This window comes from Cuculus canorus, chromosome 5 (genome assembly GCF_017976375.1).
Source record: "Cuculus canorus isolate bCucCan1 chromosome 5, bCucCan1.pri, whole genome shotgun sequence".
In the NCBI taxonomy this organism is placed as follows: Eukaryota; Metazoa; Chordata; class Aves; order Cuculiformes; family Cuculidae; genus Cuculus; species Cuculus canorus.
The window spans coordinates 35,099,521-35,327,024 of NC_071405.1; the positions used below are offsets into that span (position 1 = coordinate 35,099,521).

The 227,504-nt window shown below is 41.1% G+C and overlaps 1 protein-coding gene across 5 annotated transcripts; it reads right to left on the bottom strand.

The window, feature by feature from the left end:
• Positions 1 to 38,538: 38,538 nt before the first annotated feature.
• Positions 38,539 to 196,057, bottom strand: TEAD1 (TEA domain transcription factor 1). Of its 5 annotated transcripts, XM_054067327.1 has the most exons (14): positions 195,979 to 196,057; positions 195,475 to 195,606; positions 141,014 to 141,267; positions 83,912 to 83,976; positions 81,163 to 81,225; positions 81,012 to 81,074; positions 71,303 to 71,437; positions 71,051 to 71,097; positions 70,074 to 70,135; positions 68,594 to 68,718; positions 56,198 to 56,371; positions 43,819 to 43,959; positions 42,246 to 42,398; positions 38,539 to 41,271 (listed from the first exon to the last, which is right to left on the bottom strand). In XM_054067327.1, the coding sequence occupies exons 3-14, from the start codon at positions 141,159 to 141,161 to the stop codon at positions 41,158 to 41,160; spliced, it is 1,290 nt and encodes a 429-aa protein (XP_053923302.1). In that variant the 5' UTR covers positions 141,162 to 141,267; positions 195,475 to 195,606; positions 195,979 to 196,057; the 3' UTR covers positions 38,539 to 41,157. The 5 variants fall into 5 exon arrangements, with proteins under 5 accessions (XP_053923302.1, XP_053923304.1, XP_053923303.1 ...); XM_054067329.1 differs by lacking the exon at positions 81,163 to 81,225; XM_054067328.1 differs by lacking the exon at positions 81,012 to 81,074.
• Between the last annotated feature and the right edge of the window lie 31,447 nt (positions 196,058 to 227,504).

Consider the following 227,504-nt stretch of genomic DNA (forward strand, 5'->3'; position numbering starts at 1 on the left):
CAGTCGGTACAGTAGAAAACTCTTTTGAAGGGAGATAATTTTACAAAGTGCTGAGTTCGGTGTTCCAGAGCCTCTGGCATTCAGCAGGAGACTTGCATGCTTTTAATCTATCTCCTGTGTTCCTATATTAAAGGAAGTGTTTTCAAAGCGATTTCAGCAAGTTACTTGTGTGGAACCTGTTAACAAATAATAGGACATATGTGTGTAACAGTTATTTCACTTTCAAAGTTTGCCCTTAGGAGCAGAAGGGTCATTGCTAGAAATACTTTTTTCTTTAAAAAAAAAAAAAAAAAAAAAAGAAAAAAAAAAAAGAAAAGAAAAAAAAAGGCTCTTTTATGTGATTTTTCATCCCTGACTCTTTTCTGCTCACTTTAATCACTCAAACCTTCCACTAAGTTCAAGGAGAGTTCTGGCTGATTTACAGACTGCAGGAACTGGGTAGTTGATGTAGATTTAGTGAATGTCTCCATAGGACTGAGGAACACAGGGGAGGCAAGAATCAAAATCTCAAAACCAGGAACCTCCTCAATCATTTCTGCTTCACCAATGATTCACTCCTTGAGAGAGAAGATCCCCACTATGTGAAGGGAGAATTCTTTAAGGGAACGATTGCAGCATGTTCCTGTAAAAGAGCTGATCTTGTAACCATGTGTTTGGGCTGGTGAATGCTCCTATTTCACAGTGGCCTAGAAAATGCTGAAGTGATTGAGTCCCAGTACAGTTTTGATAGGCTGTAGTCAAGGTGAAAAGTATATCATAAATATGCATGTATGATGTTGCTTCTTACAATTTCAGTTTTGTTAAGAAATTAGTTTTCTTCAACATTTCATATCTACTGAAAATAGACATCTACTATTTTGTTCCCACGTGAAGCAGCAGTTCACAGCTTCCATGGTCTGTGGTGTCCAAGATAATACTAGGACCTGCATTTCCAGGTGGGAATGCAGGGTGTGAGTGGGCCAGGGTATCTGAGAAAGTGAGAAATGGACTGGGAGTACTGTAGGCAGTATGAATTTTGAGAGGAAGGGATTACTGGCTTGGAATATTAGGTGAAGTGAGAATCATGGCATTATTTGTTTTCATTTATCATTAATTCCCATTGGGAGCAATTAGGAAAAAATAATTATTTTTTTTGGTGGTGACTGCCACTCTGCAGTCTTAAGAGTCAGTGTCTATTGAGCTGACATTTGTTGTAGACTGAATAAGTCCAGCCTGGTACTTGAAACCCTGGTCTTTCGTGCTCATTCATTGCATTTTGGGGACCAAGTGCCTGAGAGATTTTCAGGCAGTTGTAACTTTTAGCTAAGACTTTACTGATACTCGGTACTTGGTGGGATCTCATTTGTTCTGTATAGTATAAATCTACAGATTATGACCAGTCTTAGAGCATGTAAAGTTTAAGTCCTCTTTAACTTCCTTAAGCTGGTGGAAGCCTCTCTAGAGATACAGCTGCAGGGAGCAAGAGTGATCAAGTGGGTCAGAGTGTGTTTTAACAGTGTTTGATCACTGTTGCTCTCTGCAATTCTGTCTTACTCTTCTGTTCTGAGAAACACCATCTGCTTCCCTTACCTGAGTGTAAAAGCTCCGTTCTGGGCTTGTCTCATGATAGAACAGGAGAGGCTGAGGCCAGAGATTTGGCTGTATCAGGAGCCAGTGTGACAGAACTTAGAAGGGAACAAACAGCTGTCTTTTCAGCACAGTGTGGTGCTGATTCTATAATTTTGGTATAATCATAAGAAAAAAGTTAAGAGTCCACAAAGGAAAAAAACTGGGAGAGAAGGGGATATTGCTGGTAACATTCTTCCTCGGGAATTCATAGTCTGATCTTTGCTGAGTGGCATCTACCCACTGTTGTTTAACTACTTTTGCATGACTTATTTGGCTTTACCAGTTGGATTTGCCCAAATGTATCTCTGGTCATAAAATATGGCAATGTAACTTACCTAGTCCTCCCTCCTGGTAAGAAAATCCCATTGCTGATTTTGTTCCATCAGTACCTCTGCTACTGTCCTGTTTTTTGTAGATGCACTTTTTCTACAAGTCTTTTCCATCATTACAGCTTCTTCTAATTTGATTAGGCCTGCAGTGAAAGAACAGATTCTCCTTCCTAACAGGTGTTGTACTAGGGGGAAAGAGTTCCTCCTTCCTCCCTTCTACTCTGACCTAGCACCCATGTTCCCCCTTATGCAGCTCTGCATTGTTCATCTCCTTCTGCAGTGCACCTGCCATTGTTTTATTGATCATTTCTTTTATCATTGACTTACTATGGGTTAAAAATGGGCAGAGATCTCTTCCATTTCAGATGTCAAAACAAATTCAAACCATGTGGGAGGGAACAATGTTGCTCCATGACTTCTATATGGTATTGACCTCTCCATGAGCCTGCTCCAAAGCTCAGTGCAGTCACTGGGAGCCTGATGGTGGTTTGGCTCAATCCATAATCCTCCGCCCACTATGGAATTAACATGTCAATTCTGAGGTCCATGTTTCAAAGTATATTAAATGTTTTGAATTGTATATCACAGACTGTATTGAAATGGCTCTAAGTGTACCTTACTCCCACTAATTTTCTATTTGTCTTCCAGCTGGGCCTCAGGCAAGCTTCTAGCACCACACCAGTGTGGGTGGCATCAGCACATTTCATCCCTGTGGCAGTAGGCATCAGCTTTGGCTGCTGCTGTTCTTCAACTGCTTCTACCACCCCTAGCCAACAGGTATCACTGACTTTCTGCTCAGAGGAAATTTCACTAACTTGGTGAAATACATTCCTCAGAAGTGTTTGGGAACCACCTTCCAATGAGATGTAGGATGTGGTGCCCCACAAAGCTTTAACTCAGTCACTGTCCTTTGGATGCTATTGATTTCCTCAGCAGTGCCTGCTGTAGATTGTTGGAAGTACACAGTACAGCATCTTTAATTCCTGATTCCTGACAGAGCTTTGTGTGTCCAGTCTGCAGCCACTTGCCCGGTCTCTGTACTGTCACTAATTGATCCTGTCTGCCCTCATGGCTGCTAGCACAGCAGGAAAGCTGTAAAGCCCTGGCTGAACTGCTGTGTGCAGACCGCCGGAGTTACACCTGCTGCACCTGCATCCGTCTGTGCTCTCCCACCACCGGGAACCCTCTCGTTTCCATGCAGGACCACAGCACCCTGTCACCACCTGCCATTTTGCTGACCCCCGCAAGTCCTTGGCCCCACCAAGCCTGACAATATTGAGAAACTTTTGGACAATACCCTCAGACACTTGGTGTGAATTTTAGAGTTGTCCTGTCCAGGGATGGAATTGGACTCGATGACCCTTGTGGACTCCAACTCAAGACATTCTGTCATACACTGTGCAGTCTGAAATGGAGCACCACAGGGCTTGATGTTGAGTGCAGTCCTGTTCAAGATCTTTATCAATGACCTGGATGAAGGCATTGAGTGCATACTTAGCAAGTTTGCAGATGACACTAAGGTGGGAGGAAGTGCTGATCTCCTTGAGGATAGGGAGGCTCTCCGAAGGGATCTGAACAGGCTGGACCAATGGGCTGAGACCAACAGCATGGGGTTTAACAAGGCCAAATGCCGGGTCCTGCACTTGGGGCACAACAACCCTGTGCAGTGCTACAGACTAGGGGAAGTCTGGCTAGAACGCTGCCTGGAGGAGAAGGACCTGGGGATGTTGGTTGACAGCCCACTGAACATGAGCCAGCAGTGTGCCCAGGTGGCCAAGAAGGCCAATGGCATCTTGGCTTGTATCAGAAATGGTGTGACCAGCAGGTCCAGGGAGGTTATTCTGCCCCTGGACTCGGCACCGGTGAGACCGCACCTTGAATCCTGTGTTCAGTTCTGGGCCCCTGGCTCCAAGAAGGATGTTGAGGTCCTGGAGCGTGTCCAGAGAAGAGCAACAAAGCTGGTGAAGGGGCTGGAGAACAAGTCTCACTAGGGCTGAGGGAACTGGGGTTGTTTAGCCTAGAGAAGAGAAGGCTGAGGGGAGACCTTATTGCTCTCTACAATTACCTGAAAGGAGGTTGTGGAGAGGAGGGAGCTGGCCTCTTCTCCCAGGTGACAGGGGACAGGACAGGAGGGAATGGCCTCAAGCTCTGCCAGGGGAGCTTCAGGCTGGATATCAGGAAAATATTTTTCACAGGAAGGGTCATTGGGCACTGGCAGAGGCTGCCCAGGAAGGTGATGGAGTCCCCATCCCTGGAGGTATTTAAAAGATGGGTAGACGAGGTGCTGAGGGACGTGGTTTAGTAGCAGATAGGAACGGTTGGACTCGATGATCTAATAGGTCTTTTCCAACCCGGTGATTCTATGATTTTAAGGAGGAGGTGGACCACTTTTTACCCTGGTGAAAGGGAGAGCCCTGCAGAAGCCCAGGTGAAGCCCAGTCACCGGGTGGGACGGCTGCCGGGGCAGGGAGGCTGGAGGGGCAGCGGCAGCCCCGGAGCCGGGCGAGCCGCCCCTTCCTTCGGCAAAGGCAGCGCTTTCCCCGCCGCCCGGTCTGTGCCGCCCCCTGCCGGGACGGGCTGCCTCGGGCCTCCCGAAGCAAAGCTGGCGCCACCGAAGCAGGGGAGGAGGGGGTTTGTGCTGGTCGGGATTTAGGCTGCAGCTCGGAAGCCTTTGGTGGCTCGAGTGTGAAGGCGCTTTGGTTTTCACCGGTGCTTCTGCAGGGCTCTCCCTTTCACTGGGGTAAAGAGTGATCGAGCTCCTTAAAATCGGGGCGTTTCACACTGCCCAGTGCAGAATGATAGAACGTCTTGAGCTGGAAGGGATCCACAAGGATCTTAGAGTCCAACTCTACCGAGTCATAGAATCACCAGGTTGGAAAAGACCTCTTAGATCATCGAGTCCAACCATTCCTATCTGCCGCTAAACTATGTCCCTGAGCACCTCATCTACCCATCTTTTAAACACCTCTGGGGATGGTGACCCGAACACCTCCCTTGGCAGCCTCTGCTAGTGCCCAATGACCCTTGCTGTGAAGGAATTTTTTTCTGATATCCAACCTGAACCTCCCCTGGCGCAGCTTGAGGCCATTCCCCCTTGTCCTATCACTTGCCCCTGGACAGGACAACTCCAAAATTCACACCAAGTGTCTGAGGGTGTTGTCCAAAAGCTTCTTGAATATCGTCAGGCTTGGTGGGGCCAATGACTTGTGGGGGTCAGCGAAGTGGCAGGTGGTGACGGGATGCTGTGGTCCTGCGTGGAAACGGGAAGGTTCCTGGTGGTAGGAGAGCGCAGACAGACACAGGTGTAGGAGGTATGACTCCGGTGGTCTGCACACAGCAGCTTAGCCAGGGCTTTACAGCTTTCCTGCTGTGCTAGCAGCCATGAGGGCAGACGGGATCAGTTAGTGACCATACGGACTGGGCAAAATAGAAATGAATTGGAAGGGATCCACAAGGATCATTGAGTCCAACTCTGTCCCTGAAAAGGACAACTCCAAAATTCACACCATGTGTCTGAGGGTGTTGTCCAAAAGCTTCTTGAATATTGTCAGGCTTGGTGTCATGCCTGCTTCCCCAGGCAGCTGTTCCAGTGCTCCACCACCCTCAGGGTGAAGAACCTTTTCCCAATATCCAACCTAAATCTCTCCTAGCACCTATTCCTGCCATTCTTTTGGGTCCTATCATTTGGTCACCAGAGAGAAAAGATCACTGCCTGCTCTTCCTCCTTCCTTTGTGAGGAAGCAGTACACTGCGACGAGGTCTGCCCTCAATCTCCTCTAGGCCGAACAGACCAAATGACTTCAGCAGCTCCTTGTATGACTTCTCCTCTAAAATCCTTCACCAGCTTTGTGGCCTTCCTCTGGACACTCTCCTGTAGCTTTATATTCTTTATAGTATTTATACTGTGATGCCCAAAAGGGTACACAGTACTCAAAGTGGGGCCACACCAGTGTGGAGTAGAGCAGGACAACCACCTTCATCAATCAGCTATCCATGCTGTGCTTGTTGTACCTTAGGACACAGTTGGCCCTCTTGGCTGCCAGGGCACACTGTTGGCTCATGTTTAACTTGTCTTATGCATATCTAAACCCTTGGCTGGAATGCTGTGGTTACCTTAGTGTGCATTTCTCCTGCTTCCTCATGCATCCAGCTCAGCCTGTGTAAATCTGAACCTTTACCACTACTACAGGTTGTGCAAAACCAACAGGAAAAATAGTTTCCTGATGTGATGTTTCCTCCCAGAGTAGTTTTTTTAGCACATTTCTCAAATCTTCTCTGGATGCTGAGTCCTTGACTTCATATTCAGGGGCTGAGAAAGGCAGCGAATGAGCTAATTACACAAGGAAAGAGAAGATTTAACAAGGACGTCCCCTGCTTGTGCTGTGAGGCTGCAGAGAATTCCAGAGTGAGTTTCTCATCACAGGGCCCCACAGGGGTCATGCCAGCTGGGGAGACTCTTTGTTGTGGTAGAGTTTTCCTCAGTACCCCAGCCTGGAGAAATCTATGGTAATTGAAAGCTACTTTTTGTCTTCAGCCTATCTTCTCTTTACTGAAAAGAAACCCTTAGCCCAAACCATATCATCTTCTGTCATCAGATAATAGCTTGGTAACTAGCAAAAGAGTTAACTAAAATAGCATAGTCTGCACATTTTGATCTGAACGATTACCTCTTCTCCCAATAAGTTTATTTTGAGACCTTGTAAAGATGGGTAACTGGCTACAGGGCTGCGTAGAAGGAAGCGTCAAGACAGTCATTACAGTACTGGAGCCCAGCTCTGCCAGATCTCAGCATCAGCATCCACCCATATACAGCAAGTCAGCAGCAGGTTCCCACAGCTCCACAATACGCATATTGCATGCTGGCAGTGGATAGGTTCGCATAAATTTTACTGGTAATTAAATTAAATTAACTGGAATATAAAAAGAGGAAAACTAATTAAGTGTGGTAAACATAATTGCAAGAGAGAATTCTTGAAAATACTGAGAAGTGAGACAAATTCATTTAGTTTTTTACAGTAATTTACCTTGTGGTTTGATATGGGGTAAGTTCGTTCAGTTGCAGACTGCTTTAGTGGGAAGCTGATTCTCATTTAGCAAGGTGTCACCTTTAAATCAAAGTAGGCTTTTAAAATTAGTGTTCTGTTTTGAGCTAAAGTAGAATCAGTTTTTAAATTTTTCAGCTAAGCCTCATATAAGTAACTTCATTTTCTGAAAGTTAACTGCATGTTTTTCCGGAAGTGTTTCTCTCTATAAGTGATAACCCTTAAAATTTACAATTATCACCAAAGCAACAAGATATTAGTATGCAAAAAGGCTGTTACTTACATCTATCCCTATGGAGATGAATGTCATCCTCAAGTTGGTGAAGTGCTGTAAGTCAAAGGGGTGAAAAAGGGTCATACGTAGAGGGAGGAGTGGACATGACAGGTGACCCAAAACTCACTGACAGAGTATTCCCTTCTATATACGTCATCATTAGTATAAAACTGAGGGATCATGAGAGTCAAGCCCTCTTCTTTGATGACCGGCGTCCATAATATGGACCTAGTCTGGTTTTTTGTCCTGATCCCAGATCCATGCATTCCTGAATTAAGTTCCTGAGTCCAGCTTCTGTCTCTAGCCTGAGACCTTTTCCCTGTGCCTGTTCTGCAGCATCAGTGATGACCTACTCATTGCCACAGGGGTGTTTGATTTCATCTGTTTGTATATATTTTATTATTTTCTTATTTATAATATTTTCTTTATTATTAGTATTTCATTGAAGCTGTTTTAGTTTCATTTTCCAACGCACACATCTCTTTCTCTTATTTCCCATTCCCTGAGGTGTGTGTGGAAGGGGAATTGAGATCCACAACTGCTCATATTTAGCTGCTGACCAAGCCAGGCCTAGGCTAAACCATGACACACATTTAATATCAAGGATGTGATCAAATATTTTGACAGGAAGCCAAGTTTTTCTTCAGCATCAGTGGACATTCTGTGTTGAAACTGAACTCTATTCTTCTTATAGCTCATGATGTTTAAAGAAAGTGATTTTACTCTCCTAATCAAATCTCTTCCTTCCGAAGGTGCTGTGATCATTTCCCTACATTAGCCATCAAAACTGTGTGTGGTGGTTGCTCGATGATTAGAGTCATCTTGCAGTCAGCACCAATGTTTTGGAAAGGAGGAGTGCCTTGAATACTATGTTCAGTTTTGGGCCCCTCACTACAAGAAAGATGTTGAGGTGCCGCAGCACGTCCAGAGAAAAGCAACAAAGCTGGTAAGGGATCTGGAGCACAAGTCTTATGAGGAGTGGCTGAGGGAACTGGGGTTGTTCAGTCTGGAGAAGAGAAGGCTGAGGAGAGATTTTATTACTCTCCATAACTACCTGAAAGGAGGATGTGGTGATGTGGGTTTTGATCGCTTCTCCCAAGTAACAAGTGATAGGACAAGAGGAAACAGCCTAAAGTAGTACCAGGGGAGGTTTATACTGGACGTTAGAAAAAATTATTCACCAAAAGGATCATTGGGCACTGGCAGAGGCTGCCCACGGAAGTGGTTGACTCGCCATCCCTGGAGGTATTTAAAAGGCATGTAGACATGATGCTCAGGGACATGGTTTAGTGGTGGACTTGGCAGTGTTAGGTTTATGGTGATCTTAAAGGTCTTTTCCAGCATAAATAATTCTAAGATTCTTAAAAATTGACCATAGTAGCTTATTAAAGCTAGAGATGGACTTTAACTACAGTAGCAATCAACAGTTCTAAGATCAGAACGTCAAGGAACACTATTATTCTTACTTCTTCACCTGTCTGACATCTAGCATAGAGGCAATCATTTTTCATGTAGCTCTAGGTTCAGTGTCCCTGGGGAGACCTATATAAAAGGATTCAAAAGAAGTTTTAAGATTTCTCCTTCACACAGTATGCCTGATAAAGCTGGGTATAGCACAGTGCTGTTAGGATGCTTCTTAGAAGTATTTAATGGGGAAGCATTAGAAAAAAATCTTTATTTCATTACAGAACAGGTGAGGTTTTCCACCATTCCTTAATCCTCCTTCAAATCAAATTGCAGCTTTCTAAACTCCCACTCTTTAGGGTTTTAACTCGGTAAGTGACATTTATTGAGACCTGCAAAGATGTATCAAGTGACTTATTGTCTTCAAGCAAAGACTTGTAATCTAGTACCCCTCCCAGCTACTTCCAAATACTGGAATTTGCTTTCATACTCATTATCTGTGGTGTAGAGTATTTCCTTCAGGCACGTAGACTTTCATCTACCTCCAAATCCATCTTATTCTGTGGCAGTATATAACACTTGACAGTGGACTCACTGCCAAATAATATTTACTTTTCGTATTTCATGTGTAGTTGTGGAGAAATAGAGAAGTCGGCTAATTTTGTGATAACTATTTAGTTGTAGTACTCCATGTGAGCAGTGAGTATCCTTTCCTTTAACCAGCCTTTCTACTGCTTGCTAATTCTATTAAATTTATTTAGATTTTCTAAATGAGACAGGTGCTAGCAGTCCCTGCAGGGCTCCATTAGACTCTTTTACCTCCTCTAACATTTTGCTGCTGATCAATATCTTTATCAATGACCTGGATGAAGGCATTGAGTGCACCTTTAGCAAGTTTGCGGATGACACTAAGCTGGGTGGAAGCGTGGCTCTGCAAAGGGATCTGAACAGGCTGGACCGCTGGGCTGAGACCAACAGCATGAGGTTTAACAAGGCCAAATGCCGGGTCCTGCACTTGGGGCACAACAACCCTATGCAGTGCTACAGATTAGGGGAAGAGTGGCTAGAAAGCTGCCTGGGGGAGAAGGACCTGGGGGTGTTGGTTGACACCCACTGAACATGAGCCAGCAGTGTGCCTAGGTGGCCAAGAAGGCCAATGGCATCTTGGCTTGTGTCAGAAATGGTGTGACCAGCAGGCCCAGGGAGGTTATTCTGCCCCTGGACTCGGCACCGGTGAGACCGCACCTTGAATACTGTGTTCAGTTCTGGGCCGCTCACCACAGAAAGGATGTTGAGGCTCTGGAGCGTGTCCAGAGAAGAGCAACAAAGCTGGTGAAGGGGCTGGAGAACAAGTCTTATGAGTAGTGGCTGAGAGAGCTGGGGTTGTTTAGCCTGGAGAAGAGGAGGCTGAGGGGAGACCTTATTGCTCTCTACAACTACCTGAAACGAGGATGTGGAAAGGAGGGAGCTGGCCTCTTCTCCCAAGTGACGGGGGACAGGAGAAGGGGGAATGCTCTCAACCTGCACCAGGGGAGGTTCAGGCTGGACATCAGGAAAAAAATTTTACACAGAAAGGGTCATTGGGCGCTGGTAGAGGCTGCCCAGGGAGGTGGTGGAGTCCCCATCCCTGGAAGTATTTAAAAGACGGGTAGACGAGGTGCTGAGGGACATGGTTTAGTAGCAGATAGGGATCGTTGGACCCGATGATCCAGTAGGTCCTTTCCAACCTAGTGATTCTATGATTGTGCTTTGTTTATAGAGCTTCTGCCAGTTTTCCATCCAGTGACTGCTTATGTCTCAGGCAGTTTGAACTGAGTATGACAGGAAGCTGTTGTAGCAAATGCCTGAGTAAAATTGCCAAAGCAAAAGCCTGTTGTACTCTTTGCATTCACTAATTTTGCAATCCAGTAGAAGTGAAGTTTGTGCTACAAGATTTCTTTGCAGGTGCACATTGTTTATTGCTCAGAGCTGCAATCATTTCTAGATGATTTGTAAATTTTAGCTCTAGGTATTGTTAATATTTTACAGGTGCCTGAGGACTACTGGTGCTGTACTTGCTTTATTTGTCTGTGGCACATACTGCAGTGCTGGTAAATTCTTGAGTGAATATTCTGAGATTCACAGTGAGATGCTTCAGGGATGGTGGAGTTTTTAGGAACTGACATTAATGTGAGGTCAATATTTCATGCCCTGGTGCATAAGAGTTTATTTCCTGTGTCCTTTACAGTATATTTGATGTGAAAGCGCTTTGTGTTTGAGGGAAGATCTCACACGCAGTTGTGCTTATGGCCTTATCAGCAGTTCTGATTCACTGGTTTTGTTGGTTACTCTCCTGGGTGTTTTTTATGACTATTTCACAAAGGGTCAGAAATAAGCAAAAGAAACTTAATAATTAGACACACAGACAACAAAAGTCCTTGCTGATATTCCATGATTCCCTCATTTGAAGAGCTTCAATTTTTTTGTAGTATTTAGGCTCATGTACTGCTTTTCATCTCAGAGTGTTTTATAAACATTAACTAATTAATTCCTATTACTGGCAAGCAATCTCTTTTTTTTTCCTGTTCCCAACCCCTTCTTCTCCCAATCCACCAAGATGCAATCAGTCTCCAGACCCTACAACTAGAACTGAAGCTGGAGTGACTAAGTAGTCAAAATATTTGCATCACAGGTTTACTGATCTGCTCTGCCAAAAAAGCCACCCACTCTTTCCTTGGTATTCAATGCACAAAGGTCACAGGACTGAGGATAAGTTACATTACCTCAGTGTCACTAGAGAAAAGCCCAGCGAGCACAACCCTTGAGGGCTTGTTCTTTCTCTTTATAACAAAGAAGCAAGATATTTCAGCACTAGTTTTGGAAGTTAGAGCTGCCATTAATAATGTGTATATTTTGAAATGTTTAAGTCAAGAACATACATGGAGTCATCCTGTAAAAGACTGATCATCTTCTGTTACATTGAATAAGTTGTTTGATCAGGGTGTTTGTTTTGGGAAGACTTCGATGCTTTGGATATATTCTATCCCCGTATCAAATACACCTGTATGAAATACACACATGCATCATCTCTTTAGTTCCCTGCATTTGGTGGTACAGAGGCAGAACTTCCCTTTGTGAAGCAATCGCATCTTTGGTTTCAACTCCATGTAGTGGCTGGTGGCATGACCACCAGCAGGAGGATAACTGGCTGCAGGTGAGGCCTCCAGGTACCAGCTTGGTGTCTTTGGTCTCAGTGTAGTACTTGATGACAGACTTCCATTAAATATGGACTTCATACTAGTTAAGAAAAACAGCGTATAGAATGTAGCAGGTCACTAAGAACTGAATAGTGCTATACAGTGCATGTTTATGTGTCTTTATTATGCAATGTATATTTGATCACAGAGTAAATTCTACTATAGAAAGGAGAATTAGATTAAGCTTTATTTTAAAAAAAAAATCTTAATTTAACGGAATGTTAACTTGAAAACTGAATTCTACCTTCCTGCAGGCATTCATTTCAATTCCACGCAAATGAATGGCTCAGGTTGTGTCTTAATGCAGATGCAGTTTCCTTGTGGCTGAATTGATACCACCGCACATCAGATCCCTTTTCTGGTGTGGTGGGTTTTTTTTGGCATTTTGGTTTTGTTTAGGTTTTGTTTAAGTAGAAATTTGGTATTGCTAAATTAAACTCATGTAACAATAACTTATTTCTTTAAAAAGTCAGTTTTTCACAAAGGAGCTAACTCTTGTAAAGGAAAAGTATTTCCAATGTGTTTGGTCTGATGTTGTACCTTATTAGGGCTGGAGTTGGGGATTCCTGTTTCCTGCTCTCTCTGCTCTCTGTAAGGTATCAACTGTAGTATGTCATAGCTAGGGATGCCTTGATACAACTGCTTCTGTGCACTGAGAGCAGTTGCTTGGGTAGCGCAGGTTAAGGAAGAAAATGGAAGTACTATTGCTATGAGATACAATGGAAATGTTTCCTAACTGGAATATTTCAGAATTCTCTTTTTTTTACTCACCAAGGTAAAACAAGCTAACTTTTTCATAGTGCCAACGTTTGCCTTAAAACACTCTTAACCAGCTCTGCCTAAGACCCTTTGAAAATCCCAATTTAAATCCCAGTAATGCAGTAATATTTTTGCATGACACTTCCTGTATGAGAGGAAGCGGTTTGGTTGTCTAAAATGTGAGGAGATGGCTGCTGTATTCTGGTTATCACCTGTACTGTGCGAAGTCAGATGGAACTCGGTGTCAAGACTGAAATGAGTAAGACAGCCTCTGCCCTCACCTGCCATGCAGTGCCAGTATGTTCTTTAAAGAACCATTAAGACAGCAGTGAGTGGTATTTAACTGGTCCTCATGTAAGTCTTGTTGCAAAACCTAGCAGTGGCTGGACTGTGGCTTTTCCCACGAGGAAGGAGTGAAACACAGCAGTGGCAGTTGTGCTCTAGCTGCGTCCTCCTGCGAGGCAGCACTCAATGTTCCTGAAACATCCAGAGCAGAGCTGAGAGCCCTTTCAGTTGTTCCTTCTGTGTTTAACCGTATGCTGGTGTAAAACCCATAAAGCGACCTGATCCTTTTACCCCTTCATTCAAAACTGTTCAGCCAGCAAAAGATGCTCAAGAGGCATCTATCAAGACCCTTCAGGCAGCAAAAGTGGCAGAAGCAGGCAGTTACTAAACCTGCTTTGGAATTTGGAGCTCTGTCTTGTAGCTGCCTTCGAAGTATGAGTGGGAGCCCCAGAGTGTAGAGGAATCTTTGCCCTTTGCACAACCAGCCTCTGCTCCACTCTCTCACCAGCTACCTCAAAACCAGTCCGCTTCTTACCAGATCTCTCTTTCCTGGCAGCATTCACTTCTCTAGCTGGTAGGATGTTGCAGTTTATTTGGGCAAATCACCTTTTTTCCCTTTCTCTTGAGGTACAGACAACCTGAGAGAGACCTGATCACCTTGTGGCACTGTCTTCTAACCTGTTGCAGTTCAAGTGAGAAATTGAACCAGTGAGATTGATCCAGTTGGGCAGTCCTGACTAAATTAGGGAAGGGATTAGCCAACTAAGTTATTGAATGAAGCTCATGGGGGGGGTTAAAGGATACGGTCTCCAGAAGTGGGTACTGTTACTTTGTCAGAGACAGCCCTAGTAATCTCTGCACTATTTGGAGACTCAACTTGTTCACAACTGAAAAACATATAATTAGGAGAGAAGGGTTCAAAACCAACTCAAATGACAAAAGAGGCTGTGTTCATAGATCAGACCAGAAGAAACAATTCTAACCATAGATTTCAGCTTCCCATTTAATCAGATCATCAGAGTTCAATACCTTAATTTATTTGAACTAGAGCATTTCTTCTAGAAATGCAACTGTTTATGAATTTAAAATTTGGGATGTGGTAAATTCCATCATAAATCTTGGTATGCTTTATCAAAAGGTTTATACTTCTGAAAAACACAACGTGTTTCTAGTGTGGATATAGTAGGGTTTTAGTTCTCATCATTAGGTCTCTTTGTGTTTCTTGTTATATTTGTATGAAACACTGAAGCATTTCTTCTCAGCCCTTTTAATTATTCTCACAGCTCTCCACTGTCTTTTCTTCTGTATATCAGCTGATCTTTCTTCACTTTTTAGCACTGGAACTAGGTACCGTGTAGTTGCTGTAGTAATACCAAATGTAGTAATGTACTTCTAGGCAAGGTTCCTCAATTTCGAGGTCCAGGCATTTCATTCCCTCTTTTCACCCACTATAACAGCTTGTATTTAACTAATTGCCTATCCCACACCAAGTCATTTTCAATTTCATTGCTTCTTAGAACAAAATCTTCTGTCTTTAGCACTTGGACTCAATCAGTAAAGTCATAGGTGGTACAACCATGTTGCAACACCTAATACTAAGTTAGATTTAACACTAAGCCAAATTTTTCTCTGTAACACCTCAGCCATGCTAACTGCAAAGTTTTGGATGCTCTGGGTGCAGCTTCTCTACAGTCCCAGGTAGGCAAATCGCTCACATGCAGAGCTGTTCAGGTGAGCCAAAAGCCCAAGACAGCCATCATCTGGTCAGCCTGTCTGTGCACTTTATCTCTGCCTGTGTGTGCTTGTGGTGGCCACTTTGCCAGATGCTTGGCAAGCCAGGAAACTAAGTATCCAGAAAAGCACACCATCGCAGTGGAAACAAAAGAAGGATGAGTCCTGTTTGACATTTCAGGTCAGATTTAGGATTTTGCATTAAAGTAAGAAAATATAATATCATATGAGATGTCCAGCAAACCATACAGTGCACGACACAGTCATTTTAAACTGAGGGTCCTGTGTGCAGGAGTATGCATGTCGTGCACACTGCTTCTTGCTATTGACTGTCATCATCACTAACTCAGAGAAAAATAGCACTGCTTCACAGTCATTCAGCAAGAGCTCCTTTTGACACATTTTTTTAATGTTAATTCCAGGAACAGAGCAATGACTAACTAATACATTCTTACAACGCCCCCACTCGACAAGCAGGAGTAATTTCCATTTTAAAAGCAAAGACACAGGTAGATAGGCAGACTGCAGCATGTCAGAGGATGTCGCCCACTGAAAACCTGCAACATCTCAGTGTTAGATAACAGGGGTGCCCTTTTAACCCTTCTCTTTATGTTCTACCTCAGACGATTTGTAGAGGGAACAGAGTATTTTAATTTTTAATTGCAGACGTAATATAAATATGCTTAAGTGTATTGCTAGAGAGGTCTGAGTGGGGAGCAGTGGGAGCAACACCAGAGTCCCACAGGACTGAACACAGTGTTGTGCAGACCTTTGATGGTATTTTAGTAGGCTTTCTATTCCCAACTTGATTGATTTCCTGTGCGCATGAACAGTGGCAGGACAGCCAACCTCAGGCATTTGGAGACTTTTGTAAAGTAAATTCTTATTTTTTTTCATTTTGTTTTGAACATTAGGCATGGCTGTATGTGAGTGTTGGGAGGTTTTTGTGACTTCTTAACTCCATTGAAGTTTTCTGTGTCAGTATGTTTTAGTCGGCCTAGAGAGCTTCCCATCTTTCAGCACAGAGAAAAAGGTGGAAAACTCTTCCCTGAAAAAAGCATTAAAACACCACCATGAGACAGTGCCTTCATCAAGTCCTGAAGTAACCACGGGGTTCAATTGAGTTCTCCCTGTTCTCCCCTGTATAGTTCAAGGCTTTTCATGGCCTCTACTGTATCAGAAATATTGCTGGAGGTGGGAGGGGAGAACTCTCAGTTCCAGCACTTTGACTGAAGAGCCTCCAAAGAGTTTTTGGAGGATGACAGTTAATAAGCCAAACTTTGAACCTAAATGCAGACGCTGACCACACGGCTCCTGCTGAGTACAGACTCTGGAATTTGGCATTGCTGCCTTGGGCTCTCCAGGATTTCAACAGATGTACTGCATTGATTTAATGTTTAAAAGGGAACCCTGCTGTGGCTTCCACAGCTTGTTTCATCACTTTAGAAATCAAGCAGTAACATACAAACAATACAAGCAATTTTGTGTTATAAACAACATCCAATGTTTAGGGAATTGGGATTAAAATACAATGTCTTCAAGACTTTTGGCATTCTCCTATCCTCCATCTGGAGATCATTTTCTTTTCCCAGGCTCTTCCCATTTTGCCTACTTCTGAATTTTCAGTATTTTCCTTGTAACTTGGAAATATCTTCAATTTGCTCTTTTTTTTTTAACCTCACACTTACCCTGACAGGGCTTGCTGTTCGCTCCAAATAATTCAGAGCTAATAAAAAGGCTAACTTCATATATATGATGGTATAGTGTTTGTACACTGAGGACTCCATAGTGCTCACCACATTGTACAATACTCAGATGCAATAGGACATAGAGCCCGAAATAAGATCATTTCTATGTTAACATCCATGCTTTTTTGTTTATGCGTTCTCTGATGCTTATGCTAGGCTCTTCAGTTTGTATGTGGTATGGGGAGAGGGTCATCATGCTTCTGAAAATACTTCTAGAAACATAAAAACATGGAGATTTGTCTCTCTTTACCTCTACTACTGTCATTGGCATGATCACACCTCCAAAGTAAAATAGCAGAGCTAGAAAAGATAAAGGCAAATAGTGTAGTAAAAGACATGGAACACCCATGTAGGGCATGAAATGAGGTTTTGTTGAGCATTACATGAGGTTTTTAGCTCAGAAAAAGACAGCTGAGTCAAAATGAGATAGAAAAGTACAGAAATTATGCATGGAGTAGAGAATGTGACTATGAAAGCATTATTTCCCATTTCTCATAGTTCAAGAAATAGGTGGCAAATTTGAAAGAAATTAAGAGATGCTTCTTCAAATACAACGTAGGAACACTGTGAGCCTGACTGCCAGAGGCTGGTGTTGATGCCAAAAATTTACCTGGATTCAGACTAGACCTATTCTCAGAATTAAGCTCTACTAAAAGCCATTAAACACAAATGATGCCATCTCTGGTTCTAGAAACTGTTAGCCTATGTAATAAGCTGAAAACTGAAAGAGTTTGTCAGGGGAAAAGCACTATAAGCTTTTTCCATTCTCTTACTCTTCTATCTGCCATTCAGATATCCTGCTGTGAAGTCCAGCAGTTCTTATGTTTCTAATCTAAAACTTCATTTCCTTCAACTTAGCTTCTTCTCTGTTGCCTGCTGTTTCTATCACTTTTCAGTTTTTCCATCTACCAAGCCATGTTTTTTGACTCCTTCACTAACTCTGTTACTTCCTACTTTTTTTAGGTCATCCTCCGAGATTAACTTGTTTGAACAACAGCAGATCTTTTACCCTGAGATCTAGAAAAGAGTTGAGCAGTTTGACACCCACTTGCATTTTCTAGTCACCAGTGATTTGAGCGTCTCAGAATGAAGTACCTGAAAAAAAGCGGCTGGAGTATTTGCTTCCTGGAAAAGTAGGTTTGTTTAAGGAGTCTCCATCCAATTACCAAAGAACTGTAACTGCAAGAATTTGGTTGTTGCTAGTATTTTACTTGTTCAAATGCTTGTTAAATTTTTATGCCTTTAGCTGGGGGGTGGTTTTTAAAAAGGGAGGTGTTGTGACTGCAATATTGGGCACAGTGGGATCATGAAAAATGCCAGATGGAACCAAATTATTCTGATTTTTGATCCACAATGAGCCTAACTGTCAGTCATGCTGAGTATCCAGCAGCTTCTATTGAAATCAGTGGCCCCAGGCCAATCTGCTAGAACTGCTTAGTTTAGTTCACCGGATTGACGTTGCTGCTGAACCTGCCTCACACTACAGCTGAGCTTTAAGAATACAGAAAGAGATGATAGTGTCAATAAAACAAGAAGATGCAGACATGCCCTGGGGAAAGGCAAGAGACTGATGTCCTACTGTTTCTTCCTTTTGTTTTGAAGCTCTGCTGCACTTTTCATTCAAGTGCTGAGTGTCTTTTTTGTTTACCACTGGTCTACCCTGTCAGCTCTATTTTGATTTAGTGGGACCTGACAGGAGACATAACTGATTTGGAAATATAAATTTCTGTCTCAGGTAGCAGCCTGAAGTTACACTTGCTGAATCCTTTGCCTGTTTTGTAGCACATTCTTATGTCAGATTATGAGGGAAAAGATCCTTGTGATCATACTTAGTTGTTGTACACTGGAGGGCACGGCTACAAGCAGCAAGGCTGTTTCTAAAAATACAATTAGGATTCACTCATGAAATTTATTCTGGGGACTGTTTAGTCTTCTGTTTTGTTTAGGAGTATTTTTCAGTGGGCAGTTCAGTTTTATTCAGAAGCACATCAAAACTTCAAATCAAAACACCTGAAACTGAAATAGCAAACTTCAGATGCAATTGTAAGATTATTTGCATGTTGGTAGACTACTTTTGAGAACAGCAAGGCTGTGGTGCAGAATCAAAGCCCAAACGTAATGATTTTATCTGAATCTGTCACTGTATTAAAATAGCAAAGTAATTACTGCTATGTTTAGAAGAATAAGTATACATACTCTGCTGAAGGTAGTCTGTTGGTCTGTCTGCTGATCTGTCCGCTGGTCTGTCTGCATTAAGATAAACTGTTTGCAGAACAGAAGGATTCCTTTAAAAGATTCAGATGCAATAGAGGATATGTAAACTTCAAAGAATGAGGCTGGGATAATAAAGATTAAGGAAACAAGGAAAATGACAAAGGACCTCAAAACTTTGGTCACTGCATCTTCCAGATATAACCATTTCCCTATTTCACAGATGTATTCCAAAGTGTTAACCAGTTCAGATCCTTGTTACCAGAGATGTGGTCATATGCTTACTTGTGAACAGGGAGGGACATAAATCTACAATTCACTTGAAGCCCATCATGAACAAAATAATTTCTTTGAAGACTTACTTTTTAGCATAAGCTTGTTTGAATTCTGCCATCTATGTGGTAAGTCCCTTACCAGAGATCATACCACGGAAATCTTGAGAAAGTGCTGAAGTGGTAGATTACTTTTTCTTAATGTTAGATTGTGCCTTTCCATATATAACTTGCTCACAAAGATGCTGTTCAAGCTTCTAGCAACATCTTTCATTCTGGACCACAATGCACTTAGGTTTGTGATGTATTAGTCTCCTATTCCATGCTGCATAGAATGATGATAGCTGGGAGAAAACAAAAAATACAGCAGAAGTAAGAGTGGGATACTGGAAGTGAGCACTGGGGACGTTGCAGGTTTTTTCCTATGTGGAGTTTATTAGTCTGCAGAAGAGGCCAAGGCTGTTAATAATGACTCTGGATGGTTATTGTTGAAGATATACAATTAAGCTGCTTGGACTGGCCAACATCTCAGCCCCATATATACACAGTATTGGAGGTCTAAGAAGTTTAATTGCTGCTTTGCACTATATCCACAAACATCAGTTACACGCCTCCTGCCGTATAGCAGAGCTGCGTGGTAGCACACTGCTTGAAGATTCCCAAAGGCACTGCCAGCCCAGGTGCACATTTTCTGTGTGCTAGAGATGAGGCAGTAGTGGCAGGAGAAGGCTGGCCACTGAAGCCAGCAGATGGGCTTCTCCTTGGAGCAAAGCAAGCAATGAAGCCAGGTGGCTGATAGTTCCAGCTGGCCACCTGTAGCTAGGGATGGCCTGTCTGAGGAACCAAACTTGAAGCTTTATCCCTAAATTTTCAAAGTCTCATATGCAGCTCTGCAAAAGACAAAGGGAAAACAAATGGAAATTAGCACGATAGCAGGCTAATATTTTGCAAGACTGTTTGCTTTGCTTTGCTTTTCAATGTCACACAACATCATGAACAATTTCTCCAGATGGTCAGGCCTCCTTCCAGCTGTCCTTTGAGGGTGGACTACAGGAGAATGGGATCTTCTGGCAAGTAGTTGCAACATGGGAAGGCCTATATTGGAATCTCCTAGCTGTCCATTTGCAGTTTTTAACTGCCAGACTTGGACAGGCTATTTGGAGTCTGTTTGTACCAGTTTGCAGTTGGTGGCCAAGTTCAGCTTGGTCTCTAGCCAGTGGTTACGCTAGGATAACTGTTTGCCTTACCCTTTGGTCAGCCTTTCCATGTGCTTGGAAAAGATAGTCTGGGCAAACTGTTGTCACAGTGTTGCAAATGAGCTTTTACTCCAGTAGGAAGCACGGAAAAGGTCTATTTTCACCTAGCTTTAATAAGTGCATCTACAGATGAAAGACAAATAAGAAGAGATTTATGTGAGAGAACGAGGTGTGGTTGCTTAAGTCAATTTGCCATACTGATAGCTGGCAGCAGATAAAGAAGTGATGTGTTTAGGACTAGTCTTTGTATTATACCAGTTTGGATTTTATTTTTCTACAGCAAACAAGCAATTTATGCTACCAGGTGGGTTTTCCTTTTGTGGGAGACATGATGGAGCCTACTCACTAAGTGAACTCCGTTTTGAACATTCAGAACAAATACTCAGGTTTTTTTTCAGACTCTTAGCTAGCTAAAAGTTTCTATATATAACAATGATCCATTCGTACAGCCTGCAGGAGTGGCTATTGACATACCTAGGCACAATCCCTGAAAAGGCTGAGCAAAGAAAAATAAGCTCTCTATATTGTATGCATATATGAGCACTGAGCTCTTCACATAGTCAAGTAAACGTGCCACCTCCTTTTAAATGCTCTAGCTGTATTGGTTGCATTGACATACTATACTTTGACTGTTGTTCTGGGCTGATGCTTGCTTTGCCTCTCAGCACTGAGTCTAAAGCTTGGAAGAGGCCCTCGCCAATAAACTGGCTGCTGTCCAGACAAGAAAGGGGGTTATTTGTGTCTGCCTGCATAGGGTTATTTGTCTCTGTAAGCATGCACTCTATTCAGTGCTGACAATTCCCACAGTTTTATGATATGGCTCAATATTTAGCGCTGGCCTAAGAGCCAGACCTGGGGTATTATGTGAGATGTGTAGAGGTGTTATGATTATAAATATAAGAAAGGATGATTCCCATTCTCTTGAGTACAGCAGATTGGAAACACCAAAATGTAAAAAAACAAAATTCCTTGAATTTTTGTCACGATATTTGGGTGCGTGACATGGTTTCTGGCTGGCTGATGTTGACAATACTGCATTCATCTGTTTTCAGTGAAACTGTGGTAAAGTCAGAGTCTGCCTTGGCAATGCCTGCAGCTCTGAGCTCCATTACACGCTGATGCATCACAGATTTAGCAGCACAATGTTACTTCATGGAACTAAATGATCTTTAAGGTCCCTTCCAACCCAAACTATTCTATGATTCTACAGTGCTTTCTGCCCGCTGCTTTGGCAAATGGCTTGCACTAACCCAGTCACGCGTTGGCTGCAGCTTATGCTCAACACAAATGATGCTGCTGGATGCGGTGAGATTTGGGGCAGAAGACAGCTGACACAGGGAGATGCCTCCCACCTGGCTGGTGAAGCACAACCACACTTCCAGGCAGTTTGTTAACCGCCTCTCCTGGCAGTGTAATTTGTACCGGGTGCCAGGCAGATGAGAGCTGAGGGAGGTGGCCAGCGGGTACGGTGTCTTGTGTAATAAAGATTGTGAGCACTTAAAAACAGGTCTTTCAGCTATGCAGGGAGGTTTTTACTCTCATGAGGGGAGATAGAGAAGCTATTAACCTGCCAGTGGATTCACAGCTTTAAGCCCCGAAGGATCCACAGTGATAATCTGATCTGATTTCCTGTATAATATAAATTGTGGAATTTCCCTGGCTTGCTTCCTGCTTCCTACTCACCGTCAGTGTCAACGAGAACACGGGGGTTAGAACTATATGATGTTTAAGGTCCCTTCCAGCCCTAACTATTCTATGATCGTATCATTAGAGCAGCGTCCCGTTGCAATGTAAAACACGGCAGCTCCCCCGCAGCCCTCGAAGGGCGGCTGCACGGCCAGGAGAGGCGGGGGGCAGGCGGGGCGGCTTCTCCAACGGTGACGGAGGGAGCCGGGTGAGCAGCTCCCTCTTTGCCGGGCTTTGGTGCAGGGGACCCTGCGGGGGCCACTGGGTGTCGCTGCGGGGCTGCGAGCGCTGCCCACGCTCAGCCCTCCGGTCACCGAACGGGGTGGTTTGTACCCGCTGGAGGGAACGAACGGCAAGCGCTGCAGAGGCTTGGGGTGATCGCTGGTGAGGGCAGGATTCTGCTCTGTGTTACTCCAGGAAATTCAGAAATTACAGCTTTGTTTACCACGTTTCATCCAGTGACATAGCTTTAAATGAAAAGTCCAACTGCTTTTCAGTCTGGGTCACTAGGGTGGTTATCCACCACCCCTGTAGAATCATAGAATCACCAGGTTGGAAAAGACCTCTTGGATCATCGAGTCAAAACATTCCTATCAACAACTAAACCATGTCCCTCAGCACCTCGTCTACCTATCATTTAAATCCCTCCAGGGATGGGGACTCCACCACCTTCCTGGGCAGCCTCTGCCAGCACCTAATGACCCTTCTTGTGAAATTTTTTTCCTGATATCCAGCCTGAAGCTCCCCTGGCGCAGCTTGAGGCCATTCCCCTTGTCCTGTCCCCTGTCACTTGGGAGAAGAGGCCAGCTCCCTCCTCTCCACAACCTCCTTTCAGGTAGTTGTAGAGAGCAATAAGGTCTCCCCTCAGCCTCCTCTTCTCCAGGCTAAACAACCCCAGGTCCCTCAGCCACTACTCATAAGACTTGTTCTCCAGTCCCCTCACCAGCTTCGTTGCTCTTCTCTGGACACACTCCAGAGCCTCAGCATCCTTCTTGTGGTGAGGCGCCCAGAACTGAACACAAGATTTGAGGTGCGGTCCAGGGGCAGAATAACCTCCCTGGACCTGCTGGTCACACCATTTCTGATACAAGCCAAGATGCCATTGGCCTTCTTGGCCACCTGGGCACACTGCTGGCTCATGTTCAGTCGGCTGTCAACCAACACCTCCAGGTCCTTCTCCTCCAGGCAGCTTTCTAGCCACTCTTCCCCCAGTCTGTAGCACTGCACAGGGTTGTTGTGCCCCAAGTGCAGGACCACGCATTTGGCCTCGTTAAACCCCATGCTGTTGGTCTCAGCCCATTGGTCCAGCCTGTTCAGATCCCTTTGGAGAGCCTCCCTACCCTCAAGCAAATAGGATATTGGAAAGCATGAGACAAGCTGATCAGAATGGGAAGCACAGGTTTTCCAGGCTGACTCCACTCCAGGAAGATTCTTCTAGCTGTGAGTAGCAGTTAAACAAATGCTTGTTTAAAATGATGTGTCATGTTCTGGATGCTGAAAATCCAGCTGCAGAGGGAGCTAGTCTCAAGGTAAAACTTCCTCCATATGCCCTTTCCCTGTCAGCTGATATGATCCCTTCAGGTTGTTCTCAATGCCCCAGAGAGAAGACTGCTGAAAATACTGTTTCCCCTGGATGTCTCTTGTGTTGTCCCCCAACACAACTGTTTTCCAGGACAAATTTGAGGACTGAGGCTGCTTGTCTGGGATATCATTACAACAGAGTGGGTGAAAGAAAAGTTTTGAGTGATGAGCCAGTCAGCCAGACGTATGGCCGAGCACTGCAAATGTGTGCACAACACCACAGCACATGTCCTGAGAGTCTGATGCAGCCTTGCGTGTACTCAACATTTGCTGCACAGATGGTCAGTGCTCAGAGAATAAATATGATGCAGTTAGATCTAGTCAAACTTACTGAATGTGCCTGTATTTCTGCATGAAAATACAGCAACTCAGGGATCGACTGAGGACTATGGTGACAAATTAGTTTGAGGGTCCTAAAGCTAGTGTAACTCAGCCCTCTGTTGATCTCTGGGCAGCCTGGGTAGAGCAGAGATTTGCAGTTGTAAAGCCAGCTATAATCAAAGTGCTCTCAAGTTGTTGCTTTGCCTCCTGGTCCTGTGACGCTGTAGTAGCAACTGAGGTTAAGTCCCTTGACTTAGAATATGGCTAATCTGCCATACCAGTTGGAAGCAACATGTTTCCTCTACCAGCTCTTTAAAAAAACCAAAAGGAGCATAAATTGAAGAAAACTGCTCTCAGCTGGGCAAGTCTCCAGCCGCTTTCTTATGGGAGCTGGTGGTAGCTGTCAACTCTGTGTTCTAGTCTGGTTCTGAATCTTAAAGTCTGATCAAGCAGAAATCTGGGGACAACAGTCCGTATCAACTTCCATCCCATTGCAAGAGGTAGCATTATTTTTCAGCTGGCTTTGGTAGTTTGGCCCCTTACTGTGTGTCTGTATACAAAGTGTTTTAAATCTATGTAGATTTAGATTCCTCTTTATCATGGAAACACCTAAAAAGACAAATGAGCAAAGGCTGATAATGCCAGCAATATTGCAAAGATTTTGATCCCTGTGTCCTCAGCCTGGTGGATGCTGTAACTGCCTGATGAGTCTTCTGTGGCCCACGTGAAATGATTCAATGATGTATGGTCATCTTTTACCTTCCAATCTGCAGCCAGCAGGTAATCGCAAAACAGTGCACTGGGATGAGTATCATGCGTTTATTTCTAGGCATGTTGAGCTGCAGTGGTTTGCCAGTAGTCACCCAGGTAGTCAGTGGCAGAGGTGAGAGTAGATCTCTCTATCTTCACCTTAGTCTGATGCTGTAGTTAACAGACTGTGCTTGTCTCATGGCTCTGCATGGGTGAGCACCGCTATGGCTTCTGCCAGGATTTTGAAATATTCCTCCGTATTTTCCCTGCATATGTAAGCTGATAGAGCCTCTTTTCCATTTTGTCTCAATCCTATGGCCAGAAAAAGCTATAATTTTACATTCTTCTCTTTAACCTACATTTAAATGCTTGGTTGTCAGAATTGAAAAAATAATCTGTCGCTATTTATCATTATCATCTGTTTATATCATTAATTGAGAGAAACTACTGAAAACAAATATTCTAATGAAAAAGTGAACACTTTTAGAAATAGTTTATTTCGAGCTGCGGTATGGTATTCTATCTATGTGAATAGAAACCCGAATGCAAAGGGCACAAAGAGTTGAAATGGGAGTCTGTCTCTGTCATGTTTTTAAATTAAACATATTTCTCGGCATGCCCCAGGCTTTGGCTGGTGGGTAGGGTTTCAGTAAGTGAAAATCTGCTCAGCACAGCTAGAAGCACTCACGGCACCAGGAATCCTTGGCGCTTGGGGGTGGTGTGGGAGCACTGCTGGCACTTGGACTGCTCCCCACCAAAGAGAAGGACGCTGTACTGGATCTGCACCACGCACTGTACCAAAACAAAGCCTTTCAGCATCTGTGGCAGGAAAGTCACCAATTGCCATATGTCACTCTGCTGTGCATATGTTAAGTGGGCCCAACCAACTGCATTTGCACATTCTCTGTGTGACTAGTTGTCGCACACAATGAGTGCCCTGTTGTCACCAGTGCTAATGCTATGCAATCTGCTTTGCCGTAGTGCAGCAGGCAGCTTGCCTCTTCGTACCGTAGCGCATTTTGCCACATAAGTGTGGCCCCAGTATTGCCGGATGCTTTGCAATCTGTTGCTCTGCTGAGTGCAAGCCCTGTTGTCACGTTTGCTGCAGCCTGTTGGGCCACAAAGGAGCAGGCAGGCTGTGGGCAGGGACATGCTCGGCTCAGCTGCTGTCTCAGAGCTGTGTGGCCCCTGTGCCATGCCAGGGCTGCTCGGCAGGAATCAGTCACATAGCAGGAGTGATGGGTGCTAATAAGATTTACAGCTCTATTGTCCAAAACTAATCATTCCCATTCCGTAATGATTTTTATTTGCTTTTGCCTCACACATAACAAGGACATCCCAGGCTGTGAGTCAGTCTGACTAGCACAAAGGGAAGAAGTGGGATCCTTTCTTACATTACTTGCAGCACTTCTTACTCAGGCAGCTGATATAGGCAAGGTAGAGTAGTGGCCCAACACTTTACTAAGGAACAGAGCTCTCTGCAGAAGTTCCTTCAGAAACTCTTTGTGCATCACCCTTTAACTCAAGTCTGGGAGGCATATAAGGCTTTTGGACACTCTCACTTTTTTCAGTGAATTTCACTGAAAAAACCCTTTGAGTAGCACAGCCTTGCTGAGGATTGAAGGCTGAATTTCTTCTTGGAGGAGCCCTGGGAAAATAAATACGTACTTCAGAAGTATTCACATGCCACAGAAGTCATCTCCAGGATATAGTTAATGATGCTAGGGCCACCTGTTCACCCCTGAAGATGTGACAGGTGTTGAAAAGGTTGTGCTTTCAGATATGCCAAACCCACCAGCCTCCTTTTGAAGATTGTACTCTGTGAAATAATGTGTATGTACCCGAAACCTAAATTAGGACTGGGAGGACAGTTTTAATTTAGGCATAGAACTGGTAGGACAGTTTTAATTTAGGCATGCCCTGAGACTAGGTGCTTGATTCCTGGACTGTAATTCCTTATTGTAGCCTTTCTCAATGCAGAGCAGTTGGCGCTCCTGCCCTAACTGTCTTTTGACACATGGATAAAGTCAGAAAAAAAACCCGATTTAGCAATGTAATTTTGTAACATTCACAAATCTGTTTCCACTGAGAGCTTTGAGGCTGAGTGAAATGGATAAGATAGTAAAGAAAAAACGAGACTAAGAAAAAATATCTGCATGTAGAAATATGACTAATGCCCAGACCTGCCTGTACTTGTTGAAATGTGCTAGAATTACAGTGTTAATAGCTTGGCCAAACATCAGAAAATCACTACTTCATCAGATGCTATTAGCTGAGTTATTCAGTAAAGGCAGACCTGGAAAAAAAATAGTGATGCCTCCCCGGGCCTGAGGGCACAGCGGCAGAGAGATCTCACACCTGACCAGGAGATGCTGTTGAGTCTGGCCCCTTGTGCCAGGTGGCCAGTGCAGCTCCGCTGTTTTGAGTGGCCTGACACCACTAAGCAGCTTTCTGTATCTGACCAGCCAGCAGTTTGGAAGATGTGTAATGTGAGGGGCCCTTCCTGACCAGAACCGCAGAAAGAGACAAAAAAATGCCATTTTATTTTTCACTTCATAAGGCTCTGCTCAGGCTGCAGGACAAGTGCCCACGGTGATTTACCAGCCACCCCAAGAATGACCTCTGAGCCTGGTCATCACTTCCAAGTATTCCACTGCCCTGAGGGTGGTTTTTTTTAACAGAAACACAAATCCCTGATGGGGTTTGTGACATAATATATAAATAATATATATGTTTCTACAGCATTGACACCAATAGCAGGCTCTGTCTCTTTGGTGTTTATCTATGTCTGTTCGAAGGCACACCTTTGGGAGATGAAGGAGCTGGTCTTTGGATTTGTGCCTCACGGTTCTCCTAAAATGCTGTGTGCTGCCTTCAGGTTACAGGCCCTGTCTTGTCTGCCTTCCAGCGAGGCACAGCTCTCACCCGCCTGGCTGTGAGAGATGGAGATCTGCTGGGTTGCGGCTGTGCTAAATACTGTCTGGCCTAATGTCATCCCCTCAGTAAAAAGTGACGCAGAATAGTGTGTCTGTGATAAAGCTGGAGGTGCTTTTACCACAGCTTCTCCTCTCCTGGAAATGTCTCTAGGAATAAAGGACAGTGCTTTAAACAGCACTTGCTGTAGGCATGTACTTCTTTATGTTTTCCACGCAAGGACGCATTGAAATTCAGTTCAAAGAGACAAGGAAAACCATTTTGCAGTAACCAGAGATCAGATTATTTGGTAAGCACAAAAGAGTTTTGAATAATAACTTTTCTGTGGAGAGTCAGATGGTTTTTATGTGCTTAGTAGTCTTAGTTTCCCTTGATCTGTGTAATTCGATTGAGGTGCCTCACTCAGCTTTTAAACTGTCTCATGCCAATGTATCAAAGCACAGCTGTATTTCTGGACTGCCAAAGCCACTGAGCATCTCTTACAAGGCCGGTTATCTGCAGCATTTGGCCCTGATCTTCTTTGGAGGGATACAAGGACAGTCTGAGGCACTAAAATCCAAGTCTCTCTCCTCCAGTGACCTACATTCAACAGTAGTTGGAAGCAAGGCTGGAAGTAAATTGGTGCTTTAAATTTTGTTTGTACTTCTCCAGCTGTACATAGAGGTCTCCAGGAGAGACAGAGCCTCTGTTATTTTATGTGCCATGTGACATAAGGTATCACATAAGCCACGAGATAGAGAATTTGGATCCAAACCAAGAGAATACATGGGTTACTGTATAGGCAGTAATGTGAAGAAATAGAAATAAATATTAAGGATTTCTTTGAAAAGCCAAGAAGCCAACATGTTATGGTAACTGATAGAGTTTTCCTTCTTTTCAGCAAAGCTGAATGTTTAATTGATTTAGTAACTGAAAGTGGCAGGCAGGAGGCTGCTGGTGCAGGGGAGAGCTATAGAAAAGGATGGAAAAGAAAATGTATTCCATTTGCTTATGCATCAGTAGTTCCCTAAAAACACATATAGACTGAGGTAAAAGACACAAGTTATTCCCAAGTACTAAACTGTATGGCTGAACTAGACCATAGAGAGAAAGGGGAGGAGGATAAACAGATTATTTTTCCTAGTAGTTTTTCAGGTGAATCAAATCTTTCCAGCCTTGGTGCCTAATTTGTGTTGCTGGAAAACTTTCTACATTGTGTTCTGACTGTGTGCTAGAGAAAACTGAGAAAGCCAAATATCTTGCCAAATCCTGCTCACCTTGCTCTGAGACCCCCATTCAATATTCTGTTAATTAGGCAGGAAAGGATCAGCCCGCATCCAAAGGAGGCTCAGAAGGAGTTGCTGTTCATAGTTACTCGTGATGAATACTGCAGCTGTTCTTTCTGAACCCAGATCCAGAAAGTAGAAGGGGACAACTTCCAAGATTTACAGCAGGGCAAGGGAAGGTCAGAGGCTGGCAAGAATATGGGGGGGAGTAAGAAAGGTGAGAAGTTTCTGTTAAAAAACAACAGTGACTCCCTCTGCCTGCAGGTCACCAGCATCTGCAAACTGGTAGTTCCTTTTTTCTTGTGCTAATTAGTAGGGGCTACAGTGGAAGTGCATATTCTGTCAGCTTAAATTGTTAGTCAAGAATGTAGACTGTGCCTTTTATGTATTCTTTTAGGATGAAATCTTGCTACTAGGCACAATATATTATCTAGGGATCCATCCTTCACTCAACTGAGATCGTGGAAAATTTCTTGTGTCACAGCTGGGATTACAAGTACATCCAGAAAGATGAAGAACAGTCCTATTGCTTTCCAGGATATCCCATCATTGGGTGCAGACATAAACAGAGCACACTGGACAGATAGGTCATGATTTGTTTTTACTACATATATGTCCTATATGTCTCTATGTTTCTTATTTATCTTTATATATTTTTATTAATTCAAAGGCCATTTACAATGATTCCCTTTATTTAAACATCCGCTAGATTCTATCTCCTTGTTTGTGCCTCCAGGAAAATCAATCTGTGTGGAGTAATGAGCACAACTGTAATAAAGGAGAAAGAAATAAAAAAGACAGTTAAATACGACATGCTCTCTCCAGAAGAGAAAGTAGATGCCTCAAGCCAAAGTCCAAAGGTTACGTACCGTGGTAATGGTCTTATCTAACCTGGTTATATGTAGTACTTGCAGGTAAACAGATTGAGGCATGAAATGACTACAGCAAAGCCTGATGAGACTCAATGCCACCTGATGTTCTACATTACATTAGACAGCATTGCAACAGCAAGTACCAGAATCCTTCAAGATCCAGCTGTTTTCTTGGGGCCATATCCTTCTCTTGGGCATGCCCAAAGATTGGGGCCACTTTCGTGGGGAGGTTGAGGAGAAAATTCGGAGTTTGTATGATGAGCGTCCCAGATTCCTGGCCAAGGAACTTTGTCAGGTGTTCAGATCACAAAGTGATACTTCATGTAAGTAGAAACCCCAATTTTGTTGTCATGTGGAGTCTTAAATCCAGTTATTGTAGGCATTGATAAAATCTTGAAACGAAAGGGAGTAAGATTCAATGTTTCCTTTAAAGATATTTTGGTTTGTATCTTGGATTGTATCTTGGTCAGACTTCCACCCTTTATTGTTCACATGCTGGCATAGGAATTTCTACTCTTTTGCCTCTTACCACAGTCTCTTTGTAAGCCTGGTATTTCCTTTATGGTGTGGGGCTGTGCACCCTGTCAGCACCAAGACTGTTCTGTAGTTTTCAGCAGAGCCAGGCAGTGCATGCTCTGAGCCCAGAGTCCCAGCTTCTTATCAGGTACTTTTCTGATTGCTGAACAACATCTTTGTGTTTAACCTTTGAACAGAAACCTTAAACAGTATGCAGGATTTATCTTGTTCTATTTGTTAAAGAAATTGGACATGCCCTCCATTACGTGTCTGTTGTTTGGGCGCTACGAGGATAACAAACCATCCACGCTGCACAAATTTTTGAGTTATATCAGTGTCTGTAGAACTCCTTTGTAATCGTGACCATCCTTTACACATAAATATTTGTCTTGTCAACAGGCAGCCGAAAAAGAGCTCCAGATGAAGGGTTGTTTTTTTGGCCTTAAGTGTGTGTTTGGAGACCTCTTAGTTTCACCACTTCCCCGTTCCCCCTGTTTTGCAGTGACAAGCACACCATGCTGCCTCCTACCACCAGACACACTTCCAGTAAGGAAGCGCTGGTTGCTGGTGCTGACAGACCACTTCATAGGTCCATACTGTGCAGCTCTAATTCCATGGCTTTTATCTCTTTGCTCCCCTCGTGCTCCCATCTGCCTCCCTTGCAGGGAACTTGTGGGCAGTACTGATCTTGAACTCTCCATCCCCTCCCAGATCTTTCTTGTCTGTAAATCTGTCTACTGCTGCATCTGCAGCATTCCCATGCATCTCAGAGGCACACCAGAGAAAGCCCAGTTTGCGCAGTAACTTCTGATGTCAGTGGTAACTCTCAGCTATCAGCCACTTGAACACACAGACCTCTGCGCCTGTTCTTTCAGTAGTTCAGTGCTTGTCTGATGGTCTCCCCACTCACTCCACTCAGTGGTTCTATACCAGGTTATTGGCCATATTCATATAAACAAGTAGACTGTTCTTTTTCCTCGCTGTGGTGCATTTCATTTTCTTAGATACTTTTCCAACTGCCTCCAGTTGGTTAACACTGACTTTGGCCTTTGCTCTTCTATGTGTCTGACCATAAATAGTGGAAAAGCCTTCTCCTCTGCAATTCTTTTAAACAGCCTTTACTCTATCTCCTCCTTCATCAGCTTTATCTTCAAATCATGGCTAATTCCCATGGCTAATGCTTCCTTTCTATTAGTATTCGGGTGCCTTCAAGCTAACTTTCTCCACAGTGCTTGTACCTATTCCCTTGGTGCTACAGTTTGCAGGGGTAGAGAGTTTTCTTCCTATCTCCTCCTGAGCAGAGGAGTCACACTGGCCTAGAGCAGAGCACATGGAGAGACCCTGCCTGAACACCCATAGCTGCGCTGCTGCCTCCTTCCAGTGGCTGCTGAGCCCTTAGACTTGCTCTTTCAGAGTGGCCGTTCTCTTTATACCACTTCCACCACTGATGTTCTTAATAGGAGGATGTTTTGTTTGCATGGAAAAAATGCTCGGCTGATGCCATGGTTATGTCTGAGCACTCTGCATGCCTCGCCCAGAGCGAAGAGGAATTTTGAGCCTAATGCTCCCAGTCTCAAAACAGGCTTTCAGAGGAAGCAGTTAGGAAAAAATTCTGCATAGATGGGGTGTCTCAGATCTTCAGAGCCCCTCGTTCATATCTTAGTTCACTGTCCAGATGACATTGTGCCCTTTTGTTCGCTGGGAGGTGGATGAAAGTGGGCAGGAAAGACAAAAGGTTTAGACTTTTCTTGTTACTGCACCACATCTACTTGCTCCTTCGGGCTTATCCAGAGCCTATCACTGAAGAGTCTTGGGGCATCTCCCAAACATTACTCACCACCACCTCCCTCAACCAGGAGATCACCGAAGGAGATAGGGTAGTGCGAACCCTGCTGAGACTAGTGTTCTGTCTCCCACGTTATTGCTGTAAACTCTAGAGTTGAACTGCACTGTCGAGTTTTCACCCATCGTGGTGCTCTGATGATAAAGGTTAGATTGAACCCCATTAAAATTACAATACAGTCATAGTAAAACCAATATATCTACTTTACTATGAAGCCATCAAATTCTCTGTGCTGTGGAATGGTGTAATGTGTGTGCAGTGTGGTTGAATGTAATACTTCAGTGCCCAAGTTTGTGGGTTCAGTTTAAAACTAATGGAAAGGTCAAACATCACGAAGACACAGATACGCCTCCCCCCTCCATTCCCTTCAATCAATGTAGAGCTGCATCAAAAAGGAAGTGTTTTCATAGTGCGCTGAAGGGAACGGTTATAACCTGAATGCTGTTCTTGTACAGTTTGCCAAGTGTAATGCTCACTAGGAAGTTCAACATCACAGGTGAAAGGATAAGAAAAGACAAGTATCTTGGAAAAAAATAAATTCTCTGATAACGCTGCAGAGAACATATGATCTTAGCAGAAAGGAATTTTTAAAAGCCTGGAAAAAATCCTTATTCTTTGGGCTCTGCCAACAAAAATTGAGAAGAATCTTTAAATATGGCTAATAAACTTACATGCTTGGGGCAGGAAAAGAATAATCAGTTTGTAGTTTGTTAATCTTCTGGCAAAGTCAGCTGCACATACAGCTCAGTGCCCTGTTCAAACAGCAAGTCTGAAAGCTGCTGCCATATGCTGCCTTTGCTGGAGGTCCAGAAAGCAAAGCATTAAGGTGCATCGCAAGGTATGAGTAGCGAACTAATTCCCTCTTTGAACTCTGTAAGTAAGAGGAATGAGAAGGGGCATGTACCTCTTAATCACAGCTCCTACACCATTGGCTGTGATGACCATGACCAGCATCCTTAGCGTGGCATTTGCCTTGCCAGAGTTAGGAAAAACCCCTATAATGCCTAAGGCTCCAAACCCACTCCCTGCGTGTCGACATCTCCAACAGCTGATAAAGATGTTTGGAAGCAGGCATGGAAAAAACGTGATTTTTTTGTCTCTCACCTCCAATATAAGAATATATTTATGCTCTTGCTTCTAGGATAGAGTGAGTGGCATGGAAAGCAACATTTTTGAAATTAATTAACCTAAACTTTTAATGGACTTTGCTCCCAAACCACACATATATCGAAGGAAAGTGTCTTGAAAAATCACCAGCGCTGGATAAATTGAGACCAGGCACTTGCACTCAAGTGTCTTTGCTCAGCTGACTGTTTCAGATACTCTCCCGGCTATTGGTCATGCTCACTCTCTCTCATGCGCGCATTGTCTTGCTGTCTTTTCCAACTGAAACCAACCTGACAGCTCTTCATCTATCAGGGAGGCTACAGGATGCCTTACTGCTGTGACTTTTTGGGGCTTTATTAATTCGCCACAGTGAGACACACAAGAATGGAGGCCCTTCCCCTTAAGCTTAAAAAGGGTATGTCCCTAAACTGGAAAAGGCAATAGAGGAGGGAAGGTCAATGTTTGTCTGTTAGGTTGTAGCCTTTTCTTAATCTTAGTTCTCCCTCCTTCTGGTGGATTTTGTTATTTGACTTCAAATGACCCTTTTCCTCCTTTCTTTCTATTTTCTCCTGCCCTCAGCTTCTAATTTTCTTTAAAAAGCAATGCCCTGCTACTCATTTTTCTAGTCACTTGCATTCTGGGTTTCTACAGTTTTCCTATTCCCTCCATACTAATGGTTTCTCTGCCCACTCCCTCCTGCCTTTCCCACCTTCCTCAAGTTTCTAGAGTCTCCAGCACAGCTCTCGCTCTCCAAGAGCGAGAAAAAACAAGAATCCTAAAACAATTTACAAGCATTAACCAATTAAGTGTCACACCTCTCTACAAGGTAGGTAATTATTTATGAACATTGCTAAGCTGCTGCTGTTTGGTGCAACAGATTGTTCAGCTGTTTCTCCTCAAAGGGCCCCAGACAACAACAATAGTAAGGCTGCAAAAGGTCAGGGTTGAGATGAACAGCTAGAGCTGTGTGGGGGAACTACAGACATCTGCTAACACACTGCTTAGCTCTGAACCCTCCTTTTACTCTTGTGTTAGTGAGCATTACATCTGTTCTGTGTTTGTAATGCCATATTGTCCACAGAAAAGTCTGTGTCCCACTTAGAGCTCACCATTCTACACTTCATAAACCTGCACGGAGTAACTGGTCTGTCTTCTTCATTCCCTGCCCGTGCTGTCCTGTCCGCAGGAACCAGACTGTGCTTAGTCAGGGAGAGACTCTTGCTTCTGCTGAAGGCAGCTCGTTAATAAACTAATGGTGTGACGTTACCTGGGGACTCCCAACCTGAAATGCTGCATGATGTTTTTCCCAAAGGTAGAAGATTTATGGTTTTTAACCTAAATTAATTAAGAAGCAGACCCTTAATTAAGAAGCAGGTTGCTTCTGAAACAGCTAACCCACTTCAAAGGACTGAAGCTGTATACTTAATAGGGAACAAAGAAGAGAAAACAGGGTCAAAACAGACCATATCTGTACATTGTTCTCAACCCATTCATCTTGCACATGGTGGGGAGGTCTGCTGGCATTTTCAAAATCGCAGTGGAACATCTGCCACCCAAAAGGAGAATTGGGGTGTGTAGGATGGGCATGTGGTTTATTCAAAAGCCACTGCTCCCCTTTTGAAGATGACGAGCCAGATGTATATTTTTTTTCTCTACCAAGTCCTGGTCACATTCCCATTGATTTCAGTGATCCAGGATATACTTCTTATTCTATTTTTCTCTCCGCCCCCCCCACCCCGCCCAAGCTAGGTGGTTTCTCTTCTTGAATTTGGTAGACAAGTTGATTCTATTCACCCTCTCACCATCCCAGCACAGCTGCCAGCTGAGGGGCTAGAAAAAACAGAAACCAGTCTCTTAAAAAATGTCACATGGTTAGGACCTCAGTTCCCACAAAGCTCAGTGTCTCGGTGTCTTTCTGGGAGAAACACTTCAGCCTCAGATCACCACCGTGTTCCTCAGTCAGTTCTAGCTGCCAAGTTAGTGATGTATTTGATACCTTTTATTCTGTAAGATTTTGAATAGGTCATTCCTGCTTCTGGAATAAAGGGGGACGGGTGGCTTTTTCCATGAAAACAGTGTGACTAAAATGATGCTTCAAAAAATCCACTACCATTTCTTTAGGAAGACATTCAAGCTACAGGTTGTCACCTTCCCTTCTGTTAAAATGCATGCAGATTTGTTGAGCCCGGCTTCCAGATGGGCCAGTCACCAAGTGCCATCCCTGCAGCTTTTGTACATCCTGCTGGATGCGCAGCACGCCTTTATGTAAGCTCACAGGTACCGCTGCAAGTCTGGCCTTGTGCGCCTTTGGAAAGTGCTTCTGAAAGCTGCACCCAACATGAAAAAGAGATTGATGTAAGAGATTAAGATAAATGCACAAACCACTTTCATTTTCTTTATTTTCAATCGATACTGTATGAATACAAAGTTTCTAGAAAGCTACAAAAATTCTACCACTTTATCAAGAAGGCATCAAAATGTGTCACTTTGCAAAGACATGAAAACACCTGCAGTAACCGACACAAAAATAGCATTTTTAGAGTGATGAAATAATTGCACTTAACTGTCATGGATATTAAAGTTATCACACATATGTACCGCGAAAGCTAGAATACATTTTTTTTTTACAAAGCACTTTATAAAAAAATTCTCTGCACACAAAACCTATAATTTTCATATTACTATCATACTAAAGATAAATTCACTTTAAAGCCAACACTTAAAACATTTTAAACAAAAAAGGTACCAGTACCTACACACAGACAATAACAAATACAAGAATACTGTACTGCCAAGAGGTTTGACTGAAACTCCTTTTGAAAGCTTCTGCAAATATGTTAAGAAAACATTGGAGAACATTCACTTTTTCTCAAAGAGCCTTCCCTCCCTGTCTAACCTAGAGGTACTTTATCATCAAAAGGCGAGTTCTACATCAAAAGTTACCAGCAGCAGTACAATATTAAAGTAACCACTGACCATATATGAATATGCTTAAGTCACAAACCCATTTTATACACATTACACAAATAAACATAAAGTGAGAATTCCATTAAGTCATTTACAAATGTGAACAAATGCACATGGCAAAAAAAACCCAAAACAAAACAAAAACCCAACCTGTTTTACATAAAATGTACTGAAGAATTAAAGGCTATTAAGGTTTTCAATGTTATAAAATTCTTTTGTCTTTTTTTTTTTCAGGCACATATTGTATTTTTTGTCTGCAGTCATGAGCCTGAATCAGAGGCCCATAAAACAAAACAAAAACCAAAAAACACATATTCTGTAAGGAGGTAACAGGGATCCATCTCCTTTTAGTCAACTGAGTGCATTTAAGATTTAATTTACACACTAAAACTAATTACATGATCTCTGCAAGAATGACCCTGACAAGTTAAAAGATGAAGATGACCAAAGTGTTTCTTGTACTTCGACTTATCCAGCCTCAATCTTTTTTTTCAGGGGGGGACTAAACATCCCATTATGAAAGATAAGAGGGGGAAAAGAGATCATCCTGAGAAAAGTACAAAACCGGACTCTATTACACACGTCTGCTGTGTCACTGGGTACGTGTATCGGTACAGGTCAAGTAACGGGGAAAGAAAAGGTTTCTCAGTATGACTGAGTGATCCAGGAAAACTAAAAGGGGAACTGCTTCAGACAGCAAGTACGGCCTAGGACTTGCAGTGGAAAAATAAATAGATACGGATTAGTACGTCAAATGTTGTATCTGCCTTGAACTGGCCAGTTACTTACATTCAACATAAATGTACACCCTTCATTATTACAAAGAGCCTATGCCGTGGAGGTTTTAACGGAAGAAGCTACTGCCAAATTTAATGAGCTGTAGCTGCGGTAGAAAGGGAAAGTGAGAAAGAGGCATTATATCTGCAATTCCTTCAAAATAGTGGTGCAGTACCTAAATAAAATCATTTTGGAATTCAAGTAAGTAAAACTACATTTGTTAGTAGTAATCTTTAAGAGCCCCAAATGGTACCATTATGCTGCTCGTAATATTTTAATGAGACAGAAGTGTAGTTTATCACAAATATTGGACTAGGACAGCTGAAAAGTTTGCTTGAAACTATATGTTCTACTTGTGGGGCAAAAGTGTCTTTGCCCTACCTCAGTCTCATTGAGTTCAACATGATTATGTGTCCTATAGAGGTAAGTGAGATTTAGACCTTGAAGGAATAACAAAAATAATATTTTAGAGACAGGGAACTTGAATTATCACAATATTTACCACACAGTGTCACAATATTTCTATATATAAAAAGTTAATCTTAGTTTTCATCAAATACTTTAAAAATCAAGTTAAAATTGTATTCACAACTATATAATCCTTCTGACAGCTTTTGGTTTTGCTGATATTTGTTCTTTCTAACATTGTTTTCTTAAAATCTTGCTCCTCTCCCCATCAATTTTACTTGTAGTGTACAGCATGGCCCCCGTTCACAGAAGGTATCAAATACAGACACATTTTTAAGAGGAGCTAATTTCTTTTTTTCAAGACATCATCTGGGAGAAAAACAAAACAAAACAACCCTGTGTTTTGAATCGCGCTGGCCAGAGTATCTCTAACAACACCTTCATCCACAATGCTCACACTCAACATTTTCAATGCTTAAAAATACACAATTGCGATTACCCTAGCTATTCTCTGTTTTCCATTTTCATCTTGTTTTATGCACCTGACTTTCAGCGTGCACAACTTTGTAAACAAAATCTTCTGCCGAAACAAAAAAATCTTCACAGATACTGAAATAGTATTAGAGAACAATAAAGTCATTTGTTCACTGTGTGAAATTCTGCAGTATATGATCTGTTATTATGCAGCTGCACGACTGGATGGAGAGAATATAAATGTGAATCATTTTTATATCACAGACAAATCAGTTGCTGGTTTGCAATGCTGTCAGAAATGGCAAACAGTAGATTTTTCTTCAGAAGGTTGATCATTAGCAAAATTACTTTGCTATAAATGGTGTTCTTTTGTGAATGGAGGCCTGTAAATTCAACTTATTCCAATAAACCAAAGGCATTACGGTGATAACTAAATATTTTTGGTCTCTCTACAAATTGTCATTATTATGGCAGCACTTTTCTAAGCTGGAATTTCAAACCAAAGGCACTTTCATGCTAGAGTGCAGAAGAGTCACAATTAATTATTTGGTCAGGAAATTTAAAAAGGCAGCATTTCTTAATACAATTCACTTTTCACAGAGAACTAAGAATCTGTAACCTTTCCTTTTGGTATAGACATTTAACTGCGTAGCAATGAGACTGACTGGTACAGAAGGTATGAAGGTTGGTTTAGACCAAGCAGTCAAAGAGTGTTTTCTGTGGGGAAAAAAATACAGATATTTTTAAAAATGGAACCAATTAATAAAACTATATAAAATTTATTTTAAGAGGCTAAAGGTACTTCTAATATAATGCTAAGGCACTGCATATTGTAATGCTTTGGCAGCTCTCAATTAAAAGGTTCCTACAAAAAAGTAACAGTAACAAGATAAGTACTTCCAGCTTACAAAAGAGCTCACAGTTTACAGGCAGCCTGTTGGACTACACACCCCACACCGAACAGTTGAAGGATTAAGGCTTTTAAGAATTAACATATACAGGGTATGGATCATTTACAGAAATGTAAAGAAAAGACAATAGAAGTAGTTTCCCTAATATTACATATGTGAACACCAATAAACATTGTGACTTTTTATACCCTATAGTTATGGCATATGTAATGTGCCAGATTCTATGAAAAAAACTGTACCTGGTTTTGCAAATTGACTTACATACTTTATATGCCTCAAAGAGTTTGCTTGTTATTAAAAAAAAAATAAAATCACCAAAACCACAATTCAAACCCTAAATAAAAGACAACTTTAGAACATAATAAAACAAAAAAAGTAGTTTTTGACTTGTAACACCAAGTGCTTAGAATAAAGGGCTACCATTAGGCTGTTACAATGCAGTGCTTTTTCCTGATGTGATTGTTAGTGTTAAAAATGAGTATTAAAAGAGACCTTACCATGGACATATTTCTCCGTTCGGTTCACGGAATATAAACCAAAAGATCATCAGCCCTAATATCCACAAGCCAGTAACAGCTAGACATCACAGCAATCACCCACCTACTGGAGTTAGATCAGAGGTAGGCTAAGGAATTTAAGTAGTCTCCCTTCCCCTCGGTGATGTTTTTATTGTCCTCTAACCCAAGTCCTCACCAGTGTTAAGGACAAACCTGGTCTGACACAGACCTACAGGAACCCACTACCATCTCTCAGCTGTATTCTCCTCCACGGAATCTAACAGTGGGCAATTCTAACAGAGGGCACTATGCAGAAATACAGTATCAAAAAATTGAGACTGGCTATTTTGAAGACTACAGCACTGTGCCTGGGAGTAAATTCCATACTTAAACCATGCATGGACACGTGTTTGGAAAGGACAGGGAGGAGGGACCTGCTAAATGTTAACTTCTTTGATTCAGGTCCACAGAAGACCTTCCTAAGACGCTTTGCCAATACCTCATGACTGATCTTTTAAGGTGGCTTGTGCTTGGCTGGGCAGGCTTCAGCCTTTCAGACAAATGTTTCACGCGAGAAGCTGTTGCTGGCCCAGCACCTGGTGGAACAACTGCTGCTTGGGCAATGACGGGGAAGTGTTGCATGTGCAGCAGCAGAAGTGAAACTGAGCAACACCGGTGCAGCCAGGAGGAATAAGACTACTTCTCTTGCGTGTGTGTACCTCAGACAATCACTCACACCCACATCCATGGTTTGAATCCTTACAGTATTAAAATATCTCCAGCTGTACTTCACTTCCTGGAGTCTTCCCTGAATAGATCAGAAGGATGAATGCTACCACATCTGGAGGCAAAAGGACATCAGACCCTGTGTGGTACACATGTGGTTGTTTCTGATAAGGTCTTTGCCAGTCTGAACTGGAGAGACAACTGGGAGAGGTGTAAGAGCACCATGAGAAAGAGGAAAAGGAGAAAAAAAAATGTCTCCACTTTCCAGTCTTCTTTGCCTGATGTTGGTTGTGGTTTTCTTGTGTCTCATAGATATTAAAGCTGTTGATCCTTTCAGAGGTGTATATGTTCATCTATCAAAGACATTAGTATTTTGCTTTCAGTTTACAAATTACTCAGTGCTGTCGCAATGTCAGTTTTTTTCTGTTCATCTCTTAATTTCAGAGTTGCAAGTTTTCTGCTCAACTTATTAGAAAACATAGTTGTCTATATAAAATATAACCGCACACACAAGACTACATATAATGCGAGTCTAAATCTTCAGTATTTACCTACTTATTGCAAAATGAGCCATCTTTTTCATTAAATAATCAAATTTTCATATTAGTACAATACAACTTTATATTCTTTTAAAATACACTAGATATGTTAGGGGTAAGGGATGATGTTTTCTTTCTCTGCAATACCTGTTTGAAAGTTTAATGGATTAGAGGATTAGTTTTAGCATTGAGAAAAAAATACAAAATTTGCCTAATTTTAGGACCTGTCTGTTTGTATCAGGCATTTCTTAAGGCTATGTTTTTTTCATTTGGCTTCAAACAGAAAAATGTTTCATTTTAAAAAATAATTTAGTGAATTACATTCGTCCATATCTTCCACCCTAATTAGTTACAAAGATAATTCTATAAAGATTATTAACTTTGTGTACTCATGTACAGTTATAGCTAAAGATTCATTTCAATTTCACTTGCATCGTAAAACAAGTATTTCATGTTGGAAAAAAAACCAAAATAAATTCTTATAAATGCTGTCAGGTTTTCCCCATGGCAAATGCTCTGTCATACATTTTTCTATCAGAATTAAAAATAGGCCTCCACAGACAGAGGCATTAGGTTCTTAAATACAGTCTTCTCAAAGAACTGTGGTTTACAAATTTGAAGAACACTTAGTTTTAGAAATAATTTTTACAACTGTACCAGAATTTCACAGCTACAATTATATATGAACACATTAAAAATGACTTCACTGAAACAGGATTTAGAAAAATGTGGGTGAAAGTTGGGCCAGAGGCACTGCCACTTAGTGTTGAGGTTTACAGTCTGTGTTTTGATAAAGAAGTGAAATGAAGTGTATATATAAATAACTGCTCAGTCTTTTACAAGCCTGTAGATATGATGCTGTGCTCCATGTTCGCTGTTTGACACTTCAAATACACAAGCCATGCAGAGCAGGGTTTCTTGCGTATCCCTGTTTGTTACAACCTGTTTGGGGGGAAGGAAGAGGTAGACAGTATATTACAGATGTGGAAATACCAGGGCCAAACCAAGAAATGATTGGCTTAATTAAAGCCAGGCTTTCGACGTGGCTGTTTGAAATATGTGTCCTCTTGCTCTCTTTGGCTATTTAAACTGACCTCTGTGACTGCACTCACACACTGCTCTGGGGCTGCGCTGTGGGGCTGCCACTCCCTGCAGAGGGCACTGAGATTCAGAACTCCTTGGCTGCTTGACCATGAGCCACCACTGTGGTCTTGGCTCAGCCATCCTCAACCCAAGCCCCACTTCAGCAAAGGGAAACCAGCGCACCCTTCTCACCTTGTGTTTGTTTGCCAATGGGCAGCTGAGTGGGAAGCACGTGGCTCCGTGCTCACGGCCCTCATGCTGCGAGCCCTTGGTCCTGCCTGAATGCTATGGTGGCAGCAGCAGAGCACGGCTGAGGTGCCTGCACAAAGACACAGTGCAAGCAAGCTGGATAATTGGATGAAACTGGCTTAAAGGCCATGATGTGGACCGCTGATCATGCTTTAGATCACCTGTTGGGTGTATCCATTACTGCATGCTTTCCTGGCCGAAGAACTAATTAGCATCACTGACATCTGCAGTATTATAACTGACATCTTGGTAAGAACACGAGGCGAATGGGGTGGTTCAAAGTTACTGCCTCGGGCTTTCTCCAAACACCAAATAAAGGCTTGTATGAAAATCAAGAGAGAAGTAAGCTGAATTTTTGCAAAGTAACAAAGATGTTTGTTCATGTTCTCAGCCGGCTGAGCCTTTTCATCCTTAGCGTCTAGTGCATGATTCCAGGAGTATTACTCTGAAGCCAATAGGATGATTTGTTTAGTAAGCAACATGACTAAGGGATTCGGAAACTGGTTCTAAATATTACAAGTTAAGCAAGCCATGCGAAGCCTGAGAGTATTATAGAAATGGAAAAATAAAAAGTGATTCCATACCAATAAAATCGTAAAATTTTCCAACACGCTGTTCATCATGTATTTCTCTGGTAAATGCTTCAGCTTGTGTATGAAGTTGATCATATATTCACACATTGGAGAGCGATTTATTCTGTACACGAATCGGCCATTTTCAAACCTTGCATATTCAGTCTGAAAGAAAAAAAAAAAGACAGCATTTAGAATAAGATAATTCAGAAACAGTGAAAAGGTGAATACTAAATCTGTTTTTCTTCTTTCTTTGTCTAGATAGAAAAAAGAAAAAGTGGCTCCCGGACACAGGCTTCCCTCCCCCTTGCTAATTCCCTACTTGAGCTATGCCGTACTCTGCTAGAAATTCCAGGACCCTTAATTATTAGAAGCTATAATATCACTGCTTGCTCTCTAACCTGTGAATTAAAAAACTGAAGAGATGAGGAAGTCCAAGTCAAGTACAAATTAAATAAGCAGAAAACTTTGAGGTAAGATGATTTTACAGTAGTTTCAAGGCAACTGAGTGCAAAGGGAACAGCAAATATAAGCTTAGATGTTTGTGTGTAAATACGCACACATAAACATAGCTATAATTTTGCATCTTTAATCGGCAATTTATGAATTACAGAAAGATGCAAGACTACAGTCGGAAGAAAACCAAACTGATTTAGATTGCAGGAGCTCACAAGAGCCTGCAGGAGGGAACAGCTGTGATGCTTGGACTCCTGCTGCCCAGCTACCAATTGCTTAGATGAGCTACTCAGTGGCTTGTGGTTTTTTTTTTGGTTTTCTCTAAGCTTGAAATAACAGAAATTATGGAAAACTTGAACAGTGACCAGGACATCCATAAAAGCTCAACCTGCTGCTCTGGTCTAAAATTCCAATATAAAACCTATACTGCAATATAACAGATGTGGGTGTGGGGCTTAGTACACAGACCAGTTAAATAGCTGCAGTACCATTGTACTCTAAACCAGCTACCTGACTGTGCCACACAGTTCTGTGCTCAGAAAGAAAAGGTAAATCATAAATAAAGGCCCTGGCATGTTAAGAAAATACCCAACTTTGTATTCAAAAGCTGTTTGTGCCTGAGGAAAGCAAGCCTTTCTGTGCATAAAATAAGACAAAATAAGCATGGCTATAGAGAAAGCACTGCACATCATCCATGATTTTACAATGTTTAAAAAAATCTAGATGATAGAGGGTAGCTTGTTGCTGAGGTATGGTTCCAAACAAGCTATGGCTTTGCCAAGTGTTTGGAAATGGGAGCAAAAGCATTTTTGCCTCAGCTTTTTTCTTTTTTTTTTGTGATGGAGGAAGTGGCACTGATGTCAGGGTCACCAATGAAAGATGCCACAAGCAAGGCAGAGAAGGGTCTCCAAAGCAGCAGGTAACTAGGATTTACTTAACTGTAGTGCCACCATTCACACAGTGATTTAACTGAACCCAAATGCTACTGGGGAGGAAAACAGTGTTTCAGGAAGGATTAAAGGAAGGAAGGAAAAGCCTGATAACAGCAAAGTAAAGACAAGAGAGAAAAGCCTGAGTAAAATGAAAGGAAACCAGAGAATCATCCCACATATCCCATCACAACACCCACCTCTACTTTTTCTACTACTTGCTTTCCAAATGAGCAGACTTTGGTGGAACAGGTGATTGTCATGTTTTCTGAGCTCTCGTACTGACTGGTGACTCCATAAAAGGCTCCTGTGTCATCTTGAATGTTGCAGTTTAAGTCAGCCTGTTGGGAAAAAGTAACAATGCTGAATATTTTACTTTTCTTTCCACAGTATCAGTAGCATAAGCTGTAATTAGCTCACTGTTCTTCTCAGAAATAAGAGAGAGAGAGGGAAGCTTCACAGTGACAACAATTACAGTCTGTCAGGAAAGGATCTACCTAACTGTTGCAGTAAAAACCTTAGGGAAGAGACAACTTTTCAAACTTTGAACAACAAAAGACAACCCAGTATTTCTCTGGGGTACAGGTGATGTCCTTGTCTGGCAGCTCGCTGATGAAGTCCCTGGAGCAAAGGGAATGATCAGCTAAGAGGAGCCTGGCTCCAAAGCTGACTCCTCCAAAGGAATCTGCTCTGCAGCCCTGAATTCAACTGAGATGTTCTGCTCCTCAGGGGCTATAGTACACTTCCTCTTTTTCATTTCTTAAAGCAGTGAAATCCTCATGGCAAAGGGGGTTGGCTGTGCAACATGGGAATTGATCTCTGATAAGACTCAGTCAAGCCATATGGCCCTGATTCATCGAAATACTTGACTTCATGGAGCTGAATGACGCAACTCAGAGGCTTCCCATTAGCTGAGTATGCACAGAGCCGTGCGTGCAGCACCAATAAAACATTACTGGAAGTATTTGATTTCTTTCACTATCTCTCTGCAGCCTGAATAACTATCCAGCTGCCTTTGATATCTAGCAACAGAGACTGAGACTTGCAGGATCAAGTGAAGGACAGCACTACTTTTAATTATTCATGTCCAAATCCAAGCCCTGTGCACAGCATGATTAATTTGGCTACAAAGCAACAGCACAGGTCACATGCTGAATCTGGCCTCCCCAAGCCTGAGCAGCACTGAAGCTGTGCTGCCACTCTGCTCTTTGTCATCATGAATCCATTTTCAAAAGCTCTCAACTTAAAAGAGCGCTAATATGGACACAGGCAGAGTCTAGGGATAGCCACAGCTGGATTTGTTGATTCAGGCATTAGCTCTGCTGACATCTTTGGTGCCCAAGGAAAGAGTGGGCAGGGTTTTCTTTTTATGTGGAAATAGCTGATCGGCTACTGCAGCGTTAACATCTACGAATCATCAGAATTTTTAACTTACTCTGAGACGAGCGTTTTAGCAGGGCAATGTGCTTTCATAGCTGTTTCACTCACAAGTCTAGCTCTGCTTGTTCTTATTGCTGATACAGAAATGTAACAGAAAAATTTTGACAGATACTTTCATGTCTACCCTGTGACTCTTTAAAACCCTGATACAGATATGTTTATTTACAAGTTAGTGTGGAACATTTATAATCCAGCCTTCACTATAGTTCAGGTCATTTGTAACTCCTATTTAATTTTTAACTAGGCAACAACTCATTAATTCTACTCAGTGTCTGCAGTCCTTATTTGTGGTACAACATTCTGAGGCAATATGCTGATAATAGCACATACTGAGCTAGTTTGTGGTACAGAGAAGACATAGGTCTGAGATTACTTCAGGCTGGCTTTGGTAAATTAATCAGCGGAGAAGGTCTCCTGAGGATTACACACAGTAACACAAACGGCCCTACAGTCACGTATTTTGCATAACAGAGAGAAATCCTATCATAATTACACCTTGTTTTTTGCACGTTTTGCATGATGTCAGCAGTTAATGTTTAATATACATCTAAAGCGGTGTGTTCACAGTGAGCTGTAAGAAATTGTTCTGTGCTAATGGTAAATAAGCAATTTGCTATCACAGCTGGCTTGCAATCGAAACATGACAAACATCTAAACACGACAAACATCTAAACATGACATTGCAGCGATCAGCCACATCACAGCCGCTCCACTGGAATTTCTGAAGAACAAGGATTTCTGATAAAAAAATTGCATTGTTGTAAATAGTAATAACAACAACAGTAGTAATCTCTTCAAAAGTGGTTATTCCTGCTGCTACCACAATTCCAGATTTACAATCAAAACATCTTCTTTTTTTTGCCTTTTAGATACGGGCAAAATACTTCAGAAGTCATAACACCGTGCTTTTCACAATTTCATGTTGTTAAGAGTGAACCACATAGCCCTTACATAGCTGCAATAACAACTGTTTATAGAGTTAAAAACAATAATAACTTTTTAATTTACTGCCATGTGAGTTTGAGCCCACTGAAAAATCTATCTAATTGCTGTATTCACATGCTGACATTTAACCTGGAAAAGTAACCCATGTGGCCATCTGGCACCCTGTTGATCACTCCCACAGCTCTTCCAGCTCTTGCTGAAATCACCAGGAGTCCTGTGTACACAAACAATACAGGCTGAGGCCCTGATCTTTGCATGAGGAATGCTTGAAATTATCACTCATATGTCATGATTTTGTCTTATGCAATCATGACATCGTTGCAAAAGTCCCATCATAATACAGACATGAATTATCTTTATTTGCTTTAATTATTTTTTTTTTGTCTAGCATACAATAAAGAAGTTTTCAAGGAAGGACAGAATTTTCATTTTAAACAACAGTTTTCATGCTCAAGTAATTATAGACTGCTGTGAGCAGAAGCTTTAAGACTCTTCCAAAAAGTGTAACAATAACATAAAAAATCATAAGAGCTGGCAATAGCAAATACTCTTAAATGAAGGCTTCATCAAAGCCTCTTTTAATACTGAAAGAATTTTGTCTGTTCTCACATTCTAAAACAAATCTTTCCCCTCAGTCTGGATTCAAACTTTTTCACTAGAGGCAGAGTACATGCAGGGAGAAGAACATATTGTTAAAAGGGGACTGCCGCATCAGGGAAGTATTGTGAACCAGGTGTCGAAAGCCTTGGTCCATGCTAAATATCCTTAGAAAAGAAGGAAAGATTATTATAACTACAAAGTCATTAAAACTTTGGTTAAAAAATGATGGTGAAGGACCTGGTAATTATATTGTTATGGCTTACATGGTAAGGGGTTTGTCTAAACACACAGATCTGAAAGCAAAATTGTATTTCTTGAACCGATAAAAGCGAGTCACAAGTAAAATTCAGGTTCCCCTCCACTCCTGCCCCCAAAATTATGAGCATACTAAAAAAACCCTCCACCACTGTGCTAAAAATGGGCATTGTTGAGGCTATGAGAGTTGTAGATGTAGCTTTGAGCAGGAATAAGGTGATGTGTTACCCCAATATTCAGTTTTAGCATGCTCCTTCCTACAGTATTGATTCCAATATTTGTGTCTACATTTTAGAAAGGATGTTGGAAAATTGGAAAGTGTTCAGAAAAGACTTACAAGAATGATTTCAGGTCTGGAAAACATCCTTTGTAGTGAATGACTAATGAAACTCCATCTACTTACTTTTTCCAAGGGAAGTTTTTCCACCACTTTGTCATATCCTACAAGTTGCTACATGGGGAAGAGTCTTCTGATAGATTATATCTCGCAGAAAAGGACATTAAAAGACAGAAAGCTAAAGTTACGCAAAAGCTAAATGAGAAACAAGGCTGGTAACCCTGATGGCAATGAAATGCTGGCATAATTTTCAGATGCGGTGGAATCATCATTATTTGTTTTTGTTGGGTTTTTTTAACCAAGCTAAGTACCTAACTAACAGGGATGCTCTAGTTCAAGCAGGCTTATTGTCTGGAGGCAGACAGTACTTAGTGAGGTTCACTGCCTATATTACAGAAGAGGAAAGACTAGATAAATATAATAATAGCAAAATTGAAAAATAGGAATTTATCTTATTAACCTCAATTAACCCTCTCCTTATAATTTCCTTTTTCAATGATCCCTGTGAAAAACGTGACAACAGTCAAGCTTCTGCAGCCTCTCAGGCTGCGACTGTCTCTGTCTCATTATTTCCTTGGTACTTGGTCTCTAGTTGTTCTTTTGCATTTCAGGCTCAGATTGCAAGCCTTCCTGGGAAGTAAACCAACATTCCCTTCTGAATAGTTTTTCATGCAACTAACTCTGCTCTGACCCACGGCTCTAGGAATTAGGACTAGTGAACCCTATTGTAGCATATACAGACAAACAACCTTTTGGGTGGTGATTTCAAATACATTGGCATGATTTCAAACATTACAGAGTGATCACATGTAATGAACAGAAACCCATTTACTCATGACATTTTAAAAGACAAGACCAGAATAATTTAGGAATAAAATCCCCAACAACTTAAAAACAGAAATGGAATTATATTTTATTTTTTTTTACTTTCAAGAGTAAAACTCTAATTTTGATTTATTTCTTAGAGCTGAGATTTATATTAGCTGTATGCATTTGGAGGCAGAAGAGGCACACAGCTTTCTGGCACCCTGTCTACAGTGGCTGTGTAAGAGCATGATTAGTTCATTAATAAAGCATAGCTTGTCAATGGGTAGCACTGAAAATATTAGATATTAAGAGCACCAAATGTTCACCATGCTGCATGGAGAAGCCTCTGCCCATGTGCCATAGCAAGCACCCACATAGAGCTGGCTGCAACCAAAATAAAAGGTAAAAATTATTAAAAAAATCTTCACATTCACTTCAGAAGAGCTGTCAGACTCTGTGCTAAAGGCAGGGGGCAGAGGGTAGAGTGCTTGTCTAATAACAACAGCTTTGGCTAACAAAAAAGCAACTCCAGCAAAAATTGCTTAGAAGAGTCTAAATCCTTCCTTCCGAGTAGAAGCAAAACAGCACCTACTGGAAACAGCGGGACCTGAGGAGGGCCAGAACAATTTACACTGGCATTCAGTAGTTAACATTAAGCACATAAAGTCACTTATTAACAACATATAGGTTTTAACAACTGCTGACTGCAGGAAGGTGTGTTACTCATATGACCACACCATGCCTCCCCTCCTCCTCTCCAAAGAGTGATCAAAGAGCAGAGATTCCGAATTGTGAAGCAATTTTTTCCAACAGGAGCATCTGGGTCGTTGGCACGTTTCATCGCGTGTTACACTGCAGCTCAGGAATTGCGTCCAGGTCTGCCACATGGTTGGGCTTGTGATGGACAGGCCAAGCTGCTCTGGCTTCCCAGCTGCTCAGTGCCTTCCACTCATTATCCAGCCTCAAGCGCTAATGCCCTTGTATCAGTTTGTGAAGGGGTCCTCCGCATGCACCATGTGAGCTCCCTACACCAAGAGGATTGGGATGGGGAAAAGAAAATGGGTGTCTGCTTTCTTCCATATCTAATTTGTTCTGCATACATTTGCGTGCTGGCCATAGACTCATTCACATTATGGATCCCATTTGTGAGTTGCAGATCATTTGCCAGTCAAAGCTGGCGAGTCTGCATGTGTGTGTGCAGGGAAATCCAAGATTCTAGATTGTGCAATATAAATTACATGTAGAAATAGAAAAAAAAAAAAAGGCAGTAGCTACGATTGTGTGCGTGTGAATGAAGGGCACCTTTTAAGACGGCTGGAGGCACATGAGAATAAATTCAGGAGGGGGTGGGAGGAGACCGCAGGCACAGGCCATTTCTGAACACTGATTACATGGGTAAATTGTTTGTTCCAGTGTATCACAAAGAGAAGGAGCATTATTTTTCATGCCACAGCTGTTTTGAATAAGAATAGGAATAAACTTAACCATCCTCCTCATGTTACTTACCGCTAATTATGGCATATATTTACATCTATAAAACAGTGAAATTTTGGGGGACATAATTTAATGCCCCTTTATTGTGTAGATTCCTTTATTTCTATCACACATTTGAATTTCAAAAATGTTTAGGACTTCAAAGCATCTTTAAAGGCTTGCCCTAATTATAATATGTATTACTTTCTAAAACTCCTAGTTTGAATTGCAGATTCCTGCAAACGCAGGCATTCATTTTAAACATCAATTAATATCATCCATGCATCTTCAGATGAGTTTGGGTCTTTATTTCAGAGTTGCTGTGAGCTCTGACTAAGCTTTCCTCAGCTTGAACAATAGTTCAAGCTACTACAAACATTTAAAATTAAGCCAGTGGATCAGATCAGTAGAAAGCCTGACAGCCCAATATTAATTTACATCAGCTGTTTTTCTCCTGTGTCACTAGATATAAAACATCCCCTCCTCTTTTCAAATACAGTTGCTTCCCATATCCATTCCTGTAGCTGAAGCCAGAGTTCAGGTTGGCAGAGCGTTTGACAGTGTCAGAGACACAAAATCCATGGCCGCATTATTGCAATGTGTATTTACACCAGCACTAAGGATACCAACAGAGATGTGGACCCACTGTATGATACTGCAGGTCACACAGAGAAGTCATGCAAAACCAGAATCTCTGCCTTAGATTTCCTATAGGGGACCAAGACAAATCATGAGAGAGAAATAAATATCTGAGCCAGAAGAATTTAGTCTAGGCTACAGTGTACTGTTACGCACTGCTGAATTAATATTAAAGGTGCCTCTCGTAGTGAAAAGTGTTTGCCAGAATAACTAGCACTAAATAGGGGCAAGCTACAGAATTAAAGGGAGGTAAATAAGTTGAGCCTTCCTAGAGTAATTCCCTTGCCAGAGTCAATGGAGATGCACGTGATCACAACAGCAGAGACAAAATGAAGGTGTTTGTTGGAGATGTGGCTGAGCAACACTGCCTTCAAAAGAGAAGTGGTGGGACTGGGATAGTCGTACCATCAGCTTCCAGCAAGAGAAAGTGGAGAGCCAGGGGAGGAAAAGTGCTGGGCAATCAACACTGGGGCCAAAAAGGCAAGGCCAACAATAATGTTTTAGACAAACATTTTGGGGTAAAGCAGAAGGGCAATCTATGATTCAGCTTGAACTCTTTCAGGTGGTGTAGGTCTATTACCTAGTATTAGATCATTTAAGAATAAATAATAGTGAGTAATCAGTGGGGAAAGCATTAGATATCAATGAGTAGAACTTCAACCAATAAAATAAACCAGCAGAAGCAGCATGTGTTGACTAAGCTTTTAGATAGGCTAATCAGAACTTCAAAGACCAGAAAACCTCGGGGCTTTTCTCAAGTCACGAGAACACTTCACGTACAAACTAACCAACAGGTATGCTGACCTTACTTAGATAAGAATTAGATGGCATGAATCAAACCCGATTGTTTTACATAGATTTGGTTTATTTTATTAGTGACTAAGCTAACAGAAGCAGGATTCTCCACTCAATCAGCACCCAGGGACAGGTTTTATTTGCAGAGATTCTACAGCCTTGTCTGAATTCCTCATCAGTGTTCTAGGAAATAATTTCAGCATTTATTTAAGGACATTTATTTTTGTTTTCATTTTATACCCCTGAAATCACAGAATCACAGAATCACTAGGTTGGAAAAGATCTCCACGATCATCGAGTCCAACCATTCCAATCAACCACTAAACCACGTCCCTGAGCATCTCATCCACCCATCTTTTAAATACCTCCAGGGAAGGGACTCCACCACCTCCCTGGGCAGCCTCTGCCAGTGCCCAATGACCCTTCTAGTGAAAAATTTTTTTCTGATGTCCAGCCTGAATCTCCTCTGGTGCAGCTTGTGCCATTTCCCCTTGTCTTGTCCCCTGACACCTGGGAGAAGAGGCCAGCTCCCTCCTCTCTACAACCTCTTTTCAGGTAGTTATAGAGAGCAATGAGGTCTCCCTTCAGCCTCCTCTTCTCAAGGTTAAACAACCCCAGCTCCCTCAGCCGCTCCTCGTAAAGCTTATTCTCCAACCCCTTCACCAGCTTTGCTGCTCTTCTCTGGACATGCCCTAGGGCCTCAACATCCTTCTTGTGGTGAGGAGCCCAGAACTGAACACAGGATTCAAGGTGCGGTCTCACCAGTGTACAGGGGGAGAATAACCTCCCTGGACCTGCTGGTCACACTGTTTCTGATACAAGCCAAGATGCCATTGGCCTTCTTGGCCACCTGGGCACACTGCTGGCTCATGTTCAGTGGGCTGTCAACCAAGATCCCCAGGTCCTTCTCCTCCAGGCAGCTTTCTAGCCACTCTTCCCCTAGTCTATAGCTGCACAGGGTTGTTGTGTCCCAAGTGCAGGACCCGGCATTTGTTAAACCTCATGCCATTGGTCTCATCCCAGCGGTCCAGCCTGTTCAGATCCTTTTGCAGAGCCTCCCTACCCTCAAGCAGATTGACACTTCCACCCAGCTTAGTGTCATCCACAAATTTACTTAGGGTGCATTTGATCCCCTCATCCAGGTCATTGATAAAGATATTGAATAGGGCTGGACCCAGCACTGAGCCCTGGGGGACACCACAGTCTCCAGTAATCTCAAGTTTCGCATCATTGTCACGCAAATTTCCTGTGCCATATCATTAGGACACTGTTCCTTTACACACAACACACCAAGTAAAGCTCCTTCTACCTGTTACTGGGAAAGCCTGTCTTTGGGGTGACTTCCCCTAACTGTCTGGTTCCAAGAAACTACCTGGGATAACTAGAAGAAAAGAGTGACTGCATTCAAGATGCAAGACAAGAACCTGGAAACCTTACAAAACCTTTGCAAGGCTGTAAGGTTCGCTGGTTGAGGTGGTGTAAAAGACATCTCTTCCCTTTATATGTCCTGTGCTGTTAGGTAGGAAGAGGCCCAAAAGCGTGATATTCAGATGTGTCAACAGAACTGCAGCAAGAAGCTCATCTATTCCCAGCATCAGGCTGTATTTCACAGGAGATACAATCTCTGTGAACCAATAAACCTCTGCAAAGCAAAGCCACACTTTGCTTTGTACTCATACCTGTGATGCTTTGCAAAGTCAACTCCACAATTGCCAAATGTCTTCTTGCAAGATCTCAGACCTTCCCCTCCCACTTTTTTGTAATCCAACCTTATTACCTCAGGGAAAACCATGCTCCCGAGAAGCCTCAATGAAAACTAACTGGGAAAGAGCTAGAGGAGTACTGTTTCCAGCTACCAGAGCTAAGTCACTTTCTGCCTTAGTCATCCTCAATGCAACTGCTCATCTCTGGTCTTCCAGTTCCCCATCTTTGCTTTCCACAATAAATTTAATGTCTAAACTAAATACCCTTTTTGCTGCCTCCAGTAGCATGCTAACTTCTCTTTAAATCCATTTATAGGCTCACCATCCCTTCTGGCATCAAATCCTCACATTCGCTTTCAAGCTTCCACGTGCCATGACACCCACCTGTTCTCCTTCTCTGGTTTCCCTCAACTCCTTTCACTCATAGTGCCCATTTTAATTTTTTAATTCTTCTTACAGTGCTTTCTCACTTGTACTTATTTGCCCAACACAAATTCATATTCCTCTTTTACTCATGTTACAATTAACTTCCACCAAAATGGGGACATTGATGTTAGGGCGCACTCAGTAGCTTACAGCACTGAGCAAACTAAAGATGGTTAAATGATAATGAAAGGAGAAGATGACAGAAAGGACAGGAAGAGGGAAAAGGTTAAATAAAGGGTGAGAGGAAGTATCGTAAGTAAGCAATAACCATACAACATTAACAGAACCTGGGAGAAGCTGAACTTTCAGAGTAGAAGGAGGTAGTGGATGATAAGAAGAGTGGATACTGATTGAGAAGTGGATATTTTAAAGAAAAGGACAAGAATATACAAATTAAGCTATTTTCATATTACTAAACTTGAAGTTACTCATAGGGTCAAAAAGATTGTCAGCAACCTTTGCCAGCTTTACAGTGGTAATATATGACTGTTTAGAACAGCTTCCCAACAATGCTCATAGAAATGGGAACAGCATCTCTTCCTAAAATGTTCTATAGGGGGTGAAAGAAATTAAGCACAGTGAGCTGATAGCTTAGTATCTAATTCTCATGACTAATTATACAGCCACCTCCTGTTTTTTTCTATACATAGTTCTAGCTGGAGGGCACTGGTGAGAAGTTTATTCCTAGAAAAGCATTTATCGTGACTCTTGCTACACCCAAACATTGCCCCTTGCACCTTCCCTCTGCCTCACTCACTCGATGAGAGAGAAAATCCACTGGACTATTTAAGATCATGGCTCAGGAAGGCATTCTCACTACATTTTTAATGTATAACTCAGAAGAATGTTACCACTGTATGTTTTTCAATCTCTGAGTTAATACAGTGCAAAATTGTATTAAAAGACCATTATGTTGGAAGGCACAGTGAGGTTAGGAAATGTTGGATTGAACTTGCCTGCACATCTTGACTGCTGAACTGCATCATGGTACAGTCTTTAGCTACACAACTGCACACTCACCCTCTGAGCATCTATAGAATATTTCTTATCATTACTGACCATGGCCCAGTCCCTATTTCTTGCACACTACTCAAAACCTGTGTTGAACACAGAATTAATAATTTAATAATTTTTCTTCATGGTACTATCTTGATTTTTCATAAACAGACATGAGTTTGAATCATCAATGACCACCTGAGGTGAGGGATGGTATCACTCCCATATTACAGATGGGCAACTGAGGCAAGAGCACGAAAGGTCCTAATGCTTGTAGGACATCAAGCAGAGAAGGGTAACACTCAAATTTTCAAAATCACGAGTACATCACAGACCATAATGATCCAGAGAAGGTCTCTACTCGCTTTAGATACATCTTTAAGCATTCAGAATGCCTGACAATCAGTTTCCATATGGAAAAAAAAAGCAGAACACAAAACACATCAACGACTGTATCACAAATCTCTGCTGCTCCCATGTCTAATATAAAGTTTGAGGCTTGTAATTCTCTGTGGGAACTGAAAACAGGCAAGTGAGGTCAAATTCATTTTGCCAGTGGGTTTTGTGTTTATGATGCAAAGTGGGTTAATGAGATGACGGTCCTCCATTTATGCCCAAGTTTTGCAAGGAATGTATTTGCACATTACATTTTGCAAGGAATGTAATGTCACAGATCCTTAAACTGCAAGCCCTATTCCTCTGCAGCCAGATTTCTTCTGCCCTTACACTTGTCCTGTTCCTGTCTCTCACATACCTGTCACTGCTCTGTGCCTTCATCCCTACATTTCCTCAAAGGCTCCGTATCCCAAACGCTCCATCTTCTACTATCTCTCTCTTTTTTTCACCCTACACTCTCACCTGCCTGTTCCAGGGTCCTGTTGTGTATCAGCTCCCAGTTCTCTGCTACCTCCTGTTCCTGGCTTCTTTGCTCAGCTGCCCTCAAATGTTTGGTCTACAGCTCCCATGCCCAGTTTCAAGCCCCATGAATTTCTTAATGGATTTTTTCTGCAGTCCAGCATAGATGTTGCTCAGAGGTTTATTTACTGTACAACCAGATTTGAGAAAATAAAGTCTCCCTTATCCCCATTTTCCAGTTCCAAATCTGGTGCCACAGAAACTTTTGACAAGATATGAAATCTGGGGTATTTACAAGGTGGAGAATGCTTGAGGTCACACAGCTTAATTTTAACTGAAAGCAAAAAAACACCAAGAAATTTGATCATAAGCAGTGGTTCCAGATCAATCTTTTCTGATTTCAGCATCAACCTGTCCATCCTGTAATTAGAACTTGAATACGCTCCTTTCACCAAGGTTTTAAAAGACAAATTTTAAATGTTTAGATGCTAACTGTTGCTATGAAAAGGAATATACCACAAAAAATATCCCAAAAAAATTAATGAGTAGAAAACTTTTAGCGTAAGCCCAACATCCAGGTTTGATGATCCTTTGGATGAACCCATAGCATCGCTAACATGAGATTTTGTAAAGGCACTAAGAAAAAACTGATATATCAACGATGTTTATCAAAACTAGATTAATGTACAACATCACAGCCTCCCATTTAATTTTTGTTTTTTTCACTCTTGCTTACAACTGATACGAACAGATATAACATCTCGAGTGGAGTCCTATGTCTGACTAACAAAAAGGCAAGGGGAAAGCAGATGTGCTCTAGCAACCAAAAAAAAAGACATTTAAGAAAAACCCTGGAAACCTCCCAGGCTCACAGCTGTCCTGCTGCACACTTGGTTCAAATCCTACTTAGTCCTATCTGCATAAGTGTGGACTGATTGCAGGACTGATACTTGTACTATTTGCATTTGGCAAGACTTCAACATTTGAAACGCTAAGAAGCCGTCTCCATTTCTGTGGCTTCCCCGTTTTTTTTGGACCACTAGATGGCAGTTCCCTATTTACAACCGAGGGCTCTACCTGTTTGCTCCTGCCCAGCAGCTGGGTCAAGCACAGTTGAGACACGCATCTGCCTTTGCATGTCGTCTGCAACACAGACTTCTTGTGGAGCTGTCAACAAGAGTGGCTCTGGGCCAGCATCCTACCTGAAGGATATACAGCTTTGCACTTCCACAAGCACCCCGCAGGCTGCTAAATACTAAACACAGGCCTTATTGACAACAGAGGTTCTCCACATCGTTTCTTACTCACCCAGAATTTTACGAGGAAGAAAGCATTTTGGGGCCCCTTCCCAAACAGTTCCTTTAGACCGCCCTTCTTTTCAGGAAATTTGTCATAGATCTGACGAATGTCCACCGATTCAAGCAGTGGGTCACTGTAAGAATGGTTAGCGTGTCCAATGTGTACGAAGAGGTGTTTATTGTACTGCAAGAAAGAAACAGGACAATCAGTGCTGTACAAAAAGAACAGAGGTTTCTTAAGGCACAGATCTGTGTGTGCTCCTGCAGAGGCTAGCGCACTTTGATGGATTAAATGACTCGCACATTACTCCTGGGACTATGATTTTCTGCAGTATGATTTCCATGAACAACTTAAGGATTGTGTTGTAGCTCCTTGCGAACAAGGGTCAACATCAAAAAAACTGTGTCCCTGCTGCAAACCACAAAACATGATCATCTTCAAGGGAATAATTTACACTGAAAAACTCAGCAGCAGCACAGTGATAAAGAGCCCTTTGTGGAGCTTAATAAGATGAATATGCTCATGAGGAAAGCCTGTTTCTGCCTCTTTAAACCATATCTTTTAATGTCTCATGTCCTCAGAGCCTGAATTTCTTTCTGCTAGTGCCACAGAGCCCACACATATACACCTTCTGTTTGTCTGTTAAAAAAACCCATACCACTATCTATAGCGTATGCTAATAACTTAACTAGAAGAGGTGCAAGGGATTTTCTTTTAACTTCAAAATGACAATAACATGAAAGTCAGTTACTCTGTGTTTCTGTAACTATAGAAGGGATCCTCCTTGTATTGCCCTACAGTATTTTGAGTCATGTAATAATAAAGAGCCAAACTTTTAGTACCTCACTTGGGAGCTAGCTCTATAAATGACCATCTCTGCCAAAACATATTCCACTTCAATTTCCTATTTCTTTACTTCATCCCATCACACATCATTATAATTCCAGGAATCACCCCAGCAAACTTTTTCCTGCCTAGAGGGAATCCTTGGCCCAGTGAGGCCCATAGCAGCCCCCTACCGGGTCTTTCACAGGCTGCGATTTCTCCAAGAGCATCTTTCAGCACCTGAAATGAAAGCGGAAGGACGAACCCCGAACACCCTCCACTAGTCAATCAGCAGCTCACAGTGTCATGTGAGCAGAGTGAAGGAGCTTAAGAGTGGCAGAATTAAATATTGGGGTGTTCAACCATGCAGATCACAAAACATTTTGGTAACTCAATTAAAGGAAAGCTGATATGCAGTCAATGAGCACTACAAAATCTTGCATACTGAACAAACACTGTCCATAAGGGGCAATTCCCAAAAGCTAAGCACAAATAAAATATTTAAAACCCCGAAGCAGACCTCATTTTTAATATTTTGTTTACAATTTACCTGCCGAATAAACAAATTGAAATGACAAATCTAAATTAATTGGACATCCTCTCAGAGCCCTCCTTTGGTGTAAGCAGTTTCTTCCCTAGCAGATGTCCAAAACTCTGGGGAAAAGGAAATGGACTGGCTAGATTTCTACACTTAGGAAATGAAATTGAAATCTATTTAAAAATCATCTACCACAATGAAATATGAATTTAGAATCAGAGAACACTCATCAGTGTATGAGGCCAAAAATGAGATACAGTCCATGCTTTTTACAGGGTTTTATTTCTTTTTTTCAGTTCCGTGGAAGGAAAAAGGAAAGCATAGCACTTTACTAAGGGGTGTGTGCACAAGCAAGTCCTAACCCAAGAGCACTGGTTCCACAGATTTTCCCTGCATCCCTCTTTCAAAATAATGCTATCCCAGCTTCTTCTGTGCACAAACGGAAAACTTGCCCCGCCTTTAGTTAGTGCATATGGAGCCCAAACCAGGCAGAGCTGATCCAAAGGAGCTGTTTCTATAAAAACTTGAAGAGGAAAACAGGCATGGCAGAAAAATAAATGGGCAGTGGGGAGCTGGATGCATGCATGCAGGAATTAGCATGGCCACGAATGTGTGCCAGCCAGACCTCACCCAGCACTGGTTTAGCTTGCGTGTTGATCATTTACACATGAGACAGAAAATCATTTTACTGGTTTGCAATCATGAGTGACTACTGTAACGGTGTCCATGGTCAGATTTACTGTGTTACTTTACGCAGTAGCAACAAAAGTAGACTAAGGAGACATTTTAACATGACAAAATAAACAAACAAAACAAAAAATGCAAAATAATATGACAAAGCACCATGGTTCCAACTGTTGGGTTTTTTTTACACTGTTGTCACATATTTAGCTTGCAGTACTGTAAGTAAATAACAAAAGTCAAGCGGAACATTTCTTGCATATCTTCCTGCCTGCTGAAAAACTTAGAACTGGGAACTACCAGGAACACAAAAAAGGCAGTCCAGAAACCTGCTCCTGTTGCCTTCCTAAGCTACCAGGGGTGAAGTGCAGGAGGACAGGACATGGGCTGAGTCACCAAACATGGCTATTGACAGAAGTCTGTCTGCAATCAGGCAAATATCTCCATTTTGCAAGTAGAAGGACGAGAATTCCCTGGCTGAAGTTACCACTTCAGTCTTCTCTGAAAAACTGAAGTGCAATGTTTGCCTTCTCCCAGCATCTTTATAGTCTTCCTAGAAGTGCCCAGCAATTGTGCTCTCCCTGGGGATGTGACATGCCCCAAAGCATCGCCCTGCCCTCCCTCGCTCAGAGTAAGGGCTTGAAAAAACATCCCCACCATTAGTGTCCAGGTTATTATTTATTTGGGGATTGTTTCCTCTCAATGATTTGTCTGATGGATTTGTTCCAGGTTGTACAAATAACCAACCACATTTTTATAGGAACAGAACTAAGGGCTCAGGTTCTCCTGCACCCAGGAAAATGTCCTTCCCAAAAGAGGAACTCTCTCTCCCAGGCCCGAGGGTGACTGTGGAGAGAAGAAAGAATGAACAGCTGTATTTATTCTATAGTCTGGCAACTACAAATTCCCAAGACAATTCCCACACTGTACCTTACTCTGCAAATCAGGAAAATATACAAATTGCTCGGTATCCAAACTTTAGTAAAAGCAAATGCATTTATAGGAACACAGACTGTGAAGTCTTAATCCTGTTTAAATATAAAAGCAAAGTAAAAGACAGCTGTAAAGCTACCACAGTTGTCTGCAGAGCTCGCCAAAGTACCAGATGCTGCTGCAGCAAAATTTCTGAGCGGGTACAGTGGGACAGATGGTATGACATCACCTGACAACATTCTTAGGACATAAATGTTTATTTTGATATTGCAATGTGTGATTATTTTCTCCTTATGTTGCTGCAATTCCTATGCTAAGTACAATCATTACTAACCTAATTAGATATGGCATATTTCTACAAACTAACAAACGATAATATAATATTAAGAGCACGGTAAATGGATACTTAAATGATCCCCATCATTTTTTATACAACACACTTCATGACAGGAATTTATGCGTAAATAAAAGCAAAGAGGCTAAATTCTATGCCTTTATTTTTGAGTCCATTAGTGTCTAAAAAGCTTAAAAACATCCTCATTATATTGAGAATTCACTGTTCTTTTAGACTGAATATTCCAGAGTCATTGAAGCACATTAGATGCCGAGGAATTTACTCATTCTACAGCATTTAAAGGATTTGCATCTGGCATTGTGTTAATAATGTGCTTTAGCTGCTGTAAATCGTCATAGGTCAAATCTGAGGGAAAAAGCTACATAAAAATACAAAGAACATTTTCAGCTCTGTCTTCAGCATCTGCATTACACAACATGCCCTGGAGATGGCCGCCTCTTACTGAGCTCCTTTCCTTAAAAAATTTTAACTATCCAAAGAATGCAGTAAAGCCATGAAATATGACTGTTGTCAAATAATACCACGAGAAAAATTATAATCCACTTAGGAATTTAAAAGAACCAAGACAAATTGCAAATGGCAGGGGATGCAAGCATTTAAGCTGGTGCAGAACAAAGACAAATCACCTACATTTGTTTTATCAGCCAGTATATATACTTGTAACAGTTCCTCAACAATTCTGTACTAATATTCTAAGACAACAGCCTTTCTGGTACATGAAACACAAGTTTGCAAATGCCTGTAGCGCTCTCTGCCTCATCCCTGTGCTTCCTCAGACCTGTGGAGCTAATGCCAAGCCTTGACAAGTCTGTGTAGGACCAAGTTTTTTATTAAACAGTGGTGGCCAAGATGCAGAAGGCAGTGAATCCAACCTTCTCATGGTCTGTGCAGGCTAACTGGGCACGCAGGACTGCTGGGTGACCTGCTCCTTTGCTTCTCCTGTCCACTGGGGCCCTACAAAACCATACTGAGCAGCATGCAGGGGGTGAGAGCCTCCCTAGATCCTGCTGAGGCAGGGTGACATGGATGTGGAGGTGGAAGCCAGGTGGGCTGAGCGAGAGCCCTCAGCAGTCACTTCTGCGCTTCACAGCATCCTGACTGCAGGGGCACTGTGCCCTGCTGCTGCACCTGGGGGCACAGCTGTGATTTCACACCCCTGAATCACACTCAAACACCTGGGAGTTATCTCCACACCAGTACAGGCAGTAGCTCCTCTACAAACACCCCTGACCCTGGAGCAGGACAGCGAGCTGGTGGCTTGCTGGACCTCACACACCTATGGAATGGCTAAGCAGGGCAGGGAGGTGGCAGCACGTCACTGCCTTGTCTGCCCTGTATAGCCTAATGCCACCACCTGGCTAGTTGGGCTGCTTCATGAGATTGGTAAGTTCCTGCAAATTTCAAGCATAAGAACCATGAGGGTGAGGCCATCTATGTATCATTACTTGCAGCAACAAATCCCTATGACAAAATATCGTGGGGAGAGGCTGGCAACTTAAACAAATCATAGTCTTCTGTGCCCAAACAATATCCACCACCCAAAGAAGCAGCACATCAAGAAGGCTTTGCTGCAGGTCGTCTCTCTTCCTGACACAGAGGGAGAGCCTCATGGCTCTCTTTGGACTTAATATACTCTGTAGTGGAGGTCACAAGGATTACAACTGCAGCTCAGAAGGACAGGTGAATGGAAGGCAGGTGGGACAGCCTGGGCTTTCACTGAAATGAGAAAAAACAGCACTGTTCAAGTGCCTGGCACCAAGCAGTGATTCCCTCTGTACCTCCACGGACCAGTCCAACCCATCTTTTAAAAATGCACTGCATGTGCAGCAACTGTAGTTTTGGAATAAAAAGGAGCCAGGTGAGGTGTATTGATTAAAAAACAATCACTAATATATCAACAGTCTGCCTGCGGCTCTAACCTGTACCCTTCCCGGCCTCAGCTCTGCTGTCTCACTGTATCGTATAAATCTGACACACTTTAATTTCCTGCTGATGTAAGAAAATCACTTGGTCTGCCAACTATTTTTCTTATTTCTATCAAAACAGTAGTAACTGAATATTTCATTTCTATTGCTGTTGTATTCCACTGAAACAGACTGGGAGTTATATTTATAACATTTTAATGCTATAACTAGAGTCTGTATCAACTCCTGTTATTAAGGTTTTTAATACTTTTTTGTGAAATGTTAATTGAACTTTCTGTGCTTGTATGCTATGATACAACTGCGTGGTCAACCATGTCTTTCAAGGTCCTCCACCCATTAAGACTCCCACCTGGATCTGCTCAGGGACTAAATCAGGCATGTGAAGTAAAATGAGGTCTTTGGCAGAAATGGGGAGGCAGGTGATGAGCAAGAGCCCTAGCCCTGACACATTAATATTGCCTAGCTCTTCCTAGCTAGTGCCACAGCAGTCCCAGTGTGAAACGGGGATATGCTGGTTGGGCAAGGTGCTCACACAACATTTTCATCAGCTTTCCTTCAACAGAGAAGATGCATCTTTCAGTTCTGACCTATCTGATTCGAGACTTTGTGATCCCAATTCCAGAAGTGCTAAGTGCTCAGATGGGAAAATTATGCCTGAATATAGGAAGCTCTCAATAATGCTAAGTGTTCTGCAAAATCAGGCTTGTAACAAATCAAAGTGGACCCTCAAAATCAGTGGCCCATTCATTCTTTTGCACCTGAACTTCTTGGTTTGTCAAATGTGAGTAATAATGCTCCTTCATCTAAAAAATGACTGCATGAATACATCTGTGAAATGCAAATGGGGGAATTATTAATTCCACTTGGAGGAGAGGTTAGACAGTGCACAGCCAGCAGGGCACAGGGCCACGCATTTCAACAACAGAAGAAAACAAACTACTGAATAGTTGCTTATCAAAGAAGGGCCATCTACATCTACACTGAATGAAGCAGGAACAAATAAACACGTGAGCATGTAATTAACTGCTACATTGTCGAGCAGACACACAACGACATTTCCCAACTTCTGAGTAATTTTGGGGTGGCTGCAGGGGCGGGGAAAGCTGCAGTGGAATGAGATAGGAAAATGTGGAACAGAGGCAGAGCCAGGTGCAAAGCCCCTCGGGGTGAGCACGAGGGCAGATGCTTGGGGCTTAGCACACAAGCAGGGCAGGCAGTGGAGGAGATGCACAGCCCCAGCCCACTGCACTGCCAACAACAGCCCAACCCATGCATCCCCCCATTCCTCCTCCTTGCAGGAGGAGCACAGTGCTGTGCAAGGCTGTGGGAGGCAGAGGGCCCCCCACAGTGATGACGCCCCTGATTTAATGGCTCTCCTGGGCTCATCGCAGGGGCTGTATGCCTGGGCTCTGCTCCAGCTACCCCACAACCTCAGTCAGTCACTCCTTCCTTCCTCTCCAGCTTCTCATTTCCCTGGTCAGACCTGGTAACTCTCAGGTAGCTGCCCCTACCCTGGCCATTTTCAGTGCCTGGGCTTTGTGAGAGCATAGGCTGGGCAGGGCTGGGGCACCACAGGGAGAGGGAGCTCCCATGGCTGCTGGCACCTGCAATCCTCTACGGTTATGCAAAAGCAGCACTTTTAATTTTGCTGCGAAATTTCCAGCAGCAACAGGGGGTTTTGAGGAAAGGGAGAGAGTGTTGGTGAAGGGAGCAGTGAGAGCACAGTCAGGCCACAGCGCCCTTTCCACCCATCCTCAGTGCTTAACGTGGGCTGACTTTGAGGAATAAATTATGCTCGGTCTTCTCTACCCACTCCACTATGTTTTCACCCCAGGACCCTCCCTTGAAGAGCCTTTGTCCTGACTCCTCAACTGGGCTAGGAGAGCTGGCCTCAGCTCCTGCCACATCTCCATCGGGTCCCCCAGGAACACCGTCAGCCAAGAGTTGCTGTGATGCTGCGGTTTCAAGATTGGAGCATGTGTCAATACTGGACCCCCTTAAAGCAGTTTCCTGGTGCTTCTAACTACGTTCACCTGAGTATGAACATTTTACAGAGTATGACATTCACTTCCCAGGGCCAATACTAACCTCTCCAGCACTGCAAAATAAATGACTGTGCATTTAGTTAAACTTTGTCTGATTTTAGATTAAAATTACTTCAAATCCCAAGTCTGCCATTCCAAGATATTCATCCTAACGTGAGTTTGCCTCCTCGTCCTTTCACATCACAAAGATGCTAGAACAAGGACTTGGTTCCTCATGACTGAAATGTTGAACTGTTTTTTATACAGGGAATACAGAAAGGATAAACAATGCTCGTAACAATGGATGTTATTCAAAGATGGAGGGTTCCTTTTGAAAAGACCTCATTTATTTTTCATCACTTAGGTGGTTTGATTAACTCTGGTGAATTTTACTGCATTTGGCTAACGATGGCAGGCTGTTTTTATGGCCCTTGAGCAATGGCTTTCACTTTCTGGTTCTCAGGCACAATTCTCCCTGGGCTCACAAAGCCCTTTTACAACAACAATAAAATCTGAATTAAAACATAAAAAATATTTTATTTCTTCAGCACTTTTTAAAATATATTTTGAAATTTGGAACTAACACAATCTGAGAGTTTGGATAGGTGGATTAATATTGAGAAAAGACCATCAGCCATTTTCTTTACAGCCCTGTGTAATTATTTTAGATGTAAAGCTGTCTACAGAGCCCACAGTCAAAATGAATGTGGCAGCAAGAGTGAGAAATCTCAAAGGGGAAGAGAAGGAATTTTTTTTTTGGTGGCAGTTCTTTTTTTTTCAGATTGGAAAGCAAGCTTGAATATATATAAAATAAAATAATTTGAATTATTATGATTTCAGTATTATAGCCTTTAAATTTTATAGCTACTTGTGTAGCAGTCAATTGCTTACATCCCTTCTAATCTGCTTGCATACTCAGTTCTTATTTGCCAGGGAACACGGGATTACTTAGTTTAAGCATTTGTCCTGAACTTTCACAGAAACACTACAGTAAAATTGTAAAACCCCCCATTAAGGAAAACCTGTCTTGAAAGCAACAGACGAGTACATAAACTTGTTAATCTATTGATAATATAATTATATTGTGTAGGCAATAATTAAAGATAACTAAAATTGTGGTGCTTGAGCAGCTTCAATGCACCATTTACGATTTACACTTGAGCACAAAATGCCACAGAAGGAAAGTACAGTTTGACATATGTAAACTGAATTGATTTTCATGTAAAAGGAGCAGTAATTTTACCTATCCTTAGCTGCAGAGTCAGTATTCCAAGATTTTGTAACCATGCCATCTTACACCTCGCAGACTATCTTCTGCCATGCAGAGTTACAATGAGGACTGTTTATTGTTTCCTTTCTATAATTTTTTTCTTTTGTAAATGGAACAATTTTGTGGCTAGGCAAGGGGAAAAAGTCAACAGCCCTCCACAAGTGACAGGACTCTACAGAGCACATTTACAACCCACCAGAATGCCCACTCTAAATTAACATAACTGTCTGACATTGAGGGGCTTTTGTACTTTTAAACACCAATTGCCGTTGGAAGAACCCCAGAAATGTTTAAGGCACCACTTCTACAGTGAATTCCCTGTGGGTGGACCTTTGTGCCCATGCACAGCCCCATTGAAGTTGCTAGGAGCCATCATGGGCAAACAGACCTAAATTTCTAATTGCTGAACAGGAATATAGACAGCAAGGGGCCTCCCAGGATCATTCAGTCCTGGCCCCAGGAGCCATATCAAATAAGACCTTTTCAATAAACTTCCAGGTTACATTTTAAGGTGAAATTGGTCTATTTGCCCCTACTGCCATGAGGCTTTCTTGGCCTAGTTTTGGGCTGGGAGGGAGGAAGGGTCATCTTTTTTAATAAAATTGGAAACTCATTTGATCAAAATAATACTTTATGTCTTTTTCTGTAAAAAGTCAGAAGTGTAATGTACATACAACTATCCTTTTTCAGAAGATACATGAGAACTATCACAGGGCTATCATGTAGCAGCATAAACATGTACTAGTTTCTGAGGTCAGCAAAGGCACAAAGGCATAGAGGAGATGCTGCAACCACAACACATGCCTATATGACTTCATATGCACATTGCACAAAACACACCTTGTTTGGCTTGCTGACTTTGTTATTTAAAAAGTAATAGCAACGGCATCCTTTCTACACTGTGCAAACCATATCTGCAATAAAATGCCATGCCGACACAAAGGCGTACAAAACCACAGGCAGAGTTCATACTTTCTTCAATAGCACTAAATGAGGCTGGGGCTTAGCTCTCATATCCAAGGAGGTCTTTTGGAGCACTGGGGACAGGGAGGGCTGGCAGGAGACAGGGCCCCTTAGAACTGTCCCTGCAAACAGGCATGCATCAGCAACTCTGCCCAGTGCCCACCCTCAGCAAGTGTCTTGCTTTTTGCCCTGGGAACTGATCACACTGCCTTGGATTTTGTTTCTTTTTTTTTTTGTCCATGCCCTCCTTTAAGATTTGAATAATAAAATTTACTTAATTTTATCTAAACAACAATTTTCCTTCACCTCATTCCCTGGTGATAACATGCTGCCCACAGCGGCTCATCCCCCAGCTCCCCATGCTGCCCGCCCAGCCTCACGCAGCCCTTGCATAGCACTGCCCTACTGCACTTGCAGCATGGGTGTAAAGAATGATCTAAACTGGGATTCATGTATGACTGGGAATTGACTTTTCTTCATTTCTTATTTTTGCAGTGTTACAGCATGTGAGGAACTGTTTTTTTAAAAACAAGTCTGGCTAGTTTGATGCTCTTGCCTCTCTAGTAACACTGCTGCACAAAATCTCTGCATTTAAAAGGTGGGTTTCTCAGTAATACACTTGCAAGCTGGGACAAGTGCAGCTGGGCCTCACTATGCATTCAGGAATTCCAAATAATGTTATTTTACTCCAAAAAAGGCTTTGCAGTATTTACAGGGCCATCTTGGGTAACCTTTTATTCAGGTGTTTTTATTCAGGCCTTCACTCTTTCTCTGCAATGCAAGTGGCTGTGTTGCATTCCCCAGAGCCTGGAGCTGCCTGAAAAATGAGCACCCCAACATATCCCCAAGCTGCTGGCCCACACAGTGACTGAGCACAACCAGCTCCGAGTCATGCCACCACAGCAGAGCAAGACCTGTGGCTCCTTCCAATGCCAAAGCAGCATCTTCTCATTTTCAGTCTGTCAGTCATGGTGCTAATATATTCACATCACTCAGCTGATGTTATGTTGCAGACACCAGCAGTCTGATGGGCAACCACATTATCTGTTAAGACTGTACTTGGTCTGAGAAAGATTTTTCTTAGAGGGAAAACCATAAAAGTTACTTGAATGCTGAACTCTGGTTCAGTGTTTTACCTAAAGCCACACAGATACACAGAGACTCTACCTCATACATGCCTGTGGGTTTTGCAAATGATTTTGTGATATTAAAACCTACAGAAAAAGGATTATTAGATGGCATACTGGCAAAGCAGTAAATCAAAATACACTGAAATGCCATTTCATTCACATTCAGCACAGTAATGCCGAGCATAGCATAGCTACATCCTGTTTTCCTGATAACCTCAAGGCATGTGCATAACACCCTGGTGTGCAGCAGTCTGGATATGGCAGAGACCATAGATCAGCAGGACACGTTACATGAGGTCACTGAGCCAAGGACTCCGAATGTTGCATATCGATAAGGCTGCCTGATGAGAAAACCTGTATGTTGTATTTCTGCACCCGAAGCACAAACTGCCACCTGGATGAACTTTGGTCTGGGGATGGCAAAGGACTTGCAGATGTGGATTAGTCTGGAGGACACTAAAATGAAGCTTTAGTCCACCAAAGCCGGGACTGCTGGGAAAGAGTGGCAATTAGGGCCACAGGAAGGGAATCCCAGGGAAACCATGCAGTATATCTAACGCTCAGGTAAGTGCTGAGATAATTGTACCTGCTGCAAAACATTTCCTCCCTTAAATTTAATTCAACCTGGCAAAACATGACATTTAGAAAACCAACACACTGCCACATATTTAGTATATGAATAGTTGAGATATGGTATATATTCATTGGGATGTTTCTCTGCCATAAGCATTCCTTTGTTGCACGGCTTCTGGGCTATGCCTCCAATCTCCATTATGCAAGGTAAACACTCCCTGGATAACAACCTTGGCCAGAGCCTGTAAATGCTAGGATTTCCAGGGCTGAATTATAAAAAGCAAGTGATAGCTTCTCACTGCTCCAAGCTACTGTATTTTACCAGGAACCTGAACAAGAATGGCCTGTCTACATCATCCATTCATGACAGTATTTGCTTTTCAGAAATTATCTCAGTAAAAATTCTCACGTTTGAGCTGAAAGTAGCTCTTTTGAATTATTTGTGATGCAGTGCTAGGCTACTAACAAATGTTCATGGTAAATACAGGATGATAAATATCAAGGTTCAAGGCTAGCTGGAGTAGATGACACATTGCAGTCAACTTCATAAACTACACTTGCAGATACAGTGTGGAGATTAAAATCAAAACAAAACCAAAGCATTCCTTTGAAAAATTAACTGAAAAAAAATCCAAACTTTGGATTGGACCCTAAGACAGAATTAGAGGTCAAAGAAGACTGAACAACTGGACATCTAGATAGGTGATTACTCAGTAATACAGTTCAATGGAACATGCTTGGGTTGCTGGAACCAAAAGGGACAATGCTGACACTCAGAGGCTATCTCAAATGTCAGATATTTAAAATAACACCCATAGTTTCTACTACACAAGTCCTTTATTTCGTTTCTGTCAGGAAATAGATTAGGCTTTAGCTTGAAGTTTTAAGTACTGAATAATTGCCAAAATCATGATGCAATTTGGTACAACTGCTAAACTAGGTCAACAGTAAGACAGGCGCCATAGCAAACCACGCCTGCTTTCAGAGAGGCCTCTTACTTCTGCAAATGCAGATAAAGAGGGCAAGACAGGAAAACATGGCACTACAGTGAAAGGAATATTATATAGAGCAGTAGCAAATGCAGAAACACCAGGTGTGTTTGATCAAACTTATCCCTGGGAAGCATTCTCAGAGGGTGGGGAGCAATGGAAAAAGCTGAAGATTAGCAGACACGAGGACAACACTTACTGATTCGGGATCCCTCTGCTGTTCAAGGAAAGCCGAAAACTCCACCAGCCTGAGCTTGGTCGTACCAATTGAACGGCCCTGCCATGCAGGGACTGAGGGAGCTGGAGCTGACGTAGGCTCAAATCCTAAAATAAGGGAATAATTTTCATGAAGAAATTGATAATTCCTCAGTTTATATTTTCTGAATTAAATATAATCAGGAATTATGCATGTGGCCCTTGGATTTTTATATTAATTTTGGTAAATAGTGAATTCAGAATCAGTTAAAATTGGAAAAACACAGAACAATATGTAAAAAAAGAGGTTCAAATCAAGCAAGCTAATAATGATGCAAATAAAAGACCTACTTCTTTGTTTCCTCGAGGTTGTAACTCACTGTAGAATTTTTGTTTAAGCTGTATACTAGATTATAGAGATTTATAGAGACTTCATGTAGACTTACAGCTGACCCTTCCTCAGAAATTGGTACTCACAGAAGAAGACTCACAGAAGATATTAATGCCTTGGGAGTCAAGCGAACTTGTCTCCATTTCTGGCTCGTAATGTGCCACACGTAACAAGTAAATCACCTCTTTTTTGCCTATTTCTTCTGCTATTTTCAATTCCTCTCTCCTATTTAGAGTATAAGGTTTCCAAGGCAAGGACTGTCTTTTACTATGTATTTGCACATTGGGTCTTTGACTTCTTTTCGAGCTTTTAGGCAGCATTATATTACAGATAATAATAAATAATTACTGTAGAGAGCTGAATCATACCCTAAAAAGAAAAAGAAGGTTTTAAATTGATAATAAAGAGGGAATGACATGATCTAGAGAGAGAAGAGATGTTAACCACCATCTCTAATTCACCTCAAGAGAAAGAATAAATGCCATCTCTTGCTGCTTATCATGGAAAATTAGATAAGAAGGAAACGAAACAGTAAAGGAAGAAGGGAAAGGCAGCAGCTCGAAGGCAAAACTGATCTTGGGAGAGCTGTAGACACAAGGAAGGCAGAGGAGAGGCACCAAAAGTTAGAAATCAAAGATAATCCTGAACTAGTTTGAGAATCAGGGAGAGGTCACAGGTACTGTGTGTCCAGATACCATAATGAGAGTATTACGGTATCTTGACTCCAACTCTCAAATTTAGGCAATGAAGGTATGAGACTTGTATGAAATAGGGAATTATAAACAGGACTGGTTAGAAATGAACAGGAATGAAGCAAAAACTCATGCGTGAGTTTTGACTGATTTGGAAATACTAATAATCCTATTCTGAGAGAAAACATGGAAGAATAAAAGATGATTCAGAATGTCTGCCTTAGAAAACAATGTCTTAAATTGGGAATATTGAGAAAAAGGAAATGATCAGGCATGCAGAAAGACAGCCTACATGAAGCACTAGATGTGGAGCAGTGACTTTGTCCATCTCAGGAATTAATACATCACATTCAGTATACAATCGAAGTCTTTTTAAAGGAGAGCATAAATGGAAGAAGTACCTGAAATGGGAGCTGTGACCGATGGCTGTATAGGATAGGCCTGCTGAACGAATGGCTTTACACTGGAACAGAGAGTTACACAAAAAAAATCATACACCATGCCACCCACAGGAAATTTCATTAGAGTCACACAGTACTAAGAAGATACATGATTAATGACCTTTACCCACAAACATATCTCTTCCTTGCGTAGCATAATTAACATACAAGATAGTAAAGAGGTAATAGAAAGAGAAGGGGATGAGAATTACACCCAACATCTTAAGGCAAGGAGCTAATTTTCACTCAGTCATGCAGTAGGAAACCTGATCCGCCCATTGCAAGTGTCACAGCAGGCATGGACTGTGATTGCTTTGACTCCCACTAAATCCAGAAGACAATGACTAGAGGGGCACAAAGACTCTCATGGACCTCAAGGGAATAAGGTGGAGAGAAGATGAAAAATAAGCCTGGGAAACATTCCTCCAGAGACCACTGCACGGCTGAAACCATAACACCTGACAGGGAGGCGAAGTCTTCCTTCACCTCATGGTGCCGTTCCTGCCATGGTGCCGAAGGATGGTAACACCAGTAACCACTAATGGATCTCATGTGGTCATCTCCTGGCCTGCAGCAAAATATATCCCCCTTGCTTCCAATATTGCTCATATATTTAAAAAAGGATGGAAATATTTGTGCTGGAAACTTATTCACAGGCAAAACTGTACCAGCTGCTTCCCTGGCACCATCATTGCATCTCACCACGCAATGGGAGAAAAGGAAGTGTGCTTATTACATATTCAGCCTCAGCTTTGAGGTCTGGGATCCCTTATAACTTTTCAAATGTGAGTTCACACCACTGTAAAGGCTCTTCCTTTCCCTTCAACTCCTTTTTAGAAAAATTTGCAAGTTCTTGCTTCACTGATATCCTCTGGTGGCAAACTGCACAAAACAGCCCCACAATGCATATAGAAACATATTTTAATTTTCAGACTTACTCTTGCGAGGATCCAGGCTGCCCCGTTTGAATCATGCCTGGCCAAAACTGAAAGAGGAAAAACAAACAAACAGATCCACAATTGTTTTCTTTGTTGAAAGATTTTGGATATTTCTGAACAAGCATGACTCCTTTTGTAAACACAACTGAAAGCATTAATCCATTCAGTCAGCCTTAGTTTTCTACTGAACGTTGTTAGAGAAAACAGGGGTTTGGGGTGGGGGTGGGGAAACACACTCGGCTAACAACTTACCCCAGGTGCCCCAGGAAATGTAGGACGGGGAATTCCTGGCAGGCCCAGCTTGTTGTGAATAGCAGTAGCCGAGACTATCTGAGCTGATGACATTGCTGCCATGTGCTGGAGTGCTTTGTCCTTTGCTGTCTGATCCTTTAATATGACAATTACATGAAGTCTTAAAACATTTGGCACAACAAAGTATGTTAAATAACTGCAGCTACAAGCACATAACTAAAAACTTAAAAAGCCACACAGAAAACGCAAAAATAGCAAACCATGCAGGAAAAAAAAATACAGCACGGAGGCTAACACTCAAACTACCTCAAGGCAAAACCTCCTCTCAGACATGCATGGTAGACCTGAATTCTCACAGTCTGCTCTGCCAACACACAGGAAGCTCTGGGAAAGCAAACTACTGCCCACTTGTTTATCTGGGCAAATTCTGCTGATTTTAAATCAAGCTGGACTAAACATGGTCTGCTGCTAAGGCTCTCTGCAAGACACGGAGACTGAGATTTGAGCTCTATCATTTAGATCTAAGAGAAGTTTGCCTTTCATATTATACTATAAAATGAGAACACAGAACTGTGACTGACTCGCAAACAATGTCAGATTTTTCTTCATGCTTAGAAAACATTTAGAAACATTTTGGATTCTGTTTTAGATCAGGTATTTTAAAAGTAATGTAAATAACATTTTAAACTTCCAATTGTGGTATTTGACTGATTTACAGTGTTCCGAAAGAAAACAATCAGCCATACAATTTCTGCTGTTTTCAAGCATACAGGAACAAGTTTAGGAAAAGATGAGTTGTTATTGATTACTTGTATTAGAGCAGCGCTTGGAATCCTAGTTGCTGCTGAAAACATATGATCACAGAATAGAAAAGGAAAGCCTCTTAATGCAACAGAGTTAACCAAGTGGATTTCTTAGGTCAGGTAAAATAAGTAAACAACAGACTGTTACTATCTGATAAAGTAGGGATCCTCATCCAGAAGTACTGTATTAATAAGTGCTGCTATTTAGGGATGTGACTTAGAATGAAGAAACACAAGCAGTATTAGGCAAGGATTTTTTTGGGTTCTTTTCTGTTTTATTTTACAAGCAAAGTAGCAAGCATGCTGGCAAGAGATGCATGCTTTTATGTATGATATATGACTTTGCACATATGCTCCCTCTAAAGCTTGTATGTAGTAGTACTATAGGTGAGCAGTTTCTTCCTTTGAATAGCTCCTTTAGAAACAGCACAGGCTGAAAGTACAGGAAAAGCTAGCCAAAAATTCTGCCAAGCACAGCTAAGGTACATAATACTTGGTTTAGTTAAAATACTTACCATGCTTGTTACCTGGATACAACAACAAACAGTTTATTAAAATTTTTGTGTAGAATAGCAGATTCTTAGCACAATAATGAACAAAATAGTAAGAGACAAAGGAAGAGCAGTTTGCTCAACATGAAATATCAGGTTTAAACAAATGCATTATTTTCACCTAGGGACTGATTCATTAAAAGGAAAGAAAAAAGGATAAAAAAATAACAACAAAGCACTGGGAGGAAATAACCTCCATCTCCCCGTGTGAAAGCTGCAGCTACTGAATGGAGAGGATTGTTGCTGAGCTTGTTTCTCTGAGCTGTGCAAGGAGCCTCTGTGGGCGCCTATGTGGGATGCAGCCTGGGAGAGCAGCAGGTGGAGCAGGGGAGTAGCTGGTCCAGCAGTGTCCTCACTCTGCACCTTGCAGGATGTGAGCCTGAAGTGCAATCCGCTGCCTGCATTAACACCTGCAGGCTCACCTGAGCTGCCTCCTGCATGCTGGTCACTGCTTTCTGACCTGTCTAAGCCTCGGGACTGCCTTGCCAGAGCTGACAGTGCATCTACAGAACAGCTTCTGTCCTGTGGCTGTGCAGTGGGACACAGTATTCATCAGTGCAGGAACAAAAGGTGGTGGTTTCTATGACTTGTAGCTTTCCCGTATGGCCACAACCAATTCACTGGCTAAGAGCTGGAAGTCAGCTCTGGCTCTGCCAGCTGCTGGCATCATCTCTCCCTGCCCCAGGGTAGCAGGCTGTGCGTAGGAGGTTTGTGTATGGTATTTTTCACTGCCTCTGGATGTCTACAGACCACTGGACTGAAAAATGCTCTAGTGCGTGTTAAGAGGTGGCAGCATCCTGAGATTCATGCAGCGCTCCAGAAACCTCTCTACCCTCCTGCACAGTAAGGACCCTCATCACGAAACTATGAAAATAAGGTGATGTCCTTAGCAATATGGAGAAGCTAGCCCCACCAGACTTTTCTGTACCTACTCCCCTGCTTTTTTATTAGGTGAGCTGGCTCAGAAATGCCAAACCATGCAAGTCTCACCCAAAGCAAATGTACAGGGAATCAATATCCTGTGTGTGAAATGCGCGATTCAAGAGACATGTGCCTCTGGGCCCTAGTAGCCTCCAAAATTATGTGAGCAGCTTTTGTGACTACCTCGTTACCCTCCAGAACTGCTGTGGCACTACAGGGTCCTCTTCCGCAGCGCTTCCTGGTTGTAACCAGCCACACCACTGCCACCATGTGAAGGTGCTGCCAGTGCCAGTGGTCCTGCCAAGTTCCCAAACTCATACTGTTCTGCTGCTATAAGGGCCTTACTACTAGGTGGATTTAACTAAAGGAGAATTTAAAAGTAAAAGCTTTGTTAGGGATATAAAAGTTCTTATCTAGGAGCTGTATGAGCCCACAGCAAATTATATATCTACGACATAGCTCATCACACCTCACGTTAGCCATCTGGAGTCTCCAGTCTAAGGCAAACTAATCCCCTGCTACTGTTAGCACAGTAAGTACCTAGAACTTATTTCTTTCTTACCATACATCAAAACCAACTGAAGCACACTACTATCTACTAAGTTATTACTGTCCAAGGACTAGAATAGGAGCCTGGACACCCAACTCCTACATGGCAACAGTTATGGCTGGTAAATCCCACCATAACAGACAAACTACAGAAAAATCTCCTTCAAGAAATTTTCCTTCACTTCCTTCAAGACCTTCTGTTCACATAAGCAGGAACAGTTAAGACTGTCTTGTGGAGTTCTTAGCCTCCAGTAGCAGGGAGGCGGTGCTCTTGAATTTTAGGAACAGTGAGAGGGGTTTTTGAAAAGAGAAAATGTCTTTTGTCTCATGACATGAGAAGGGATGTGCTTTTCTTCTTGCCAGTTGCTGCTTCTCATACCAGAATGTTCTGCAATTTGTGGTGGCCATTCACCTCATCCTCTTTTACTGATTACATTTTTAGGAGGACGGAGAGAAAACAAAAACACCTAGCAAAACAGCTCAGAAATACAGCCCTTGCAATAGGGCTAGTCTTGAGGTGATTCAATGACTTCTACAAAGTTTCCCAGTGGTGACAAATCTGCCAGCTCCACGGGACATCACCAGACTCAGGACACACATCAACAGAAAGTTTTCACCTTCTGTATGCTCAGGAACCTCTGCATAGTTGGAAGAACAGTTTTTCTCAACATAATTGAAACTTCCATTAAAACATAAAATAAATCAAATTCAAAATCAAATGCAAATACATAAAAGGTCCTGACTTGGCAAAAAAAACCGCTTTCAGCTCCAGGACTGTTTTTGGAGAGCTGCAAGGTGGTGGCTGATGCTTGCATATTCAGGCAGACTTCACAGCCTTAAAAAAAAAATGGGAATAGCAGATTTTAAATATCTTTATTTAAATTGAAATATTAGCCTGTCTGTGACTTAAAAAAAATGGTATATGTCAGTTTGGTTTTTTTTAACACCATAATGGAGGGTGCTTGTAATCAGGAAGGAACGAGTCTTTCTACCAATCACTGCAATAGGGCTGCTTCTGGGATGAAACCTGGTAACTGATTAATAACACACAATGGTATTACATCACAGTTTAGGCAGCAAGAGAAGTAATATATCCAATTAAAACAGCAGGGGTAATTTAAACAGGCAGATTACAGTAATTACCCAGGTTGGAATTTGGCCAGGACAAATGGGTTAACATCCCTACTCTAAACATGAACCTTTTTTTAAGATCATAAATAGTGAAGACTTTGATTTCCCACCTTGTCGAAGAAGGTAAGGGTTTGGTTTTGCTCTCACTTGTGCTTCTGTACAAAATCCTTTTGGGTCAATGAGGCTTACACTCATATTTGTAAAGTAAAAGTCTGGCCCAGCATGCTGCAGAGTCCTGTGCTGAGGTTCGGCAGAGGCTTGGGAGACATATCTCCTACCAAACCATTAAATCCTGATGGAGCTTAAGGTATTCCTTGGATAGGTCCCATCTGACCCTGACCTAGCCTGACCCTACTTATGAGATCTGATGGGATTGATGTTGCCCAGGAATGATACTGGAGTTAAGTAACAGCCTGCACTCTTAGACTGCTGCCTTCCCCTCCCCTTATAAGTAAGTCTACACTGTGGAACATAACCAGTAATGAAAGTTATCAAAGTGGATTTAGTGTACAATCAGTGGAAATCAAGTCTAGGTCCACTAAACCCCTAAAATGTAATCACTGCAATGGAGATCAGGATCTGCCACATATTTTAGCTGACTACTTCTGGCAGCAGTTGCAAACATTTTGGTTTTGGAAGGTGCAAGTGCTAAGAATCTAATGCAAGGAGAGACTAAAACTTTTAATGAATCAGGCCCTTGAGGTTTACTTTTCACCCATTCATTTTGGAATGCAAAATACATAGTTCAATTAGATAATAGTAATTCCCCAGTATTATCCAATTATAAATCTTAATATCTATAAAAGCCCCACATGAAACAAGAGTTCTACATGACAAGCACAAAATATTTGTGCTTGACTTTCTTTTAATCCAACATAAAAAGAAGAATAATTCAATCAATCAGTTCAAATGAGTTCTACAGCAAAAAATAAAAACTCTTTTCCTAGAATGATAAATGGAGCTTTGAATACCGTGTTATCTATGAGTTTGGGAAAAAAAACTAAGACAGTATGAGGAAAAGTAAGCACAACAGAACACAGTAATAATTCAAAAGGCCCTAAAACCTTACTAATATTTAAAACACGAAACTTTTCTTGCAAGAAAAAAAAAAGACATAAGAGAAGAAACAACAATTGGCTCACAAAATGGATATTACAGTAACACTACAATAAAATAGATTCCTAATAAGCAATTTTGCAGCTGTTATTTCTGTTCAGATCTCATATTGATTCAAATAACCTTTGCAATAATTAGCTGTAGCTCAAAAAAGATAAACAAATCATGAAAATATACAATTGTTCTGGACAAAAGATAGAGAGCACTTCAGTGTTTCTAGCCCTGATCTCCAATTTGCTTATTATTAGAGAAGACAGGAGTAAATACAAAAGCTGGCTATTTCAGCCAGGCAATAGCTAATGCCAAGAAGAGAATGCGCATTCAAAGCTGTCCCAACTTGCTGCCTAATGAGTAGCAATTAATCCATCTTATTGTATTTCAAAATGCTGAAGACTCCATTCACATCAAAGGGAATTTTTCAAGGCTTTTATCATCATTCATTTAAAAAGTATAGAGCTATCTTTAGCATTTTATAATTGACAACAATATTTCCTTTTTATCCCTCAATGCGGAATGTAGAATAAAGGACTTTAAAACATGTAATAGGTGTGAACTGTAGGCATTTTAATGTTTCTTTTTTGTCTCTGTAATTAATTAATCTTGTGCTATGAAAAAATATCTGAAATGAAAGTCTAAAGTAGATGTATATCCTGGTGTGAAGACCTTTACTCTCTATTTATGCACAACTTGCAACCCATCTTTCCTCCTGAACAGACAGAGGTGACTTTGGCTCCCTGTCAGTACAAAGGTGGGAAATGTTGTAACCTAACACTATGGACTGGTGTATTTGACATGGAAATACAATATTGGAGCATAAAAATTCTTTGTCCCCTCCAGTCTCTGCATGAGAGGAAATGTCATTAAGAGGAGCCACCTTTCAGATCTGTCTCCAAAGACAGCTTTACCTCAGCCTCTATTTCCATTTTTGTGAGATGAAATTTCTCTGACTTCAGGAAGATTTTAATAACCTCCAAAATTAAAGATGAAAATCTCCAAAAATAAGGTATTTTCATGCAGTAAGAAGTATTAAAATGTACAACATCGCTGGAAGGGCTGACGGGATGTTCTCTACTGGTGGTCTTGAAATGTGGCAATAGCAATTATGGGCAGAAGTTCTCTTTCTTGCAGGCTAAGGATCCGTCCATCCAAAGTGACTGTAGGCACTTATCATCAAAGAAAAAGGGCTCTGCTGGACCATGCAGACTTTATGGCAAGCAGGTGAGATTTCAATCTATTAGATAATCTTCAATAATACTCTATCCAATACCATGGGTGCGGACAACTCTGAAGTCTTTCCATCTACTTGGATTTTTGGAGAAATAACACTGGAAGATTCGCCTGCTCGCCATGAGCAGGATTCAGACAAAGGTAACACAGAAAGATCTCTTGTATAAAATCAGCTTGAGTTATTTGTTATAACCTACTTCAAAGTAAGAGACCAGGAACTGAAGTCAAACAGGACAGATTGGCCACATCCCGAAAAATTGATAAGAATGGCACTTTGAAGAAAACCTCTTGCAAGTATGTCATCTGGAGGACAAGAGCCTCCTCACCATGTTCCTGCAATCCTCAAGTGCCCATCATTATTTCAGCTAAAAAAGAGCTGACACATAAGGAACAACCAGCTTCTCTGCAACACCCTGCCCCACGTACATTTGGGAGATGCACAGAGGGGATGTCCAGTCACAAGAACCATGGGAGATGGAGGTGACCTCAGGTCAGAGCTGACTAAACCCTTAGCTACGGACTGGCATGAAGGATCTCTGCATTAATGCATGGAGTGGATCCCCTTCATGCTGTGGGTAGGAAATTTGACATCAGCTACATGTAGTTTCTTTAAGTTGTAACAGCTCCGCTGGATGCCACCAATCACAGGTTTTACAAAGTAATTGCAAGCACCAGCTCATTGTTAAAAGGGACAATATTGGCCCAGGTCAGAAACAGTGCTTCGCTTGGCTATCTTCTCAACAGTCACCTCTTCACCAGTAAACGTGGGCAGCACCCGCTCCAGGAGAATTAGAGTTCACCATTTTCTTGAGGAGATTGATGGGATAGTCCAGGCTGTTGCCAAAATGGCCTCCGTTGAAACAATGGGCACTCATAGATGCCAAAATGTATTTACTTTGTCTTACTTTCACATCAGTAATATCCTTCTCAGGCAGCTTTTAAAGAAAACTGGACCATACAGATGGTTCCATACAGGAATAATAAGAAAAATGTGCAGTAGCCCTAACAAAACGTCTAGAATAGCAAGGTCCAAAACCAGCAGATTCTCCCACTTCTAGGGATTTGCAGCTCCCTGGTAGAAAAAGCAAGGGCTCTTTTTCTCATAAAGGCAGGTCCCTTATGGCACCTTCATGCATCAGTTTCACCTTTTCCATGTGAGGAGAAAATGGTCTGTGGGCAGCTGCAATTTCTCTGGAAGAAGCCTGTGCAAAAGGGCTGATGTTGTGCCATGACACCTTGTTCACTGAGACAAAGAATGGCAAGAAAAAGATGAGGGAGAGGGAAGAGCCTGGCTCCTCCGCCCTATCTGGTCAGCCCTCCAGCGAGTGGCTGTGGATGAGTCACCAGGACCGTGTTGGAGCTCCTGGGGTAGCTAAATCCTGGGGTCAGCATGATGACCTGGGAGCAGGAGCAGGAGGAGCAGACTGGGACCCACTGGCCTGCAAGACCTGCTGGGGAAGGGGTGGGCAGCTTTCGCCACTAGTGATGCCTGGAGGGTGGCAAAGCCAGGGGCTGGCAGACAACCAGCATACACTTTGTCCTCAGTAGAGGTTATAAAGAGGTGAAGCCAATGTCTCTGCAGAGCCTCGGGTTGTGGAGGTGGGAAACTTTTCCTGAAACAATCAATTCCTTGCATGAAAATGGAGGCTCCCCATACTACTCAGCTCTGGAGGAGCTGCAACCCACTGTGGGCAGGGGCAGCGAGGCTTGAAGGCGACTCCTTAAAAAAAAACCCCTCTGTATCCCTATTTACTGCAAATGGTATCTAGGCTAGAGGTCTCAAATATTATTAGGGTTTAGCTAGCTTCTTTCTTCTTTGGAAACCTTCAATAAAAGTCAGATAGCAGGTGCAGCACTTAAATATATTTTTTTCTTTGTGTCTTCATATTTTAAGCTATTTTAGGCATTCAGAAAGGGAAAGATTTAAGAACAGTAAATCCAATATTTTTGTCAGGCTCCTAGACCTGCATTTTGGTATCTAAGTGGGCTTTCTGATTTTTCTTGCCCTGAGTGCCCACGAGTCCCATAAAACTCCCTGAGAGCTGCTGGTGCTAATCACCTCTGAAAGTAAGGCCACCTATTTACATACTTAATCTTAGGCATCAAGGATTGACAATTTAAGCTTAAAATGCTACATATCTCTGTATTATTGCACCCTCGGTTAAAAAGCAGTATGTTTAAGTCGTCTTAGTTGTTCTTTACGAACCCCAATCGCTCAGCCAGTGCAGCTAAACAGCCAGCCACCAACAGCCATACAAGCTTGCCAGCATGCTGCCCACTGCGGACGAAAAACCCAGTGCTTCTGTCAAGGAGGCTTGTTACAAAGCCAGGCTGTAATTTATATGCTGCAGTTCTAGGATCATGGTAAGCATCCACAGTGCTCACTGCTTAGTACTGTTTTCTGAAAAATTTTGCTTTTCAGCTAGAAAAAAAAAACCCACACGATTTTTTTCGCATCTGGAAAAAAAATTGACAAAAAGAAAAAAGGAGGGAAGTAAAAGATTTACAAGTTCCTTTGCTTTTTATTAAAAAGAAAAAAAAATCAACAGTGAAAACTGCAAAACCTCCTCTTCCACTTTTAAGTAACATGAAAACAAAACAAAAACGATCCCAAGATCTCCACTGGAGAACTTGAAAAAACAAGCAATCCAAGAAATCACTATTAAGCATTTCCAAGACTTTCTTTTTAGCCTTAGAATATATTTTATGGAAACCAGGGAAAACAGGGACATGTACAATTAATCATGTCAGATCAAGCAAACATACTTAATATTCCCTGAAGAGGTCTCTGACTGAGGCTCTCCAAAGATTAAACATTAATATTTTACTTTAAAAAATAAAATTTCAGGGAAACTTGTAAACAGTATGTAACTTGAGGTGATACTAGATTGTATTCTAGGAACACCTTACAGTTAGAGCAATCTTGATAAGCTGTGCTCTCTGGCACATGGAATAAATGATCTGGTTTAAATATTCTTGATAGCATTTCAAAAGCACAGACAAAAACATTTGGGAATGGAAAACAATTACCCCAATTACCCCTCTGGAAAAAGTAAAAAAAAGAAAAAGCGTCTACACAACTGCATAAAATCCCCGTGTATTTAAATACACTCCAAGCACTCGATTGTTAAAAAAAAGAAAAAATAGACTAACAGGTTAAAAATCAGGTATAGGTGCTGAGCTGTTATGAAGAGTAGTAGTTCACTTTGCTTTTGGACAATGTTAAAACAACGTTTTTAATGTGGGTGCTAGTGCAGGAAACAGAGATTAAACACAAAGAGACGCGGACAGCTACCACATGCAGGAAAACGAGGTTACAGGCACAGCAGCACCAGGCACTCGCCCATCACCGCGGGGAGGAGGAAGGGACAGGCATAGCAACCACAAGCCCAAAAGCAGAAAAGCGCATACCTTCAGCTTGGAATGAAAATCACGAGATTTCCTTCTGGCAAGAACCTGAATGTGACTAGACACCTGCAGGGTAGGGGAAGGGAGGAAACAAAGGAAAAGCCTGTAACCATGGAGATGAAAAGCCCCCTACAACTGGGCAAGCCAAACGTACCTTAATGGCGGCTTGAATTTCTCGAACTTTCTTTCTTGCTAAGACCTGTATGTGACTAGACACCTACATTTTTCAGGTTTATAGGAAAAAAAAAAAAAACAACAAACAAAAGAAAAACAAAAAGCAAATCAAATTTAAAATGTCTGGTTTTTTTTCTTTTTTTAAAAAAAGAAACTTTTCTGAGGGGAGGAAGTTATTTGCATCTTCAGTAAGCTCTCTTGTTAAAGATACCACATTCCCAGCCAGATACCAAGCTCTTAGCACCGAGGCTTAACAATACAGGTCATCACTGCAGTGACTTTATTAAGGAAAAAAAGGGGAAAAAAAAGAAGCCTAACCCACCAGGTTGTGCATTCAGCTACAAGAGAGAAGACACATTTCACAGTTGGATGCAGCCTACGTGCTTTGGTACTGATCCCATCCATGGCCAGGCCCTGCACTCTTGCACAGGGAACTGACAAGATTTCTACCCCATCTGCTATGGACACAGATGCCCGCTCTGACCATTTGCCACTAGACTTCAGACACAACTTGGCACTGAGAAGTTTTATCCATTATTTATTGTGTTCTGCAGCTCCAATGAGGAGCCTCAGGCTGTGTATTGACTCCACTGAAATGCTTTGAATTCTGGAACAAATGATAAAATACTGGAACAACACAGGTTCCTGAAGCGGATTCCTCAGTAACGTCAGCATCAAGTCTGCCCACAAAACACGCACATAAGTGGGAACCAGTAACTTAACATTATCTTGGGTGTTGCCCAGGTTTGGCCCATTGTCATTACATTTTGGTACAAAATTTGTGTAAACCCAGTCCTGTACTAAACCAGTTGGTCGGAAGTTTTAGATTGAGCGGAGGAGGGTCTGGGCCAAGATTCCCATTCTTGTTTACTCAGGCATGTACTGAAATCTATGCTACTGATGATGAGGGTTTAATGATGCTCCTCAGCATCATTGTGTGAAGGTTTAAAACCTGTAGAGATGGTAAAAACCGCTAAAGAGAAATCTCTCTTGGTAATTTAACCCGGGGCATACCATAACAGGTGTTGTACATTTTTCCTAAGTTAGTAACAATTCCTGTCTGGGAAATAACAAAGCAAAAGAAAAGGAGAAACAAAGCTTGATTTCACCCCTCTATAAGATTATTCCATAACAACAGTACCAAATACCCTGTATATTTAGTAGAGAAGCAAACAGTAATGCATAAATGAGCACAGCCCATGAAGGACACCTTCCGAGACTTCTTTGGGAAGCAGCTCAGGAACCAGTTTGCAGTAATTCAGAGTTATACTACCTCTCACTAAGCAATTTTGTAGTCAAACACATAACCAAGTTTTCACACATGTTCATTTGTTTTGCTTTCAGTGGGCTATTAGTGGTGTTAAAGGTTATACAAGAAGCACAATTGTAACATTTAACTGCTCAGTTGAAACTCAAAAATAACGACAATGAATTTTTTCTTAAACACTCATTCCAAAGTGATTTATAAATCACTACAGAGGGATGTACAAGCATAGAGGCAGACCATGTTGGCCAAAACTCTAGCCACAAAGTCTGTATTTCGACTACTGATGCGATTTTAGGATTTTTAACCCCTGACTACTGGAGCTTGTGTGGGCATAGCAGGGAAGACCTTGAGACTTTGTCTTTTGTTTCAGATTTCTCTGCCAACCTTTTGTTTGTTTCTTCTCCGTGCGCTGCAGTTTCTCTCCTTTCTCATGTCTGCTTTCATCCTTTGTACATACATTTTCTCCCTAACTGACAAACACCACCACTGAGGACAAAATACCACCCAGTCCAAAGTGCTTTAAATCTGAGCGCTAGCAGCAGGCTATCTTTGTGTGTGCTGACTCAGCATCACCTTTCCCTGCAATACAAAACATGCGTAGCATGCAAACGTATCAGCTTCTGCCTTCCCTTTCCTCACGCATGTGGATGGGGAGAAAGGGCATCTCACACTTGATGTTAAAGAAAGCAAGAGTTCTCTGCAATTTGCAAAGCATTTTAAAGCAGTGCAAAGATTTAGTAACCACCGCATAAACTACACAGAGTGTGTGCCTTCTGTGAGACTGCTGATCACGGCGGATATCATAAAGGATTTAGTCATATGAGATAAGTTAATGGTCATTTGATAATCATCTGAAAAAGACTTAAGACTGGTTAGAGGTTTATTCTGACTCTTTGATGAATGAAATCTTACTGTGCTCACAGACCAGGAGCCCGAAGGCTCTTAGAGACTTTTTTTATGATTTTTTCATCCTGTAGCAAGTACTGCCTGTGAGCTGAGAGCATGATTAGAATCAGTCCTGATAGATAGGTTTTATTTATTTACCTCTCATACCCAAGGATCATAACTGCTATTATATAGGTGAATTGACTGGACTTTTAGAACTTCTATTATTCACCATCACAAAATAATCATTATATTCTGTAATTGTCCTTATCAAGAAATAAGGCACAGTACTCCATGCTTCTGCTTCAACTTTTGAATTTTTTTCCCAAATATAAGGGATAATAGCTTCATATATGCATAAGTTAATAAAAATGCATCCTCAAATCACCACTGAAATGATGCACAACAACAACAAAACCCCAGAGTTTTAAATATTTTCTAAATAGAATGTATTTAATCTGAACAGTGAAGTCAATACATCATCTCATCAGAGCTGAAGCAAAGACAGCCACTGCAGCCAAAAATGCCACGTTTTGTCATTCACTGACATGCATACTTCCCCACCGGATTATTTTACCTGCTTCCTGGTCCGTGTCTTCCCTGTTCTAAGTTTGATGTATCTGGCTATCAATTCATTCCTACCTGAAACAAAGAAAAATTCATGATAAGGGACAAACAGCATCAGATCCATGAACACCAAAAAAAATATCAAATTTGAACATTTGAGTTCCATGCATATGAGGCTCACGTGTTCTTACACCTACTCCACTTTTCCTTTATAAACTATTTATCAGTATTTCACATTGTTCATCAGTATTTCTCTCCCCTCTCCTTAACAGACATCATATGTACCACAAACTATGCAGAGTGCTACAGATTCAGTGTTTTCCCACTGAAGTCCTGCAGCTGTTTGCAGGCAAAGAGGCACCTCCTTGTCCAGTGGTGGTGCCCAGGATGATTTCTCACTGGAGAACTCCCCATCGCAGGGGCTGACACAAGGTCTGGGCTCCTCTGATTTTGCTTCCAACTGCACTGGGTAATGTTTGCCCACCTGGACCCCTGCTGGGAGGAGCAGCTGCTCAAGAAGGTTGTGTGCCACCTGAACAAAAGTGCCAATTACACAGATGTTATGGTTTCACATCAGCTTTTCTACAAGTTTTAATTCTATGTGGTGGACAGCAAAATCTATCCTTCCTGTCAGAAAGCACTCTGCCTCCTCCACTGACTGAAATCACTGTCCCAGTTCAGCAGGTTGTCAATCACACTCTTAGGTCTCCACACAAGAGTGGTCACCCTGCAGTGCAGAAGTTCCTGCTGCAGTGGGGCCGATCAACACAGTGGTTCGTTATTTAGAGCTCTGTTTCTCTTGGAAACATAGCATTTCCAAGTTTCTAAAATGGCTATTTGACTCTTCCTTAGTCACACATTATGCAACCTAACACAAACCAACATTTTCTTCCTAAACAATTTCCTTCCTAAATATTGCTGACATGGAAGATAACACAGTTTTATGTGGTGTCCTGTTTATTTTCACTGCATATTATGTTACTTCTCCATACGTTCTAATAGCTTAAATATACTTGTTCAACAATCCTAAGTTATGGAGGTATTTGCATTCGGCACAGGGGATAAGTAGTGTGTGCGCATATAAAGAGAAAACTGATTTAGCAGCAAGCTGAAAATGGGGAGGTTAAGAAAATAACTTGCCACCCACCAAGTTATTTTGAAGTGGATGAGTACATCGCTGGGGAGTGCAGAAAGTTATTATATCAGTCAGGGACTCAAACTATTTTGTTTTGATGTTGTGGGAGAAAGATAGGAAAGTTTTGAAGTAGTATGCCTATGTCCAAAGGGTGTTTTGTTGACTGGAAGATTTAATACAATTAGTCAAACTGGACCTTCATTTTCACTTTTCCTTTTTTGCTAAGAGGTACTAAAACATGAAATATCAACACATTTCAGAGTAGGGCTATGTTTTCTCCAATTCCCTTTTTGTTCTGGTCTGAACTTATGCCAGGTTTCCCACAACCAATCTAATGGTGATGTGAGGTTTGTAACTCTTCAGTAGATCTCCTGTTCAAACTCCACAAGGTAGATTTTGTGTGAGCAAATAGTTTCACAAACAAGCAATATTCCTGCACACAAATGAGGGATTGCTGTGTGCAAAAGGAACAGTTAGTTACCTAATTTCACGGAAAGACCTTGTCTTTTGGCTGAACAGCAGTTCTGCAGCCTGTCATGTCCATAAGGTATTTGCCATGTGCAGTGAACAAGAGTCTTTGTGCTCATGGAATGAAAACAGGGAATGCTCAGTCTCTGTATCTCTGTATTCTCATGTTCTTTCTCAGCACCCAAACAGTTTACTTCAAATACAGAGAATTAGTTTTCATAGTGCTGGTTGTCTTCGTATGTCCTTTTGTTGTAACAGCAGCTACCTCATGGTGATGTGACAGCAAATTCACTTGCAGGTGTTGGGCACGAACAGAAATGGGGCTGCTTTACTCTTCATTAACACTAGACGGAAAAGTTCTACAGTTGAGTACTAGGCTAGAAGACAGCAAAGAGATGCAAAAAACTAAAAGAAGAACAGGAAGATGTATTTCACCACTTGCCAGCTGGGAGCCCGAAGGGGTGGAAGCCCTCAAGAGCAGCCCTCTGTGATACAGTGAAATTCAGAGATCACCACATTCCTGCAATCACTGGTATGGTATTTCTAAACACACATTTTGATTTAATTGTGGAATGTCCACCCTTCAGAAAGTACCTTCTTCACGTATCTTTAAGTATGTGCAAACATAAAGCACGTAGAATAGGTTACTTTTGGTGCTAGAAGTATTGACAGGTTGTCCTTACAGCAGTCAGCGACTCTGCGAAGTCAATGACTCTGTAAGGTGATGTAAAGGATGCACTGCCATCCCTTGCTCCTCCATCTGTAATGAAGACATTTCAGATATAAAATCAAAGCAGAGGTCACTCCAGCCATTCCTTGCCATTAAGGCAGTCCTACAAAGTCCACAGCCATAGCTGAGGAAGGAAAAGCTAAACCTGCTCAGAGCTTCACAGTTTTCTTCCCAGTCAAGAAAGCTAAAAAACTAATTTTAAAGGAAAGCTCAGATTCCCAGGCAGCCACTTGACAGGAAAAGCAGCTTTAAAAAAACACCAAGCACTGAAAGTCTAGACTATATTATTCAAAATACCTGTCAAGTGCTGTCTCCAATTGAGCCCCAGTCCATCCATGAAGTGCTCTGGCTTGAATCAAGGAGGTGTTTCTCTAGCCGTTTATCTAGCCCGGCAGGGGTATGACTAACAAGATTGTGGTTTTGCAAAGTGATCGCTTCCCCTTAAGGTGAAGTCGAGCTGCAGTGTAGCTAAAGAGTCAACAGGGTGGAATAATTTGACTTACAGTGAGGAGGAACTCTATAAGGAACCATACAAAGTGGCCAAGGAAACAGTCACATTTTCCTTACAGCCACGTTTTCAACACAGCAAATAAATATGCATCAGGTTAAGCCAGTGCAGAAGATACTGTAGCTTCATGAGGCTTAAAAGTTTACAGCTTTTGTGTTATCTACCAAACACTGGTGCTCTTCTTTAGCAGCTCTGACAGATACTAACAAAAAAGATCTTATCTCCTGAGGACCAGGGCCCAGAGAGGATTTTAAAGAAAGGAAGGCTGAATAATCCTAAAAATCACCTTCTCCTGTTTTCAGAAGTGAGAAGAGCTTGAAATAAAAGGAGGCTCAAGGAATTTCTCTAAATGACCATTAGAAATCTTAGAGTGAAAAATGCTTATTAATAAAATGCTTATTAATAATAAGAAGCTGTGGAAATACTTTCCATACACGCCCTCCCCCATGCTCCCTGTCATATATATATATATATCTGGGAAATTGCCTGGCAGAAGAGAACAGGTCAGGTTTATGAACTGTAAATGTTTACCCCCTTCTTCTTGTCCTCTGCTAAGACGGTTTCCTAATTTGAATGTTTTGGTTCAGGTATCAAAGAGAGGCATAGCGAGATGGCCAGTTAGATAAAATATCTTCACAGCACAGGAATCTTTTTCCAAGGATCTCAAAAGGATCAGGGGAGGACAACAACAAATATTTTACATAGGCTTCTTCTGGGTTTTTTGGTTGGATCTTTTTTCTTTAAATTCACACTTTATCTGGTCATGCCCTTCTGTGCTGTCAGTGCAATTGCAAACTGTAATTCTCCCTGGACTGATGCTGAGGAAGAGGCATTTTACACAATAGAACATCTTTTTTAATTAGGGCAGGAAGTAAAAAAGGGGTTCAGGTAGAAAACGGTGCAGGTGCTAGAAAACCTGTGAGGCTTTGTAGGGTCTTAAAGTCTCTCTGTGATCTCTCCAGGGAATGCCCAGGGCAGCCCTGCTCCTGCCAACCAGTGGGACACAGGCTTCCTCCACCTTCCCAAACTACTGCCCCATCCCCAAGGAGTATCATCCTAAATAAGTGAGCGTGTGGTGATCCCAGACATCTCACAGGCGGCATGGAGGACTGACATTTCTGCTCTTGTTCAAAATAAGTGGAAGCAGCTGCAAAGTGGGGAGGAGCCCGAATGCCTCTCTCCCAGGGAGGCAGTTGTTGTTCTAACAGAAGACCCTTGTGCAGGGAAGTCTCCTCCAATAACGTTATTCCAAAACCAGCCTAAAGCAGCCCAAGCATCAGCCCCCAAAAAAGTCTTCATGAGGCTCACAGGTGCCACCCCTTGGTCCTGAGGGTGGGTTTGGCCTTGCTCACTCAGCATCAGCAAGGGCCTCAGAAGTGAAAATAGACCTCTGGGTGAGGAGTGCATAACTGGTAACCTCTTCACAGCCCAAAAATGGTACCACCACCTCTGTGCAGGAGCCACCAGGCCACCACAGGCAGCTCTACCAGGACCTACACAAGCTGTGCACATGCCCGCAACCACACCTGGTCCTTTTTCTTGGTGTCCCAGACACTGCTCAAACTCAGTCCCAACCAGCAGTGGGGCAGCAAGCCAGTGCATCACGTCCCTGCAGAGCCACTGGTTGTGTGGCGGGTGGGCATGCGTCTTTATTTAGAATATTAGTGACACAAATTAAACCTCCGCCCTCCCAGCTCCCAGTAATAGGCACCATCTGAATGAGATAAAAATAGGCAAATGTGGGAAATCAAGCCAGTTAGCAATTTGAAAACGAACAGCTAATTTTAAAAAGTTTTCATACTCCGCAAAATAGTTCAAGTAATGACCAAATAGAAAAGCCTGTTCTTTTCACGAAATAGCGTACTACAAGTTTCTCCAAATTCTACAAGACTGTGGGTTTGAAACAGGTATTTCACAGCCTTTGTGCAAAGTCAGAGGACAAAGCTACACAAACACTTTGCCTCCCAAGTCATGTTCATGGCTGTATTTTCACCATGGCAAGGCTATTCAGATGATTTTGGTAAACTCCATTTCTCTGCTTGAAGCTGCTGCACTGGCCAGGCAATTGCAAAGTGCCCAGGGGCCAAATCTGGAGAGCTAGCAGGAATTTTGCTTGATGAGGAGCCTGCTGATGAACTCCCATTCCTGGGACAGCCCCTGTGAGCAGCACTGAGCCCTTTGTCTCACTGTTGAGCACAGGCCGGATCCCGATTCCACCCGATGTCACAGGGGCCCATGTGTGAACATCGTCAGTGAGGATGGGCTGATTTCAACACTTTCCTACATCAGAAGGTAGACACAGGGCCCTTGGGCAGCTGAGCTCATAGCCCATGGAAGAAGAGCCACTCCACCACCGCAGTGCTCAGCCCCGGTGCTTCTCTGTTCCATTCTGTCAGTAGAATATGCAGCTTTGGGAGAGCTCGCTAAAATTTGCTGGTGCCGCTTTCTGAAGATGCTTTAAAGCTAAATTGGCTAACAAAAAGCCTCTTGTAGATAAAAGGGCTCTGCAAGTCAACAACTGGCTAAGCACTTTAAACCCCTAAGTAAGGCATCCTCTATTTAAACGTTATAGGCAAATCTAATTTAAGCCTTTAAAAATATTATGGGCAGGTGTTTAAGTTGTCCACACACTGGGTTTTGCGAGGGCTTTGGAGGGGGCTGGGCGGTGCTTCCCAGGCGGGCAGCATTTTGTTCAGACAAGCTTTCTGCAGAAGGCCACGTGACATAGGCCAAATAAACAGCATCTGGGGATTTTCAATTACAGACCTTCACCCAGCATGCCTGCACTGTAATCTCTACCAGATGAGGCTCAGGCCTCACTATTTTCAATAATTCACACACTGTGTACACATAACATGACAATAAGGGCATTCATGCAACCGCCTGATTCGCACATCAAAGCTCCCAAATGGCCAGCTGTAAGCATGCTTACTGCTGAATAATTCATTCTTTTCACAGGCTTGAAAAAACGCTCAGCGGGAGTTGGCAAGCTTGTGTTCTTTCCTGTGTGGTATGCTAAACTCAAATTTTGAAAGAGGTACAGCCCCACTAAAGAGTCAGAGATCCAACTATTTAAATGTGCATTTGTGAGCTTTCGGATGGCTGCTCACAAAAAAAAAGTGCTACGTTTCCAAGTGGGAAGCAGAGTTAAGATGAAACAGCCTACATGTTTGCCGGGGCAGGTGTTTAATAGAAAAAAAAATGATCAAACTGTTTTCCAGATAGTAAAATATTTTTTACACATATTATTCCTCACCAAACATCTTAAGGTATACCAGAGGCATAACAGTTAACAAGTTCAGCAAACTCGAAATTTCCACATACTTAGCATAAATTTTCTACTGTACGACAAAGAAGGTTTTAGTTAAGACTAACACATATGAAAAAGGCAAACACAAACACCACAGATAATTCTGTAACTCCTATTTACTGTACTTACAGATCTGGGTTGAATACTAATTTGTAGATGATATTTTAACAACTCCAAATTTGCAGCTGTGTCTCTGAACATTTAGCTCGCAACTGGTGAGTGCACCAGATTTTGAAAATCCTTTGGCTTTACACAACAGAAGCATAATTTCTTTAAGAAGAAAAAAAGGAGGAAGAGAAAAAAAGAAGGGTCTACTTCATAATATCAAGTTTTCTTGACTGTCAATCAATGCCAGAATCAGCAGGATCAACTAGTCGTGACCTCTCCTTATAGCAAACACATGCTGCTTACCAGCTGTGGACTGTGTTTTTTACACCCTTTTCTCTATCATTCAGAATGGCTTCCTCCTAATCACAATAATCCCAAAAGTGCTAAAACATATCAATCGTCCTTTAAGCCCTGCCTACAAAAGGCCAGCCGTCCAGCCTTTATGGGCTTGTCCAACAGCAGCTGATACTTCATTCAACTACAAATCCAATTTAGCAGTTACAAGAGGTTTAGCATCACTGGAAAAATATTGGTGTTGATCCTGCACTCTTAAGTCAGCAAATATTCCTTTGCCATATTGTTTAGCTTTTTCTGCCATATTTACACTTCTGCTGGATTTGCCTGAATGACTTCAACAACAGCATTTAGCCCTCGAACTGGTAATATTTACAGTTGATCAAACAGTGATCTCAAAAATAAGTTTACCACAATTACAGAAACATAAGCCTATTTGTATTCCAACTGCTACAATTCTGAAAAAAATCCCAACCAAGAGGCCTAAAACCAAACATAGTAATTTCATTCAAAACCATATAGCACAACTTACGTACTCGTTGTGCAGGATGTTATTTATTATAGCCCTTTGGGCAAGTTCGCAGCAATTCTTTCACTTATGTATTTTTAATTGCCAAGTGAGCCAATGCAAACACTTCCTTGATTCCCCTCTTTTTTTTTTTTCTTTTCTTTTCCTTTTTTTCCCTTCTTTAATAGTAGTACATATAATGACTTAAAGTATAGAGAGGAGATCCTGTCTAGGGAATTTACTATCACTACTAGCCCGAATCTGTGAATTTGTGGGACTACTGAGTTTAGGCAGCCTTTGATAATAGGAATACAAGGCAGGAGATAACTCCTGTGGCTCTGTGGAAGAGAATGAGAGCTGCTTTTCACTTGATTTGTATCAAAAATAATCAGCTTCAAACCTGCATCAAACACAGGATTCCCATCTCTCTGCATGGGCAACTGTCAGAGGGCTGGGGCTGCCCCCCTCACCCACCACCAAGGATGCAGGCAGGTCCTCACAGTCCCCCAGGGAATGACGTGGGGGCAAAAACTGTAACTGAGTGTCTTAGACCTGCTGGATCTTGTTATTTAACTCTGCACCAAGTCCTTAAGAGCCAAAGCTCTAACTGAATTTAGGCAGGGACCACGCACAAAAGTGGCCCTCCCACAAAGACTGGAGGGTTCCTAAAATGGGTTATAAGGGCTGCCCAAGCCGTGTGGGTGTATGCAGACACACACAAGATTACAATAAGCCACTTAAGTATTATTATACACAAATTAACTGCTTGCAAAGTGTACTGTAACTGGGTTGCCCAAGAGGACAGGGAAAAGAAAAGATCCAAGAAACAAAATAACCGAAATAATCCCTTTGGATGCTAATGAGCGAACAATTACAATGATTCACTGGAGTTATATCATAATGATACTTCCAAAGAAAAGAACTTTTTGTGCATTGTATTAAAAACAACAACAATAAAATGATCCCACACTGAAGCCATACCACAATTTAATTTATACAGCAAAAGGGAAATGACCTAATAGTAGCACAGAAAGATATTCTCTGCATGTTAAGTCTTAACCTTTTTTTTTTATCCCAGATTCAGTTTTAAAGAAAACAATGAAAAAGACCCACAGACAAATCTGGTTCAAAAGTCTTCACTGACACTAATGTAATGCATTGGATTCTGTTTGGCAGGTCTTCAGGCTGGGAAATATTCCACATAAGCAATGTTTATTAATTTTCTTCCTCTGAGTTTTTAAAAGCACAGACAGAACATATTTCAAAGAAAGAGGACTGATCCAGAGATGTCTCTGAATATTCATTAATTAATATTTTGTCAGTGTCAGTTGTCTCAACAAAAGAAGGTTATACAATTTATTCTAAGCCCCATTTAATTAAAATTTAAATGTTACAAAAATACATGGAAATTTTCTGCTCCCTTGTAATTATATGATTTTCTACTTACTATAAACTGTACTTTACTGCAATCAAAAATGCATTTCAAAACAAACAGCAATTTTTAGGCTTCAGAATATATAAAGACATCCCCATAGGAAAAAAAAAAAAATCCCCAAACTTGACCTTTGCAATCTCTCTGGATCAGCTACAGATGTTTAGTAGATTATACAAAAACCTAGATGTCCTTAATCTGACATTCTTTTTTTTTCCCCCTGCTATGACAGGAACTCTCAGTAACCTATCTGTGAAGACCCCATGCAACTTCCACTAGCATATGTGATTGCCGTGTTATTTTCCAAAGTAGCCACAATTTTTTCAGCAACGTGAGCAGTTCAGAAAGAAGACTCTTGCCCAGTGCTGCTGACAGAAAGTCTGATTTGGACAGGAATCCTTCAAATACACAGACAATGGGCTGGCTGACCTGTCATGCATGATGGATGAGTTAAGGGGATTAAAATCACTATTTGCATTAGAATAGATAAAAATTAGCAAAATAGAATTTCTCAGTAGGTGGCTCCAGTTCTGTTTGTTCTCCTAGGCAAAATGAAGTTCATTTTTAAAGGAATTAGAGTTGTTCAAGTATCGTTCATTTGCAGAGGAGAAATTCTGGATGCTGGCTTGCTTTCTATTGTTTATTCTTCAAGAAACACACTTTTAACTATCACTACAACAGTATCCTTACCCCCCATGTTTAATATTCAACCATTACACAACTAAAATGTTTCAACCATTTTAAATTACATGTATATCTTAATGCTTACATGCTTCTAAGCTGCATATACCAAAAAAAAGCAGTTTGAGCTGAGAGAGAGATGATAAAAAAGACAAAAAAATTTACTTTAAATTGGTATTGATGCTTCACCAAGGTGCTGAGTATGAACCTGTGATTCAAGAACTATAAGAGGCAAATGCTTGAAATATTGCATGTTTCTTTTGACTAGAGTCGTGTTGCACAGCGATGGTCCTTAAAAGACTCAGAAATGGCTGCACAAAGTAACATAATGAAAGACTGATCTTACAGAATAGCATTATATTGTTTATATTGTTTATACAATATACCTTTGAAATAAATCTCTATGAACAAGTCAGTGCACACAAATAGGCAGACAGATGTAAGAACTGCAGAAACATCCATGGACCATCTCAATCACTCCTGCACAGAGCAACCAAGATTTGCTGTCAAACAAGATTTGTAAAAGTAATGGAGGTTTCCCTCTCTGCAAGGCTCAAGCATCCGATTTGCAGACAGCAAGCAGCCTTCAGAAAATGCAGCACATTTTAAAAATGTCTGTATACTGCCAAATACGTTTTTGAACTCCTTGCCCATTATAATGGTGGACTGCAGTCAGACTAGTTTTACACCCCACAATACCTACCGGCAGCATTAATAGAAAGCAAAGCTGAGGCATTAAAGGGGGTGAATTTCTTCCACTGATGACATTACAAATGGGAAAAGCTGTGACATTATTTCTCAACTCAGCATCTACTATAATGAGATTTTAAGAGAGCAGGTCACTTCTCCTGCTCAGTGATGGGGCTTCTGGCCAGATCCAGAGGCTGTCTAAAACAGGTCAATGCCAAACCCCGCCAATGCCAAGGCTGGGGTCCCACCATACAGCTCCCAGGGAGGAGTTGTTCATCTGCAGACAAGGGGCAATGCAATCCACTGCCTTCATTTTTAGCTCCACAGACCCTGCAGTGGCATTTCATACACCGTTTTGCAAAGCCTGTTTATTTAGCTTATGAAATATTTGGTGTCTGTGTCCCATGCAGTTAAGATGCTTTATTTTCACAGCAGGTGCAAAGAGGTATTTAAATTTGCAATATGTCCAGGGTATTTGGACTCAGTTTCTGTTAGATGACAGATTCTGACAGCAGATGGGCCAAATGGAGAAACGTTTGACCAGCATATGAAAGATCTTGGACTATATCCAACACTAACCTTGGTTTCCAAGTTGTTTCACAAGCACAAAGTAACATTTTGTGGAGATTTTATAGCTAACAATGTCATTCTAGCTCCAGTACAATAAATATTTTGTTCCAATTATGAACCCACAAGAGAGACCCACAACACAGTTGAGCTACACAAGTAAGTAATTTCTTGCAAACCCAGTTTCAAAACATGCTTAAAATTGGGACTCCCTTAACTCTTTTTTTAGCATAAAGGATCCTAAGAACATCAGTCCAAGGGGAGAAGAAGAAACCTTAATGTTATTGTGAACTCAGGTATTAGAATATGACAGGCTGTTAAAGAACAGAAGACACTCCTGCTTACCTTGAAGCTCAGCTACAAGAGACAGCAATGAAGAGCTGAGTAATCAAATAATGCCGCACACTAAAGTGATTTTTGTTTGGAAGTGTTCCTCATAACCTACTAATTTATCAGAGCCTGCCCCTCTGCCCCAGGCTCTGTGGCCTCCACCGATCCCAGCAATCCACAGTATGTCCCAAGCAGTGTAAATCCCACATTGCTAATGTAATTATCATTTACAAGACCCATTTGTGCTTTTCAAAATCTGAAGGATTATCTTGGAGAATCATAAGAAAATTTTGCTTCATGTATCCACCATATGCATTAGCATCCTAATATCTGCAATTTTCATTATAAATTATTTTACCTAAAATGGTTGCATTGGATGATGGGAGGGCTCTTTTAAAAATAATTTTTGAGGGATAGGACATACCAGAGAACCAAAAGAAAATTACAGTTATTTATATTCTTTTTACCACTTATTTGTTTCTAGAGTAAATCACCACTTTCTTTTGCTTCCCAGCTCATGCCTTTACATAACATAACATTTATCCAAAAAGTGTACATTTGGAAACCTCTTTGCTTGTTTTGGATAAATGAGTAACGGCGCGCAGACATGGTTTCATGTGTAATTCTTAGTCCCACTTTCATTAAGCCTGATACAGTAGAAGAGACATTTTACAGTAAGGTTGTTTTGTGGCTGAGTACCATTGATGTAAGACTGGGAGAGGAGACTGGGTTTCCAGCCACAGCTCTGCCGTGTTTCCTCGTTGAGTCCCTATACTCTCTTCAAAGTTTTGGCTTGTTATAGAGGTTAGTTGTCTAAAAAGTTGTGGTGAAAAAGGCGTGTGAAAGATCAATCCAGTTTTCTACCTGATGTACCTACCCTCTACATACAACCACGCCAGCACACTTATCATACTGAACAGCCTCCGCCACCAGTGGCTTCTAGTCCTGACTGCAACAGACATGACACAAGGAACAGGAGGACTTTCCTTCTTAGCTCCAACATGCCTCGCCCCAGGCTGGCATTTAGGACAAGGACAAGGGGACACGTTCCTGCACAGTCCCCATACCTAACATTACGTTGTAGACCTACAACAGGTTCACTGGCAGGAGATGCGAGTGCATCCTCATGTAGCAAAGAAGGAAAGTTTAAATATGCAGCATTCTGTAATTGCATTCAACATTTATTAATGTCACTTAAGAGATTTCTACCTCTACCAAGCCTTCAGTTTGCTCATGTCACTTTATCATGTTTAGTTTAGCCTGCTAATATGGTAACCTGTAGTCACCAGCGCATAAAATGATTTCACTTTTCTTTTGAACTCTTCATGCACTTTTCCTTCCCCACTTTCAATGCGTGCACTCTCTCTCTCTCACATGTGTTCTCTCTCATGCTCTCGCCTCCCTCCTTAAACAGTAAGGACAAGTAATACCAATCTTTTGTCTTCCTCAGCTATTTCCAGGATAACCCTCCATCCCATATTGGTTTAGCTTTAAAAATTACTGCCCTTCTGCGCAGCCCATACCATAAACAATCCTAATCCTAATGAATACACAGTGTGTCACACAACACGGGAAGGTTTTGCAGGCGCTACTTCCCAATGAAAAAAGCAGTGGCTGGACGGATGCATCTTGGCACATGGAGAAGTGCAGTATGAAGGGAGGGAGTGGTCCTGAGCTTCATTGGTACATGGTAGAGACCAACAAATGGAAAAGGGTTTAAAAGCATTAACCACTGTATAGGCGGTTTCAACCTTCTGATACTGGTATGAATTCAGATGAGTCCCTTGGCAAAAGGGTTATTTGAGATCAGTGGCAATGTGATCAGCGTCCCTGTTCCTAATTCACAAGTTTCTGCCTATGCAAGCACAGAAATAGTAATCTGATGCTTTGCTAAAACACAGGCACTGTACAGAGTACTATACTCACCTAAATTTCTGCCAAGTCTACCTGGCACCAAATTTCTTAGTTTTACAAACCTCCAAGCACTCTACTATATTTTGATCTTTTTATAGTATATGTATCCCTCATGAAGGCATTTTCACTGAGGCACCTGGCAAACCCATCCTGAACCTGGCAGTCATACCAGTATCAACATTTTAGCACACGCTTGGTTTTTGCTATTAAAAAATGTAAAGAAATGGTCATTGGGTCAGCCAAAGAAATTCCACCTGACATTAAGCATAGCTATAACATATGCATGAAGAGACTAAATTAGTGCTGCAGAGACTTACCAAAAGTGCTTGAGAGAGTGACATCCCTTTCATCTTTTGTGAGATTATCAGTACGACCCAGCCAGCCACTAAATTGATCCATAGGCTGATTTTCTATAAGGACTGCTGGAATTGGTAGTGTTAGGTTAATAGTTGGACTGGATGATCTTAGGGATCTTTTCCAACCTAAATGATTCTGTGAGTCTATGACATAAGAACAAGAAATAAAAATATACTTACTTACTTACCTCACAAATGTTTATATGAAGCTATTAAAAAGCTGAGATTTAAAACAACGCATTCATGTAAAAGAAAATGAAAGGTTGTTTCTGGTATGGCTGATGCAGTTATGTTTTCTGTTGGGGGAAATTTACAGCCACATTATTGCTGTCAAGGAGGGTAGTGAGCCACAAAGATTTCCAGATGCCAGGTGTGAAGTTTCTCATTTCCCCTACTATACTAACGTACATTATCACCCAAATGCAAACAAGCTTTAAAAAGTATCTGTCATTAAAACACGTGTGTCCCTTTGCCTGAACTTAAGAGATCTGTTGTTTTTTTTTTTTTTTTTAATTTTCCTTTCTTTTTAAGCCAGATGGGAGACTGTACTGCAGCATTCCCCGGGGCTCTAATAGTGATCATACTGATGTCAACAGTAATAACTTTGGGCTGCATCCCTACTGTATGTGCACCCTGTCAGTGAGAAAACCTGGCTCTGCCAAACAGTAACATTTCACTTGCAGAAAGTCAGTCAAAGGAATGGAGGAATTGCTGCCATGACATTTCTCAGAACAGCTATGAATGTGAAAAGAGAGATCTAAAAGGAAAAACATGTCCAAGTTGCTCCCGTACCTGTAAATAAAACTTGCCGCACCAGCAGACACCTGAGGGACCTGTCCTGCTGCATGGACACCACTGAGCAGCAGGGAAAGTTTCCTGCACAGAAGACAACTATCACATCTACCAGTGTGTTCATCAACTCCATGTCAAAAGGACATTAAACGGCAAAGACCATCTCCAGGACAGCTTCAGCAAGCCTGAAGCATATCAGTCTCTCTTATGTCTGCTTGGGATTACTGTAGGCTGAGGCATGAGGCTTTAAAGGGAATGGGTGCTAAAGAATGCCTTGCAAATAATGACCCTTCAGTCGCTTACTATGAGAACGGTAGAATTAAAGCTAGAAAATCTTATGCAAGGGAGGACCCAACTGGATTTGTTTAAAATAGGAAACACAGAATTTGTGCAAGGATCCAGCACAATGGTGCTGAAAAGAAGACAGAAGTGGAAGCATCAGAAGGCAAATAATGTATAGTTTCCATTGTTGTTTTTTTTTTTTACAGTGGAAGCCATAGTCTCAAAGTAGGTGTTCTGTTAAATGACGTTACCCTGAATCTTCTGCTGACCATGAAAACTAAATGGGAGATGCTGAATACAAAGCAGAGCTGTCTTTTCTATCTCACAACTGGAAGTATACTAGCAAGAAGATCTTGAGTGGGAGCAAGAAAAACAGTTTTGCTACAAACCCCGAATGGAAAGTCTGTTAAGAAAATAGGGACATGACAGTATCCGTCACCCCAGCTGGAGAACTTCCTCACTTCTGTAGGGCCAGGGGCACGAAGTGGCACATGTTTCTGAGGTATACTTAGTAGAATGAAGGCTGAAGAGAGCACTGTGTCAATGGCAACCAAAATGATTGTTTGTTTCATCACATAAGCTTTCGTCCATTATCTCTAGAAACAGTTCCCATGTCCTCAAATCTTTCTTATGATCCTCCTAAGGAGGTTATACACAACATAAGACTCAGATATCAAAACGACACTCTTGCAAGCATTAAAGCAAATCCCTGAAACTATGTCTTCTTAATCACATCAGACACTCAGCTAGCAGTTACGCTAAAGCATTTTCTGAAAAAAAAGAGAGAGACGAGTAACAAAAATGGTCCCTACCTGTTGTGTTCCACATCAATACTTTGAAAAACAAGAACTGAATCTCTGCTACAGCAGCCGCTACAAACAACTGAATATTCAAGGTGCAGATGAAACAGAAAACAGCCAAGGCAATTACTTCCATAAACTTAAGATGAGTCAATATGGACAAACACTTTTTCAAATCTATACAGGGCAAATCATTGCCTTGCTGCATTGTCATGATTGAAGCTGAACCTTCTGAGTCTTCAGGGCACTCACTTCTAGCTAAAGAAACACATCCAGTGTGCCTACTGCACCTGTTAGTTCTTGATACTCCAGACTTGTTAAAAACCCAAGTTAATACACTGAAAACAAAAGTGTCATTACAGTGCTTTCAAAACAATCACTCTGGCTTCTCCTTCATCTTTTCATTTCCGTGAGATTAATTAAAGACTTCAATTAAAATGTAAACCAATTTATGAAAGTTTTTAAAATTCAGTAACTCAGATCTTTCCATCTTAGTATTTTTTTGCTATTGTAACATCTGCCATTACTGCAGGCTCTTGTTTGCATGTTTTCTCATTCTTACCTGTACAAAGAGCTCTTTTATATTCTCCACATAAAAAAAAGTGAAGATGTCAGCCATTTCTATGTGTGCGTGCAAGGTCTTTCAAGGGTGAATATGAGCTAAACAGCTTTAAAAATTACTTCACAAACTTTTACGCCTGAATTATTTGCTGATTCTCTGAGCACTGGAAATAACTTTGACTTGTGCAGCTCAGAAAGTGAATCCCCACAGAAATCAGATCTCGGTCTCTTCTTTCTGTACTTTCCCAAAAAAGATCCCCAAGGCTACTGCCTGCCTGCCTGTCAAAAGAAAAGTGTAAATATCCAGATATTTGCACAAAAGAGAATGCAATTGGACTCACCCACATCTACCAGCAGGTGCTTGGTGGTTTACTTATGCACTCTGCACAGTGGAGGCACGGGACCACACTGTGGCAGGATCAAGGTTTCTCTCTTGAAAATGCCTTTTCTTACTCTCTGCCTTTGCAGACTGCTACCCTCTGCCCACACTCCATCCTGCTTATGTTATCTCTGAAGTTAAGAGTTGTCCTTGCATTGCTGCCAACAGTAGTGAACAAGTACTTCTATGAGCAGTAGAATGACGGAGGTCTGGTTTCCTACGGATCTAGAGCCCAACAACGAGCTTTCACTTGGATTCTAGTGCCTCTCCACAACAACTCACTTTCTGGTTCTACATTTCCTAAAGAGTATCACTTTTCTCTACAGTTTGGTTAACACTGAGCAAACGATTTGCAGAAGTGACCAGGAGAATTGACAGGCAGACATTTGTGGACTGCTTTGGAGCTGTGGACAAAAGAAAAGTTCAAGAGAGAAAGTCCTGTTTCACTGCTGTATTTGAATTTGAATTTAAAGCTCAGCTGTTTATAAGATTTGAAGATGATTATATATTGTGGATGACTAAAACTCATCTCAGCCATCAAGTTCTTCTATACTTGCAGCAAGCAGTAAAGATCACAGGACAAGAACAACGGGGACCAAAGTGGATCGAGACATTTTCCTCTTCAAAAATATTTTCTCTTCTAAACTTGTAGTTTCATGGCTGTTCTTGAGCAGAGCAGGTAACAGAAACCTGGGATAAGTTTTTATGCTGGACAAATCTAACAAAGTCAATCACCACTCCTGCATCTGGTCTTATAGTTGATGGTTCATATACTTAATACATACCACTTACTAAACTTGGGTTTGAAATAGTTTAGGATTATGCAGAAATTATTAGTGTTTTACAATGCCAAAATATTTATGGGCGAAGAAATTGAGACTGTAAAACTGTTGACCTTATAACTTTAAATAAATGTTTATCTGGCTTTAGGAATGAGTCAATTGTGCTAAGTCATATTAACTATTATAATTTATACTTATTTGAGAAACTTAAACCCAGTGCAAATTATATACGTTAGGCATATATAATCCCTGTGTTTAAGCACACTTAAAGTTAATCCTGTTCCCTAGGATTTGAAAGGTTTCATTGAAGCTGTTGTGAGTGGCATCCTAAGAGCTTGATTTTAAATACAGGGATTTTTAATTGATGGCATAAACCAAAATACACTTAAAGAAAATTTGATGTTTTCTTTCACATAAATGTCTTTTCATTTTCCTAAAATGCTGGAAGTAAAACCATCTAGCATTCAATACTGGGCTCAGTAAAAATCATTGGCCTGAAAGCTCAGTATTGCTTTCTACAACATAAAATCGTATACATACAAACCGAGGTCATATTAAATTTGACTTAACCTGTGGGCAGGGTTCTTTATCAAGAAATAATACCCTTTTGCACAAAATCGGTGTTACAAGTGACCTACGGAAATGTAATTCCTCTTTTATTCCCAAGAAGATTACACCAAACCAAAGGATGATATATGCTTACGTACAATAAGGCAGAAATACCTACTGAGCCATTTGGGAACGGGCCTCAAGTATAAGCACCCACCGCTTTTTTTCAGGAACAAAGAAACTATGCCATTTCATTTAGGAACAGTCTCATCTGAATGTAGGTTGGTCTGTAAGAACAGAGAAACACACCCATTTCACAAGAAATGGATGCATTTACAGAAGACTTTCTTTGGTCAAGATTACTCCATTTTTCCTTTATCAACCCACTCAACCTGCAACACAAATGTAGGGCTCAGTTTCAAAAAAAATACCAGCATGCTGAAGGCATCTGGAAGAGCAGTAAATTACCAGTAGATGGGAAAGATTGATTTGTGAAGAAGTTACAACAAAGTGGAGACATTGCAATCAGCATGTACATGGTGTAAACACGGAGTCTCCCAGCAATCTCTGAATGCCCTCAATTCCCACTAGCAGACTGAAATCAGTGGGAGCTCAGGACATTCAACAATTCACAAAAATTAAAGCAGGGCAACAACTGTTCTTCTGTTTTTATTGCTTGCTCCTGGCAGTACCCTCTAAGAGCCAGATGCCGAAGGAATGCATCACCTCTGTTGTGACAACTTTGCAGTTTAGAAAGATTTAAGCAGAGGGGATAGGGTAGTGAAAGGGGTCTAACAAGTGATCAAAGCTGATGATGGCTGGCATTCTCTATTAATACAGCAATCTCTATATTATGGGTAGAGTCTATTCCCAAAGCAACTCAACCTACCTGTTACTGACATACTCATTTTCTACAAAACACAGTAAAAGTGCTTCTCGTGTTTTGGAAGGCTATGATCTAGAGGGCTGTGGACACTGTATATGGAGGGGCTTGTGGGCTACATTGCACTCTCAGAGGGAACGTGCAGCAGGACGTACCCATCATGGGTGGGAGCGAAAGGGGCTGATAAACACAGGTGGGGAGAGCACAGGGGGGCAGGGGCACAGGCACGAGTGCTGCGGTCTGCAGCGTGAAGGAAGGCAGCCAAGTTACATAAAGACAGAAGAGAAGCAGAAAGAGAGGGGTTTTTTTGTGATATGTGGGAATACACACAGAGGGATGATCTTAACAAAGTAAAGGTTAAATATTAAGCAAGAAAATACATTCCAGATTTAAAACTCCAAAGAATGTCCCATATTGAGGCACTAAAAACTAAATTGGGCAGTGCATTAAGAACTGTACCGAGAGAAGGAAAATTCCACCAGTTCTTTTTTTCCCTCAGTGGATGTATATTTAATATTTTCTTCCTGTATGACCTAAAATTGTACACCTATAAAGCCCCAGGTGATAGGCACACCATAAACCACGCGATAGACTTTCAACACAAATATCCCCGAATCCCAAACTAAAACCTCCATGGTCCCGATACTCTTGTTTACTTTGACTCTCTATATAGTTTACTGCTAGGTAGCCCTGCAAGCAGCAGGGAGTTGGACTCCATGACCCTTATGGGCCACTTCCAACTCCAAATACTCTGTGATTCTATGACTCTTTTCAGTCATATTCCTCGAAACCTAAGCGCTTCATAGCCACACACAGAAGGCACTCCTTGCTTATTTTTCTTATTTTCTTATACAAAAGGGAGAGTAAGAAACATAGAAGGTGATAAATCACTAGATGATTCCTCTTCAAGAATGGCTGTGGCAAGTTAGCATTGTATTAGTAATGCTTTTCTTGTTTATCTCACTTTTTCTAACAAATTACACTTTCTATTTAAGCATAGACTCTGCATTTCTTATATACTTGGAATATGCCAAAATACTTCCACAAGTCACATAAAAATAAAATAAAATAAAATACTGTAAAAGCAGGGGCTCTGCCACCTTAAACTTTCTTTTAACACTTAGCACCAGCCTTAAAATTCTACCATATAAATACAAATACCATGAGCAGCCCTTCGATCTACTTTGCTTTACACGTTAAACCACGATTCAAACAGAGTCCATTAAGGCATCTAAATGTGACTTACCACATGTGTTAATTGGGTGGAGTTAAAAAAAAAAAGAAAACACAACCCTTGAATGTGGACATTTATGTATTCCCATTATTCAGACCCTCTTGATGCCACAATTTCCCACTTCTATAGTTTATAAATGTTTGATTTAAAATATAGCCATTTTATCATTTGTACCACATTTACCTCATCTTACCACTGTTCTGACTGGATGAGAAGCTAATGTAGCCTACACTGTCTGGTCAATTATTGCATGGACACCGGGGACCAATTAATGCCATCCATAAAAGCCCGAATCATTCTGTCAATTAACTAGAACTAACTATGTCATCAGATATATTACTGGTGTGCAAGTCTATTTGGTTGCAATATGTCTTGAAGGAGAGCAGCATCAAATGAATCACAATTGACTTGGACAACTGCTAGCATAATTTCAGAAGATGAAAAGACAAATGTGGTAGTTATTAGTGGTCCCCTGAGGAATTACGGTCAAGCAATTGTAATGTGCTAAGACTGTACTAGCAGGTGCCCACAGCACAAATCAGGCAGAGGGTTAAATCAATATTTTCAATTTCTTAGGATCAATCCAGTGTTTGAACAAGATGGAAACTTGTTAGCAATTGGCAGAATGTGTAAATGAAAAGTCAAACTTCTTATTATTTCTTAAAAAGGAATCGGTGCTCTGCATCATGCCCTTGGCACAAGGTAATGCTTTCATGATCCAGTTGCTTGGGCATTCACTAAAAATCTAGCAGTTCTTAAATTTTAATAGAGTGCAAAAGGTTACTTTAGTACACGCCAAACATTCAAGATCTTTAAAAATGATTGAAGTTCAATAAGAAAGTTTTCGAGCTGTGACAACAGCATAGTTATTAATGATTAGTGCAAGAAGCAGAAGAAGCCTTGATCGCTTTAGGAAAGTCTCACCAGGAATGCAGCTTGACATCTTCGGTACAATTTCACATTTATTCTGTTTCATACAGAAGAGCCTTAGGATCATTAAGTGATCCTTTATCAATTCAACAAGAAAGAAAAAAGTGACCTTACAAACTGATCTAATTTATCACTGCTGGGTTTAAAGATACCTAAAAAGTTCGCATGATATTATTTAGTTTTAACACAAAAGTACAAAATACACCCTTACTTCTCGTTATTGCATCCAGCTACCATGACAATCAGGTGAGGTTTGGATGATACACTTAAATTTCAGTTAGGGAAACATACACTTAAAATGACACTTCAGACAGGGCACAGCCAAATCTCGGGGATTTGGAAGCAGAGAACTAGCAAGTAACATTATTGTACACGGGGAAAAAAAGAGGTGATAACAGGGAAAGCTATTTCCATGATGCACACCCAACTCCATGCACACCCAGCTCCAAGTCCATTATTTCAAACAGATCAAAACCATAATTTTTTCATGTTATGAAACTGAAGCCATTTTTATTAGGAAAACAAAGAGAAAGCCCTGATGGCAGATCAAAAAAAGGAAACAAAAACCCCCACAATTTTGAAACACATATACCTAAAGAAAGCACCTGTGCTTCAAATACTAATATATTTCTCTATACGTTTGGCTGGTATCTGAATTCTTTCTATTGTCTTTAGTGTTTGGACTTCAATTCATGGAAACAGACAAGTGAAGAGCTTGGTAGGTGAAGGTCCTCTTTCAGAAATGTCAGAGACAGAAATACTGTTTTTCATGTTCTTTGTTGGCTATTCTGTAATTGTGAAGACAACAATAATTGCAGTAGTGGAGAAATGGCTCATCTGACTGGAGTGTCTTTCATCCAAAGGATCTCAGAGCACTCGCAGCACCAGAGCAGGGAATGATCTCTCATTCAGCATATGGTCAGCCTGTGAATCCACTGCTACAGGAATTTATTAGAAATACCTCTATAGCTGCTGCTTTTCAAGTAACAGTTGTAGTCTTCACTGATTCAGGCAAAAATAATAAAGAGCACTTGAACTTCAAGAAACTGCAATCCCTTTTAAAGCTTTACATTAGATGCTGCAGATGAAGTGAGAGATATTTCTTCTTTATCAGCCTTTTCGCAGAAAAACAAGGGTGCCGAGCCAAATGAAATTTAAAAAAAAAAATCATCAAAGTGGATTTCCCTGCTTCAGGGTTGGCCTAGCTCATCTATTATCGATGTCTAACTCACTGCAGCTTTGTCTGATTTACACAATACATTTGTCAAGACTTTTTTCTTGATGTACATTTAACACAATCGGGGGGGGGGGGGGGGGGGGGGGGGCAGGGGGCGGTTGGGAAGCACTCCACACCACAGAGCATCAGCTCCAAAGCATGCAGCTAGGCTACCAGTGTAAACCAAGGACGATAAAACTATGGGACTTCAAAACAACGCAGGACTTACTACTAAATTGGCCTCTATTAATAAAAAAAAAGAAAGAAAGAACTCATTATAGTAATGCTATAGTTATTATTTGAAGAATAATGCAGAGAAGATAAGCCCTTTAATCCAAGAGACAGAGCCAACAGATTTTTTTATTTTCTTGCCTAACCCCTCTATCTAATCACTGTGAATCAGTAACGATGTGGTTTTTTGGCTGCCTGTACACACCCCCAGGTGAAAACCATTAGCTGTCTTTGCAGAGGATAAGTGTACAGGTACTTTTTCTGTTGGACTGGGGAAACTTGAAGAACTTAGACTTTTAGGAAGCACAGTGAACCAGCACGATCATTTGAAACCAAGGTTCAGCAAATAGGAGACAATAAAACATGGAGTAACTTGAAACCAGCCCACGCACTGCCCAAGAGAAATCTCCAGCTTGTCTCACTCTCAGACACACCCTTGCGGCTCTTCTAGAAAGCTGTGCCCTGTTTGTAAGACAAGGAGCTAATTGATTCAATCATCTTCTGTATGCACAACTATAAAATAAAGTGCATAAAGAACAGTGCGGACATACAGCTCAGCTGACTGCATTAAAAGACTCTGCTGTCTAACAACACGCTGATCACAGAACAAGCGCCGCAATTGTTCCATCCAGACGCCACCGGACCGAGAATGCATAATTTCAGTGCTTGTGTGTCCGGTAGTAGGATATATTGGCAGCAGAATAGCAAACGGCCTTTAGGTTCCACTATTGTTAACACTTTTCTCTATCATCTATGGAGTCCCCGAGACAGTATAGAAGGGGGCTGGTCAATCCTCTGCCACCAGCTCACACATCTGCCAAAACGCCTCCTCTCCCTGCACACAGCAACAGATTTTCAGCTTTACAAAGTGACATTTTTTTGCCATCTAGACAATCACATTCTTTAACTTCATATGCAACAGCCTTTGAGCTGGGGTTTCCACAGTCAGCCAGAAACCAGAGGAAACAAAGTCAATCTTTTCAGATTGAAACTGATAAACCACTCAGTACCGCCATTTGATTTCCTTTACAGTGTGATTTATTTCACAGACTTTCTGCTTCTGACACAGTAAAACTCACCAGGCTGGAAGGAAACTCTGCAGTGCAAGGGGAGGGTTGTCTGCCGCAGAAATGTAAGAACACTTCTGCTATACTCTGCCCTAGGTGATGGATGTAAAGGTTTTACCATTTCAATTCTTCTGAACTTGAAAGCAATAGAGGATGAGTTGCATTTTAAGCAGAGCTAGAAATGTGCTATCTCTGTATTCATGTGGCAATCTTTCTGGTAAGCAAAGGCATCAATCAATTTCACTAATGATGAAAGAGAGAAATATTATGCCAGGGCCCATTCTGCAAACTCTGAATTCAAACAGTGCTCTTGGATCTCAAACATAACAGAACTTGCTATTAATTAAGAAAGAGCTATATAAAGCTGGGTATTAAATAAGCCTAAAAGCCCAAGGCTCATGATATCTTTGAAATGCTATTTTTTTTCCAGAAATGATGTTATGAAAAAATATTTAGAATATGGACCTATTTTCTGTATGAAAAACTGTATTGAAAACTCTGAAAAACTTGGGAAAAATGTACAGCAGGAAAATAATTCTAAGCAGGTTTCCACACAGTCACTGAGCTTCTTATATTGTTTTTTCTGTTTTAAATATGGAGTAATTTCACCAAGCACAGCAACAATGTCACGGTGATGTAAAACCAGCATCTGTGTGAGGAGAATCAGTTCCAAACTGGAATCCAATAAATTCAGATTCCAAACTTTAGACATGTAACTTACAATCCCCAGGAACACAAGTTAGTGGAAAACCAGAAGTTCTCTACCAGATACACAGGGTTTTGGACAAGCTCGAAATCAATTTTCACATCTTGGCTAGACAAATTTAGCAAGTCAGAAGATGACAACAAACTAGCGAGCTCATGAACCTCATGCTCTCTGCTTTCTGACAAAATCGATGACATGCAGTATCTGGCTAGGCTTCCCCATGGACTTCAGGACAAGATTTCATCTCAGCTGTGCTTGCCCCACAAATAAGTGACTTCTCCTGAAGTCACCAGCAATGCCATGATTGAATTCAGTTAAATCCTTGCACATGATTAAATTTGGACAAATTCTTTCTGGAAAAAGGAAGGGTTTGAAGAACACATCACAGGAGGAAATATTTATATGTTGTATCTGATTTCACAGTGGTTTAAGTTCACTCAGTTCAAAGGACTTAGTGACAGTTAACTCACAAAAAAGTGACTCTCTGGTTTTCCTTTCCTTACCTTCCTGCTCAAGCTCCAAGCCGTACTCTAGAGAAAAATAATGATCCATACAACCAATCATATACTTGATACAAAAACTTGAATCTGATCTGCGTTAATGCTCTTGTCCTTATCTCATCTTTAGTATTCACTGGTCTTTAACACACCTGAAGGCCTGACTCTCCTCCCATCTCCCATTTTATGACTCGGGACACCCTTAACTAGACTTCCCCTTCCTTGTTAACCAGCCTTGCAGACTGACTTCAGCTTCTCTGATATTACCATGATCCATCTTGATCTCGATACCTTCAAAGGGCATTTATAGAATAATGAGTCTAGGGGACAAAAAGGGCAGGAAGCAGGATTTTTCTCTAAGGCCAGAGCATGGCACATTTCCCCTAACTTATGCCTTAAGAGGGAATGAGGTGATCACTGCGTGCCCCTCAAGTGATCGGCTCCCCTCATCACAATAATCAGCAAATAGGTCTCTATATTAGCACCCAAAAGAATATTTACAAAGAAAATAAAGGCAAGAGACTGAAGTCTGTTGCTACACAAAAACTAGTATTTCTCAAATTTTATTATTATTACTGTTTTTGTTCTTGTTTAGATCATCACCAGTATATTCCTACCATGTAAAAAATGCACTCAAATAAAAAGATTTAAATATTTTCTTTCCAGGATTATGTACTTTAAAAAGCAGAATCACAAGTCCATACACAGAATACCAAGTCCTTTTTTCAGTAGAATTTCTGTCCCATAGTGCTGTGAAGTAAACAACAGTATTTTACCATGACCTATTAATTTTTGCATGGATGCAGTGCTGCTGTTAGCCAAAACGGAAGACAACAATAATCCTGACCAGTCATCACTCCAGAATAAACATAGACACCAGAACCAGGAAAATCATTGCAACTACATAAAAATACAGAACTAAACACAATCACTTTGTGATCAATTTTATGTCACTTATATAATTAGATTAGTTATAGAAATGTATCTGATTATTTACAATTCAAATCTAGCATCCAAGGTCAAAAAGGAATCTAATGCATCCTAAACTCTGCTGTAGTTTTGAAACCAATTAAGAAGCTACTCATGCTCCTGCATAATTGATTCTGAACCTTGCACAGTTTTGTTCAAGCAGATATGCTGAACAAAGGCACTCAGTACACAAATGCTGGTTAAGGCAATGTCAGATTGACAAAAAAAAATTGCAAATTATTCCATTACGTTGATGAAGATGTTGAGTTGCTGCATCCATCACATTGATGATGTTCTGCAAGACTGAGGTGTATAGCTCGCATGATTTAGGCTTAGCAAAATAAACATACTTTTATGTTAGATCAGGGTAAATCAGTGAAGTATATTCTAAATCTATCTAAAGCAATGAAGTTGTCTTCCCTGATTTATTAACAGGAATACGTCCCATCACTTCTGGACTCATGCAGATTTTATGCTTATACAGAAGAGGTGACTTCTTGCTTAAACTGAACTTTGTGTAAGTTAAATCCCTGGGGAAAAAAATCCATATAATTCATGCAATAGCATTCGCCAAAGAACACAGCTTTTCAAATTTAATTATAAACTCTAAACATACTTAGCTAATCGGATCAATTGCAACTCACTAGCACAACACATTCTAATTTTCAAGACAGATGAAATTTTGCCACCTCTAAGATGCTGTGAAAGCCAACATCAGGTGAAAAGTAAGATAAACCAGACAAGCGTGTTTTCCAAGCACCACATTACAGCAGATTTTTACAACTGTGTTTGTAGAGATGTTCCCTACAGATCTTTGATTTGCTAAGGCTGGTTTTATCTTGCTGAGCCTCTGCTGAGCAGAAACCACCCTTTTGTGGGAGCAACAATCCCTTTTTTGACAGGTTTCTTGCTTCAGGAATGCAGCAGGCCAGTTCTTAAAAGCCTGTTTATGAACTTACAGGGACAAAGCTGAACTTCTACGTGTAGAAACATAGGTGAAATCTCAAAATACCTCCAGACCATGTAATTGCTGAGCTTACTGTAAAAGAACTGGACCAGAGACTGAAATAAAGCATTTCTTTGGGCTTTTGCTCCAGTAACATGACTGCCACTGTTCTCTTTCTGCCGTTGAGCTGGGGAGGCTATAGTGTTGGTTCAGGTCTGTGAGATCTCTACTGAATAACCAGCCCCTCACAACAGGAAGGCAGCCAGTGTGTTGTGACTCTGCATCATCAGACCCTTCTGGTTTTCTTTATCGTTGTATCTGTAACATCAGCCTTGCAACCTTGAGTTCTTCCAGACGCAGACTACCTCCTCCTCCTTGTGACTGTGCAGTGGTTAGCATAATGAAAAATAAAGCTTAGACTACTGCAAGGCAATCATATTTTCAATGCTCTGGCTAACTAACAAGCCATCAGACCGTGTGATATACGGCATCTCTCTTCACAGGCCTCTGGTAATTCTGCTTTGGTTCAACATACTGTCATTCGTATGAATGGGCTTGAGGGTACTCAGGGTAAAAAAGTCAGACCTGAGCCCAAAACAAATGGCTCGCAAATGCTAAGACAAATACTGCAGTCAGCCTACTGTAAATAGAAGGCAATAATTAGCATACACAATAATTGCCAGTTTGTTCCACAGTTGCGTTTCCGTTTATTGTAAACATCATTTTAAAAGCTCCTGATGACACAGCAGTTGCAAAATGAACTGTTCTAATCACAGCACACCCTCAGGTTGACACAAAGGCACTTCTAAAAGGAATTAGTATCGCATTATAATTACATAGCTATAATATTATATATTATTTGCAATATTTGCATTTGCTTTGAGACCTCAATTTCATGGTACTGGCTGGTTAAAAACAGTTTCTTAAAGAGCTTGCTCGGCACAGAAAATCGGAGACAACAGGTAGATGTAATGGGCAAGTGAAAGGCACAGCAGAGAGGTAAGAATAGCCTGACAGCTGTGCCAGATAAAGTAACGAGTATTTTCCTCTTTTTAAATAAATTTTGGCACATGGAGGGACAAGCAAATCAAAGCAATTGAACACTGCCAGAGCCCTATTGACATCTATACAGTGTGCTGCTTCTCTATGAAAAAACAAATTTCCTCTAAAAACCACCACAACCTCTAAGGACAGGGAACGTGCCCCAGCATAACCCTCTCTAATCTCTTAATACGCAGAAGCCTGTGCTGGGAGAAAACCACTGAGAAGCACGAGGATCCTGAGGAAAGACAAACAGATGGACAATCAGGAGCAGAACAGCAAGGAGACCACCAGTTGTACAAGAAAACACACTGAAGAGCAGTCCTAGGTGTGAAATGGGGTGCTGGGCCTGGCCAAACCCCAGAGAGGCCAGTGTCTCACCCCTGAATCAAGCAGGGTGAACATGAGGATAGCTCAAGAGAGTTCTCCTAAATCCAAATAACTTGCAGCTCTACAGTGTCATGAGCCAGAAGCAGCGCCTCTGGATATAATGTGGGATTTTTCTCCTGCCCATTTGCTTTCTGACCCTGCTTAAGCATTTAGCTTCTACTGTATCTTCCAAATAGTTTCATAACTGAACAAGACCTTGTATTGAGAGTTATCGCCTTTTGTTTGCTTTTGACCTAAACTTTCAGTGAACAGCTGCTTCTCGTCCACCTTCTTTGCTTGACTCAATTTTAGAGACTCAGCCCTCTCCCCCTTGAGTCACCTCTTCTGGGCTGATGACGTGCAATCCACCGAGTCACTGCTTGTGCCGAAGCTGTTCATGGAGAAGTTCTTTGATCCTCCTTGTTACTCTCTTTGAATCTTTTCCAGATTCGCTGCTCTCCTTTTTGAGAGGAGGAACTGAGGTGGTCAAGGTGTGCAAGGCTGCCTTGGCTTTCAGACACAGCAAACTTCCTCAATCCCACAGCACCAAGGAAAAACAAGATCTCTTGAAAACAGAAATCTTGGAGCACTTTGTGCAGTGCTGCCACAAAAATTCTTACTTCTATAACCTGATGAAAATTGAGGCTAAAAAAAAAAAAAAAACACTTGCCAGTTTATTTCCTTGCATTTTTTTTTGCTGACTTGCAAGTATGGGAACATTAGCACGGACTGGGATTGTTTCAGTTTTTGAAACGTGTAGTCCTCTCATAGTATCTTTTGATATTTTATAGACCTCCAGACATCCACAGACCACACTGCTGTTCAGTGCTTTAAAAAGCAGCCAAACAGGAGTTGAAGGGACAGAACAAGTATGACTCAAACTGCCTTCTACAGAACAACTAACTGTTCAGGAGTTTTCTGTATATATTCAAAACCACTTACACATAATCTTATGCTCATTTCCCATGCTATTAATTCACACATGTATGCTTGACTGTGGTTCACTGTTTTGGACCTGAGGCACGACAGAGATTAACGCTTGCTTGTGAGGATGCATCTTAATATGGAGGTAAACCTAAGAACCACGGAGTTCATAGCTGAACTAGCTATGAACCCCCAGACACAGCATGAAGAACATGCCCAAAACCCCATGAGAGACATCAAACCTATGTTTTTAGGGCAAATACTAACAAACACCAACTATTTTCTCACAGTAGCTGACCCATGTATGATTTTTTGTGACTCACTGAAAACTTGGAACAGCTGTAAGCAATAGTCAGTAAATTTAAGCAAGACAAGAGTGGATCAGCAATTGTACTGAAACAAAAACTTGCAAACCTGAGGGATAAATTGCATGACATGCCCATAATGGAAGGCTTCAGGCTGCTGTTGCAAAGGATCACCCATGAAGCTGGTATCACTGGACAAGGGACGAAGTCAATACGTTCCTATGGATTTAACCATTTTGTTCTTTCTAACTAGATCATAAACTGGAAAAAATCTGACTGAAAGAATGAAAATTTCACATTTGCTTGAACTTATCACTGACATCACAATTCCAGCAATTTCCACACCAGTCAGCAAGCTATGACCTACAGAGAAAATGTTATACTGACCTCACTGCAACAGCAATGCTAAAATCTAGAAGAGACAGATTTATCAGTATTTTAGCAATGGTGTTTAAATGGATTCGACTATATGAAAACTAGTATGAAACTCAAAAGTAAATGTTGGAGTTTTGGAAAAGAAAACAACTGAGTCCATATATTCTGGAAAAATACACAGGACACCAACTCCTTGGCACAAAGGCTGCAGAGACTAAATGTAATACTTAAAATCTACATATCTAAAGATTATAAATATTTATTTTATATTATTTAGACTTGTCTGTAGATCTAAGGAAGCTGCAAAGAAGAAGTTTATCCTGATAGAAAGTCTGGTGAAAGAAAACAATCCAAACAAAATCCTCAGAATTCTACAGTGGAGCAATATGGCAACATTTTTAGCATTTGATATCATGTAGTCTCTTGGAAACATAAGAACTCCTGCCTCAATCAGTAGATCATCTAGTTTAATATCCTGTTTCTGTCAGTTACAAACTTTAGATGTTCCAAGTAATGTTCAAAAACACGACAGAATAACTGGCTCACAGCTTATTCCCAGTTCATAACATGAAGAATACAAATTTCTGTTACTTAGAAAATGTTTATTTCCTCTGACATAGTTGCATGTTCTTGTTATCCACACAAATATCTGATCTTCCCTTGTATCTCACATGCTACAGTCATAGTAGTGAAGAAGGATCTGCACTTCCCAGGACTACCACTGGATCCTTTTTAAAGAAAATCTGCTTCCTTCCAGCTCTGCAGTTCAGCAGCTAAGTCTGAAAGAGTGCCCTCAAAATATTTATGTGTACATGTGACTTGTTCAATTAACAACCCAGGTATTCCATTCTGCAGTTTCATTTTGCACCCACAGATCCAGTTTTACTGACTTGGTGATAATTAAAACCAAATCAAGCTCTTTTCTTTTTGACTTAAATTTATGACTTAAATTCAATGGGATTACTCCTATGGGGCTGTTGTGTTCTGTCTGTCCCAGAGGCATGAGAAGAGAAGATGGGTGAAGATGCTCAGTCATGCCTGAACACCCTTTAGAGAATCTCCAGAGCACTGTAGGGAAGGGGAAGGAGACTATCAAACCTTCTCATCCCAGGAAGCCTTTATTCCAAGTGCATCCTGACAGCAATCAAGCCATAAACAGGGATGATATTTTAAATAATTCAGAACACAGACACATCCAGTAACAAAGCAGCCATTCCAAATAACAGTTAAACACCACTATCAGAATTGTCTTTGGGGCCTGGGGGACAGAAACACCCTCATGAGCTCCTGGACACGCACAGAGGAGGGTGAGAAGGGAACTGTGGCTCATTTGCTTTCAGTGAGCCAAACCCCAGAGGTGTAGAAAGTAGGAGCAGCCCCGCCTGTGTTCTGGCAGTGCTGCCTATCTCCATCAGCAGGTATGACCCTAGCGTTCACTGCAGGGCTGAGCACCCTACTCCGTTTTCAGGAAGGTTTATGCCTGTTTAATTGTAGGCATGTGCCAAGAGAGCTCATCAGCACTGAGTTTCCTCCTTTCTTGCCTTTTTATATTTGCAATACTTAATGTTCCCTAATTGATTACATGCAATCTGTAGCAGCTGTAGCTACAAAGTACTGCAGACTCTCTTTGGAAGTAAAGGCAGTAAAATTAGAAACACTCAGGCCACCAGTGCTCTTCAGTGAATAGGTTTGGCAAGACAGAAACAAAAGAATTAGCGCACTGGAGACTGACCTTTCAGGAACAAGACAGGTTTACTCTGAGCATTAATTCTGAAGGAAATGAGGTTGTGGTTTCAGTTCAGTCTTTTAACAGTCTTCATCATAAAAACCCTACAGATAACATCCCATAATCAGTGATTTCTGATCAGGAGAGTCCAATAAGCAATTTCCAGCACATACTGGAAGAAACTAAGCTACTGCTGTAATGTGAAAGAAAAACCCAAACAAAACAATGTTCCAGTCTACATATATCAACAGAAAACAGGCAAAACAATTTCAACAGCTTGGCTGTCAAGCCATTTGTGGACTACTCACATCTTCCACTAATATTACCAGCCAAAAACTCCAGCTCTGCTTTGGAGCACTCAGATTTAGAGTTTTCTTACTGTGTACAAAACATCATCTTTTATTGTTGCTTAGCAGTGGCAACTCCTTCACTGCCAATCTTGGTCCAGAAAAGTAAAAGTATTCCCATCTAATGCAAATTAGTTTTATATCTGTTTTGTTGGAAAAAATGTTGGAAAAAACAGTTTGAATTAAAATCCATTCATCAGGAAAGTTCAATTTTACATCCTCTTTTTAAAATTAGTGTATATGGTTATTATTAATTTCTGAATCACACCATGTGCTCTTTCCTACAGTAATTGCTAAATGGAGTCAGCAGCAGTACTGTCATCCATTTTAATGGGCTGGGATCACGCCACAAGACGCAAAATAAAGACACTTCTTGTTTCAAAATGCTCAGGATCAAAACAAGAAAAACACAAGAGACACACTGGGAAAACCCAGAGGGATGAATGACTGAGGAATTTAATTTCTCATTTATTGCTAAGATTATTGTTGACTTGCTTGTTAATGTAACGTAGCACTTACATTAAGGGATCTGTGTCAGAGTGACCCACTAATGATGATTTGTATCTGCTGCCAGAATAGGCAGACATAGAAGAGACTATTTCGGTGGTGTTCAGGGCCTATTTCCCTGTCATTTAGGGGATTTAAAGCTCTTAAGCAGTTACAGGCTTGTTTATTTTTTAATAATTAGAGCTGGCTGAATTGTAAGTCAAAGAAGACAGAGGCAGGATAAGGGGCCTCTGCTATCTATAGTGCAATCACAGCACAAAGGAGAAAGCAGGAGCTACAGGACTGCTTTTCCTCCCCTCTTGGCCAGCTGGGGAGGATGGAAGAGCCTCCTAATTTCCTTGTGCAATGCCCCAGCTAGCACAGCTATGTTCCTCTGCAGGTAAAGGTAGCTCCTCAACACCAAAGCAAAACAAAGCTCAGGATTTCCTAAGCCACAGCTCTGCTGTGTGTGGACTGGTATTTATTCCTTATACTAGACAGACTGGATCTCCCTGCTGCACTTTTTCTGAACGGATGCATTAGGTACCGACACTAGCTGGTACTTGGCCTCATGTTCACAAAGCTACCAAAACAGCCTTCTGGAAAAGAGCTGCCATAGGAGCAGAGCCTGGAGCAAGCAGCTCCCTGCTTATAAATATGATATTTTTCACATCATGCTGACACATCATCTTGGCTTCCAAGTTAGCATGGTGAAACCCTGGCAGTGGATCAAGGGTGGCTGGGGAAGGGGCTGTGAGGGAAGAGGAGGGAGAAATCTCAACTTTGCACAACTAAACTGGACACAAAATTGGATCTAGTGAAGCTGTAACTATCTAGCAAAAGGAGCCCTATAGTAGATACGTCTCACCCAAAGAACAAGCATCTGGCAGTAGCAAATGCCCTCTTTTGCCGGAACAACCTGCATTCTCCATGGAGGGCTCATCAGCACAGCTGTACTTGCAAATCTCTTCTAGTGTACACAAGCTTGAAAGAGCCACAGGGATACACCACCTAACCAAGCTTTTCAGAATGCTTTCCACCAAATTTATTCTTTATTAGGGGTCACTGATCGTGACTGCGTAACAAAAAGCACAAGGGGAATACATACTTAGAATGTCAATTTGTAAGACAAGTCAAACCAGCTGTTTGTAACGACAGGCATGGAAGGATGCACAGAGGAGGCTGCCCTAATACATGTTTGGTTTGGTTTTGTCTGGTGCTTTTAAAACCAGCATATTTACTACTCACTAGGAAACTGGTATCACTTGCTGATTAAATGCGTACCCTTCACTACAACAATCAGTCATAGATACAAGCATCCAAGCAGAACAGGCAGATTAAAATAGTCCAAACATAAAAATTTTTGAGTGGCAAATAAACAACTGCTGCTTTTAATTATGGGTGATGTTCGTATCTGTGAAAGTGGGTGTAAAAATTCTTCTGTTATTACGGCAAAGTAGTGGGGAAACTAAGCCTATGGCTTATACTATAATGGCAATCAAGTTATCCTGTCTTCCACCCTTGGCCTCCACTATATTTACGAGAGCAAACACCAGCAATAAATCAATAACTCTCTACCCTTCACATCTGGGTGTTTGTTTGTTTTAAAATCAGGATCATACAGAAGCCCTCACACATGTATAGTGAGAACTGGGCAATATATTATCCAGAGTCTTGCAAAGCAGACTCAAACTACCAGAGTTTCTTGCTGCTCTTTCCTTAACTGGGCTGGTGCTTTATCCACTCCATCTATGAGTATTTAGACTGCAGGCTCTTCAGGCCAGGGACCACCTACTGTGTGCATGTTTCTACAGACTCCGGAACAAGGCTTCCATTTTTGCTGGTTCTCCCTAGGCTAGACTATAATAAATATGATTATTTTAACAATAACACACATTAATAATTGTTATGCATTGCATTGAATTTTCCTTTGAAATGTAATCTGTGCCTCTCCTCCCTCTCAGCAGTTGGCTGAACTTTTCTCAGTTAACTGAAAGTGCCATAGGTAAGATTTTTTCCATTATCAGCACTTTTAATCTTGGAGTAATTTAGAGCAGATATATCTATCTCTGTGATTGCAAATGAGTCCAACTGTTGGGGGTTTTCTGTGTGGTTTTTTTTGGGTTTTTTTTGTTTTGTTTTGGATTATATTTTACTTTTCTAAACTTTTAAGTTGTCTTCTACCAGCAACACATCATGGCAGCATTAGCGCAGACATGACATAATGGTGGCTGTTCATGGCTACCTAACCCTGACTGTCAGCTCTCCCTTTACTTTTGATGAGTAAATCCCCATTTCAATGGGTGCTCTCAGACTTCTTGTGCCTACCAAACTCACTGTGCTCCTGGGCTGGGTCAAAGTCACAGGTCTGTATAAGACGACCAGCTTCTTTCAAAGCCCATGTCTTCTTCAACTCAGAAATGGGGCTCTACCTCATTTAATACACCAGGCTGTCTGCTCTTTCATTGACATCTTCAAGCTCCTGAGGCTGCAGTAGGCCACGCCATTCTTGGCTTTCTAGCACGTCGCTGAGGGAACGGATCCATGCCGGCAGCACTGAAAAGCACGCAGAAGCGTTGGAAGGGTGCTGGGGAACAGCTGTCTGGTGCACAGTGATCACCTTTCTGGGCGAGTGTCTGCCAGCCAGAAAAATCTGCGTAAATGTTATGAACTTTGCTGGCATGCTAAAGAAAAGAGAGTCAACCAACACCACCCTGGCCCTGAAAATAACCCCACTACCAGGGCTGCTGGTTGGTGTCCAGCTCCTATGTGCCTGTGGAAGAGCACAGTGGTGTTGCAGGGCTGGCTGGGTCTGCCCATGCTGTCCTGCCAGAGCTGTGCTCACAGTGCACGAGGTCTTGCTGTGCCCCTCTGTGCCAGGGGCCAGCTGGATGCTGCAAGGAGAAAAGTCCAGGCTCCTCAAAGAGAAAAAAAATCCAGCACTTCAGCTGGTTGTTTAGGTTTGAAGGAACTACCTTCCTCACAAAGAATTCTTCTCATCTTACTCCACATCCAACACAATTATTTATAGAAGCAATACATACGACAGAGGGACCGAGGGGCCCCATCACGGACCAAAACCCCACTGTGCTAAGCGCTGTACAAATACAGAGCAAAGAGATGATCCTTTCCCCAAAGAGCTTACATCTAAGCATAAAATGGAAAAATCTCATTATTGACAGATTAATGACAATCTGTCAGATCAACCATTCTTATTAGGAGTGTCTTGTGCAGAAAAGTAGTACAGGGCCCTTATAATTAGCTAACGACGGCTAATCTGATGCAAAACCTGAACAGTTAAAATTAAGGACTCACTTCCATGGTAACATTATATTAAAAACGGTGAATGTGACAGGAGTACATAGAAACATTTTCAACAGAACATACAGACAGGTGAATCCCAGGGAAGAGGCCAATGGATGGATTTATTTTGTGAACTTATTAAACTAAGCAATGTTTATGTCCCTAGAACAGGGGCTTTTATAAATAACATCTGTGGATTTTCCTTTTTCAGCCCAGTTTACTGAGTCATTTTTAATACTAATGCTACAAGAATAAATAAGCCACTGACAGGCTAAGGGTTGGGGATTTTATTTTGCATATTAATGCTACCTTACGTATATTTTCTTCAAATTAGTGCTTCTTTTGCTTGATCATCTATAATTCAGTTATTAAGGACTGGCCAAACACAGTGCTAAACCTCCTGAGTCATAATTACAAGAAGTTAGTACAGAAAAGGTCACAAGTATTTGTTCTGGATGCACAAATTGCATCCACACACAGAGCTAGCAACAGCCTAAGGACAACTTCACACTACACTCATTCAGTCTCACAGTTGCCATCTGAGATGGAGAAGCCTTTTGATATTCAATACAATATTTGACAGCATCGGCACTTGGATGATATCTAAGTATATATCAAGAAATGCAACTAGAAGGAGCTTGAGGAAAAAAGATCTTGCATCTTCATGTGGTGTAAATGGGCACGAACTCATGCATGCCAGTGAAAATCACGCTGATTTACACAATGTGAGCATCTGGCTCTTTTCCAGTGGCAAGACTTATTGCCCAAGGGCAAGAAACAGCCCATGACGTTATTTCACGTGGGGACATGATTCTCCCTGTGTTATTACTGAGTAACTCCCATGTGGCTTCTCCCACCCTTAGGAAGGAAAGATTCTGACTGCGACTTCAAATGATATTACTCAGACTGAATTACCTTGACCATAAAACATTCAGGCACCCAGCTAGGGCCCAAAGCGTTGCTGTTGTACCATCAACATCTAACTTCAGCATCAGGACTTCTGAATTTTCAGTCTTGCTAATTATTCCTGTTACACGATCACCCTGAACACCTTAAACACGGTGTTTAAGTCTAGCCTTGCAGTCCTGAAATTAAAAAACACCTCAACCACCAAAAATTCAGCTTCAATACTGCATCAATACTTCATTATAGACTTTTACAATGTGTCTAAAATCAAGCATCACAGCAGCAAACAAACTCTTGTACTGAAATGCAAAATATATACATTTTTAGTAGTTTAATAAAGCTGAGGCAATCATTTCAAAGTGCTTGCTGATCAATAGGATTAAATGAGTGTAGTATATATGAGAAGAGTAAGCTTGGAATTAACTGAAAGCATATGACAGAACACAAACGGGCAATTCTACTTCTCCAAAAATTAAGATTTGTCAAATTTTGAAAAGACAGCCCATAGTACTAAAAGAAATCTATTTATGGCTTATGCTCTGCTTCAAGAGACTTCCAAGACAAATGAGAAACTGTTCCAGATTTTATACAGTTAACGTATTATGCTTATTTTTGATGTTTTTCATTGACACACACTGATATACATTATGTCCTTTGAAAAAATGGCAGCTTTGTCTGTCTTAATGACTAGAAGGCGTGGGTAAGAAACAGCTAAAGCACAAAACCCTAAGGACAAGGCTTCATTGTGAGCATTAAATAATTATTACAACGCAAAATTAGTCAGAGTAATATCTCTGTTTTACTTCAAGAAACATAAGGTCTGATCCAGAGCTGAACTTACTGTCAGCTGTAGTTATGATGGCATTTCGCACTGTGTTTTTTTGCTTATAGTTAAAGCGGCAAAACCCATTCTATTTTTTAACCAACCAGTTTCATTTATTAAATCCAGTTTCTGATAATAATTAGTTTTAGACCTCAAACTTGCCCAAGTTTTATTTGTAATGGTACCTGAATTTGCTTCTTTTTGGGTGAAAAGCTCTTTACCACAAGAAATTGACTACACAGGGGAGAAAGAGTGGGGTTTCTTGTCTGCTTTCTCCCAAAAGTACAAATAAGTATTATTAGGAATTTGTAAATTAATAATTATGAGAGGAAAATTATATTCTTTTAACTGGCATTATAATTTTTACACAATAGTAGACACAACATAGGGTCTTGCAGCTGGCAGTATATTTTCAAGTAATGCCTATATTTAAATTTAGCCATCTTCTATATTTGCCAAAACCGGTACATAAATCCTTCTTGGTAGAGGAGCTGTGGAAATGACTAACAAAAACCGCTGCATTAAACTGAACGTTAACATTAAGAAAGCTGTTACATACCTATCTCAGTATTATTTATATTGAGTAACACCCTCCATTTCTAATCCAAGAGCAGAGCCTCACTGTGCTATGAAAAATAAATGAACACTGCAGCAGGTCCAAATGACAGGGGCAGCAGGACTAATTGCCTCCTCCTACCGCCACTGCTACAAAACAAAAAAGCCCAAACCCAAAACCAAGGCAAAAAAGTCCCGTTGGAATCTGTCACGTGTGGGCCACCACCCAAAGACTATTCTGAAGGGTCTTCCCGTCCTGCAGCACAGGTCTTTTCCTTAAGGAGAGGAAACACTTTTTTTTTCCTGGAGTGCATGCAGATCTGAACCAACGACAGTTGAAATATATGTCATTCTAATGGGTTCTGTCATAACTGGGCAAAACAGAAATGTTGGAAAGCATTTGTCAAAGATATGACAGGGCTTTCAAATTATGCTGCCTTTCAACGCACTGCTTAATAAAAATGTGCAAAGTGATAGAACACTTTACCTCGTCAACATCACTAGCAGCAATAGACTTATTTTCTTTGGGAGAAGCTATTCAAAAGTAACTTGATTGAACTTCAGAGTCATAATTACAGAAACTACAGTCAAGGGATTTAAAAAAAACCCATCTGTGTGACAAAGCAATTATATAAACTTATTATCATTAAAAAAAAAAAAAACATTTCGGCTCTAATGAAGTTGCTTGCTTTCCTTTCCCAAGATGAGCAAAAATTCCCTTGTTCACTTCAGTCTTTCAGCAGCTCCCGTGAAAAGGTAATGCCTGAGCAAGAGCTGCAGCGTAGGCTGCTGTTTGAAAGGCAATTCAGCTGAATGGACTTGGATAGTAAACTCTCTCCAGCTTTCCACTAAACTAGGCGTTTCTTACATGTTACCTTACTACAAATAACAGTAAAGGACGTATTACTGTAAGTTTTCAAAACCTTGCTATGAGGACAACCCCTTACACCCTCAGAAGTCAAGAGAGGTTTTTGCATTGATATGAGTTGGATCAGGAGGAGACGGAGAAGTTCATGCCCCACTGAAGACACTGATGAGTTTCCACTAATCAGAGCTACAAAAACAAACCCCCATCTTGTGTCACCCTTCAAGCACACACCAAACATCATTCATTTTTTACACATATACAAGAAACCTCCTTCAAAATCTGCAGATTTCAATGAAACCAGGAGCTCACCAACAGGGTTTAATTTTGATGGGCTACAGTTCAGCACAGTAAGCAAGAACATGTCTAGCTTGGAAATTTCCTTTCTGGCTCTTTGGCTGTGAAGTGTCCTCAGCTACAACCCAGTAACTAGCAGTTATTTGTAAAGCTCTGGTTACTGAGGTGGCACAGCAATTTGCTGTGAGCATCTCAAACAGCCAGGTCCCTCCCTTCTTGCCTGTTTATGGATTTAGAGGTCTGGATTTAATCAATTAGTTTTGTATGTTTTGCCTTTTGTGTCTGAATCTGGCTGTTATCACAAATATTCATTGTGACTTAAAGCATTAAGAAATATAGACCATAAAAAAATCTGTTTATATCTTTGTTTTTATATATGAAGGACTCCACTGCTTACAAGTATACTTATATTTCCTTACCTAGTAAGTTTGTGCGTTTTGGACATCTTTCCCTCTGTCTGTTTGGTACCAACCTAGAGTTCAGAACCCTAACACCTAATTTCCACTGCTTAAGCTCCAAATGCTTTAAATTTCTATCACGGCCATTTCACTCCCTGACTTCTACTTACAGTACATAAAGAGAGTCAAAATCCAAATACGTGTCAGCTTCTGAAATTTCCTCCTCCAGTTCCACTTCTTTATGTCTACAGAGATTTTTTTTTTCCAGTTTGTTCCTTTGTTCCTCACCAAACAAAGCAGCCATTCCTCCTTAACCTGTCCTGACTGCTTCTGCAAAAGCCTTCCTGTCCAAATTCCACAAGCCTTGGCCCTCACTGGTTACAAGCAAGAGAGTGATGAATCAGCTGCTGCAAGGCTTTCTGCAGGCACCCGTGTTACTTCGCTGCAGGCGCTGACGTACCCAGCTGCGCAGTGTGGATGCCTCATCACGGAAAGTGGTGACCTCCCTGCCACCATGGGTACTCCAGGAAGCTGAAGGTGACAGTGTTGTTCTGAACAGGCAAAATCTTTCCATTGAACATCCTTTCAGAAAACTGTCATGAAGTCTAAAATCCCACCAATGACCCAGAAATCTGTGAAGCTGCTCATGCCACACAGAACTGAACTCAGGTACTTAAACAGACACCAGTATTACAAGTGTTAACCAGACCACAACTAAATGATACACAGCCTTGCTCTGTTTCTACACATAGGCTTCAGTCTCCCTCTAAGTGAGTTACCAGTGCAAGAAATCCAGACGCAAAAACTATGTGTCTCCCCAGGGCTTTCATTTCTCCCTGCGGGTACCAGACAGTCCTTCCCAGGCTCCCCACACTCACAGATCTGGGGATTCACTTTTTGTCTCACCACACCACCTCACTTCAGCCCCTACCACAGCCTTGGTATCTTAGATTCTGAATCAAGTGGGAAATGCTGTAAAATAAACTCACTAGTCACATGTCTCTTCCTTGCTGATTTCTCCCAGGGCTCCTAATAAAACCCATTATGTTAAAACACACACAAAGTGGTCAGGCACATACAGACACACACACATGCACACCCCTATTTAGTAGGCACAGTGGCTTTATGTTTAAGGTAGTATATCAGAGCCCTGAAATTTTTAACTCCTATAGTAAACAATTATTCTTTTTGGCAAGAAATTAATTTAAGCCTTCATTTTCAACAAGTTACTGATTTTGTCTGGGTTCTCCAGGGGTATTCAGACTAAACCATGCATGGCACAGGTGTTCAGCCCCAGCTGCCTGAAGGGACCTCCAGCAGAGCAGCAGCTACCCAGACAACAGGATTCCTGGGCAAATTGTGCAGAGTGGGCTGGGTTTCTCATGCATGCAGTGCCCTCATAACCACAACCCTAATTTGGAGGGAATGCCATTAAAAATGACCCATGACCTCAGTTCAACCTTCCATGGCAGCAGAGTTTTGCCTAAGATTGGTCTTTTACTTATATTCAATATGTGAAATAAAATAACCAAAATGTGGAATCCTGACTTGTGACATTCCAAAAAGGAACAGTAAGAATATAAGCAAAAAAGAAATCCTTGTCAGCACTCTCCTGACTGCAGTGGCTATAAGCCAGTTTTTTCATGATGCAGTTTCCCAGAGGAGCTGGTTTTCAGGCCAGAATCTCACCTCATTTGTGCTGAAGAAACTCCAATGGAGCCACATGGGTCAATCTGGCTTTTTACGTGTAATCTGCTATCACATTTTTGTCCAGAGAGTTTTGTTCTGTATTTCAGCATCACACTTCTTAACAACCTGCAAGACAATTTTCTTCAAAGAAAGCTCTTATTAGGCTTTATATCTATGACCTTAGGTTATCTTCAATAGTTTAATCTACACAAGCTTAGAAATCAAGTTTTGCCTGTGGTAGCCAGCCCATCAATTCATTCAATTGTCCAGCGCAACTTCCAGTTCTCACAAGCAGTTTGACAATTCAAAGTATTTCAGACTGCATGTTATGAAGCCTAGTGCTGCAAAAATAATGAGACCTGGAATTACACACAGTATTACAAGACTTCTCATTTAATCGTGAATTTTCAGGTAATTTAGATGTTTCGATAACAGGCATACTATAGGCTGACCTGTCATATTACTCTTATCACAAAAATGTCATGCACCTGTCTCCTAGCTTGCACACATGCTGGCTCTCAGACTCCAACTGAACCTTCCCTAATTCACAGGATACATAAGCAAAATACATTATTTTTAATAGATGGTTTCATAAACAGCAGAGCCCTCCAGCCAATAAATACCAGTCTCAAGTTATTTACTAAGGTTTGTAATTTATTAATAGGGGATATATGAATCTTCCTTGATGGGAAAGACAGAAGAAACCTATGCCAGTTTGGACTGCTAGAGACACGAAACTGAACTCTGCTCCTGGTGACTTCTGTCACGAGTGGGCGAGGAGAGTCCTGTCTTTCCCCCTTGGTACTTAATAAGAAAGGCCCTTTGCTTGGCTATCCTGAAGTCAAATGCCAGTGCAGGCTGGAAAGCAACCACCCTTGGCCACCCACTCTATCTCTTTGCCAGGACACTTATCATCAGCTCTTGACAAGCAGACCAGCCACAGCATGTCTTGTGCACATCCACTGCTGAGAAAATAACTTCCTGAGGGCAAAGGTGGTCCACAGGCAGGAGTGGGCATCGATGTCAGGAATGGGCGTGAGTCACTGTGGCAGGGCAGCAAACCTCTGCTTCTGCTGGGAACTGGGGAAAATGCACCTCATCTCAGCTGCTGGGGTGGGGTCCCCAGCTGCCCCTGGTGGGACGAGGGCTACTGGCAGTAATGATGCTGCAGGTGATGGCATCACAAATAAAATTAATCATAACAGATCATAAATCACATGATTTATGGAAAGTGAAGAATTTATGAAGTGTCACGTGATTACATGAAATTGTAAAATAAATCATATTTTTTTTAAAAATTATTACGAAGGCAGCCACCCAGCTCTGGTGGGCAGGCCAGAGAGCGGTCTGGCCTGCCCATACCCACGCAGCGATGGCTGGCTGTCCTGAATCACCAGATAAATCCTCTCCCACTTTCTCCTCCTTCACCTGCTCATTAAATCACTGCATGCTTCAGTGGGTGGGAGTAGAGACAGGCTGCCCATGCAAGCTCAGCACCCACTCCTCAAAATGCAGCTTCACAACTGTTCGCATGGCCCAGGTTTAGCAACCTGTAACAATACCTCAGATCCCTCTTACTGCTGTATTTAAGGTTAGATTTACTTCTTACTGCTTGTGTTTCTGCAGTTAATCTGCAGCTTGGAGCCAGTGAACTCTGAAGCCTTACAATATGCTATAGTATGGGGTTAACCTGCAGTATCTTTTTAAATTACACAGGTGGTTTAAATCAAAGAAAAATGAGCAGGTACAGAAAAGCTTTATAAACACTGTGTTGCTTTCAGCATATTCAATTCACTTCCAATTCTGATCTGATATTTTTATAGATTTAATGAAACTGTCTGGTTGATACCATGCAAAGGGATATGTGAGCAGTCAGCTTTGTTGTTCAGGCTTTGTTTTCATGTTTCCAATTAAAAAAAAAAATAATAATGGGAAACATTAAAATGTAAGAATGCAACAGCTTTTAAACATATGAAAGCTTTCATTTGAGCAAGAATTTCCCCTGGAAAAGACTGAGGTGAGCTCACAACTTTCAATCAAAGATCTTTCCATTTCTAAAAAACTTGGTTGAGGTTGGTTAAGGTTATCACATAGTAGGTGATTTTACACAACTTTAGAGATTGGCTTTACTAGAACGAAATATTGATGCCTTACTTTCAGAAGTGAATGACTTGCAAAAAACGAGCCTACAGTACATCTCACTGCAGCCAGCTCTGCAGACTTAATGCACCTCTGGAAAAGCAAGCCAAATTCATTCTCCAAATTGCACATAAGCAAAACAAGACTGCAAAGGATACATTTACTTTGGAAATGGATCAGTCTTCAAAACGTTAAAAACAATTTCTGTACCTGAACCCACTTGATCATTTAGGTGGTCTTATAACTGTTTTTCCTGTTTTCAGAAATTTTTCTCTTCTCATTAATTGACAGAAGCTGAACATCTATTTTAGTGGAGCTCTGCCAGTTTATACAAGCTGAGGATGTGGCCCATATTTTTAAAAAGGGAGGTACTTTCCACTATTTTGCCATCTGCCAAGCTCTACTTTAAGCTAATTAAATAACATCACATTCTAGTAGGTATTTTCAGGCCATTAGAGTTTTCCATTTCTGGACCCCTACTGGTACCTAGCAAGTCTGGCTTCATGAGAACTGAGCCACTGATTCAGAGGTGCTGTCAATGCTAAACGCCTTCTAAAGTTGGAAAACATCCTGACAATTTGATACTCTCTGTGGTTTCCATTGAAAGTGAGTTTGTGTAAGATTTGTGGATGTGAGTAACAATCTTGCACACCCGGAGTTACTGGGGGATTGCATTCAATTATCTCTTGCTTTAACTGCATCAGTCACTAATTCGGATAGCACAGGAAAAAAAAACGTGTAATGCCCTGTGGCAGAGTGAAGGGTGCAGACAGCTTGCTCCTGACAAACAGTGAGTCTATACATCACTTTGAATTCCTTCCCCCTCCAGCAGTCCTTGTGTCTCCACCCTTGCTGACCCTTTGGTCCAGGGCCTCCACAAGTTGTTCTACCCACTGCCTCTTGCTGCTCCAAGCCCTCCAGCTTCCTACAACATCCTATATGCACCCTGTCAGCAGAGAGGAGCCCTGGGAAAAAGAAAAGCATTTTATTTACCTTCTACCCTACAGTTACAAATGTAACAAACATCGAATGTCTTAGAGATACCTAAATGAAGGGATACTCCATGTAACCATAGATTTTCTATCATTTGTAGCATTTTCTTTCCCTCTCTGCTATTCAAATGATAAACCCACTTATGCTAGTGGTCTTAAAACAGACTCTAAACAGCCAGAGCAGAGATTGTCTCATCTTGTGTGCACAAGACCTACTACAATGGAGCCTTTATCCTGCCCGCAGACTTTCAGCACTGCTATAATTCAAGTATTACTAATAATGATAGTGAATGTGAAATAGTATGAGCGAAACATTACCATGAACAGAGAACAACCTGAATAAAGGAGAATGATCTTTGCCATCTGAAATTGTCACTAGAAAAGGGAAGGGAGGCCAGTGTGTACTGGCATGGCTGAATGACAAGCTCTGGCTCCTGGTTTGCCTGGGATAAAATGAGAATTACCCTTGTCTGCATCAGCCTCTCATCCATTGTACTGCCCACTAAGAAAAAAAAACCAAAACAATACAAAATCCCAACAAACCAAGCATTAATAAGCAAAATGGCCAGCAAACAAGAAAATGGCACTTCTTAGCTAGTCTTTCACGCCAGGAGCATTCTGGTTTCAGGCCAGGCATAAATGTCAGATCAAGCCGCTAGTAAGATTTCACTGTCATTTCAGTGACATGCTCACACCTTCAAGTAAACCTCTACAGATGTGTGTGCACATGTGGACACACCTCTGTATAAACTTCACACGATTAAAGTGTGTCATCCTACATCAACAAAGTCGTATTAGTACAAATCCAGGCCTATTGTAACTGTCTGAGTCATTTGAATAGCAGAGAGGGAAAGAAAATGCTACAAACAATAGGAAATCTATGGTTACATGGAGTATCCGTTCATTTAGGTATCTCTGAGTCATATACAGCAGATATTTTAACAGCACTTTGATGGCTAATATAAATAAGCCTATATCTCCAGTGTACTTCGATTTATATGACAACAGCTCTTCTCCTTCCCTTCTTAATTAGTTTATCATATGGAATCAACACTCACATATTTCCCTTGTAACAATGTTAACATAAAGGCAAACAAATAGGACTACAATGTTCCACAGAGCTGACCAGTGTACAGTGATGGCCTCTTCATGAAGAGGCTGGAGCTGCCTGGAACAGCCAGGGTTTGGAGGCAGCCGAGTTTCCTCACAGACCTGGATGAAGGTCTGTGCCTGCGAGTGTCATGGGCTTGAGTGTGTTATGGGTAAGGGAACACCGCACGGGGTTGGTGGCAAGACATTGTAAAACAACCCCAGAAGTAAAGCTGGATTGTAAAATGCACAGTATTTTTAAAGCATCTGACAAGACACATGCTTTAAAAGTGGATGTAAATCATCACAAACTTCAATTTTTGTTTCCACAGAACTTTTTTAATGTTTTTGCTTTCACACGTAGAGCCCTGCTCAGCATCTTGCTGCCACGGTGTTTTTCTATCTTGACAATTCACTTCCGTGAGCAGGCATGCAGCCAACTCAAATGAGACTCAACGCAGTGAAAAGCCCTTCAGGTAAACAGTGTGATAAGCTAAACTGAAAAAACGAGACAATGTTTTTGGACTATGAGGCAGTTGCTATGGAGACGGTTGCTAATTAACTGCATTCAGCCCAGAGAACAAAGGGTTTAAGGGCAGCCAGGGCTCTGTATCTTAGAGTGAGCAATGCATAATGTCTTATGCAATCCGCACATCTATCATATCTGGAATACCTGAGCCTTTGCTTAGGTTGCAAAACACCTCAAGAAATGGCAACAGGGTGGTTTATTCCTTTAAATTTCAACTAATTTTTAGGTAGTTAATGGTCCATCGGTATTTAAAAAAACAACAAAATACATACTTAGAAGTCACAGGTATCATGAACCAATGCATCAGCTCAGGATTATATTAAACATTGAAATGATTTACGTTCTTTCAGAGTTATTGCTTTCACAGCTAATAAAAGTGCCATTGAATAATCACTTCTAAGACAATATAATGCACCTAACCTGTTATTCTTTCTTGCATCTTAAAAATACTAGCTTGCAATTCTTTTCAAGCTTAGAATAATTAATTCTTCAATTCCTTCCTAAATGAAGTTCTTAGAAATACACCTTGGATGTAAAAACTGTATTTCCATTAAAATGGGTTATTCTGGACAGACATAGAACTACTCACTTTAAAGGGATTATATTTTTATTATGATTCTTTGCTATTTCTGGAATGCACTGGCAGCATACAGTGCTCTAGCAAAAACATAAACTAAAATACCAGAGCAGCATAGTTCCATCTCACGGAGATGAAGTCCCCATATGTTACTGGGGACAACGCCCACATGACAGCAGCCCTCTCCAAACCCAAGGGCCAGGGCACTCACTGAGACTTTATGAGCCTCGTGGTGGGGGAGCTGCAAGGGCTGTGCTCAGGCCAGACCAGGCACCTCTGTATGCTACATGGGCAGATCCTAACTCACTTTTCAGATGAAGACTTCAAAAGTTGACTTATTTTCCTAAGTGAAAGCTGAGAAAACTAATAAAGAGCCAGTTGCTTATTAGAAAGTCCTTTCCGTTAGAGATGAAAAGCCAATATATAAGTACATCTGTGCTGACACAAGATTACTTTAGGTCTGGATAAATAAGACAACATTTTTCCTTTCAAAATCATCAAATGTATGATTTAAATAAAATGAAAGCAGGGATTTTTTTAATGATTTAGATACTGTTAGGATAATCAATTAGTCATAATAGTCACAGTTATGATAGCCATAATCAATTTTGAAGTTAAGTCCTTACTGAGGTGAATGGGATGACTTCACACCTCATACGAGGGTATTACTTCAGCAAAACTTGCTGCATACTGAACAAGCAGCATATTAATTTAATACAGGAAGGCCTAAGGTTTGGGGGGTTTTTGATATTTCAAATTACGAGGCATCTGCAAACAGATCCTAAATCTGAATTGCACTTGGATTTTCCACACCAGCCAATTCAGATTGCCCCTAGACATCCCCTCCAGCATTAATCACTCACTCACACTACTGTAGTTTATATTTCTTTTACAGGAACACAGGTCTGCAAGATTCTTAAACTCCTGCCTAGAAAATAGAAATTATTACTTATGTGGCAAACTTAAGTTTTAAACATAAGGGACCCAATTCTGCCTTCAGTTACACTGCCATAAATCTTTAACAGCTCCACTAGATTTACAGCAGTGTAACTGAGGAGGAAATTGAGCCCAAGATATTTTCTAAATTGGTAAATAAATAGCAGAATTTTAGCTTGGCACAGAGTAAAGACCTCTTAGATTACATCTTTGGATAAGGCTACGTATTTTTTTGTTCCTTGAATAATGATGTTAGCAACAAATTAAATCATCTTATTTTCACCAGCCTCTATATTACTCCGTGGAACGGCCACATCATCTCATGGAGCACCAACATGGGATTAAACATTGCCTCACTTTCCCGTCCACTTTCTCCCTCTCTTCCCCATATAAATGTTAGACTCTTCATAGCTGCCTATTATTTGTACACAGTATTATAGCATCTCAAGGACCTTTTCTTGATTTGTTTCAAGGAACTACTATATTAAATGAACGTCTAATAGTAATAAAATGTCATAAAAATAAAATTTAGCCAGCTCCTGTATTAGAGGTGCGAGGCATCCTGTGGTCACATCATGCAGAGACTGTACTTTTCAGACGATGCAGCCTGCTCTCCCAGCACACAAGATGTGGTGCAGGAAACATAGTTTTGCCACAGTAGCCCTAAGCTCCCCAAGGGTCACTGGATAAACCGTGAAAGGGGCCCCTTCAGCATTAAAACATAGATGGCACTAGGGGGAAGAGGCCTCAATTCCCAGCTCTGCTATAAAACTCTTGATGACATTGGACAATTTATTTAATCTCTCTACTTTCTTTCTTCATCGGGGTAATGGCAGCCTGTACAACTTCTGTCTCATTACTTTAACAGACAGGGTTTTTTTCATGGCTACTTTACCTCATTTTTTACCTTGGCCCAGTATTTACAGCCCTAATGCATCTTTCCTATTACTTCCCTGTTTTCTAACTTCATACACCAGAGTCCTCACCATCCCCACCAGCTCTGTGCACATCACACTTGCAGAGGTCAGTGAGAGGCTGTAACCTGGGACAACTGCTACCAAAGGAGAGTTGAAAGAGATCAATAGCCTTTGGGGTGGCCAGGCCAGGCCAAAGGGTTTTCTGAACTGTACCACCTGCTAATGACACTCCTCTGGCAACCCATCTATGCAGCTCCTACACTCTTTTTTCATCCTGCCTTGCAGGACGGAAAATTCTGTGGGTGGCTCCTCCATACACTATTCCTCACAGTAATTCTCCTCAGCACTTTCACAGCCTCAGATGATTAGAGCTCCTATAGCTAAAAATACACTATACAGTCTAAATATGTAGCAGACAATATATGCCTGCATACCTTACCTATCTAAATATATGCCTACATAGCCATCTAATAACTACTACAAATATGAACCATAATATTTCTTTGCAGCTAGCTCTCTCAGGAGGTTTTCATTTAGCTGCCAAAGCAAAGGAGGAAGGTCTCAGCCAAGGGATTGCCAATTCATTATTTGTAGACCTCTTGTTGAGGTCTCTTAAACACCTTTTATTTGGCTGGAAAGGAACACATTATAGTCACACACATATTTGTACACATATGTGTGTGCGTGTGTATATGTGTGTATATATACGTTTGTAGCTATTAGTAAGCACCTCTTTTACCATTAATCGTACTAACAGGTTTATTGCTGACAGTCTATCCAAGGAAGAACCAAGCAAATGAAAAAGTAATTTCTGTTCAAAGAATTAAATACTGCAGTTACAAGATCACATGAAAGTAGCTCTTGAAATGATTCAAAGACTACTTTCACTATGGAAAATCATTTCACTACTTACCTACAGTTGTCAATAATACCCATAAACAGCACTAACCTTACTGTCCCTCATCAGCTGGAATTGGAATCATTTCGGTTAACATTTTCTTTTTCCCAATACAATGATAGTGTTGCTACCTGTTAGTTCAGGGGTAAAACTGATGCTGAATCCAAGTGGTTGAAGTCGCTTTTTTCATCCGTATTCTCTACTCATTTGCATTGCTAGCACAACATAAAAGGCAATTTGAACCACGATTTCTATTTAAGTAATGCTTTTCCCTTCCATGCTAAGCAAACACCAGTTGATGTTAAGGTATAAGTAAGCAAAAGTGAAGCAGCTTCAGGCAAATAAGAATGAAACGTTTTAGCTTTGCAGCGATGATTAGGCATGTTGAAAAAGCATTTCGTTCCTTATCTGCAAACGTAGTATAACCTACCTCACCTACTTCTACACAAATTACTGGAATACGCTCCCTAACATCCCCAGGCTTACATTCTGTGCTGCTGTCCCCAAAACTATCAGACATCGAAGTCTGATACTGTTGCCTATAGACAAACCAAGATTTGGTTCACCTCAAATCCATTGCTGCCTGTTGGGTTCCCTGTCTATCCACCCCAATGAAGGCAAACAAACAAGGAACTGGGTTGAGGATCTGGTCTTTTTTGATGGCTCATACACATGGTAACGTCTGGCAAGCTTACTGCCCCTTTACAAAGGCAGGCCAGAGTTTGAACTAACTTAAATTCTGTACCAAGTTCCTAAATTCTAAGAGATTGTGTGGGTGCATGACAGCCTGATCGCTGGATTGCTCTTTTTCTTTTTTTCTTTTTTATCTTTTTAAATAACACTGCAAGAAGACCTCAGTAAAAGCATGAAATCTGCATACATCCAGGAAAACCTCAGGAGGCTTGACCTAGTTGGAGATGGCTGCTGTAGAAAGGCTGTAACTAAGCAGTTGCGATAGTGATGCTGACTTCTCACACCAGAGAACGTGCATGTTGACCACAGTTTCTATTAACAGCACTTATTTGAGTCCTCTGTAAGTAAAATTGTAATGGTGTTTGACTGACATCCCAACAACTCCCACAGTGTGCAACGCTCTATCAGGGTTTCAGTTTTCTCATGGATTTGGGATGCACCGTTGTCCCTTTTACAATACGTCTAACAAGCCATACTACTTTCCTCTGTTTAGAAGACCATCCATGAGATGGAATTAGCACATTTTGGTTCACCACTCTACTCCTTGCCAGTCCATATTATTTTTGCTTACAAAACCATGTTTTTTAATCATCCAATGTAGAATTTTTAGAATGCCTAGAACAAAATCAGAAAAAGCTTCAGAAGAGGCTTTTTTTATTAGCTAAATCACTATTTCTACTGGAAGTCTGTAAACTGTTAATCCACTAGTGTCCAATTCCTTAAACTATATGGTCAGATTAAAATCATCAGGAAGCCCAGACTCTGAAGTGTTTCTCTCTGATGCTCCAGACCAAATGTCCCACATTAAACTGTTTGTAGGATAGGAAAATACTCATACAATGGTATGACTGCAACTTCTCAAAGGCATCACAAAAAAATCCTGCATACATCTCTGAGGAAATCCCTGTAAGACACAGTTAAGATACGTATTAATTTTGAATAGCGAGGCCCTCAGGGAATTGTGTAAGACTCATGTCACAACAACCACAGCACTTACTTTAGAACAGTTAGCCCAGCTCACTCCTCTGAAGTGTGGGATGGGATATAAGCCCACTTCTCGGGAGACTGCTTGTCCCCAGAAAAACAAAGATGCTGTAAAAAGTTCTTTGTGCTGCCACTGTCCCTTGTTCTCTGCACTTGTGATCACACCCACACTGAGCAAATCCACTAGGGGAGAGGGAGGAACACGAGGATGAAGTTTCCCTCCCAGCATGGTTCAGATGCCTGGCTTTCACCACCCATCTCATTTGCCCCAACTCCGCCTGGCTTGAACAGCTGGCTGGGAGTCTCTGATTCCAGCAACTCTTGGATGCGAGTGCAACCCATGGTGATGTGCTTATCCTGGTGGTGCTACTGCTGGCAGTTAAGGGGTCAATTTTTTGATCAATTTTTTTCTGTTACTGAGCACGTAAATCACTCTCTGCACTCTCCAAGTCTCTATAAAACAACAGTTTCTATACTTTTTTTTTATCTCTTCTGCTTCCATTAGGATGCCCAGAACAGGGTGGTCTAACATGAATATAACTCACCTTGCACATTCCCACATAAACATTTGACTGGGGATGTGGGTCAATGTGCTGCTGCTATGATCATGTGAGATAATTCAGCTGGTACTTTTAGCTGGTAAGAAAGGAGACGCTTCTAACTATAAACTCATATTAATCTCATGAAGAGGAATCCAAACCCGACAGCCCATCATAACCCCCAAGAGCACGTGGGCCTTACTTGTCTAACTCAAGTTGTCCCCAGACTGTCTGAACCAGAAGGTGCTCACCCTGACATGCTTCTAGGAGAGACGCCAGTTCTGCAAGGAATGAGATCAAATAAACACATATATTTTGTTTTATGCTATCTACATGCAGCATTTTCAGTTATCTTGAGCTCTCAGTACTGTGCAACCAACTAACATACTTCATCAGCCTAATTAACGCTGTTTTAACTGCCTCCTAGTGTGACAACCCTATTTCTTAAGACTGCAGAACTATGCCTTCTGCAATCAGAGGATCACAAGTTCATATTGTGAAATCAGTGCTAGAAGAGAAAATAGCTAATATAAATCATACTAGACAACCATCTAAACGTATCCTCAATGTTCTAGCGAGGTTGCATCGAATAAGTGCTCTCATGCTAACATGCACCATTCCTAAATAAGGGTTTTACTAAAGAAACATTACCATAAAGGAAAAGCATTCTCTTACTGTGCTTAGTATAACCATTTGAGTAGGACTAGCCATTAAATGATTCTTAAGTGGTCAAATGCCTGATTCCAATCTGCCCTTACTGCTTCCATTTAGTTCCAGGCAAAAACTAACAGTGCTGGTGGCTCTTATTTACAAGGGTACCTACTAAACATAGGAACGCTTGGGCAGCATCTATACAGTTCACTTGACATTTTTTCCCACAAACAACTTTCTATGAGTCCTTCTTTATATGGATGACTGAAGAGAACACACTTAGAAGAGCGAGAACAAAAATCGAAGTGTTGAAAACCACTTCCAGAGGATGCCCTGCTTTTCTTGATGTATAATTTTTCAGGAAAACTTTCAAGTATAACTTCCCATTTCCTTTGGAACACATCATTCTCCTGATCCAACACAGGCAAACAGAGTACTTGATCACTATGCCATGTATGACCTTGTGCTACATTACTCATGCTTTCAGATGTGGTGCTTCCCACAGCTTGCTCTCTTCTGCCCGCTCCCCAGGTAGGAGCTGATACCCTTTTCATGCACAGCTCTTACAGTCCCACTTCGATTTTCCCCTGAAGAAGGCAGCTTACATCAGAGGGGGAGAAAAAAACCCAACATTCTCTACCTTGTGAAGACTGCCACTTCAACCCAAACCACTGACAATTTACTCTTGAAAGCCCAAATAAAAAGATGAAACCCTGTTCCCCCACATTCAAAAATTCTTGACTACAGGTAGGCCAAATACTCTTCATTTCTAAGGTCAGCAGTGCCTATTGCTCAGCTCACAAAAGCAGACTGCCTCCCTACAAGCACAGCATGATGATGTTGCAAGAATATGAGTGATTGCAAAAATGTTTATAGGCAGATTTGTTCATAAGCAGAGTAATTTAAGTAGAAACTTTTTTGAAACATATGCTGTATCTTTGGACCTTCGTTTTCTTCACTTTTAACTGATTGCTCAGCACACGCTTGTAGCCTGCCTTCATGACGTAATACAGTAAGAATCACAGGATTGCAAGAATGTTTCTAGACAGATTTGTTTACAATCCAAGAATCCCAAATAGTAACTTTCACAATAGGATTCCTATCTCCAGTGCACTTTGTGTATGTTGCTGTGAAACCATAAAGTAAAAATAAGAAAATACAAGAGCGTATCTTTGTACAACGAATGCAATAACAGATGAATAAACATGCAATCTGATACTTCACATCTGGTATTTCATCACTCGAAATACCTTATTCGCATTAAAATACATTTAATACTGTGGAAACTTTATAAGGTAGTGATGTCTTTATAGAGGCAGTAACTTGCATAGAACTTTTAAAATTAGAAGCAATAGTAAAAATAATTTGTAACATGTTACTGTATTCTTCATAAAGCTAGTTACCTTGCAGTTTCCTAATTGAAACCCAGAGTGACACCTAGTAACAGCAGTTAGCTACAAAATCACACAAGCCAACAGAATAGGATGTACTGATGTACAAGTTCAAAGTTCAATTTTAATATTCAATTTATACAAGGTGCTTTAGCAATGAAGACTATTATTACTCATCCTGCAAAGATTCTATCATTTGAGCAGAAATTTTTATGAAAGTATAACCTTCCTTTTACTGTCATGGTGATGCAGGCCAAGAGATTTTATGCATGACCTAGTAAACATACACAACAGCTTTGAAAGGCTGCTATGCACCTTCTCACGTTAATTAGTACTCATTCTTCTCTGTAAAAATGTATTTATATATATCTGTAGCTCTGTGAACACGCTACAAAACTTCCTTTTTAAATAATCATTAATGTACGCTTAAAGTAGTTTTATTGGAAGGATGATACTTCCAACGCAAATCACATGACTGATTTCATTCAGCATTGAAGAGAAAAAATGTAGATCAAACTATTTTCTTGTCTTAAAAGGCAAAAGCCATCTTCGTTACCGTTGAGGCCAAGCTAGGAGAGCTGATAGTAACTTGTCTGCAGGTGTCATTACACTTGCTATCAACTTATGTCAACTTTGGCATTGTCCCTGGAGCTGCACTAAACTACATCTCACTATTGCTAGATTTCAAAAAAAAAAAAGAAGAAAACATGCACATGGGGCCAAATGCATTCCGGTGGTTAACTCCAGTGACTTCAGTGTTATATCAGGGATAAAAGCAGGGCTGCGTTTCACAGCAGCTTTCATTCTTGTAATCTTTTCCAAAACACTCTCCCAGGAGCAAAGACAAGCACAGGCAAATATCCTGCCAATAAGCGAGTTCACAGGAATTGCTACGAGTAACTAAACTGTCAGCAGTAAAAGACCACAACTGGAACAAAGTACAAATACAGGACAGCCAATGCCCTCTAATGGGCTAGTTTTACTATGTACTGGATAAACAAGGACACAGAATTTCATCAGAATTCATCTCTGAAAGGGGAGACAAATTACTGGGTGTCACGCTTCACACTAATAACGATATCTGCGTTTTATCAAATATTTCTTCTGAAGTGGTACAGATGAAAAAAAAATCTTACCATACCCTTGCAAAACTAGTTAAAATGGGTCTAAGAGTCGAGTCTTTCCTTCATGGGCCATGCTCAGCTGCTTCTACAAAGAGCACGAGCATCAATTGATACATGTGTTCCTCTACCCCCCTTCAAGCTTTCCTATTTATTCCCCCCTCATCTTTTTTTTTTTATTTACCACTAGTCAATACTGTACTAGAAGCAAATCAAAACTGCAGGACCACCACAACCACACACATGCACAGGAAGGGGGAAAAGGAGTGGCAGATAGTGCTTTCCTGCAGAAATCTTATCTCTGGTCCCTTGGTCTTACAGCACACTCCCTTTCCCTCAAGAATTTATAAACTACAGTTCCTGGAATTTGCCCCTCTGAACCAAAATGAGTGTCTTTGCTTCTCACTCAATCATTTCCTATAAATGTAAAAACAAGAGTTCCATTAAGTTTTTATTTTGTTTTCTAAGGGTTTCTTCAAGAAGCCATAGCCCTGTACTGGTGGCAGGGTCAGCAGCAGCCTGAAATGCTCCTGGCCTCACACAGGTTGTGACTTTGTCCTTAAAACTTGAGGATGTCCAGGGCCAAGAAAAAGTTAAGACACCCCCTTCCCCCTCCCCAGTAATGGGGTCCTGCAACTCTTTTCTGTGAGGGTCAGATGAAAAGTCTTCTGTTCTCATAGTCTTCTGGAGCTGTAAGTTACTTTTTTGGGAAGGCAAGGGGAGAGGGAAAAGGCCCTGCCCTTCCCTCCTTCATCCAATATCACAGCCGTAGAGGAACAGCTGAAGCGATTTGGGCTTCACAGAGAGGTCACAGATGTCTCTTGCTACTGCTGGGGCGGCTATGCCAGCGTGAGCCATGCTGCTGGTATCCAGGTGGTATTGCAGGCAGGCACCCCTTGAACACCCACCCCACGTCTCCTGAATTCCAAGCCCCTCAGTCCTGCTTAACCAATCCTCCAGGTCCCCCCCCTGTGCCAACCGCTCAGGAGCCTGTACACAGCCCTCTTAGAAAAAACGCTTCTAAGGGCAATTTTAGACCACCAGAAAGAATAGTTTAGAAATTCTGGCTTCTACTTACATGAATGTTGCAAAGCTCTCATTAAATCAAAGGCAGGGATTATAATATTTCTTCAAGCAAAACCTCTGCTCTTCTCAAAGTCTCTTTCCAAAGATAAAAAACTATAATCGCTTAACTTAATCCACACAGAATGATCATTATATTTGTCTCCATAAAGATCATATTTGTTCTAGTGCCTATATCTAAAGGTAATTTCAGTTAGAAAATGAAATGGTGCTCTCTTGACCTTTTGTCTTACATGGTTCATGCATTACTGACACATTACAATATCCCCCAACACTATGGAAGCTTAGAGATATTGCAATGTCTCTCTTGTAAGTGAAATAAACTTGGTATGCCACTAAAAGGCATTAAATTATTTTCATTATGCCACACAGAATCTAAAACACTTACACTGTTTTGATTTCGAAATCCTTGGAGAACAATTATGCTCTCAGGGCCATAAGACTCTATTAGAAAGTCCTCAGAAACCTAGCATGGTTTCAATAAATCCTCAAACACTACAAAGCAGTTACTCAGCTTGAAGAATGAAAACACGAGTTCATCCACTGCAAAGCCAGGATGTAAATTCTGCTCATAAAGTACCCTGCGCTTCCTATCACAATTTTTTTCTTCCCAACCAGAGCAGCACTTTAAGTCAAGTTTTCAGCATCAAACACACAAACCTATTTTGATTGAAAATAAGTGATATTTGATTTAGCATAAATATATATGTGTATATATGTTTATGGTATTATGAGCTAGCAGTAATAAACAGCAATTAGATAAACGTAAATAGTTTTCTATGTATACAATTTAACAAATGTTATCATTCAGGATTAGAGAACCATTAAAGTAAACCAGTGATTGTTGAAATGAATGGATAAATATGTTAATTTCTTTAATTTATACAATGGCACAAAGAATGCTTCCAAACATCAAAAATCAGATTTCAGGGGTGATTACTGTGGTTGTAGGAATCCCTGATTTAAAAAAATGCAGCCACCCTCATTGTGGCTGATGAGGCTGTTCAAGACTTAAGTAGAGCTTTTGAGCATAAATACATAATAAGCTTGTTTGTATATACATGCATCTGTACGCCTAGGAAGTGTACAACCTTCTAATTACTTAAATCATCTCCCCTTTCCAAAGGAAAATCGCAACACCAAAATGCAATCCAAATAGGCAGAAGCAGGCAAGAAGGAGAGGACAAGAGAAATTATATTCCCCTGTGCAGGGCAGGAGGAGGATGAAAGAGAAAAAAAGCGAACACCCAGGCAGGAAACTGGGGCCCCGGCAACTTTCTGCCAGGGGCAGCTGAGATACTTCATCACAGCTCTCTTTTTCCAGCCACGCCACGCAGTGTGGCCGCCAGGGTCAGATGGCAGCTGGGAAGGGAGGCAGGGGGCTGGGTCCTGCTGTCCTGGCCCCCCCGGCAGCAGTAGCAGCAGTGTCCCTGTTTCCATGACCTCGGCCGGGGGCACAGCTGGTGGCAGCTGCAGCACCATCTGCTCTGGGCTGCGCCCTCCAGCCACTGCCTCCACTGCCTCTGGACAGCCCAGCCAGGTATGGACAAGGCTACTCAAGTGTACTCGCCCCCCAAGACAAAGTGGCCCGCCGCCCTCGTTCTCTGCAGGATGAGGAACCAGAGCAAGAGTTTCACCACCCACAGAGAGAAGTTTGCAAAATGGAAAAGAGTGAGAGCTTGGACGAACAGGATGAAAACTAAGGAGCCCAGGCTATTGCGTGCAGATGTCAGGACCCCTTGGCAGAGTGTATATTTATGGAATACTGTCAGCACGTCATCTGATTTATAGCAGTTTGCATAGAGAAGGGAAAGAAAGGGGGGAAAAAAAAAAAAAAAAGCACAAAAGCACCCCCCCCCAACTTGCCTCTTTCATCAAGAGGGTTCTGTACACAACAAGAACTATCACAGAGCAATTTAATAGTGCATATTCTGCCACGCAATCAGACAGACTGTATTTCCATCTCTCTGCACCATTTATTGAAAACAAATGAAAATTCTTACTTTTTTAAGCTCATGTAGTGACACATTTAAAAGCTTCTTTTACACTTTCCCATTCAGCCACAGCATAGCATTCGTTAAAGACACAACCCTGCACTGATATAGCTTCCTATGGCAGTGGGAAAGGGACTGGTTCAGACAGTCCTGGGCAACACATTAGCCCAGCTGAGCTCCCTCAACTTCACAGATTCTTGAAGATTTACTCCATAAGTACCAAAATCAGAGCCAGAGGTTTTGTGTAAAAACAGGCTGGGCTTTACACTTCTCATTGGAACAATTATTTCCAAAGGCTAAATGTGTACCACTTACCATACATTTTGCCTTCATCTGATAAGATGATTTTCCTCCTCCCACATGGTGGATAAATAGCTAGAGCCTCCTGAAAGCTCTGTTCAATGTCAGGGCTCCAGACACCTTCTGCATCATTGTCAATAGGTTTATCTGCAGAATCACTCATTCTTTCAATATCTTCGGCAGGACTCTCGCTGCCGCTCCAGCTGCTGGGCTCAATGGTGATGGCTGGGGTCTCCAAGCCTAAGCCTGGAGTCTTAAAGGAAATATACCTACAAAACAAACACACAAACAACCCCAAAAGGCATTAAAGACCATGGAACTTCAGGCAAACATTTCTGTCTAGTAAGTTAACAGCACCTGAGCAGTAATGGCAATAACCCAAGCATGGGAAGCACCCAGGAAAAGTAAAAAGTTAATAACTGTTATACCCCACATCAGCAGAGGTGGAGCGACAAAGGCTGTCAAAAGCGGAAACCTGTACCACATATTTTCTGAGTACAATTATATGAAGGCATAAAGCATCAGGTTGCTTTTCACAGGTAGTCAAAATAGGTCTTAACACTGGGGAAAACTCTGCAGCACAAGACATGTTTCATCTGGCTGAAGACTGGTACCCTTAAAATAACAAGCCAGATCCTCAGGCAGAGTCTATCACCATACTTCCACTGGCTGGAAGGGAAGAACACCAATTTATGCCAAAGCAGCCACCAGAGCCTAAAACCACTTAAACCTAAAAACAAAAGCAAAAACTATTGTTCATATTCATCCGGATGTCAGTGGAGTAAATGGAATTACACTAGCGATGACACAGCTCAACGTGATTAACTGGAAAAGGCTGTAATTTTCAGATCTCACCCAAATAAATAATAAAATCAGAATCTGAGCTATATACAAACAAAAATCTTTACAATGATAATACCAGAGAAAGGAATTACAAGAAAAGATGTATACTTTGCTGTTTTCAAAGGTCTCTGTCACAGAACCATAGCAGAACAAAAATTACAAGCTTCAAGTTGCTGAATCAATTTAATAAGAAATAATTTAATATAGCTGCACCTGCTCACACGACCAGAGCTGCAGATCTGTCAGTGTTCCTTTTATATTTTTGAGAGAAATACAACTCTTCTATAAAGATTTGCTCCAGGCAAAAAAGCTGCTATACCAGACTAAATTCATCTCTGGTGTAATTCTTTGGGAAGTCAGGGAAATAACACCAGGAACAGATTTAGCTCAACATGTCAAGGCATAATGCAGTTTTATTTTGAAAAACGAAGAAGTTTGGTGACTCTAACTGATCTAACTGGATGGGAGTGTTCAAACATGCATGCATAAGCTGACATGCACTATAAAATCCAGTTAGTTGGCTGAACACTCAAAAACCCCAAACCCATAAGATTTTTATTCTGCTGGGGGAGATGAGAGCAGGCCCTTTCCATATGTGGAAGAGGGTGACTTCCTCTCCTGCACACCTCCATCCTCAGCAGGGCCTCAGTACATAGTAAAATAACAGGTAAAAAGTGACAGAAAGGCATTTACCCTACAGAGAAAGGAGGGGAGATTGTGTGTTTGAGGCCATGACAGCTCTGATGAAACACCTTTGGGCTGGAGAAGTCCCTGAAAAAAGAATATTTACAGCAGCCCTCACCTGAACTAACCAATCAACCAATCACCAGAGATAACTAAAACCTGACAGTCCGGTCCCTCGGAGGCTACAGCACCTTGCAAAGAAAAACAGCTGAAACTGGGGAAATGGGGATAAGTCTCAGTCTCGCTAACCAACATTACTTGTCTGACATCCAAAGCATGGGGTATTTCCACTTCTCCAGGCTCTAACAGGAGCTTGGAGGGATTAGCACACACAAAATGGATTCCCAAGAGCTTTTTTTTCCTGACTTGTATGTGTGTTTCTGCAAAGAGGCATTTCTTAACTTGACATTGGTTTGAAGATTTCAGCACAGCTTATGAAAACATTAGTGCCTGTTCACCAGTAATCGCAAGGCTAACACTGTCTCAAACGCCTTTTAATAACTGATAATAAGGGAGCAGATGGATTCACATGGAACCACAAAGAAATGATGAGTGGGTGGGAAGTCCAGCCAAATACTCCACTTATTATCTGGGTAATCCAAACTGTACAAAAATTTTAAAGTCTCACCACAAAAAGGGAGATGTAAACCTTTGTAAAATAGTGAAATACCATCCTTCATAATTCTCAGGCTGAAGGGTTGATTCAACCCTTGCAAGATGTGAACCTTCTACACAAGATTAAGCCAAAACATAAACACAGCAATATTGGGAAAGAACTGACAAAAATGATCATGTCCACTTAAGCTTTCAAATTCAGTGGGAATTTTAGGTAAATGAGAGGTAATCGAATGTTGACTGGGATAATGGGGGGGGGGGAGGGTGTCAGTTTTACTGCCACAGTGTGAGGGAAAAATGGCTGCTGTTGATTTTATTGGCCTCACATGATCAAGGCTATGGTTTAACATTTCATCAGAAGACAGCATGGAGTGGGCCTGCTTAATGGGTCAGTTCTTCAAAAGTGACTCATGGAGTAAATCCTTCCCCTCCCCGATCCCAGGCAGGGTGGCATGCAATGCACTGCACAGCCATGGGCATCTTTCGCTCAGCCTAACCAGCCTCTGCTTACAAAATCAGCCATAGTCATAGCCTCAAGTCTTATATCGTCCTATAAACTAGCCCTTGCTATTACATTATGCTGAAATAATAATTAAAATGCACACAAGGAAAACAGAGAGGCTCTAAAGTAATTAATGTTACTTGATATTCATGTTAGATCTTGCATTGTGTTTACTGGTGAATTTTTGCTCATATGCTATCTCTCTTCCCATTCCTTTTTACCTACTTGGATATCATCTTGAGGCATTCATAGCTACTATTACAGCCTCTAAAATTAAGACTATCAAGTGTTTCTTCCAGAACATCTGTAGAATAGGGGCAGGGAGTAACGTACTGGAAAAAAAACCCTCTCATACTAAAGGTTGCTTTTAGTGATTTCCATTTTTGTGAATGCTGACACTGCAAATCAAGCTAGAAGACCAAGGAACAAATAATCTTGTATTACAACCACTAAATGCCTCCCTTTTATTTCAGGAAAATAATGAGCTACTCAGTTAATCACTTCCAGCTCAGCTCTACGTATCAAAAGGCAATTCCACCTCCTTTTTTAGCTGAATTCTAAGGACTCAACTGTGATGAAAAATTCAGACTTGTTATTCTGGAGTTCAATGCGATTATCAAAAATAATACAAGCTGTCAATAGATGAGCTTTGTTGCACATTTCTATATGGTGAAAAATGTGGATTTGCTGTCCAATTTAAATTTACAGAAAGTTGAAAATAAAAATAAAAATTAAAAAAAAGCCTTCCTTATGCTAGCAAACTCCAAATCTTACAATACCAGCTTTCAGTGGAGGAAGAGTTTTAATCTCCTGGAGGCAATAACCCCATCCCTCCACGCGCCCCAAAAGCAGAGTTTGTACACATGACAGATCAAGTCAAGAGTGCTGTATTTGCTTTTTTTCATGTTAACTTTTAAAGAACCAGTTTTGTGCTTGTACTTTCTCTTCACAAAATTAAAACACCTCAGCACTAACCTGAAAACCAACCAAAAAAACCCCAAAATTAAAACCAGATTTTGGCTGACCTTTTTGGTACTTGCTGAGATTGCTTAAAGATGCTGCAGTTTTGGAGGTCTGTCTTCAGAGTTTCCTTTTTAACACCAGTCTCTCTCTCTCTCATGTATTTTAAGCAGGTTCCCCTGTGCATAAAGCTTTTTTAGTTGCAAACCTGAATTCATCTTTCTTGCAGGTGCTTTCTACTCTCTCTGAGTATATCTGGTTTTCTCATGTAGCTATTGAGACATTTTTTCTATGCACGATGGAGGTATCTTTCCCTCCTCAAACAACACAATGTTACAGTCAGCAATGGAAAAACTATTAGGAACAATATGTTTTATAGCCAGTCCATTCAATATAGCTTCATGAGGTACAAGCTATGACTTATTTTCATTATGTCCACTTGGTAGAACTAGAAACTAGAATAATTTGAAAAGTTATTTTAAAAACTCAGAGAAAAAAGGATATCAGTGTCAGAGCTGATCAAACCAATGAATTAAACTAAAACCAAATGATAGTCTGCAACACCTTATCGAGGTAATTATTTCTTTGCTTGCATAAAACATTCTCCTATGCCTTAACTTTATGAGTAATGCAAACCTGGACTTGCCCAGAAAGTTGCTGCTCACAGACCAACAAGCAAGATCAATGGCTCTGCATGGGAGGGCAGGATTAGTGCAGGTTTAAGGCCTTGATATGTTTCATATCCTCCAATACTTGCACAATGAACTAACCTGGAAACACTGCCTTTCAAGAGTTATCGGAGTTCAAACTTATTTTACAAAATCCTGCGAAAGTCAAAACCATTTTCTCTGCTTGTTCAATTAATTTACTTTCTTGAATGTTATGGCAGAGGTGCTGAATGGTGCCTTCACTGAGGTATCACCAGCATGCACACATAATCCCTGGAAGAGGATTAAGACTCTGTAGGTACTGGTGTGGGAACACAAGAATAACTGAAAACATGCCTTAATTCGGAGACATGTCTGAGAAAAAAAGGATTATGGTCTCCCCCGTCTTTCTAAATTGTATCTCTGAATGATCTTCTAAATTGTCTCTGAACGAAGGGGATTGAGTGCAAATAGTTTTGAGATACTATGCAACGGCACCTGCAAGAATTTGCAGGTGAGAAAGTACCAGTGTTGTTATCCACACTGATCTTCCGGCCATGAATATCTGCAGAAGGCTACCTAGTAGTTCTTACAACCAGCCCAATATTCTAAAACAGGTGTTCCACAAAAATGTGAATTCTTGAGGTAAAGAGACTGAGTGTTGAAAAGGTAAATTACACTTCTAAGAATTCATTTTATTCTTAGTTTGTGACCAACTTCATCTTAGCTTCAGTTACACAAAAACAATGGGACCAGGCATCCAACAAGCTTAATATAAACATAAAGACAATAATGAGCAGATGACTAAAAATCAGCTAATACTATATTTGCAGATGGCAAATTTTCTCTCAAGGTTTGAAAAGTTACAAGCCCATGGGATTTTCCTTCTGCTTTGTTCAGTTGTGCAAATCCACAGCTGGAGCGCTAAAGCTTCAGTAAAGAACTGCTGGAGAGAATCCAGAGAAAGAAAGTTATCAGATCTAGAAAATATGACCTACTAGGAAAGGAATTAATTTTGTTTAAATTTAGAGAAGACTGATGTGAGACGATAACCACTTTCAAATAAGGAAAAGGTAAGAGCAAAGCAGAGAAGCACCTCTTGGCCATTTCTATCAAGACAAGAAGCAAAGAACTTAAGTTGCAGCAAGAAAAATACAAGTTGGGCATTTGGAAGATCCTACAAACAGTCACACATCAGAAGGAATTCATTTGAGGTACTGGGGAAAGAGGTGTTATTCAGAACAGGTGACACAAACCTTTCTTAAGAATGATGTGTGCTTAGCCCTGTCTGAGGTAGAGGAACAAACTAGATGATACCATGAGACTCGATAGTCAAGATAGAATGTAAAATGCCCCAACAGAAGGAAACTTGCAGCAAGAGCACATCTTTAGCTAGGCATGGGGGAACTCAGATACCCAAGAGACTTTATAGATAGCTGTCCTAGAGACCAGACAGCTTTGTATAATTTCTAATCCAGGGGAAAATAGGCTTCCTGACATTGATGCCTGTAGAGCTACATGCTCCTTCACTCTGCGTGGTTTCCTTTCAGAGCTGCTGGGCAGCTTGCTGCATGAACATCAGTGGCAAAAGCCACCTGTGAAGTAGCTAATCAAGACAAACAGGATACGGAGGGAGAGGAAATCCCCAGGATGGGGAGGGATAGGGCTTCTTCTTCTCCTGTTGGTGCTCTCTGTGAGAGTTTTGTGAGATGAGACTGCCTCACCTCTAGCCACCTCAATGTCCTTCCAGACATCTGTCAAACTGCCCAACACTCCATATCACATCCGGATTTCTCAAGCTCTTTCTGCACTGATTGAAGTAAATATGGAATTGGTAGAAAGCCTGAATTTTACTAGCATTATACATTTTCCCTGACAGAAAATCAGTTTAACTCTCAACTATAATAAAAACACCGCTGTAATTGCTATGAATAGAGAATTATTCTGCAGGTCTCCATGACAGGTTGATTTACTCCTGAGGGAGGAAATCTGCAGGAGAGTCATGGCATTTCCAAGGGCATAGACAAACCTGCTTCTGACTCTCCCTACCCCATAGAAAATAAGCCTTCTCCCAATCTAAAGCAGCATATGGCATTGCTAAGTATTAAAAGCAGAGCATTTGTTAAATTTGATTTTTTCCCACTGTAAAAAAGCTAAAGTTTCTAATTTGCCAGTAAAAGTGTCTTTCCAGTGTTTAAGTAAATCAAGCAATATGCTCAAGCCTTTAAAAAGATTACTTTTTTACTTAAAAACAAAACACATACTCTGGATTCTGTAGCTGTCGTGCATAAGTGTGTATGGGTTTTTCTAATTCTTTGAGGTGTTCGAATGGCATTACTTTCAGGACAACAGTACATATGTATTCAAGCTACTTTATATGTGATCTAGTTTTATGAGGAAAGGATATACCAGTAGAAAGAATAAAAATTTAAATCATTTACAGAGCATCCAATGACAAAATCATTTAAAATTACTTTTTATTGTATTTTTGTTACATGGTCTACTTGTCAGCAATTATTCCCTCTAAGAAGAAAAAGCACCAGGAAAGAGAAGCAGCCCATATCTAAGATAAAGTATCCCTTTAAAACTCGGCCAGAATAATTCAGCCATTCACTTTTGCCATTGAAATGAAATAAAGAGAATTTTTCTCTGACTGCATGAAGACTGAAGGGAAAAAGTTCCAATGCTGTGCTTTTTTGGTAATCAAACAGTTGCGCATGTAATGGTGCTACTATGTGCTTCCTGTTGTTCATATAAACTAGTTCTGCTCTCCTAGGATTAAAGTTACCATTTCTTTGTTGGGGCTCAATCTATTTACTAACTGCAAGCCACCTACTTCAGATTTGTCTTTGGGATCTGTGAAGGAATAACATGATCAGTTCAGATACAGCTAAAGGGCACCTGTGCAAAGCAGCAGGATGTTTCTTTCTGATGCAAGTGTACCCTGCAGTGAGTGAATTCTGGCATTATTTTCTGCCCCTCAAATACCACACTCAGAGTATGCAAAAAAGTAGCAGGAAGAGAGACAGTGCCGCTCCTGCATGTAAAATACCAAAATCATGTAAGTTAACATTGGTAAAGTGATAGTTTCTTTCAAATAAAACTCGCCTGCTCATCTGAGAAGATTTACATGTGTATTTTCACTAAGTGCAAGGAAACTCATTGAACAAATATTTGCAGGGGTAGGGAACACATAGGCCTAAACGTGAAATCAGGATTATACAAACTATTTCTAAAAAGAAGTAATGCACTCTTAAACTGCTCATTTTTTGTTTAAAGAAATGGATTACTCAGCAAAAAGTGGGCTGATGTTAATCTATGGGAACTCATTGCTTTGCTAACAGCTTTCCTCTCTCTGCATTGTTTAGGTAACTGGAAAGAATATTGCTTACCACTTCGAGGGCCTAATTTATTTTTTTTCCAAAAGCTGCTTTTGTTGTTATATAATTATTATTGTAAGGATGCTGAGTCATTGCTCCAACCCAATTTTCTTTTCCATTCGTTTTAATTTCATACAATTAATAAAATGGTTCATCTTCTCAGTGGGGAAACAACTGGATTCTGACTGTGACTACACCACAGTTGTGAGCTCCCTCAGCTTTGTGTTGGCTCACCAGGTTGCCTTCTGCAAGCACCTACAGCTACAAACTATCCACAACATCCAGCTAGTGCCCAGCAATCCAGCATGAAAAGTGCTTTGTAAGGAGCTTCACATTATTCACGAACCATGGTCTCCACTGATTTCCAAGTTATCGGTGGGTAAGTGAATCTTAACATACCAGTTGTGAATCCCTATCTCATTACAGTCACAGCTGTTTGAGAAACAATTCCTTTCTTGTGATGCTAAAGCAGTCGCCTACATCCTAGGTGCTAGCGCTCATTTATGCCCAGCTGGTTTCAGTTATGAGGGTGTTCCTGGGATTTAACCCAGCTCAAATACTGCATTGTGGTGGTAACCAACAAAGATTATTCTAAACATGACTTAGCACTCAGCAGAATGAAGAATAGTGAGCGTTGTGCCTGACTTGCTTTTGCTAATTGCCGACATGAAGCAAAGGAAAGGATAAAATATTTAGCAGCTCTCAGAAGGAGAGGCTATTCTTCCTGCAGCTGCAGGAGGCAACCATGCAACAACCCAGCTGCTGTGCTCTGCAGCAAAAGCTGACTGTGCATCTACCATCACCAACAGGGACGGCTTGTGAATGGCAACAGCAACATCTATTACCAGTGTAACACCATGGTGTGCTTACCCCAGCTGTATTCCAGCTGTGACTTCTATGGCAAGAGCTGCTATATTGTGAAGTAGGGATTGTTAATATTTCACCCATCTGCCAATTATTCAGCTTTTAAAAGAACACTCTGCGACCAAGATGAGTCTGCCCATTCCTTGGGGGAGAGCAGGGGTATCTGCTCCTAAGGCAAGTGAAATGGCTTGGGCTGACCAGAGGACAATTCTTTGGCACTGAAAATACCAGTCCCCAAACTACAGCACTGCAGCTCTGCAAGAAACACTCCCCAGCCCCAAGACCCTCAAGTAGAGGCCGCAGTATAGTCCCTCAGGGTAAGGTTGGCAGCCACTGCTTTGCTCGGGGTGTGTTTTTGGAGCATGTGTTTGGCAGTTCACTATAACTCATTCCAATTCATTTTGCTGCCAACACATGTAAACAGAAAATAAAAACTAGTATATGTAGCTATCTGGAAAATGGGCTTTTTTATGTAGAAGACTGGAAAAGGATACACAAAAATATATGAAGTTCTTGCTTACATGCAAAAACTTAAGATCAGTCACCCCAAGGAGGCTGAGGCAGCAGTTCAGTCTGCACAGAGGCTCCATGCCTTCCCAGTAACTCCATAAATTATGAATTACAGTATAAAAGCCCAAAGATAACAGACACTGGCCCTCCTTCACTTTGTTGTTCATCTCTCCCTGTTCCTCCATACACGTAATTTTCGTTGACATCTGGATCTGGATACAGACTCAAACACTCTGAACATCTTTGGAGATAGTTATCTCGTGCATCTAATGGTGCAAAACAGGAACATTTGAATTATGTAAATGCAAAATGGTTTTTATATGTGCTAATAGACAATCTCTTTATAGTTTGTTGTAACTGCCTTCGCACTGCATCACTGAGCATGCCTGGTTATTTTGTACCCCAAAAGCCAAACTAGAACTATTAATACCACAGTAGGATAAATATTAGAATTAGGTATGTTCTCAATCTCTGGTGTTACTAGCTTCCTGCTGGGACCACATATGATCTATTGCTTACACATGACAGACCTGGCAGCAAGTTGCTCTGACTAGACATCGCCCTGAAACTGTCTGTTCCCCTCATTCCTTAAGCCTCCCTTGTTTTAATGGAATCCCCACAACACATAGACATTTGCAAAACCAGATCCAGTCCTTCATGTTCATAACTCTCTTATTCTATTCCTGGTATACGACTAACTAGTTTTCTAATCCAATATTAGATATCTTTCTTTTTTTTTAATAACTTGTTTTCAGGATGAAAATTTTTTCCACAATGACTGCAAAAACACGAGGATTCACTCTAACAGTTCTGAGTGAAACGGGAAAATGAACAGAAAAACACCTGCTTGAACAACTTTATGTAAGTTTGGTCAGGAAAGGGAAAACCAATGCTATTTGAAGGGTGGTCCAATGTCTGACTGGTTCATATGTAACATAAAACTTTTGTCTATATATAAAAAAATATTTTATATAATGATTTAAGTATTCTGTTAAAAAGGTAAAAAAAGGCACAGTAGAGTAAAAGAGTCATTCATTTACTCAGGTGCATTTGTTTAAACAAGTAATAGCAACGGACTAACCCTTTCCTTATTTCAAGCTGAAGAAGGAACCTTCTTTTATGAAGCAGGAGAAAGGCAAGTTTTAGACTAACAACTGCAACATTCAATTGGCCAAAGCCACCTCTGGAATGCGGTGCTGGCACCTTTTATCCCTCAAGCCCACTTGTTCTCTGCTTTGCAGATGTTATACAAACACTCCTTCTTTGCATAAATGCAAACACACACACGTACTTTTTCAAGCATTTGTTGAAAAAGCTAAATTTCAGCTAAAATTAATTTTACAAGTTAAGAAACTCTGCCAAACACCATCTATAAGCTCTATCCCTCTAAAGCTGCTACAGAAGACTCTGAATGCCTCGTGCTCACCTGAGTCTGCTGATTACATACCAAGCAAAACCAGGAGAAAACAGTTTCATTCTGCTTTGGTTTTACTACTTGAGCTACTGCCCTAGCCTCCGATTCTGTCAACACTGAGCCATTTTATACATATGAATAATCACTCCCAAGTATAATGAAGCTCCTCACATCTCCATTAGCAATTGTTTTGGCTGGAAAAAGGCCCTGCCTATCAGCCTTGGAGGAGCCTGGAAACACAGGAGTGACAATACTGGGAGGCTCATTTTGGGAAAGGCTGTGGCTTTCTGCTGATAGGACACAGAACTGCAACAAAAAAAAAAAAAAAAAAAAAAAAAAAAAAAGGAAGGGGTGAAATCACAGCACCACAGCCCTCAGCACCGCTGGGATTTAATCCCAGGTTTCTGGCCTTGTTCTCACTGACTCCAAACAGAAAGAGATTTCAGAAACCAGCATGTGAGATCAGATAAAACCTGGGGTCCATGTTGACTAGTCACAACACGTCTAGTGCTTTGTCTTCATCACCAGCCAACACTCGAAACCCTACCTTGTGTTTTTGTGTATAGAGAAAAATCAAAGCAACAATTTTGTTTGCAAGTGCAGTTAGCTGTCAAATAAAAATTTTCTAACTTATTCAGTTTTCCAACTAGTGTTATAGGCTGTAGTGTTATAGGCAGATTAGCTGCCAATTAACTTTTACGTCTGAGTTGTTTATCTGTATAGTACAAAAGAAGCCTCCTGTGTAATCCCTAATAGCACACTTCTACACTCCAACTTCTTTCTTCCATCTCACATTTACCTCCAACACCTATTCCTCCACAGGTGGTGAACGCATTTGGCATCAGTTTTACTTTGTCAATATGACTGTGTCATATAAATAATGACCGATCTATAGCTTGCATTTTGTCCATAATGGAAAATTTATTTCTGGCTTCTCAAATACGATTCTCTTGAGTAGTATGGATGCCTTTATGCAGCAGGACCTACACTTTCTACAAGGGAGCAGAAAGTACTCTCCTGCTGAGATACTGAAACAATCCTGAATGCTGGCAATCTTTAATTGCTAAACGTAAGTAAAACCTACAATGACTAGCTGTAGCATTTTCAAAACTCAGTATAATAGTTACCTAGTTATTCTGCACTTCTCTTGTAGTTATCGCCTGTTGAGGAAGCAATTTCCATCTTAAGCTCTTCCGACTTATGTTTCCAGTCTGTTTCAACTCCCTGTTCACTGTAGTTTAATCCTGCTTCAGAAGGTGTCCGTTTTCCACAAAAATAACTTTGCAGGGAACCATTAGAATTGTGAATCCACTGGACACCGGCAGAGTTAAAGAAGAGACAGTGCAGTCCAGGCAGCAGAAAACAAAACATGTATAAAAACCCAAACAAGAAGTAGAAGCCTAGGAACTAATCCTCCTAATTCTACTGGACTTTGAAAATCTTGCATTTAACAAAAATACCAATTTCACAGCTCACTGTCATTTCTGCCACAGCACCCCTTCCTCCCCTCTGCTTATCATTTCATGGGCAATCATCACAAACCTCTTCACTCTGCCAGAAGAATGGCTTGCCCATCCAAGACCCTGCTTCTTATTTCCAGCTCCATCAGTAGGTCAAAGCGCTTCTCATGAGCTGCCCTGATAAAGGTGTGCATGCCTTCTGGTAAGGCAGAGACCTCAACAGCAGGATCTCCCTGAGCTGGCTGGGTGCATAGAAACAGGTCCATTCCTAACTTTATCTGACACTTGCAACCTTCCCCAACCTGAGCTACCCTTCTGCCACACCACAGCTGCAGCTGCTTCTTGGAAAAAGCGTTGGGCTCATCTAACTCCACATGGAGGTCTGTGCTGGGGATTTTCAATGCCCTTTGCCCACTCACACCTGGGACTAATCTCTGCCCCTGACACATGTGGAAGAGGACGGTAGGAAATGAGCACAAAGAGAAAGCCTTGCAGAAAGGAACCTATCCAAAGCAATGAGAAAAGCCCACAGAGCACATTAGAGGAACAGAAAGGAAAAACGTGGACATGTATTTGTGCCTTCACTTCGGACCTTCCACCTCCTTCCTGTCTGTCAGTGCTTCTCTGTTTGGTGGGAGGGATGCAAGAGGGGAGTGTACCCTTGCAAGGCTCATTTTAGTACTCCCTGCATGGGTACTTGTCCCAACATTTGGGTCACGTTTTCTCCTTTCTCCAGAGCCGGAGCTGCTGCTGTGCCCACAGACATCTGTGTGCCTTCTAAGCTGGAGGACCAATGCTGTCACCAGCATGATGTAAACTGCCTACTGTAACTAATTTTACCATATGTTTCCTCTGTAAGACCCTGATCGAGTTTAAGATCTGAACTAATTGTGTCAGCCACATATTGCACGTGCTGTTCCTGAAATGGTGCAAGCTCTGCAGCGTTCAGCTTGGTTCTCCAACCGATGTGGGCCGAAATACCTTCCCCGAACAATGCTGTTATGTACACTGCATGGTCTCTGAAGGAGAGAGAAGCTGTTTTCTCAATGGTTTACCATCCTAATTGGTGTTTACAGGAGATAGTTTTGTAGTAATATGAAGATATTCAACTCTACATATTGCCCAGCAGAAGGAGAGTATGCAATAAAATGTCAATAACGTCTTCAATGATTTAAGTGTCGCTGTCTACAGTGTTCAAGAAAACCTCGCTAAAACCAGCTGATAGTTGCACTGTCTGGTACAAATAGAATTCCTCTAATACAAGCACTATTTAGCATCTGAAGGTTAGACAGCATCAAAATTTGTTTATGAAAAATAGTTAAAGCTCATGCATGCACACAGTTCTATACCAAAATGTTTTGTAAAGCTCAGAAAAGACAAACAGACTCAATTATTTATACTTTTAAATTATGTTATATCATATTTGCTCTTCAAAATTACCTCTGCTTTTCACAATGTTGCCTATACACAAAAGTTCCTTTAACTAAATGGATGCTTTCATTGTACGGAAAATCTAACACTTGTAGCATGGCTTCTCCAGTTTGAAATTAGAGCCTAAGGGTGGTTTCATGTTGATAGCTGAGATTTCAAATTTCATCATTTAATTCACCACCACAAAGCACCATTAAAACCCAGCACCCTTTTCTTTTTAAATTGAAAGTTGCTGGCTTTCCAGGCTTCAATGGGTTGACCTCTCTTCAAGCTAGAACAATTTCTGGACTTGCACAATAAGCAAATGTCAAAACTGTAAGTCACTGGGAGACCGGACTATAAATCTTGAACTACCTAGTGGTGTTTCTAGCGAATCTGACACTTCAAGAAAAGGACTAGAGGCCCTTGATTCTTCTGCTTAGCTATTGACTTGCTATATGATTCTTTAAACCTTCCTACGCTTTATCACTTGCCATATCCTCTTTGCTAAGAAGTTGATCAGGCTGTGACGCAGTGCCTTCAAAACCAAGCAAGCCTTTTTCTACTTATTGACAGTTAAATCCTTGGAAATCCTAGGCAAATATATTTTATTTGAGTATTTTTGTTGTTGTTATTATTATTAAATGCATATGAAAAAGAAGGAAAGAATGACCTAAGCAAAAAAGAATGACCCAGAAAAGGAATGAGCCAGGAAATGACCCAGAAAAAAGAGTATTTTGTCTCTCTTCCTCAGACTAGCAATTGGTTTCCTTAAATAACATTTCTAAAATTTTACTTGAAAGTAGTAAAAAAAAATGCTGACGAAAATTACAATAGAATTAAGCTTGGCTCTTGCTAGGGAAACATAATGACTTAGAGCCAAGGACATTTATTTTTTACATTTGAATTATTTTTTGAATAGTGTTTCCTGGCTTAATGTCACTGCATCACAAATAGATATGATAGCAGATAGGTGCATAAGATTTTAGATCAACAAGAATGTTACTTTTACAATTAATACATTTGTAGAGAGCGCTCAAAAGTGGTTTTATTTCTGCTATGTGTAGAAGTTGTATTATACACTGGTTTACTAATGTACTTTTCTTTTTAAAACAGAATGTAATTCAAATTTTCTGACACTGCAGCTGCAATTCAATAGTTGGATTTACTAACCATGTGGATTTACAGTAACAAACTCTTCAATTTTCTTTCCCTCTCTAGCTCACCTTTCTGCTACCTTGATTTATTTCTGTTCCACAGCTGCACCTACCAAATGATTTTTACTCTTATTCCACATTCTTCCACCCCTCCCTGCAGCTGATCCAAACTAAAACACAATTTTTCTGGGAATACGAAATTAAGGAACTCTCACAGCAAGAATACAATGCCCAGAACTGAAGGAAACAATTTATTGAGGAGGAAAATACCTGAAGGCTAGAGGCTCAAATTTAGAAATGTTAAATAATTCTCAGTTTAGATTCTACCGTCAGTAGTCTCTGCAGCACACTAATAGCTCTCCCATAGATTCTATGGAATTTATCCCCCTCCAGTATTTGCAGCACTGAACATGTGAAGTAGTAATTGCTTGAGTTACATAAACACAGTCACAAGCCCCAGATATCCTGCTCTCAAAATCAGTATTGCTGCTGTTAAAACTGGCACTAGAAAACCTTAGTAGCACAAAAATGATCCAAAATACAAAGCAATCCAAAAAATAATGAAAAACAGATCAAAACAAAGCAGAGAACAAGTGAACACTGAGGACCAGCAAAATGAAATTAATAGGTAAAATAATGAAGAAATCTGAGGGAGCCTGCTCTCAGGTCCTTCCCCTGCATGACTTCTCCACAGCAGGACAGACATGAAGGAGACCTGGCTGCAGGCATAGGGCACACCTGGGCTCTGAGGGCAGCCCTGTGCCCCATCCAGCAGAGAGCTTCCCCTCTATAGTGTTACAAGGACTCAAAAAGGCAGCGCCTAGGATGAAACTGTAGCCCTGTGTGTATGTATTAATTACTGAAAAGTTACTTAACCTTGAGCCATATCCTAGTGTAATGGGCCTGACCATTCTTAAGTCTCTCGGAAACGGAGCTGAAGGCAGTCTGGCTTGTCTTTACTTCCGAGCAGCTCTGCCCCCGAGTCTTTCTTTATAGGTACTCTAGACACTGTGCATCAACAGCAGGCTCTGACAGACCAGTAAAATGTGCAAATTTAAATTACAGGGACTCTGCACTTCCAGTGCAGCCCAGCTGCCAACCACGCGGAGATTTGCAGCGATAACAATTACACTTAAAAGCGTCACTACACGTTTGAATGCATTTACACATTCTCCTTTTACTCTCTATTTATTATTAATGGCAACTCAACTAATCTCAAGACCCCAGTGTGTTTGGCAGTGTAGGTGTAGAGAAGGACAGCAAGTTATTACTCTGAGGAGTTTACAGTCTAATTATAAATGACAGCAGGTGGAGGGTAAACATTATGAGCTGTTCTACATTTCATTAGGAAATCTAACTCAGGTAACCATTTTTAACCAGGGAAAAATGATTACACATTAAATCACGTACCACAGGCTAGACTGCAGGCATAGTCAATCTTATACACTGGGTGACAGTGGCCACTTCCAAGACAGAGAAGATTCAGGGCTTTACAGGTGGATCAACTGTATGGAGATTTTGCAAGAAGCAAAAGGGACATTAAGCTTTGTTCAAGTAATTTGCACTCACACATGCATGTATTTAAACCCATGTCTGTTCACCAAAGAACTTAACATGTAAGCCCAGTACAAGCATCTGATGGCATTTTGCACTTCCTCACATTTTTAGGTGTCATTCCTAAGTCGACCATAAATTAGCCGTCTACATAATTTCATACTAATCTAGCTGGGGCAACATAAAATTTACAGATCACTGTTACAGATCTCTCCAAATAAGGATTTTGAAGCCATAACTGATCAAGTTTGTCCACCTGAAGACTATACTGGTCATTCACCAGGAAGCTTATCAGGAAGCCGTATCTGGTTTTTTACACATTAAAACATTAAAACCACCCTTGCTGTAGTGGTGCAGTCTGCAGACCCATACAAGAGGCATCAGGCTCTCTGCAGCTGGGTATAACCCCCCACGACAGCCATCATCACAGTATCATAGCATCATAGTATAGTTAGGGTTGGAAGGGACCTTGAGGATCATCTAGTTCCAACCCCCCTGCCATGGGCAGGGACATCCCACTAAATCAGGCTGCCCAAGGCCCCACCTAACCTGGCCTTGGACACCTCCAGGGATGGGGCATCCACAACCTCCCTGGGCAACCTGTGCGTGTCTCACCACTCTCATGGTGAAGAAATTCTTCCTAATGTCCAGTTTAAATCTGCCCCTCTCCAGTTTATACCTATTCCCACAAGCCTTTACAAATAGCCACTCTCCAGCTTTCCTGTAGGCAACTCATGTAGGAAAAGAATAGGGGCTAGGCTGGAGAGAACAACAGTATGTGGGGGAACAGCTCCCAGGGAAAGCCCACACTTTAGGGAATAGGCTACTCCCATGCAGAGAGGCCCTTGCTGCTGTAGCTTCAGAAGTTGGCCAAACTACACGAGGACCCTTGTATCTCCCAGACCACAGCTCAACCTTGATTCCTAGGTGGCAAATAGTTCTCATCTCATTGATGTCTGCATTCAGCCCTCTTGGAGGCCATACCCTCAGCACTGAAGAGCACCAGAGACTTATAAGCTATCCTTTATAGAGAAAAGATTAACGTCATGCCCACACTTCATCTGCTGCATTTTCTACTGCTTTACGTGATTTGGACGTTGACTCTACAGACTGTTATGTATGATGAGAGGCTTGCTGAGGCTTTCCCAGGGCTCTGCAATAGCCTCTTGCACAGAACCTCATGCTCACCGTTGTTCACAAACAACCACCGACCCACAAGTGCAGGAGATGCCAAGCACCACGTTTCACTGAAACCAACTGGCGTCACAAAGGACTCGCCACCCCTCAAGGACAAGAACTGAACCTGCTGATGTAAGATACAGAATCACAGGCACCACTTCCCAGATTTGACAGAAAATGGGTACATAAGGTTCAGATTGCCATGAGTACAAGCAGCTGTTTTAGGAAGCCAGAAGGACCCTGCAAACTACTGATTAGCAGCTATGTCCATGTAGAAGAAGGGTTATTTATTGCACTACACTGTGGGAATGACTACATTAGCTAAGAGTCCTGGACTTAAGACTCATTTTGTTCCCACTAGTAAATTTACAAATAACTCACAGAACAGGAGCAAAGGTCTTTATGGCTCCCTAATTTCCAAGGCCTCCCCAGACTGCCTTTGCCCATTTTCTGCAGTTAAAACACCTAAGGCTACTCTGACCTTTTCCTATGCAATGACAGCACTAGATGTCAGACGTTGCCAGAAGAGATATCTTTCTCTAGGAGAAGTACAGCTACAACATATCTGTGCCAGCTACAGATACTGCAAGGACCAAATTCTGTCTCGTTTTCACTCTCTAATGCTCTCAAATACATGAAAGTTCACATAAGAAGACTGCAGATCACTCCAGAATTTCTTTCTATGCATGTCCTGCTTCCCACACCGCAGACGCTGATGGAGAGAAGCTCAATATTCATACATACTGAAGCACTTCAGCTTCCTGTGCTCAGCCTGCCATGTGCATAGAGGGTTGGCTCTCACACTCAGGCTTGTAGTCGTGAAGCCCAGATGGGGAGTCCAGCTATTATTCTGGAGGAATAACACAATAAGGGATACACTTCACAGCACAGAAGGGTTCAAAAACTATTTTGCTACCGAAAAAAGTTAAAAACTCACTTACAGCACAATTGGTCAATGAATCTTTTAGGATTCAGTTTAGCCAAAAATAGCCTCTCTGTCTGACAGAGGTTCTGCAACCTTCTTTACCCCATAGCCACAAAAGAACGATAACTCAGAGAAAAACACATCATATTTCAGACTTCCCCTTTCTCAAAAGCGAAGTCCTTGACAAAAGGACTCTTGTCTCAGTCAGACTCACAAGAATGATATACAGAGATGGCAGAAACTCTGAATGTCTCTGAATATCCTGATGATCCTCCCTCAGAGAAATCACCATGGATCAGCTCAAGAAGATATTTGAGGAGACAGCCGAACATCTACATTACAATCCTTCCTAGATACTTTGCAGAGGAAAAAAAACTTTATACCCTTAAAAGTCAGAATAATAATTTGAATTATAGGCCCCTCCTCCCAGCTAACATCAGGGTTAGAAAAGCAACATAGAAAACAGAAGGAGAAGATCTGTGAATGGTTTGAGGCTTTACTACAGTAAATTTATGGCAAATTTTGAAAAAAATATTCAAGCCATCCTTAAATCTTCTATTCCTTTCTTCAAATTATTTCAGATATTCTAGCAAGTTGAGGAAGAGGACAATGAGTACCCCGGGATTGGTGACATCAAACAAATCTGGCTGCACAGCATATCTGCACCAGAAACACAGAATGAAATCTCAAAGACAAGAAGGGCGTTTTCTGTCTCCGACACTGCATTTGTGAACTAGATTTTCTGGGAAACTCCTGCCTCTGCTGTAATACACTAAGGAGCTCGTGGCAGTCCAGCTCATCACCAGGACAAATAGAGAGGCAGTGCAACTTCACTTCAGCAGCTGTGAGCTAAGAGGGATTTCTCACCAAATCCGTAAAGCAGAGCTGCACAATGGGACCTGGTGAAGCAGATTAAGGAAGCCACAAGTGGCTTCTTGTTGCCTTGCACCCTCAACATCCAGTTCGAAGCTGGCAAAAAGCTTTTCCCTCGAGCTTTCTCAGGCTTTCAGCATACTCCAAGTAGGGGAAGGGCACCACGGGCTTGCAAAATTACTTGCCTGGCGTTCTCTCTCTTCTCATTCAGGTAATGAAGCTTGTCAAGGACTACTAGCATGCAGTCAGGGCTAACTAAGCATAAACTGTGTAACAGTGGAAGAACCTGGACACAAGATGTCTGTCGCTAGGTGCTGTGTCAGGGAGAGTCGATCCTAAATAAGTCCTACCAGTTTCAGTGTGAATTCAACAGATGATACAGTACTTCTGAAAAGCAGCTCAAGGCACACACAATACTACATTCTGAACAGCCTTAGTATCGGACACACCACACCTTCACTTAACCTAGGAAATGGCTATTCAGGCACACAGTATGTGTAATGGTTTTACTTATATAGACAGATTTCACCGGAATATTTAGGAACAAAGGAGAAACAAGTACATGTATACATTCATGCACAGCTGTGAAACACAATGAGTTTAATCCTGCAAAGTGGAGAAATCGTCAGATCTCATCAGTGACTTCATACTCACTGTGGAGCACAGAATATTTAATTTCTACATCCCATTCCAATAAAGTTGCTCTGATTTCCAGGGAGTTTGCATTTTACAATTGGACGGAGATGATTATGAATGATTTGCATGAGGGACTTTCCCAGGCGTGCTTTATAGGTTCACTAAGACTTCTGAAATTGTGTCAGTCTTCTCTGTCTCACAGTAAAACTTTGAGATTTCTTTCCCAAGGACTTGGAACTGTGTGCACAGTACTATTAAGTGAAAACCTTTTCTATAGAAATCATGTCAAAATCAGAGTATCTATATCCCTGTATCTTCTTTTTTCTCACTTTTCTAGTCTCTTTCTCCCACAATTTTAATGTTGCATGTTCTGCAAAGAACTGTTCTTTGGGCAAAAATTAGGAAATGTTCTTTCCAGGCATCTAGCACTGAATCTTTATCTGTGTCTGTGAGCCCACTGAGAGTTTCACATAAATTCCAATTGCTTTTCCACTTCACTCCTTTTTCCATTCTCGAATATGGTTGTTGCATAAAGGAGTGTAGGATTTGATTTGATTTGATTTTATTTTATTTTATTTTATTTTATTTTATTTTATTTTATTTTTATTTTTCTGCTTTATAAATTATCTATTCCTATCTGGTACTCTTTGCCTTTCAAAGATTTACTTTCCCGTGAAGGAGGGGAAGGGAAAAGCAAATTTCAAATACGCAAGTAAATACCTAGATAAATGCAGGAATAGTTCAGTAACTACGCACCACAAGATAGAAATCAGAAATAAAAAGAACAGTATGCAGATAATAAAAACTGTCTCTTGTTAGAGACATCAGGAGGCTGCTGTGACCTCACACCTGTGGTCACACAAGCCAAAATGAGTTAAAACCTACAGAGAACACTGCAGATTCTATTTAAGATTTGCACCGAGATTGCCACATTAGAAACTCTGTTATTATTTTCATTCTTGATTGATGTTTGAATGTTTAACTTAATTTTGGCTTTTCCTTTTTTTCCAAATGAACACCAGCTAATGGTTTCATTACAGTCTTAAGGATGGCTTTGTTTCATGTGCAAAGCAAACATTTAGTGAAGGGTGCGATCAAAGCCAAACAAGTAAATGTTTTACAGAGGTAGCTTGGAAGCTAGAGCACAACAAAACAAGCAGTTTTTTAAATGCTGAAAATCTAACCTGCCTGCATAGATGCCCAACTTGACCTCCCCCATTTTCTTCTTTTTGTCCTGTACTATTGTTTACAATTTTATTCAAAACCACAAAGAAATATATTGGGACTAAAGCAATGTTTGCAGTCCCAAAACAAGTTCTGCTGCCTGTTTTTCAAGAGGATGTTGCTAGTAGAGAACAGGCTAAGCACAGTTTACTTAAACTGCCTTCAGCAAGTACAGCAGAGTGTAAAAATGGAGTAAGGGAAAAAGCTGCATCTGAGACTCAGCAGCTGCTGAAACAGCAGAGCATACTTTTACCTCAAGTGCTTACCCAATAACTCACCAGGAAGTAAATAGAAATTATGACCTCCCAAATGGACATTTACGCCTGAGCATAAATCAGAGGGAGAGAAAATTTCTAATCCACTTCATAGAGGAGCATGCAGTCATTGTTCAAGGTACAAAGCTGCGGAGCCAAAATACAGAGAGGTGCAGCAGAACTGAACTCTTCTCCAGCTATTTTGGTCTGCCCCAAAGCAGGGGACATTTTGCCAGCACAGCACATCCCACAGCACAGGGTACACCTCCAGAGCCTGGCACTCAGTCCCAGAAAGGGGGGTAAGGGGTTGGCAGGGTTTTGCGGCAGGGATGCTCCCAATACCAGGTGGTGGCTGAGCACAGGCCAGGTACCAGCCACAAGCCCAGCCATCTGTGCAGTGAAGATACGCCCATTGTATGGGAGCAGCGACCCAGGCATGATCTTTCTCTGCAGGAAAACTATCCTCAATATGAAAGAGTAGTTTTCTGTTAAACAGGGCAAGTAATCATTGAGAGCAAAGCCTGACAAAGCTATTTACTGCACTTTTAAATCAACCAGGGGTTTCCTCTCTCCTCAAAAATTTTCCAAAAAATCCTCACTGTTCCTATCTGTAAGTGATATTTTATGGATAGGAGGGAAAAAAGAGGACAGGCAGTAAATCAGCCTACTAACTGATCCAGAGTCCATTACCAAACGTTTTGCATTACAAGTATGGCTTCACTAATTTCTAGAAGGCATTGTAGGCTATTTCTGGAAGCTTTAAAAATGCATGACGTTTCTGCATTTTAATACTTAACAGTATAGTTATTTCAGTTTATTAAACAAAAAAGGGAGGAATCTGCTTAACTGTAACTGGCTTTCATGTCACCAAAGGACTGAGCCAGTGTAAAAGCAGCCAAGCAGGAACCCTATTTAAGTCCAGCATGAAGAAAACCTTTCCAGCCTCTTATACCAATTAGGATAATCTGGGTCTTTTGATGTTTAAATCCCCAAGAATCATATGGAAATCATAACAAGCACAGTATTTAAAACAGATTCAGAATGCAGACAAAATCATTTTTTCATCTTAACATTTCCACTGGAGCTGGGGCACCATCAACTAACAAATTCTTTGTAAAGCTTATGTCATTTGCACGGTAGTATTTGCTTTCAGCCAGGGCAGATGAGGGAGGCGTCTCTAAAAGTAGCCACTCATAAAACAACGGAGCACCTCGGAGGCAAAGCTGGGATACACGCTGGAGCTGGTCCAGGAAGACAACCAGGGTGAGCAGCAGGGCCAGCCCCAGGCCCTGGACACAAGCTGCTCCCAACCAGGGGAAAGGAGACCGAACAACTACACAATGCAATCCACTGCTTCTGGAGTCAGCCTTGGATGGTTTGGTGGGCTTTGTACAGACTTCACTAAAGGAACGGCATCCTCCATGAATGTAAACAGAAGCTACAGGCATTAAAATAACATGCTTGAATCTGTACAATGAGTTCTTTTTAGGTGAAAAGCACTTAAGCCTTGCATTTCTTCTTTATATTGGACTATTTCTGAAGCATCTGAATTTCTTTAAATGTCCTGCTTCCAAGGAAACTTAAGAATTTTTGTTGCCCTAACAATTCAAAAAAAGACCATGAGCAGGAAAGCGAGGAATGTTTTGGTGGATGCAGAACTGCAGGGATGTTTCAATTTCTCTAAATAAAATTATGATCAACAGTATTTTGCTGTAAAATCCAACACGGCAATGAACCTTTGCCAAAATCATAGACATATATTTGGAAAGAAAGACAGAGAAGATAATTTTACAACTACTTTTAGACCGTAACATAGTATTTTCTGTAATGGCAGAGGTTAAACACATCTTCTTGTGCAATAAGAAGCATCAATATAGCCTCCCTATGGAAGTCCTACTACACGTGCGTAAGACGTACAACATAGTTCCCTAGAAGCAAGAGGATGAAGAGGTGGAAAGACTGGGGTGGAGACACACACACATACGACTCAAGAGACACACACACATACGACTCAAGAACCTAGCACTGGCATTTGAATAAATTGAGAAGTAAGCAAAACTGTTCATGTTTATACAAGCAACTTGACTGTACTCTAACAGAGGACAAGGGTATGAAACTATGTCCTTATAAAGTAACGCTCATCTTTTACTTATCTAACAAAGAGAAACACAGGAGAGGGTCAGAGGCTGCTGGAGGAAAACTATCCAAGCATTACGGCCAGAGAAATGGAAAGCAAAGCTTTACACAGATAGGAGTATTTGCAGATTGAGCACAAAAAAAACTTTAAACACTGCTTGTTTTTTCTCTAAAAATAAACATTGAATATTGTTTTCAGTGGTATGCACACCTCTGTGAGCACCTGATATTTCAATTGTCAGTTTGACAACTGATAAAGATATTAAATAAAGATTAGTGTTACAGTTCTAGTACAGCTATAAAAACATCAGTAGTAGTGTTACATTTGAACGTGAAATCAGCCTAACTAATCATCCCAGTTTTCAGTTATGTGTTATGAAATTCTCATAGAGATTTTGAATTTCCTTTTCTATCTTATGATAATACTAGAACTACAATTAATATTAACTACAACTTCCATAATTTCACAGTACCTGAATGGCTTGCTATTCCTACTATTTGTAGGAAACAAGCTGTGCAGTTCCTGACACAAATATTATTCCTTTTCAGTTTTGCAGCTGAATAATATTCAGCCTGTAACAGAATCCTCTTAGGACTGAAAAGTACTCTAGTGCACACGGATACATGCACAGAAACAACAACTAAAAGCTAAAAGCAAACTTGCCGAGAACTTCTGGGTCAGCTTTTGACATCACCCATAGGAATGAAATCAGACACCAACCAATCAGGCACCATGAGGCTGGCAGTACAAAATAAACAAAAGCTGGGCCCAGGGCTCTACAATGAGGGAGGGAAGTGGAAGAGACTATTGTTCCAAAAGCTTTTAAATGATGTTGCTTTATTTATTTCTTTTGACAATGCCTGAACTGAAGCTTTAAAAAGGGAAAGGACCCTCCTCCCCCTCGGATCTGTTAAAACAGACTTGGGGGGGTTCTTTTCCCTGTTGCTATTTGTTCTCTTTAACAATGTTTCGTGAGCTCTGTAAAGGGAACAGCACTATCCCGGCACGGCGTGTGGGAAGGCAGCGTTCTTCCCAGCATCTCCACAGAGGCTCAGCACCAACACTTGGTGCCAGATTTTCTGAAAAGCTGGGCAGGCTGGGTGCTAAGCTCTTTTCAAAATCTGACCCTTATTTAGGTGCCTTCCAGGAAGCTGAGGTCTTTAGAAATCTGGCACCGAGTGTACATTCTGGGCACTTTGGAAAGCTGGGGCAAGAACTGTGCAATGAAACAACCTATTTGCATGTTCTCCCAGAAGAAAAGTGTCAACTCTTCTGATCTTTTTGCATTGTGGACTGCTGAACCTCCCCACGCCAAAACTCCTGCATGAGACTGTACTTACATGAGCAGGCTGAGGAGGACAATGAGCATCATAGCTGCGGCTAGCATACAGCCGATGATTCACTTCTTGGACACTAACCTGTCACTAAACTCAAAAGATTTAGAATTAGGCCCAGAGTTCACTAATAGCACACATGGTGTGTTTTTTCAAAGTTCAGCTCAGCTGAACAAAGCTAGCTGAATGACTTCAATCCTCTCAGTGCTTCCCCAAGGTAAAAAAAAGCAACATGTCTACAGTTTGGACTGGTCTTGCTGCCCCTTTCTCATTTCTATGTATGCTGCATAATCAAGTGTATAGAGATAAGTAAATGCATTCCAGAAGTAAAAGATAAATGCATGGATCCTGGAGTTGTACAGGTAAAGAACATTCGTCATTCTTATATCTTGAATAAAATAAATCTTTTTCTACTCTTGCCAAGAAAATTAGTCCTAAGGTGCACACAAATAATTATGTATTGTGGAACAGTAAATTATTACAAATGCCATAGAGTTCAAGCAGCCCCAAGTCTGGGCCAGGTTTTCAAATGTTTTGCAGATGGTTATGGTTTGTTTTTGAAAAACTTTGGTTAAGTTACCCACACAACACAGCATTTACTGAACGATTTTGGCACATGGTAATTCATTTTCTTTGTGCAGGTGTTGCATTCCAGAAATATTTTGTCTTCTTATAGAAGACTGCTAGAATTCTGCTTAAAAAATTATCATGAAAGAAAACAGATCGTCTCATCTAGGAGAGAAAAAAAAATTCCCCAAACTCGGTTCATTTGCCTTTTCTTTCTTTTTGCATTAAAAAAAAACAAAAAACCCAAACAAAAAAAACCCCCAAAACTTTATAGGAAAAAAAATCTATCCAAAAGATGTTACAGATGTCTGGTATTTCTGCAAAACTCACAAACTGGAAAGCACAGTCCACTACAGGGTGAAGCCCCAGGTTGCCTCCGATAAAGATACTGGGGTATCATGTCCCAGTGGTTAATTTTCCCTACCAGAAGCTCACAACTGGTGACACTAGAACAGCCTAACACTTGATTGCAACAGAGAGTCACAGAAGGAGACTTTGTCCAGCAGGCCCCAGGGAGAGCCACAGTGAGGACCTTGCAGGGGAAGAGGCAGAGCTTGCGCAGGCGGCCTCAGCATCCCCATGTGCATCCATCGCTGTCCCCCTCAACCTCACCACAAAGGCACCATGTGAACCTGCAACGCACGCTTTTGTCATGAGCTTTTATTCCACACTGCGTGGGGTAGGAAGCAAAATACAAAACGAGGTTGTGCAGCACTTTAGACCTTCCCTTGACTGATAAGTTGCCTGGAGGCAAAGAGAAATGAAACCCTTGGGATTTAACAACTTTCCCTTTTAATATGGAAATTAAACATTAAGCCTAAAAAGTTTTCCAGGAGCAGATATGAATCCAGATATAATATCACTTTGTAGATATGGAAAAATGCAACCACCTATCTCCTGCTTTCTAGACATGCAAGTCACTAAGTTTTCCTTCAAGATAGGAAAACAAAGATGAAAATGCCAAAAGACTGTTAACCTTTAGAGACACATTTTAAGAGATAACATGACTGAACCCATATAAATAGAAATTAATCTTAATCAACCTACTGCTCCCTAGCTACACTATCAGAGGAGAAAAATTAGGAAAGAAAGAGAAGGAAATTCAGACATCTTAAACCAAGCAAGTTCCCATCTCTGCTGTGCAACTTCCCTGATGATACCAAACACTGCAATCCCCACGTTTTATGTTACAGACTTGGTGTCTTAACAGTCCTTTTATGAGTAATCGGTGGAAGGGAATATTTAAATAATGTTTTGGAGTGCATATAATCTAGATTTGCCTGGTGTTCTCTCATTTAGAGCAAAATGAATCTAAATTTACAATTAAATACTTTGCGTCAAATCCTTAAATCACCCTTCTTATTCTGTGAGCAGAGGTGTTAACATCTATATGGCAGTTATGACCCACTAATTCATGTGCTTCAATATAGTGGCTAAGAATATATAATCCTTTAATCTTTTGTTCTGTGACTCCACCTACAACTCAACTCCCTAGAACTAATTTAAGAATACAGACCATGGTGCTTTGAATGAGCAATACATTAAAGTAAGATTGACTGTCACCGTCGGCAACCTTTTGCCAAAAATGCCATGACTGTTAGATAGGTGTGAAGGTACGTACAACAGTAACCTTCATTTTTAAGGAACAGACAAGGAGTGTTCCAGTACGGATGTAAAAGCCTGTATTAAAAAGAAGTTAAAATGTGTTGTTAAAATACAGTTCCTTCTATTAAGTGCATTTTTTCTTTCTAAATAAAACCATTATGTTATGATAACCTACACTATATTTTATCTTATTATAAACTTTTTTAAAACGTTCATGTGATTTTATATTATATCGAAGCTATATGTGTGTCACTCTTCAATCTGTTATTATTCTGGAGCAAGCTAAACCATCGAATGTACAGCTTTCACTGCCTAAGCATCCAGAACAGTTTGTTGAAGCTTTACCCTGTTTTTCATTCCACCAGTATTTTTTCTACAACAGTCACACCAGGTTTTCTTCATTTTCAGCTAGCTGAGTTTATAATTAGTTCATTGTAACTTAGGAAAACAATCAGAATTCAGAAAGCAGGAAATTTTATTTTCCTCTTTCCATTCATGAATAAAATTGAGATGTGCAATAATATACTAAGGTAGTTAAAAAACCTTAGAAGTACTTGGTGTCCAGGAACAATTGGCACAACGCACTAGCTGTAGATATTAGATTTGTGTAACAGATCAGTTTTAAAAGCATATGTTCCAATATAAATTTTTGCTTTGTATGCCAGAACATCAAAGCAGTCTTGAAATGTCACTTTCGTGTATTTTAATTGAATTTTGCTACACGTGAATCACATGAGATTAGAAAGTTCTATTATTAAGAAATGTGATTCATCATTTTCTAGCATAAGAAACATATAAAAATTTAGAATGTGAGTAAATGCATGTAAGCAGTACACATATATTTAGAGAAACCCACTTGTGTACAACAAACAGCTCTGGTTAGCAAATTATATTGACCAATAAAACTGAGCCTTTGTTTAGGAAAGTAACTGGAAAGAAAACATGCAAAACAAGATTATGCTTAATTATTCAAATCAAAGTGTTCTGCTTGATTTGAATTGTGATTAAAATCAGGGACTTAAATTAATCCACTCTGGATTGCGTAAACATCACGTTAATAAGAGTGAGCAGGAGCTTCATCACCCAAGAAGTGAATCAGGAAAAGCATTGTGACAGAGCGCAAAGAAGGACTAAGGGGGTTCATTAATGGATATCCCTCTGCTGCCCAAAATCTCCAGTTTCTCCCACAGACAGAGAAAGCAAACACACGAGTGGGAGGAAGCGTTTACAAGAGCGTACATGCATAAAAACATGCACAGGTACTATGAAATAAAATAATGATCATAACTTTTCATTGAAAGCAGGGTTTCACTCCTCAAACCTAAATAAAATATACTACTCATGCATTACCTAGAATAGTCTGTGTTCTTATTTTTATCCCCTTTAGCAGGAACATGGAGCACACTCCTTGTTTACCTGATGCTGGCATTAACTAATATGTCATTTAATTAGAAAGCAAGACTAAATGTTATACTGAAATGAATTTACCTTTGCTCTCAGATACTTACACCCAACTCCTGTTCCAGCTTCTACCAAATACTGAACTCTACATTTCTTCCTAGATAGTAGAGAAGTGCATAGCACAAAACAAGCAGTACAACTTACAGTTGAAGGAGATCTACTCCAACTTACCTAAAAGTCTGATGCATTGCCAAGGTGATCAAAAAATTAGTATAATGGCAATGGGGCATAAAGTAAGGTACTTGACAACACAGCCTATGGTGTATTCACTCCAAGGCGTTTCAATACCTTATGTGAGAACATCCTCTCAAACAATGTGATTTATTTTTCAGCAAAGGTCCAATTACAATTAAAATAAATGAAAGCTGGTAAACCTTTCTTCATTCTTCACAGCTTGACTACGAAGGACAAACTACTCTGGTTGAGCCCACTTCTAATAGAAACTACTTTTCTTTTTTGATTTTACAAGAAAGTGTTTTACAATCCAGAGAGGATGAGTCATCAGAAAATCCTTGTCTAGTTGCCAAAAACCTGCCCCTCTTCATTATGAACATAAAGATAAAAGCTCTTACAGTACATTAGCCGGCATACGCCTACACAGACAGTACAAATAAATTAATTGTGCCTAGCCTCAAACATCCAAAGAGGTGTAGTAGGAGCTCAGTCCATCTTGTTTCATTAACAAATTAAACTGTAATAGAGCATCAACAGTTGTCTTATGTACATAAGCTTAGCTGTTGTACAGAAAGGTTTTGCAGGTATCATGCTTTCTTAAATACATACATTGTAATTCTTCTAATATTTACAGTAGTTTGCATACACTACATACAAATACCAACAAAAATAGTATATGATGGAAAAAATATTACATATTATGTCAGAATAAGCCTGTTGGTCATCCTATAAAACTATTCAGAAACCGCATAGGCTTTGGAACCAAAGATTGGGGTAGTGATGTTTACTAAACAGGGAGTCTGGAGTATGACACTATTTTACACATGCAAAACTTATAAATTGCTTTGCATCTGACAAGAAAGGTAAGCATATTTGGAAGTGTGACAGGACTGTGTCCAGTCTATTATCTTCAGTTTCATTTGAAAACTGCACTACTTGCAAACATCAAGGCTATTTCAAAAAAACATATACAGACGTGTATTTTACAACTCAGCCCATGAGATAACAGATCAAAGGGCAAGTCACTGTATAAGGCACTGCACATGGACCAGGGGCCAGAATTACTGGAAATAATCAACATTTACCATCAAACCCCTGCTACAGATGAACTGTTTTCTTTCTGGAATGCTCACAATCTTTAGCATGAGAAAGTTATACACAACCAACTTGAAAAACAAGTTTAACTCTACTTAGCCACAAGCTAAGATTACACCCTCAAACACACCTTTCTAAGATTTCTTATGAGAGGTTTGTTTGTGCAATTCAGTTAAGGGCAATTTGTTAAAATTGCTCTGTGATTTTCTTTATCCTTTAACTGCATAATTTAAGCGACCTGCATTTTATAAGTTCAAAGAATATTTTTTTTTGTAATTACACATTTCTGTCTGGTTTTACCTCCTGAAAAATGAAAAGTTGTGGAGAAAGAAGACAGCAAAAATGAATGGAAGAGAGAGATTGAGCTCAGTCTATCATAGAAAGCAACTTTTTAATTAATGAGAACAGAGAGTGAGTTAATATAAAATATGAGGGCTCAAAACAATCTGCAGTCTATGCTACTGCTGCTTTACCTTTTTCAGCTTTAATATCCCAGGGCTGTGTAAAGCCAGAGCAAAAAGCAAGGCACTGAGTCCTCTGGAAGCTAAGTATTGCTGATACACACAGGCCAGCAGCATCCACTTGTCCAAACCCTCAAGGATCTCTGGATTCTACCCTCTGTAGGGTCAAGCTGTTGTTAAGATCCTCTCCAGGTGCAGCAAGGTATTACCACGGCTGTGATCTTCTGGCTAGCTCTTAGCCAGGGCTTCCTTCCAGCTTCAACCCTCCTTAAGTTTCACTTTGTCTCTTCAGAGATAGTATTTTTTCCCTTCTCTTCCTACCTCAGGAAAGCACACTGCTGCTATCTGATGTTAGTAGATGCTACACGGTATTACGCATGTGGACACAGCCTTGCCAGCTCCCAAATGAGCTCCCAATGAGGTTTGCAAAGGCCAGCATTTCTCCTGACGGGCAGAGTGGTGTGACCAAAGACATGGGTGCACACCTTGCAGCAGACTTTGGCTCACTAATCCCATTGCACAGGTCTTTTTCGTTTCAGAGATTGTTTTTGACAGGCACTGAGGCCAGAGCAGGCATACTGGCCCAGACTTGTGACATCATCTGATTAATAAATCCAAGGAAGGTTTGGCAGTTCTGGCTACGGGCAGCCAGCCCGCAGGAGAATGGCAGCCATGCATCAGATAATGCAAAGCTAACTCACTGCTCTACACAGAGCTTCACTCAATAAACAACTTTCTCTCAAGCCTGCTGTACTAATCATCAGTTTATAGGGCCCCTTCTGTAAGCCCTAACAGCCCTGCCAAAGAAGAGAACAAACCTTGCCAGCCTCCCCAGGAGCCTCAGAGTTCCTGCTTCTGCCCTCCTAGCTTGAGGGACGCGAAGGGCAGCAAGGATGTTACCCTCATGGTAGCAATGACCATACCACCAACAGGGAGGTGACACAGAGCCCCAGGACTGTGACTTTGCACTTGCTGAAGGAAAGTCGTACTCTGCCTCAGCTCCACAGCAAAACATATAGGAGCCTCAGTGAGCTCGCTCCACCCCAGCACAGCCAGGCTCACCACCTTCAAAAACAAGGCTTCCACAGGTCCATCTTTTTTTTTCTTTCCTTTATGATTGATGCCTCATTATAGCAGAATGATGTGAGCGCTTAATTAGTGCTATGGGTTAATCACTCTGCCTGGAGAGTTTCCCTCTCTGTCATGAATAGAGGAAGCCAGCCCAGCTTCCCGTTATCCAGCTACCAGCATCAGTTCTAATAAAGCACCATCTTTGGCCGAAGTCAACCACAGCCATCGCAGAGATACATAATGCCTGATGTGTAACTGTAGATATCCTTTCTTTTATGGGGTTAATACTTGCCCTTGGGGATAATTGTGCGGGTCTTTAGATGAGAGATTTCCATAAAAGGCACTAAGAGTCACCCAGCTAAACCCACACATAACTCAAGCTAGTTTACCCCTTTGCATTATTTAAATGTCTCCCTTTAATGTGAATGCATCAATTTAAAGGCACAGTGCTGCCAGTGCTCTGGGAAGGCAGCTCTTCTCTGATGACCAAATGGGTCTCTTCAGAACTTAAATTTGCATGCATTTCAAAAATGTGCCTCTTACGAGGCTTCCTGGCTGTCAGAAAACAAAGGCATAAATCTGTGTTCCCATCGCTGTTGGGGAACTTGTGGTGTCAGATTTACTGTACTCCTTCACCTGGTGGAGGGCAGGCAGGGGGTTGTTCCACTCTCTGAACCAGATGTGGATACTGAGATCCAACAAACTGGCATTTCAAACCACTGACTGCTGGCAATTCCCTAAGGCCAAAGGAGCACCTGGCCCTGTTGCGAGTGGACCTGGAGGATGAACCACTGGCCACTCCAGCCCTTCCCCTCTGCTTCCCTGTTCCCAAAGCACTGACTCTGGTTCATACCTTCCTCGCAAATGCTTCTGCTAAATAAAAATTTGTACCAGTACATGAAGGTAAATGGAGACTTTTCCAAACCATCTACAGCTTGGCCTTCCATTTTAAGATTACATTTTTTTTTCAGGTGTATTTCTAGTGTGTATTTATACAAAGAACACAGCACAAGGTTCAGGTTACAAGCAGTTAATGACATTTAACTACACTGATAGGGAGAGAGCCTCTTTTAAATCAATTTTGTGGTTTTAAAGTTAAAAAATACAAATGCTAATAAGAGTGAGGTAGAAACATTTTCATTTGTTTGCATGTTTCTTTCTCTGGCTACATGTATGAACTTGTTTCCTGGTCAAGCAGAATTTTTGGGGGTAGGAAAAAATAATTCTGCCATCCACTCAGTCAGCAAGTATCTTGTTTTTATAATGCACAAAGGTTTTGTCAGGCAGGTTACCTAGGAGTGAAAGTTATGTCTCATAATCCGTAATTCTATTGCCCATTACACACCATCTGGTGACACAGTCAAAGATAATCTGATTTTTGTCTTTTAAAAACATCACATAGCTATATCATCTGGTGCATGCAACACAATAAATTACTTATTTAAATATGATGCTTCTGTATAGTTTACAAATCCATGGTCACACTCAGTGAACCTGAAAGCAGTGTTGAGCAGGGTTTTCTGGTTTGTTATTTCAAATGTCTAAGTCTCTAGCTGATGTTTTTATCTATTACTACAACCTAAAATTGTACGATTAAAACAGCTAAACATCTAACCCAACCAGCCTATGAGAAGCTGTAATTGGAACACAAAACTTTGCATCCACAGTGGAATAAATATCATGACAAAGCTCTTTCATGTCCCCAAAGCAGCAATGTCTTATTGAAGTGTCTTTACTAGGAAGAGCCTGATATAATTTAATTATAGACTACTTGTTCAATGTGATGCAGCAGTTCTCAAGTATTTCAAGTAGATTCTGGGAGTCTACCCATAAAGAGCTGCTTGCAGCATAATAGTCCATCAATATATCTGCAGGTTTGCAGCAGATGTGCTTTTGTCACTTTATTTTCAGTCTTCAAAAGTAATCAAAATAGTTAGTGGGTTGCCAAAAGTTGTATCCTCACAAAATAAATCAAAAAAAAAAAAAAAAAATCAATCATGCCGGGCAAAAGAAAGTTGTTACACGATTAACCTGGCAATGGGAAATAAGCCGTTTGCTGTTGCTCAACTCCTTTGCCAAACTATTTCAGTGGCCCCTATGTTCTCGAAGGCCAAACATTCAAGCAACAATTTCATCCCCTTCTGATGCACAAGACACACCCGAAACATTTTCAAGAGGGGTGGAAAGCAGTAAAAGAAGATTTCTGTGATTTGCAATCAGGTTCTTCTGGGAAGATTACATATTTCTAGGAGACTATAATGTACACCTACATCTGCCTCTGATACAATCACATAATCAACATTTAAATCTAGACCGCTATTTTTCCATGCAGATTTTTCATTACTTTCTCTTCCTGAAATAACAGACCGCTTTCGAGATTTTTTTAACTTCTGAAGTGAAGACTTAATTTTTACCCAAGTCTTCAATGTCAGTTCTGAGTTAATTCCCATTTTTCTTGCAGGCTGGCTTTAAATCGGTCTATCAGGCTGTTGTGTCCTTTTACACTGGCAATTTTTGTTCTCACCAGAGCCTCTGGGCAAGCCAAAGCCTAAGTATATCCCTACAATAATCACGTTTAGTGATATACCTGCATCACTCACCAAAAGTTTCCATGGTCTCAGGCTTCATTTGGGGAGAGAAAGGCAGTAGTGCTCCGATGAAAGACAATCTCTTGCAGAGCTTCATGCTGAATGATGGCTCACCAGCAGCCCAGCTGCTGGGATGCCAGGCCATGCACCATGGGCAGGCAGAGAACATTTCTGAAACCTGATGAGCACAGAGATGGTACATGAACCCCAGGTGCAAGGCCACAGGTGTTCCATTATGGTTCCCCTCTCTCAAATGCACCTGTAGAGCCCTAAATGCACCGAACCTCATCTACAAAGCAAGAAAATTTTGTTCTGTTTCTTCTACCCTATAAATCAAATCATCCCATTCTTGCTCCCTCTGACCAGGCTGTCCAGCTGCCTATGCATATCAGGTATGTTCTGCAACTAGAAGGGATTTGAATAAAGCATTTAAGTACCTGGCAAGCATTTTCTTCAATGAAGACATGCTATGAACTAGGCAATCATATTTTCAACTGTGCTGCCTGCCAGAGAGTGCACACTTCCAATAGCAAAGAAATGAGGATCATTTTGTCAGCTGCCCAAAATCAGCACATTTTCCTCTTTTGGTTTTGAATGCTGCACCTCCACACTCCACAATGTGTGACAAACTAGTGAGAGGGAGGTGCAGTCCTCTCAGAAATGGAAATAAAAATGAAAGCAGTGGATGTTTATTAAAAAAAAGGGGGAGGGGGGGCAAGGCAGGATGTGTTAAGAACAAAAGAAAAAAATCCAGACGCATCCTGGTGTCCCACAACTTCTTCCTGAAGACCTATATAATTGGAGTCCAGTATAACCTTTTTCTGAAGACGTCAATACCTTATCTTGATATTGCAGAGATGAAAAACTTCATCTCATTAGAGGAATTCAAAAGACTTACATGAGGGATGCAGCTTTTGGTTAAAACAGCTGGACTGAAATTAGCATATCAGGATTAAACTCTGGTCTAGTCACAAGCTCCTGTGGGGCTTGAGGCAAGACTTCTAACTTCCCTTGCCTGAGACCCAACCCTATGCCTGGTCTTGTGCATTTAGAAACTAAGTTTTCCTGAGCAGGAGTATATCATTACGTTAAGCAGAATCTGGAAACAGTGGATCTTGGATGCTCTTTTGGGCCTCTTAATGCCAATGCAGCACAAACTGAAATGACAGTAGTAGTAGTAATAAGAATTAATAATAGTAATTATCTCTCAGATCTTTATTTTCAAGTTAATGTCTTCCAAAACAGTGTTAGGAGGAAGTTTCTCATTGTGGCAACTACTATATTTATATGGTGTAATTTACAAGCAGCTCATCTGAATAATTTGAATTTTTATTAAGATTATTTCTCATTTTCATTGAGAAGACTTCTTAGATACTGACTCACATTCAGCCTTGTAGGGAAAAGTGCCAAGACATTTGTTTTTTCTTATGTCTTCCAGTAGTTATTTGACTCCTGCATTAACTTAGCAGAGCCAAATCTGATAGGAACATTCTTAATTTAATTATTAAGGATATTTCAAACTTCACTGTGATTTTAAAAAGATCTTTCATGTGGGGTAGTGGAAAAAATGCAAGGGAAACCTAAAAACTATATGTAATTCCTCTCTCCCCATCTCTTCTTTTCTTTCTGTCTCTCTCAAAAGGAGGAGTTTAGGTGAACTCAAATCTAGCGGAGCTATGGTGAGATGGTTCACTTCAGGTTTGCTAGAAAAACATGTTACCAGGCATGATGCCAAAGCCTGCCCCTTTTGAGAATAAATATGACTTTTCTTTCAGGGCAGTTCTATGCGGGGCACAGCAAGAGGCTCATATACTAATGGCAATTCAATTGCAGATTTAGCTATGCAGCAGCATGCCACTGCTTCATGTATAAAACAACAGTTCGCTCTGAAGTTCTCTTAAGAAGTTTACAAAAGAGACAGTGTATTTATCTGACGTCTGTTACAGTGGTGCAGGGATACACAGATGGCCTTTAACTCTCACCTTCTGCAATCACAAAGAGCCAAACCCAGTTCTACAGAAAGGGTTAGACCTTAAATTTCCCTGCTGCTTTCCTGATGATACTCCCCTCATCTATTTGACAATCAGAGCCAGCTTACTTTCCTTGGGAGGGTCAGATTGGCAGATGAACTGTAGTGAGGAGAGGAAACATGTTAAGTCTGGAAACATTCTCATAAACTCTCACAGGAAAAGGATGTAGCTAACAATAAAAGAGATTACTGCATTTCTCTGCCAAACCATATCATACAAGATTATGCATTTCCAAACCTTACATTTATATCAGTCAAATATCGGTAGCGATGCATCTACAGGAGGCATATTCCAAAGTACCCTTCCTATATTCTCCACAGTAAGTCAGTTCTGGAGATCGTTTTCTGAGGTTAACAATAGGCAAATGTATCACTATCTCACTTACCTCAGGATACTACCAGAGTACTGGGAGTTACAAATTGAACTGCTTCACCATTGTCTGACCAGTCCATGAACGATTTGTCAGGGAACACCTCCAAGAGCCACTGGTGCAAGGATGTCATAGACCACTTGCAAGCAAACTTCATTCACCAGGTCCTCACCCATAGTATTGATGGCCTGGCCTCCCGCCAGGCACAAATACTGTTTGCTGGGCAGTTGGAAGGGTAATTACTTAATGTTCGTCTTTCCTCCTCCAGGTTGCCCCCTGCACTTCTTCAGTTTTGCAAAGCTGGTACAGTAAAGCCAAGGAGCTGATAAAAGTATGGTCTGGCAGGGATCTGAAGTGCTTGCCTTTGCTTGGTTCAGCAGCCATATCATTTGCGGTTTCACTGAAAAGCTTCAGCCCTGACCGACCTGGCCAAGTTTCACAGTTTTCAGTACCTTTCCAGAGAGCAATCAGAATGAGCTTTTTGATGGCCTATCCCTAGTCCAAGCGTTATTCCCAGAAACACACCAGCCAGCAGAGACCGATTGACCTTTCCTTGCTGTCCTCAGTGCCATCAGGGCAGCACATATTGACTCATTCCTCATTTTATTCACCTGTGGACGTCTGTCACATAGGGCGATTTTTCCTCCACACAGGCTGCAGGACTTATTTGCTGTCTTACCAGTGGAGTGACTGCCCAGGTCAATATCTGTACTCAGTTTTACAAATGCAAAAGCAGAAAGAAATGCTGCTGGCAGGTCTCAAAAAGGGATGCAAGGGGCTCTCTGTAACTTTCCTTGTCCTCACGGATCTAGAATTGCTGCGCTAAATGAAAGCAGTCTATTAACAGTTCATCATAAAACATGCTAGGAGACTTTACGTCCTAAATTATGCATATGATTGCTTTGCCTGTTTGGTGATCTGTTAGCATAATGGGAGTCTAAATCACTGTTACTACACCTCTAAGTAAGGATTTTTTAACTGTTATTTAAATTAAAAACAAACAAACAACAAAAAAAGACAAGTCTTCCACAAGAATATTTCAAAAAGCTATGATCATTCTGTGAGCAGCCTTAAATACTGACTTGATGTTTCTTCTGGCCCGGGGATACACTAGTTTCAGCATGTTACTTAAGAGGAGAATCAGCTTTTCTGCAGAGACTGAGATCTATGCAGCGGCTTCACTGCTTAAAAATGATTCTTTCTTAAAAATGGTTCTTTGCATACATTTTCATAATAAAGCACTTTATAACTATTATCCAATTATTGCTTACAGCACTAAGTAACAAGGTATTATTACTCCAATTTTACAGAGGGACCAAATCATGAAATCTGAAATACTTACTCCGCTTTTGCGTAGGCTTTCTCATATTAATTAATTATGAGACTTAATTACACTCAATCTCACCACTCCAAGCCAATTATGGAAAATTGTGTAAAGCAAAGAAGTAGGGAAATCTCTATGTCAGAGTCAATCACTTACACTTACAGCACTTTCTACACAGGTATATGAAAGGACTTTGCAAATATTAACTTGTACACCCAATGCAATGGGATGGATTTTCCTCTGATTCTCCCCAGTCGGCCCCTACACTGGTAATCTGAGCAAGGAACCCTTCTCCCAGCTTCCTCACTCAACTCTGGCCCAGAAACTAAATGCAAATCCCTGCCCCCTGACTCGTGCCTTAATCACATGAGCACCTTTCTTCCCAGAAGTAGTAAAAAAGTACCCAGGCACATTAAAACCACCAGATTAGAAGAGCTCTAGTCCAATAACTTTAAATACGAGTTTGTAAGAATTGGTATATGCTTTATTGATATGTTGCGAAATACTTTTAAGCTTTCTATTTATTTTTACTCTACAGGAATTTTAGACAGCAAGGGAAATGGTAAATCCTCTAACAAATCACTTAAAAAGATTTTGTTCCACTGAAGTATCTGTGAACACTTCCGCACTCTATGCTGAAATGCTAATTCACGGTTTCCCACAGCACTTAGCCGCAGGGATTCACAACACATTTCAATGCCTCCAACAGCAGCAGCATGCCATTCTCCTATTTCCAAGTCATGGCTCTTACAAAGATAGACTAAGCCAAGGCAAACTGGCATTTTTATATTAATATTGACTGATCATCCCATAAAATGTGCACATTTAAAATCAGAGGAGAAACAAGGGCAATTATCATTCTTAGCAACTTGTCTAAAGGAGGTAAATCTACTTGGTTAAAACTAGGGAGAGACTTTGAAGAGACAAATATTAACCTGAAGTTTCCTTAATTTCTTTACTCTGCTTGCCAGTGACTGAAGGCTGCTCTAAAAGATTCTTTGTGAATGAAGGTGTAAATGTAAGGGGAAAAGACTCCATTCATTTATGGCTTCGACTTCTTTGAAGCCAAGATTTCCCCCTAGTCTTCACAGTTATGACACTTCATGTTCAATCTGGCCTATTCCAGGAGAATATTTAGTCTATGCTCCTCGCAATTATGCCTTGTTTGCATCACACCATAACAAGTTCGCTATGAGAGTTTCACACACAGTAATCTACCACACAGTATATTTTAAATGCTCTCCAGTTGTCTAAGACAGCCTCATGGCACAGCAGTAAAACTAAACACAATGGGATCTGGTAAGCTGTGCTCACAGGAGTGCATTAATAAAAGGGGAAAAATAAACTTTAACATTTTGACTGATTCTTACATTTTTTTCTAAATATTCTTAAGTAAAATAGACAAACCTTGCTCAGGCTGAAAAAAAACAAAGAGTTTGCAGGTACAGTTAAATCAGGCACCTCTCAAAGACACATCCTTTCTTATTCTGCAAAGCTTTCCCTTCTTTGCCCACTGACATTTCCTTACTTCCATTTGAACAGAAAAGGGCAGCTACAGTACAAAACAGGCAGAGACAACCTAGGCATTCAAAACAGTGAGATGCTCAAATCCACGCCTGAATTTCCATACCTAACAGCAGTTATACCCCCCACCCATGTAAACTCCTACTTTTCTCTACTCAGACAAGGAAGATGCCATCCACTTCAATTTAGGCACAGAGGGTGGATGGCCACGTAGCCTTCAAAGGCAGGCAGCATTCTCCCCTGAATATACAGAGAACTAGAAACTTTCTTCAATAAGACTGGCTTATGAAGCACCAAAAATATAGCAATAAATAAAGTACTCAGTCCTCTTAATTTGAGCCCCATCCTCCAAGCTTCAGAACAGACATTTTCCTCGGATATATAAACTATAAATTGCAAGTGTAACATTAAGGCATGAACCTACACCTACTACAAAATTGTTAAAACCAATATCAACACAAATTCTGTGTTAATGACAGTCATCTATTTTCCATGCTTTTAATACTAACCCCTGAGCTTAATTATTATGTTTAGTATCTAGGGCAGCAACACTTCCTACCCAGCACCCGTCATCAGCTGAGCAATTAATTGCATACCACTGACCTTCATAGAACTCCATGGAAATTTTATTACTGTACAATTCAATTGCATTTTGAACAACACTCCCCATAACTATGTCATATTATAAAAAAATCACGTGCTTACAAAAGGGACAGTTGAGCCAACTGAACTATTTATAATTTGCAAGAATAAAGAACATTTCACAAGGTTTGCAACATACAGACGAAAATCTTTGCAGCCTTAATACGAGATAAATGTTACTAAGATTCACATTATAGACAAAAGTGGAATGGAAAATATTCCCTGAAGTCATAATGGTAGGGTTATGTAGTATGCTATTTAAAAGCTATTCACCAACAATGTTGCTTTCCTTTTAGCCAGAAGCCTATGGTTGAAATTCAACTGAAGAAAGTCGATTAATTGAAAACGTGATTCTACAGCTGAAGAATTGGACATGTAAGATGAAGCAGCTGAAGGGAAGGACTGCACTTCCATATACTATTCAGTACTAGAAGAGAGGGCAGGCAGTCATGGCCTGTCTTCTACCTTGGAGTTCCCTGTCTTCAAGTTTGCCCCTTCAAGGGGGTTACATCTTGCTTATGTCCTGTCTTACTCTCTTCTCTCATTTTCAAGAAAATGCTACCGCTCAGCACATTTCTTCTAAGTTCAAGAGTCTCCTTGTTCCTTTCCAAACCAAAGGGTTCACAAAATAAATAATTATTGCATGACTACTCTAATTTCAAATTGGCACGCTAATCTAAGAGCTAATGTAAGCCAACGCAAGAAGACTTTCTCCTTGGATTCAACAGCTTCATCCAGGATGAATTAACTTGTCACACCCACGATTTCTATGCTAGCTTCCAAGTTCCCAGACTCAAGTGACCCAGCAGGACATAGCCACAAACCTCACACTAATACATCTGCAATAGCCGCAGATGTAGAGTAGGAAAGGGATTGGCACAGCAGGCAGCATGGGCTTTTTGTAAGGTGTACATGTACCCTGAGGAGCCCCAAGAGCTGCTGGTTTTGTAGTTTGCATTGTCCTTGTGCACTTCAGAATCATCCTCCAAATTTCTTACTGAAGCTTACATTAGAGGGCAGTGGGTTGCCAACATGACTATGTGCATGGCGAGGTGAATCACCCATCCTCCAAAGTAAAAACCCAAAGAATATCAAAAGATAACTATAGAAAAGTTGCAGGCCACTAAGCCTACTTACAAGCCAAATGATTAAAGTATTACACTTATTTTAAAATACTACATCTCCCAAATACCTTGTTCAATTTTCCACAAGCAATCAAAAAGTTTTCTACCAAGTCAAATTCCCCACATCTCAGGCAATGCAATTAATTTCACCAAAACCCAGTTACCATTGGGCTACCATGTCAATCCACTTTTAAACCTCTTTTCCTTAAAGATTTGCAACCTATGCTGCCAATGAGAGTAAGACTATCTAATAAGCAACACTCATCAACAATGCTTTGCTTTGAAGAATTGCCTACACATTGAATGAATAAAGTCTATGAGGCAATTCAGAGCTAGATGATGGTAGTCACTTTGTTTTGTGGTTTAAGACGTTCACAAAAATTTTTCCCTTGATATCCACAATTTATTACTGCCTGTTTTCATAGACTCTTCCATTTCTAGGGGAAACATGAGGTGAAACTAGCTTCACTATAACGAAAAGGGATCTCATAATTTAATTCAATTTGCTCCCTGATCACAAATGGACAGGGAGAACAATCTAAGGAAAAAATACGTAAAGTGATGCTACAATATAGCATGCACAATATAAAATCTCCTTTCCTATAAAATATGGATTTGGAGAGCACGCACATTATTGAAATTACTGAAAAGTTGCAGGCAAGGCTACGATTTAGAGGCAAAAACCCTGCTCTGTTTGAAACTAAATTAAAAATTCCCATTGATTTTGCTGACACTTTGGTTTAGATAGTCTTGACGCCTTATCACAGAGCATAATAATATAGAGATAGATGCTTGGACTGACTTGCTAAACATCTTAATGTGAAAAGAAGGTACAAAGCAAATGCAAAACTGACTGAGGAGCCTCCCCTCTCCCAAACAGGAGAGGCTTTATTGCCACGTCTTTGACACTTCTACTTCTGCCAGAACTCCCCTCTGCCCACGTGGCCCCTCCAGCTGTCCAAAGGGTCTCCTCCAGAGACAGTGCTGCTGAGCAGGCGTAGCATGGATTAAACAGTATTAGATGTTCTCTCGGTCGTTTTGTTTTCAGCAATTTAGGAAATTATTTTTCTTGTTGTGGGTAATTTTTAAATGGGGTGAGGGAGATGTTAAAGAAAAAATAAGAATCTCCAAGACCAGAATATATCAGAAGCTTGACAATACTTAACATGTCTTTGTAACCACGAGTAGATCTGTAAACACATACACATGCACATACACACACACACAAATCTTAATGTCAAGCTTTTGGAGAAGGGTCACAAAAAAATAAAATAATATGTTCAACGGGAAGAGTCTGTTTAATGCAGGATTTAAGTAAGGTGCTTTCATTTGCATAGATCACTTATAGCAACAGCAATCCATGAAATTCTCCCATTAAAATGTGCTACATTTTGTCAAAGCGACACATTCCTTTCAGATCACAGTGCCTTTCTCATGCTGTTAATAAGATAATCTGTTACATGAGGCTTACAAATCCATTTAAATTGATTTTAATTAATGAATCAATCAGTAGGCACTGATGACTTGGTCTACAGATAGCAAGCAATTCAAAGCCCCAGGTCTCTAATCCCAAACCAAAATCCACATCAGAGCAACAGGACGTCTCTCTGATCGATAGTAACACAAAGATGTTCAGTCCATACACATTTAAAGTGTATAAGCTTGATCAAAATGTATCTCCAGATCTTATGTATTACAATTCCCATATTCAGTACTGTTCAACTAGGAAAACAATATTAAATCATTTACATTTCTTTGCAAGTGAAATAAATGAAATCAAGCATAACTATAACCTGATTCTAAACTTCTGGATGTTTATTCCACTCAAAGGTTTTTTTCTTTGTTCTTAAACAATCATTCTTTAATATTAATTAATAGAAAATTGCACTTCATACGGACACAAACATGAACCATACCTTTTACATATGCTTTGATCTTGTGAAAAATCTCTGCTATTTTCCGTTGCTATAGTGCTTAAATTTTCCCTTAAACAGAAAACAAGAAAGAAAGAAAGATTTCTGTCCCAAAAGCAGCATGCAGAAGCAGCTGAAGAACATCCTTATTATTTCAGTGAGTTAATTAATGTAATTATTGTTATTATAAGAAGTTAATTACAATGTACTACGTTCAATCCACAATAGGTGGTGCGATGCTGAACACTGGAATCCCTAGAGCATCAGCATCTGGCTCCCCATAGCAGAGGTGACACACCTAAGTGAAGCTTCTTCTCCAGTGTACATAAACAGCTGGTGCTCTAGCACAGCATCTGTGAATAAAGCACCACTTAAACTAGCCAAGAGAAAGGAATGTTGCATGCCTCTCCAGGAGCCTCTTTTCTGGATGTAGGTACCTAGCTCTTCTTTCAAAGGCTGCTCCTTTAAGTGTGGTAGAAAAGGAAGGGTGAGACAAGCCAGCTTGCCCCCAACAGTCTAGCTGTTTATACAGCCCAAGCCACTCTGCTCACATGATGCTCTACACTGTGCAAGCTTGATGGCACAGATCTCTGCTTGCCTGGGACATGACTCTAGTGATCTCCCTCACCTGATTGAGACTTGCCTCCAGAAGCAAAGAAGCAGATACTTGGGGAAGTCTGGTATCAAAAACTGAGAACTCTACAAACTTCCTATACCAGAGGAGTTGGTGCTGTGAAATTGCAGGTACGGACCAGTTACTCTGTTTACATTTTTTAAATGCTACTTGCTCCCTCATGGCTCAGTAGCATCCCATTAAATATTGTAAAAGAAATCCCAATCCCTCCAGAGTCATCAGAGCAGTTTGCTTGGGTACTCGCTGCCATGTCAAAAGCCCCTGCAACCCACTTCAGGCACAGCCCCATTATAGGAAAACACATCCAGTGGCCTGTCCCTGGATGGGTGCTACCAGCCCTACTGTGGGAGAAAAGAGCAGCTGGCACAGGCCATCAGAAAAGTGCCCATGAAAACTGTGCTGACACAAATCTGCCAACTAGGAGAGGGAAGTCTCTTCCTCTCCATCAAGCACAACCTCATCTATAACTCGAAACCGTCCCTCAAAGGCTCCCATATCATAGTCTAAGCAAGCAACTGACCCTCTCTGGGTCTTTCCCTGGAGCGTGGAGATGCACAGACAGAGGGAGAAGGTTGGAAAAAGTCTCTGTGATGGATACTGGTCTCCATACAAAAAGGATCTCAGCACTCAGCTGCTTTCAAGGTCTGTGCTCCCCCAGACCAATCCTCCTTCATACTGCCTGACAAACAAAAGGCTTAAGCAGCACTACGCTGGACATCAGTATGAGGTGAAAGCCATTTGGCTCCAACACTGTAAGTGGCCATCAGTTACACTGAAGTCCATCTACCAACATGGAACTGCACCAGTGAAGAAAGAATCTATCTCGTAGCTTGCTTTATTAAAGCAATTTCATGTATTACCTAACACAAAAGCTGTTGTAGCCTGATGTACAATAACCATTCTGCCTGTTTAAATGAAGAGCTCATATTTGCTTTTAATCAATAATGCCTATACTGTTTAACTAATACTGACAAAAAGTAGCTTTTTAATGCAGTGTCTCACTAATTTATTGCTCTCAATATTTGTGTTTTTTCCCAGCTTGTTATAAACAAATGATTTTTTGGAGGGAAGAACAAAAAGAATAATAAAAGAAGGTAGGTTTGGCTCTTATGTGCTGCTGATTAATTAAAGAGGTAAATTAACCAAACAATAAGAACAAGATACCAAACTATCTTTCATAATATTTAAGAAAAACACAAAGGGTTGAACAGTTTCCAGGTGTAAACACATTAAGATCAACATTGTACCAAACCTGAATCTGGCCCGGTTAGCTCAGAAAAGTAAATAGTTCATCCTCTTGCACAGATGTCTTAGTGTACAGGCACTCCACATTTAAAGAGAGAGATTCTGCAGCCAACAATGCTCCACTGACATAGAAACAATCAATGTGTCCTTGATTATGAGGAGGCAAACAGTTTTCACTACAGAAAAGGAGACTGAAATACAAATCATGTGTTTTTATTTTACAAGTTCCAAGTTTGGTTTGGGTTTTTTTCAAGCCCTTTTGGAGCACTGAAACAGAATAAAAATAGTTTGTTGCACAAGCATAAAACAAAGTAACTGCTAAATAAACATTTAAAATTGAGTCCTATGTGTTCAGTTCTCATTCCCATTACTCTTCAGGAGCTGGATGATAACACTAAAATATCTTCCAGTTTCCTGGTAAACTGATTAGATGGGTTTTGTCCAAGAATTGTGCCATAATGTGTTCCCTCTATTTCATATTCTGAATATCACTGCTGGAAAACGTACTGCAGCACAGAATGTAGTATATGCCAATATATCCTGACATTCAAATCAAGACCACAAATTATAAACAGTTTCAGCAAATTGACTTGAGTGCCTTTGTTCCTCAGACATACATCTTCCTATTGCTTACAAAAGCAGCATATACTAACCACTAACACTGCTATAGCCAGTACTGGGAAAGGAAGTTATTGAAGCCTGGATTTCCTGCTTTCAGTCGTAGCCAAGAACTGTGAGGCTTGTAGTGGTTTCAGGAACTGACTCATCTAATGATTCATGGATAAGATACTGGTTTTAATATATTTCTGATCATAAGACTCAAACTTCAAAAACAGTGATACTTACTTCTTATTTTAAAGTAAAAAAAAGTACATAAATCAAGTAAACAAATATTGTCATGGGACTTACTGGCTAATCATTATGAATGTGTTTTACAGTGCACTCTGTTTAAAAAAATAGTATGTTAAACTTCTTGGAAATTCATTTAAAGAGAACGTGGACAATCAATTCAAAATCTACTGTCAAAAACCTGAGTACTTTTGTTGAAATCCTGACACAGATGAACTTCAAGTGGAGGACAGGTGGGATATCAATTGCATTTTTAGATATACCCTTAGGTACACGTATATCTACTGCTACATATTAATCAATGAATCCTAGAGCTACTATTGTTAATGCACGTAGTTTCTTTAGCTGTGTATAAAAAGTATTATCCAAAGATCAGTTGGTAACAACACATTTGGGTGTTTGAAACAACAGGAAAGTTTTGTTTCAGGGGTGACTGGAAATGCAGAGGTCAATCTTAAAGCAATGACTGCCACTGAATCTTAAGCACTCACACACACATGCATTTTGTGCTAATTCAGAATTCACAACCAGCCTTTTTACGTGTGTAGTTCTTCCAGAGGGAAGCATGCCCTCCTGTGCATCAAAACACTTTTTGCCCACAACACAAACCTCATCAGTACGCTGTAACTTAAACTGCCAGGCTCTTGCACCTAAAAAATGGCTTGAGATAGAAGCTTATTTCTGTGGGGCTCATGTATGGAAAAGTACTGGTTTACTTTTTAATTTTTGAATGCAAGCTGCAGCTACTCACACGCTATGCACAGTGTTGTGGGGAGGGAGGGGAACATTAGCATTTCTATATTTCACTGCATGCACAACTAGTGCAAAAAAAAAAAAAAAAGAAAACAAAATGTATGTTGCTTGGAGGAAAAGAAAAAAAGCAGTTAAAACAGTTGACAAGAAAAGGCCAAAGTGCGCTTAGTGGCTGGCAGTCATTTTATGGCTATAGTCCTACAGCAGATTTACTTAGATGACGTCAGTGGCTCCAATCCAGCTTTTCTTTGGTAGCATTTACCACTTGCCTCTTGAAGCCTCCACTATGCTACAGAGCAGTAGACCATAATCAAAATTCCCTTTGTGAAATAGAGTTTACCTCAGGGCACAGAGGCATTGCTAGCTGAATTGCAGGCTCTTCACCCTGTACTGCATGCCTAGAAATAAATAACCTACAATACTGTACGTTCCTTAATACAGAAGAACCATTAAAAGCAGCCTGCTACCTAAAAAAGGGTTCTTTTAATTTCTTTCCAAAATCTCAGGAGGCCAGAATATTAGTGAATTTTCCATGCAACTAAGAACTATGATAATTCTATTACCCTTTGTACTTCTTATATTGTTTTTAGACATTTTGGAAGATAAAGTTATTTATGGGTCATCATTTCACCAGCAGAAATATTGCTAACACTAGAGGCTAAAGTGAATCGGTATAGGAAGCTGCATATTTTAAAATTGTCTTTCAAGTGTGCCCCTTTATACAACCGGTCACTAAGCATATAGTAAATATGCCAAGAAGCAGAGCAAGAAATCCCTATGCACCAAAACCAGTTGATTTAAAGAACAAAATGCACGTTATTTGGAGCTATGTGTTTCCTATCACAAAACAATGACTGAAACCAATGAAAACTAGTAAAGCCAAATCAAGCAGATACCAAATCAAATAATGCTCTGCTCTGACATGCTCTGAAGCTTAGTAAAAAAAAAAAGAAAACAAAAAACCAAACCCATCTACAACCATATGAAAGATGCATCTTATTGTACTGAATAAACATAGATTGGTTACATTTTAATGAACCAAGAAATCAAGGACCACAAACTTTCCTCATTTTCTGCAGGTATCCATGTCAACTCGGGCACAATGGTAAGGTAGGAGCATCACCTCTCACTTCGCTACCCACCTGGTTGGCTTCTACACACTCTGCCAGCTCTTGCATTTTTCCATGCAGGTCAGCAGGGTGACTTTAGTGGGGCAGTTCCAGACTGTCGCATCATCCTGTTCCAAAAGGACAGGAGAAAAATTTCCTTCTCTTTGACCTCCTTTCATTAATGAAAAAAGTGGTGTCAGCAAACAGATTTAGAAGATGATTGTAAAGTTCTTTGAAAGAAAATCTGGTTCTTTTGTTGGTCATTAAGTATCCTGGACATGAAAGGCACTGTACAAGCACAAGCGGTCCTTTCTTTCCAATAGCCAGGGCAAAGAAGCAGAAGCAGTGTGGCAACTAGGATGGGCAGAGAGACCCAACAGCAGGACCACATCTGCAAGCAGCTGCAGTACTGATATGATACGGAGGACTCGGCTGTATAGATAGCAAAAGGAGGGAAACAAAAAGGCACCTGATGCTAAGGAAGGAGAGGCCAATCAAACACTGTCCAAAATCAAGTAAGCACAACCCGAGGAAAGAGGAGAGTCCAGGCAACCAGAGACAGATGTGGTGCCCTGTAAGGAACAGCAAGACAGAGCCCGTAGGGCAGAAGACACAGAGGAATGTGCTGCAAGGTCAGAGAGCAACACAGATGGATCCTACCCTAAGGACATCACTGCAGCACTGAATGGAAGATTGTATTTATGGTTTGACAATTTTCCTGCAACAAAATAATTATGGCGAAAGAAACGCAGGATTCGGGTGATGATGAAGGAACTTCCATTGAATCTTCAAGTCTTCTACAAGACTTTCAGTTGATTGTGAAAAAATAAAAAAAATAAAAGTCTTCAAAGATCAGCTGGCAGCAGATATAGGGACACGATTGTCTTTAAAGGTTAATTTTTTTGGAAAAAATAAAGGTAAAATCAGGGGTGTGGAAAATGAAAATTTACAGAGTTTTGCCTTTTATTTTAAATTGTTAAACAGCTTTAGGACAAAAAGTATGTACACATGGTGGTGGCAGATTAAATACAAATTAAATTTGTTTTCTCCCATTAATTAACATCTCCAAACACTAGGTATATTTTAATTGAGATACACAAAACAAAGGCTTTAATCCATTAAACCTCTATGAATCTACCTTTTCTTCCAAAGTCTGTTCTGACATTTTCTCCCCTCAAAACCAAAATGTCATTCCTGAGTTATAATATCCCAACAGAAAGACACCATGTAAGAAAACATGCCAGTTAATTCCAAAAATAAGCACCATTGTTCAGGGCACCATGAGATGAATGAATGGAGAGATTCCGCCAAGGGAATAACTGTGATGTCTATAATGTTAAGGAATAATTTGGCACCAAAAATACCCAAGGCCATACTGGTTGGTGATTCAAACATGAAGCATATCAAAACGCTACTGATAAGCTAAATTAACAGATAGCTTATCTGAAGCATATACTAGCCATATGGTGCCACAACTTCTGCTGCCTGTTGCTGGCATAACAATAGGCTGCTGCAGTCTTAGACTGGAAGCACTATTTGACAAACTGTCAACAGCATTTTTATTTTTTTGCAGAGCTCTAGGGCAATGGCACACTCGCCTATTTGCATTTTTTTTTAAACAGGTGAACAAAGAGTAAACCAGATGTCAACTTTAGAAATCGAGCTGTCTGGATCAGGAGATTTAACAGAGGCAGGCATACTGCTACAGCTCAAATCTAGACAATGAGCTTTTCTAAAAACACTCTGGCCTAGGGGAGTGGCTGTTTAAAACACTTGGCTTCTTTTATTTCAGCACTATGGAAGTGAATTCTGCTCTTAAGTGCCAGCTCAAATGAAGTCATTTTATTTCACTGGGGCTTTCTTTGCATTTTTGAAATGTAGCATGTACTGTAGTAAAGGAAAAGACAAGTATGAAAAAAAAATTCTGATTCTTTTTGAGCCAGAAGCCGGGTAAAATGGGGGAAGGGTGGACACTAAAACCCAAAAAAAAAACAAATTAAAAAAGTGAAAGGATAATGCAAGTGCAAGTTAAATTAAATTTATTAAAAGAAAAGAAAAAAAAAAAAGAACAACAAAAACCGCACACATTTTTGAAAGCTTTAGAAAGACTCAGTATTTTCAACCCCCTCAAGCTCCACAAAGACAAGGTGTGAATACTGACAGATAAGGAAGATTTACAGTGAGACTTATATTAGTTTACAGAAACACTATGGATAATACCAAAAAGATCATAAATGTTGTCTTCTTGCTTTATTTAAGAAAATGAAATCTTTTTCACTTGCATTCTATTTAAGGAAAAATCTTTTAATAACGACACAGTAATCCACTCAATTTATCATTTCAAAAATTGACAGAACTATAGCAAATCAATATTTAGTAGATTTGTCTATGGTACTCAATTATAAAAACATGGTTTTAGCTGTCTTCTGTAGGAGTGTGAAAGACATAATGAGAATAATAGATAACTTTCTGTGCTAATAGTCTGTTCTGCTTTGATAGGCAGTTAAGGGAACATATTTATTTTTTCACTTATGCCCAGATAAGTATGTAGCATTTTTAGATTATCTTTTCAAATTGTTCTTGAACATTCTCAGTTCTAAAAAAAAAAAAAAATCCTTTCATGTTAAGTTGAGATTGCACTTGAACTGTTTCCAAAAGCCAGAGCTGTACTGAATTATGATAATTAGAAAGCTGTGCGCATAAAAGGCAGCACAGTTGATGCATTTAAAAAAGTTCATGCCAGAGAATATAAGTTCAATATGTTCTCACATAATTAACATTTCCCATCATTAGCAGCAGTTTTCAGTTCATGTATCTGTAAAAACAACAGCACTCGTCATTGTTTTAGATTCCCAGTCAATAGCATTTTAATAGTTTTACACATAATCCTAAACTTTTCTCCCCTTCCCCCTCCCTCCAAGCACACCGAGATTTCCCATTCTGCCTTCTGACCTGCTAGGAAATAAACTTGTATTTTGTGTTCCTATGCTTCCACTGCTGCACAGACTATCTCTGACTTGAAAGTTCAGTGAAGAGCTAATAAGCTAGAAATTTAAGGCGGCCTTTTGGAAAGCTACAGCAGGATGCAGAGGGAGTAATCGCGTCCTTCCAGTAAACAATGACTAGAAGACAAAGAACCAAAAGTTGTAGGTGATACCTTCCACTGGATAGGAGCCAAAGTAAAATGGGCTGCCTCTGACAAACCCAGACACAAGCCGGAGGGACTAGGAAACGGGCTTGCAGCCCTGCACCAACCAGGCAAGTGTCTATAAACCCTTCACACACTCTGTGGATTTTCATCGCGTCCTTGACGTATGTACAAAAACTCATCTAACAAATAAGGACATGTAGTACACGATGGGTTACTCTTTGAGATATTCGTAATTTCCTGTGTAGACTATCTCAAGCTAGTTGTTAGAAGCCAGATTTTGACACAGGCTCATTGCCTCTTCCCTCCATTTCTTAAATCCCTGTATTTTAAAATTAATACAATTCTCGGGGAATTTTAATAATCTAATGTAATTACAAAAGTTGCTGAACCTGCATCAACACTGACAGAAATTTTGGCTTTACCAATAACAAGGCGAAACTCTGTGATTGCGGTGGGATCAGGATTTCATACAGAAACAAGAAAGGTTTGGGGCATTAAATTAGAAATGTTCTAGCTGAACTTGATGCGACTAATCTGAGGAACAGGTTTGAAGTTGGTGCCTCAAAAGTTTGAAGTCTGCAGCTTTTCACTGTCTTATGTTTTGGAAATGAGCAATCATTAAAACCAAACACAAAATTATTCCAGGAAATATTATTCCATCCTTGTTCCACTAGCAAAAGTCAAAAGGAGTTTTGTGCAAGAACAGAAAGCAAGATACACTCATAAAGTGGGAATTTATTGCAGAGATTTTTCTTCTAAAAGTGTGTCTTCAGTATGGCTTACAGTCAGTTGGCTTTACAATAAATAATGCCATTAATCCGTTCATATATCACAGGATACAATTTAGATTATACAGTACTGGCATAAACTGCAACAAAACCTCTAACAGCCGTTTCTTTCAGGGATATGATTTACCTCTTGCAGGTTCTAAAATTTTGTTGACACTCACTTAGATTATTTTTTTTATAGTAAGTGACTGTAGTTTAGGAATACAAAACACTCCTACTTGAGGCAAGCACTATTGGCAAAGTGCAGCATGGAGACAAAGCAACAATTAAATCTCACATCCCAGAAATAAGTAACTACTATTTCTCTCCTGCAAAGGTAGCTCCTTCTGATGAACTGGGGATTTCAAAATTATGTTTAAAGGGCCAATTTGCACCCTCGCTACAGCCAATGTAATATAGCAAGTGGCCATATGAAGCCAATGGAATTAAACTAAATGCAGACCAGATTTTTAAAAAGCTAAACCTTATATTTGCACATGCTATGACGAAGAGCACAAACGGAATGAGCAACTAAGTTTTAACAGAAATTTGCCTGCAAGTTTTAGGTAGATTACAAGCAAAGTAGAATACAAACCCCATACCGCCATAATCAATGATACAGAATAGCACCCATGGCCTTCTTTAGACATCAAATATCACACTAACTATGTACATAAAGCATACGCTGTAAATATCTTAGTATTTGATCCCACGAATGTTTATTCCTATGAGTCATCCCAGTCACTTTAACCTAAGTAAGGACTGTATCTAGCAAACCTTTTCTGCTTAAATAAATGGCATCGTTTCAGAAAGACAGCTTTTAAACCATCATTGGAATGATATAGCATTAATATTAATGTCATAAAGAAATACCAGACCAAGAGCGTGATGTGTGTGTATATACAGTCAGAAACCACGCATTCAGAACATAATATTTGAAGGCAACCTTCTCACAAACACACACATTCAGAACTTCATGTTCATGCAAGATCTTCGTGTTTTGGAAATAGTCTTAGGCACTTTCCAACAAAATCAGATTACTGCTAGTGAAATTGTTCCAACAGTGTAACCAGCCTACTTTATAGACTGCAAACTGACTGCTGTATCATAATACACAATTACACATTTTTACCTTTCACTTTTTATTAAGTGAAAGACACCAGAATTTCTCTGTAACTCCTGAAGCCTTTACTACACTTTTGCCTGTACTATATCCTGAAAGTTTGTTTACAGCATGATCTACAAAGGTAGTTTAAAAAGAAAGAAAGAAGAAATCTTCTTTTCCCCTGCACGTGACTTAACCAAGATTAACTTTTTCATATATGGACAAACAAAGCCTAAAAACCACTTTAACAATATCCAAAACCACTACATTGTCCAGCAATAACAACAACAGAAAATGCTAGCTACAAATTATACCAAACATGTTACGCACTTGCTCACACATCTCCACACATCACAGAATGCCATCATTTCTCAGCTGGAAATGCACGGCGGGTCTAGTTCATAATTAAGGTTCCGTTGTTCTTTTTTAGCTGTTTAATTAAACTCCTTTACACAGAGGCTGTCTTTACTAAGACTCCTGTCAAATCAAAATTTTTCCTCTGCTTCACTGCCCCCTTACATCCCACTCAGCACTGACTAAGAAACTGTACATAATATAAAATCGTAATTCGAATCTCAAGAGCTGTTATTACTCTCTCCTGGGTGCAAAGGCTAATAACATTTACTTCACCAAAGCAGCGTATGTAAAATCGATGCTCAAAATACACCTAACACGTTTAGCGATAAAGTACTTTCCAGAGGTATTTCAAGATTACCAAGAAGAAAAATTGAAATAAATCCTTTGCATCCAAAATTTCTGCTTTGTCAGCTGATAAAAACCTGCGGCAGACAAAATGCAGAATTATCCCTACCGGTACAGAAAACGCCTTATGACCTAATTAAAAATCAGTGCAGTGTGAAAAGACACTTTTTACCATGAACGTGAAAAAACAATGCAACCTCAAAAAAGTTTTCCCTTAATGAAAATCTTTCCATAAAGTTGATTTTAAAAACTTGCAAGTTCAAAATGTGACCCAAATGTAAAACCTTCGATTTTGTGTTTTAGAGGACATTCACTGTATTAATTCCTGCGCTTCTATTCCCAAATAAAGTATGCATATGCATGTATATATATAAATACACACACATGCACGTATACAAACAAACACGCAAGCTTCCCTCCCACCCCCAGCAGCAATTTAATATACAGGTCTGTGTCATTTTTGATAGCACCATCTTACCATCAGTACAACCTAATATCCCTGTAACGGCATTCCCCAACTATTTATAGACAGAATACATCAGGCATTACAGACACGCATTCAGAATCTAAGGTTATATGAAGAATCATACATAATTTTAAATTAAGCCCTAATGTAATTATAACAATCATTTTTGTTTTCATATTCAATTGCAAGTAGCACTTAGTTATTTACATGAATTTCCCTGTAAGAGGCATTCCCACAGAGATTTCCATATTAGATGTAATGCATAATAACTGAACAATTGGCTAGAGAAAACAGTATTTTAACCGTACAGCTCCAAACTTTGCCATTATCTAGGTTAGATAGCTCTGTAAAACCGCTAACTGGCAATACTGCATTTCTGAAGTTTATCAACAGTTAGTCAAAGCAAATATGCTTCTGCTAGACAGGAATACAGCTGTATAGGTACTTTTTTTTCCCCCGGGGCTCTGCCATTTCAGCTTCCATTTCTTACATATACCATTTTATGTCAGAAAATGCCAGTACAATCTGATGTGCCTTGGCCTTTCCCAAATGGTGTTCAACAACTAACAGTTAAAAAATCCTGGGAGCCATTTAAATTCAGAAAGCGAAGGGAGAGCAGAACTGCGCCCTAACTTTCCAGCACTTCTAGAGGTCACTTTTCATTTCTTCCTATCAAAGGCAGACACTTGTTTCTAATAAGTTAACAACTCTCCCGAGAAGCATGGGTGGCTGGTATTTCATTGTTTCATAAATATTTTTATACCGTAACCCCATTCAACTTAAAACAGATTGCGAGACGAGAAAAATCACGACTAGGATTACTTCGAGCGAGGCAGGAACGCAAACTTTTTTTCCTTGGAGAAAAGAGAGAGGGTTTGGGTTTTTTCTTTCCCCCCTCCCTCTCGCTTTATTTCTCCCCGTCGCTTTTGTTGAGCTGTTTGGAGGGGGCCGCTTTGTTTTAATTTCGTTACAAAAGCCGTACTGTATAACTTTTTCCCTCCCCCTTGGAAGTGCACTTCCTTTGAAAACGCTCCTTCTGCGAACAAAGGCTGCCACCGGCCCTAAGCATCAGCTCTGGGGACATCTGGGGAATAGATCTCTTCCAAACGTTACGGATAAAGAAAAAAAAAAAAAAACACTCTACGGACGGATAAAGAAGGAAAAAAACACCCTACGGTTCCTACCGAAAGGAAGTTTTCCGGGGACAATCTCCTCGGTGGTGTTGTAACCGCGACTTTGTCTTTTTTGGATACAATGTTTCTGCTGACTCCTGAAAATTTTCCACTTGAACGTGCAATTAACCAGCGGCAGCGGCTCTGGAGAAGGAGAAGAAGCAGCGAAAAAGGACATTCCTTCTTTCATCTTTTAGAGGGAAAGCAAAAAGGGGGGCGGGAGGCGCTCGGGGCAGCGCAGGAGCCGCGCCGCGGGCACCGCCGCTCCCAGGCGCGGCTCCCAACTTCTCGCTTCCCCGCGGGGGAAAAAAAAAAAAAAAGGAAAAAAATGTGAAAAACGCCACGGATCGGTGTGTCGGGAGGGAGGGAGCGTGTGTGTGTGTGTGTGTGTGTGTGTGTGTGCCGAGCCGTGACTCAGGCGCGGGGCAGCGCCCGCCTGTTGCGGGGCCCGCAGCGCCGCCAACTCCAACTTGTGCCCCCTGCCCGCCTCCCGCGGCCCCCGCGCCCCGCTCTTACCTCCCCCTCCGCGCTCCGACGGCAAACTTCGCCCCCCGACTACTTATGGCCCCGCGCGTATTTCTTTCTTTCTTTCTTTTTTTTTAATTTTTTTTTTTTTTTTTTTTTTTTTTTTAAAGCGCTATTTACACGGCAGGGGTTGCCGGCGGCCGGAGCCCTTGGAGGATGAGTTTTGCTGCCCGGCCGGCGGCGGGGCGGGCCGGGCTCCCGGCCGGGCTGCGCGGCGCCAGCGATGCGAGGAATGCGCGGAATGAGGGGAGGAATGAAATGAACGCGGGAGCGGGGCGGCCGCGGGGCGGAGCGCGGCCCGCCGCCCCCTCAGGCCGCGGGCGGGCGGGGCCGGGGCGGGGCCTGCGCGCGCTGACCTCACAGGGGAGACCGAGGGGAGCGGGGGGGGGGGGGGGGGGGGGGGGGGGGGGGGGGGGGGGGGGGGCGGGGGGAGGGCGAACTGGGAGGGCGGGCGGAGCGATAAGCACCCGCCCGTGGACCCGTGCTCATGCCCGTCGGTGCACCCATCCACCCGTCCACCCATCCACTCACCAATCCATCTGTCCACCCACCCACTCATCCATCCATACACTCATGCACCCATCTGTCCACCCATCCATCCATTCATTGATCCATCCATCCATCCATCCATCCACCCATCCACCCATCCATTCACTCACCCATCCACTCACCCAATCACCCATCCAACCGTCCGTCCACTCATCCATCTCTCCATTCACCCACCCACTCACCCACCCACACATCCATCCATTCATCCACCCATCCGTCTCTCCATTCACCCACCCACCCATCCATCCATTCATCCACCCATCCATCTCCCCATTCACCCACCCACTCACCCACCCACCCACCCATCCATCCATCCATTCATCCACCCATCCACCTCTCCATTCAGCCACCCACTCATCCACCCACCCATCTATCCATCCATTCATCCACCCATCCATCTCTCCATTCATCCATCCATCCATCCAACCACCCACTCGTCCACCTACCCGTTCATCCATCCATCCACTCACCCACCCAGCTGGAGGCCACTATTGCTGCACAACGGGGTCCCACAACAGGGACCCGCAATGCTTTGTGAAGGGCTTGCAGCAGGGGGCTGCGATGGGGGCTGCAGCGCTTCACAACACACTTTCAAAGTCTGAGTCTGCAATGGGGGTCTGCAATGAGATCATAGAATCATAGGATGGTTTGCTTTGGAAGGGACCTTAAAGATCACTCAGTTTCAACCCCTTGCCATGGGCAGGGACACCTCCCACTGGATCAGGCTGCCCAAGACCCCATCCAACCTGGCCTTGAACACCTCCAGAGATGGGGCAGCCACAGCTTCCCTGGGCAACCTGTGCCAGTGTCTCACCACGCTCATCATGAAGAATTTCTTCCCAATGACTAATCTAAATCTTTCCCCTCCAATTTAAGTCCATTCTCCCTCATCCTATCACCACATGCCCTTGTAAAAAGTCTCTCCTCAGCTTTCTTGGAGGCCCCCTCTCAGGTACTGGAAGGCCGCTATGAGGTCTAAGGGTCTGTAGTGCCTCCCAACATTTATGCAAATTATGGGGCTGCAGCAGGGGTCTGCAATGGGCCAGAGAAACTGTCTGGACCTTGGTGGATGGGAAGGCTCCCCTGGGCAGCCCAACTTACCCACACGCACATCCAACCCCTATGCAAACAAACCCCTGCTAGTCCCTAGGAAATGTGGGTCTATGTGTCCACGGCACCCACAGAGCTCCGGGGCGGGGGCTGAGCTGAAAGGCTTTGTACAAATCACACCCTACATCAACGCGGATCTAGCACGGTTCCCAGGGGTTCATAGTCTTCACCCTGAATTCAGGTCGCGACCTTTCTCAGAAAACTGGCCCCAGCTTCAGATTTCACAACGCAAGTTTTGCACCACTCCAGTTGTGAACTTAAGCGTCGTTAGACTATCTTTATCCTTCCTGTACCCATCCCCAGAAACACTGCCCAGGCGTTATCATAAGGCATGTCTCCCTCAGTTAACAATCTGCTACCTCATGGAAATAATCACAAGGCAGACACAGCTGTTGTGCTTGTGAAAACTCATATTTGCATAAGCAAAATGGATAACTGGACACCTTGGAGCCTGTTTGTGAAATAAATTGCCTATTTTGATGTGCAAACATACACTTGTATCTACCTTTGAAAGTTTGCTCAGCAGGGCTACCACTTTTGGACACGTCAGGAAAATCACATTACAACATCCAGAAGAAATACATGCTGATGCCATCAGGCAGTATTAATGTGCTCACATCACATGTGAATTCGTGACACGCTGGTGAAATTCACAATAAATGTTCTGTATATTACTTGTGTATGACATTAATAAGAGATGCTGAGCATGTCTCTTGGCGAATACCAGAAACACATCATTCTAGTGCTTTCCCAGTACCAATCTTGTAAGACCACTATGCTGATAACAGCACCATTTTAGCTTGTGACTGACCCAGGAGCCTCTTGAAAACACGTTGCAGATCACACAGAGGATGCAACAGTTTTTTACCTTCATGGACCGGGTGTATATAGAGAGTATACGACAGGCAGCACAAGCAGAAGATGCAACATTTCCACTGATGGCAGAAATGATACCAACTGATATCTACTAAACCCCAACCCTACAGAAAAGGAAAGCTGAAAAATTTCTTCATCAAAGTAGCCTACAAGGAATCCACTCACAAACACACACAAAATTTCTTTTCTCTTCCCCTCCTTTCCGTATAGCTCTAGTATACCGTGTGTCTAAGTGCCTACACAATCTGTAAAATACAGTCACGTTATACAAAAGCCATAGTCTCTTGAGTGTACCCAAAGTTTACTGACGCTTTTCCAAAGCTGGAATAGAAAAATGGGAAAAAACATTGCCCCATAACACTACCATGGATTTTTGAGTCACTACACTTAAACTCACTCCACTATGTTCACTGCATGCACAGAAATGTGAAACATCTGTCAATGAATGTGATTTTTTTTCCCCATAAGGTTTACAAAGAAAGTATCGAGAATACTGACTCTAATTTCCATGTCTGTGCAGGGCTGAAAAGGTGTCATAGCTTTGTACGCATGGAGGGATAACAGCAGATTTTTGGACAACGCATGAATAGAGTTTGAAAACTTCTTACCTATAGCAGTTCCGACAAATGAAAGTGATGAAAACTGTAGGATTATGCTCTCCTACTGGAAAATAAAGAAAGGATGTTGTTTCTAAACCTTTGGTTGTGGATAAACACAAATCAAACTCAAACCAGGTTGTAGTCATTTGCCCGTACCTGCAGGCAAACAGTTCAGTAGCTCTTCTGCCATTCAGAACTCTTTCAAGAAAAATAATTAAGTTTACCTGATCCTGAGCATTTTGCTGTTGACAGCAAGCGGCAGGGAAAGCTCACATAATTCTGATTATTTCTCAGATTCTGAAACTTTGTGTGTTAGTGTTCACAGGCAGCGAGGTCTCAAATCAAACGCTTGCGGAAGACTGGATGTCTTCCATTAGCACAATGTAAAAGTTCATTCACAATCCACCGTTTCCTACTTAAGGCTGAGTCTTAACAGTATAGTGCTCACAGGCAACTACACCAATTAAACTACCACATCTGAGGCCAAGATGAACAGCAGACTAGTACGGTGACTATATCACAGCACTTGCTGAACATAGGTCTGTGGGCCAGTGAGCTCCGGACAAAACAAATAGCCTCTGAGGTAGGGAAACGGTCAACAGCTGATCTTTTTAGCCTCTTGACTCATCTATCCTGAAGGTTGTCAAGTCCTCCTGTCCTGCCATGTGATACCACACCATATTGGCAGTCAATTCAGAAAATACATGCCTGGAACCCCAAAGAATTTCTGATGGAATCAAATATGTACTGGGGATAGTGAGGTCTGTGCATTTTGACAGAATTAGAGGATGAGAAAAGACTACATGAGTACCACGCAGCCTGTTAATCCAGCTACTGCCTTCATGAGAGGGTAGACTTCTTTAGAAGCCCTGTGGGTGAAGAAGGAAGGTACAGTGGAGGCACATTCATACACAGAGAACTTGCTCTGATGAACTGCCTGCCCTCTCTTTATCGATGAATGGCTTCTTCAGACACACTGGTGGATTATAAAAGCCAAAGAAAACATAGAGACATTGGGACAAGCCCAGACAGGGGCATTTCCTGGGGTCAAATGCTTATCTCAGCTAAAAAGCAGATATACACGTGGGGAATATGGGAAGGTATACTAAAAAAGAGAAAGAATCAGATTCAAGAGATGTACACCAATAAAAAGACTTCAGGGAGAGAGACGAAGGAAGGAGAAGAAACAAAAAAAAAAGAGGTGAGAAGGGAAAGTGAGAGAAATATTTGTTACTATAGAAGAAAGGCAGGAAGAATAAAAAGAAAGTTAAAAAAGTGGGCTAAAAATAGAAAACAGGAAACCTGCAGAAGAAAAGGGATTGATGGGGCAGAAAGAGCAGCTGAAGAGAAACCAGCTGGGAGAGCAAGGGAAACTGTAGCTTATGAGAAGAAAACCAGGAAGTAGTAGAAACAGGAGATGGCAGTGAGGAAAGGGAATTAGCTTAACAATGAGAGGAGTAAGGTAAGGCAGGATAGAAAGAACAAGTAAAAGAATATGCAATTAGAGACTAAAGGTCTGTAGTAGTATCAAGTCCTGGATTTTTCAGCAAAAATATTATTTTGAGTGCAAGTCCTATTGAGACTGAGGCGGAGGCAAGTGTGAACATACTTAAAGATAAAATGTAGACTGGACCGTGGTTTACATGTAGGAAACACTTTTGTCTTCATTAATGAGGCCACTACTAGTAGGAGGCATTAGAGAGCCTAACAGAAGAGTTGAAGTTCTCTTCCTCTCTGCTGCTGAGTTTGCCAGATACATGGCACATAACTTAAAAGCCTCATCCCAACCACCCAAAGAAAGATGATGCATTCAAGTCCCCAAGAGATTAAATGGAACTCAAAGATACAGGGTTAACAGAATTCCTACTTTACTCTAGGAATAAATAAACTCCCATCTGCCAAGAGAGTACTGACCTACAAAAATAAGATGAACTTTGCAAACTGTAGACCTAGAGCCCGTTTTGGACTTGGAATGAATCTCAAAGATCAATCAACAACATTTTGGCTGCAAACACTGAAAAAAAATGAAAACTTTGTATCTGGATTGCAGTCCAGATTAGGAAAACTGTTAATCTTGAAAAATTTAAAAGCAGTATGTAGATTAGGCTTAATCTATAGTGTCTACACTAGTAATAATCTATACTAATCTATACCCAAATCAATGTGTTGTTGAACATGCCAAAAAATACTGCGGAGAAGCTGTAATGTAATGGAACAGAGCTCTCCATATTATAAACCTGTCTGCTGAGTTTTGTAAAGCAGCAGACAGTGTAAAGAATGAAAACAAATAACAGTTTAATAATGAATTACAATAATTGAGTTGAGAGGAAGCCAGGACATGAACCACGGCCTCAGAGCCCAACTGAGTTAAAATAGTACAGAGAGCAGAAATATATAATTTGAGACAATTCTGGTTGTTTATTTCTGAAGGTGAATTTAGAGCTTTTTAAAATTACATGACCAGAGTCCAGGGCTGCATATTTCTCCCATTGATGAAATCACTAACATCAAAATGGTGTGGCTCTTGGACTGTTTTAGAGCAAACAATGTAAGCACAGCAGCCTATTCCTTCTACTGATAGCAGTAATTCTTAGCACCACTGATTGAAACAAATTACTGTGAAAACAACATGGGTGGTTGGGCTTTTAAAAAATATTTCACACTACAAATTTTGTTTTGTTACCGTCATTTTCTGCTGGAGGAAAAAAAAATCCTATTCAAATTCCCAAAGAACCTCTTTGATTCAGCAAAATTTCAGGTTTCTGAGCACTTCTCAGCTTGATAGCGTATGTTGTTCCCTCCCTTCAGTTTGTTCTGGATTTCTAATGATACTTAGATGCTTCAAGTTAGGTGTAGGTATTTTTAATGTCTTCAGTACCTAAGTGCCTAATTTCCTTTAATTTCAATGGACTTTAGGTGGGTATCTATTCTGGGAAATCTCAGTACTTATCTAGACACCTGAATAATAATAATAATAATAATAATAGCAATAACAATGAAAGGTACCTTAATGTTTATCTGAACCACTGAAGTATCATCAGAAGCTTTCTTTGCATCCTGCTCAAAATCTACATCCAGCAAATATTTCAAAGCCCTTAAAAGCTCCACCTGTGTGAGATCTCCTGTACAAGGTCGTCCATAAGCCTTCATTTCCCTCACCAAAATGACTCCAGAGGTGACTTTGACAGGGAGAGGAAGGGGCCAATTTTCTTCTTTCCAAAATTAATTATTTCTAAGTCAGCTTTTCCCAGCTGCTGAGAAGGACATGCAAACACCATTCCTAGGGTCAGCGTGCCCCAGCACATCCCTGTGGCAGCTTGGCTGGCTCTCTACTGCCTGCCTCCACCTCGGAGGCTGTGCTGTGTCCTTTCCTGGCCAGGCATTGCCTTTGTCCCCTGTGGCACTGCTCTTCCAAACGAGCCCATGGCCACCTTGCCACCCCCACAAAGGCATGGGTCCCACAGACCCAGATCCCTGCTGGACCCGCCTTGGGCATACATCCACACCATTTATAGGGAAAAAAGTATGTTGTGGGATAGTAAAGTCGTTAACCAACCCGACAGCCAAATTTCAAAAAGCAGCAGCAAACACAGTAGCCTTTAGTACCATCTTAAAACAAGAAATGGAAGACATTTCAGTGGAGAGTGTGCCAGGCAGCTTGACCAGAGATAGCGGCTCCTCTTGTAATAAGGCAAATTCCACTTTCACTATTGACTTTGCAGAGACTGCGAAAGGTGTAAATCAGTGCAGCATCTGGACCTATCTGTTTATAAACAACTGTGGGTGTAAACAGGCACTTGGTGACGTGGAGTCACTGGAAAAGAGCTGAGCTGAGTTTCCTGCCCAGGCTCCTTGGCTCCGGGTCAGGAGCACAAAGGCCACTTCCCCTGTCAAACCAAGGGCAGCAGCATATATCGGCTCCTCTGCCTGCTGCTGCACCTCATCCCTGGAAAGCCACATGCTAAGGGAGAATTTCCCAGACGTTGGGAAAGGCTACCAAAACCAGTGAACCACAAGTGACAGGGTCTAAAGTGAAAATTAACTGTCCCAGACAATGAAGAATTGTTTAATGCTTCTTATCCAGACAGAGTCCAAAGTATTATTGGGAGTTCTGATAAATACAAAACCCAACTTTACCTGAACTGGAAGGGATACCTGGCTTCTGACCAAGGCAATTAGGACAGGTTGCACACTGAACGCCCAACTAGAATATAGCAACCCTTACTATGCACTGATTTTTCCATTTCTGCATTCACAATGCATGTGGAATCACACATGGTAAATAAAATCAGGAGAAAACCGCAGTGAGAGAATCTGAGCTTTGCAGAGGTGTTCAGGGTGATCTTGCTAAAAAAGGAAAAAGTCAGAACAGGTAAATCCTCTTGTCACACTTTCTTCTATGTCATCTCAATAATGAGACCTACGCAAAGTATCTCAGTTCCTCTCGCCTCATTATTTTCTTGGTGCATATTCTGGTATAACATAGAAACTTGTTGCAGCCACTTGCAAAGCTCAGGGATTATTCAGGACAGAACTGGGGAGCGGAGAGAGTGTGGCATTGTTTCTGAGGCAATTCAAACCTAGCAGGACTCAGTCTTTCTACTTCTGAGGCGGGAAGCAGGAGAGGTGAATGAAAGGGACTCTTAGAAGAATATATTGCTCTTTCCTGTTAAACTTGACTATTTGGATGTCCACATGACTATAAAAGGAAATCTAAAGAGACATAATGTGTTTCTTACTGCAACTAGTCCTTGAGGGCTAGGCTTACATGTTTTTTTGGTAGGAAAATTACAAAGAGCATTTTGCAGTTCGTTGGGTAGTGAAAGAAGAAAAGATTACCTAAAGCTGCTGGAAAATCATAGTGGTGTGTGGGTATGTAGTTAGATGGACTCAGCTAGCAGGGACGAGAACTACTGAATCAAGTTTCTGGAATGGCCATTACAGAATTTGTAGAAGTAAATATCACCATGTAAATCCTGACCTTTCCTCATCCTTCCCAGGGGGAACTACAAATACTTTTCATCTAGCTTGTATTTAGGAAGGCAGTTTTGGAAACAGGAAAAAGAAAAATCGTCTGAAGATGAAGGAGTCACTGAGGCTAGCTTGTAGTCTGTTCTATCAGAGTAGGATCTCCACCTTTAATTGTAATATCAGGCTGTCTCTTCTCCCACTGCTTCTTTCTCTGTCATGTTCTAGTAATGACAAACAGTAACTGAACTGACAGTGTTAGTTGGAATTAAAACAACTGTTTAATACTGTTAAAATTCAGAACTTTGCAGCTTTGCAAGCTCCAGGAGATGGAACCGGCTGCTGCAAAGCCTAATCCTGATTGCAAATGCTCTCTTTGTCCTGGCTTGTCTGCTCATATGCTCATGATGCATTACATCCTATGGAGAGGCAGTCAGGACAGGTTGCCAGTATTTGAAGTGGTCCATGAAAATGGAGGACTATCTCAAACAGGTATCCTGCAGGAAAAGCAATGCCTCCCAAAGGTGGGGGAACAGGCTTATTGAGCAGGTTTTGGCACAAGGAAGATAGGGACAGCCAGAAGGCACACTAGTCAATAAGTACTCATGGCTCAGGGCTGTGTGCCGCACAGCACACAGGGCAAAGTGCTCTGCCCATAGCAGGTGTCACAGGTAAGCAGGCCACACAAGAAGCTGTGAATCACAGGTCCTTTACAGGGTCATGAAATAGTTGGGTAAAAGTGGGTCAAACAATGAGATAGATGATGTAATGGACAAATGCTTATCGCAAACATAGAGAATCCTGACCTCATTTCACATATGAGTTCATCTTAGGTGACCTCACAAGTGAAGCTACTCTACCACCTGCACAGCGTTGTATGGTTTATGTGCTTCTTTTACCCTCTAGATCCTGAAGAAATTAGTTAATTTCTTATTTTTCACAATCAGTCCCAGATGGATGATGTCTGTCAGCATTTCCTGATTTACGTAACATTTATCATTTTCAAAGCACTCTATAAACACTAAGCAGTTGATCCTCACACCACCCCTGTTGCCCTGAGCATTAGTATTTCCTTTTTACTAACTAGAAATTGTTATGGGAAATCAAAGCAATCCTCACAGTAGCTAAGGTAACAACAGAACTCAGTACCATCCAATTTTTTAACTGTTCTTCATGCCTTTAGCACATCAAACTTTCCTAATGCAAACACATCCACCACACTGCCCTCCGGTAGTTCTTTTTTCTTTCTTATTTACATATAAAAATTCTCTCTCCAGCTCTCTCAGTTCTTGCAAATTCTTGGTTTCTAGTATAGCTGAAGAGGCAAGCTCCCAACTAGTCCACAAGTCAGCTCCCAGAATAGTCTAAAAACAAATGACAACTGTGCCTTCAGATATTGTATCCCGAATGTTTGTCAAGTACAATCAATAGTTTTAAAAAAGTATTTTTTTTTAATTTATTCACTTAATATGAGGTTACAGAATCATCTAAATTCCTTGAGGGTACAGAACTGAGATTCACTAAAAACCAGGACCCAGCTGAGCTTTGGTGAATTTTTAAAGTAAGCAATTAAATGACTCGTAAAATAGCAGTATTGCAGAATTGACATCAGTAACTGGGAAAGAACTGAAACTCTGAGTGGTTGCTTTCTTACCTGCGGTAAAGCATTCAGCAACTTCTGACTTCTCCCAGGCACATGCAATGGGAAGTAGTTTGATTTATTAATAATAAGTTACAGGCAAGTGAAAGCTTTTGAGTCACTTCTAATTGCTGAAGGATAGTGAAGAAGAAACACTGGGTAGTAGTTAGACAAAATTATAAGCTTGTAACCCCTTCCTTGGGCAGTGTTTCTTCATCTAATCTTGTCTGTACTAGCAAGGAGCAGTGGTACATGGCTGAACTCTGCTGGTACACCACCACTCACCAGCCCCTCAGTGCAAAAAGGCTCTATGAGCCATCTGCTCATCTGCGTCATGCCATTTGCACAAAAAAATACCTAAATAAAAACACAGTGAAAAAGCTTTTCTTTATGATATTTTTCTTTTCCTTACTTCCTTTTTAAAACTATTTTCCTTGTACTGGCATTGGTGACTCCAGCCCTGATGCTTTTAAGAATAAACCTTCCCAACATTCAGTGTTGCAATTCATGCCCTATTGGTTTGCTTTCATGTTAGATACAATGGACAATGCACAGGAAAAGCCGGGTGCCTGAGAATAAGATTCATCACAGTTAAGTTACCTAGAACTAGTTAAAAGGGAAATCCTTTGGAAAGCAGTTAGAGGTCTGCCCCCTGTCAGCAGAGAAACGTCCCTTTTGGCACAAGAGGACGTGTTCCTCTCCAATTCAGACCCCAGCTGCCTCTGCTGAGAGTGGGTGTCTCTGCTCTTGCTTTTCAAACTGGCAACTGGCCTCTGTGCTTTACAGCAATGAGAGGAAGAAGGTGGCATTGCCATTCACTATCCTTCCCTGGTAGCAAAGCAGATAAGCTTTGGTCCACTCAGGACTGAAGGAACTTGAGTTTAATGTCCTTCTCTGCCTAAGAGAAATATGCTCCTCCACGCCCTGTGGAGAAAGTATTGCTTAGCAGGAGGCAGCTGTGTTGCAGTTCTCCTGCGGAGCTACTCATTGCATTTTACTGTGCTCCTTGCAGAAGAAAGCAGTGCATCTCTTCCAGCCTTTCTGGACAAGTCATTAGTGGATGTAGCCCTCCAGACTGGGAACTGAAAAGACACATAGTGTCTTCTTGCCACAGGAGGATAAGCATAGCCACCAGTATACATTTACAAACAGATAAGTGGGTTTCATCAGTTTTGTGGTCTTGCTGTAGCCTGGGAAACATTTACTCCTATTAGTATTAACATCCTACATGTGTAAAACAACTTCTACACCTTTTTCTTCTGTTTTCTTTTCTCTAGGTGACTGTTCTGTAACCTGTAGGTGTCTCATTAATTCAGGGCAATAGAAAACAGTAAGTCAAAAAATGTTTGAGATGTGGTTTTGCTCTGCTGCCCAGTGTTGAAGGGGGTGAGATATTTACCTACATTTCATTTCAGCCTTTCCTCAGACACACAAGCCAGTTGCAGTGGCTCAGCAAGGCAATGCATATCAGCTGAACTATGTCTGCTCAGTTACATCAGAGCTCTTTGTGGCATATATGTGAATCCCACCTACAGAATATGGATTACGTATCCAGGCTATAGCACCGGGATAGTTTTTTTACCCCTACCTAAATAGTTTTTAGTCTCAAAAAGGATGAAAGGAGTTATTACAGTGTAGCAAAGGAATGACCAGGTGACATGAGTTGTGCTTCTTCTAAGGGCCACTGTTGACAACTGATGTCTTCTGTTGTTGGTGAGGAGGAGAGTTAAACTATTAAAAACGTAATTTATGTCTCTTTCTTTACGGTGTGACTCAAACCAGTTTTGCAATCTGTTACAGGTTAACTAGCCAGGGTAAGGTAGGGTGGGGCCTGTAGCAGATTGCAAAACTGGTTTATTCAATTCACAGCAAGAAGACATCCTTAAAAATAGTCATTCTAGAAGAAGACCAGATACCTTCCTGTCAATTATGGCACATCATGCAACAAAACAGATTTTCAGGCCCCTTAGGTTTTGCTGCTGCATGGAACGAGGCACTGTGTGCGAGTCACGCGCAGGCTGAGGCCACCCAGCACCGCGCTGCCGCTGAAGAGCGAGCCTTTCTGTCAGCTTGGGGCTACGCTCAGAGGCACACCCTCACCTGCAGCCTCTCTCTTCTCCTCTGCAGCCATGTGTGCCAAGTGCTGCTGGTTAATAGATCACAGATCAGACCGACCAGCTGCTTCCAGCATATGGGGTCATGGAGGAGGGGAAGCTGCAGGGCTGCTCTGCAAAGGTGTGAGATGCAGGTCTGGAGCTGTCTGGAGATCTACAGGTGATTTGGAATAGGGAAAGAAATGGAAAAGTGCTGTGCCGTTTTCAGCAAAAGAGAGAGGGAATGCAATCTGTTGTCTCCTGCAGAGTTTTGCTCTTTTTGAGAGGGTAGGCAGACACGGATGATGAGAGTTGCAGGCTTGCCTTGTGAGGTGTCTTGTACAGCTTCATCTGGACATGGGATGTACAACACATGGCGGTGACACAGCTGTATCTGAAAGTTCTACTTTCACGTTAAACTGATGAAGACAGAATACACAAAACATGGGAAAAACTATTGAATTACATCAAAAGTCTATTGCATACATGTTAAAATATGTGACAGATGGTTCCAGAATCTTGCACCCTCTCTTGTTATCAATGCAGGTTTTTTATTGCTTCTAGATAATTCAAATTTTGTCACTGTACAACACTATCAGAGAAGAGATGGAGTATATGATCTACTTTTCTTTATGCAGCCAATACTATCATTGTCCTAGGGAGTTTCCCTAGTATGCAGCCACAGACAGATAATCAGAAACTGAGAACCTCTCTTTCACTTACACTAGCGAGCACTTCATATTGCTCCAGCAATATGAAAAGGTCCTAAAGTTCAAGTTAAATCTAATGCGAAACTTACTTTAGCAATCCTTTAAGTTGTTGTGGCAGTGCAAATTTGTCTCTGCTATAAACATAACATAACCATGTGCTGAACTTGTTAGGTTATGTTGCATTACAGTGGTGAGACACCAGAAAGAACCAACTGGGGAGCAAGAAGAGCTTCCTTCACTGGAAGTTTTTGAGAAGTTAGGATGTGCATGCACCCAGAGTAGACTGGGAGTATTTGATCCCGCCTCAGTGCAGGGCTAGACTGAGTCATTTTCTGAAATCCCTGGCAGTTCTGCTGCTCTAAAGGTTTACATTTTCTGAAGAGACAATTTCTTTGTGTGTCAGTCAGTGTAGCCTGGTTTTATCCCCAGAACATTACTCCATATTTTTGCAAAGGCCATCAGTTAACCTACCAGAGAAGTAAAAATCAAAAACTGCGCTCCTGAAATTGGCCTGTTTCTTAACAACATACCAAAGAAAAGCAAACAGAGAAGGTATCACAGATAGTTTAGTTAAGATTGCTTCTTTGGTATTTGCTACAGTGTAAACATATATTCCCTTCATGCTCCCCGAAACTGACCAGCCCAGATGAATTGTGAACTATGGTTCTAAGGACATCCAACTTCTGTGCTTTTTAAAAATGTTATTAAAACTTTCTCCTTTCTTCTAAAAATTCCCTGAAACTCCTTCAAGTCCTACTCTGTCCAGATGGAAGACTTTTTTTCCCCAAAAGACTTTTATTTTAAATCAAGGCCATTACCTTTGTTTCTGTGCACAGTAGCCTCTGTTTGTTTCATGCCCCTATTTGTTTCATTCTAGCAGCTGTTGTGAAGGGACCTTCATGATCCTTCTCAGTGAAACTCCAGATATGACAGCTATAGAACCAAAATCACTGTTTGCATCAAGTGTTAATCCACAGCTCTTCTGTCTCTTCACCATAGAAGTGGTCAGTTTCAAACCAAAGCTATTCAAATTTCCTCACGCTGTCCCACAGAAGAGGCATGACAAAGCCCTCACTGCAACCTACAGCGCGGCAGACAGAGCTAGGCAAGCAATCTGGCTTGGACAACAAGAGTTGCTTCGCTGTTGTCCCACAAAGCTGTTTTGCAAGGTAACTTCCTCACGCCGTGTTTTGGGTTGCTGTGGATATGCTACTTGTGGTACTCAAAGCAGCTCTGTCACCCCCTGCAACACCAGGTACCTCTGCAGTGCCAGTGCAGCCCTGCTCCCAGGTTTCAATGGTGAAAAAGAAACTTCAATCTGCATGTGAGTTGTCAGCCTTCTGTAGTGTCACATTTGTGCTAGAGACAACTGTCCCAAAGGAACTGGACTAGAGCTAGCATTTTCCCTTCCCTGGAGTCAAGGAAGCAGCCCTTGGTTAGAGCTGCAGTCTGGGAAACTGGAGTAACGAGGCTCTGCAGTCCATAATTTTGCACCGTGCATTTCCTCCCCAAGGAGCTACATGGCTGCGTTATTGAAATCACACACAAATAGATCTTAGTGCGTTTCTTAGCGGTCGACACTATAAAAAACTCAAGATAGCCTAATGGTGAAATACACTAGTGGAACCTGCAGAATCTTGGGCTTTATTTCTGGCTTTGTGACCAGTCGGAGGGCTGACTCCAAACAAATCTTTTAACCCCTTTGTGTTTCAATTCACCTCCCCTGTAGAAGAGGGACACTCATCCCGTCTAAGCTGCTGCCATGTGCCAGCATGGGCTGAGCACATTCTGGGAGCAAGGCTGGGCAAGCCTGTCCTACTGCTGACCTCCAACACCTGTTCCCTGGATAACTGGAGAGCTGCAGCACCAATGCAGCCAACACAAGACCTTTACCAGCACTCTTTTCACTAAACAAACATGTCTTTTTATTGTTGTTATGGTTGCAATTGGTTGACAGAAATTCCATAAAACTTGACATTGTAAAAAATAATAAAAACAATGTTACAAAAAAATTACTTTGATGCTAAGCGCCGAGTTGGCATGACTAAGACTGTAGCGTCAAACAGCAGAACTACCAGTGGTCCTTCCAGTCACTGAGAGGTTTAGGTCACTGTGATCAGGCTCCTTGGGTCCTTACAGCTTTTCAACACACATTTCAGGTGAAATCCACAGCAGAACCTTCTTATTTTTCAACTGAAGCAACTGTAGTAGTTTTAAAAGTGACTCTGAGGTGCACTACTCAACTCCAATTCAGAAATTGCACTTGATGAGGCAAAAGACACTTCACTCATTGTCACAAATTCATGTTCTGGATCACAGGAAAACCTAGCAGTGACATGGCTGTCCACATCCTCTGTCCCTGTAACGGCCATATCTGATCATTTGGTATGAGCCGTTTTGTAAGTTGAGATCTTGATTTTTAAAATGTTGCTCTGCAGGCCAGTCATTACATTTGATCCGCAGTTATTTCTTACCTTGGGATGACACAGACTGGGTGGAGAATGGATTGAGACCAGCTCCAAAGAGAAGGAACCCGGGATGCTGGTGGATGAGAAGCTCACGACAAGCCAGCAACGGGCACTTGCAGCCCAGAAAGCCAACCATATTGTGGGCTGCACCTAAAGAAGTGTGACCAACAGGTCAAGGGGGGTGATTGTCCCGCTCTACTCTGCTCTCGTGAGACCTTACCTGGAGTACTGTGTTCAGTTCTGGAGTCCTCAGCACAGGAAGGACATGGATCTGTTCAAGCAAGTCCAGAGGAAGCCACGAAGATGATCAGAGGGCTGGAGCACCTCCCAGACAAGGACAGGCTGAGAGAACTGGGGTTATTTAGCCTGGAGAAGAGAAGGCTCCAGAGAGCTTATAGCAGCCTTCCAGTACTTAAATGGGTACTTGTCAGGGAGTGCAGTGCCAAGATCAGGGGTGATGATTTTAAGCTGAAAGAAGGGAGATTTACATTAGATATTAGGAAGAGATGTTTTCCTGAGAGGGTGGTGAGGCACTGGCATGGGTTGCCCAGAGAAGTCATGGCTGCCCCATCCCTGGAGGTGTTCAAGTCCAGGTTGGATGGGGCTTTGAGCGGCCTGATCTAGTGGGACGTTTCCCAGCCCATTGCAGGGTAGTTGGGACTGGATGATCTTTAAGGTCCCTTCCAACCCAATCCATTCTATTATTCTACAGTCTTTTAAAGCATGGGAAGTATTATGAAAGTTAGAATTTTCCCAGAGCAATAAAATCTGCATTTCAGAAAACTTTTGAATAAATATGTAAGAAAAAAAAAGAAGAATTTTAGGTAAAGTTTCATTTATTTTAATTTTTATGACTCCTCTGTATGGCAGGACAGCTGTATTGGTTTTATAACATATATTTTTTAGAGTCAGAAATATATAGCCATCTGTTCAGCTCATAACATGTGTTAATAGGTATCTCAAATTACAATTCAAGAAATAACCATCTTAATAAATAACGTAACAGCAGGAAATTTGGGTTAACTAATGGAGAACTAGCTGTAGTAGTACTACCTCTGTTTAAGTCAGTCACTACAGAAATATTCAGGTACAAAATACTTGGTTTAAATGGAACCTTTAACTAAAATGCATAGAAAAATGCATTTCCTAGAAGTTTGGAACTAACAAAAAGCCCTAGCCAAAAGAATTCCAGCTTTATGCTGACATTTGGATACATTTTACAGAGGTGAGAGATCTTTAGTAACAATATACCTACCCAAGCTTCATTAATTTCTCCTATGAACTTGGTTTGCCAGAGATGACCCTTTAGACAACTGCAGACCTACCTGAATTTGGTGTTCAGATCACTAACTCTAGAAAAAGAAAGAAGTCCATGTAAAATGCTTGAGTTTAGACCACCATTATATTAATCTATTATGATTTAACCCCAGCTGGCACTACGTAAAACATGGCCACTCACTCACCCCTGCCCCCTTTCCCCTGGTAGGACGGGGAGAAGAATCGGAAAGCAAAAGGTAAAACTCATGGGTTGGGATGAAGATAGTTTAATAGAACAGCAAAGGAAGATAACAATAATAATAAAAGAATATACAAAGCATGTAATGCACAGTGCAGTTGTTCATCACCTGGAAACCAATGTGCAGCTCATTCCCGAGCATTGCTTCCCCCTGCTGCCAGCCAAATCTCCCCATTTATGATAAGCCTGACTTCATATGGCAGCAAATACCTCTTTGGCCAATTCAGTTCATCTGAGTTAGTACTGCATGATAGTACCTTACACTTGCACAGGTATGCACAAAAACAAGACAAAGTACAAAATAAAGTACGAGTATGATCTATTTTCTCCCTCTGTTTCTAAAGGCTTTCTTTGCTGCACAGTGACAGGTAGTGTAAAGGGCTGCTAACGGTCTTTGGTTGCTAAGATGATGAAAATGTCACTCTCAAGCAGATGGTACTGCTGATGCAGAAGGTCATGGACTTCAAAATTCATTTAAACAACCCAAAATAAAAGCAAAGGAATGGTAATGATAGTCCATTATTATCTCTGAATATTCAAAAGAGGTTTGAGGAAGCACCGCAAAAAAAGAAAGTCCAGTTTATCCTTGGATAAACTATAGAAAATACATTTGCTTTCCTTAGCAAGAACTACAGGGAAACATAAGCCAGCAAAATAAATCATGGTCAGATCCTTGGACCTCTACAGACCAGGATGAGGAACAACAGAGGACTCAGTGTCACAGTAATTAACCATCCTTATGACATTCTCCACTGCAGGGACACATTTCACTCCCCCACCCACCAACCAACTGGATGCCGAAGGGGCCTAAGCACCCTAGTTGATCCTGTTTCTGGTTCAGCCCTTAATTTTAGGACTGAGAAGCGCAGAAAGCAGTTTACATCTTTCTCTCCCATCTCCAGACATCTTCCAACTACAGCTTAGCAGACTGGTGAATTCCAGTCCTCTGTGGCTAGCGCAGGGCAGATGTCATACCGGAGAAGTTATAACAATATGACTTTCACGGGAAACTAATTAGGGGGTTACTCATTAATGGAGAAATCACCAATTTATGAATGAACTGTCAGTTGCTGTGCTAAGTAACTTGCAGCAGCAATTATAGTCATAAATGTTCTGGCTAAAAGCATACTTAATCGGACCCTTTCATAGGCTGTGCAGTCTCTGTTGCAGGTCAATTTAGTGATTCCTTTATTTGTGCCAGCTACAGAAGGGTCGGAAGATCTGTGATCTCTGTTCAGTTTCTGTGACATGAATTTGCATCTATCTTTGTTATTGACTAACCTCTCCACTCCCCCGACTTTTTAGCTTTTATGGCTGTGAAGAAAATGTGACTCAAACATATTTGGAAACAGTAGGGTCTTCCTGAGTCTGTGGAGAGCCTCATAAGATGCTTGTGAATATGAACTGTCCTATTCATATAAATTTGTAGCTTCATTGGTCTCACAGCCAGGGAACTGGCAATTTTTCAACAATATACTAAATTCTTCATGTGGACTTTGCCACAGACACAGAACACTTTGCTTTTTTCCTCTAATCTGCTGGAATCTCTCAGCAGCTGTATCTATCCCAGAGCTTTTCCTACAAGCAGAAAATCTGCAGGATTATGGTACATCATTCCTGCCCTCTCCATTCAGATAAGCAGCTGTATAGCTCACCTCTGGCTCAGCCCCTGGGAGCGTGGCCACACCGAAGTGACACCAGTAACCTGGAACCCACACAAAAGTTAAATCTCCCAGGATCCACACCATACCTCTGTGTATTTAAGCTTGCTTATAAATTGGTATTATCATATGAGAAATTGCCAAACCATCTATCTAGAAGTGGTAAAAATCAACCAGTATTCTGTAGTTTTTCATGCTCTCCTCATCACTAGGCAACTTGTAAACACCTGCACAGCTTTAAACAGTTCCAGGCTAAAACATAAAATCTGACAAGCTCTCAAAAATGCACAGCCCCAAAGACAGGAATACTTCCCACACAAATAGCCTTCTGCAGCTCAGCAGCAAAGAGTTTGAAAACAGAAAGAGCATGGCATCTGACTGGAAAGAACAGGTTTCTGTCTTAAATTTAGAATCTAGTAAAATAACCATTTTTATCTTCCATTCTTGAATTGCCCAGATTGCAGTTTTGTGTCTGTCCCCTGCTAAGAATCAAATAAAAAAACCCAGCTCATCTCCAAGTTTTCTAAGTAAGAAACTAGCTGTTGGTACAATATTTCCTATGTGTTAGTATTCAAGGACTTCCAGAATATGATTAAAATATTATGAGCTGCTTTTATGAGAGCTGAAGTCATGTAAGGAGATTTATATAGGCCATTGCAACCTTCCTATCAGCTGTAACTTGCTTAAGGCTACTGTTTATGCTTTCAGAAAATACTGGCGATGTCTAAGGTCTAAGGCACCAGAAAAAAGGAAAGGGAGACAAGCATCTGTCATGGTACACAGAAAATGAATCCTTCTGGCAACTCTTGCTCAGCCCTAGATTAATATGGATTTACAATTAACATCATCAGTGAATCAAGAAGCGTAGTAATTGTTTTTGCACCTATTCCAAAACTTTCTTCTGCACAGACATAACCTAATTCTAACTTAGTGAGACAGAACAGCTTGACACATTTGTTATCTAAAAACCACTTCAGCCAAAGAACATAATGAAAAAGCATGGGAACTTGACTCAGAAGCAAAGACTCTTCTTTAATATTTGTTCCAAAAAAAAAAAAAGCAAGCCTCTCCTCCCTACATCTCTCATTATTTCTTATTCTTGAAGCTCTAATTTTGCCCCAAGGACCGTTAAAAAATACATTCTCTTTGATAGGATTGCCTAATAGTGCTCAGTCAAGTGGGATTAGAGCCTTCTGAGGGAAAGAACATATTTCTTATTCATTTTCTTGACTAATTAGTAAAAATGACTTTGAGAAACCTTAGTTGTCTAAGTATCACTCACCTCTTCTTCACAGTGAGGATTAAAAATGAGTGCACATTATTACTCGATGCCCAAGCGCAGCTGGCAGGCAGTTCTGCGACACCAGCCCCAGAGCCTTGTGGAGCACAGAGCTGCAGTTGCAATCTTCACACAGCAGCTCAGGTCTCTTGCAGGCGCAAACCTCTTATTCCCTCTCACAGGCACAGTCTTACCAACATCGTCACTACAGTATCCTAGGGCTGCTATGAAGGGGGACAAACTAAGCATAACCCTGTTCTGGAGTCATTCCTCTAACTAGTCTTTAGAGAGAATTGAGTGAATGCTCTGCTTATGCCCCATCGAGGGCAGAGAATACACCTGTGCCCCAGCTTCTGGAAGTAAAGTGGCATGAAGATGAGCTGGAAAAGACCAAAGACAACGATGGAATCAGTTTCATGCCCTTCCTTTTCCATGCTACGGTCAGACATAGCTGAGGATGAATTAGCTACATATTCCTCCAAAAGCCTCTAAGTTTGAATTTGAAGAGACACACACACAGTAAATAAAAAGAACATGCCTGAGACATTCAAGTATTGAAAGCTTACCTCCATAGTTTGTTCAGCTGTGAAGTTTTGGAAGAAAACAAGGACTATCCCTTTGTGCGGTACTATGTGTTCACTGTGTCTCACACCATCGATACACTAAGGTATTGACACTTGAAACCATTCCCAGGAAGGCTGAGACAAGGCAAAATCAAACTCAGGGATCTGAATCTACAGTCCTCACTAAATCAAAAGCACAACTGCTATTGACATGTGTATAAGATAATGACTTAGAACTTAAAAATCCATGATGTTGACTTAAAGCTGTGATTTTTTTTTTTTTTTAAATACACAAGACTGTATTTAGAAGTCCTCACACAAGTCCAAGAATATCGCCTGGCCATTGCATTTCCTACTGTTGATTTGTTGTAGTATCTTTGTAGTCCAGTACATAAACTGTCAGGATGTGATGCACAAAAATAGGCTTTATGAAAGAGCATGAGACCAAATTGAAATGAACTTCCCAGCAAAGGGAGAAAGGGATTTTTCTTGTTCCTCAGCACCACTGCCCACCAGCTGAGCTTGGCTGGAACAGCTGCACTACAGTCACCTCAGACATTTGGTTGAGCCATGAGGACAAAAAAGGTCTCCTGACTTCCTTGAAAAGCTGTAGCTCTAAGAACTTCTCTCTGGCTCTCTGGGCTAACTATGGATGTCAGAGGAATGTTCAGAGATAAGAAGAGAACACAAATACTGCAAGAAGTGTTAATCTTTTTGCTGAGACAGAAAAGTATTCTAGAACAAAAAAACAGCTATGCTTTGGAGCACATGTTCCACTCTGCAGTTACTGAAGAAAGAAGGATTTATTCCTTTGCCTAAGTGTTCAGTCATTAGGAACACACTGGAAAATGGTCTTTTTTATGTAGAACCATATGCACCAATCTAGGTAATGCCAGGGTAACATGGTAGGAAACATCATTTCCTCATGCCCAACCAAGCAACTTGCTGTCACAAGTCAACAGACACGAAAAAAAACAAAAAAACACCCCAAGAACAATGAGGAACTCAACATTATTCTTAAAGCACAGCCAGAGCTTCCACTTAGAAAAGAGCAGCTTAGAGTGTTCCAGTGAGACCTGATCACACAATTTTATGATTTGTTTATCTTTCCTGAAGAAGTCTTGTTCTCAAAAATAGTATAATAATAATATTCTGTTTGACAACATTTCAGGACTTTTGCAAAGACCTCTTGATAAGAGCTGTAGCTGTAAAATAAAATCTGATTTTTAAAAAAAATATAGCAGAACATGATGTGTTGCCATGTCCACTAACTGTGAACATGACTTTTCATCAGCTACAATGATTGATTTAATAAAGCTGTAACCATAAGGCTTCCGAAAGCACAATGAAACCTCTGGGACTCTGCAAGCCTCTTTGGCACTTTGAGAGAGGCATTCTATGTCCAGATTTATCTCTCAGGACTAAAACCACCACATCAGGCAAAAAGGAATCTGTGATAGCTCCAGAGCAATTCTGTCCCCTGGCTCTGGGGACTTGAGAGTGGGAACCATAAAGAAGGGGCCAGGAGTTACTCCCTTTCTTCAACAGTGCACAGCAGTGCAGAACGAGCACCGAGTGGAGTGCGGTGCTATACATAGCACCCACACCCAACAGAAGAGTCACTTCACTTTCATCTTGCTTCACCAGTACTTTGGAACAGTGTGGGTAGAAAAAGACAGGCTATGGTAGAAATGGCTTTAGAGATATTTCTGGGCAGGCCCATTTTGTCATATTTCCACAGGTGTTCATGAAGACTACAAGGAACAGTCTTGGTCTTTCCCCGAGTCAATGTAACAGATCCTAGGGAGAAGGGACTCAGTTGCAGATTCTTTTCAAAGCTAATTGGATCTCACAGTTGTGTCATTCCTCACACCCTGGCAGCACATGTTAGGGAAACATATGACACTGAGGGTGCCTCTCCCTCTCCAACTTATGACAAGCCTGAACAGATCAAGAGTCAGTTATTCTGGGGTGGGAGTCAGTAAGAGTGATTCTAGGAGGTTCCCTGTCTGCTTTTCTGTGTAGGGCATAAGGAAAGGGATTCAGAACAGCCCAGAAAGCTAATAGTCAATAATGGAGTGACTTCCGTTCTTCTTGTGAGTACAGGAGCTACCCATTTGTAGCTTGCCTAGCTGGGGATGAAGGAACCAGGATCTTACAGACTGCATAAGCCTGAGAGATACAGGCATATGTGCAGTCCGCCATCTGTGCTAGTTCCAAGGCAGAAAGATTCCAATGCGGCATTTTACCTCTACCCAGACTATCAGAGCTAGTCTGAAGAGGCTGCCTTCTGCTAATATGCCCGCACAGAGCAAAACAACATCCATCACAGTCGATATCAGAAACACCATATCACAGGACTATCCTTGGAAGAGCCAGCAACAATGGAAACATGATGCTTTGCCCTATTTGGTTTCACACTCACTATGGATCACATGAATGGCCCTGAGTTGTGGAAGCACAACTGGTATCTTTGAAGCTTGCTGCTGAACTCCTTTGTATCAAGGAAGAGGGTAGCTCCTTTTCTTGATGGATATCCTGTTGAGGCTGGTGTCCTGTCTCGCAGGCTGTTGGCAGCCCCTGGCTCCCCATGTGTATTAGCCAGATTAACATGGGTGCTTTGGGGAGAGTGAGAAAAGGGCAAGGTTTTTGCTGAACATCCTGTGAAACTTGTGAGGAGTTAAAGGCGTGGTTCAGTGCCTGAACTGTGGTACTGTATTCCATTCAGGAGTCACAAGCAGAAGAACTAAACTGAAGAACTAAACCAATCAAACTCTTCTCAAAATACTTCACGGATAATAACATAACTGGCTGGTTCTTTGCTGTAACCAGAAGCAGATGTAAGTAAGAATAATAATATGACAAACCGATGCTACAAAATAAAGCTACAACAGTAATTAAACACAGAACTCTCTTGGTTATTAACCTTGCTGGATTAATGTTTTGGTTAGGAGGTAGTTAAACTATTGTATTTTGAACTTGATCTGTTGTCATGGAATGAATTTCAAAGTTGTGTAGGTGGTATCTATTTAAAACCTTCCAGTATGAATCACATGATTAGCATATGACAAGTGTTCTACGTTGATATATATTTGTGATCACATTAAAGATCTTCCTTAAATTAAGACACTTTAATATCCACACATTCTCTACCCAGCCACTGGAAAGCAGGTCCTGTGGGGTCAGGTAGACCACTGTGGGTTATTTCATAGCAAAACAGTTAATCTGCAGCATAATAATGTGTCATGCTTTAGGAAAAAGCAGTTCGACCATGGTGTATTCTGAATTACAGACAGGCCTCAAATGGTCTCCACAGATGCCAACTCACCAGCATCCTGATTCAGATATCCCATCTGTTCAAATGTCTACTGCATTTCTTCAGATCTTTGGACACATTGAAAAAAAGTATTCTTTTCTGCCTCTCTTCCTTTTCTCACCCTCCTCCTCCAACACGACCCTCTTTAGGATGTAATGCCCCCAGATGGTCTTGGAGCAGCTTTTACAAAGGAGTCCCGTTTTGGATGCTGTTCTAACTCACGACAGAAAGAGTAGTCCTCTCCCCTCTCACACAGTAGTAAGCACTCTTAGACTTGTAACGCAAAAGTTCTGAACTAAATCCATCCCTAATGTAACTCCACTGAAGTTAATGAAATTACTCCCGAGAATTGTTTTGTCACTTGATTTCAACACCAGAAAAGTGCCTCATCCAGCATAGAAGTAGAAACGCAACACATACTTTGGTGTGTTTGACAGCCTCATCATCATAGCACTGTATTTGCTTTTGAACAGGCTTATCATCCATATCTGTGTTATTACTGAACCTGGATACTGCATTTGTTAGGCAAAGAAAGAAAATTAGTTTTACTACTTGAGACAGGGACTGCTGAGACAGCTGAGTTTCAGCATATGTTAACAGTACAACTGTCCTCACTTAAAGAGATATACAAACCTTTAATAAAATTCTCATTTTTAAGGAGTTCCTCTACTAAAGCACACATAACTACCATGTACCATTGCCATCTAGTGGAAAGGTAAGTAAGAACACAGGTTCCTTCACTTGATGATCATAGATGGTTATTATAGCTAATTTGGAATACCTCTAGAAGGCATGTTGTAAAGTCCACACATCTTTCAATGTCTGCCTTACTCTCAAGGAAATCAATAGCTTCCTGTTTGTTATGGTAGAAAGAAGTGTTTGATTGCTGTTAGCATTCTTACTGATAGAGTTTTTTCGTCTGAATCAAGAGGAAATGTAGCTTGTTTTCTTATCTTTGATTAAATATAACATTCACTAACTTAATTGAAATGCAGCATGTTAGTGGATTCACATGGTCAATAAGGATTTATTTCACAGACAACTGCTGGGAAACGGGAGTTGGTGGTAGAGCAGAAATAGAAATAATGCCATAGTAATGCAGCTTCTTGGCTTCTTTAAAAGAATGAAATTAGCACAACTTTTTGAAATTAAAAGCATACACAAGATTTGGGCAGGCTGGCAAATTAAACATTAAATCAAGGAGCTTCTACACAAAAGATTTATTTCTTGTAGCCATTTGTTTAATGAGTTTACATCTGCTGTAACGTTCGAAGAAGTCAGCAGAGCTCAAGTGTTTGACAGCTGCTCTTAAAAAACCCAAGGAGGATGCACTTTGCCCATTTTCCTCACAGATTTTAGATAAGGATGAGAAATGTTAGAGATCTACTGGAAAGCCTCAAAGGCAGTACACATGATATCTAGTTTTACTAGATTCTTGATCATTTACAGTTCACCCTAAAACTCCCACACATTTGTTTCTTAATGTCCCTCATGCTCCGTTAAACCTCACTGCAGCAATGTTCCCATAGGAATGTGGCCACTTGCCAGACTCTCTCATGAACATTTCATTAATCTTCTTGGCTCTTATACAAACTACAAAACATTATTTGTTAGCAATTTAACTCTTTTGCTCCCAAATGTGCCAGAAACGTGATCCTTGCTATGCCTTTCATTGAAGAAAACTTGAGGATAATTATATAGTAAATGAAATGAGTTTTTTTACATTCCACAAGATACAGTGACAAGAAAGGTAAATTGATTATATCTTGTTTCTGGAATTAATTCTCATGCTATCCTAAACATCCAAATAATTCTCAAATGTTAAGATCTAACTAATACTTGGCAAAATACGTCTTTAGGTACAGTTTTATTTCAGTACCTTACACAACGATCTCTGACTTCTTTAATAATTTAGACCATATCATGTAGTCTACCAACTTTAGAGGATAACTTAACAGAAAATACTATCTCTGTTTGTTGCAAGTCTGGCCTGACCCATGTCCAGTGATGTTGAGAATAGACTGTCACTACCTTAGCAATAAATATGAAGAGTCTGTTAGCATGCAAAGCTTTGAAAGCACATGTGACTTTCTAGAGAGGAGGCAAGTTATTTAAAGAAACACAACTTCATCCTCTGCAGAGCAGGGAGGACATAGTTCTGGATATACCAATACAGACCTTATTTCATAAAATGGGAAGCTTCGGAGTGGTATCAGTGAATAAAGCCATCCTCAAGTGCACATAACACTAATAGCTTGGAAGCAGATTTTATCAATCAATTTAATCCAGCCTTAAAAAACAGTATCACATGGAGAGACATGCAGATGCAACCCAATCTCATGAGATAAATAGAACCTCTTCATTTTCTAACTTCGCAGTATTGCAAGTAATAGCCTTCATATGTGTTACCTCCATGAGTTTTTTTGGTAACTAATCTGTAAGAAGTTTAGTTAATTCCTCAAATCTCATTTTCATGTTGCAACAGTATTGACTGTTTTCAAGCACTTGCTTCCATGGCACTGTGTGCAAAGCAGCGTGCAGCTGCAGCTAAGGGCTGAAATGAGGAGTAAAGAGTGAATAAAGACTGCAGTCATCTCTGACAGGATCACAGAATTAAAGGGAGGGGAATTAGCAACAGCACAACGCTTCCTCTTCCGACTTCTGTAATCGCACAGAATAAACCAAAACATTTTGGATGTATCCAAACTCAGGCACTTTTGAGATTTTCCTAGCACTTTTCTGGCTTAGTATTGTCTGCATTGTAACGTGCAGAGGCGTGCAGCCATACTCTCCGCATTGTGCGGTCACTAAATTGCAGGCTGTGTGAACAGACTCATATTTGACTGGCCATAAATGACAAGGTGGCCACAGGCTGTTTGCTGGGTCAGGATTTGGATTTTTTTCCTTAGAATAATCCTTAGGGGAGAAGAAAAAGGTCTTGCAAATTATTGCAAAAGGCGCTGGATTGTGGTAAAACTGATTGAAACATGCTCTTTCAATTCTGCCTTTTAAGATTATAGCAGGGGGACGAGTGGGGAAGCGTTGTGAGGATGTCCATAGAAAACAAGAGGCTGATGGTAGAAATAAAAAGCTCTATTGGTTGTTGCATGCAGGAAGATAAAGAAACCTTTCAAAGCTTTTAATGTTGCTTGAAGAAAGGTGATGGGAATGACAGAGTGCCTAAGACCACTTAGAAAATAAAAGAAGGTTCTTGTGAGACAACACCAAAGTGTGATCAGCTGCATGATTTTGATTATTTGGATGTTGTGTTGATCAACTACCTTAACCAGTGAGAAGATGATGGAGGACATAAGGTATGATTAGGTGAAGCGGGGTTGGGAGATGTGCATTTTTTGAAGGGTTAAACTAGGTAGGAAAAATTTGGTAGAAAGACTCAGACAAGATTGCAGGAGTCAGACAAGGAGGAAATAACCAATGGAGAGAGCAAGGCACCCAGGAAAGTATTCTTTGTTCTTAGATCGTGATGGGACAGTTGATGCAGCTCTTTTAGCACTGGATGGAGAGTACTCATCTGCAGCTTTGCAAGGGTTAAAACCAGTCCACAGACAAGCACATATGTAATTTGCCATTTGGAAACAGCATTCCCAATTTAGCTTTCAATTGGTGGCAAAGTCTACTCATAGCAGCGAGATGCCAAATATTAATTTAGGCAAAGCTACGCTGCTATATACCCTTGGAAGCTGAACAATTAGAAGAAGTCAGGGAGTACAACTGACCTAATTTCTTATTTTTATTTCATAACTAAAAGCAACTCAAGGGAACCCTGAGCACAGAGACTTGCTCAACCCACACCATAATTGGCCTAGACTGATTGAACTAGCTGGTTGGCTAAAATTGTATTCTGATTAATTTTTAAGACCTTTTTTCCAAATGGCAAAGCTCTCCTCCCTGTAATTCCTGAGTGCCCCATCCAAGAATTACAGTGTAAAAAGAAAGAGTGCATGGTGTCAAACAGCCTCTGTTGTTCCCCACAACAAGTTATAAATAAATATAGGATACTTACAGTGCTCTGTACTAGAGAAAGCCAAGATCAAGGCCAAGTGTCACAGTCCTCCCTGAAAATATTAGCAGCATGCAATATAATCCTACAGACTCTAGCAATATGTAGTCTAAATAGAAACCAACAGGATAGCACTGGATTGTGGGTGGTGGAATTGTATAAGACCTTGGGAATTTTATGTTAATTAAGAAATGCTGATTAATAGAGAATGGTAAGTTTTAATAAGCCAGTAATAAACAGAAATTGCATTTAAATAACAGGCCAGTCTTGATTCCCTGGAACAATCTCCTGATTTTTAATAGAGGGAATTCACCTAGTAGAAAATTTTGCCTGACTTAAGACAGTAGAATTTTCTGTTGGTTTTACTCACTGTGGTTAAATTTCCTATCCCAGAACTTCGCCTGGGTGACTGAGCCATTGGGAAAGAGGTCTCAGAAACAGCAGAGGTTATAAACTTGATAACCAAAATTATTGGGTGAGGTTGTGTCCTACTAGAGGAGAGAACAGAGGATCACAAGACTTCTGGGGGTTAAAGTGTTAGGGCACATGCAAAAGGCTCAGCAACACAAGATATTTCAGCTTATTACCTGAAAGCACTCAGAATGCCAGAAGTTAAAGGTCCACTGGGAAAGAGATTACTAAAGGCACTGGGGCTGTGCTGCCCCAGCAAGATCCATCCTCTATCTCACATCAGGGTATAACGGCTTCTTACCCCTTCTAGGAAGGAGGAAGCACTACACATAACTTCCTTAACCACAAAGTGAAGGAGAGCCCTTGATCTTTTCCGTTACTAAGCGCATATGGTAAGAGGGACATGCTGAGGTTTGATGCAGATCTTCTTGTAAATACATCCCAAAAGGAGGCAGAGCCGTCTCAGAGAATCTTGTCCTGTCTTCATGTCATACTCTGCACCTTGGTGGATACCATACTTTGTAAATTATACAAAAAAAAGCTCTCTTTAATTGGGGGACATTACTTTAAGCATAAACCAGGAATTCAGGCAGTTTTGGTAATCCAAACTCAAACAATGTGGGCATAGAAAATCTACGGTGGCTAATGAAAAATGAAAAGCAAAATCTGGTTATGAGCAATGGAGTTTCAGAAATTAACACTCAAAACTTTCAGTTGAGGAATAAATGTTCCTGAAAAGCAGTGTAACTGTTCAAAGTATCAGTATATAAATCTATGCCCTAAATTTACTTCCTACCAACTTGGTAACTTTCCACAGTGATTGGAAAGTGTATATTGTAGCAAATTCATTGCCCCACTATGTTTCTTGCATGGGAGAATAATGTCCCTCCAGGACAGAAAAATCACTGAATCTGGACGTGGAGTTTTGGCTAAATCACAGAATCACAGAATCACAAGGTTGGAAAGGACCCACTGGATCATAGAGTCCAACCATTCCTAACACTCCCTAAACCATGTCCCTCAGCACTTCATCCACCCGTTCCTTAAACACCTCCAGGGAAGGCGACTCGACCACCTCCCTGGGCAGCCTGTTCCAGTGCCCAATGACTCTTACTGTGAAGAATTTTTTTCTGATATCCAACCTGAACCTCCCCTGACGGAGCTTCAGGCCATTCCCTCTTGTCCTGTCCCCTGTCACTTGGGAGAAGAGGCCATCTCCCTCCTCTCCACAACCTCCTTTCAGGTAGTTGTAGAGAGTAATAAGGTCTCCCCTCAGCCTCCTCTTCTCCAGGCTAAACAACCCCAGCTCTCTCAGCTGCTCCTCATAAGACTTGTTCTCCAGCCCCCTCACCAGCTTCGTTGCTCTTCTCTGGACACGCTCCAGAGCCTCAACATCCTTCTTGTGGTGAGGGGCCCAGAACTGAACACAGTATTCGAGGTGCGGTCTCACCAGTGCTGAGTACAGAGGGAGAATAACCTCCCTGGACCTGCTGGTCACACCATTTCTGATACAAGCCAAGATGCCGTTGGCCTTCTTGGCCACCTGGGCACACTGCTGGCTCATGTTCAGTCGGCTGTCAACCAGCACTCCCAGGTCCTTCTCTTCCGTGCAGCTCTCCAGCCATTCTTCCCCCAGTCTGTAGCGCTGCATAGGGTTGTTGTGCCCCAAGTGCAGGACCCGGCATTTGGCCTTGTTAAACCTCATCCCATTGGTCTCGGCCCAGCAGTCCAGCCTGTTCAGATCCCTTTGCAGAGCCTCCCTACCCTCCAGCAGATGGACACTTCCTCCCAGCTTAGTGTCATCTGCAAACTTGCTGAGGGTGCACTCAATGCCTTCATCCAGGTCATTGATAAAGACATTGAACAGAGCTGGACCCAGTACTGAGCCCTGAGGAACTCCACTTGTGACTGGCCTCCAGCTGGAGTTAACTCCATTGACCACCACTCTCTGGGCCTGCTACATGCCTCTACTTTCTTTGCTCTGATGGAAGTCCTAATACCACCACTTAGGCAACAAGAAGGTGAGGGAGGGCTTTATCAGGACTAACTGGCAGCAGACAGAGTTGAAGGCAGATCTTGATTAAGCGCTCTAAGCAACTGGAATTAAACTGTAATACTGTGGGAAGTAGCGGGTCTACATGCAAGTTTTTATTTCAGAGCCACTCAAACTAAGCCCCTTTTAAAACTTGACCTTTCTCCTTCAGCTCTCCTCTTCCATGCTACAAGCAAACCCACGGAACCTGCCAAAGTAGAAAACTAACTTATTAGTCACAGGACAGTTGGTGGCACACAGAGCATACTCCTGATTAATTTATCAGTCTAGGTTATTTTACAGCCAGCTGGCCCACCCTCATTGTGTTATATGAGCATGTTGCAAACTATAAAGTGTTCACACAAAGATACATTTCTCTCTTCCCTTTACCCTCTGCTTTTATTCTGAGCTTGTTTCTTTAGAGAAAGAACCTAGGAAGGTTCCATTAAATATCTGTATGCCTGCTTCTCATTTGCATTATGAGTCCCTAAGGTGTAATGAAGAAATTTTAGTGCTAAGTAAGATTTGGGTCTTTATTGTTGTGAAGGCCAGAATGGGGTGGTTTTGTTTTCTTGGTTTTAATTCTTTTAAAACTTATGTAAATACAATTAGTATTGCTTCCATTTTGATGGCCTAAACGCAATAGGAGCTCTCTCTGTAATTTATATTTAAGGAGTTTGATTTTGGTATTGCTTTATTAAGAGGAGGTGATGTGACCCATTCAGAAATACTGATAGTGATTCTGATCAACTCAATCTTTAATCTTGAAAGAAAGGAAGGAGAGAAGGAAGGAAGGAAGGAAGGAAGGAAGGAAGGAAGGAAGGAAGGAAGGAAGGAAGGAAGGAAGGAAGGAAGGAAGGAAGGAAGGAAGGAAGGAAGGAAAAAGAAAATAAAAAGTTGCAGATAGCAAAATCATAAAGATCACAAAGGGAGTGCCACCTACAACTGCACTTTAAACTGAACCAAAAAAGTAACCACCACAAAGTTGTTTTCCACTCATCTGAATCAAGACTGGAACTAATTTCTCAGTGTGTTAGAATCGTGCATTTCTTTTTCTGTTCTCTTATAGTTTGCAAGGCAAACAAACAAACAATATTAATCACAATACTTTGTCTATCAAATAAAAAAGTTCTGTTGCTTAATTTTTAAGCTAGTCTATTTGTGGGAATCTTCTTTTCATAGCATTATCTCATAAAAATACACATATAAGTTTAGCACAAACCATAAAAATATGTTGTAGACTTCAGCTAATCTAGTATCTTTCATTTGTAAGGAGGATTTGGGTCGAGGCCAAGTTAATTAAAACCAGAACAGAAATGTGTTCTATTCATATGAGTCATATACCTCTGACTCACAATAGAGTCTGTGCAGCTAATGGGTTAATTTGTCCCGATAACACAGACAAAATGAAGCTAGAGGTTAGGACACTATTTGAACTGAATGCTGGTTTCAGACAGTAGATGTACAAGGTTTTATGCAATTAAGAGTACAGATCTGCTCTAATGATGTCTCTTCTGTCTATTCAAGTGCCATTACAAACAGTTCAGAAATATCTGGAGGTACAGAAGGCTTAGAAATCCAGGACTGACATCTTCAATACTCTATTACTGTAACAATATGCACATGGAAGTGTTTAAGCTACTATCCCATAGAGGAAAGTCTAAATTACATGCATGCAACTTGTTACACCAGCAATTTCCTCCTAG

Excerpts from the sequence above, each read along its gene's own strand:
- TEAD1 (XM_054067327.1), bottom strand. The coding sequence starts at position 141,161 with ATGAGTGATTCTGCAGATAAACCTATTGACAATGATGCAGAAGGTGTC. Across the intron at positions 81,226-83,911 it reads AGACACGGACCAGGAAGCAG|GTGTCTAGTCACATACAGGT; the intron begins GTAAAATAATCC and ends TGAAAAATGTAG. Across the intron at positions 42,399-43,818 it reads AAGTAGTAGAAAAAGTAGAG|ACTGAATATGCAAGGTTTGA; the intron begins GTGGGTGTTGTG and ends TTTTTCTTTCAG.